The sequence below is a fragment of the Macaca mulatta genome, chromosome 14, assembly GCF_049350105.2.
Source record: "Macaca mulatta isolate MMU2019108-1 chromosome 14, T2T-MMU8v2.0, whole genome shotgun sequence".
Classification (NCBI taxonomy): domain Eukaryota; kingdom Metazoa; phylum Chordata; class Mammalia; order Primates; family Cercopithecidae; genus Macaca; species Macaca mulatta.
The window spans coordinates 15,092,946-15,381,303 of NC_133419.1; the positions used below are offsets into that span (position 1 = coordinate 15,092,946).

The 288,358-nt window shown below is 38.0% G+C and overlaps 8 protein-coding genes, 2 long non-coding RNA genes and 4 pseudogenes across 10 annotated transcripts in view; 11 read left to right on the forward strand and 3 right to left on the reverse strand.

Moving 5' to 3' along the window:
* The first annotated feature begins 4,498 nt into the window (after positions 1-4,498).
* LOC144334212 (uncharacterized) lies at positions 4,499-25,474 on the forward strand. The gene is made up of 3 exons (XR_013403804.1): positions 4,499-4,744; positions 7,130-7,259; positions 25,387-25,474. It is a non-coding gene; the product is annotated as an uncharacterized LOC144334212 (long non-coding RNA).
* Positions 10,628-11,574, forward strand: OR5B3 (olfactory receptor 5B3). The gene is given in 2 exon segments (NM_001193477.1): positions 10,628-10,701; positions 10,704-11,574. Coding segments are annotated over 2 exon segments (945 nt in total).
* Positions 25,475-29,243: 3,769 nt separating the features above from the next.
* Positions 29,244-121,230, forward strand: LOC144334211 (uncharacterized). Its single transcript, XR_013403803.1, has 5 exons — positions 29,244-29,458; positions 31,215-31,319; positions 35,557-35,645; positions 67,153-67,273; positions 121,098-121,230. It is a non-coding gene; the product is annotated as an uncharacterized LOC144334211 (long non-coding RNA).
* On the forward strand, positions 67,632-75,397 carry LOC100429660 (olfactory receptor 10Q1-like; annotated as a pseudogene).
* Positions 103,140-104,594, forward strand: OR10W1 (olfactory receptor family 10 subfamily W member 1). Its single transcript, XM_001093683.4, has one exon. The coding sequence runs from the start codon at positions 103,501-103,503 to the stop codon at positions 104,443-104,445; it is 945 nt and encodes a 314-aa protein (XP_001093683.1). The 5' UTR covers positions 103,140-103,500; the 3' UTR covers positions 104,446-104,594.
* On the forward strand, positions 116,842-118,088 carry LOC100429756 (eukaryotic initiation factor 4A-II pseudogene; annotated as a pseudogene).
* Positions 121,231-130,686: 9,456 nt separating the features above from the next.
* OR10Q1 (olfactory receptor family 10 subfamily Q member 1) lies at positions 130,687-131,717 on the forward strand. Its single transcript, NM_001193880.1, is given in 1 exon segment — positions 130,687-131,717. A coding segment is annotated over 1 exon segment (960 nt). The 5' UTR covers positions 130,687-130,723; the 3' UTR covers positions 131,684-131,717.
* A 17,197-nt stretch (positions 131,718-148,914) lies between these two features.
* Positions 148,915-149,891, forward strand: OR1S1 (olfactory receptor, family 1, subfamily S, member 2). Its single transcript, NM_001193987.2, is given in 1 exon segment — positions 148,915-149,891. A coding segment is annotated over 1 exon segment (939 nt). The 5' UTR covers positions 148,915-148,952.
* Positions 149,892-161,304: 11,413 nt separating this feature from the next.
* LOC703304 (olfactory receptor 9Q2) lies at positions 161,305-162,240 on the reverse strand. Its single transcript, XM_002808069.3, has one exon. The coding sequence runs from the start codon at positions 162,238-162,240 to the stop codon at positions 161,305-161,307; it is 936 nt and encodes a 311-aa protein (XP_002808115.3).
* Positions 162,241-171,104: 8,864 nt separating this feature from the next.
* The window catches only part of OR9Q1 (olfactory receptor family 9 subfamily Q member 1), a 126,348-nt gene continuing 9,094 nt past the window's right edge, over positions 171,105-288,358 (reverse strand). Inside the window, exons 2-3 of the mRNA XM_015114144.3 lie at positions 276,620-276,698; positions 171,105-173,301 (exon numbers count right to left, since the gene is read on the reverse strand). Of these exons, the coding sequence (XP_014969630.2) occupies positions 172,352-173,301; positions 276,620-276,698 (1,029 nt within the window). The 3' untranslated portion in view covers positions 171,105-172,351. The remainder of the gene's footprint in view (positions 173,302-276,619; positions 276,699-288,358) is intronic.
* LOC144334507 (olfactory receptor 9I1-like) lies at positions 204,211-207,788 on the reverse strand. Its single transcript, XM_077964742.1, has one exon. The coding sequence runs from the start codon at positions 207,624-207,626 to the stop codon at positions 206,595-206,597; it is 1,032 nt and encodes a 343-aa protein (XP_077820868.1). The 5' UTR covers positions 207,627-207,788; the 3' UTR covers positions 204,211-206,594.
* On the forward strand, positions 229,891-230,835 carry OR9I1 (olfactory receptor, family 9, subfamily I, member 1). Its single transcript, NM_001193996.2, is given in 1 exon segment — positions 229,891-230,835. A coding segment is annotated over 1 exon segment (945 nt).
* LOC144334508 (tRNA (guanine(10)-N(2))-methyltransferase TRMT11-like) lies at positions 265,179-266,409 on the forward strand (annotated as a pseudogene).
* VN2R205P (vomeronasal 2 receptor 205 pseudogene) lies at positions 267,556-285,870 on the forward strand (annotated as a pseudogene).

Sequence of the window (288,358 nt, forward strand, 5' to 3'; positions counted from 1 at the left end):
CACTGGCCATCAGAGAAATGCAAATCAAAACCACAATGAGATACCATCTCACACCAGTTAGAATGGCAATCATTAAAAAGTCAGGAAACAACAGGTGCTGGAGAGGATGTGGAGAAATAGGAACACTTTTACACGGTTGGTGGGATTGTAAACTAGTTCAACCATTATGGAAAACAGTATGGTGATTCCTCAAGGATCTAGAACTAGAAGTACCATATGACCCAGCCATCCCATTACTGGGTATATACACAAAGGATTATAAGTCATGCTGCTATAAAGACACATGCACACGTATGTTTATTGCAGCACTATTCACAATAGCAAAGACTTGGAATCAACCCAAATGTCCATCAGTGACAGATTGGATTAAGAAAATGTGGCACATATACACCATGGAATACTATGCAGCCATAAAAAAGGATGAGTTTGAGTCCTTTGTAGGGACTTGGATGCAGCTGGAATCCATCATTCTTAGCAAACTATCACAAGAACAGAAAACCAAACACCGCATGTTCTCACTCATAGGTGGGAACTGAACAATGAGATCACTCGGACTCAGGAAGGGGAACATCACACACCAGGGCCTATCATGGGGAGGGGGTAGGGGGGAGGGATTGCATTGGGAGTTATACCTGATGTAAATGACGAGTTGATGGGTGCAGCACAGCAACATGGCACAAGTATACATATGTAACAAACCTGCACGTTATGCACATGTACCCTACAACTTAAAGTATAATAATAATAAATAAATTAAAAAAAAAATCTACCTGAAAAAAAGTTTAAAAAAAACATTTACAACAACATGAAAAATGATGAAATACTTAGAAATAAAGTTAACCAAGAAGGTGAAAGGACATACACTTAAAACATAACAAGAAATGGTGAAAGAAATTGAAGAAGACTCAAATAAATTGGAAGATATCTGTGTTCATGAATTGGAAGAATTAATGATGTTAAAATGCTCATACTATGAAATGCAAACTACAGATTTAATGCGACCGCCTTGAAATTTCCAATGGCATCTTTTTAGAGAAATGGAAAAATAGTCTTAAAATTAATATGAAACCACAGAAGACTCTAAATAGCCAAGACAATCCCAACAAAGAAGAAAAAAGCTGGAGACATTACAGTTCTGATTTCAGAATATATTACAAAGACTACAGTAAAGAAAACAGTATTATATTTCTATAAAGATAGACATATGGACGACAAGGGAGCCTGGGATACATAATGAGAAAAGGAAAGTCTCTTCAAGAAATAGTATTGGGAAATCTGCATATCTACATGCGAAAGTAGGATCTTTGCAAAATATTTTACTCAAACAAATCTTTATCTTATACCATACACAAAAATAAATTCAAATAGATGCAAAATTAAACATAAACTTGAATCTTGAAACCCCTAGAAAAAAAAACTAAGGAATAAACTTTTTGTCATTAACCTTGGCTATGATATCTTGAATATGACACCAAATGCACAAGCAACAAAAGCTAAAATAAGTGGAACTACAACAAACTGTTTCTGCATAGTGATGGAAACCATCAAAAACGTAGAAAGGCAACTTACAGAATAGGAGACAATATTTACCAACATTACATTTGGTAAGTGTTACTATTTAAAGTGTATAAGGAGGGCTGGGCATAGTAGCTCACATTTATGAGACTGAAGCAGAAGGGTAGCTTGAGGCCAGGAGTTTGAGACCAGCCTGAGCAATATGGTGAGACACCATTTCTACAAAAAGTTTTAAAAATTAGCCAGGTATGGTGGTGCATGCCTATAGTCCCAGCTACTCAGGAGGCTGAGGTGGAAGGATCATTTGAAGCCAGGATGCTGAGGCTGCAGTGAGCCATGATTGTGCCACTGCACTTCAGCCAGGTGACAGAATGAGACCCCCATCTGAAAAAATAAAATGTATAAGGAATTCCTACAAATCAATAGTAAAAATTAATTCTATTTAAAAATAGGTAAAAGTCTTGAATAACTATTTTTCCAAAGAAGGCATACAAAAGGCCAACAGGGATATGAAAAGTTGTTCAACATCATTAATTGCCTTGGTTCATTTAATATTGCTTATAACAGGATGCCTAAAACTAGATAGTTTATTTTTAAAAATAAATTTATTTCTCACAGTTTTAGAGAATAAACAGTCCAAGGTTGAGGGGCCACATCTGGTGAGGGCCTTCTTGCTGGTGGAGACTCCCTGCAAAGTCTCGTAGCAGCACAGGGCATCATATGGTGAGAGGACTGAGCATGCTAGCTCAGATCTCCTCTTTTTATAAAGCCACAAGTCCAAGTCCCATGAAAACTAATTAATACATTAACCCATGAATTCATTAATCTATTATCCTATGAAGGGATCTACCCATTCATGAGAGCTGAGCTCTCATGACCCAAACACCTCTCTAAACTTTCACCTATATAGGAAGTTAATCAAGTTTGGGAAGTTTGGGAAGTTAGTGGCCATAGTTCTTCAAATATTTCTTACCAACTTTTCCTTATTTGACCTCTCATTCTTGCACTCTATTTGTGCTCACGTTGGTATACTTGATGGCATGCAAGAGGTCTCAAGCTCTTTCCATTTTGTCTTCATTCTGTTTTCCTTTCTTCTCCTGAGCCCGGATTGCTTTAATTGACATGTCTAGAAATTCATTGATTTGGCCAGACATGGTGGCTCATGTCTATAATACCAGTACTTTGGGAGTCTGAGGCAGATGGATCACTTGAGCTCAGAAGTTCGAAACCAGTCTGGACAACATGACAAAATCTTGACTCAAAAACAAACAAACAAAAAAGAAAATGTATCCAGGTGTATTGGTGCATGCCTGTGGCCCCAGCTTCTTGGGAAGCTGAGGCAGGAGGATCATTTAGAGCCAAGAGGTGGAGACTGTAGTGCACCATGATTACACCACTGCACTACAGCATGGGTGACAGAGTAAGACTTTGTCTCAAAAAGAAAGAAGGAAGAAAAGAAGGAAGGAAGGAAGAAAGAAAGGAAGGAAGGAAGGAAGAGAAGAAGGGACAGAGGGAGGGAGGGAGCGAGAGAAGGAGGGGGAAAGGGAGGGAAGAAGGAAGGAAAGAAATCCACTGATTTTTTTTCTTCTTTTGTCAAATATTGTTAAAACCCTCTGGTGAATTTTTATTTCACTCATTGTAATTTTCAGCTCCAGAAATTCTGATTTTTAAAAAGTAATTTGTATTTTTAATTGATATTTACTATGTATTGAAACACTATTGTCCTAGTTTTCTTTAGTTCCTTGTCAATTTTTCCCCTTAATCCCTTTGAGCCCATTTAAGGCAATTGATTTAAGATTTTTGTCTTCTAGGTATAACGCTTATGCTTCCTCAGGACAATTTCAGTTTTCTTGTAAATTGGAAATGGTTTCTTGATCCTTCATATGTCTCTTATTTTTGGTTGAAAGTTTGATATTTTTAAAATTATAGTATGGTAATTCTGGAAGTCAAATTATCTCCCCTCCTACCCCCAGTTTCATTTGTTTTTGCTTGCTCTGAGTGCAGTTGTTTATTTAGTGAGTTTTATTATTTATTTATTATTTATTATTTATTATTTATTTATTAAAATATTTGAAAGAATATATTTATTATCATATGTGGCCTCTGATGTCTTTGTTTCTTTACTTGTGGTCACATAGCAGTTTAACAGATACTTCCTAAAAATGTCATGTGAGGTCACCTTTTTCTTGAATCATCATTCTCTTTGTTTCTGTAGATCCTTGACTATTTTCCAGAGTTCAAACAAAGTTGATTGTGCCAGTTTTTGCTTGCTTTTTTGTGTTTCTGTGGAGTAACAGGCCCTTAAGATATTCTAATCTATCATTTTTCCTGCACCCATCTTAGAAGGAACTGGTAACTACATTTACAGCCCACTGAATAATTTAGATTAATCTCCATCTCACTATCCTTAATTTGATCATAACTGCAAAGCAATTGTCATATAAGGTATAATTTACCAATTCCAAGTATTAGAATCTGATATTTTGGAAGATAAATATTCAGCATCCTACAGATTTATTTCTTACTTATGCTACTACATGTCTGTCATACAGGTTGTCTGGCTAAGTGAAAAGCTGTATGTGGTCACTCAAAGACACCTGCTGATGAAGGTATCATCATCTGTTTCTGCACCTGCTGGAACATTAAGCCTTTTGATTATCATAGCAGGAGATGAGATAACTGGAGAGTAGTATGTATGTTTCAACCAACATTATAATTTTTTCTATAGTTCATTATCTAGAACTATTATATGTCCTGCCTAGCTGGAATGGGGCATACACATGTAGAAAAGCAGGTGGATTGTTTGTGTACCACTATTTTTGTGACCTATCTATGGAAAATATTATAAATAATAAATATTAATATTTAACCTATTGAACACCTGATATGTGGTAGAAAGTGTGCTGTGCTCTATAAATATGTCATGTGATTATCTTTTTGAAAATCTTATGTGAATGACAAGATAATATTTTCTTTCTTACAGAAGGAAGCTGAAATTGGAAAGGCTACATTTCTTACTCAAATTTGAGGTGAAGCAACCATGGTGCACAGAACAAATGTTTAACCATGACACTCGCTTGTACTAAGAGAGATGTGATAAGTCTGCTTGGGAGTGTAGTGTGGGCTCAGAAGCAACAGTGCAAATGATGAATCCATGCAAAAGGATGAATCTGTCTCCTTTGTTGGAAAAGAAAAGCATCCCCAGGCCAGAACTGTGGTGATAAGGTAGGTAAGTGTTAAGAAAATTCTTAAGGAAATGTCTTAGAGAAAAACAAAAAGAAGTAAAAAAAAAATTAAATTACAAATTTTTTTTTTTTTTTTTTTTTTTTTTTGGAGACGGAGTCTCGCTCTGTCACCGAGACTGGAGTGCAGTGGCCGGATCTCGGCTCACTGCAAGCTCCGCCTCCTGGGTTTACGCCATTCTCCTGCCTCAGCCTCCCGAGTAGCTGGGACTACAGGCACCCGCCACCTCGCCCGGCTATTTTTTTGTATTTTTTACTAGAGACGGGGTTTCACCGGGTTAGCCAGGATGGTCTCGATCTCCTGACCTCGTGATCCGCCCGTCTCGGCCTCCCAAAGTGCTGGGATTACAGGCTTGAGCCACCGCGCCCGGCCACAAAATTTTTAAATATAAAATGCTGACACAGAGGTGAGACAATTTGAATGGACTGCTAGAAGGAATTCAAAATAATAGAGTATCTTCAGAAAAGATGTTGACAGTTTCTTATTCAGATAAACATGTGCCTACCATGCAACAATTCAGTCTGACTCATCAATATTTATTCAAATGAAATGAAAATCTATGTTCACCTCAGAAATCTTTTTTTTTTTTGAGACAGACTCTCACTCTATCACCCAGGCTGGCGTACAGAGACACAATCTTGGCTCACTGCAGCCTCCGCCTCTGCCTCCCAGGTTCAAGCAATTCTCCTGCCTCAGCCTCCTGAGGAGCTGGGATTACAGGTGCCTACCACCATGCCTGGCTAATTTTTGTATTTTTAGTAGAGACTGAGCTTCACCATGTTGACCAGGCTGGTCTTAAACTTCTTACCTCAAGTGATCCACCCACCTCAGCCTCCCAAAGTGCTAGGATTACAGGCATGAGCTACAGTGCCTCGCCCAGAAATCATTAATGAAATGCTTAGATCAGCTTTATTTCTACTCACCAAACTCTAAAACCAGTACAAATGTTCCTCAGTTGCACAATGAGAAAAACAATCTATAATGTCCACATAATACAATATTCTTCTACAATAAAAAAGATTTAACGCTGACATAGGCAACAATATATATGGGTTTCAATTGCTAAGTGAAAGTGAAAGATGCCAGACTCAAAGACTACATATTCTAGGATTATATTTAAAGACATTCTAGCAAAAGCAAAATTATTTGGACAAAAACAATTTACTTGTTGCCAGGATAGTGGGTGGGAAAAGAGGTTACCAAAAAGTAGGCTTAGAAAATGTTTTTAATGTAATTGTTGTAGTCATTATGTGACCATATATTTGACAAAATTCTTAGAACTATACAGTACAGTGTGTATTAATACTGGGTATTACTGTATGTAAATTATGCATTCATTAGCGAATGAAAAAAGAAATAACAAATTTAATATGCACACAAATTATGTGGGTATATTAAAAATAATAAGCTTGATCCCCACTGGCAGCTTTAATTGCTTCTTCACCAGGAAAGTAGAATGAGGAGCTGTAGATCCTCTCACAGGGAACATCTCCAGAGATCTCCATGCCCTTATAATTCTCCTCATATCTCCATATATTAGCATATGAAATCCCAACATGACTCCCAACATGATGTAGTTTTAGAGAGACCACACTGTGTACAAAGCTCCATGGATCATCATTTATTCATCTAAAGGATAATTGTGGGTTTTTTTTTGTTTTTTTTTTTTTTGTTTTTTTTTTTCCAGGGAATCAGCATATATTCAAATCTTTTCATGTACAAAGGATATTTAACATTTTATGTGATGCCATGGAGAACCAAAAAAATTAGAAGATAACAGTCAGCTTGCATTTGTTTCTCTTTCAATTCTATTTCTGAAACCTTTAGGTTAATACATGTTTCATACTAAATATATCAACTGCCTAAGTTCAAACATTCTTCCTTTTTTGACTTCACTCTTTCTTTTTTTTTTTTTTAATTTATTTATTATGCAGCACAGCAACATGGCACAAGTATACATATGTAACAAACCTGCACGTTATGCACATGTACCCTACAACTTAAAGTATAATAATAATAAATAAATTAAAAAAAAAAAAAAAAAGGATAATTGTTTTTAGTTCATGCATGCCTTCTGACCTGAGGCTTTGCTATGAACCTTCAACCCTGCTCAGGGAAAACATCCCAAGTTAAAAATTACATTGACTGACTTTTGCACGATGACCCCTTAGCAAGATGTTTTACAGCCCTCACTTACTTGTTATTTACAGATGCAATTCTGTGAATTATGTGAGAGAGGTAATCTTAACATGTTTATTTTCTCGAGAAAGGGGAAGATAAGTAACTCCTTTAAGTTCCCAGAAAGAATTAATAGGAGATTCAGGACTTGTTCCATCTTAATGCTCTTCCCTTTATTTTTCCATGCCTGGAGACCTTGAAACCTGTTGACCAGTACCTGAAAGCAAGCTTCTCCAAACATATTAATGCAATATTCCATGGCTGATTTTCTGATTACAGACAAACTATTCTGTATTGGCTGTTTCTGCTCCTCCAGCTGTAAGGTAAGCTTCTATATCTAAGAAACATTTTAGAGAGAAGTATAACTCATGCAAAAGCAGTGGGGCAGCTACACCTACTGTAAGTTACTTGAGAGCAGAAATAGGTGTTTTCAACATTTTTTTCTAAAATACTGAGGTGGGCGTAGGGCATAAATGTTCCATGATAGGAAATTTAGTGGTTCTTATGAAACATGCTTCTTCCTCCAAAGATATGAACAAAAGATAAGATAGATGATACTCTGATTGACTAGGTGGTAATTTTATCTGTTCGTTATGTATTGGCTTCTCATGAGTGGTACAAAAACAAAAACAAACAGAAAAGGGTGAAATGTTCATTCTTTAAACTACAAAAGGGTGTTAAATGAATTAACAAGCTATGACCTGTGTTTTAACTTTTTTTAATAATCTCATTCTTACTATTATTAGCACATCTACATATGTTGACAGTGATGTGGCTGAAAGTTTTGACTTTAGATTGAAGATGGATTTAACTCTTGAATCTTGACTCTCAAACTAGCCATATAATGTTGGAGCATCACATCACTTCTCAAATTCTCAATGTTCTTAATGATAAAGTAATAGTAACAATAATAATACCTAACTCTCTCTCTCTCACACACACACACATACACACACACATCATTTATATATAAAGTTTTTATTATTGGTAGAACATAGTGTATGCTAAAAGTGGTCATGTATGTTAAAGTTAGCAATATAACATCTTCATACCTCAGGCTTGGGAAGTGAAGTTGCCAAGTGTTTCAGAGAAAGACAGTAGTAAACAGTAGTTAGTATTGGTTGGATACCCTTCTAAAGACCCCAATCCAAGTACAAAGATTTAAAGTATTGTTCCTGATTTCATTCTTATTTTCATGGCTGTGTAATATTCCATGGTGTATATGTACCACAACTTCTTTATCCAGTCTACCACTGATGGGCACCAGGGTTGATTCTATACATTTGTTGTTGTGAATAGTGTGCTGATGATCTTATAGGTACATGTGTCTTTTTAAAAAAAGTGTCCAACTTTAAAGTTCAGGGGTACACATGCAGGATGTGCAGGTTTGTTACATAGCTAAAGATGTGCCATGGTGATTAGCTGTACAGATCATCCCATCACCTAGGTATTAAGCCCAGCATCCATTAGCTTTTCTTCCTGGTGCTCTCCCTCCTCCTACCCACCACCCTTTGACAGGTCCCAGTGTGTGTTGTTCTCTACCATGTGTCCATGTCTTTTCATCATTCAGCTCCCACTGAGAGCATGCAGTATTTGATTTTCTGTTTCTGCATTAGTTTGCTGAGGATAATGGCTTCCAGATCCATCTACGTCCCTGCAAAGGAGATGATCTCGTTCTTTTTTATGGCTGTATAATATTCTGTGGTGTATATGTACCACATTTCTTTATCCAATCTATCATTGATGGGCATTTAGGTTGACCATACGTATTTGTCTTTTTAGTAAGTGACTTATTACCTTTTGGGTATATACTGGGTCAAATAGTAGCTCTGTTTTAAGTTTTTGAAGAAATCTGTACACCAGATTTTTGGAATACTACATAGCCATAAAAAATGAAATCACATCCTTTGCAGCAATGTGGATGAATCTGGAGGCCATAATCTTAAGCAAAGTAACACAATAGCAGAAAACCAAATACCTCACGTCCTCACTAATAAGTGAGGGCTAAATGATGAGAACACATGGACCTAAATATGGGAACAATAGACACTGTGGACTAATGGAGAAAGAGAGAGTGGGCTTAAGAACTACCTATCAGATGGTATGCTCACCACCAGGGTGACAGTATCCGTACTCCAAACCTCAGCATTATGCAATATTCCCACGTAACAAATCTGTACGTGTAACCCTTGTATCTAAAATGAGCATTGAAATTTAAAAACAACATAAATAAATAAATAATAAAATATTGTTCCTAATCAAGAATACATTCAAAAAAAATATTTTATCACATGGAACTTGCTACCAAATCAGATCTGTGAGCTAAATAAAGATAGCCCATAAAGTAGGAAATTTTAACCCTTAATCTTTAACTATGGAATAACAGTAATAAGAGAAAGAATGGCTTTAGGAAAAAGAAACTTTTTTACCCACACTAAAATGTGGATTTCAAGGGAGAAATTAAGAAAAAGAAAGGCTTGTGTGAATTTTCCAGAGCAGACAATCATTTGCTTGGAGGAAGAACAACCTGAAAGAAACACAGAAAATCTCAGTGGTCCTAGTATGGAGGAAAAGAAAATTGGACATGGGAGCTTCAGTATTTCAAAACTCACCCATGCCTGCAGCCCTGCTTGTCACCATCCACCTTTATAAAACCAACAAAAAGATTATCACCCATCCTAATAGTATTTAATATTATAACTAGCACTCATTAGGCTGTGCTTAACATTTAGCATTTTTAATAGATTATCTTATTTAATTCTCACAATACTACCTCAAAGTAGGTCACATTACTGTTTTAGTTTTACAGAAGAAAATGTGATGTTTAAGGGAATTAGATTAGAACCAGTGGTCCCCAGGTGGTAAGTAGTGGACTGACATGCCTCTCTTCCAAGAACTCAAGCTCTGTATCTGCCGTATCTGATGATAGGCTTCTCTCAGAATTGTTTCTGCTAGTTGAACATGCCCCTAACAACCCAGTTATCCCACCACTTTCACTATGCGTATATTACTCGCTTACTTCATTGTGAAACCCAAAACACTGAGTTTGTACCAAAGGAGACAATGAGTGATTGTAAACTGAGTTGTATTCAATTTGATTTAAATACAGTTTAGACCATTAGACTTAGGAACCATTCAACATGCGTTCAAAAGTTGGCATGGATCCAAAGCATGGCTTGCCATTTAATACTTGTATAAATATGAATATGTTACTCAACCTCCTGTGCTTCATAATTTAAATGAATGCAACAACTAATCAAATACATAATATCGTTGCAAGGAAATAATGAATATATGTCTAAAATGTCTAGACAAGTTCTTGGCAAATTAGCAACATGCGTCAGCTTTTACCTTGCTCAGGAAAGGCGAATTGACAGACAGATGCATCTAGACGAGTCATCTTGATCAGGTTAGTAAATTTTCTACATATGAGTTTACAAATTTATAACATCTAAAAATTGTGCAAATAATCTATTAAGATTCTTCAGTTTCAACAGTATGTAATTCTGTATAATTAATGCACTACCTTTGGTTGTCAAGGCCACGTTTTTTCTAGGGAATCTTGAAGTACAAGTTATTGCTACAATGAAGGAATACATATTGTACTTATACTTTTCAATTTTAATTCAATTTATTTATCACATTGTTCCTTTTTGTATTGCTACAAGCATCCTGTGAGTCCCCCAGAGCAATGATGGAAAATAAGACAGAAGTAACACAGTTCATTCTTCTAGGACTAACCAATGACTCAGAACTGCAGGTTCCCCCTTTATAATGTTCCTCTTCATCTATATTATCACTCTGGTTGGAAACCTGGGAATTATTGTAGTAATATTCTGGGATTCCTGTCTCCACAATCCCATGTACTTTTTTCTCAGTAACTTGTCTTTAGTGGACTTTTGCTACTCTTCAGCTGTCACTCCCACCGTCATGGCTGGATTCCTTATAGAAGACAAGGTCATCTCCTACAATGCATGTGCTGCTCAAATGTATATTTTTGTAGCTTTTGCCACTGTGGAAAATTACCTCTTGGCCTCAATGGCCTATGACCGCTATGTGGCAGTGTGCAAACCCCTGCATTATACCACAACCATGACAACAAGTGTATGTGCTCGTCTGACCATAGGCTCCTACCTCTGTGGTTTCCTGAATGCCTCCATCCACACTGGGGACACATTTAGTCTCTCTTTCTGTAAGTCCAATGAAGTCCATCACTTTTTCTGTGATATTCCAGCAGTCGTGGTTCTCTCTTGCTCTGATAGACATGTTAGTGAGCTTGTTCTTGTTTATGTTGTGAGCTTCAATATCTTTTTAGCTCTCCTGGTTATCTTGATATCCTATATATTCATTTTTATCACCATCCTAAAGATGCATTCAGCTTCGGGATACCAGAAGGCTTCGTCCACCTGTGCCTCTCACTTCATTGCAGTCACCATCTTTTATGGGACTATTATCTTCATGTACTTACAACCCAGCTCTAGTCACTCCATGGACACAGACAAAATGGCATCTGTGTTCTATACAATGGTCATCCCCATGCTGAACCCCCTGGTCTATAGTCTGAGGAACAAGGAAGTGAAGAGTGCATTCAAGAAAGTTATTGAGAAGGCAAAATTGTCTCTAGGATGGTCAGTTTAACATTGTAGGATGCACCATAACCTAGTTTCATTTCTCTCGGATCTTCTCCGTGTTCTGAATCACATTTAAGGTCCACAATCAAGTTAAATTCCTGAAGTGATTGCCATGCCTGTTTAAAAGTCTATTGTCTAAGTAAAAAGAAACATTATGTCCAGAAACATAATACCTGGACAAGAATGGCTAAGACATCTTGGGGCTTCCTTGCCAAAAACCTTAAAGATATTAATGTATTCACTTATTCTACATGCATTTTTATCTACCACATGTCAATGCAAATATACATAAAACCAGAGCAAAAACAAGTCCATTAATAAAAGTACATGAAGGTTTCCCATGAAGTGGGGAATTTTCCATAGGTGTGGAAAATGTGCCCAGATTAAATGTAATGTGGCAAGTTCTGATGGTTAATTTTATGCGTCAGTTTGACTGGATTAAGGGATGCCCAGATAGCTGCTTAAACATTATTCTGAATATGTCTGTGAAAGTGTTTCCAGAAGAGATTAATATTTGAATCAGGAGACTGAGTAAGGAAGATCTGCCCTCTCCAGTGTGGGTGGCCATCATTCAATCTACGGAGGGCTCACCTGAAAAGAACAAAATGGTGGAGGAAGGATGAATTGTGTCTCTTCTTGAGCTGGGACATTCATCTTCTCTTGTTCTTAGACATTTGAGTTCCTGGTTTGTTGGGCCTTTGGCCTCCAGGCCTTATACAAGTTCCACAACCCTGTCCTGACCTTTCTCAGATCTTCAAACTCCAAATTACTCTACTGGCCTTCCTGGTTCTCCAGTTTGCAGACAGTATATTGTGAGACTTCTCAACCTGCATATTCACATGAGCCAGTTCCCATAATAAATCTCCTTTTATCTATCTATCTATCTATCTATCTATCTATCTATCTATCTATCTATCTATCTATCTATCTATCTATCTATTGGTTCTGTGTCTCTGTAGAACCCTGAGTAATACACTAATATTTAGTAAAAATAATTTAAATACTTAATTTGGGGAGTGGAATATAAAGTTGAGCCTAATGCTTTTAAATTTATTTCGCTGAATACTGTTCCAGGAGTCCTCATTTTGTTTAAAAGAAAACATATTATTAAATGAAAGTATATGCTTTTCCTTGGCACATTTTATCAAGAATATGTAAATATAGCATCTCATATGAATTAATATTTGTGTCATTACTGATTTATAGAAGCAACATGTTCATGCTTTAAATTTTAAAAGGATAAAATAACTAGAGTACCAGAAAAATTGAGTAAAAATAAAAGCATTTCTTTGTATATTGCTACCAACTTTTACAGTGTTTACAAAATGTACTGAGAAACAAAAAAATGTACATTTTTCTTTCTGCAAATGCTTTGAAATTGTTAATTCTGCTCCTTCATTCTTAGTTTAGTTGACATACATCACCTTTTGCTGCTTCACCTGTGTTTTACTCCATTTCATCCAGGCTGCTCTCCTTGCTGTTTTTCACAACTCCAAGCCTGCTCCAACCTCAGGGCCTGTGCACTTGCTACTCTCTATGCATAATATTTCCTCGCTCCATTCAGATCTTCCCTTAAATGTGACCCAGTCATAGAGTCTTTCCTTCACCACCTTTATAAAATAATCCCTCTCCCCACCCCATGTACACTGCCCCTCATCTCGTGTTATTCTTCCTCATTTTTACTCACACTCTCCTGTATATTTATTCTCTTGTTTACTATATATCCTCCTATCCAACTAGAAGGCAAACTTCATTAAAGCAGTGAATTTTTTGTTTTTTTATGAGATCTTTAGTACCTGAATGAGTGTGTTTCTTAGGAGATTCTCAATAAGTATTTGTTGAATGAATGGATAAAATAATTAAGCTTTGAGTCTAATTGTATCAATATGTTGAACCTTTGAACCATTCATGATTATAGCAAACTATCTATCATATAAGCCTACTATTCAGACATATAGTTCATTTCAAAAGACACAGATAATTTCTTTGCTGAAACATTTTTACCTATATTCTAAGCACTTTTTCTCCAACTTTTAGACATAATCGTTTCCTGAAAATTCTATCGTCAAGTAGCTCATTTGAAGCCATCTCATAATTTTTACTTAGATGTGACATCTCATTAAGTAGAAAATAATATATCAAATAAATACTACTTAGTAAATCATAAAAATACATTAAATGTGAAATTATTTAAGCTTTAACATCTGATTACATTTGAAAATTACTTCATACACATAAATTATAGAATTAACTGAAATGATTCTAAACATCCATGTAGAATATAAACATGACAATATCTGTCAGTAGCAAACATAACATAAATTCAATAGGCTGTTATAATGCACAATCTTTATGCATCCTGATTCCTGGAACCTTTCGATGTTACCTTATATTGCCTAAAAGGACTATGTAGAGGTGATTAAGATGGAGATAGTATTGTGGATTACCTGTGTGAGCCCTAAAGGCCCACATATGTCACTATCAGAAGAAGACAGAGAGATGTGATGACAGACAAAAAAAGAGTCGGCAAAGTGACCATGAAAGCAGAGACTAAAGTGACGTGACCACAATATTTGGAATACCTGCAGCCACCATCAAATGGAAGAGGCAAGAAATAAAATTCTCATTTATAGTTTATGAAGCAAGCAGGCCTTGCTACTGTGCTGATTTCAGTCCAGGGTCACTGATTTGGCACTTCTGGCTTCCAAACTGTGAAAGAATAAATACCTGTTGTTTGAAGCTTCCTGGTATGTGACGTTTTGTAACAGCAGCTGTACAAATCTAATACAAACACTTGCCTGATTTCTCCTGTGTCATAATCTTATCTTATGATGGTACATTTGTCAAAACTACAAAAAAAAAAAAAGATAGACGCACTATTACTTTCTACACTTCAGAACTTACTCCAATCTCATTCATTTTTCCACTCTTTTCCTCTTCTTGCATTTAGTTGTCAGGTTTCCTTAATCTCTTCTAGTTATTGTCCATCTTTCCCTGTGTTTTGAGGGAGTGCTGGTGAGACATTTCATAGAATGTCTGAAATGGAAATTATGTTTTTCTGAGGTTTTCTCATTATTTTCCTGGGGCTGTGCTGTTTTTCAAGTAACATCAGTGATAAAATTTCTCTTCTAGCACATCATATCATGGACACATGCTATCAACATGACTTATCAGTGATGAGTTTAACATGATCACAGATGTTAGGTAAAGTTTGCTTAATTATCTCTCATAGACTTACTTTTTGTTCCCCCTTTCTCTGCTCTATTCTTTAGAAACAAATCATTAATTCCAGCTCACACTGCTGGTGTGTGGGAATTAAGCTCCACCTCTTGCTGAGATCAGTGTTTAAACAACTTATTTGGAGTTTTTCCGTAAGCAAGATTTGTCTCCTTTCTCATTTATTTATTTATAATCATCATTTATATTAGCGTGTTCTGGTTTGTTTACTTTATACTGGATTATAAGGCAATACTAGGTTTTTGTTTTATTTTTCTTGGTCTAAATGTTTCCACTTTCATCCCTTGAAGCTCTTTCAGAAGGCCCTTATGTTCCTTTGACATTGTTCACCCTTTGTGTTTTGTTTTTATTTTATTTAGAATATGTCCTTACTCTAGGGCATTACATGATGCTGTAAGCTTATCTTGTATTTTTCCTACCACTGTCACAGAGTCCACTACTTCTACAAAGAGGCTTCTTTATTTTGATAGAGAATGGTGTTTACAAGCCAACATCTGGACACAGAGTGTGCTTGCTGTTATTGCTGTTTCACTTCTTCTAGGCTCTTTTATCAAAAGAACTAAGTATATATTTCTGTACCCTGTATACAGAGCAAACCACATTTATTTCTAAATTTATTCATTATATTAAACTAAATATGAGTTCATACTGATGTCTCTGTTGGGGCTTAGAAAATGACGCCCCAAAGTATGGCACTTTGTCATGACAAGTACTTTGAACAAAAGGACATTGGAAGGCCTCAGAAGAAGCCTCAGAACCAAAGTCTTTCTGACCTTCCCCTGTCATCCTGTCTCTTTCCCCTCTTTCTTCCCCAAAGTAGGTCAGAAACCAGAATTACTCTTCTCCATGGTGGACCATAGAAACTAGAACTCCTTTTCCCCAGAGCGAGCCATAAAACCTAGAAATATTACTCTTTCTCCCACCTTTCTATCTAGGAGCTTGTCATAAAAAAAGGGGCTCATATGCTTGTTGGCCACATGTATGTCTTCTTTTGAAAGGTGTCTGTTAATGTCCTTTGGGCACTCTTTAATGGGGTTGTTTGTTTCTTGTAAATTTGCTTAAGTTCCTTATGGAAGTAGGATAGTAGACCTTTCTCAGATGCATAGTTTGCAAATATTTTCTCCCATTGTGTAGGTTGTCTTATTCTGTTGATAGTTTCTTCTGCTGTGCAGAAACTCTTGGTTTAATTAGATCCTATTTGTCAATTTTTGCTTTTGTTGCAATTGCTTTCTTTTTCCTTGTTGTGAAATCTTTGCCAGTTCCTATGTTCAGAATGCTATTGCCTAGGTTGTCTTCCAGGGTTTTTACAGCTTAGAGTTTTACATTGAAGTCTTTAATCCAACTTGAGTAGATTTTTGTATATGGTTCAAGGAAGAGGTCCAGTTTCAATCTTCTGTGTATGGCTAGCCTGTTACCCAGCACCTTTTATTGAATAGGGAGTACAAAAACCACATGATCTCACTTAATAGGTGGGAACTAAATGATAGGAACTCATGGACACAAAGAAGGGAACAAAAGACACTGGAGCCTGCTTAAGGGTGGAGGGTGGAAGGAGGGAGAGGATCAGAAAAAAATAACTATTGGAAATAAATAACTAGCCTTAGCATACGGGTGATGAATTAATCTGTACAACAAACCCCCGTGACACAAGTTTACCTATATACAAACTTACCCATGTACCCCCAAACCTAAAAGAAAAGTTACAAAAATAATTGACCCTCATTCCAGAGAGGTCCTGCCCATTACCTGGAAGGAAGAAATGCTACAACAGAGAGGCCAAGAAGTATCTGAACAGACAGGCCTTGCTGGGTTTTCTCATTATTACCATTAGGTCATATACCTTGTCCAGTCACATTTCCACATGCAGTCACACTTCCATTAACCTAAGCATAAAAACAAACAATTTTCCCTGGATCTTTGAGTCTTCATTCCTGAAGGCTCCCGTGTCACATAGAATTTTGATTAAATTAATCTGTTACGCTTTTCCCCTGTTAGTCTGTCTTTGTCAGTTTTATCTCAGACCTAGCCAGGAACCCTAGAAGGGTTGAGGAACCTTTTCCTCCCCTATGTCTGTGACTCTAATTCAGTTTATTCCATCTCCAGCATAGGAGTAAAGCAGTTGCATAATTGTTAATCCATACCTCCATGAGAAACAACTTTAGCAACTAAAGCACAGTATTTTTACAAAACTTATTTTTAGCTTTAGGGCTTCTGGTTAGCACATTGTTTTTCCAAACTTACTTAGCTTGGCTTTTTTTTCCCCCCTCATCTCCTTTCAGTGAAGTAAAGTCATACATTTATAATAAAATTAGATTTTTTTTTCACAGTCTGTTTAATTCTGGAATTCCCCTGTACTCTTGGTTGATCATTTTTAATTTGTATGCGATACATTCACTCTTTGCTACGTGTAGTTCTATGAGTTTGGACAGATGCAGGCATGTGTTCACCAGCAGAGCACCATAGAAAATATCTGATTCATCCTAAAATTTCCCTTTGCATGTTTTTTATAGACAGCCACTTCCAACTCCCCCAACCCTTGGAAATCATTGATGTTTTTACATTTCTATGTTGCATGAATGGAATGACAATATGTAGCCTTTGGATTTTCCTTCTTTCATTGTTAAAAACCACTGTCCTACTGCTAGCTGCTACCACCAGTGCCAAATCACAAGCCATTGGCAGTCATCCTGCACCCTGGTCACCTCAATAGCAGGGCCTCTGTGCATAGTGACCCACGGTCACCACCTGGGACTAAAGCACATACTGCCCAACCAAACTGAAAAGAACCCAGCAAGACTGCTGAGCAACGGCTGCCACACACACCTGAGCATTCCACTGGGGGCCTGAGGATTACCCTGCCCCTGCCTACCACAGCCAGCACCACATGCACCACCAAGGCCCTGAGAACAGGCCCATCCAGCCCAGCTTTACCCCTCTGAGCTCTGGAGCTCTTGGTCTGAGGCCATGTGGATCACCCTGCTCTATCCTATATCACTGGTGGCACCTGAGCACTCCTCCTGGGAGCCTGAGGATGAGCCTACCCAACAGGCTGCAACCACCACAGCTGAAACTCACTCACAGGCACCAACCTGCAAGCCTGGGGACTGGCCCACTCAGTCTGTCACAACTATGGCCAACACCAGTGCAGACCACTCGGGAGCCAGAGGGTTATCCCATCACTGATACTGTCATTGTCCATGCCACATCCACTTCCCAGGGGCTTGAACTTACCCACCTGCCCTGCCCAGCCCACTGCTGGCACCAGACCAAGCAACCTGGAGGTCCAAGGTCCAAAAATCAACCTGCCTAGACAGGCTAACATGGGAGCCAGTGTTCACTGCCCTGGGACCCAAGAACAAGCATGCTTGGCATGCTGCTGCCACCTCTGGGGCCCAAGGACTGGCTCACCTGACATCCTGCCCCCAACAAAACCTCACCACAGCCTCCACTAACAGCCACATTCTAAGCCACTGAGAAAATCACAGATATCACTGACTCTGTTTACAAGTCAAGAAATCGTACAGATACTACACTATTGCACACATCAAGAGTCAAAGACAAAGTACCTTATCCGACCAACACCATATATGCATTTTGAGGAAAAAGTTCCCAAGGAAGCACATCTAAAAAAAAAGTGGAAGAAGTGACTGTAACACCAGATACAGAAATATCAATGTAAGAGCACAAGAAACATGAAAAAGCAGGGACATATGACACCTCCTAAGGAACACAATAATTCTTCAGCTATAGATTCCAATGAAAAAGAAATTTATGGAATACTCGCAAAATAATTTGAATGATATTAAAGAAGCTCAGTGAGATAGAAGAGAACACTGATTAAAAAAATCATGAACATAATTCAGGATATGAATGAGAAATTTACTGAAGAGATAGATATCGTATATAAGAATCCAAACAGAAATTTGGGAACTGAAGAATTCATTAAATGAAATAAAAAACTGCATTCAAAAACTTCAACTAGATCAAGCAGAAGAAAGAATTTCAGAACTTGAAGACAGATTTTCTGAAAAAATGCAGACAGATAAAAAGTTTTTTAAAAAGAATAAAAAATAATGAACAAAGCCTACATAACATATGGAACACCATAAAGCAACCAAATATTTAAATTTTTGGTGTCCCAGGAGACAAAGAGGAAACAAAGGGGGGAAGAAAATATATTTAACAAAATAATAGCTGAAAGTTTCCAAAGTCTAGCAAGAGATTTAGATATCCAGATATCAGAGCCTGGTAGGTCCTCAAATAGATACAACCCAAAAAGGTCCTCTCCATGGTACATTGTAGTCAAACTACCAAAAGTCAAAAACAAAGAGAAAATTCTAAAAACAGCAAGAGAAAAGCAGCTAGTTACTTATAAGGAAACTCTTATCAGACTAACAGTGGATTTCTCAGCAAATGCTCTCTTTTGCCACTTCTGTTCAACAAAGTACTAGCAAAAGAATCAAACAAGAAAAAGAAATAAAAGACATTTAAATTGGAAAGGGGATAGTCAAATTACTCCTATCAGATGACATTTTGAGTTGATTTTTGTGAAGAGTATAAGTTATCTATGTTTGGATTCTTCTTCTTCTTCTTCTTCTTCTTCTTCTTCTTCTTCTTCTTCTTCTTCTTCTTCTTCTTCTTCCTTCTTCTTCCTTCTTTCTTCTTCTTCTTCCTCATCCTCTTCCTCTTCCTCTTCTTCCTCTTCCTCTTCCTCCTCCTCCTCCTCCTCCTCCTCCTCCTCCTCCTCCTCCTCCTCCTCTTCTTCTTCTTCTTCTTCTTCTTCTTCTTCTTCTTCTTCTTCTTCTTCTTCTTCTTCTTCTTCTTCTTCTTCTTCTTTCTTCTTCTTCTTCTTCTTCTTCTTTGCATTAGAGGTCCAGCTGTTCTACCACTATTTGTTGAAAAGATAGTCCCACCCCACCTCATAATAGTGCATTTGTTCTTGTGCCAAAGATTTAGTGTACCTTATATCTGGAAGAATAAATAAAGTAATTTGGACAATGCATTGGCCACTCTTATTATATCAGAGGAATGAGGAAATTAACTTCTTTTCAAAAATAATTGCAATCAGATGCATATGTTTATGTGTTTGATCTCAATGAGCAATTCATGGAAGGAAGGGGTCTCATGGTCACTAGGATGTTATGGCACATTCTGAACATTTTCACAGTGATCAAATAACATTTTATTTTATTATAGTACTTATCACTATATGATGTGGCATTCACATTCTTTATCCACATAAAAAGTAAATATTTATTCACTTTGTGAAAAATCAAAGTAGCTAACACAGTTCCTGGAACACAGTTGGGATTCAATATACTTTGGTTAAGTGAGTAGATTAAATCAAGGTGATTCGGGCTATGCTTTAGGTTTTAGAGCTAGGCAAACTTTATTTTCTAATTCTGGGCACATATATGGAACAAATTTATTATAAGTTGATCATTACTTTTAAAGCTGGTATATCTGCAAAGTCATCCAGGAGGAAAATAAGAGGGGGCCAACAAGCTGAATATGTTTCTTATGTCACACATTGTGTTAGCTGGGTCCCATAAATGTTTAAATTTAATCTTTATAGCTCTGTGACATAACTACTCTGGAAATTATATGAACTGGGTTTTCACAGACTATGAAACAGATCCAACTGGTGGATATAATGTTCTTAAGACTACATTCATCTAAATAGTTTCTATCTAAAATGCTAATCAGTTACACTTATCTGTCTAATCTGGGCAAGTTACTGGACAAACATGCTCTTACAATAACCTTGGTGAAAATAATCTTCTGGAAGTCTTGTTTTTAATGGCTATATTACATCTGTATCCTGACACATTTGTCTTCTGATTCTGCTCTTAAATTTCAATCCTTTCTCTCCCTCCCTTTCTCATTCTCTCTTGCATTCTGTTGCTTTCTCTCTCACTCTTGCTCTCACATTCCTACATTTGCTTCTTGGCTGAGTATTTTTATTGTGCCTATTTTACTTATCAGCATTACATTACATTTTTCTGCTAGTATTTTATTTGTCACTTCATACCTTTATCAATATGAAGCCACTGTCTGCTATGATAGTATTAACAAACAGGTATTCAGTAGTGCTAGTAGTAGTGGATATTAATGAATACTCACTATACAGCAAATATTACACTAAGTATTCTAAATGACATAATTTATTACATTAGTATAGTTAAATAGAGAAAATGTTATGCCAATTGTATAGATAAGGACAGTGACACATAGAAAAGTTAGTTAACTTGGCATACAATTTTTTGGAGAATGATTAAGATTATGACTCTTCTACCATTTTTCATGTGTTCTAATTCCATTTAAGTACTGGAAATAAATGAAAGAAAAATAGTGGTTATTAATGTACAATAAGAAATATAAAAAAATGAGAACACTGAAAATAAAATATTAAGTTCTAGTGTTCTGTAGCACTGTAGGGTGCTTATGGTTAACAACAAATTATTATGTATTTTCAAATAGCTAGAAGAGAGAATTTTTAATGTTCCCAATGCAGAGAAATGATAAATATCTGAGATGATGGATTTGCAAATTACCCTGATTTTATTGTTATATAACAATGTATCCCATAAATATGTACAATTAGTATGTGTCAAGTAAAAATAGTAAAGATGGAAAAATACATAAACAATTTTATAAAATTCTTTAGTGGATGGGATAAATGTTAGATGAATCAAAATTGAATTCAGATCTAGAAAATAAAAGTTGGAAAATAAAATACTAAACATATAACTTTGAGACTAAAGAGATAGAAAACAAAAAAGTAGAGATAGTCAACAAATTGGTAAATTCCAACATATTGTTGTATGAACCCCATAAAAAAGAATAGCAAAAACAGAAGAAAAATATTTAAATGTAAAATGGCTGAGAATTTGCCAAATTAAAGACATTTAAGTCCTTTGAATAATCACACTAATTTTTGAGTAATACAATTAAAATTTTTGTTGAACCATATTGTGAAAGTGCAAATACAAGGAGAAGCAGAAACTTTAGATGTCAGAGAGAGAAACATACAAATAATAATTAGCCTGAAATCAATTTTCTTATATAAAAAAAGAGTAGAAGTCAGCAGACAGTAGACTGATTTCTTCAAAAGTCTCGAGGAAAATAAATATCAATTCGGATTTCTATACCCAGATGAACTACCATCTGAATAAGAAGGCAAATCAAGACATTATCAAATTTACAAAAAAATAAAGTTTACAATTCACAGGTGCAGAAGTACAGTGAAAATGTTTCAATAAGAGGAAAGAGATGCAATATATTACATTGGGGAATTTAGAAGAAAAAATAGAACATGTTTTAGAACTTTGCTTTTCTGTTTTTTGGTCCTCCTTATCTGCAGCAAGATTGCTGTCTGTTCTTCTGTCCTGTGTGTTGATAGGGATAATGAGATAGAGCCTGCCTGTACAAAGGCACAAAGGGGAGATGTACAATCCTGGGATACATATTAAATAAGATACCCTAAAAGCTGACCCAGAGTCAGTGGTTTAAATCCAAGTAGTTTATTTGGGAGTTAATAGCAGAAAGCACTGGTAAGGTAGCAGGAAAGAGAAAAGGAGGAAAAGTCAACACAGGGTTTCACTTGTGCATAGGTAACATCTGTGGACAACTGAGGTTCCATTGTACTAAGAACTGTGTACAAAGAATCCTCAGATAACATCTGAAAAGTAAGGAATCTGGAGAACTTTTGCCTATACTTCCTCTGACATTTACTGATGACTGCTGCCAGAGGAATGAGATGACTTACACGTGGGCTGATCATATTTGTACTGCAAAATAAGCCCTCCATTCAAGAATTACAGACTATTAATATTTTTTAATAATATGCATTGACCATCACAGGGGCAATGAATACCAGGGGAGGGTGGATAAAGTACCAACAATGTTAGCTGCAGGAAAGTAATTCCAAGAATAAAAGAAGCCCCCTGCTTAAAGATCTGAAAAAATTTTGAAATGACTTACCAGGATTAAGGCAGATTTTAATCTTCTGCATTATACAACTGTGTTATATTTGTCAATTCATCATAAAAAGGAAAGAAAAAAGATACTATTTATCAATCTCCTAAAATTTCTAGTAGCCCAATATTTAGTTGTAACGCCTAAAAGAATGGAAAGGTGAAAAACAAAATAAAAACAGGGTAGGCAAAATATAAAATACAATTTTAGAAATAGATTTCAAATATCAATAATCATAACAGATAATTAAACAAGCCACTCTTTTTTGTTTGTAAGTGAGACCTTAATAAAAATGAGGGGAAAGAGACACTCCAAATATACACATGTGCTAAATAACATACTTCACTATGTCCCTGCCTGCAGTTTAATTGCTTGTTCCTTGAAAAGGGGGATGAGGAGAAGCGATTGCCCTCATAGGAACCCTGCTCCCCAGAGAACTCCATGCCCGTATAATTTTCTCCTGATTCCCCTTCATTAGGCTCTGGAAATTTCATTGGGAGCACATATGACATTATTTTGAAGAGACAAAACTCTGAGTAGAGCCTCCAGTCAACATTTATTGAAATGACGCTGAGCTAATTCTTTTACTACACAGCAGCCTCTCTCCAAACTGAGCATTTGCAGAAGTGGGTCTGCAACCACAGGCAGGAAAAATACCCCATGAAAAATACTATGTTGCTTAGTGTTGGAAGTATTAAAGTACTTCACATACTCACCTTTATTTGCTATTTGGCAGACACAATTCTGTAAAGTATGTGGAATTTTTAATTTTATTTTTTTTATTCCACAAATAAGGAAACTGAGCTGAATAGAAGATAAATAACTCTTTTGTGTACACAGATAAATCCACAGAATATATAAGACTTAGAGCCAGGCTTTCTAGTTCCATGTTAAGGATCTTGTCTCTATTTCTCTGTGCTTCAGGAATCTTGGAACCATTTAACCAGTAAATGAGAGAAGTTTCTCCGATATTATTTATGTGTTCTTCCAGGGATAAATTTCTGATTGCAGACTCACAATTCAGGAATGCCTTTTCCTTCTTTTCAAGAAGCAAGATAGTTTTTATAATCAATACACAGTAGTCCCTCCTCACCCACTGTTTTACTTTCTGAAGTTTTGGTTACCTGAGGTCAGCTGCAGTCCAAATATATTAAATTTCCTTCTGGAAATTGAATCATCCCTTTGTCCAACCTATCCAGATGTGCTACCTGCATGTAGCTTAGTCACTCTCTTGGTTATCAGACTGACTGTCACAGTATCACAGGGCTTGTGATAGTAATGTTTTGTGTGGAGTAATTTTTATTTTACTTAAAAATGGCCACAAAGTGCAAGAATAGTGATGCTGGCAATTCAGATTTTCCAAAGCAAAGTCATAAAGTGCGTCCTTTACTTAAAAAGGTGAAAGTTCTTGACTTAACAAAGAAAAATAACAAATTGTATGCTGAAGTTTCTAAGATCTACAGTAAAAATGAAACTTCTGTGAAACCGTGAAGAAAGAAAAATGAATTCATGCTAGTTTTGCTGCCACACCTCACACTACAAAAATTACAGCCATAGTGCGTTGTATGTGCTAGTTAAGATTTTAAAAAGGCATTAAATTTTGGGATGTAAGACATGAACAGAAACATGTTTCTACTGATGATAATTGGATTTTGTACTATCCAGTTTCAGTCATCCACTGGGGGTGTTGGAAAATATCTCCTGCAGAAAAGACGGAACTACCCCAAGAAGTAGAATTCATGTAGAAACTTGGCAGCTACATCTTCTGTGAGTTTTTGAGCTCAGATCTGGCTAAAAAATTTTTCTTAAACCTTGACATGGGGTCTAGGATTCAAATGCAAAAGCATTTTATTCAGGAGATAGTACAGTGATATTTATGAAATGACATGCTACTTTTCTTAACAAGATAAGCAAAAACTTAAGATAGATGATGGTTTCTTTGAATAGGTGGTAAATTCATCCTGTTTATACATGTCAGCCTGTCATGGAAAGGATAGCTCACCCAAACAGAGTGAAATGACAAATATTTACATTTCAGAGGAATCATCATGAAACGACCAAGATTCCTACTCATTTTCACTTATATTTCCACAATCTCATACTTTCCTCTTATTTGTTCATCTAGAACATCTAGCATGCAGCAATTAAAGACACAGTCAGTGGAATCAGTTTAATGTGGGTTTGTAGCATGAATATTTTGTACTACGTGTGGAATTTCAGGAAGACATCTAACCTTTGAATCCTCCATTTCCTTAAGTGCAAATGAGGTTATATAAATATATGTCTGTATGTGTGCGTACACTACCTCCCTCCCCCTCAGTTATCTATATCTATCTCTTAATATATAATTATCCCTCTATCTATGAGACAAACTACACATAAGCAGTACATTTAACATGCTACTAATCTTGGTTGATCTGCTTTGGGAGATGGATCCATTCCAGGTATGTGAACTTTGATAAGTTAATACCTCTTCCTGCACCTCTGTTACAGATAATACAATTAGAAAATTGGCTGTGTAATCTGAGCAGATGGCTCAGTCAACAATCTCTAACTCTATAGATAATTTACCTACTCTATGTTGTTTTTATGTCTACTGTGGCAGCCTGAATAATGGCCAACAAAGAATCTGCATCATAATCCATGGAACCTATGAATATGTTGCCTTACATTGTAAAAGAGACTGCACACAGGTGAGTAAATTAAGGATATTGAGATGGTGAGATTATCCTGGATTATCCAGGTGGGCCCAATGAGAATATATGTACATATAAAATTATTAGGGTGAGGTATTGACAAACACAAATAATTTAAGATCTGAACATATAAAATAATGTGTTATTGTGTTTAGGGGGCAGGAGGAAAATAATAGAGAATAGTGGTTACCAAAGAATAGATGCTTCCCAAGGATTTAAATACAAATACAGTAAAAATACTTAAAACACCTTGAATGTGCTCATGAACTGATCTGAAGATTAGGGTCATGCCCCAACCATGGATTTTCAACCTTCAATAACTGTGATCGAGCTAAGTATTGACAATAACGACAGTAAGACTGAATCCAAGATTGAAGGGGAGCCTTTCATCACAAACTAAAATGTGGACCACAGGGAAGATATTAGGCAAAAGAGGTCTTGAAGATCTCTGGGATCTCACTAAAAATGATTGGCACAGTCACTCATGTGGGAGATGAAGAACAGAGTGGGAAATACTGGAGAAAACAAAAGAGACCTTAGACACAGTGTGTAGGGAAAGGCAAATCATAGAGTAAGGCTACCAGACATCAAAACCCACCCACCTGCATGTTACCACCTACCTTTCCTAAACCAATATAAACAGTGACATTTTATCCTAATAATCGTATAGGAGCTCACACCCATTAGTATTATGCTTAATACCCACTTTGTGCTTTTTTTCATGCATTATCTCATTTAGTTCTTATAATAATCCCTTGAGCATGTCCCAACACCACATTCATTTGATTGATGGATAAAATGAAGCTCAGAGAACTTCATTTAGGAGCAATGTCTCCCAGGTAGTGAATAGTAGGATTTAAATGTGAGTGCAAATAAGCCTATTTTCATAGTCCAAACTTTTATGCCCAATGGTATAATTTTCTTTAGAATCGGCTGTCAGGGTTCTACACGGCTCTAATACTGTATTTATCCCATTGCGTCTACTGTGTATTTAGTTGTGAATTGCTCTACTAAGCAGCCTCATGCATTAAGCTTGGTAAAATGGAGATAAGTAAATGTAAACTAAATAAAATTAAAATCAATCCTATTTTATTAACGGCATTTGGGCTGGAAACCACTCTGGGTATAAAGTTTGAATTTTTAAATCAATAAATGTGTAACCTTGAATAAATTACTCAGTATCTTTGTTGCCAAATTACCAGATAGAGTAATAACTGCTCAATCTAATGGAGGTGATGGGAGAATTAAATGGCTATATACATATAAATCACCTAGACTACAGAAGTGTAAAGCTGTTAGAAGGCTCGAAAGACCTGATTTGGGAGATGGATTTATTTCAGGCATGTGACCTTGGACAACTCATTAACTCTTCTGTAACTCAGTTTTAAAAAGTTGGGAAGGTGATTCGTGAAGATCATTTATCTTCCAAAGTTTATTGCTGTTTAGATAAGTTATCCACTAATTGCATTGCCATTTCTATGTTTCATATATAAGGAATATTGGAAAACAAATAGTTGCTATCATAACATAAGACTACACATTTCCATTTCTGTGCAAGTCTTCATTGCTTATCACTCCATTCCATCATCTCTCTTTCCTACAGAGCATCCCATGAGTATCAAACCACATCTACAGATGATAATACAGAGGTGAATGAATTCATTTGACTAGGACTAACCAAAGCCCTAGAACGACAGATCCCCCTCTTTGTCTTGTTCAACTTCATCTACCTCTTCACTCCGAGTGGGAACCTGGGGATGATGCTGTTGATCCTACTGGACTCTCATATCCACACTCCCATGTACTTTTTCCTCAGTAATCTTTTGCTATTCAGCAACTGTTACTCCAAAGGTGATGACTGGGTTGCTGATAGCTGACAAGGTCATCTCCTACAATGTATGTGCGGCTCAGATGTTATTTTTTGCAGTCTTTGCTACTGTGGAAAGTTACTTCTTGATTTCAATGCCCTGTGATCGCTACACAGTAATATGTAAACCCCCACATCACACCACCACCACGACAACAAATGTGTGTGCTTCTGTGGCCATACATGTATGTCTTAAGTTTACTGACTGCTGCTGTTGACATTTGAGACATTGTAAGTCCAATGAGATCCATCACTTTTTCTGTGATATTCTGGCAGTCATGACTCTGACATGCTCTAATAAACATATTAATGAGTTGATCCTTGCTCCTACTTCAAGCTTTAATATATTTTTTTACTCCCCTCATTATCTTGATTTCCTGCTTGTTTGTATTTGTATTTATCACCATTTTTAAATATGTTCTCTTTAAGAATACAAGAAGGTTTTATCCACCTGTAGTTCTCACCTCACTGCAGTTTCTTTATTTTATGGGACTGTCCTCATCACATATGTGCAGCCAAGTTTTATTCATTTCATGAACACAGAAAAATCGTATCTGTGTTTTATATTATGGTTATCCCCATGCTAATCCCTGTGGTTTATAGCCTGAGAAACAATGAAGTCAAGAGTGTATTCAAGAATGTTGTTGAGGAGACAAAATATTTTCTGTGTTTAGTCTTTTAACAATGTAAAATCCATAAAACGTCATTTTATCCCTCTTAGATCCACCTTATGCAATAGCTTTCTGTATTATATTATTATTAATTTCTTTAGTTGAGAAACAGTTCTAAGCATGCAAAATAGAGAGAAATATGACACTGGTTTAAATAGAGTATAGTTTTTTTATTGGCACATTTTATCTAAATATAAATAATTACACCATCTTAATAATGTTTCAGTCATTATGCAGTGATTTGGTGAGAGAAAGCATATTCACATACAACCTTGAAAAGATAAATAGTCAAATTAGAATAAAAGCAGAAAAAATATTGTCATCTTTTTACCTTACCCATATGACTATCAACTTCACATTTTGTTTTTTAAAATAGCATTGATATGAATAATAATGCTATTCTCTTTTTTGGCAGTAAATGTTTTGAAATTGTTGTGCCACCATCATTGCTTTGGTTGAGCTACATTACATCTTAGCACTCTCAAACACATTCACCCCTCCGCCTTTACACTAGTTCTTACTACTCTTGGACATCTCTAGGCATGCTCTTGTCTTAGGAGCTCTTTATTTGCTGTTTCCTCTGCTCAGAAAATTTCCACACTCATTTCAGATTGTTACTTAAATGTTACCTCACCCAAGCAGGTCGTGCCTTTCCTGAACTACTTCATAAAATAGCCTCTCCCCTCCCATGGACCTTCTTTCCTCAGCCTACTTCATTCTTCATAATCATTATCAACATTAAACTCTGGTATTATTTGTTCACTTGTTTATCTGTATCTTCAACTTGAATGGAAATTCCCTATGAATGATCACCTAACCTAGTTATTTTATTGTAACAAAGCTATGAGGCTTGAATTTAAAATTCTTGTATGGCACACATATACCTCTGTAACAAACCCACATGTTCTGCACATGTATCCCAAAACTTAAAGTACGATTTAAAAAATTTTTTAAAAAGACATTCTCAAAACCATTTGCTTTTCACCTTGTAGCCAACTAAGGGCTGACAAATGTACCTGAAGACCAATTATTGTTTCTACCTCTTCTGAAAGTCACATCTTAATCAGATGGTTGCCAGTGATTCACTGGCTCAGTATTTATTCTATTTTACTCAGTGAACTTATTGGCCCTTCTAACACACTTGAAATCCTGCTGAAGTAAAAATAATGGAAGATGGTTTCCTTGCTGCAAGTTTATTAATAAACTGCCTTTGTTTATTTTGTGCTAGACAGGATTTTGTGTTCAATACACTTCAGAAATGGTAAGGAAGAATAATGGATAAGAAGACAAACACTGAAGAGATTACACCAGCAGCCAAGGAAAACAATGGAAAATGGAGTTTTCCCCAGAGAAAAAAAATCAGGGTCTCATAAAGAAATATATATCATTACTGGGATGAGGGACTTTCATAATGCCAATTCTACAAGATTTTAAAACCAACCAGTATGTCTCCCATTACTGTCTTGTGTACATGGGGTTGAGTTTTGTGTGTGTGTGTGTGTGTGTGTGTGTGTGTGTGTGTGTGTGTGTTGCTAATTATCTTTACTCTGGCATGACTTTATATATTGAATGTGAATGCAGAAGGAGCTAAGTTTTCTTTTTGGTTCATAAATTGCTGAACCACATGGAGCCACATCCTGATTGTATGGAGAAGACCATTTAACCTGAGCTTGAGCTTGTATGGTGATTAGTTAGGATTTAGGTGGTCTCTTTGGTGGAGGTAAATAATATGTTCTTTCTGTGGGAGGAAGTATAAAGTGGATATTGGATGATCATAAGTATTACAATGGAAAAAACTGGTAGTTGTTTTCTAAACTGTTTTATTTTTACTGTACTCATAGCTGGGCTGTTTCTCAGCCTTTATGCAGTACATTGTGGCTATGTGATTGTATTTTTGACAATCCAGTTTGTGAAGTCATATATGCCATTTCAACTCTGGCCCATGATACTCCTCATGTAGTCCTCTGTATTCTCTCTTTGTCACCATCTGGAGAGACAAAACTCAGACTACAGGGGATAATGGAATCACTTAGTGAAAAGACCTGGGTCATTGAATTTCTGTGTGAATTCCTATAGAACAATTAATTGAATAACCTGTGGGCAAGAAAATATGTGATCATGCCACTGCAATTTCCGAGTTTGCTTGTATGGCAGCTAGCATTATTTATCCTAACTAATACAGACAGACTTTCATAATACAATCTGGATACTGTTTTTAGGTAATGGGGTTGGATAGCATATAATGGAAAAAGTGTCAAATTTCTGCATCACAATTTAATTCCACAATTGTTTATTTTTGAATCCTTATCCATTCTCTAAGTAATGACTAAAATGACAAGCGCAAATAAAAGTAACACAGATTTGAAACACAGAATAAAGCTACATATGAATTCCATTTCAACAAAGCTTTGTGACAAGTGTCAAGTTAATTACATGTCCTGAGATTCTACTTGTGAAAATACTACCTACTCATAGAATTATTTTGAATGGGTACTGAATGAGCCAGAACACAGCACAGTGCCTGAAATGGAATAGCTGCTCAAAATATGTTAGTAATTACTTCTCTCTATTCCTTTTCTTATTCTTATGTCATTTCATCACCTAATTTGTCACCTTTCTCCATAGAACTTTTGAAACATTAATTATATAGATTCATTTTTATAAGTTTAGGTGCACTACTGTCATTATTCTCAGATATTAGTCTGATGTTGATTACAACAGAAGGACTCAAGAGTGTCTCATAAAATGGCAATTCAGTGAAGGGACAAATTTACATGTTAAATGTTAAATAGGCCTACACAATTTTATCTCTATTATCTGTTCCTTCATAATATGATCACAATGCAAAGTTATCTATTTATCTTTGTGTGTGTTTACTTAAATTTGTTTTTCCACGAGCATAAAAGCTTGATACATACAGGAACAATTTCTGACATGTTCACTAACAAAGATTCATGCCTGGAACAGAGTTGGGGCTCAGTAAAAGATTTTAGTGAATGAGTAAATGAATAATAAGGAGAACTAATAGAAAACTCATCACAGAAGACAGGTGATAAAAGATGCTAGGTTTTACTGAAGTAACACATTAAAGTGAAAACCCAATGGTTTAACACAACAAATATTTTGTATTAGTTCCCTTTGGTTGTGACAAATTACCACATGCTTAGGGAAGTAAAACAACATGTTTTTTTTCTTACAGTTCTGGAGGTCAGAGGTCCAAAATCAGCTTCACTAGGATGAAATCAAGGTATCAGTCTGCAGAGTCTCTAGGAAATAAACAGTTTCATGCATATTTCATCTTCAGGTGACTGCTGGCATTCCTTGACTTTTGTCTCCTTCAGTCTGATTTCTCCCTTCAGTCACATTCTTTTCTCCATTTTATGCCTGTGCAATTTTTCCCTGACTCCACCTTTTTAATTTATATGAAATGTCCATGATATAAAATTTATTATTTAAAAGTATATAATTCATTGGTATTTAGTACCTTCATAAAGTTGTGAAACCATCACATATATCTAATTTCAAAAGATTTTATTTACTCACAAGGAAGATTCCATATCCATTAAGCAGTGTCCCTCATTCCCACAGCCCCCTGGTCCTGGGGACCAATAATCTGATTTCAATCTCTATGGATTTACCAATTCTGTATAGATCACATAAATGTAATCTCATAATATGTGACCTTTTATGTATGACTTATTTTACTTTGCAGAATGTTTTCAAGGCTCATTTATATTGTAACAAGGATTCATATTTTATGGCTGAGTAATATTTCATTGTATAGATGTATTACATTTTGTTCTTCCGTTCTCAATTGATGAACATTGGGGTGTTTTCATCTTTGAGCAATTGTTAATATTTTAATAACGATGCTATGAACATTTATGTGAAAATATTATTTGAAGACCTGTTTTTATTCTTTAAGTAGATAACAAGAAGTAGGATGGCTTATGCATATGGTAATCTGAGTTTAACTTTTGAAGACTAACAAATTGTTTTTCATATCAGCTCTACAATTTTACATTTCCACCAGCAATTTAAAAGGGCTTCAATTTCTCTACATCCATGCCAATATTTGTTAATTTCCATTTCTTTTACAATAGCCATCCTAGTGGATTATAAAATAGTGTCTCTCTGTTGTTTTTATTTACATTTCTCCTGATAAATAATGATATTGAGGAATTTTTTTTTATTACACCTTAAGTTCTAGGGTACATGTGCACAACATGCAAGTTTGTTACATATGTATACATGTGCCATGTTGGTGTGCTGCACCCATTAACTCATCATTTACATTAGGTGTATCTCCTAATTCTATCCCTCCCCCCTACCCTCTTCCCCACAATAGGACCTGGTGTGTGATGTTCCCCTTCCTGTGTCCAAGTGATCTCATTGTTCAATTCCCACCTATGAGTGAGAACATGCGGTGTTTGGTTTTCTGTTCTTGCGATAGTTTGCTGAGAATGATGGTTTCCAGCTGCATCCATGTCCCTACAAAGGACATGAACTCATCCTTTTTTATGGCTGCATGGTGTATATGTGCCACATTTTCTTAATCCAGTCTGTCAATGATGGATATTTGTGTTGGTTCAAAGTCTTTGCTATGGTTAATAGTGCCACAATAAACACACGTGTGCATGTGTCTGTATAGCAGCATGATTTATAATCCTTTGGGTATATACCCAGTAATGGGATGGCTGGGTCATATGGTATTTCTAGTTCTAGATCCTTGAGGAATTGCCACACTGTCTTCCACAATGGTTGAACTAGTTTACACTCCCACCAACAGTGTAAAAGCAATCCTATTTCTCTACATCTTCTCCAGCACCTGTTGTTTCCTGACTTTTTAATGATCGCCATTCTGACTGGTGTGAGACGGTATCTCATTGTGGTTTTGATTTGCATTTCTCTGATGGCTAGTGATGATGAGCATTTTATCATGTGTCTGTTGGCTGCATAAATGTCTTCTTTTGAGAAGTGTCTGTTCATATCCTTTGCCCACTTTTTGATGGGGTTGTTTTTTTCTTGTAAATTTGTTTGAGTTCTTTGTAGGTTCTGGATATTAACCCTTTGTCAGATGAGTAAATTGCAAAAATTTTCTCCCATTCTGTAGGTTGCCTGTTCACTCTGATGGTAGTTTCTTTTGCTCTGCAGAAACTCTTTAGTTTAATAAGATCCCATTTGTCAATTTTGGCTTTTGTTGCCATTGCTTTTGGTGTTTTAGACATGAAGTCCTTGCCCATGCCTATGTCCTGAATGGTATTGCCTAGGTTTTCTTCTAGAGTTTTTATGGTTTTGGGTCTAACATTTAAGTCTCTAATCCATTTTGAATTAATTTTTGCATAAGGTGTAAGGAAGGGATCAGTTTCAGCTTTCTACTTATGGCTAGCCAGTTTTACCAAATAAATAATGGTAATTTATTATTAAATAAATAACCATTTATTAAATAGGGAATCCTTTCCCCATTTCTTGTTTTTGTCAGGTTTGTCAAAGATCAGATGGTTGTAGATGTGTGGTATTATTTCTGAGGGCTCTGTTCTGTTCCATTGGTCTGTATCTCTGTTTTGGTACCAGTACCATGCTGTTTTGGTTACTGTAGCCTTGTAGTATAGTTTGAAGTCAGGTAGCATGATGCCTCCAGCTTTATTCTTTTGGCTTAGGATGGTCTTGGCAATGCGAGTTCTTTTTTTTGGTTCTATATGAACTTTAAAGTAGTTTTTTCCAATTCTGTGAAGAAAGTCCTTGGTAGCTTAATGGGGATGGCATAAATCTTGAATGGTAAATCTTCCTCATACTAGCTGTAGAATTGAACAGATCACATAACTTCACGAATTACCAATTGCCTTGGTGATAACTAAGAACAGGCATGCAAACACAAACACAATCACACACATGGCTATGTATAAAGTTCTTATCCTATATTTTGGAACATAGTATATGCTAGAAGTGGGATGTGTGTTAAGATGGACAAACATAAAACTCTCCTAGGCTAGGGTTGTACATTGAAGTTGTAAAGGAATGGGAGGACAATAACAGGGAATAGAATTTAGCAAAGGATGGAAATACTTCCAAAAGCTTTGAATTAAAATAAAAAAGACTTAAAATACTCTTCATACACTAGAACAGCTTCAAATAAAAACACTGTAAACAGAAACTTTCCACTAAAACACAACTGCAGGCTAAATGTAATCCACAAACTGTGAACTTTCAGCCATCGATATATATGATTCAACTATAAGGATGACAGTAATGAGAAAAAGAGAAATTTTCAACTAAAGAAAATTGTGGATTTCAAGAAAAAATATTAAACAAAAGAATGGCTCACATGGAATGAACAGAGCAGCCAATCACATGGGCAGAGCATGAACTAAGTTTAAATCACTGAGGGCGGGGAGCACATAAAATCTCATGAACCTGATGTGTGGGGAAAAAAAGCAAAATAAAGTGGAATACTTAAGACTTCAAGCATTATCCATACTTGAAGCTCTACATGTTGCCACCTACCTTCTCAAACCACATAAAGGCCATCATTTCATTCCAATAATAGAGGCACAACTGGCACTCATCAGGCTGTGCTAAACCATCAGCATTTTACTCATCGACTTTTTTTAATGCACTCTCTCATTTAATTCTCCAAATAATACCTTGGGGTAGGTCTCATTACCACCTTCTTTATGTAGATGAAGAAATTCCTGTTCAGGTAGTTAGGTTAGGATCAGTGATTCCTAGGTTGTACATGTAAAAATGGCATGTACCTCTTCCCAGAGCCCAACCTCCATACATAGTGCTATTCCTTCCAGTCCCTCAGCAACACCTCTGCAGTTTACACATTCGTCTACTGCCCCAGTTATCTCACCACATCTACTATGCACGTATCTTTCAGTTAATTCACTGTGAAACCACAAACACTGAGTTTGAAATAATAGCGAAAATGAATAATTCTAAATTGAGTTAAATTCAGTTTTATTTAAATTAACTTAGTCAATCAAATTTGGTAGCAATTCTGTCTGGAGTCAAAGCTTTGCCTGCCAATGAATAATTCTGTAAACATGAATAAAATACTTAACCTCTGGTGCCTCACAATCTAAATGAAAGTAACAACTACTCAATTTTGTAAATTTATTGAGAGGAATCAAGGAATATAGAAGTAAAATATAGAAGTAAAGTCTAGCTGTGGACACATTAGCAACATAGAAGTCTATGAACTTATTAGACTAGGAAAAGTTGAACTGACAGATTCATTAATTTCAGAATTATCAGGTTGGATAATTCACAAATTTTTCCAAATCTCAGTTTGCATATATATATAAAAATTAAAAACTGGAGAGATGACCTGTGTGGATCCTTCAGTCAACAGTCTAGGGCTGCATTGATAATTAATCCACTAAATCTTGTTGTTAACTTCATGCTTTCATTATGGAAAATCATGAAATACATATTATTGCTATAATGTAATAGTACATAATGTATATAAACATTTTAATTTTTTTGCAACCTCTACTGCCTTTAATGCTCTGTTCCTTTATTTCTCATTCATATAGGGCGTCTCCTGCTTCCAAATAACACTGGTGTAGAACAGTACAGAAGTGTCACAGTTCATCTTCTTAGGACTAAGCAATGTCCCAGAACTGTAAGTCCCCTTCTTTATCACGTTTGTTCTCATCTATCTCGTCAATGTGCTTGGAAACTTGGGGATGATCATTTCAATTCTCTGGTACTCTTGACTCCACAATCAAACATACTTCTTCCTCAGTAATCTGTCTCTGGTAGACTTTTTTTACTCTTCAGTTGTCACTCCAAAGGTCATATCTGGGCTCCTTAGAGAAGACAAAATCATTTCCTATACTGTGTGGGCTGCTCAGACATTCTTTTCTGATTCCTTTGCCAGTGTGGTAAATTTACTATTGGCCTTAATGACCTCTGACCACTATGCAGCAGTGTGCAAACACCTGCATTATACCACCACCATGATGACAAGTGTGTGTACATGCCTGGCCATAGGTTGATACATCGGTAGTTTCCTGAATGCCTCCATTCACACTGGGGAAACATTCAGTCTCTTTCTGTATGTCCAATGAAGTCCATCACTTTTTCTGTGAGGTTCCAGCAGCCATGGCTCTGTCTTGCTCTGATAGACATGTGAATGAAGTGGTTCTTGTTTATGTAACCAGCTTCAATATCCTCTTTGCCCTTCTAGTTATCTTTATATCCTACTTATTTATATTTATCACCATCCTAAAGATGCACTCAACTGCAGGATACCGGAAGGCTTTGGCCACTTGTGCCTCCTACCTCACTGCAGTTGCCATCTTCTATGATACTATTATCTTCATGTATATACAGCCCAGCTCCAGTCATTCCATTGACACAGACAAAATTGCAGTGTGTTTTATACTATGGTCTTCCCCATGCTGAACCCTGTGGTCTAAAGCCTGAAGAACAAGGAGGTGAAGAGTACATTCAAGAAAATTGTTGAGAAGGCAAAATTGTCTTTAGGATTGTGAGTTTAACATTTCAGGATAATGATATCCTGATATCCTGTATAATACCTAGTTTCATTCCTTTCTGAAATTCTCCAGGCACCTCATGACATTTTAAGGCCCACATTTCAGTTAATTTCTGGAAATTATATCCTTACCTCTTCAAAAGTCTGTTGTCTAGAAAAGGGAAATATAACGATTAGAAATGTAATACCTGAGTAAAAATGGCATAAGGAAAGCATAAAGTAATGTAGTTCAAACAAAAATGCATTAGGAAGATGTAATTTATTCACTCTTCATATGCATTTTCTCTATCATATGACACAAGTAACATACATGTAAAAACTGGTGAAAAACAAACCCGTGAACAGAAATGCATACATGTGACTCCTGTGGGCACATATACATGGGAGTGAAAAATTAGCCAGAGGTAAAGGGAATGTGGCTAGGGTTTTAATAAAAATAATTTAGTTAATTCGGGTATTCAAATATAAATTTTTGACTACTGTTACTTTTTTCTTAAGTTGAATATTCTAAGCATTATTGTTTGAGATAAAAGTGCTATGGCTTTCAATGAAAGTATTGGCTTATATTGTTAGCATATTTTATTGGGAGATACATAGCTAAAGTACTTTAAATGATTAATATTTCTGTCTTTAAATCATTTCATATAACATACATTTTTATATTACATTTTCTTTACATAAAAGACAAAGTTTTATTTTTTTTCAACTTTTATTTAAGATTCAGGGAGTACATGTACAAGCTTGTTAAATGAGTATATTTTGTGATGTTGAGGTTTGGAGTACAGAGGATCCTGCCACTCAGGTACTGAGCATAGTACCCAATAGTTAGTTTGTCAGTCCTTGTGTCCCTTCCTCTAGCAGTCTTCGGTGTCTATTGTTGCCATCTTTATGTCCATGAGTACCCGTCATTCAGTTCGCACTTATAAGTGAGAATGTGTGGTATTTGGTTTTATAATCCTGCATTAATGTGCTTAAGATAATGGCCTCCAGCCACATCTATGTTGCTGCAAAGTATATGATTTTCACTATTTGTTATTGCTGTGTAGTATTCCGTGGTGTTTATGTACCACATTTTCTTTGTTCAGTCCACCATTGATGGACACCTTGGTTGATTCCATCTCTTTATTATTGTGAATAGTGCCGCAATGAACATATGAGTGTATATATGTCTTTTTGGTAGAACAATTTGCTTTCTTTTGGTTATGTACCTGGTAATGGGACTGCTGGGTTGAATGACAGCTCTGTTTTAAGTTGTTTGAAAAATTTCCAAACTGCTTTTCATGGTGGCTGCACTAATTTACATTCTCACCAACAATGTATAATTGTCCCCTTTGCTCCACAACCTCACCAACATCTGTTCTTTTTTGATTTCTTAGTAATAGCCATTCTACCTGATGTGAGAAAATATCTCACTGTGGTTTTGATTTGCATTTCTCTGATGATTAGTGATGTTAAGTATTTTTTCATGTTTGTTGGTAGCTTGTATATCTTCTTTTGAAAAGTGTCTTTTTCTCATTTTTAAATTGGATTATTTATTTTTTACTTGTTTAATTGTTTAAGTTTCTTATACATTCTGGATATTCAACCTTTGTCAGATGCATAATTAGCAAATATTTCCCTCCATTCTGTAGACTGTCTGTTTACTCAGTTGATAGTTTCTTTTGCTCTGTAAAAGCTCTTTAGTTTGATAGTCTCTTTTGCTGTACAAAGGTTCTTTGATTTAATTAGGTCCCACTTGCCAAATTTTGGGTTTGTTGTAATTGTTTTTGAAGTTTTAGTCATAAATTCTTTTCCAAGGCCAATGCACAGAATGATGTTTTCTTCCAGGACTCTTATAGTTTGAGGTCTTATATTTAAGTCTTTAATCCATTTTTAGTTAAATTTTGCACATAGTAAAATTAGGGGTACAATTTCATTCTTCCGGTTTCATTATGGTTAGCCAGGTATTCCAGCACCATTTATTGAATATGGAGTCCTTTCTTCATAGTTTATTTTTGTTGATTTTGTTGAAGATAAGATGGCTGTAGGTGAGTAGCTTTCTTTCTGGGTTTCCTATTGTGTTCCATTGTTCTGTGTGTCTGTTTCTGTACCATGCTGTTTTGGTTATTGTAGCCTTATAGTATACTTTAAAGTTGGGAAATATGATGCCTCTGGCTTTGTTGTTTTTGTTTTGGATTGCTTTGGCTACTCAAGCTCTTTTTTGATTCCAGTGAATTTAAGAATAGTTTTTTCTAGTTCTGTGAAAAATGATGTTGGCCGTTTGATAGGAATAGCATTGAATCTGCAGATTGCTTTGGGCAATATGGCCATTTTGACAATATTGATTCTTCTAATCCATGAGCATGGATTTTTTTCCACTTGTTTCCCTGATGAACATGAACACAAAAATCCTTAACAAAATACTATCAAACTGAATCCAACAGTTCATCAAAAAATCAATTCACCATAATAAAGTAGGCTTTACTCCTGGAATGCAAGATTGTTTCAATATATGCAAGTCAATAAGTGTGATTCACTGTAAAAGCTGAATTAAAAGCAAAAACCATACGATTAATTTAATAGATAGCAAAAAAAAAGATTTTTATAAAATCCAACATCCCTTCGTGATAAAAATCCTCAACAAACTAGGCATTGAATGAATGTACCTGAAAATAATAAAAGACATCTATGACATACCCAGAGTCAACATTATACTGAACAAGCAAAAACATGAAGCATTCCCCTTGATAACTAGAACAAGAAAAGGATGCCCACTGCCACTACTCTTATTCAATATAGTATTGGAAGTTTTAGCCAGAGCAATCAGGCAAGAGAAAGAAATAAAAGACATCAAAATAGAACGATGTCAGTAAACTATCTTTTTTCCAAGTTGGTATGATTCTATAGCTATAAAACCCTGAAGATTCCACCAAAGGGTCCTGCAACTGATTAATGACTTCAGTAAAGTTTCTGGATACAAAAATCAATCTAGAAAAATCAGTAGTATTTCTATACACTAATAATATTCAAGCTGAGAGCCAAATCAAGAATACATCCCATTTACAATAACAACAACAAAAGATACCTAGTAATATATCTAACCAAGGAAGTGAAAGGTCTCTACAAGGAGAACTACAAAGCACTGCTCAAAGAAATCATAAATGATACATTACACTTTTCAAAAGGATAAAATAGCCAGAGGATAATAAAAATTAAGAGAAAATAAAGGCATTTTCAATTTATCCATACATGACCACCAACATTCACTCTATTTACGGCCTGAGATAATAATTTTCTACATATTTTCTCTCTGTAAGGGCTTTGAAATAGTTAATGTTGCTCATTAATTTTTAATTTAGTTGAGCTACATCATCTCTTGTCACTTCTCCAGCGTTTTGTCTCTATCCATTCACATCACTCTCCTTGATATTTCTTCACATCTCCAAATGTGCTCCTGCCTCAGGACATGTGCACTAGCTGTTCCCTCTGTGTGGAAATTTTTCTTCCTCCACTCAGGCCTTTACTCAAATAAATGTTAACAAATCACGAAAGTCTTCTTTGACCACCTTTATATAAGTCCCTCTCCCCTCGCCATGTGTACTGTCCTGTCGCCCTGCATTATTCTTCACAGTCCTTATCAACACTCCCTATTGTGTGTTTATTTGATCACTTTTCATTTATCATTCCCAATTAGAACTTAAACTTCTTAAGAGCAGTGACTTTTGTTTTGTTTGCATGATCCTGCTCAGTACCTAAATAGATATCTGTTTCATTGTAGATTCTCACTAATTATATGTTAAGTGAATGATTAAAATAATTAAGCTGAGCCCAATTGTATCAATATATTGAATATTTGAGCCATAATATAAACCTTCTTCGAGGCATGTAGCATATTTCAACAACTGCAGCTTATTTTCTGCTTTGCTGAAATTTTTAAATCTACATTCTCAGTGCTTGCATGCCCCACTTTTGGACCCAGTGATTTCCTGGGAATCTCATCACTAAAAGAATCATCTCATAATTTTTAGTTTGAAATAATATGTCATTAAGTGACAAGCCACACATCAAATAAATGCTATTTAGTAAATCCCAAAAAGAAATTAAATCTGATTATATAAACATGTAATGTATGATTATATTTGTAAAATTACTTCATACATGGAAATCACACAATTAACTGAAATGTTTTTAAATGTACTGATAGAATATAAACATGAAAATTTCTATCAGTGAAAAAGATAACATAAATTCAATACGCTAATATAATGTACAATTTTTTATGCTTTTTCTTTTGATCCTCAAGGAGCTCTATACTGTACGAAAACTACTCCCAGGAGTGTGCATCTATATCTTCTTTTTTGTCTCTGTACAATTAGATGTTTGAACATCTCAGTGTTTGTAAGATTGCACTTGTGTGTGTTAAGATGCTGGTGTTTGTGTGGCATTATAGTACGACACAGATATTTATTTCTGTCTTATGAAGAGGCAATAAATGGATCGTCCCTTAGAGCCTCCTGTGGGAACGTATCGCTGCCAACAATTAATTTGGCCCAGTGAAACTGTTTTTGAACTTCTGAAGTTCAGAGTTGTGAAATAAATATGTGTTAAGTTTCTAAATTTGTGATAATTTGTCACAGCAGTCATGAGAATTGAATATAAACCCTTCTCTGTTTTCCCCTACATTATAATCTCATATTGTGGTATTTGTCAAAGCTAAGAAACCAAGATTACTACAATGTTATATTTTAAATTTCAGGCTTTATTCAGATTTCATTAGTTTTCCACTAATATGCTTTTGCCTTTCTTACATTTACTTGTCATGTGTCTTTAATCTCTAATTCTCTGTGACAAGTTCTCAGTCTTTCTCTGTTTTTGATGATCTTGACAATTTCACGGAGTACTAACCAGGAATTTCACAGAATGCTTACCCTTTGACATTTTCTGAAGTTTTTTTTTAATGATTTGACTGGGGTAATGGGTTTGGGGAGAAATACCTCAGAGATAAAATTCTATTCTCATGACATCGCATCAAGAGTATATTCTATTAACATGACTTGATCACTAATGTTAACATGATCATATGTGCTAGAAAAAATTTACTAAGTTTTTCCATCATAGATTAGTTTTTAAAACTTTTCTATACTCTACTCTTTAAAAAGAAGTCACTAAGTACAGCTCACACTCCACGTGTTGTGAAACTAAGATACATCTAGTTCTTTTGTAGCAAAATTTGTCTCTTCCATTCATTTGTTTATTGGCTCAATCAACAACACACTGCAGGGTATATCTGCAGCTCTTGGCGTTTAATTTCTTCTAGGTCCTCTTTGAGATAGAGCTAGTATATATAGAATACATACATATTAATATATGCACACAACTATACTTATTTTTATATCTAGAAAGTATATATGTGTTTATATCAATATCCTATTGCTATTAAGCTAAACATGGCTTCATATCAATATTTCTGACTCCAATCCAGTTCATTTAATCTTCCCCCTTTCTTATCTATGACTTCCCTTTCTGACAGTTAGAAACTTAGCTCTTGACAATCCCTATTTATAGACTTATTTTTTGACTCCAATACACAAGTAAGGCAGTTCCATAATTGTTCATCATAATGAGAAGCAATTTTAGCAACAACAGAACTATATTTATATATAATTCCTTTTACTTTTAGACAAAGCTTTTGGTCAACACACTGTTTTCCAATGTTACTTAGATCAACATTTTTTTCTCATCTACCTTCAAATGAGATTATGTCATACATTTGTAATAAAATTAAATTACTTCATCATCATCTGCTTAAAGGTTAAGCAATTATTATTCTCAATAAAGATTTTTACAAACATTTTTAAAGAGGTTTATGGGAACATACAGTTTCAGTTTACACTCTACATTTAGTTCCTTTTTGGCATATGGACAAACAACTGTTGTGGCAGAGTTTGTTGAGAGAATATATTTTGTCTTTGTTCGTTTGTGCTGGCTGCTATAATCAAATAGCACAGACTGGATAATTAATTTATAATGAACAGAAATGTATTGGTTCGCTGTTCTAGAGGCTGGGAACTCTAAGATCCAAGGGGCTGGCATTTGGTGAGGGGCTTCTTGCTGCATCATTTCATGATGGGAAAGCAAAGAGAAGGCAAAAGAGAGCAAGAGGGGGCAAGCTCACGCCTGCAATAATGAACCCATTCTAGTGATAATGGCATTAGTCTATTGATAGGGTACAGCCTTCATGACTTAAATATCTCTGAAAGATGCCACCTTTCAATACCATCACAATGGCAATTACATTTCAACCTGGGTTCTGGAGGAACAAATGCTCAAAACATAGCATATTTTCTCCATTGGTCTGTCTTTCCATCTTTCACAAAATTCAGTTTACTATCTACCTGTGGATCAATTTCTGTATCCTGTAATCAATTCCATTGATTTATGTGTCTACCTCTTGCCCAATACCATATTGTCTTGACTTCTATTATAATGGTAAGACATGAAACCAGGTCATGTACATGCTGCAGCTTTGTTCTTTTATAATTATTTTGTCTATTCTGCTAGGTTTGCTGTTACACATAAAGCTATAACCAGTTTGTCAGTATTTACCCCCAAAAAAGCTCATTTGAGTTTCAGTTGAGATCATATAAAGTCTGGAAAATAGTCATCTTGAAGTCTGCCAATCCATGAATATAATATATCTTTATGCTCATTTAGATGTATTATTTTTAACTGGTGTTCTGTACTTTTTGGAATTTTTAAGACAAATATCTTAAATCTGTTCATAGAGCTAAAGGAAATCTTGAGCAAAGAACTAAATGAAACCAAGAAAACAACGTGTCAAAAAGTTTTTTAAAATTAATAAAGGGAGAGTAATTATAAAATATTACCATAATAGAAATTGTGGAACAGTAACCTGTAAGAGATTAAGTATACCATGAAAAGTAATAGCTCAGATTGCCTGATTTAAAAATATTAATATCTTCTATGCTATCAAACTACTGCCATTTTCATTGCAACATGAGAGTAGGAGCATATCCTACGAGGAGGGGTAGAAGGTATCTCATTTTGTGAATTAAGAAGATATGACCATGGCAAATCTATATCCAGCTCTTTATGAACAGTGCTAGGATTATAATTGATCTTGTGTTTTGTAGTACAATTTTATCCACATGCCTGCATATCTGAATTTCTAGATGAAAGAGAGTCATTTCATGTTGCTTTATACCTACAAGTATATATGAGACTGGGCAGTGCATTGGCTTCTTGGTATTTTAGTGGAACACAGAAATTAATTATTTTTCAAAAAAAACTTTAATTAGATGAACATTTTATATGTTTTATCTCACTGTGTCAACTCACAGAAGAAAGAAAATTCATGTAGGGTGCTCTGGCACATTCTGAACATTTTCATGGTGATTTCATAACACATTATAGAGATTTTAATGATATTACTTATTACTATTTGGGTGCTTATTTACAGAGCTTATTGACTCCACCCCCACAATAAGTAATCATGTTATTCACTTTTTAATAACAGTGATTAACACAGAAACTATTATAAAGTCAGAATTCAGTTCTCATTAAGTGAATTAGGTCAAAAAGATTCAAGCTATGCCTTTGTGCTAGAGCTAGGGAACTTTATATTTTAATTCTGAGCACATGGTAGAACATATTTATTATAAAGTGATCACAAGTTCTAAAGCTTTGCATATGTGCAAAGCTATCTAAGAGGAGAATGAGTACTTAGTCTGAAGCAAACATTACACTAAGTATTCTATATAATCTATTTTATTTTATTCATCTATTATAAAAGGAGAAAAATATTATTTTTTTCAGTTGTACAGATGAGGAAAGTAATATATAGAAAAGTTAATTAATGTGACACAGAATTTTGGAAAGACGGTTAAGACTGTGCATTTTAGATGAATTCTAATCTCATTTAAGAGTCAGAAACAAATGAAACGAAAAATAGTAATGTGAAATATGAAAAGAAAACCAATAAGATAACCAAAAAAATGCATTCACAACAATTGTACGAAATTTTTGATTGAGGGGATAAATATTAAACTAGACAAAGTTAAATTGAGAAATATAGAAGAATTTTAAAATATTCAAAATACAGTTCAGAGAGCAAAGAGATAGAAAATACAAAAAAGAATTTAAGAGTCAGGATATAGAGATGCCAGCAAGATGGCAGAGTAGAAAGGCCCAGCTTTGTCTTCCACAGAAACACCAATTTGGCAATGATGTGTGGATCAAAATAACTTTATGAGAAGTGCAGAATCTAGTTAAATAGTTGCAGTACCCCCAGACAAGTATGAAACTAAGAACAGTCGCATTGAAACATGTAGAAAGAGCAATTTCACTTTGCTCTATCAGCTCTTTTCTCAAGTTGTCACAGCTCAGCACCAACTGAGAGATTGCCTCAGTCTAAAAATTTTCTCTTGGAGGGAGGAGAAAGTGGAGCATATATTCAGTCTTCTAGTCTTTCAGCATGCTGCCAAAACCAGTTTGTAAAGACTGGAAAAGGGGGCTTTTTATTCAAACACAGACACCAAGGCAAAGCTACAAGAAACACAAAGAATCAGGAAATCATGACACAATCAAAGGAATGAAATACATGTCCAGTAATGAAATGTAAAATAAGGCTATCCTTTGTTGCCTCAGTGGCTCCAAAGCAGCTGCATTGTCTCTGCTTGTTTTAAACTTTTACCTAGTCATTATCCACTACCAAGCACTCACCTCTCAACATATGTGGCCAGACAATAAGTCATATGATGACCTTTCCATTTTATGCCTTCCTTTCCCTGTTTTGACCTAGTTACATTTAAATTAACCAATAAAAATACTTCCTTCATGCTATGGCTGCACCACCTATGACTACCCCCAATAAAAGTGCTCACCCATGAGTTGTCTCCTCTGTTTTCCTGACAACCAAGCTCAACCCACAGTTTTTGGTGAATTAGGTGACCCTCTGGTAATACTGTGCCTCTTCTTTAAGACCTGTGAGTATAATAACATTTTAAGTTTTTATGTCTCTCGGAGTGTTTTTGATCTGTGTAGAAGTGATCCTTGAAGGACCCCAATGAGGGAACTTAGCCCTGTTTAAACAATACTGACCCTAATGTAATGTAGATCTATAACTTTCTTGTCAAAGAATTAAAAATAATGATCTTAGAGGAGCTAAGTGAATTATAAGAGAACATAGACGATAAAAGAAAATCAGGGAAATAATACAGGAACTAAATAAGAATATAACAAAAAGTAATGATAAAGATGAAACACATAGAAATTCTAAACGTGAAGAAAAAAATAACTGAACTGAAAAATTTATTAGAGGGATTAAACAGAAGACTTCATCAAGCAGAAGAAAGAATCAGTAAACTTACAGACAACTCACTTGACATTGTATAGTCAGAGGAAAAAACAAGGAGTAAAAAAGTGAAGGAAGGCTAAGGGACTTAGGATGCAAAATCAATTCAAACGGTATACATGTTATGGGAGTTTCAGGGAGTCAAAAGATAGAGAAAAGAGCAAAAGACTTATTTAAATATGTTATGGCCCCAAATTCTCAAATCTGGGGAAGAAAATGAATATCCCACATTTATGAAGCCCAAAGCACCTCAAATAGGATTACCCAAAGACACATTATAATCGAATTGTCAAAAGCCACGGACAAAGAGAGAATTTTGAAAGCAGCAAGACAAAAATAATTAGTGAAGTACAAGTGAGCCTCCATTAGACTACCAATTGATTTTTCAGAAGAAATGTTGCAGGTCAGAGGAAGGGGATAAAATCTCCAAAGTGCTAAAAGAAACAGAAACTACCAATTAAAAATACGATACCTAGAAAAACTGTCTTTCAAAAATGAAGAAGAGCTAAAGACCTTTTCAGAATGCAAAAGCTGACAGTTCATCATCACAAGACCAGCCTTACAATAAATGCTACAGGAGGTACTTCAAATTAAAATGAAAAGACATGGCGGGGTGTGGTGGCTCAGCACTTTGGGAGGCTGAAAACAACTCACAGAACAGAAGAAAATTCTTGCAAACTATGCATCCAACAAAGTTCTAATATCCAGAATCTATAAGAAATTTAACAAATTAATAAGCAAAAAACAAACAACCTTATTAAAAAGTGAGCAAAGTACATGAACAGACACTTTTTCAAAGAAGACATACACGTGGCCAACAAGCATATGAAAAAAAATGCCATCCTAAGGAAAAAGAACAAAATCAGGGGCATCACATTACCTGACTTCAAACTATACTACAAGGCTACAGTAGCCAAAACAGCATGGTACTAGTACAAAAACAGACACATAGACCGATGCAACAGAATAAAGAACCCAGAAATAAGGCCACACACCTATATATATCTGATCTTCAGCAAACCTGACAAAAACAAGCAATGGGGAAAGCATTCTGTATTCAATAAATGGTGCTGAGATAACTGGCTAGCCAGCCATATGCAGAAGGTTGAAGCTGGACCCCTTCCTTACACCATATACAAAAATTAACTCAAGATGGATAAAAGACTTAAATGTGAAACCTGAGACTATAAAAACCCTGGAAGACTATCAGGCGAACCCACTTCCAATGTTTAACATGGATTCTTTTCTATTTCCCAAGTGTCTCATCTGGGTTGAGAAATAAAGGGAAAGAGCATGAGAGAGAAATTTAAAGCTGGGTGTCCAGGGGAGACATCACATGTCGGCAGGATCCGTGATGTTCCCCGAGCCATAAAACCAACAAGTTTTTATTAGTGATTTTCAAAAGGGGAAGGAGTGCACAAATAGGGTGTAGGTCACAGAGATCACATACTTCACAAGGTAATAAAATATCACAAAGCAAACAGAGGCAGGGCGAGATCACAGGACCACTGGATGAGGTGAAATTAAAATTGCTAATGAAGTTTTGGGCACGCATTGTCATTGATAACATCTTATCAGGAAACAGGATTTGACAGCAGATAATGTGTCTGACCAAAATTTATTAGGTAGGAATTTTCCTCCACTTAATAAGCCTGGGAGCGCTATAGGAGATGAGGGCTTATTTCATCCCTTCGGCTTCATCCATAAAATACAGGACGCCTTAAAAGGGGCTGTCTGTAAGCCTACCTTCAGGGCGCATTCTCTTTCTCAGGGATGTTCCTTGCTGAGAAAAAGAATTCAGCGATATTTCTCCTATTTGCTTATGAAAGAGGAGAAATACAGCTCTGTTCTGACCGGCTCACCGGCGGCCAGTTCAAAGTTACCTCTTTTGTTCCCTGAATATCGCTGTTATCACGTTCTTTTTTAAAGATGCCCAGATTTCATATTGTTCAAACACACATGCTCTACAAACAATTTGTGCAGTTGATACAATCACAGGGTCCTGAGGCAACATTCATCCTCCTCAGCTTACAAAGAAGATGACGGGGTTAAGAGATTAAAGTAAAGACAGACATAGGAAAACACAAGGATATTCATTGGGAAAGTGATAAGTGTCCATGAAATCTTCACAATTTATGTTCAGAGATTACAGTAAAGACAGGTGTAAGAAATCATAAAAGTATTAATTTGGGGAACTAATAAATGTCCATGAAATCTTCACAATTTATGTTCTTCTGCTGTGGCTTCAGCCGGTCCCTCCATTTGGGGTCCCTGACTTCCTGCAACAGAAGACAACCTAGGCAACAACAATTTGGACATAGAAACAGACAAAGATTTCATGATAAGGATGGAAAACGCAATTGCAACAAATGCAAAATTGACAAATGAATTTAATTAAACTAAAGAGGTTATACACAGCAAAGACAACTATCAACAGAGTGAACAGACAATCTACAGAATGGGAGAAATTTTTTGCAAACCATGCACTATCCAGCATCCATAAGGAACTTAAATTTACAAGAAAAACAAACAAACAAAAGAACAGGCACTTTTCAAAAGAAGACATACATGCAACCAACAATCATATGAAAAAAAAACCTCATCATTATTTATTAGAGAAATGCAAATGAAAACCACAATGAGATATCATCTCACACCAGTCAGAATGCCTATTATTAAAAAGTCAAAAAATAATAGATGCAGGGGGGGTTGTGGGAGAAAAAAGAATACTTATGCACTCTTGGTGGGAGTGCAAATTAACCATTGTGGAAGGCAGTGTGGCAATTCCTCAAAGACCTAAAAACAGAAATACCATTCAGCCCAGTGATCCCATTATGGGGTATATACTCAAAGAAATATAAACTATTCTATTATAAAGATGTATGCATGCATATGTTCATTGCAGCACTATTCACAATAGCAAAGACACTGAATCATCCTAAATGCCCCTCAATGGTAGACTCAGACTGGATAAAGAAAATGTAGTACATATATGCCATGGAATACTATGCAGCCATGAAAAAGAATGAGATCATGTCCTTTTCTGGAACAAGATGGAGCTGGAAATCATTATCCTCAGGAAACTAACAAAGGAAGAGAAAACCAAATATCGCATGTTCTCACTTATAAGTAGTAGCTAAATGATGAGAAAACATGGACACAAAGAGGTAAACAACCCATACTGGGGCCTATTGAAAGGTGAAGGGTGGGAGAAGAGAGAAAATCAGAAAAAATAACTAGTGAGTACTAAACTTAACACCTTGATGACAAAATATTCTGTACAGCAAATCCTCATGACACTAGTTTACCTATATAACAAACCTGCACATGTACCCCTGAACTTAAAATAAAAATTAAATTTAAAAAACAATCAATGGCTCAAAAACAGACCTTAAGAAAAATTATAAAATACTTAGCAATTAATTAAAATAAAAACAGTATAACAAAGCATATAGCATGTAGCAAAACCAGTGCTCAGCAGGAAATTTAAAGCTGTAAATGCCTACATTAAAAAGAAATAAGTCTAAAATCATTAAACTAAGTTTGCACCATGAGAAACTAGAAAAAGAAGAGAAAGCTAAATCCAAATTTAGCAGAAGGTAAGAAATAACAAAGATAAGCACAGAGATAAATAAAACTGAGAACAGAAAAACAAGCAAAAGAATCATTGAAACCAAAAGTTGGTTATTTGAAAAACATAAAAAATGAAAAATTTTTATTTTATTGACAAAGAAAAAAAAAAGACTCAAATAACTAACATCCAAAATAAAAGTGGTGATATTACTACTGACCTTATAGAAATATAAAGGATAATAGGAGATTTAACTAACAATTGTGCACAAATATATTAGGCAATAATTAAAATAAATTTCTAGAAACACAAAAATCACCTGAAATGACTCAGGAAAAAATATAAAATCTTATCAAATGGACATGTCTCAAGTAAAGAGATTAAATCAGTAATAAAAAACTGTCCATAAAAGAAAATCCAGGACCAGATGGCTTCCCTAGTGAATTCCACTACACATTTTTTTAAAAAAAATAACACCAATCCTTCTAAAATTCCAAAATACAGAGGAGGGAACACATCCCAACTTATTATCTGAGGAATGTTTTGCCCTGACATCAAAGCCAAATAAAGACATCACAAGAAAAGAAAATTATTAACAAATATCCCTTACTAATGTAAATGCATATTTTTAGCAAAATATTAGCCAACCAAATCAAACAGTATATTAAAATGATTATGCACTATAACCAAGAAATATTTATCCCAGGAATGCAAGGGTGCCTCAACATAAGAAAATCGATCAATGTAATACACTACATTATTTGAAGAATGAAAAAAAATCACATGATCATCACAATTGATACAAAATAGCATTTAACAAAATCTAACACCCTGTTAAGAATTTTTTAAAAAATCAAAATCTAGGAATAAATAGAACCTCCTCAACTTTTCAAGGGTATTTATTAAAAATTCAGGGCTAACCTCATACTCAGTGATGGAAGACTGAAAGCTTTCTCCCTGAGATTAGGACCAAGAAGCAAGAAGCTAATAAATGAATTTAACTAAGTTTGCAAGGTACAAAAGCAACATGAAAAAAAAAAATCACTTGTGTTTTCATACACTGGCAATGAACAATTTGAAAATGAGATTAAGAAAGCAATTTCATTTGTAATAATATCTAAAATAAAAGGTTTCTCTTATCAGTAATCAAATACAGCATTTTGATAAGGACTAGTATCTAGAATACACATAGAATGCTTACAACTTAACATTAGAAAGATAAGTAGCCAAATTTTAGACTGGGCAATATATTTAAATGTATATTGCTCCAAAGACGACCACCAATGTCCAATAAACACAGAAAAAGATGCTCAGTGTCTTTAGTAAATGCAAATCAAATCCATAGTAAGGCAGGTATGGTGGCTCATGCTTGCAATCCCAGCACTTTTGGAGGCCTAGGTGGGAAGATCGCTTGGGACTGGAAACTCAAGACCAGCCTGGGCAACATAGTGATATCTCATCTCTACAAAAAAATAAAAAAATCAGCCAATTGTAGTGGTGCATGCCTGTAGTCTCAGCTATTCAGGAGGCTGAGGCAGGAGGAGCGCTTTAGCCCAAAGTTTGAGGCTGCAATGAGCAGTGATTGCACTATTGCACTTCAGCCTGAGTGAAAGAGTGAGACTCTGTAAGAAAAAAAAAAAAAATCCACAGTAAGATACCACTTTATACCTGCTAGGATGGCAGTAATGAGGGAAATGGACACAGTAAATTTTTGAGTTATTGTGGAGAAATAGGAACCCTAATATCTTGCTGCAGGGGATGTAAAGTGGTCCAGCAGCTATGGTTTGGCAGTCCGCTAAATGTTAAACAGAGTTACCATATATGACCTGATGATTTTGCTTCTAGGTATATATCGAAGAGAATTGAAAACATATGATCAGACAAAATTTGCATATGAATGCTCATAGCAGCATTATTCAAAATTGTCAAAAGGTGAAAAGAACCTAAATATTCATCAACCGATGAATACATGAATTAAATGTGGTATATTCATAAAATGGAATATTATTCAGTCATAAAAGAAAACAAAGTACTGATATGTGTTACAACATGGAAGAACTTTAAAGGTATTATGCTAAGTAAAAGAATCCAGATACCAAAAGACAAGTATTACATAATTCCACTTATATTCAATATCTAGAATAGGTGAATCAATAGAAACAGAAATTCGATTACTCATTGAGAGGGGATTTGGGGATAAGAGGAATGGAGGTAACAACTAACATATATGGAATTACTTTTTGTGGTGATAGAAATGTTATGAAATAAGATATTTGTGATAGGTGCAAAACATTATGAACATGAAGAAACAGATTGTGCACTTTAAAATGATGAATTTTAGATTGTGAATAATGTCTCAATAAAAATATTGCGAAGAAAACATATGAAGTTGAGTCCTTTCTTCACACCATATGCAAAAATTAACTTAAACTCTAGGCCTAAATGTAAGAGCTACATCTGCAATACTCTTAGGAGAAAATAGAGAAGTAAATCTTTGTGAACTTTAGTTAGGAAAAAACTTTTTACATACACAACACTAAAAGCAGAACAGCAAAAGAAAAAATAGGTACATTAGAGTTCATCAAAATTAGTATGTTTTTTGTTCTAGAGGGTAACATCAAGAAAGTATTAACCAAAAAGCAGGAGAAAATATTTGCAAATCTTATATCAGATCAAGGACTTGTATTTAGAATATATTAAAAATTATGAAAACTTGCTATAGTAGCAATGGGAAACTAATACACTTCATGTGGTGAACAGTTGACCAGCCATGTTTTGGTTGCACGTCTGCAGATTCAACTGTGTATAAAACATATTGGGGAAAAAGAAACAATGAAAATTAACCACAACAATAAAAATAATATGAACAAATATACATTATAACAACTATTCATGTAACATTTACACTGCATTATCTATTAAAAGTAATCTAAAGATAATTTAAAATATAGCGAGAGGGATACTACACCGTTTTATATAAGGGGCTTGAGCATCTGAAGATTTTGGCACAGGGGTTCTAGAACCAATTCCCCACAAATACTAAGGGATCACTGTGATGAGAATGGCACTTAGTCCCCATGAGACTCTTTCCCAAAGCCTACAGCCCCAGTATAACCATGTGAGAACACCAGAGGCATTCAAATCAAGGGACAGTTTACAAAACCCTTTTTAGTTCTCTGCAAAATCGTCAAGGTCATGAAAAACAACAAAAGGCTGAGGAACTGCCACACATCAAAGGAGACTAAGAGCCATGATGATTAAATGGAATGTGCTTTCCTGGATTGGATCCTGGAATAGAAAAAGCACATTTGTGGAAATTTTGTAGATTAGTTAACAATAACATATGACTATTAATTTCCAAGCTTTGACAAATATACTATGCTTATGTAACGTGATAACTACATTAGGAGTGCTGAGTGAAAGATATATAGGAATTTCTATACTATCTTTGTCACCTTTCTGTAAGTCTAAATTATTCCAAAATTTAAAGTTTAATATTAAAAAGTAATAACCAACAAACACTTCAAACTATAGAAAAATAGTGTAAGTTTACTTACAAAGACATATGTAAACAGCATTATACAAAAACTTTAAAAAGAAAGAAATGACTAAGTAAAACAATGTGGCCTAGGAAAACAACTATAACAATATTAAGAGCACATACACAAGTAAAACTTAGGGTTAAGTATCAATAGGAATAAAAGGAGATGGGAATAATGAGGAAAGAGATCATTTATTAAGAGGAAACAACAGTTATAATGTAAAAATGTAATAATGTAGTATTGAATACATTTTAAAACTGGCAGAAATATAAGAAGAAATAATTCTACAATAAGAGTAAAGAAATTTAATTTACCTTTTTCAGGATTTGGACTATAAAGCAGAAAACTATTAACAAGGATATAAAAGATGTGAGCAACACTAAGATAAAGATGATTTTACATAAGGTAAGAACCCTGAATGCAAGTAATAGAATTTCCATCTTCTTTCAATGGTGCATGTAACATTTACAAATATAAAATGCATCCTAGGGCAACAAATTCTAAAGAATTATATATTCCAGACCTGGCTCTCTGAATGTAATAAAACAAATGTAGAATTCAACAATGAAACTGTAATCTACTCATAAATGTTTGGAAACTGGGAGTTTCTAGGTTTCATTTCTTTAACATCCCATCTTAAATTGCTGCCAATATACATCTGCATGTTGGCAGCAATTTAAGATGGGATATTAAAACAACTTCAACAGATTTAGAATATCTACTTTTTTAAATGTTTGTCTGAAATTAAGTGTTGTGTTTTCAAAATTAACCTCCATTTGTCAGTCAATTTTTGCCCAGTGATTTGTCCTGTAAAATATTAGATCTAAATATCTTTGGATTAAAAAAATGGATTCCAGATTCATGAACATTGAATGCAGGGCTTTTCTTTTGACAGAAAGTAAAGTTCCAAATATCCTATCAAATTTGTAAGTGACAATTTTTCCCAGATGAGCAATATCAGGGTATGTAATAACATGATAATTATAGAACACATCATAACCACAGTCTTTTGGAACTCTTTTCTTTCAAGCTTTTAGCTTTTGTTTTTACCCTTTCATTTTACTTGATATTTTAAAAATATCTTGCATTTATTATTTACATGGAAGTACTAATATAAGTAAAAATACCAAAGATATTAGATAACTAAACAAGTCTGGCTGTCTAATTCATATCTGTAGAAAATCAGAATGAAACTGTTCTTTTTCTGTCACAGAAACACTAAGATTTTGTTCTGTATTTCAGACATTCTCTACAGAACTTTTTCCTTCAATAACCAGAGCAAGTCAGCATGCAATAATGGTTGTTTATGATTAGTTTCCATATTATTGCATAATAAAGAGAATAACCTCAATCCTTTACTGGGTTTTCAACTTTCACTATGTTATTAAGTATACTGTTTAGTTCAGCTGATTTTTTTTAAAGATAGAAGCAGTGCATTTATTTACATAATGATACAAAAGACCTTAGGTAACTACTCCAAAACAGTTCCCTGTTTTTGAACCTGCTCTTTCAATATATGCACCTTCACAATTTAGTTGATAATCTAATTCTTCACATTATCTTACAGTTTTGTACTAGTCGTGTTATTAGCAATGGAGATGAAAAAAAAAATATTTTCTTCTTAACACCATTATGGTCAAATTGTAAATATACTAAAATAATACCTATCATCATCTGGGCATGCGTCAAATTGCAATGCAAAATAATTTACTGGAATTATTTGTTTTATAAGTTGGTATTCCATATTATTAGACAGTTTGTGAATATTTACTGAAAAGTGATACCTGAGCCACAGATTCACCCATTTCCAAACAAATATCTCTAATACAGTCATTATCTAATATATCAACAATTGTATATATTGTTTTTTGTCTTGGCAAATATTAGTCCTCTATGAAAATCCCACAGAAGATTAATATTCACAAGTAAAATATTGAACATCTGCTCTGTCAGCTTTTTAATCTGGTATTTTCTCTTTCAGATTTTTGAAAGAGAAACCTAGAAACTCCCAGTTTCCAAATATTTATGAGTAGATTACAGTCTCATTGTTGAATTCTACATTTGTTTTATTACATTCAGAGAGCCAGGTCTGGAATATATAATTCTTTAGAATTTGTTGCCCTAGGATGCATTTTATATTTGTAAATGTTACATGCACCATTGAAAGAAGATGGAAATTCTATTACTTGCATTCAGGGTTCTTACCTTATGTAAAATCATCTTTTAAACAAAATCATCTTTGTTTTGAAATTATTACTTTGCATTTTATATGTAAACATTGCTTAAGTTTTGATGACTTCCTTGTTTCCTTAAACAGTTCATCTCTGCAAAAACACACTATGGTTTTTAAGCACTTCAACATTAATTATGATCACAAAATTGAACTCTACATATAAGGGATCATGTTTCTGAGTAAAACTACAGTGAACTCTTTTTGTCTCTATTTCTTTGGAATCACATCGATTGTTAGCATTTGTATTCGTCCATTTTCACCCGGCTGATAGACATACCCAAAACTGGACAATTTACAAAAGTAAGAATTTTATTGAACTTACAGTTCCACATGGCTGGGGATGCCTCAAAATCATGGTAGAAGGCAAGAGGGGCAAGTCATATCTTACATGGATGGCAGCAGGCAAAGAAAGTACTTGTGCAGACAAACTCCCGTTTTTAAAACCATCAGATCTTGTGAGACCCATTCCCTATCATGAGAACAGCATGGGAAAGACCCACCCCCGTGATTCATCATCTCCCACCAGGTCCCTTCTACAACATGTGGGAATTATGGGAGCTACAAGATGAGATTTGGGTGGGGACACAGAGTCAAACCATATCATTGGCCCATGGTCCCTCCCAAATCTCATATCTTAACATTTCAAAACCAATCATGCTTCCCAATAGTCCTCCAAAGTCTCAACTCATTTCAGCATTAACTCAAAGGTCTACAGTCCAAAGTCTCATCCAAGACAAGGCAAGTCCCTTCCACCTATGAGACTGTAAAATCAAAAGCAAGTTAGTTATTTCCTAGATACAATGGGGGTACAGGCATTGGTTAAATACAACCATTTCAAATGGGAGAAATTGGCCAAAACAAAGGTGCTATAGACCCCATGCAAGTCCAAAATCCAGCAGGGCAGTCAAATCATGAAGCACCTGAATGATCTCCTTTGACTCCATACCTCACATCCAGGTCACACTGATGCAAGAGGTGGGTTCCCATGGTCTTGGGCAGCTCTGCCTCTGTGGCTTTGCAGGGTACAGCCTCCCTCCCAGCTGCCTTCACTAGTTGGCTTTGGGTGTCTTCAGCTTTTTCAGGCATACGGTGCAAGTTGTCAGTGGATCTACCATACTGAGGTCTGGAGAATGATGGCCCTCTTCTCACAGCTCCACTGGGTGGTGCTCCAGTAGAGATTCTGTGTGGGGGCCCCAACCCCACATTTTCCTTCCCCACTGCCCTAGCAGAGGTTCTCCATGAGAGCCCCACCCCTGCAGCAAATTTTTGCCTGGACAATCAGGTGTTTCCATACATCCTCTGAAATCTAGGCAGAGGTTCCCAAACCTCAATGTGCCTTGACTTCTGTGCACTGGAAGGCTCAACACCATGTGGAAACTGCCAAGGCTTGAGGCTTGCACCCTCTGAAGCCACAGCCCAAGCTCTACGTTGGCCCCTTTCGGTCACAGCAGGAGCAGCTGGGATGCAGGGCACCAAGTCTTTACGCTGCACAAGGCACAGGGACTCTGGGCCTGGCCCAAGTAACCCCTTTTTCCTTCTAGGCCTCTGGGCCTGTAAAAGTAGGGGCTGCTGTGAAGACCCCTGTCATGCCCTGGAGGCATTTTCCCCATTGTCTTGGGAATTAACATTGGGATCCTCGTTACTTATGCAAATATCTGCAGCTGGCTTGAATTTCTCCTCAAAAAATGGGATTTTCTTTTCTATTGCATTGTCAGGTTACAAATTTTCTGAATTTCTATGCTCTGTTTCTCTTATAAAACGGTGTGCCTTTAACAGCACCCAAGTCCACCTCTTGAATGTTTTGCTGCTTGGAAATTTCTTCCACAAGATACCCTAAATCATCTCTCTCAAGTTCAGTTTCACAGATCACTAGGGCAGGGGCAAAATGCCGCCAATATCTTTGCTAAAACATAACAAGAGTCGCCATTGCTCCAGTTCCCAACAAGTTCTTCATCTCCATCTGAGACCACCTCAGTCTGGATTTCATTGTCCATATTATTATCAGCATTTTGGTCAAAGCCATTCAACAAGTCTGTATGGAGTTCCAAACTGTCCCACATTTTCCTGTCTTCTTCTGAGCCCTCCAAACTGTTCCAACTTCTGCCTGTTACTCAGTTCCAAAGTCAGTTCCACATTTTCAGGTATCTTTCCAGCAGCGCTCCACTCTACTGGTACCAATTCACTGTATTAATCCATTTTCACACTGCTGATAAAGACAGACCCAAGACGGGGCAATTTATGAAAGAAATAGATTTGTTGGACTTCAGTTCCACATGGCTGGGGAGGCCTCATAATCATGGCAGAAGGCAAAGAGGAGCAAGTCACATCGTATGTGGATGGCAGCAGGCAAGGAGAGTTCTTCACTTCTGCAGAGAAACTCTCTCTTTTAAAACCATCAGATCTCATGAGACCCATTCGCTGTCACAAGAACAGCACAGGAAATACCACCTCATCTCCCACCGGGTCACTCCCACAACACGTGGGAATTATGGGAGCTCCAAGATGAGGTTTAGGTGGGGACAGAGAGCCAAACCATATCACCATTTCTTTACTACTATGTAGTGTTCAGAAAATATATAACTATTTTTGACAAAAATATCCAATGATTTATTCTGGTCATATCTAAATTAGGCTTTAAAATAAATGGTAAATTTATGTTTAATTCTAGAAAATTTGAATTTTGGCTTTCAATGTCTAGTTTATAATCTACCTCAAATTTTACAATGTTTAAAATATTGAACATGTTTACAATATTGAACCTCCAATCCATGACCACCTATTTTCAGCATGCAAAAATGGCCTGGACATAACACAAGAAACACTAACCACAAAGGAATAATTAAATAAATTACAAATTTTACATAACCAGCATTAAACTGTGTATACATTAAAAGACAACATAAGAAAATAAATACATAAATCAACACTTTGAGAAATATAAGTTCTGAAAATGAACTTATGCCAGAATATGTAGAGAATATTGACAAGTAATTAATGAAAAGATAAACAGCATAATTTTTTAAATTGCAAAACATTGACCAGATACTTTGCAAAGAAAGACATACTCATGCCCCATATTTCCATTAAAAAAGTTTTCAACATTATTATTCAGGGAAATAAAAATTAAAACCACAATGATAATGTGATTTTAGAATGTCTAAAATTTAAAGGACTGCCAACACTAAACGCTGGCTAGAATGTGGAGCAAATGAACTCTAATACACTCATGATAAAAGTGTAAGGCAATATGAAGGGTCTCATAAAATTAAAAATCCTTCAGTTCTATGATCCAGAAATTTGACTCAGAAAGTATTTAGCCAGGACAAGTATTTAGCCAGAAATTTGACTCCAGAAAGTATTTAGCCAGGACAAATGTTTTTCCACAGAACAGATCAGTAATTTCAGTATGTTCATACAATGAAATACTGTTCAGCAATGCAAAGAGTGAACTGCAGATACATCCAACAATGTGGATAAATCTAATGAGAGAATCCAGACAACAAAGGAGTGCATACTGTATGACTCAATCTGCATGAAGTTCAGTAGCAATCAAAGCTAACCTATAATTTCAAAGAAAAGAAAGAGAGAAGTGTTGTGTTTCAGGGCAGGTATTGACCAGCTAGGGACACAGGGGAACTTTCTGGGCAATGAAATCTTGGTAAAGATGTAGGTTACATGAATGCATGCATTTGTCAAATATAATTGAAATGTATACTGCATTTCACAGTATGAAAACTACACTTCAATTTTTTAAGTTAAAAAGTATATAGACTTTGCTTTTCTAATTTAGCTATAATTTTTGATTAAAAATTAAGTACTATAAAAGCAACACTTAAAAAAAATTTTCAATGCTTTCATTTTCCTTTGGGGATATACCCAGTAATGGGATTGCTGGGTCAAATGGTGTTTCTGAGACACATGTACACGTATGTTTATTTCAGAACTATTTACAATAGCAAAGACTTGGAACCAAGTCAGATGCCCATCAATGATAGATTAGATAAAGAAAATGTGGCACGTATACATCATGGAATACTATGCAGCCATAAAAAAGAATGAGTTCATGTCCTTCAAAGGGACATGGATGAAACTGGAAACCATCATCCTCAGCAAACTAACACAGGAACAGAAAAATCAAACACCTCATATTCTCACTTGCAAGTGGTAGTTGAACAATGAGAACACTTGGACACAGGGAGGTGAACATCACACACCGGGGCCTGTCAAGGGGTTGGGGGAAAGGAAAGGGAGAGCATTAGAACAAATACCTAATGCATGTGGAACTTAAAACCTAGATGACAGGTTGATGGGTGCAGCAAACCAGCATGACACATGTATACCTATGTAACAAACCTGCATGATCAGCACATGTATCCCAGAACTTAAAGTAAAATAAAACAAAATAAAATAAAATAAAATGCTATCTATATATATATAGCATTTTTCAAAGCGGTTTATTAAAAGCTATATATACACAGACAAAAAAAAGCTCTCATTTTCTCAAATATTTGTTTAATTTTAGATTACATTTGACAAGCTAACCTTAAAATATCATACAACTTAATGTGTTCTATGGCTTATTCCACTATCCCATTTATGCTAGATGAGATTCATCACACAGAAGTGTGGCCACACCAGAACTGGTATATATTCAACAACATGAGAGGGAAGATTGCTGGGTCAGTGGTGTGGCAATGTCAAATGGCTCTAAAAGCTTTGAAACTTATTTTCAATTTCTATGCATATCTTTTATCAAACCAGCAACAAACATTTCCCGAATTACACTGATCCTTATGCCACCTTTTGGGTAGCAGAGTTTTAGTTGAGATCCTCATTGGAAAGTAAATGGAGAAAATATATTCTTAGAAAAGAGGAGGCTTAAGCATATGTTAGACTTCTCAATGTTTTTTGGGGAAAATGCTTAATTTTGTGGTATTCTTATTAGGACAAATTCTAGGATCAGTTTCTTTTATAGAGAAAATAAAATGAATGTACATGAAACCTTCTAATTCTACTCTAAACACATTCCAATAATGGGAAAAAATAAACTTTATGTAACCACCAGAGTCAAAAATAATATTAAAATTTCTGAAAACCAGAAATAGAATTGAAACCACAGTGATTACTGATGACTAAATTTAGAAGACTATGGAATATTGAAAACAGAAATAGTCAATGGGGATAAGAATTTCAATCCCAGTAGAGAATGAGGAGTTAACATCCCCAGTAGTGACAGGAGACAGAAAATAGATTCCCCACAGGTAATAGAGGCATATTTATAATTTGACTGATAAAAGCTGGTGATAGAAGCTGAAAGTACGGTGACTACTTAGTTGGGATGTATCCAGAAATAATGCGCTTGCTCATGGCAAAGGCAGCAAGCAAATGCACACGAATGAATAATAATTAAGCCAAGCCATACGCTTCATGGGACCTTAAATTATAAATATAAATAGGAACATAATATTACATTATAAATATAATATTCATAAAAACAAGGACTCCTAATACAAAACTACATAACAGGGAGGGGATCTCTCCATGGACTCCAGATAGTAGTCTGTGATTGTCACATGAAGAGTTGCCCACTAACTTTGTTCCAGTTTATTAACCTAGGAAATTTCTCTGAAATATGATTTCAGTTGGATTTGGTTTGAGAAAAGCCACTAGGGAAATTTCTTCTCTTTGGAGGCTCATTAGTTAAAAGAGACGTCATATAGGGCACAAAATGATATGGATAACTCAGGCTAAATCAGAGAATCGCCTCTGAGTAAAAAGGGGCGTGCAGAAATGGAGGCTGGTCTTCCCATGCAGGAGACTGGTTTAGGATAATTCCGTGGTATTCTTACTTTCTTGGTATCCTTTCTTTTGCTGTATCCCAAGCACAGCTTTCTGAAAACCCCCCTCTTTTCCTGAACTTCAGCCTACTCTTTCCTTTTTTGTTGTTTTTTGTTTGTTTGCTTTTGTGTTTTTGTTTTTGTTTTTTTCTGAAACCAAGTCTCGCTCTGTCGTCAGGCCACAGTGCAGTGGCGCGATCTCGGCTCACTGCAACCTCCGCCTCAGGGGTTCAAGAGATTCTCCTGCCTCAGCCTCCAGAGTAGCTGGGACTACAGGTGCGCGCCACCCGCCCAGTTAAGTTTTGTATTTTTAGTAGAGACAGGCTTTCACGATGTGGCCAGGATAGTCTGGATTTCTTCACCTCGTGATCTGCTTGCCTTGGCCTCCCAAAGTGCTGGGATTACAGGCGTGAGCCACTGCGCCCGGCTTTTTTGTTGTTGTTCTTGCTCTGTTCACCAGACTGGAGTGCAGTGGCACAGTCTCGGCTCACTGCAGCCTCCTCCTGAGTTCAAGCGATTCTCCTGCCTCAGCCTCCCGGGTAGCTGGGATTACAGGCGCCTGCCACCACGCCCGGCTAATTGTTGTATTTTTAGTAGAGGCCAGGTTTCACCATGTTGGCCAGGCCGGTGTCAAACTCCTGACCTCAGGTGATCCGCCTGCCTCAGCTTCCCAAAGTGCTGGGATACAGGCGTGAGCCACCGCGCCCGGCTGTCTGTTTCATTCCTATGTAGCTGTTTCAAGGTCATTACCTTCTATTCACTTGTTAAAATATTTCTAGAAGATTTTACACATCAAGAGCCCATCTATTCTTATTGCATTTTATCCTTTAAGAACGTGATATATAGGGCAGGAAAGCATTCTGAACGAGTTCCCTTAATCATCTATGGCAGAAACTTTTAGCATTTCTGAAAAAAAGTTTGCCAGTATAAATTTTCTTTGATGGCTGATGAAATGAAGTGAATTGCAAAGAGGTTTAAGGAACCAGCTTCAGACACTTTACCCTTTAACAACTAATTGGCTCTTCTTTTTCCTGACTGATATTAACTTATACTGTTTAATTCTTTATAGCAAGGGTAGGCAAGTTAAACCTAAAGTTAAAATTCAGCCTCCTTTTTACAGCCATTTAACAAAGAATATGTTTTACATTTTTAAGAAAAGAAAGAGAAAGAAAGGAGGGAGGAAGAGAGGAGAGGGAGAAAGGGAGGAAGACAAATTATGTTCAAGTAACTGATTTGGTCCATGATGCCTAAAATATTTACAATCTGGCCCTTTGTATCAAAAGTTTGCCAATCCTTGCTTTCAACTGTAGGGAGCTCTTAAAGGTCTATTGAAAAAGAATTGAATAACTCAGATAGCATGATGAATTGGGTATCCACGCTTCCCAGATGAAAAAAATGAACCTTTATTGTGACTTACCCAATAGAGCCCAAACTCAGGTCTTCGTTTTCTAGATTCAATATGCTTCAGCTTAAATCTCAACTCCACCACTGACCAGCTGTTTGATCTTGGACTAGTTACCTAATCTTTTGGGACCTCAGCTCTTTATTTGCAAGAAAGACATTAAAATATTACCTGTCCCATGGTGTTGCTGTGAAGTGTAACTGAATTAACACATAAAGATAGCTTAGATACTGCCTAAATATCACGATGTAACTTATTATTATATCTGAAATGCTTTTTACAGCATCTAAAGAGGCTTTTATGAAATGTTAGTTGAACTGTGTGAAAAAAACATTTCATACAGAAATAAATTTTTTTAAAAGAGTTAAATTTATACATATTTCTCATGTATAATACATAATTCTCAGAGGCTTTTAATGCTAATATCATTGTGGATCACAAAGAGATAGAATTTTTAGTGTTTTCCAAATGTGCTTGACTATGTATATATGTATCTTTGTATCTACCTATGTTTTTAGGCATTGCTCTATTTATCTATGGATCTATCCATTCATCTATCTATCTATCTGTTGATCTACCTATGTATTGTTCTATTTGGGAGAAGGAGTATTTTATATCTAATTTTCTAAAAAGTTAATTTTAACCTTAATTAGAAGATTTTTTCCCAGATTTCATTAAATGTCAGATCTCCTTTATATGATTGAGACAAGAACCTTTCTTTTTTTTTTTTTTCTTTTTTTTAGATGGAGTCTCGCTCTGTCACCCAGGCTGGAATGCAGTAGTGCAATCTCGGCTCACTGCAACCTCTGTCTCCCAGGTTCAAGCAATTCTCCTGCCGCAGCCTTCTGAGTAGCTGGGATTAAAGGCACACACCACCACGCCCAGCTAATTTTTGTATTTTCAGTAGAGACGGGGTTTCACCATGTTGGTCAGGCTGGTCTCAAACTCCTGACCTCTTGATGCGCCCGCCTTGGCCTCCCAAAGTGCTGGGATTACAGGTGTGAGCCACCGTGCCCGGCCAACATGGACTTTTTTAAATATAATTTTATTTCGTATTCCCCTACAGAGCTGAGAATATGATTTCAGCATATAAAGTGCTCAATAAAGGCTGGCTAGCTTCCTTGCTTATCTGCTTGCTCACTTGTCAGCAATTAGCCTGATGCAGGGCTAACAGTTTTGTAATTGAGAAACATGCGCAGTTCTATAGTAGTTCATAGGAGGGACGCCTTATCCTGAAGGTGAGAGGAAGATGAGAATTAGTGATGCTTTCTAGATAACTAATTTTTGAGCTGAATCCTGAGCTGCAAGCTTCAGAAATTAGCTAAGAAAATGAAAGAAGAAAAAGGTTGTCAGGCTGAGGGAGTTTCCATGATTTCAAGGAGGTAAGATAGTATTCAAGTAATTGGAGAGGGTAAGGGACTGGGAAGGGGTGAACCCATATTAAAAGCTAAACATACTTAGCAAAATAAGTCAGTCACAAAAGATAAAAACTGTATTATTTCGCTTATATGAGGACTCTAAAGTAGTCAAAATTATAGAGACAGAGAGTAGAACAGTGATTGCCAGAGGCTGGGGATAGGGAGAAATGGGAATCATTGTTTAACAGTTTAGAGATTCAGTTTCGCAAGATGAAAAGAGTTCTGGAGACAGATGGTAGTGAGGTGATGGTTGCACAAGAATATAAATGTACTTAACACTGCTGAACTGCACTTAAAATGCTTAAGATGGTACATTTTATGTTATGTGTATTTTGCAATAAAAAAACGTTTCAGGAAAGAAAAGCTAGGCACAGCACAGGGCACTTTCCATATTTTTTTTTTTTTTTTTTTTTTTTACTGATATTCACACTAACTCTGCAAGATACCTAAGAAAACTGCTTTGTAAGCTTTATTTACTGAGTAAATTTCCCAAAGCCAGAGACCTGGCAGGGGGCACAGTCAGGATTAAACGCAGGTGGGGAGACTTTAAAGCCTGTGCGTTTTCTTGTAGGAATGCTTAGCAAGAAATTCCTTCACAGTGTCAGTGCCTTTAGAGGAACACTGAGGCAGGAGATATTTTTGGAGACTTCTCAACTCTCAGTTCATAGGAGATTGCCTCCCTCTCCTACGAGTTCAGACCCAGACAGAGTTTGGGTATTTGTTTCAGACACTGCAACAGAGTTGTTCAACTAATCTGTCTTTTCTGCGCATATTTTTGCAATGTCGATGACTAAATTGCAAAGCAATTGATATATATTAAAAGTGCAAAGTCCAAGAACCAAAGATTGCAACGTGGATTCTACCTTCTAGTAATTAAGCTCGTTGCAATGAAGTCTTAGTTTTGTCCTTAACTATACAGTCTTCTGTTACCTTTATGATTTCACTTTTTGAGAATATAAATTTTGATCATCCAAAATAAAACTTCAGTTTATAGTAACAGGAAAATAATGTCACAACAAATATTAGCCCATTATTCCAAAGCTGTGGTTATTTGACAAACAGTAAGAGCTGACATTTAGTGGATGTTTACAGGCACTAGCTTTAAGTCCCTTTTATTTGTTTTCATCGGATCATCACAGAAACCCTATTGGTAAGTACATTTATTATTCCCATATGATAGATGAGAAAATTGAAGTATAAAGATTTTATGTAAAGTATCCAAGATTAGTTAGAACACAAGTAGTCTGATGGCAAAGAGCTCTGAACCACTCTGTTATCCTATCTTGACTTTACTGTGTATTTAAGACTCATATATTCGTGGGTATTTTTGTTTTATGGAACTGTATCTCTATTCCTGCACTTATTTTTCATTTCTAATGCAATTATAATACATTATGTATTTATGAAATATTATAATTTATGCAATATTTCAATTTTTAGTACAAGTTTCACTTTTGTTCTTTTTTAAACATCTTAACATTTTAATGGTTTTTTAACATCTACTTTAACATCTTATTCTCATTTAACATCTAAATGAGAATACATCTAAATATTCTTATTTAACATCTACTTATTCTCAATTGATTTTTCTTCCAAATGAGCTTTAAAATCACATTATAAAGTACATGTGCATGTACAAACACAAATTCTCTTGAAATTCTTACCAGATTTTCAGCAAAATTGTGTGTTATTTTGAAGACACACAATATTCTTAAAATATTAAGTTTTACCATCAAAAAAGCTTTAACAATTGCCTTAAATTTGTATTAGTTATTACATGTTACATTTATTGATATTTTATATTTGTGTGACTTTTGGTATTATAATTTTCTAACTAGTTATTGTCGATATGGGGAAAACTATTGTGTTTTACGTATAGTAAAAGCCCTTTTATCCAAAGCAACCAGTGCTTGATCAATTAATTGAAAAGTCAATTACAAGGAAATTAATTTTTTAAATGTTTACATTATAAAAATTTAACTTAAGACATATAAATGAACATTTTTACCCCAACCCTCTGATATATGATCAAGCCTTTTTGTGTATGTGTTTTGGGTGGGATGATTATTGCAAACTGAAGTTTTCTTATGTGAACCACATTCCCAAATCATTGTCTACAATTTGCAGTATCAGTGTCTTTAAACATTCTTGTGAAACGAAATGCATGCTACATTATCCAAGATTTTTATGATCTTTTCCCTCAAACATATATAGTAGCTCTGCCCATCTTGCTAATTCATCAGTAAGTTACTGTTTGTTTGCAACTCATTTTATCAAATAATTTCAAAATATTTACATTGATATCCATTGAAAGAATCCTCTTTCACATTCATAGTTCAATAGTGTATACAACATTTCATGCACTATTAACTTTTACAATATTAAGTGTGCTTGGTTTATTGACAGTTGGAAACAAACACAGTTGACTTCACAAGCAAAAACCTCAAATGGTGGGAGTAGAAGTGTTCAGACGTACTGGAGTGAAATCTTGCTTAGAACTGGATGTCCTATGGATACCCAACAGACAGTATGTTCCATAGAGGGAAAGAGAACAAAGTGACTAAATGGAAATTAGTTAATTATTGGTCATCTTAAGGAATTTCCATATTAGTTCTAACAATTTCTTAGTTGTCTTGAGGTTTTCATAGGGACAGTCAGATATCTATCACCTTTATTGGTTGGAGGACATGGCTTATTTCACTTTGTAGAACTTTCTGGAAAAATATTGAATAAAAGAGTAATAGCTTTTCCATGGTGCTATTTTTTGCCTCTTAAAAACATTCTTTTGCTTCTTAAATCAAGCTAACATATTTTTATAGGAAAATATACCTATCAACATTTATTATAATAATTGATATGTTTTATTCTGCTTCCAAAAACTTTCTTAAAAATATTTTTTTATATAATTTCTTACCCATTTTTGTTTGCTTATTTTTCTTTTGAATGATAGTTTCATTCTTTCATTTTTTTTCTTATTTTGGGGGAAAAGATAGATAGATGATAGACACAATGCATATTTGAAAAAGTACATTCTATTTGTACTTACTATTAAAGTAATTAATATTAAAAGGTAAAGAATATAAGTAGAATAAACTTTTCTACAATTATTCACATCTAAGTAATATTATAGTTTATACTGAATCATTTCTTAAACAGTTTGAGGAAATTAGCAGAATATCACCTATCTTCTCCCCTGCCCGTTTTTCATACTTTTCAAAATCAACTGAGATATTAGATACAGATTACTTTTTTTTTTGTTTTTTTTTTTTTTTTGAGATGGAGTCGGGCTCTGTCGCCAGGCTGGAGTGCAGTAGCATGATCTCGACTCACTGGAACCTCTGCCTCCCCAGGTCAAGCGATTCTCCTGCCTCAGCCTCCCAAGTAGCTGGAACTGCAGGTGAGTGGCACCACACTCAGCTAATTTTTGTAGTTTTAGTAGAGACAGGGTTTAAAAACTGTTTCCCATAATGCATTTTTCAAGAACTATATATGAAATTTTTGTTCTTTAAAAAATAATATTTGAAATAATTACTTAGATGTAACTGTATTTTACTGTGCTTTAATTCTCTCCACTTTTTTATTACAAATACACAATATTGACTTTTAATTTTGATATTTTTAACTAACTAAATTTTTTTAGTTGTTTTCAGCATAGATATGAAGGACAATTCCAGAGCATTGGCAAACCTAAAAAATTCCGACAATTTTACTGAGCATAGGATTCATTGATCAGAATGTGTTTTACTTAAAACGTCATGACCTGGGTTTTTATGCCACAAAATAGATATTTTAGATAAAAATTTGCCTGAAAGTAATTGTTTATTATTTTTTTAAATTTTATTTTATTTTTTAAATTTATTATTATTATTATTTATTATTATTATTATTATTATTATACTTTAAGTTCTAGGGTACATGCGTATAACGTGCAGGTTTGTTACATATGTATACTTGTGCCATGTTGGTGTGCTGCACCCATCAACTCGTCAGCACCCATCAACTCGTCATTTACATCAGGTATAACTCCCAATGCAATCCCTCCCCCTCCCCCCTCCCCATGATAGGCCCCGGTGTGTGATGTTCCCCTTCCCGAGTCCAAGTGATCTCATTGTTCAGTTCCCACCTATGAGTGAGAACATGCAGTGTTTGGTTTTCTGTTCTTGTGATAGTTTGCTAAGAATGATGGTTTCCAGCTGCATCCATGTCCCCACAAAGGACACAAACTCATCCTTTTTTATGGCTGCATAGTATTCCATGGTGTGTATGTGCCACATTTTCTTAATCCAGTCTGTCACTGATGGACATTTGGGTTGATTCCAAGTCTTTGCTATTGTGAATAGTGCCGCAATAAACATACGTGTGCATGTGTCTTTATAGCAGCATGATTTATAATCCTTTGGGTATATCCCCAGTAATGGGATGGCTGGGTCATATGGTACATCTAGTTCTAGATCTTTGAGGAATCGCCATACTGTCTTCCATAATGGTTGAACTAGTTTACAATCCCACCAACAGTGTAAAAGTGTTCCTATTTCTCCACATCCTCTCCAGCACCTGTTGTTTCCTGACTTTTTAATGATCGCCATTCTAACTGGTGTGAGATGGTATCTCATTGTGGTTTTGATTTGCATTTCTCTGATAGCCAGTCATGATGAACATTTTTTCATGTGTCTGTTGGCTGTATGAATGTCTTCTTTTGAGAAATGTCTGTTCATATCCTTTGCCCACTTTTTGCTGGGGCTGTTTGTTTTTTTCTTGTAAATTTGTTTGAGTTCTTTGTAGGTTCTGGATATTAGCCCTTTGTCAGATGAATAGATTGCAAAAATTTTCTCCCATTCTGTAGGTTGCCTGTTCAGTCTGATGGTAGTTTCTTTTGCTGTGCAGAAGCTCTTTAGTTTAATTAGATCCCATTTTTCAATTTTGGCTTTTGCTGCCATTGCTTTTGGTGTTTTAGACATGAAGTCTTTGCCCATGCCTATGTCCTGAATGGTACTACCTAGGTTTTCTTCTAGGGTTTTTATGGTATTAGGTCTAACATTTAAGTCTCTAATCCATCTTGAATTAATTTTCGTATAAGGAGTAAGGAAAGGATCCAGTTTCAGCTTTCTACTTATGGCTAGCCAATTTTCCCAGCACCATTTATTAAATAGGGAATCCTTTCCCCATTTCTTGTTTCTCTCAGGTTTGTCAAAGATCAGATGGCTGTAGATGTGTGGTATTATTTCTGAGGACTCTGTTCTGTTCCATTGGTCTATATCTCTGTTTTGGTACCAGTACCATGCTGTTTTGGTTACTGTAGCCTTGTAGTATAGTTTGAAGTCAGGTAGCGTGATGCCTCCAGCTTTGTTCTTTTGACTTAGGATTGTCTTGGAGATGCGGGCTCTTTTTTGGTTCCATATGAACTTTAAAGCAGTTTTTTCCAATTCTGTGAAGAAACTCATTGGTAGCTTGATGGGGATGGCATTGAATCTATAAATAACCTTGGGCAGTATGGCCATTTTCATGATATTGATTCTTCCTATCCATGAGCATGGTATGTTCTTCCATTTGTTTGTGTCCTCTTTTATTTCACTGAGCAGTGGTTTGTAGTTCTCCTTGAAGAGGTCCTTTACATCCCTTGTAAGTTGGATTCCTAGGTATTTGATTCTCTTTGAAGCAATTGTGAATGGAAGTTCATTCATGATTTGGCTCTCTGTTTGTCTGTTACTGGTGTATAAGAATGCTTGTGATTTTTGCACATTAATTTTGTATCCTGAGACTTTGCTGAAGTTGCTTATCAGCTTAAGGAGATTTTGGGCTGAGACAATGGAGTTTTCTAAATATACAATCATGTCATCTGCAAACAGGGACAATTTGACTTCTTCTTTTCCTAACTGAATACCCTTGATTTCTTTCTCTTGCCTGATTGCCCTAGCCAACACTATGTTGAATAGGAGTGGTGAGAGAGGGCATCCGTGTCTTGTGCCAGTTTTCAAAGGGAATTTTTCCAGTTTTTGCCCATTCAGTATGATATTGGCTGTGGGTTTGTCATAAATAGCTCTTATTATTTTGAGGTACGTTCCATCAATACCGAATTTATTGAGCGTTTTTAGCATGAAGGGCTGTTGGATTTTGTCAAAAGCCTTTTCTGCATCTATTGAGATAATCATGTGGTTCTTGTATTTGGTTCTGTTTATATGCTGGATTACGTTTATTGATTTGCGAATGTTGAACCAGCCTTGCATCCCAGGGATGAAGCCCACTTGATCATGGTGGATAAGCTTTTTGATGTGCTGCTGAATCCGGTTTGCCAGTATTTTATTGAGGATTTTTGCATCGATGTTCATCAGGGATATTGGTCTAAAATTCTCTTTTTTTGTTGTATCTCTGCCAGGCTTTGGTATCAGGATGATGTTGGCCTCATAAAATGAGTTAGGGAGGATTCCCTCTTTTTCTATTGATTGGAATAGTTTCAGAAGGAATGGTACCAGCTCCTCCTTGTACCTCTGGTAGAATTCAGCTGTGAATCCATCTGGTCCTGGACTTTTTTTGGTTGGTAGGCTATTAATTATTGCCTCAATTTCAGAGCCTGCTATTGGTCTATTCAGGGATTCAACTTCTTCCTGGTTTAGTCTTGGGAGAGTGTAAGTGTCCAGGAAATTATCCATTTCTTCTAGATTTTCTAGTTTATTTCCGTAGAGGTGTGTATAGTATTCTCTGATGGTAGTTTGTATTTCTGTGGGGTCGGTGGTGATATCCCCTTTATCATTTTTTATTGCGTCTATTTGATTCTTCTCTCTTTTCTTCTTTATTAGTCTTGCTAGCGGTCTGTCAATTTTGTTGATCTTTTCAAAAAACCAACTCCTGGATTCATTGATTTTTTGGAGGGTTTTTTGTGTCTCTATCTCCTTCAGTTCTGCTCTGATCTTAGTTATTTCTTGCCTTCTGCTAGCTTTCGAATGTGTTTGCTCTTGCTTCTCTAGTTCTTTTAATTGTGATGTGAGAGTGTCAATTTTAGATCTTTCCTGCTTTCTCTTGTGGGCATTGAGTGCTATAAATTTCCCTCTACACACTGCTTTAAATGTGTCCCAGAGATTCTGGTCTGTTGTATCTTTGTTCTCATTGGTTTCAAAGAACATCTTTATTTCTGCCTTCATTTTGTTATGTACCCAGTAGTCATTCAGGAGCAGGTTGTTCAGTTTCCATGTAGTTGAGCGGTTTTGATTGAGTTTCTTAGTCCTGAGTTCTAGTTTGATTGCACTGTGGTCTGAGAGACACTTTGTTATAATTTCTGTTCTTGTACATTTGCTGAGGAGTGCTTTGCTTCCAATTATGTGGTCAATTTTGGAATAAGTGCGATGTGGTGCTGAGAAGAATGTATATTCTGTTGATTTGGGGTGGAGAGTTCTATAGATGTCTATTAGGTCTGCTTGCTGCAGAGATGAGTTCAATTCCTGGATATCCTTGTTAACTTTCCGTCTTGCTGATCTGTTTAATGTTGACAGTGGAGTGTTGAAGTCTCCCATTATTATTGTATGGGAGTCTAAGTCTCTTTGTAAGTCTCTAAGGACTTGCTTTATGAATCTGGGTGCTCCTGTATTGGGTGCATATATATTTAGGATAGTTAGCTCTTCCTGTTGAGTTGATCCCTTTACCATTATGTAATGGCCTTCTTTGTCTCTTTTGATCTTTGATGGTTTAAAGTCTGTTTTATCAGAGACTAGTATTGCAACCCCTGCTTTTTTTTGTTCTCCATTTGTTTGGTAAATCTTCCTCCATCCCTTTATTTTGAGCTTATGTATGTCTCTGCATGTGAGATGGGTCTCCTGAATACAGCAGACTGATGGGTCTTGACTCTTTATCCAGTTTGCCAGTCTGTGTCTTTTAATTGGAGCATTTAGTCCATTTACATTTAAGGTTAATATTGTTATGTGTGAACGTGATCCTGCCATTATGATATTAACTGGTTATTTTGCTCGTTAGTTGATGCAGTTTCTTTCTAGCCTCGATGGTCTTTACATTTTGGCATGCTTTTGCAATGGCTGGTACCGGTTGTTCCTTTCCATGTTTAGTGCTTCCTTTAGGGTCTCTTGTAAGGCAGGCCTAGTGGTGACAAAATCTCTAAGCATTTGCTTATCTGTAAAGGATTTTATTTCTCCTTCACTTATGAAACTTAGTTTGGCTGGATATGAAATTCTGGGTTGAAAATTCTTTTCTTTAAGAATGTTGAATATTGGCCCCCACTCTCTTCTGGCTTGTAGAGTTTCTGCTGAGAGATCTGCTGTTAGTCTGATGGGCTTCCCTTTGTGGGTAACCCGACCTTTCTCTCTGGCTGCCCTTAAGATTTTTTCCTTCATTTCAACTTTGGTGAATCTGGCAATTATATGTCTTGGAGTTGCTCTTCTGGAGGAGTATCTTTGTGGCGTTCTCTGTATTTCCTGGATTTGAATGTTGGCCTGCCCTACTAGGTTGGGGAAGTTCTCCTGGATGATATCCTGAAGAGTGTTTTCCAACTTGGTTCCATTTTCCCCCTCACTTTCAGGCACCCCAATCAGATGTAGATTTGGTCTTTTTACATAATCCCATACTTCTTGCAGGCTTTGTTCATTTCTTTTTCTTCTTTTTTCTTTTGGTTTCTCTTCTCGCTTCATTTCATTCCTTTGATCCTCAATCGCTGATACTTTTTCTTCCAGTTGATCGAGTTGGTTACTGAAGCTTGTGCATTTGTCACGTATTTCTCGTGTCATGCTTTTCATCTCTTTCATTTCGTTTATGACCTTCTCTGCATTAATTACTCTAGCTATCAATTCTTCCACTTTTTTTTCAAGATTTTTAGTTTCTTTGCACTGGGTACGTAATTCCTCCTTTAGTTTTGAGAAGTTTGATGGACTGAAGCCTTTTTCTCTCATCTCGTCAAAGTCATTCTCCGTCCAGCTTTGATCTGTTGCTGGCGATGAGCTGCACTCCTTTGCTGGGGGAGATGTGCTCTTATTTTTTGAATTTCTAGCTTTTCTGCCCTGCTTTTTCCCCATGTTTGTGGTTTTATCTGCCTCTGGTCTTTGATGATGGTGACGTACTGATGGGGTTTTGGTGTAGGTGTCCTTCCTGTTTGACAGTTTTCCTTCTAACAGTCAGGACCCTCAGCTGTAGGTCTGTTGGAGATTGCTTGAGGTCCACTCCAGACCCTGTTTGCCTGGGTATCAGCAGCAGAGGCTGCAGAAGATAGAATATTGCTGAACAGCCAGTGTACCTGTCTGATTCTTGCTTTGGAAGCTTCCTCTCGGGTGTACTCCATCCTGTGAGGTGTGGAGTGTCAGACTGCCCCTAGTGGGGGATGTCTCCCAGTTAGGCTACTCAGGGGTCAGGGACCCACTCGAGCAGGCAGTCTTTCCCTTCTCAGATCTCAACCTCCGTGTTGGGAGATCCACTGCTCTCTTCAAAGCTGTCAGACAGAGTCGTTTGTGTCTGCAGAGGTTTCTGCTGCTTTTGTTGTTGTTTAGCTGTGCCCTGTCCCCAGAGGTGGAGTCTACAGAGACAGGCAGGTTCCCTTGAGCTGCTGTGAGCTCCACCCAGTTCGAGCTTCCCAGCGGCTTTGTTTACCTACTTAAGCCTCAGCAATGGCAGGTGCCCCTCTCCCAGCCTCACTGCTGCCTTGCGGTTAGATCGCAGACTGTTGTGCTAGCAATGAGGGAGGCTCCGTGGGCGTGAGACCCTCCCGGCCAGGTGTGGGATACAATCTCCTGGTGCCCCATTTGCTTAAAGCGCAGTATTGGGGTGGGAGTTACCTGAGTTTCCAGGTGTTGTGTGTCTCAGTTCCCCTGGCTAGGAAAAGGGATTCCCTTCCCCCTTGCGCTTCCCAGGTGAGGCGATGCCTCACCCTGCTTCAGCTCTGGCTGGTCGGGCTGCAGCAGCTGAGCAGCACGGATTGTCCGGCACTCCCTAGTGAGATGAACCCAGTACCTCAGTTGAAAATGCAGAAATCACCGGTCTTCTGTGTTGCTCGCGCTGGGAGTTGGAGACTAGAGCTGTTCCTGTTCGGCCATATTGCTCCGCCCTCTAAACTTATATTTTAAAGTGTAATGCTTGAAACACTTTAGAAATCTGTTTCTTTCTCTTCAAGAAAATACACATGAAGATTTTGGAGGAAAATAATTCCCTATGTTTAATTACAATTAGAGTATCAGATTGGGTGCAGTGACTCATACCTGTAATCCCTGCATTCCGGGAGGCTGAGGCTGGAGAATAGCTTGAGCCCAGGAGTTTGAGACCAGCCTGAGCAAGAAAGAAAGACTCCATCTCTACAAAAAATATAAACATTAACTGGAATAGTGGAATGGGCCTGCAGTTCTAGCTACTCAGGAGGCTGAGATGGAGGAATCACCTGAGCTTGGGAAGTAGAGGCTGCAGTGAACTGTGATCACGCCACTGCACTCAGCCTGAGTGACAATGTGAAACCCTGTCTCAAAAAAAAAAAAAGAACCTCAATGACAGTTAGGTAATTCCCACCTCAGAAACAAAGTCCTCCCCCTTTATTTTACTCAGGCAATAAAGCAACTCAGTCAAGGAAGGCTCAGTGCTTCCTATCCTTTTGCACAAGATGTGCTTGCATGGAAACCTGTCTTCAACCAGTCTAGTCTCACTGAGTTTGTGTTCCATGTGTTCACCACAGTCCCTGAATTTCAGGTTCTTCTCTTCCTTCTCTTCTTCCTTCTCTACTTGATGATCCTCTGTGGCAACACAGTCATCATCTGGGTTGTGTGCCTACACAGCGTTCTCCGAACCCGGATGTATTTCTTCTTGTCCAACCTGCCCTTTGTAGAGATCTGCTACACCACCATTGTGGTGCACTTGATGCTTTCCAACATTTTTGGGGCCCAGAAGCCCATCCCACTGGCTGGATGTGGGGCCCAAATGTTCTTCTTTCTCACACTTGGTGGTGCTGACTGTTTCCTCTTGGCGATCATGGCCTATGACCGCTATGTGGCCATCTGCCACCAACATGACCTGCACGCTGTGTGTGCAGAAGCTGCTCGGCGCCGTGGGTCTGGTCTTCTTCCTCTCCCTGCAGTTCACCGCCTTAATCTTCACCCCGCCCTTCTGCGGCCACTGCCGGGAAATTAACCACTTCCTCTGCAATGTACCTCCCATCCTGTGCCTGTCCTGCACCGACATCTGCGTGCACCAGGCTGTCCTCTACGTCGTGAGCATCCTCGTGCTAACTGTCCCCTTCTTGTGCATCTGCGTCTCCTATGTGTTCATCACCTGAGCCATCCCGCACATCCGTTCTGCCGAGGGCCGCCGCTGGGCCTTCTCCACCTGCTCCTCCCACCTTACCGTGGTCCTGCTGCAGTATGGCTGCTGTGCCTTGGTATACTTGCGTCCCCAGTCCAGCTCCTCTGTAGATGAAGACCGCCAGTTTGCCCTTGTTTACACCTTTATCACACCATTACTCAACCCTTTGGTTTACACCCTTAGGAACAAGGATGTCAAAGGTGCCCTGAAAAAAGTGATTAGTACCAAAGGGACATCTGAGTCCTTCTGAAGGCTCTGAGAGACTGAAAGGGGCACCTGGGCATGGGACAACGGTAAAACTCTTCCATCCAAATGCTAGATTTGCCTTCATTGTATCGGAATTTGGACTTTGATTAATTCTCTGTGCCTGATGCACTTAGTTGCTACAGATCATTCTCATTTTTAAAAAAGGTCTCCCAAAACCTTAAACTCCAAAAAGTGTAGACTGCTATCATTCAATTAACTCCAAATTTATAATTTTACCTTTCCTCTAAAGCAATATAAAAGGAAAAATTTATTTTAAGAAATTGGCTTATGTAACTGTGGGGGTGAAAGCAAAGAGGGGTCAGGTGTGGTGGCTCACACCTGTAATCCCAGCACTTTGGGAGGCCAAGGTGGGTGGATCACTTGAGCCCAGGAGTTTGAGACCAGCCTGGGCAACATGGCGAAACCCCATTTCTCCAAAAATATATAGAAAAAGTAACCGGGCATGGTGGCACATGCCTGTATTCCCAGCTACTTGGGAGGCTAAGGTGGGAGAATCACTCGAGCCTAGGAGGTCGAAGCTGCAGTGAGCCGGGATCACACCACTGCACTCCAGCCTGGGCAACAGAGTGAGACCCTCTCTAAAGTAAATAAATAAAAGCAAAGAGGAGTTGTAGGAGTGGGTCCTATTGTCCTATAAGGCAATTACCTCAGGGGATGCCATTAGTGAAAAAGTAGAGTTAATCTCAGTCAAGGGTGAAGTGGCTGCTTTACTGGCAAAAGACTGACCAGAATTCAGGGGTTCTATACTCCCACCTTCATCAGAATCGTCTCATATGTCCCCATTTCAATTTTCTAGAGCCCATTTCTTCTCAATTCATGCCCTTGCTTTAACAGTACACATCCTGCAAGGATGGGAATTCAATATGCATTGTAAATCACCAATTCACAGCATGAGATTCTGCATTTGGTTATCAGAAACCTCAGTTCTACCACTACAAGAGATATAGGTCACTTTGAGGACAGACATACAAGTTTTTCCACCATTTATGCAGTGCTTGAGCTTAGAATTTGAACTCCTGAACTCATCCTTTCTTTTCCACTTGGTCTAGTGAAATTATGTAATAGAAGCAGCTAGTCCATTTCATTATACTCACTAGTTTGATAAAAGTATGTGAAAGTATTATATGCACATTCACCCAGAACTTTGCCTCTTACAAATATTTGATTGGATGTATCCAATCGTGATGTTTTGCATATCCCTATTGCCACATCACACCATGGACCTTTAGCATTATGGAGGGTAATTTGCTTACCCAAATCTACTGATTTAAATATTAATCTCATCTAAAAGATAATCTCACAGGAGTGTCTAGACTAGCAAAGATAACGCATATAACTAACCATCACAGCCCAGAAGATGACAAAGAATCTGATGTAAGTTAAATCTCAATGGTATAATGTTTCTTCTATACCAAACTCTAAGGAAAGGCTTGTAACAATAGTTAACTATAGAAATAGAAACTCATCAGCTGGGCGTGGTGACTCATGCTTGTAATCCCAGCATTTTGGGAGGTCATGGTAGGATCATGTGAGGTCAGGAGTTCAAGACCAGCCTGGCCAACATGGTGAAACCCATTCTCTATTAAATATACAAAAATTAGCCAGGGCAGTAGTGTGCACCTGTAGTCCCAGCTACTCGGGAGGCTGAGTCAGGAGAATCGCTTGAACCCAGGAGGCACAGGTTGCACTGAGCTGAGATTGTGCCATTGTACTCCAGCCTAGGCAACAGAGCAAGACTACATCTCAAAAAAAAAAAAAAAAAAAGGGAAATAGAAACTCATCATGTGAAATATTGCTTTGAAACATAAAGCCATCAACTGAGTCTTAAATACAATATATATTTAGTTTCAAGAAATTCTCATTGTGTGTTTTAATTTGTATTGATAAATAGTTGCATATATTTATGGGATACATCGTGGTCTTTTGAGATATGTATACAGTAGTCCCCCCTTATCTAAAGGGGATACGTTTCAAGACCCCCAGTGAATGCACAAAACCATGGATAGAAAGAACCCTATATATGCTGTTTCTTTCATACATATATACCTATGATAAAGTTTAATTTTAAATTAGGCACAATAAAAGGTTAACAACAATAACTAACAGCAAAACGGAAAATTACAACAATATGCTAGCATTGCAACTCTTGCTCTTTGGAGGCCATTATTAAGTGAAATAAGGGTTACTTGAACACAAGCACTGGGATACAGCAACAGTTGATCTTATACATGAGACAACAAGTAACTAACAAGAAGGTAGCACGTACCATGTGGATATGCTGGACAAAGGGATGATTGACATCCTGGATTGGGGAATTTCATCATGCTACTCAGAACAACACACAATTTAAAACTTTTGAGTTATTTCTGGAATTTTCTATTTAATATTTTCCGACCTCAGTTGCCTATGGGTAACCACAACCTCAGATAGCATAACATGAAAAAGGGAAGACTATTGTATACAGTAGAAAGATTAAATCAAGCAATTAACATATCCATCATCTCACCAACTTATTATTTTTTTGTGGTGAGGATGTTTAAAATCTATTCGTTTAGCAATTTTGAAATACATGGTACATTATTATTAACTGTGGTCACCATATAGTACAATAGATCAGTATATCTTATTCTTCAAGTCTAACTGAAACTTTATACCCTTTGATCAAAATCTCCCTTTTCTCCATCCCTCCCCAGCTTCCGGACTCTGGTAACTGCCTTTTTTAGATTGATTCCATATCTTGGCTATTGTGGACAGTGCTGCAATGAACATGGATGTGCAGACATCTCTTCAACATGCTGATTTCATTTCCTTTGTATATATACTAAGAAATGGGATCGTTCTCATTAGTTTTAATCTTTAGAAAAATGTTAAACCCTTAGTCTAATAAGTTATTGAAAGCAGTGTGACATTGTTTAAATGAATAGATACTTGTCCTCCTAAGTATCTTCTAATTCTCCACTCATTTTCTTTAAGGTCCTAAAGAGTCACTGAGTTTTATTGCTGGATAGTAAGAGGGAAGTATTCGATAGAATCAGAAGAACAGAGTTGGTTCTAGTTTTGCTAGACTTTTTGGGCACTTCACACAAATCAAGTAATTTCTCTGGATCTCAGTTTCTTCATAAAGATATCTGACAATAGGATTTTCAAAATCCTCATAATCAAATGTGCATAATCAAATTTAGTAGTGTGCTGTTTCAGACATGCTGACTTTCTTCCAGCTTCAAGTCCTTTACAAGTTCTGTTCCCTTTCCCCTTTGTTTGAACTACTTTTCTCCACAATGTGGTAGCTGTTTTTTTCCTACTTTACAGATTTCGTCACAAATGTCACCTCTTCAGAGAAGATGCTTTTGATGACGTCTTCTTCCAATCATTCTCTATCCTATTATCTTGTGGTATTTTCTCCATGGAGTTTATCACTGTCTGATAATATCTCATTTACTTATTTAACCTGTTGGTTATCTGTTTCACTAGATATAATGTAAGCTTCATGAAAGTGGGAATCTTGCCTGTTTTATTCATCTTTGTATCCCCAAAACTTAGAACAGTGATGGACACATCATATTACACATAAATGTGTTTAATCATCAATCAATCAATGATGGACCAAACTCTAAATGGGTGAACCTTAAGACTGTGTAATCATCACCTAGGGTCATAGTCACATCTCAAAGAGTACATAACAAACATATGTTCCATTGTAAATGTCTAATATACCAAGGAAAGTAAGAAAAAGAGAATTATAATAAGAACAAAGATTTTTTTTTTAATTAGCAGACTTTAATATGGCAAGATAATATCTGGGCAGGTACATGCTCAAAGTCTATGAAATTTTTATGGTATGTTGAGTGAATATGTATACTTTCTTCAAATTCTGGAAAACCATAATAAGGGAGTTATTTTTAAAGTAACAGAGGAAAGTAACAAAAGAAAATTAAATGTTTTCCATTGTTTCTTTATCCAAGTGAAGATATCAGAATCTCCTTTTCTACACATAAAATGTAAATATTGTCTCAGTTTTCCAGGGCAATAAGAATTTGGGACTTGGGCTGAACCTTGCTATGACAGATATAATGGGAATACACTTGAAACAGCAGACTTAGAGGACCATGTTTAGGGAACTTTGTATTTGTTGGAAAATTATTTTGAGAACCAAGAATATTCCTAAAGGGTAATACTGGTCTTTACTTTGACATGTATACTCCAATATTCCATTGACTGGAGATGCTGCACACTTTTAAACAACCAGATCTCATGAGAACTCACTCACTTGCACAAGAACAACACCAAGGAGATGTTGCTAAACAGTTCATGAGAAATCTACCCTCCATCATCAAACCACCTCCCACCAGGCCCCATTTCCAACATTGGGAATTACAAGTTGACATGAGATTTGATGAGACACAGATCCAAACCATATCGCTGACTACAGTAAAATTCTCAAAGTTAATCATTGTGACCCAGATTGCAAAGACCTCCATCATAACATAGATAGAATAGCCTTTAAATGTCTTTTGTTGTAGCCTTCTATAAACTATGTCCTTGAAGAATAATTTTTTTTCACAGTGCTGCCCAACTGTTGGATGCAAAGTTGTTTTCCTTAGAGGCCCCTAGACAAGTAATTTGATTAAGAAATAATCTTTTTCCCCTTTTTTATTTGTACAAATACAACAGGTACAAGTGCAGTTTTGTTACATGGATAGGTTGTGTAGTGGTGAAGTCTGAGCAGTCAGTGTAACCATCATCCAAATAATATTTTATCTATTATGTGGTTTCACATCCCTCACCCCCTTTCCAGCCTCCCATCATTCCAAGTCTCCAGTGTCTGCTATTGAACATTGTATGTCCACTGTACACATTATTTATCTCCCACTTATAAGTGAGAACATGTGGTATTTGTCTTTCTGGGTCTAATTTGTTTCACTTAACAGCCTCCAGTTCCATGTATGTTCTGCAAAAGACATGACCTCATCCTTTCTTAAGGCTGAATATATATACCACATTTTCTTTATCCATTGACCTGTGGATGGACACGTAGGTTGATTCCAAATCTTTGCTATTGATAATAGTGCTGTGATAAATATATGAGTGCAGGTATCTTTTTCATATAATGATTTATTTTCTTTTGGGTAGATATTCAGTAGTGGGGTTGTTGGATCAAATAGTGGTTCTATTTTTAATTCTTTGAGAAATCTCCATACTGTTTTCCATAGAGGTTGTACTAATTTACATTCCCACCAATAGTATATAAGCATTCTTTTTCTCTGCATCCTTACCAAAATCGACTTTTTAATAATAGCCATTCTGCCTGGTGTAAGATGATATCTCATTGTTTGCATTCTTTATCTGTCATTACTGACTTTCCATTTTGGGTACTGACTTTCCATTAAAGGCTATTTCTATTTGGCTAGTGTGATCCTTTGGTAGTGTCACATTCGCGTTTTTCACAGCTCAGAATTCTTACACTGCTTCCCTCTCATCTGGAAAGACTGACACTTCTAATGTTTGTAATTATTTTCATGCAGATAGGTTTTTTTGTTTGTTTGTTTCTTTATATTTTTTTTTCTTGACATTCCTCCCCTTCCTAGGGTGTGTGACTATAGAGTATGCTGGATAGGGTCTTAGGCTATGCACTTCTCTAGGCAGGTTTTATATTGGGCTGTGCAGTTTGGCCTAAAGACCAGTAGATGGTGCTTATGGGTAAGAGCCAGCTGTGGCCCTATATGATCCTCACCAAGTTAGTGTCTCCTTTGCACAGGTTCGAGGTTAGTCCTACTTGATGATAACCCACCAGGTCTCTCTGGCACTTGCTCGCCAGTCTTCCTGGACCTGAAGTCTTGACCCAGAACCGGCACTGTTGCAGTCATCTTTCTGCTGATGAAAGCCATCCTGATGTTAGCTGCCTGCCCTCCTGGATTCCTGCATCTGTCCTGATCACCCTAATGTATTCCTGGCCTGGCTTCTAGACAGGCCAGACTCTGTATAATTAGCTTTTGCTTCAGTTTCCCTCCCTAAACATCAGTTCATGAAAGTAGAGTTCTTACCTTTATCATAGACCACCCAAATGGGTTCTAACACCTGCCTAGCACTTGCCAGTCCTTTGACTGAGAGAGAAGGAGTTGAAATATTGTCCCAAATCTCCTAGTCTGGTTGGAGTTCTGAATAAAGGACTGGTTAGCCAAGACCAAACCACAGGATTAATTATCTCTTGCTAATCCAAGAAAATAGTTGCACCATCTCCATCCATACTGTCCTAGTCCAGTCCACCATTAGCTCTCATCTGAACTTGCTAAAAGTATCTCTAATGAGTCTAGATTTTAATCCTGACAATCCATTGACTGGAAGAGAATGAATAATTAGCCAAGACATGTTATTTCTCCAGGTTTCCCCTGCTCACTACCTGTCTCTCCACTTGTGCAGTCTATGCAATAATTGGCATGAAATTGTTAAAAAGGAACTACCAAGCTCCTACTCTTGCCAGACGTGGAGTCAGAAAGTAACACCCAGGGTGTGTCAGGGTGGTAATGTTTCTGTCTAATAAGAATGTTACTCTTTCCCTTTAAGGATTTTTATTGCACAGATAGTAAAAGGTCAGAGATTTTATCATCATCATCATTCTCACCGTCACTAACGTCTTTCCCAGATTCATAAGAACAAGAAAAAATCAGCCCACTTCAGAGTTTATTGAAGGAAACTTCTGCTTCCTCGAAATATTACCGTAAAACCTTGGGATATCATTTTTGTGCCTTCATAAATCAAAGGTCACATTAAGCACATTCTGAAAATAAGAAGTAACATACAGAACAACAAGGGGTATGGAGTAAAGAACTTTCACAAAGCAAGGACAAGAGGAACGAGTTGATCAGAACAGTCATTTTCTCCCTAGTATCAGTTCTTTAATGAGGTGGCCATGAAATTGTGCCACTCAGCTCTCCAGAGGCAGAAAGCATGATTCATGGATTTGAATTTCGCCAGATGCTAAAACCCAATCCACCACTGTGTCTGTGGCATGGCCACATGTCCCATAGACTGCTTGCAGCCAATGATTATGTTAGGAATACGAAGGCAACCCCATTCCTGGAAGATGTAGGTTAACTGTGACTTAAAAGATTGGATAAGGACACTCCATCAACTCTGTTGAAACTCTTAGAACTATCCTGCAGCCTGAGATTCTACCTGTTCAAGCCTTCCTTTTATATAAGGGTCAGATCTGCATCATTGTCCAACAGCTCTCCCTGCCTTCCCTGGCTCCCTCCCCCTCCTCTCTAATAAAATTTACCCCAATATCTGTTTCACATCTAATCCTGCATTGGCATCTACTTCTCAGAGTATTCAAATCAATGTACTTAATAACAGTAAACTGGTAGCTTGTATCAGACCTTCCAGTATGTCATGTTATGTTGTCTGTTCCTTGTTGTGTTTTTTTTTTATTATTTTTCATTTGTGTGGATACATAGTAGGTGTATATATTTATAGAGTACATGAGATATTTTTATACAGGCATACAATGCAAAATAATCACATCAGGGTAAATGGGGTATCCATTATCTCAAGCATTTATCATATCTTGATGTTACAAATGTTCCAAATCATATTCTTTTATTTTTAAATGTACAATAATTTTTTGTTGACTGTAATCACCCTATTGTGCTATCAAATGCTAGGTCTTATTCATTCTGTCTAACTACATTTTTGCACCCATTAACTATCCCCACCTCCCCACCTTCCCCCCACCCTGTCTATCTCCATGAGTTCAACTGGTTTGATTTTTAGCTCCCACAAATAAGCAACAACATGTCACTTAACATATTGTCCTTCAGTACCATCCATGTTGTTTCAAATTACAGGATCTCATTTTTTTTTTAATGGCTGAATGATACTCCATTTTGTATATGTACCCCATTTTTTTTCTTTCTTTTTCCTTTTTTTTTTTTTTTTTGGTGTGTGTGTGCTTTTTATTGTTGTTGTTGAGACAGAGTCTTGCTCTGTCACCCAGGCTGGAGTGCAGTGGTACAATCTCTGCTCACTGCAACTTCCGCCTCCCAGATTCAAGCAATTTTCCTGCCTCTGCCTCCTGAGTAGCTGGAATTACAGGCATGCGCCACCATGCCCAGCTAATTTTTGTATTTTTAGTAGAGACAGGGTTTCACCGTGTTAGCCGAGCTGATCTTGAACTCCTGACCCCAGGTGATCCACCTGCCTTGGCCTCCCAAAGTGCTGGGATTACAGATGTGAGCCACGGGGCCTGGCCTGGCCCTATGTACCCCATTTTCTTTATCCATTCATCTGTTGATGAACACTTCACTTGCTTCCAAATCGTGGCTATTGTGAGCAGCGCTGCAGTGAACATGAGAATGCATATATATACTCTTTAATATACTGATTTCCTTATATATATACGCATATGTATATGCATATATATATGCATATATATACGCATATGTATATGCATATATATATGCATATATATACTCTTTAATATACTGATTTCCTTTCTTTTCAATATATACCTAGCAGTGGGATTGCTGGATTGTATGGTAGCTCTAGTTTTATTTTTCTAAGGACTCTCCATACTGTGCCACAGGGTTGAAATAATTTAAATTCCCGCCAACTGTATACAAGGATTCCCCTTTCTCTGCATCCTTACCAGTATTAATTATTGTCTGTCTTTTGGATAAAAGTCAATGTAACTGAGGTGAGATGATATTTCATTGTAGTTTGATTTGCATTTATCTGATAATCAATGATGTTGAACACCTTTTCATATGCCTGTTTACCATTTGTATGTCTTCTTTTGGGGAACATCTATTCAGGTCTTTTGCTCATTTGTTTTCACTTATACATATTCAACTTTTATTTTAGATTTAGGAGTCTATGTGCAGGTTTATTACGTGGGTATATTGTGTGATGCTGACGTTTGGCAGTATGATTGCTCCCATCACCCAAGTACTGAGCATAGTACCCAATAATTTTCCAACTCTTGCCCATCTCCCTCTCCCCTTTAGTAGTCCATAGTGTCTATTGTTGTTATCTTTATGCCCATGAGTACCCCTTGTTTAGCTGCCATTTTTAAATGAGAACACGTGGTATTTGGTATTCTGTGCCTGCATTAATTCCCTTAGGATAATAATCTCCAGCTGCATCCATGTTGTTACAAAGGATATGATTTCATTCTTTTTTATGGTTGCACAGTATTCCATGGTGTAAAAGTACTACATTTTCTTTAACCAATCCACAGATGATGGGCATGTAGGTTGATTTCATGTCTTTGCTATTCTAAGTAGTGCATACTGGTGTGTGTGTTTTTTGGTAAAATGATTTATTTTTTCCTGCATATGTCCAGTTTTGGGATTGCTGAGTCAAATGATAGTTCTTTCTTTTTTCAACTTTTACTTTGGTCATTTTATTTTTATTTTTATTTATTTATTTTATTTCCATAGTTTATTGAGGAATAGGTGGTGTTTGGTTACATGAGTAAATTCTTTAGCAGTGATTTGTGAGATTTTGTTGCACCCATCACTTGAGCAGTATACACTAAACCCAATTTCTACTCTTTTATCCCTCAGCCCCTTCCCACCCTTTCTCCCTGAGTCCCCGAAGTCCACTGTGTCATTCTTATGCCTTTACATCCTCATAGCTTAGCTCCCACTTATGAGTGAGAGCATATGATGTTTGGTTTTCCATTCCTGAGTTACTTCACTTTGAATAATAGTCTCCAGTCTCATCCAGGTCACTGTGAATGCCATTAATTCATTCCTTTTAATGGTTGAGTAGTATTCCATCACATATATATACACACATATATCTCACAGTTTCTTTATCCACTTGTTGATTGATGAGCATTTGGGTTGGTTCCACATTTTTGCGATTGTGAATTGTGCTGCTATAGACATGCGTGTGCAAGTATCTTTTTCGTATAATGACTTTTTTTCCTCTGGGTAGATACCCAGTAGTAGAAATGCTGAATCAAATGGTAGTTCTACTTTTAATTCTTTAAGGAATCTCCACACTGTTTTTCATAGTGGTTGCACTAGCTTACATTCACACCAGCAGTGTAGAAGTGTTCCCTGTTGGCATCTATGCCAACATCTATTTTTTTTATTATGACCATTCTTGCAGGAGTAAGGTGGTATCACATTGTGGTTTTGATTTGCATTTCCCTGATCATTAGTGATGTTGAGCATTTTTTCATATGTTTATTGGCCCTTTGTATATTTTCTTTCGAGAATTGTCTATTCATGTCCTTAGTCCACTTTTTGGTGGGATTTTTTTTTTCTTTGCTAATTTGTTTGAGTTTGTTGTAGATTCTGGATATTAGTCCTTTGTCAGAGGTACAGATTGTGAAGATTTTCTCCCACTCTGTGGGTTGTCTGTTTACTCTTCTGACTGTTCCTTTTGCCAGGCAAAAGCTCTTTAGTTTAATTAGGTCCCAGCTCTTTATTTTGTTTTTGTTGCATTTGCTTTTGGGCTCTCGGTCAAAAAATCCTTGCCTAAGCCAATGTCTAAGAAGGTTTTCCAAAGTTATTTTCTAGAATTTTAATAGTTTCAGGTCTTAGATTTAAGTCCTTAATCCATCTTGAGTTGATTTTTGAATAAGGTGAGAGATGAGGATCCAATTTCATTCTCCTACATGTGGCTTGCCAATTATCCCAGCACCGTTTGTTGAATTGGATGTCCTTTCCCCACTTTATGTTTTTGTTTCTTTTGTCAAAGATCAGTTGACTGTAAGAATTTGGATGTATTTGTCGGTTCTCTATTCTCTTCCATTGTTCTGTGTGCCTATTTTTATGCCAGTATCATGCTGTTTTGGTGACTATGGCCTTGTAGTATAGTTTGAAATAAGGTAATGTGATGCTTCCAGATTTGCTCTTTTTGCTTAGTCTTGCTTTGGTTATGTGGGCTCTTTTTTGGCTCCATATGAATTTTAGAATTTTTTTTTAATTCTGTGAAGAATAATGGTGGTATGTTAATGGGAATTGCATTGATTTTAGATTGCTTTTGGCAGTATGGTCATTTTCACAATATTGATTCTACCTATCCATGAGCATGGGATGTGTTTCCATTTGTTTGTGTCATCTATCATTTCCTTCAGCAGTGATTTGTAGTTTTCCTTGTAGAGATCTTTCACCTCCTTGGTTAGGTATATTCTTAAGTATTTTATTTATTTTTTTATGCAGCTGTTGTAAAGGGGGTTGAGTTCTTGATTTGATTCTCCACTTGGTCGCTGTTGGTGTGTAGAAGAGCTACTGATTTGTGTACATTAATTTTGTATCCTGAAACTTTGCTGAATTCTTTCATCAGTTCTAGGAGCTTTCTGGAGGAGTCTTTTGGGTTTTCTAGGTAAAGAATCATATCATAAGCAAACAGCAACTTGACTTCCTCTTTACCAATTTGGATGCCCTTTATTTCTTCCTTTTGTCTGATTGCTCTGGCTGGGACTTCCACTACTATGTTGAAGAGGAGTGGTGAGAGTGGGCATCCTTGTCTTGTTCCAGTTCTCAGAGGGAATGCTTTCAACTTTTCTCCATTCAGTATTATGTTGGTTGTGGGTTTGTCATAGACAGCTTTTATCACATTGAGATATGTCTTGTGTATATGTGCCGATTTTGCTGAGAGTTTTAATCATAAAGGGATGCCGGATTTGTTGATTGCTTTTTCTGCTATCTATTGAGATGATCATGTGATTTTTGGCTTTGATTTTATTTATGTGGTGTATCACATTTATTGACTTATATATGTTAAACCATCCCTGAATCCCTGATATGAAACCCACTTGATCATGGTGGATTATCTTTTTGATATATTTTTTTAATTCAATTAGCTCGTATTTTGTTAAGGATTTTAGCATCTATGCTCATCAGGGTTATTGGTCTGTAGTTTTGGTTTTTTGTTTTGTTTTTGTTTTGGTTTTGGTTTTGGTTATGTCCTTTCCTGGTTTTTGTAATAGGGTGTTACTGGCTTCATACAATGATTTAGGGAGGGTTCTCTCTTTCTTTATCCTGTGGAATAGTGTCAATATGATTGATACCAATTCTTCTTTGAATGTCTGGTAGAATTCTTCTGTGAATCCATCTGTTCCTGGACTTTGATTTTTGTTGGTAAGTTTTTAATTGCCATTTCAATCTTGCTGCTTGTTATCAGTCTGCTCAGAATATCTAATTCTTCTTCATTTAGGCTAGGAGGGTTGCATTTTTCCAGGAACTTAACCATCTCCTCTACATTTTCTAGTTCATGTGCATAAAGCTGTTCATAATAGTCTTGAATGATCTCTTGTATTTCTGTAGTGTTACTTGTAATATCCCCTGTTTTGTTTCTCTCTTCTTTTCTTCATTAATCTTGCTAGTGGTCTATCAGTTGTATTTATCTTTTTAAAAAATAGCTTTTTGTTTCATTTGTCTTTTGTAATTTTTTAAATTCAATTTCATTTAGTTCTGCTCTGATTTTTGTTATTTCCTTTCTTCTCCTTGCTTTGGTTTGGTTTGGTTTGTTCTTCTCTAGTTCCTTCAGGTGTGACCCTATATTGTCTGTTTGTGCTCTTTCAGACTTTTGATATAGGTGTTTAGGGCTATAAACTTTCCTCTTAGCACTGCCTTTGCTGTACCCCAGAGGTTTTGATAGGTTGTATCACTACTGTCATTCAGCTTGAAAATTTTTTTAATTTCCATCTTGATTTCATTTTTGACCCAGTCATCATTCAGGAGCAGGTTATTTAATTTCCATGTATTTGCATGGTTTTGAAGGCTCCTTTTGGATTTGATTTCCAGTTTTTCTCTACTGTGGTCTGAGAGAGTGCTTGATATAATTTTAGTTTTTTGAATTTATTGAGACTTGGTTTGTGACCTATTATATGGTCTATCTTGGAGAAAGTTCCATGCACTGTTGAATAGAATGCATATTCTACAGTTGCTTGATAGAATGTTCTGTAAGTATTCGTTAAATCGATTTGTTGGTGTTCTTTGTGCTTCTTGTATTGGGATGTCTAGTTCTCTAACAAGGCTGGGGAAGTTTTCCTCAATTTTTCCCCCAAATATATTTTCCAAACTTTTAGATTTCTCTTCTTCCTCAGGGACACCGAATATTCTTAGGTTTGTTTGTTTAACATAATCTCAGACTTCTTGGAGGCTTTGTTCATATTTTTATTCTTTCTTCTTTGTCTTTGTTGGATTGAGTTAATGCAAAAACTTTGTCTTTGAAGTCTGAAGTTCTTTCTTCTGCTTGTTCAATGCTATTGCTCAGACTTTCCAGAACATTTTGCATTTCTATAAGTGTGCCCATTGCTTTCTGAAGTTTTGATTTTTTATTTATGCTATTTCACTGAATATTTTTCCCTTCACTTCTTATATCAATTTTTAAAATTTCCTTACATTGTGCTTTGCCTTTCTCTGGTGCCTCCCTGATTATCTTAATAACTAACCTTCTGAATTCTTTTTCAGGTAAATCAGGGATTTCTTCTCGGTTTGGATCCATTGCTAGGGAGCTAGTGTGGTGTTTTGAGGGTGTTAAAGAACCTTGTTTTGTCATATTACCAGAGTTGGTTTTCTGGTTCCTTCTTATTTGGGTAGGTTCTGTCAGAGGGAAGGTCTAATGCTCAAGGCTGTTGTTCAGATTCTTTTGTCCCATGGGGTGTTTCCTTGATGTAGCACTCTCCTCCTTTTCCTAGGGCTGTGGCTTCCTGAGAGCCGAGCTGTAGTGATCGTTATCTCTCTTCTGGATCTAGCCACGCAGCAAATCTACCAGGCTCTGGGCTGGTACTGTGGGTTGTCTTTAGAGTCCTGTGATGTAAACTGTCTGCGGGTCTCTCAACACTTGCTCCAGTGGAGGTGGCAAGGGGGTGAAGTGGACTCTGTGAAGGTTCTTAGTTTTGGTTGATGAGTGCACTATTTTTGTGCCAGTTGGCTTCCTGCCAGGAGGTGGCACTTTCAAGAGAGCATCAGCTATAGTAGTATGGGGGAGGAACAGGCAGTGGGCAGGGCCCTAGAACTCCCTAGAACATTTTTCTTCAGTTACCAGGGTGTGTAGGGAAGAACCATTAGGTGGGGACAGGGTTAGCCATGTCTGAGCTCAGACTCTAGTTGGATGGGTCTTGCTGTGGCTGTGTGGGAGATAGGGGAAAGTTTCCCGGGTCAATGGAGTTATGTTCCTAGGAGGATTATGGCTGCCTCTACTGTATCATGCAGGTTCTCAGGGAAGCTTCTCAGGTTCTACAGCTTCCAATGAGACCAACACAGAAGGCAGATGCTGGGGAAAGCCAGCAGTCACAGACTTCACCCAGCTCCCATGCAACCCAAATGGCCTGTGTCACTCCCACCGTGCCTCTGCCAACAGCACTGGGTCTGTCTCCAGGCAGTGGATGAGCAGGGCTGAGAACTTGCCCCAGGCCGCCCGCCTCCCAGCTGTAAAAGCAAATATGGTTTTCCTTCTTTTCCAGCCTGTGGAGTCTGCACACTGGATTCACACCCTCCCCAAAGTTCTGGCCAGGAGACTTCTCTATGGGTTCAAATTGTTACAAAGTTCAATTGGAGGTTTCTTCCTCCCTATGACATTTTCCCAGTGCCTCTGGCAGACCTCCTCAAAGACCCCTGTGAGGCAAGCCAGAAATGGCTTGCTAGGGGACCCAGCAAGACCACAGGGATTTTCTTGCTGTTTCCTCTACCCCTGTATTTTGCATGGCTCTCTAAATTGACTCAGTTCCCGGTAAGGTCAGAATCTTCTCCCATAATCTAGACCTTCAGGTTCCCCAGTGGGGTGTGTGTTTGGGGACAGATGATCTTCCTTTCCCACTTCCACAGTTTGGGCACTGACAGTATTTGGGTGTGTCTCCCAGGTCCTGCAGGAGCAATCCACTTCCTTCAGAGGATCTGTGGGTTCTCTTGGCTTTCCTAGTGTATTCCTGCAGCCGTTCTGGAGCAAAAGTTCACAATGCGAGACTCCACATGCTGTTCTGTCTGTCTGAGTGGGAGCTGCAATCTAGTCTTGCCTCCCATCTGCCATGATCTCCAAATTATAGTTTGCCCATTTTTCACTCAGACTATTAGATTTTTTGCTATTGTGTTGTTTGAGTTCATTATATATTCTGATGATTAATCCTTTGTCAGAGGGGTGGTTGGCAAATATTTTCTCCCCTTTGTGGGTTCTCCCTTCTGTGGGTTCTCTTTTCACTTTGTAGATTGTTTCCTTTGCTGTGCAGAAGCTTTTTAACTTGATGTTGTCCCATTTGCCCATTTTTGCTTTGGTTGTGTGTGAGAGTATTACTTAAGACATCTTTGCCCAGACCAATGTCCTGGAGAGTTTTTTCAATATTTTCTTATAGTAGTTTTATAGTTTGAGGTCTTATATTTAAGCCTTTAATCCATTTTGATTTATTGTTTGTATATGTGAGAGATAGGGGTTTACTTTCATTCTTCTGCATATTCAGTTTTCCCACCATCATTTGTTGAAGAAACCTGTCCTTTCCCCAGTGTATATTCTTGGCACCTTTGTTGCAAATGAGTTCACTGTAGATGTATGTATTGAGTTCTAGGTTCTCTATTCTGTTCCATTGGTCTATGTGTTTTCATGCCAGTACCATGCTGTTTTGTTAACTACAACTCTGTAGTATAATTTGAAGTCAGGTAATGTGATGATTCTAGTTTTGTTCTTTTTGCTTAGATGGCTTTGGCTATTATAGGTGTTTTGTGGTACCATAGAAATTTTAGGATTATTTTGTCTGTTTTTAATTAGGCATAAGATAGCTCTTCAGCAAACTATGTACAGCCCTCACTAAGGTGTGAATTCAGTATCTTCTAGTTAGACCCTTTTTCTCAGTAAAATTATTTCATAAAGAACCTCTTTGATGATCTAGCAAGATGGCCACATACAAACAGCTACAGTCTACAGCTTCCAATGAGACCAACACAGAAGGCAGATTATTTCTGCATTTCCAACAGAGGTACCCAGATCATCTTGTTGGGACTGGTTAGATAGTGGGTGCATCCCACGAAGGGTGAGCAGAAGCAGGGTGTGGTGTTGCCTCACCTAGGAAGTGCAAAGAGCCAGGAAACTCCCTCCCCTAGCCAAGGGAAGCTATGATGGACTTTGTCATGAGGGATGGTGCTATATGCCCAGATACTACACTTTTTCTACAGCTTTTGCAACCCACAGACCAGGAGATTCCCTCAGGCACCTACATCACCAGGGCCCTGGATTTCAAGCACAAAACTGGGCAGCCATTGGAGCAGATACTGAGCTAGCTGAAATAGTTTATTGTTTTGTTTTGTTTCATTTTCATACCCCAGTGGTTCCTGGAACACTAGAGATACAGAACCATTCACTACCCCTGGACAGGTGACTGAAGCCAGGTAGCCAAGTGATGTTGCTCAGCGGGTCCCACACCCACAACGTCCAGCAAGCTCAGATCCACTGGCTGGAAATTCTTGCTGCCAGCACAGCAGTCTGAAGTCGACCTGAGATGCTGAAGCTTACTGAATCTTGAGTAGGCAGTTATTCCTGCACAGTGCAAACAAAGCCACCAGGAAGTTCAAACTGGGCAAAGCCCATCCACAGCACAGCAAAGCATCTGTTGCCAGACTGCCTCTCTAAATTCCTCCTCTCTGGGCAGGGCATCCCTGAAAGAAAGGCAGCAGCCCCAGTCAGGGGCTTATAGATAAAACTTCCATATCCCTGGGACAGAGCCCTGGGGAAAGGGGCAGCTGTGGTTGTAGCATCAGCAGATTTAAACACTCTTGCCTGCCAGCTCTGAAGAGAGCAGCAGATCTCCGAGCACAGTGCTCAAACTCTGCCAAGGGACGGACTGCCTCCTCAGGTGGGTCCCTGACCCCCATGCCTCGTGACTGAGAGATGACTTCCAGCAGAGGTTGACAGACATCTCATACAGGAGAGCTTCAGCTGGCATCTGGCTGGCACCCCTCTCAGATGAAGCTTCCAGAGGAAGGAGCAGGCAACTATTTTTGCTGTTTTGCAGCCTCCACTCGTGATATCCAGGCAAACAGGGCTTGGAGTGGACCTCCAGAAACTCCAGCAGACCTGCAGAAGAGGGGCCTGACTGTGAGAAAAAACTAACAAACAAAAAGTAATAATATCAACATCAACAAATAGGATGCCCACACAAAAACCCCATCCAAAAGTCATTAGCATCAAAGGTCAAAGGTAGATAAATCAAGGAAGGTGAGGAAAAAACAGTGCATAAATGCTGAAAATTCCAAAAACCAGAATGCCTCTTCTCCTCCAAAGGATCACAATTCCTCACCAGCAAGGAAACAAAACTGGACAGAGAATGAGTTTGATGAATTCACAGAAGTAGGCTTTAGAAGGTGGTAATAACAAAGTACTCCAAGCTAAAGGAGCATGTTCTAACACAATGCAGCGTAGCTAAGAACCTTGATAAAAGGTTACAGGAACTGCTCACTAGAATAATTAGTTTAAAGAAGAACATAAATGACCTGATGGAGCTGAAAAACACAGCAAGAGAACTTCTTGAAGCATACACAAGTAACAATAGCCAAATCAATCATGCAGAAAAAAGAATATCAGAGATTGAAGATCAACTTAATGAAATAAAGTGTGAAGACAAGATTAGAGAAAAAAGAATAAAAAGGAATGAACAAAGCCTCCAAGAAATATGGGACTATGTGAAAAGACAAAACTTATGATTGATAGGTGTGACTGAAAGTGACAGGGAGAACGGAACGAAGTTGGAAAACACACTTCGGGATATTATCCAGCAGAACTTCCCCAACCTAGCAAGACAGGCAAACGTTCAAATTCAGGAAATACAGAGATCACCACTAAGATAATCCTCAAGAAGAGTAACCCCAAGACACATAATCTTCAGATTCACCAAGGTTGAAATGAAGGAAAAAATGTTAAGGGCAGCCGGAGAGAAAGGTCAGGTTACCCACAAAGGGAAGCCAATCAGACTAACAGTAGGTCTTTCTGCAGAAACCCTACAAGCCAGAAGAGAGTGGGGGCCAATATTCAACATTCTTAAAGAAAAAAAAAATTCAACCCAGAATTTCATATGCAGCCAAACTAAGCTTCATAAGTGAAGGAAAAATAAAATCCTTTACAAACAAGCAAATGCTGAGGGATTTTGGCACCACTAGGCCTACCTTACAAAGACTTGGAACCAACCCAAATGCCCATCAATGTTAGACTGGATAAAGAAAATGTGGCACATATATACCATGGAATACTATGCAGCCATAAAAAAGAATGAGTTCATGTCCTTTGCAGGGACATGGATGAACCTGGACACCATCATTCTCAGCAAACTAACACAGGAACAGAAAACCAAATATTACATGTTCTCTCTCATAGGTGGAAGTTGAACAATGAGAACACATGGACACAGGGAGGGGAACATCATACACCAGGGCCTGTCGGGGAGTGCAGGGCTAGGAGAGGGATAGCATTAGGAGAAATACCTAATGTAGATGACGGGTTGATGGGTGCAGAAAAACACAATGGCACATGTATGCCTATGTAATAAACCTGCATGTTCTGCACATGTATTCCAGAACTTAAACTATAATAAAAAAGAGACAGAATTGACAAAAAAAGAACCTCTTCAATCATACACATAAAAATGTGTACACAAACACATGTAAGCCCCCACTATATGTATGTGTGTGTATGTATATGTATATATACACACACAGATAATCTACTTGTAAATGAGATATATAGAGATACAGATATCTAAAGAGGAGAAATGAGAGAAATAGCTAAGAATCTCGGCCTTACACATGGTACAAAGATGTGAACAGAGAATTTTATGGAATGCTGACTTAACAAACCTAATTTATGCCTGGGTGTACTACAGAGTTCACTTACAATAACGTAATTGTCTTTTAAATTGCCCCATACTTTGTGTTAATGTGCCTATGTGCCATGTAGGTATGGAATACATAAATGAACATGCCTATGATTGTCCTAGTAAAGTACTAACTTTATTATCCCTCCTGGATAGTGATTTCTTAGAATAGAGGCAGGGATTTGTGCTATAGAAAAGCTTTACAGAGTGCCAAATTCAAAATAGTGGGGTGAACAAACAAATTCCGGTTCAAACCTGAGTTTTTATAAAGTAGTATCTCTCTAAGGGCTGTCAACTGACTCCCTGCATCAGCATCACTGGCAGCATTTGGAGGAATTGCTAACCCAAGGTCCCATATCCAATACAAACATAATTTATGCCTGGGTGTATTACAGGGTTCACTTACAATAATATAATTGTCTTTTAAATTACAATTCCCCCAATTCCATTTGAAGGAATTGCTACCCCAAGGTTCCCTACCCAATACCACCCACTCAGATCTTCTGCAAACAGCATAAAAATATCCATTTAAAACAAACATTCAGTGATTCTATGTATTATGTAATAATATTGTGTTTCTACATAACAATCCAAAGTTTATATGTCAAACATTTGCAAATCAAATCTTCTTTTTACGTTGACCCACATTAAGATACCAGAGCTTATTTATCTTCATTTTTACTGATCTTTCTGAATCACTGTTAATCATCCTTAGGTTTCAGCTGTTGAGGTCACATCCCCAGTGACCCACCCCTCATGAAGCTTTTCTCTGTGAAGTCCTTGTTTTGTTTTTTGCTTGTCTAAACTAGGACATGAAAGTCCCTGAGATGATGGCATTTACAGGAATTCCACAAGGAGGCTGTCTGCATTGATAATTGTGAACCCCACTCACATTTTTTAAGTTTTCAAATTTCTTTTTTTAAATTTGGTTTCTTAAAATATCAGCTTTCTTGAAGGAAAGTATGCCAGTAGCCTCAACTCCTTTTGCTCAAATTCCCTTTGAGATTAATTAAATACAGTCTGTATATCGAGGTGGAGGGGAGTAGAATTATCGCAACAGCAAATTACTCGTTTCATGAAGTACTTGGTCCATTACGACAGTATTTCCTGATAGTCACTTTGTAAAATATGGAACATTAGAACAACATTTTTGGGGATTGAATATCTGAGTTTCCTTCATCTACTTCTCCAAGTATTTTCCCCCAGAGAGATGATGATGGGAATGTGGGTGTTTGTGAGATTGGGGACAATGGCTCTGACAACATACTCATGCTCTTACAGATGGCCAGTGGTTGAATCAGGATGCCAACCCAGGCCAAGGTCAACCAAAGCCTTATCACTTTCTATTTTGCTGTGGTCTGCTATTTTACATGCATGTGTGTGTGTGTAAATACATGTGATTATTTGTGCATATGTAAGTGTATAGCATGAAAGATGGAGATACTTCTGGACAGATGGACTACTTGATGGAGAAAAACTGAAGAGACTTCCTTGGTGTGATATATTTTATCCCATTTTAATACATACACCCCAAAAAATCTTTGTATGTTGAAATCCTAACCTCTGATACCTGGGAACGTGACTGTATTTGGAGACAATACATTTTAACTTAATTACTTAAAGAAGTAATTAAGTTAAAACAAGGTCATTAGGGTGAACCCTAATCCAATATGACTGGTGTCCTTCTAAGAGGGACAGAGACATGTACAGAAGGAAGACCATGTCAAGACACAGGGAAAAGGCAGCCATAGGCAAAGCAAAGAGAAAAATCACAAAAGAAAGCAACTCTGACAACACCTTGATCTCAGACTTCTAGCCTCCAGAATTGTAAAACAATAAATTTCTGTCACCTAAGCCACCCAGTCTGTGGTACTTTTATGGCAGCTCCAGCAAAGTAATACACATATCTACCAGACAAAAACTTGCTGTACCACTCTCTCACTCTCCAATGCAGCTTAGAGAAGAAAAATATTTTCATCACATAGTATTCAGAGTCATTAAATATGTCATATTCTTCACATATACATGCATTGTAACAGCATTCTCCCTGCTCAGCCACCTGAAAATAACTTTTGAAATCATGCTACACAATTTCCTGTCCCATAATAAATTCTTTAGACTCTTACTTGAAGTCAGGAAGTAGCAGACTAAGATTTTAACATCATTATTGCCATGTAATTCCATGTTTTACTTATAGAGGTACAAGTCTATAGGAGAAATTATTGAAGAAAGTACAAGAAGCCCTACATATTTTCTCAGTCATAAGTCCTCTACGTTACCCCTTCAGTTGTACCTAATTTCATAGCACGAGTTGTAGGACCATTCACTTGTTCCCTTATTCCCCCAAGCAAGAACCCACATAGACAACTTGCTTCTGAAGAAAATTTTTATACATACAGAAGCTAATCTATATTATTCAAAATGGATAGTTAGTAAGGAAGAATTGTTGGTGTTTCGTTAGAACTGATCAAGGAGAAGAATGCTCTCATTCTAAATTAGATTACTATTCTTAATCCATTTAACTGAAGTATCACTACGACAGTAAAGAAAATGTATCAGTGTACCACAGATGGATGAGAAAAAGACTTACAAATTTACAGTCCAGACATCTACAATTATATGCTCACCTACCAACCTCCCCATCTTTATCTTGAGTTGAAAGATTCACTTCCAGGATGGTCTCGATCTCCTGACCTCGTGATCCGGCCACTGCACTCCAGCCTGGGCGACAGAGTGAGACTCCGTCTCAAAAAAAAAAAAAGAAAGAAAAAAAGAAAGATTCACTTCCATAGACTTTCAGATGTGAATCTTGAGTTATTTATACAATCATTTACTAAATAGTTTTGAGTATCTTCTATATGTCTGTTCCAATGGTTCTTAACTGGGGGCACTTTTGACTGCCAGGGGCCCATTTGGCAACACCTGGAGATATTTTTGATTAATATAACCAGAATGTGGTTACAATGCATGTATGTGTCATCTCACAGGTAGAAAACAGGATGTTGTGAAACAAATATCCAGCCTAAAAGGTCAGCAGTGCCCAGGCTGGGAAATCCTAGTCTAGCCTTTTGTTACTCGTATTATGTGCATACAAGTTGAGAAAAGATTTGGTCATTGCCCTCACTGCGCTTATACACGAATAGGAGAGATAGAAGTTAATCAAATAGTAAACAAATAAAGTAAAATTGTAATGGTTGCAATGAAGGAGGAGTCAATGACATTCCAAAAGGAAAATTCCAAAAAATGCATTTGACCCTGACATAACCAACGTCAAAAAATCTTCCCTGAGGAAGTTGTCATAAAACTGGGGCAAAGGATAATTAGAAGCTGATTAAGTAAAAATAACAGAGTCAACAGCCTGTGCAAAGGCCTGGTGGTGAGAGGAAGCATGGTGAAAAGAAGGGACTGAATGAAGGATGGAGTCACTGGAGAAAAGAGTCAGGAGACTAGAAGTTAGCAGAGATTAAACCTTATATTGGTTTTGTAATCCATATTATGGTTCATCCGTATATTATAATATATGCCAGATTTCACTTTCACTGAAAAGCCGTTGAGGTTTTTTAGTACCCCAAAAGCTACTGACATAAAAAAAAATTGTTTAAAGAATATAGAGTCATGTCAGAAAGACTCAGCCAACTTGAAGAGGTTCCCACTAGTCAAAAATGGAGTAACATGATCATGATAACTACAATGGACAGGGAGGAAGTTCTAACTATTTTTAAGTCAGAGCATGTGGAGGGATTTCTGGAATGGCTGGCAAAGTTCTTTTTCCTTGATCTGAGTGGTGATTACAAGGGGGTTTGGCTGGTAATATTTCACAAAGCTATATAGTTGTTCTGTGTGGTCTTTCTTCTGTGTTTTGTTTCATTTCACAATAAAAAGCTATAAAAAAATTTTAAAAAGCAACTGAGGGTAATGTGGCTAGATGAAGTTTGATGTAGAGGAAAAAATATACCTTATGATCAGGCAAACTTCATCTCAGCTACCTGCTGCATCTATTCTTGGACAACAGGAATAACAATAAATTTGTAGACTTATTACCAGGATTAAATGATATAGTGTTTACAGGTGACACTAATAATATCTCTTTCTTAGTGTTGTTGTGCAAATGAAATTACTTAATATGTGCAAAGTGTGTGGAATTTAGTAAGTGCAATATTAGACTTAGCTTTTATGATTATTATTATACCGCTTGGCACATAGCAAATAGTTAACACATTTTGCTTCCTACCCCTCCCATTCCCTCTTTCCTCCATTTATTGGCACCAAACATACCTCAGGAGTCTCTGAACCTCTCAGATAATTCCAGCCCTGATTTGCTGTTGGGATCTGACCATCCTCCCCACAGACACACACACACACACACACACACACACACACACACACACACGCCAAAGAGCTACCTCAGTCACAGTCACTCTAGACCTCTTCAGAATTGCCTGTGAATAAGTGGGCACTTGAATACACATGTTCACACACAAACATGTAAATATATGTTATAAAAGTATAAATATTTTTACATATGACCAACCAACATTTTTTCAAAGGAATTAAACTAGTTTGCTAAGATCCATGGGAATGTCTCTGCTCAAAGAAAATTAACAAAGAAGGATGTCATGGAAAAGGTGAAACATGTGATAAGTGTGAATTGAGGCACAATTAATAACATAACACTATGCTAGGCCCCATAGCAGGAAGATAAAAATAAAATAAAGTCTCAGTTCTCTGGGGCAATAATAATTTGGGAATTAGGCTGAACCTAGGTACAACAGACATGGTAGGAATAGACCTGAAACAGAAGGCTCAAATGACCTTGATTAGGGAACTTGGTGTTTTTCAGGAAATTATTTTGGGTACTGAGAGTGTTAACTAAGTGGTTGAATACTAGTCTTTACTTTGACAAGCATATTCTAGACCCTCCATGCGACAGGGGATCCTAAGTGGAGAGACAGTTTTAGTTTGGCTTAATTATCTGGTAACAGGAGAGGAGGTCAACAATCACTAAGCTACCTTCTTCTGGGAGATGGAACTTATGAGACAAGACCCTAGATTACAAAGCAATTGACTTGCTCCATGGCTTCTGTTTGTGAAGTTACATAAGGCTCAGTCCCACTGGGCAGCCTCTCCAGGCTCATGACCCTCCCCTTCTTGATCTACCAGAGCAGTCAGACATCACTGCTAGGTCCTCTCTTTTACAAATATCTCAGAAGAGGCTGGCTCAGTGTCTCTCTCTCCCTTTCCAAGTTTAAGGTAAGAGAATGTCTTGCCTTCTTCAAGATTTGCAGTGTTCCAGCACCAACTGTCATTGAGCTAGAAAAGTAAAATAGTGGCTTTACAAATAAAGACTCCAATATTTCAGAACTAGTTCAGCCTATAACTTACAGTGTTTTCTCTGAAATTCACTGGGAAGCCCAATTTTTCTGGTTAGAATGATAATAACTAATCTCGGTCAAAGAAATGTTGAGGGATTGAATAAATATAAATTCTATAAGGTTTAAGGGTTAATAAAAACCTTTTATTCATATGGTACCTCATTTAATCTTCTGCTGTAAAGCAGATATTATCATACCCTTAAAAGATACAACAAAAGCAGGGAAGAATTAACATTTATTATGCAACTAAATAGGTTTCATACATTAAACTAAGTGTTCTGTAAATCACAGAACACTTTTTGTGATTTCATCACAACTCCATTATGTAAGTATTATTATTTGCATCTTTTAAACATGAGGAAACAGAAATTAATGTGAGATGATCTTCCAGAGGATTATGCTATTAATAGTACACTGAGAGTCTAGCTCAGGTTTGTTGAATGACAAATCCACTAAACCCCTTTTTTACACAATACTTACTTGACATTTGTAGAGCTGTTCTACTCTAGAGTATCCAGATTTCCAGAATGAACAAAAATAATGTATCTCAGGACATTCTTGCTAACTTGAGGAAGGCTATCTGGAGAGGTAAGAAGGAAGGTGGGAGAATGATGTGAAGTTTGACCTGGATACACTGAAATCTGGGGGGAGGTTTCTGGGGATGATGAAGTGTTCTTGCGTCTGTCCTATGCAACATATTTAGTGACAACTTGGAAAGGCAAGTTGATGGATGTGTTGATACAATAATTTTCACTGTCTTGGAACCATGAACTCCACTATTTTATCTGTCTAGATCTATTTAATGTAACCATTCCTGTGATCTGTCACAAGCTGCACAATTTTTTAAAAGATATTTTAAATGAGAACATTCCCAGAGCTTAAATTGTGAGACACATCAAAACCATGTCATATGAGAAATAGCAAAAGGAAATTAGGAAGAAAAGAAAAAACAGGGCTACAGGATAACAGCGCTTTAGCATCTGGTGTTTTGAGTAGAAATGGCCATATTGGGCCAGGTGTGGTGGCTCACGCCTGTAATCCCACCACTTTGGGAGGCTGAGGCGGGTGGATCACCTGAGGTCAGGAGTTGAAGACCAGCCTGGCCAACACGGTGAAAGCCCGTCTCTACTGAAAATACAAAAAAATTAGCTGGGCCTGGTGATGGGCACCTATAATCCCAGCTACTTGGAAGGCTGAAGCAGGAAAATCGCTTGAACTCAGGAGGCAGAGGTTGCAGTGAGCCGAGATTGTGCCATTGAACTGCAGCCTGGGCAACAAGAGTGAAACTCCGTCAAAAAAAGAAAAAGAAAGAAAGAGAGAAAGAAAGAGAAAGAGAGAGAGAGAGAGAGAGAGAGAGAAAGGAAGGAAGGAAGGAAGGAAGGAAGGAAGGAAGGAAGGAAGGAAGGAAAGAAAGAAGAGAGAGAAAGAAAAGAGAGAAAGAAAAGAGAGAGAGAGAAAGAGTCATATTGTATAGAACAAAAGGAACATTTAGAAGGTGCACAGAGGCAGGTCTCAGTTTGTTACAGAAATGACTTTCAGAGAGTCCAGTCTTTCCACAGCAGAGCAAGCAAACCAGGAGATAATGGGATTCCCTGGGCTTTGAACATGACCCAATGTCTACACACTGTATTGGAAATTCAAGTATCTAATAGGGGATCAAACTGGCCATTTTCCAGGTCCCTTCTTGCACTTAGAATTTATGACTTATAATAGCTCTGATGTAAATATTTTAAATATTTTATTATAGGTGGAGTATTGAGATTATAAATATTATAGAGAGCAGTATTCAGATGATAACTATATGACATGATGGATATGCTGATTAGCCTGATTTGATCCTTCCACAATGTGTATATGTATCAAAGCATCACATTGTACAATTATTATTGTCAATTGAAAACAAAATATAACTTTTTGAAAAGATGATATAAGTGTAATAGACTACAATAAAATTCTCAGAAGTTATCATTGTGACACAGATTTCAAAGTGTCTCTCTATAATAATATAGACGGTAGACTAGCCTTAGATGTATGCCTGTTGTAGACTTCCATATGCTATGTTCTTGAATGACAGAATTTTTCCCACAGCGCAGCCCAAATCTTAGATATGAAGTTGTTTTATATAAGGGCTCCTAAACAAGTGATTTGATTATGAATAATCTTAAATCTTTCACTGCACTGCAAAGTGAAAGTAGAAAATGAAAATGTATAAATAACATTTTCAAGCTGTATTATCCATTCAACATATAATTATTGAGTGTCTAATATTTGTACAACATTAGGCTTGCTTATATGGGATGATCAAAATGTAAATAAAGCAAAATGGCTGCCCTTGAATTTATAAATAATAATGATGATTATCTTTTATTAGGTTGCCATTACTATGGATAGTTCATTGTGATATCTTACATTACTATTGCATTTAAACTTACAGCAATTCTTTTGTCTAAGTATAATAATTATTCCCATTTTTCAAATACAGAAATTGGGGCTCAGAGAAATTATATATTACCTAACATCATGAAGCCAGGAGCTAGAATTATTCGAACCACATCACTTTCCTTCACTGCTGATTTCACATTGATACACTGCCCCTCCTCCACATGATATAGTATAATGTGCAATACGCTAAGTGGCGTTAGAACCATTCAAAGTATTATTGAAGTTCAGCTCAGGAAAAGAGACCAACTGAAATAGATACCGCTTGTTAGCTGTTGGAAAAACAGCAGAGAGCCATTTCTGCCCTAGGTGCTCTTATTATTTGTAGCTGCCTACTCATATTTTTCCCCCACGCTTGTGACATTGAGGTGGGTTTGTGTGAATAATTTTTACTGTAAGTGGTGCTTCTGGGTAGAGATTTCTCTTCAAATCTCATATTCAATAACAGGAAATATTAAAATTTGGCACGTTGAAACAAGGTCACACATTACGTCTTTTCCACCTTATTTAATATGAGTTGGTCTGGGAAAAGAAGTGGAATGAATGCCCTTTGCAAATTATGTCTGTTTATTAAAAGGGTTTTGTGGAAATATATGGCTTCTCCCAGATTTCACATTAGCTTTGAGAAATATGAAAAAGAGACAGGCTTAGACTTTCATAATCATGCCCAAATTCACAGGAAGGCGTCTTAGATTTCCAACAGCTTGGGATCACATGTTTTCTCATACCTCCACCCGAGCCAGGAAGAAACACATGATAAAACACCTTGTTTCCTTCAAGCCTCATACTTCTCCTGATCAGATAAGGATAGAAAAACCAATAGTAGAGAGGGCTTTGTTTTCCAAGGTATATCCCTCACACTGTCATACTCAGGCCTCTGTTAGCCCTTTGCTCCATGGGTAATTTTTTTCTTTCTTCATTTCCCATCATATCACTAGTTTTGAGAGTTACATTGACATATCACTTATTCAATACCCCAGGAGACATGAGTGTAAATATTAGTTGGTGCAAAAGTAATTGCAGTTTTTGCCGTCAAAAGTAATGGCAAAACTGCAATTACTTTTGCACCAACCTCATAAATATATGAATGAATAAATGGCTTATCTCCCTACCTTAATGATTTCTAGTCCCAAGAATTCCTTGACACTTTCTTGTGAATTTGCTGAAAGAATTGAATTTTCATTCCACTCCTTCTGAAAATAGCTCCACTTCCTCTGCCATTTTTCTTCAATAGTATCTTACATAGTTTGGCCCAACTCTTGGCAGGTAGAAATTGAGGTGTAGATATTAATGAGGAGAAACTTGGTAAAAGTGGAGAAAAGAAAAAGAACTAGTCTTGATCCTTCCAGTTTCTAACTCCAGTCCTGATTACATTAGATTCATGGCTCAGAGTGTAATTTAATTTATCTTCAGTCTGATTCTTCCCTCTTTACTTGTAACTCTCCACAGAGAAATACTGTTAGCTCAATGACCTGGGAAAATCACTCAGTGTTGATGGAATTTGTGTTCCTGGCCTATCCTTCCTGCCCAGAACTGCGTATTCTGTCCTTCATTGGGGTCAGCCTTGTTTATGGATTGATCATCACTGGGAACATCCTCGTTGTAGTGTCTATTCACACAGAAGCCCGTCTATGCACACCCATGTACTATTTCCTGGGCAGCCTTTCTGGGATTGAAATATGCTACACTGCAGTGGTGGTGCCCCATATCCTGGCCAACACCCTACAGTCAGAGAAGACCATCACCCTCCTGGGCTGTGCCACCCAGATGACTTTCTTCATTGCACTGGGCAGTGCTGATTGCTTCCTCTTGGCTGTCATGGCCTATGACCGCTATGTGGCCATTTGCCACCCCTTACAGTACCCTCTCCTCATGACATTGACTCTTTGTGTCCACTTGGTTGTGGCATCAGTTGTCAGTGGTCTGTTCTTGTCCTTACAACTGGTAGCCTTCATCTTCTCTCTGCCATTCTGCCAGACTCGGGACATTGAGCACTTCTTTTGTGATGTGCCACCAGTCATGCATCTTGTTTGTGCTCAGAGTCATATTCATGAGCAGTCAGTGCTGGTGGCAGCCATACTAGCCATTGCTGTGCCTTTCTTCCTCATCACCACCTCCTACACCTTCATAGTGGCTGCTGTGCTCAAGATCCGCTCGGCTGCTGGCCGCCACCGGGCCTTCTCCACCTGCTCTTCCCACCTCACTGTGGTGCTGCTACAGTATGGCTGTTGTGCCTTCATGTACCTGCGCCCCAGCTCCAGCTACCACCCCAAGCAAGATCAGTTCATCTCACTGGTGTACACATTGGGAACCCCACTGCTCAACCCACTCATCTATGCCCTGAGGAACAGTGAGATGAAAGGGGCCATAGGGAGAGTTCTTACCAGGAACTGCCTTTCCCAGAACAGCTAGGAAAGATGAGGAGACAACCTATCAGGCAAGTAGTTGGTTCTAGCCCACCAAATCTCTATGAAACTGAAATTTCTATTATTTGGTGTTAAAACTCATCTAAAAGATGGTATAAATTATATGGATATTGTTTAAGTGTGCCAAAGATTTTTAAATGTTTCTACAATTTGACTCAGTAATTTCTCTTCTCAAAAATGAGCATAAAGTGATATAAAGTGGCAAGTATAATACTTTGTCCAGTTACCAACTGCGAAGAGATAGCTCCCTCAATAGATTTTAACTAAAATATATTTTTAAAAGATTATCTGTAGTGATTATGGGTAAGGAAACCAATAAAATGTGGAATGGAACTAACATGCTAGCATCTCAGCCCTAGACTTAAAAGGTGTGCCATAGAAGAAGGATGCAACATTATCAGAGTCCAGTGACAGCTAGATCTAAGGAGATAAACCACTTGGTAGAAACTGTGGCGTCAGAAATAAAAAGAAACTATGGCCGAACTATGGCCATGCAAGGAAGAGACAGGGAGGTAAATACCCCAGAGTCTCTCTGCTCAAAATCTTCCATTTCTTGCCCTGTCTCCACTGGCCAAGCTCAACTGGCCACAACTGGGGAGGGGAGACTGGCTGAATCAGTCCACAGAAGTCAGTCTCCTAGGGCACAGGGAAAGGCAGACAAAAACCTTGAGAACTAGTGTCAAACAGAGAACAATCAGAACAAAGGTTGTTTAACGTAGTATCATATATAAAAATGAAAATAGGCTGGGTGTGGTGGCTCATGCCTGTAATCCCAGCATTTTGGGAGGCTGAGGTGGGCAGATCATGAGGTTAAGAGTTTGAGACCAGCCCGGCCAACATGGTGAAACCCCATCTCTACTAAAAATGGAAAAATTAGCCTGGTGTGGTGGCACGTGCCTGTAATTGCAGCTACTCGGGAGGCTGAGGCAGGAGAACCGCTTGAACCTGGGAGGTGGAGGTTGTTGTGAGCTGAGATCGTGTCATTGCACTCCAGCCTGGGTGATAGAGTGAGACTCCCTTGGTCTCAAAAAAAAAAAAAAAGAAAAGAAAAGAAATTAACCTACTTTTCCTATAATAAGGTATTGGTTAAACAATTACTATATAAAAAGATATTATTTAACCTCAAATTTATATTTTCAAATACTAGTTGTTAGTAATAGATAACATTAAGTGCTTCCTGTGTGCCAGAAATATATATTCTATCAATCTTCAAAAAGCTCATTAAGACTATTATCTCTGTTTTTTAGATAAATGGGAGAGTTCTCAGAAAACAGACCCAGACAGTGAAGCCAATACAATAGTTTCTACTTACCCACAGGTTTACTTTCCACAGTTGCAGTTACTCATGGTCAATGCAATATAAAAATATTAAATAGAAAATTCCAGAAATGAACAATTCATAAGTTTTAAATTGTTTCCTGTTCTGAGTAAAGTGATGAAATCCCAAGCCATCCTGCTCTATCCTACCTGGGAATGAATCGTCCCTCCCTTTGTCCAGCGTATCCACACTGTATACACTACCCATCTGCTACTATATATTGTGTTCAGTACTATCCACAGCTTCAGGCATCTACTGTGGGGGTCGTGGACTGTATCCCCCTTGGACAAACCCAGACAATGTATCATCTTAATCATTATCATTAGGCTCTGTTGCTCCTCCCAAAACTGCAGGGAAGCTGTGTTGCTTGAGGCACCAAGTGAAAGGCAGGGGAACAGAGGTGGTGTGGTCAGAGATGATGTCAAAAATAACAGAGTCAAGATCATAGGGATTTACAGGTCAAAGTAAGAACTTTGATTTTACTCTAAGTAAGATTCAAAGACACTGAAAGGATTTGAGCAGAGGAATAGCACTATGAGGCTTACATGTTAAATGAACCACTCTGCCTGCAAAGTAGAAAATATAGTATTTTAGAGGAATATTGAATCAGAATCTTTTTACACATCTATTGTAACAATCTAGGCAAGTATAGACAGCCTACCTTTCCTCAGGTTCCATATTGTGCATCCAACCAATCTCAAATTGAAATGTAAAAAAGAGAGATAACATACAAAATGAGAAAATATACTTGCAAACTTACACAAAAGTTACAACTGAACAAGCAGAACTCAAATATAAAATCGAAGGGAAAGTACTGGAGCCTAGCAGAGAACTCAGGGGAAGAAGCTGGAGCACAGAAAAAGATGGGAACCAGAGGCTGGCAAGAGATAAGCTAGGAACACCAAGGGAGTTAGTATTTCATTGAAAGGGTAGTTGGGAATGTTTTAGCTCCCCTTTCCTCTGCAGCAGACCACCAATATCTAAACTGTCAGAGAACTCTTCTGCCCTCATGAATTGGGGGAAATATTTGCAAATTATGCATCTGATAAAAGACTAATATCCAGAATCAACAAGGAACTGAAACAACTAAACAAGAAAACAAATAACACCATAAAACATAGGCAAAGGACATAAACAGACATTTTTCAAAAAACATATACAAATGGCCAAGAAGCATATGAAAAAAAATGCTCAACATGATTAATCATCAGAGAATGCCATTTAAAACCACAATGAGATACTATCTTCAATTGGCCAGAATAGCTATTATTAAAAAGTCAAAAATAACATGTTGGTGAGGATGCAGAGAAAAGGGGACACTCATACACTGTTGGTGGGAATGTAAATTAGTTCAACCTATATGAAAAGCAGTTTGGAGATTTCTCAAAGAACAAAAAATAGATCTACCATTTGAACTAGCAATTCCACTACTGTGTATATCCTCAAAGGAAAAGAAATCATTATATCAAAAAGACACTTGCACTTGTATGTCTATTGCAGCAGTGTTCACAATAGCAAAGATAGGGACTCAGTATAAGTGTCCATCCATGGGTGACTGGATAAAGAAAATATGGCATACGTATATCATGGAATACTACTCAATCATTAAAAAAATAAAATCATGTCTTTTGCACCAACATGGATGCAACTGGAGGCCATTGTCTTAAGTTGAATTACTCAGAAATAAAAAGTCAAATGCTGCATGTTCTCACTTGTAAGTGGAAGCTAAACGATGTGTACATATGGACATAGTCCATATAGAATGGAATAATAGACATTGGAGACTTAGAAAGGTGGGAGGGTGAGAAGAGAGTAAAGGATGAGAAATTACCTAAATGATCAACTATATATGACAGACCTATAGCTAGTATCATACTGAGTGAAAAAAACTCAAAGCTGTCCCTCTAAGATCTAGAATGAGGATGCCCACTTACACCACTGTTATTCAACATAGTACTAGAAGTCCTAGCTAGAGCACTCAGACAAGAGAATGATATAAAGGGATACAAATTGGAATGTAAGAAGTCAAATTATCTTTGTTTGCAGATGACATAATTTTATGTTTGGATAAAAACCTAAAAACTCCACAAGAAAACCATTAGAACTGATAAACAAATTCATTAAAGTTGCAGGATACAGAATCAACATATAAATATCAGTAACATTTCCATATGTCGACAGTGAACAATCTGAAAAAGAAATTTTGAAAGTAATCCCACTTACAATAGCCACAAATAAAATTAAATACCTAGGTATTAACTTATTGAAATAAGTGAAAGATTTCTATAATAAAAACTATGAAACACTGATAAAAAAATGGACAAGGACAACAAAAAGTGGAAAAATATTCCATGTTCATGGATTGGAAGAATCAATATTATTAAAATGTTTATGCTACCTAACGCAATCGACAGATTCAATGCAATCCCCATGAAAATACCAATAACATTCCCCACAGAAATAGAAAAAAAAAATTTTTTTTAATTATATGGAACCACAAAAGACCCAGAATAGCCAAAGCTTTTCTAAGCAAAAAACTGGAGTAATTACATTAGCTGAATTCAAATTATACTATACAGCTATAGTAACCAAAACAGCGTGGTACTGGCATAAAAACAGACACAGAGATCAATGGAACAAAATAGAGAACCCAGAAACAAATCTACACACCTACAGTGAACTCATTTTCAACAAAGGTGCCAAGAATATACACTGGGGAAAAGACAGACTCTTCAATAAATGGTGTTGGGACAACTAGACAGCCATATGCGGAAGAATGAAACTCTTAACTGTCAACATATTCAAAAATCAAATCAAAATGGATTAAAGACCTCGTACTATGAAACTACTGCAAGAAAACATTGGGGAAATTCTTCAGGACATTGGTCTGGGAAAAATTTCTTAAGCAGTACCTCACAAGCAAAGGCACCCAAAGCAAAAATGGATAAATGGGATCACATCAAGTTAAAAAGCTTCTGCATGGCAAATAATACAGTCAACAAAGTGAAGAAACAACCCATAGACTGGAAGAAAATATTTGCGAACTACCCATCTGACAATGGATTAATAACCAGAATATATAAGAAGCTCAAACAACTCTATAGGGAAAAAAATCTAATAATCCAATTTTAAAAATGGGTAAAAGATTTGAATAGACATTTCTCAAAAGAAGACATACAAATGGCAAACATGCATATGAAAAGATGTTCAAATAATTCATCATCAGAAAAATGCAAATCAAAACAACGAGGTATCATCTCACCCCAGTTAAAATGACTTATATCCAAAAGACAGTCAGTAACAAATGCTGGTGAGGATGTGGAGAAAAGGGAACTCTAGTACACTGTTGGTGGGAAAGTAAATTAGTACAACCACCTATGGAGAACAGTTTGGAGTTTCCTCAAAAACTAAAAATTGAGCTACCACATGGTCCAGAAATCCAGAAATTTTCAACAAACGTGCCGAGAATATACACTGGGGAAAAGACAGACTCTTCAATAAATGGTGTTGGGACAACTAGATAGCCATATGCAGAAGAATGAAACCCTTAATTCAAGAGAAAGAAAATCAATATATCAAAGAGATATCTGCACTCCTATGTTTATTGCAGGAGTGTTTATAATAGCTAAGATTTAGATGCAACCTAAGTGCCCATAAATGGATTAATGGATTAAAAAAATATGGTACATATACACAATAGGGTACTATTCAGCCACAAAAAAAGAATGAGATCCAGTCATTTCCAACCTATATAGAACTGGAGATCATTATGTTAAGTGAAATAAGTCAGGCACAGGAATACAGACATTGCATGTTCTCACTTATGTGCTGGATCTAGAAACCAAAACAATTGACCTCACAGACGTCGAGAGGAGAAGGATGGTTACCAGAGGCTAGTAAGTATAGTGGGGGGTTGAGGTGGGGAGGTAGAGATCATTAAGGGGTACAACAAAAAGTTAGAAACAATGAATAAGACCTACTGTTTGATAGTACAACAGGGTGTCCATAATCAATAATAACCTCATTGTACATTTTGAATAACTTATAAAGTGTGATTGGATTATTTACAACTCAAAGGATGAATGCTTGAGGAGATGGACACCCTATTCTCCAAGATGGGCTTATTTCACATTGCATGCCTGTTTCAAAATCTCAAGTACCCTATAGATATGTACACCTACCACGTACCCACAAAAAGTAATTTTGGAAGACACATGCTAATACCACACCATTTTATATAAGAGACCTAAGCATCAGCAGATGTTGATATCTTCAGTGTTTAATGGAACTAATCCACCAGGCACACTGAGGGATGACTCTAATTATATTCTGGATGTATTTTGAAGGTAAATCGAGTACAATTTTATACAGACTATATATGGGGCATGAGTAAAACAGCAGAGTCAAGTGTAACTCTAAAACATTTTTTGATCTAAGAAAGTAGAATGAGATGTCACTTACTAAAATGAAAAATCATGTGAGAAAATCAAATATAGTGGAGAAATTTAAGAATTATGTTTTGGGTATGTTGCATTTGAAAAAACTTTTAAGTATTTAGCTCAAGAGTTCAGAAGAAAGGTTATAACTACCAACAAAATTTAGAAATCATTAGCATATAGATGGCATTTTAAATTCCCTCTCTTCATTTTTATCCTCTCAATATTCTTTGCTAGACTCTCATTATTGTTCTGACACCCAAATGTTGATATGCACCAGGGCTCAGTTCTTGATCCTTTTTTTCTTTGTCTTTACTAACACCTTAAAGTAACTTCATTTGGTACCATGGTTTGTAATATATTTAAAATGATTGAAAGGGCCTCATGTAGATTAATTAATCAAAAAATCAACAATGTTATTAGCTATGACCTCTGCCTTAGAATCACTGACCACAGCAGGCTTCATGCTACTGAGCTTGAAACAATTTGTCTTTGCAATTACTGTGGAACATGCTTGATTATGCATTTTGAACTTGCCATTACTAATTCTACTGAATGAAGCTAGAGTTTTATCAAGAGATTTAGAGAAAAGCAAAACACATCTAAATATAGGCTTTTTGTGCGCTTAACTGCCTTTACTTATATATGTACTCAGAACCAAATAATCCCTTCTGGTTAAGTAGTTAAGGTAGTTAAGTAGTAAAGGTAGTAATCACTCTTTGGAATGATCATTGCCATGAACATAAAGGGCAAGCTATACTCACACACATGGATTTTGGATATTTTGGGCCTTTATGGATAAATTCGATGTACTTATTTTGGCTTCAGTAGAGACCATTTTACATGCTATGGCCTCTGCCTGGAAACACCCTTCTCACCATCTGTGTGGCTTGTCATCTCTCAGATTATAGTCTAATATGGTCTCAGAGAGGTCTTCCTTGAACACCCTTACTTAAAGTAGCATTATTTCCTGTCATAGCCATCACATCACTTTCTCATTCTTATTCCCCCAATGCTCTTACCTTATTCCACTTTTTATATTTAGTGATCACCGTCTAACACACTGTTAAATATTATTGCTATTATTATTTATTACTTATTGTCTGTCTTCCCCCTGTAAAACTGTAATCACAAGGAGGGCAAAATTTAGTTCTATCTTGTACACTGGTGTATCCCAAGCATTGAGGATAGGAACTTGACTTTTAGTCAAAATTCATTAAATATTTTTCCCATGTTGAATAAAGATTTATTATTGATGATGAACATGAGACAGAAAAACTAAACATGGCTAAAATTTAATGGCAGCAGTGAAGAAAAAGTACATAATTTTAAGTATATGAGGTCTGCATGGAGGCGAAAAGAAAAAGAAACAAAACAATTTTAAAAATCACGGTTAGGCTAGCAGTTGAAGATACAGCTACGATTACCAAAAAGAAAGTTTTAAAAATTAGGAAAGTATCATCAAAAGGAAAACTTGATCAAGAACCAAAAATATGTAGGATACCAATAAATAAAGTCAAAGGTCAAAAATAATTGTGGAAAAATCCTTTATAAATGTTTTACATCTCAAGAAAAAGGTATGGTATAGAGTATTTTAGTTCTAGTGCTCACCATAAATTATTCTCAGAATGAAAAGCAACAGGTCAGCATTTAAATTCCAATACAAAGGTCTAACACCATCAAAGGCCTGAAAAATTATAAGAGGTGAATGCCTTTTCAAATGCACAAGCATTAACATAAAAACACACAGGTTGTGAAAGCTCAAATGAATATGGTGGTGTCAAATAAGTATGACACCACCCAGAGAAACCAACAAACTTCCAGCAATGGACCCAGAAGAACTGAGGATCTATGAAATAGTGTGACAGAGAATTTAAAATAATCCTCTAAATAAAGTTCAGAAAATCACAAGAAAATATGAATATGAAACTAAATAAAATTTGGAAAATAATTTAGAAAATAAGAGAAATTTGATTTAAAATATCAACAAGTTTAAAAATGGAGAATATTTTATGCTTATGGATAGAAAGAATCAACATCATTAAAATGGCCATATTGTCCAAAGCAATCTGTAGTTTCAATGCCATTCCTATTCAACTACCACTGACATTCTTTTCAGAACTAGGAAAACTATTTAAAAACATTCATGTTAAACAAAACAAAACAAAAAGCCTAAATAGGCAAGCAATCCTCAGCAAAAAGAACAAAGCTGGAGGCATCATACAACCAAACTTCAAACTGTACTACAGGGCTGTAATAACCAAAGCAGCATGGTACTCATACAGAAACAGACACATACACCAATGGAACACAATAGAGAACACAGAAATAGGGCTGCACATGTATAACTATCTGATCTTTAGCAAACCTGACAAAAACAAGCATTGGGGAAGTATTTCCTTTTTAATAAATGGTGCTGGGATAACAGGCTAGCCATATGCAGAAGATTGAAACTGGACCTCTTCCTGACACCAAATACAAAATTTAACTCAAGATGTATTAATGAGTTAAATGTAAAACCTAAACTATAAAAATCCTGGAAGACGACCTAAGCAATACCATTCTGGATATAGAAACAGACTAAACAGTGTAAGAGTTCATGACAAAGATGTGAAAAGCAATTGCAACAAAAGTAAAAAAAAAAAAAAAATGACAAACGGGATCTAATTAAACTGAAGAGCTTCTGCACAGAAATAGAAACTATCAACAGAGTAAACAGACAAACTACAGAATAGGAGAAAATATTCACAAACTATGTGTCCAACAAAAATCTAATATCAAGCATCCATAAGGAAGTTAAATTTACAAGAAAAAAAATAACCCCATTAAAAAGTGAGCAAAGGACACAAACAAGCACTTTCCCAAAGAAGACACATGTGAGCAACAATCAAATGAAAAAAGCTCAACATCACTGATCACTAGAGAAATGCAAATCAAACTACAATGAGATACCATCTCACACCAGTCACAATGCCTGTTATTTAAAAGTCAAAAGATAACAGATGTTGGTGAGGTCATAGAGAAAAATGAATGCGTATACACTGTTAGTGAAAGTGTAAGTTAGTTCAGCCATAGTGGAAGACAGCATGGTGATTCCTGAAAGACCCAAAGAGAGAAATACGATTTGATCAAGCAATTGTGTTACTGGGTATATACCCAAAGGAGCATAAAACATTCTATAATAAGGACACATGCATGCATCTGTTCATCACAGCACTATTCACAATAGCAAAGATATTGAATCACCTAAATGCCTATCAATGATAGACTGCATAAAGAAAATGTGGTACATATACACCATGGAATACTGTAAAGCCATACAAAACAATGAGATCATGTTCTTTGCAGGAATCTGGATGGAACTGGAGGCCATTATTCTTAGCCAAGTAACACAGGAACAAGAAAACCAAATACCACATGTTCTCACTTATGAGTGGGAGCTAATAATGAGAACACATGGACACACAGAGAAGAACAACACACACTGGGGAATTTGGGAGGGTGAAAGATGAAAGGAGGGAGAGGATCAGGAAAAACAACTAATGGGTACCAGGCTTAACACTTGGGTAATAAAACAATCTGTACAACAAACCTCCATGACACAAATTTACCTATGTAACAAACCTGCACATGTATGTACCCTGAACTTAAAATAAAAATAGATTTTAAAAAGTGGTTTACTTACCAAAATTACAATATTAGAGTGTCCTGAATTTGTCCGTTTTCTTTTACCGACAAGTTTTATACCTTCAGATGTTTACTTGTACATATTAGCAACCATTTCTTTCAGACTATAGAATTCTTTTTAGTATTTCTTATAAGACAGGTCTGGTGTTCATAAATTCCCTCAGCTTTTTTATTTATCTTTATTTTTCTGTCTTGTACACTATCTTTCCTTCAAGTTTGAAGGATAGCTATTCTGGGTCCAGCATTCTTGGTTGGCAGCTTTTTTTTTTTCCTTCAACAATTTGAATATAGCACCTTACTCTCTCCTGGCTTGCAGGGTTTCTACTGAAAAATCTGTTAAAAGTCTTATTGAGGCTCTGTTAATTGTGTTGATTGTTTCTTTCTTCTTGTTGCTTTGAGTATTGTCTTTGTCATTAATTTTCACTTGGATAATTACTGTCTGGGTAGAATTTGGTGAATTCTGAGCTTCTTGTTACTGGACGCTGTTGTCTTTCTCCAGATTTGGGAAGTTGTCAACCATAATTTTATTAAATGTGCTTTCAAGATCTTTTTCTCTCTCATTTTCTTTGGGAATTTCAGTTATGCAGAGGTTTGTTCACTTGGTGGTATCCCATAATTCTTGTAGACCTCCTTCACTTTTTAAAATTCTTTTTCTTTCTGATCTGCTGATTGGCTAATTTTATTTGTTCTGCCTTGAAGGTCATTAATTTTTTTCTTTGTTTCATCAAGTTTTTCATTTGCTATTGCATTCTTTATTTATAAGATTTCTACTTTCTTAATTTAACTTTTTAGTTCAAGGGTACATGTGCAAGTTTGTTACATAAGTAAATTTGTGTCATGGGGGTTTGCTGTACAGATTATTTCATCACACAGGCATTAAATCTAGTACCCATTAGGTATTTTTCCTGATACTCTCCCTCCTCCCACCCTCCTCTCACCAATAGACCCATATGTGTTCTCCTGTATGTCTTCATCATTTAGCTCCCACTTATAACTAAAAATATGTGGTATTTGGTTTTCTGTTCCTGCATTAGTTTTCTAAGGATAATGGCCTCCAGTTCCACCTGAGTTCCTGCAAAGAACATAATCTCATTCTTTTTTATGGCTGCATAGTATTCCATGGTGTATATATACCACATTTTCTTTATCACAAAACAAGTCTTAACAAATTTTACAAAATCAAAATCATGTCAAGTGTTTTTTCTAACTGTAATGGAATGCAGCTAAAAATCAATAACAAAAGGAAATCATATAGGAAATCAATAACAGTTGGAAATTATACAAATTCGTGTAAATTAAACATGTTCCTGCACAACAAATGGGTTAATGAAAAAATTAATAATGAAATTGAAAAACTCCTGAGACAAACAAAAATGGAAACACAATGTACTAAAACCTATGGAATACAACAAAAGCATGTAAGATGAAAGTTTATAGTAATGAACACCTACATCAAAAACTAGAAAGACTTTACATAAACAACCTAGTTATGCCTCAAGGAACTGAAAGAGAAAAAACAAAACAAACTCATAATTAGGAGAAAAAAAGAAATAAAGAGCAGAGCAGAAATCGGTGAAATTGAGACTTTAAAAAATATGAAAGATTAACAAAAGAAAAAGTTGTTTTTTTAAAAAGTAAACAAAATCAACAAATTTTTTAGCTAGACTAAAAAAAAGAAAGAAGACTCAAACAAAATCTAAGAAGAAAAAGAAACCATTACAACTGATACCATAGAAACACAAAGATCATTAGACTCTATTATGAACAACTATAACCAACAAATTGTAAAACCTAAAAGAAGAATAAATAAGGTCCTGGGCAAATTCAACCTACCAAGATTTAACCATAAAGAAACAGGAAATCTGAACATGTCAGGAATGTTATAAATAAATAAATAAATAACACATTAATGAGTAACAAGACTGAATCAGTAATAAAAAGTCCCCTGTCAGAGAAAAGCCTATGGCTAGATGGCTTCACTGCTCAATTCTACAGAACACTTAATGAAGAACTAATTACCAATCCTACTCAAACTATTCCAGAAAGTCAAAGAAGAAGGAATGCTTCCAAAATCACTCCATGAGGCCAGCATTGCCCTGACACAAAAACCAGGCAAGGAGACACACACACATACACAAAATATAAAACTACCGGCCAATATCCCTGATGAACATAGTTGTAAAAACCAACAAAATACTAGCGAACTGAATTCAAGAACACACTAAGATCATTTACTATGATCAAGTGAGAATCATCCCAGGAATGCAAAGATAGTTCAACCTACACAAATTCATAAATGTGATACATCACATTAACAGAATCAAGAACAAAACCATAAGATTATTTCAACAAACAATGAAAAAGCATTTGACAAAATTCAACATCCGTTCGTGATAAAAATACTAAACAACCTAAGTGTAGAAGGAACATACCTCAAAACAATGAAGGTTATATAAGACAAACCCATGCTAATATCATACTGAACAAGCAGAAACAAAGCTTTTCCTCTAACGTCTGGAGTAAGACAAAAATGCCTGCTTTCACCACTCCTCTTCAAAGTAATACTGGAAGTCCTAGCCAAAGCAATTAGGCAAAAGGATGAAATAAGGGGCATCCAAATTGGAAAGGAGGAATTCAGATTATCCTTATTTGAAGATGACCTTATCTTATATTTGGAAAAAACTAAGGATTCCACCAAAAAACTATTCGAACTGATAAATGAATTCAGTAAATTTGCAGGCTGCAAAATTAGCACACAAAAATCAGTAATATTTCTATTCATCAATAGCAAACACTCTGAAAAAGAAGTCAAGAAAGTAATTCCATATACGGTAGCTACCTTTAAAAAAATACCTAAGAATAAACTTAACCAAAGAAGTGAAAGATCTTATAATAAAAAATATAAAACGCTTTTCAGTCAGTCTGAGTGGTTCTTTGTATCATGTCTAGTGACTCCGTGGATTATAACAGAAAACATGGTGGCCCAAAGGAAATGGACCCAATGGTATCATCAACAGCAACTAAAATGAGATTGTTGATAACTTTGATAGTATGAATTTAAAGGAGTCTCTTTTGGGGGGAATCCATGTTCATGGTTTTGAGAAGCCTTCAGCTATTCAGCCCAGAGCTATTGTTCCCTGTATTAAAGATCCAAAACGTAATTCTGGCACTTGGAGACTATATGGGAGCAACTTGTCATGCCTGCATTGGTGGAACAAAGGTTCGAAATAAAATGCAAAAACTGCAGGCAGAAGCACCACATACTGTTGCTAGTACACCATGAAGAGTGTTTGATATGCTAAACGTAAGATATTTTTCTCCAAGATGGATCAAAATGTTTGTTTTGGATGATGCAGATAAAATGTTGAGCTGAGGCTTTAAGGATGAAATCTATGAGATTTTCCAAAAATTAAATAGAAGTATTCAGGTTGTGTTGCTTTCTGCCACAATGCCAACTGATGTGTTGGAAGTGATAAAAAATTCATGAGACATCCAATTTAAATTCTGGTGAAAAAGGAAGAAGGAATCAAACAGTTTTACATTAATGTTGAAAGAGAGGAATGGAGTTTGACTACACTTTGTGACTTGTATGAGACACTGACTATTATGCAGGCTGTCATTTTTCCCAATGCAAGGCACAAGGTGGACTGGCTGATTGAGAAAATGCATGCCAGAGACTTCCTAATTTCTGCGGTGACATGGATCAGAAGGAGACAGATGTTATCATGAGGGAATTCTGATCAGAGTCAAGTGGTGTTCTGATCACTACTGACTTGTTAGTTCATGAGACTGATGTGCAACACATGTCTTTGGTTATAAACTATGATGTAACGACCAATCATGAAAACTATATTCACAGAATTGGCAGAGGTGTGGCTATAAACTTTGTTACTGAAGAAGACAAAATAATTCTTTATGACATTGAGGCTTTCTACAGTAATACAGTGGAAGAAATTCCCATGAATGTGACTAACCTTATTTAATTCCTGGGATGAGAGAGTTTGGGATGCAGTGCTCACTGTTGCTGAGTAGGCAACCACAACATGCATTGTGCTTCTTTCTTTGAGAATATTTGAGTCTTATCTCAATGCTCATAATGGATCAGAAACACAGATTTTTATAGCAAGGTGACATTAATCATGAGCTCTTGTGAGGAGTCATTGGCTTTATCTTTTTTAGAATTAGACTATTAGGGTGGGTATAAAAGATGGTGTCTGTAAAAACTTTCTTTCTTAGAAACTTATTTCCTAGTTCTGCAGAAATGATTGTATTAAATGTTCTCTATCATTTAATAATATACTTGCAGACTAAAAGATATAAGTGTTGTTCAAAATCAGTAAATTATGTTAAACTAGCATATCTGCCTTTATTGTGTTTGTCATTAGCCTGAAAGGCCTTTAAAATTGACTTTTTAGAAAGCATTTGAATTCATTTTATCTGGTATTGCATTTATTCAATAAAGCATTTAATTAGTGCCAAGTGTGAACTGGACTCTGCTTCTAATCCCCAGCAAACAGTCATCCTAGGTTGGGCTTAATCCCCAGTAAAATTGCCATATTGCCCATGTCTTCATGAAGTTTGAATGTTAAATAAATTATATATTCACTTTTTAAAAAACTAAATACACTGATGAAGGAAATTGAAGAGGAAACAAAAAATGGAAACCTATCTCATGCTAATGGATGGGAAGATTAATATTGTCAAATGCCCATACTGCCCAAAATGATTTACAGATTCAGTATAATCCCCATCAAAATACCAATGACATTCTTCACAGAAATAGAAAAATAAATCTTAAATGTGTATGGAGGCAATAAAGGCCCTGAAGAGCCAAAGTAATCCTGAGCAAAAAGAACAATGTTGGTGCCATCACATTACCTGACGTCACAATATACTACAAAACTATAATGTTCAAAACAGGATGAGATTGACATAAAAACAAACACATAGACCAGTGGAGCAGAATAGAAAATCCAGAAATAAATCTATACATTTACATCCAACTTGTTTTTAACAAAGATGTCAAGATCCTACACTGGGGAAAGGATGCCCTTTCAATAAATGGTGCTAAGAAAACTGTATTTCCATATTCAAAATAATGAAACTAGGACTGTATCTCTCATCATTTTCAAAAATTAAATCAAAATGGATTAAATACTTAATGCAAGACCTGAAACTTTGAAACTACTAGAAGAAAACATTGGAGAAATGCTTCACAACATTGTTCTGGGTAAAGATTTTATGGAGACCTCAAAAGCACAGATAAAGCAAAAACAGATGAGATTACATCAAGCTAAAAAGCTTCTGCATGACAAAAAAAGACAATCAACTCAATAGAGTACCAGAATGCAAGAAAACATTTGCAAACTATACATCTGACAAGGGATTAATAACCAGAATATATATAAGCAACTTTAACAACTCAATAGCAAGAAAACATATAATCCAATGAAACAATGGCCAAATGATCTGAATAGACATTTCTCAGAAAAAAATATACTAATGGCCAACAAGTATATGCAAAAATGCTGAACAGCACTAATCATAGGGGAAATGCAAATCAAAACCGCAATGAGATATTATCTCACCCCAATTAAAATGGCTGTTATCAAAAAGAAAATATAACAGATGCTGGCAAGGATGGGGGAAAGGGGAACGCTAGTAAACCATTGGTAGAAATGTAGATTAGTACAGCCAAAGTGGAAGTTCCTCAAAAAAGTAAAAATAGAACTACCATATAATCCAGAAATCCCACTGCTGGGTGCACACCAAAAAAAAAAAAAAGTATATCAAAGACATATCTGCATTCCCATGTTTATTGCAGCACTATTCACGATAGCCAAGATATGGATTCAACTTAAGTGTTCATTAACGTATAAATATGTAAAGAAAATGTGACACATATACACAATGGGGTACTGTTCAACTATGAGAAGAGGAATGAAATCGTGTCATTTGCAGCAATATGGATGGAACTATGGAGGTTATTGTGTTAAGTGAAATAAGCCAGGCACACACACACAAAAATCCCACGTTCTCACTTATTTGTAGAACTAAAAAAGCCGATCTCATGAAGATAGAGAGTAGAATGATGATTACCAGAAACAAGGAAGAATATGAGGGAGGGGGCAATGAAAAGAGGTTCATTAACAGGTACAAAAATACGGCTAGTGAGAAGGAATAAGTCATGGGGTTTGAAAGCACAGTAGAATTACTATAGTTAACAAGTATTTATTTTATATTTCAAAATAGCTAAAAGAGAAGATTTGAAATATTTCCCAGCACTAAGAAATGATAAACACTTGAGGCAATGAATATCCTAATTACCCTGACTTGATCATTACACATTGTGTACATGCATCAAAATATCACATGTACTCTCTGAATATATATAATTATATACCAATTTAAAACTGGAATAAAATGCATAGTTCATAGAATATTAGAGATAGAAAGACCCATGGAGTCCATGTAATACCAAATTTCATATCACAAATGAAAAAGCCCATAAAAGAGCTTTCCTACTTGCCTGAGGTCAACAGTTACTAATGGCAGAGCCATGACTAGACCCTAGACCTCCAGATGCCTACCCTGCTGTTAAGTTAGTTCATTACACATTTCATGAGCTCAAGTTGCAATGAATGTCAGCCTTCAACAACTCACTGGTAAAATTTTTCTCGAATGCAACATCAGTAAGTCTCTGTTGGATACGGGAAAGGAATGAGAATACTCACTTGAAATCCCTAGACAACAATTTTCTACAGTGACCACAGAAAAGAGCTGCCTGGAAACCTTGCCTTAGTTGACTGAAATTTTTTCAAACATTTTCTCTAGTTGGGTTCAGTTTAAGAGGAACCCCTGGGGAAATTCTACCTCTTTGGAGATTCATTAACTTTAAAGAGATTTCATAAAGGATACTAAATAATCTGACTAAATTCGGCAAGACTGGACTCTGAGTAAATCTATCAGAATCCATTTTCTATCATTGAGAAGATACAGGACTTCTCACTCAGGACTCAAAGTGTGATTATTCCATAGTATCACTCTTCCAAAGGAGGTCCCTCTCACCCTACTCCATCCTTAACCCAAATTTCTAAGATGTGATTCTTCTTCTGAATATCAGCATACAAAGGAAACTTCCCCATTGTCATCTAAATACTATGAGGGTATCATATACTGTCTGCTTGTCATTTCCAGGAAATGCTGCACAACATGAAACTCATGGACCCTCACTCCATCATTCCCTGTAAGAAGATAGAATCTCTCCAGGAGAGCTCCTCTCATCATCTATTGCAGGAATTCTTAGCATCTCAGCAAAATGTTAACCAGCTCATAAGTGAATTTGCTTAGGTGGCTGATGGAATGAAGCAAATTTCAAAGTGGTAAGGAAACGCCTTAAAATACCTTTTTATTAGTATGATTTTGACTTTTTTTCTAAAAATAATAAAAACACAAATTTTATAATGCTTTGTAACTGGTTGATATACATCAATATTGAATTTTTGTGGACAACAAATTAATTATCAGAGTAAGGGTTACTATCCACTTTTAAAGATACAGGAAAGGGAACTCTGAGAAATGGTTGAATTTCCCAGCATCGCATGCCTAATAAATGTAAAGCAAGGATGGAATTCAAGTCTTTTCCTTTTCTATCAGTGTTCTTTCTGTGGGACAATCCTAAAGAACACGGCATGGAACTCTTTTTTTTCAAGCAACATCATTAAATCATAAACAGCTTCCTGGTGTTATGTGAAAAAAAATGTATTCTATGGTGAAATGGAGCTGGGAATTTCTTCAGGTAAAAGTAGGCTGGTTGCTTTCCATCAGGACTTCACAAAACATTGTGCTAATTGCATTGCTAATATCTGAGAAAAAGTGTGAATGTTTTCAGATTTGACACAGAAACTTTTATTTCTGGGGCATCATGAAAAATTTACATTCTAAGGAACACAATTTAGAAATGAGCTCCTCAGAGAATGTTTAAATTCTCTTACGCATTGTGTTCTCTTACAAAGCTGAAATTGGTAATCATGCCTCATAATTCTCTTAAATCCTTCCACATAGCTGAGCCCAAGACTTGAGTTCCTAACAGATACTCAATATTTGCCTGCTTGGTTAATTTATTAATAAGGTACTGTGGCCATAGAGTCAAGATGAGGAGAGGGTTTTCTGGAAGTTCATAGAAGAAGCACCTGTCACTGAGATGGCGAACGATGAAGATCAGGGAAAGGTGGCACTTGAACTGAGCTCCGAAGGAAGAGTAGAAACATGGAAGAGAACAAGGTCCAAGGTGAAGGGGGTAGATGATGCAGAGTCCTCGAGCAAGAGAGATCATGGCAAGAAACTGAAAATTGGTTAATAAACATAGGGCTGTGAGTGCAATAAGGAGAATGATAAAAGAATACCTACTAGAAATCGGGCAGTGCACTTAATGAGCTTTACTGTTAATCCTCACAATAACACTGTAGGGTAACTATATTATACTCTCTGTCAGTATAAACCTGAGATTCATGGAGATTCATAATTTTGTCCATAGTTCTAAAACCGGTAAATGACAAATCCAGGACTCACATTCTTGTTGAGAGATCAAATGTCTCCTAAATGTGTGATAAACTAGGAATGGCCCAGCGGTGAGTGCCGTTAGAGAAAATAACCTGGGTAAGAAAAATATTGAGGAGTTATTAAATTATTCTACAAATGGCATTGTCTCCCTTACTTGTGTGCATAGCACTAGACTAAGCTTGGGCATGTGTTTCCGCTACGCAGTCAGAATCATACTAATGTGCCCTTTCTGCATAGCTGTCTGCATGCTTTTAACTAAGTTCGATGTAGATGAAAAGGATATATTGAAGGCACATCTATGTGCTCTTCTCTCTGCTAACTAATGCAATAGAATCTGAAATCTGGCCTCAGGTATGCCTATACATAGCCACATGCTTCTGGACAAGGCTTAATCTTGGTGAGCCTGAGTTTTTGCATGAAAGACCTAAGGGGATAGAATTAAGTGTGACTTGAGTTCCCTTAAAGATGTACAGTTTCTATTTTATATATTTTTTCTAATTGAGCATGCATTTAACACATTTGACTGGGCTTTTCCGTGGTTCCATGGCTCACTGACATTTTCAAAAGTGCTTCATTTTTATATGTAAATATTTATGTATTAGTAGCACACATAGATTACAAATTACAATACTGCCCATCAGTCACTGAGAGATAACTGCTACCTACATGAGTTTCTCAATATTATCAAACATATTGGTTCAACGAGTATATCAATCGCTTAACTGCTGTGCTTCCCACCGCCTGTTTATCAACTGAATCCATCCCACCTAGGTTCTTCTTTGTTGCATGTAGTAAACAAAAATATAAAGACTGGACTGAGAAAGGTCCCAATTTGTGTGGAGCTAAAGCAATTAAATAGCCTATCTGGGTTATAGAAGGAGCCACTGAATATTGGCTTTGAAAGAAAGTTTAAAAGATATGAGATTTAACTTCAAATGAGTTCAAATATGATGAGGATACAGTGGTAAACAAGACAGATATCCTTGACTTTATGGAGCCCAAATATAACCCTGATTGAAATTTTTATCAAACAGGCATTGGCAGGAGTTCATTGTTTTAAGCATAAGCTGCCAGGGAAGCAATAAGGGCACCCAGAAATCAGTGAATTCTGTGAATGGTGAGGATGGCAAGGTTGAAAAGTTCTCTGATGACTTTGGGGAGGGTAACAGAATAATGAGAATAATAAATAGTGCTTATATATTTGCATAGACTTTTAGGTGATAAAATTTTGAATGCCTCATGTCATACGATAAGGTGATGCAGATCCAGAAGACAAATATATTTGCACTGAGTTCTTTTATGATTTTTTAATTTGACAAATGCAAAATAGTACACAGATTCCTCAAAATATTAAAATAGAACTACCATATGATCCAGCAATTCCACTACTGGGTATATATCCAAAGGAAATGAAATCAGAATTCCAAAAGATATCTGTACTCCTGTGTTCATTGCGGCATTATTCACAGTATCCAAGAAATGGAATTAACCCCTGGGTCCATCAACAGATGAATAGATAATGTAGTATATATGCACAGAGATCCGAAATGAAATAAAGAATGGGTCCAGGAAATATTTCTATTAAGAACTTTCAGGTGCCACCAACCCCTCACCCATTCGCCAGATAAAAATGTTGAAATAAATAAAAATGTCATATATTCCATTCATGCCAATGGACAGGTTACTTCAAGATGAATGGCCAAGAGAGTTGAAATTGCATGACAGAATCAATTAATTCTAGTTAAATACTTCAATAAGATGGAAATGTATACAAAGATTGTATCACACATCTGGAATGATTAACCTAAAAATAATGATAATACTTATTATTACATCTCATGAAAAGCTGGAAGGAAATGTGTGTTTCTACCACACAATAACATTAGCTTCTCACCAATTTCTATTTTGATCAAACTCCAGACTGCAGAATATAACTACCCAGTTACTTCACTGTATTTCATCTCACTGCATATCAAATGTCCTGCTATTAAGAAAAAAAGCAAATGTGTCATCCAAGTGTGAATATATGTCACAACTGATAATATTCAAGAAAATATATACAGCCTTTGAAAATAATTCCCAAAGGAGCTCCAGAAATGGTTTGAAGGTAAAATCATTAAAGTCCAAAGCCTTTGAAAGTGACCACTGGAAAGGAAAACACTAATTTGTAAGTATAAATTCTTATGTGTTTGGTTTTTAATAGATTATAGCCTCACATTGAACATGTGTGCTGATTTTTCCTTGCAATCACTCCACTGTGATATTTTAGTAGACATTGAGCTCTACCAATGCTACATGTTTTGCTTTATCAATGGCTTATGTTTTGCACCAAATATTGGCTGCTCCCATTTCGGTACAATATTGATCATTTGATGTTCATGTTTTAGTAAGATAGAATCATTTTTAAATGCCTTTCTGGATTAAAAATTATATTATTTGGTTTCGGGTTTTTTTTGTTGTTGTTTGGTTTGGTTGTTTTTTAGAGGGAGTCTCACTCTATTGCCAGGCTGAGTGCAGTGGTACGATCTTGGCTCACTGCAACCTCAGCCTCCCGGGTTCAAGCGATTCCCCTGCCTCAGCTTCGCAAGTAGCTAGGACTACAGGCACCACCATGCCCAGCTAATTTTTTGTATTTTAGTAGAGATGGGGTTTCACCATGTTGACCAGGCTGGTCTCCATCTCCTGACCTCCTGATCTGCCCACCTCAGCCTCCCAACGTGCTGGGATTACAGGCGTGAGCCACCACGCCGGCCTCTTATTTAGTTTTGACAATATATAATTACAACTTTTCTACTGAAATCTCACTTCCATTTTGTTCTTCTTTCTTTTCTGTCTTACTCTTCTTCTTATTTAAGCTCTAGCAGAGCAACTGTGAGATCTAGGAGGAGCCTCACTCTCCACTCTGGAAAAGATAAGAACTGAAGAGTAAATAAATACCCAAGAGAAACACATCACTACAAGAAAAGAGGCAGAAGTGCAGGTACATTCATTGAAACTATGTCTCAGAAATATTACATATTTGAAACATTTAATCTTCATAAATTTTTTTATAAGGATTGATATTCATATCCTCAATTATACATTAGGGAACCAAGGCTCATCAAATAATGTGGTCAATGCAAAAATTAAATTAGTAAGTGAAGAAACTGGGTTTCACACCCATATCTAACTACAAAATCCATATGACTGACACTACCATCCTTCCTTCCCGACACTAGTTCAGATACCAAAGGATAAAAGTAGAGTTTTAATTTATTATAGGATTGCAAAATTATGTATGTTCATTATAAAATTTGTGAAAACAGAAAGCCATAAGCAAAAAGATCCACTATCCCACCCACCTAGCAATACCCATTGTTAATATTTTGAAGTACGTTCTATTTTTTATGAATAATTATGTTTTTAATTAAACCATGATATAATGCTGTTTTATAATCTGCTTTTTTCCCAATCTGCTTTATTTTTCCGCAATGTCATTTTTAAACAATTACACACTGTTCCACAAAATTAATAGACTATAATTAATTTAAGCATTCTCCCATTATTGATATTTAGGTTGATATGATTTTTTACCATTGTAATGAAAATGGTGACAAACATTCTTGTCAATAGTTTTATGCTCATGTTTAGTTTTTAAGAATAAATTTGTAAAAGCAATATTGCTGAATCAAAGTGTATGCATTTTTTCAAGTTTTCACTGTGTTACCAAATTGTATTTCACAAATTTTTATAGCAGTTTATACTTTCACCAGCATATTTGGGAATACATCTCTCCTTGCAACTTTAACAACACAAGGAATTATCATTTTTCCATTGCTATTATTTGATAAACAGAAAACAGTATTCCATTTTGTTTAATTTTATATTTATTTGAATACTAACAAAACTTAATTTGTATATTTGTTTGCTTTTGCATGTTTCTTTTTTGAATTTCCATTATTTTTTTTCGGATAGGTTTTTTTATCTGAATTGTCACTTGCTATTCAATTTGCTTATTATGTTTTTGCCTACAAAACTTTAACATTTTTATTCTGTTGAAATATCAACATCTTTTTTGGACTCTGCCCTTTCCTCATTTGGTTATAAATGTTTATCTACCCTGAAATCTGAAAAAAGTTCATCTGCACTCTCTTCTAGTTTTCTTTTACTTTTTAAAATATTTGAAACCCAAGCCCATTAGAAATAAATTTTGAAACTTTTTTTTTTTTTTTTTTTGAGACAAAGTCTTGCTCTGTTGCCAGGCTGGAGTGCAGTGGCTAGATCTCGGCTCACTGCAACTTCCGCCTCCCAGGTTCAAGTGATTCTCCTGCCTCAGTCTCCCAAGTAGCTGGGATTACAGGTGTGTGCCACCACACCCAGCTAATTTTTGTATTTTTAGTAAAGACAGGGTTTCACAATGTTGGTCTGGATGGTCTTGATCACTTGACCTTGTGATCTGCCCGCCTCAGCCTCCCAAAGTGCTGGGATTACAGGCAAGAGCCACCGCGTCCGGCAAAACATTTAATTTTCATAAATTTTCTGTGAGGATCCATAATGTCTATGCATTAGGGAGTTAACTTCCAAAATGATTCCCTCATTGTCCTAATGCCATATTAGGAAACTGATCCTTTCTAATTGATTTGAAATAGTAAAAATATTTAATATACTTCCCATTGAATGAGTACTCTGTCCTGGGACTGTTCTAAGTACTTTCACAGAATAATTTGTTCAAGTCTCACAACAACCTGAGAAGGTAGATAAGTGTATTTTCAGGTCTATTTTACAGATAATGAAACTTATGCACATAGTAGATAGCGACAATATATAATAATAAAGTGATGAAGGCAAGAGACCCTGGAGCCAGTCTGCTTATGTTTAAATTCCCATTCCAACACCTACTATCTGTGTGATCTTGGGCAAGGTAGTTAACCTCTCTGTGCATCAACTTCTTCATCTGTAAAATAGTTATAAAAGCCCTTTTATAGAGGGCCATTATGAAATGAGTTAACAAATGTAAAGTGCACAGAATGATGCCTGACACAGGAAGTGCAATAGAACAGCTAGCCATTATTAGTGAGTTTTCCTATTCAATTATTCAGGATCTCTAGTGCTCTACAAGTACCACTTTGATTTATGATATGATAATATATAACATATTTTATAATTTAATTCTTGGTTACACATCTTAATGTCATGTGATACAAGTTTCACTCTGTTGTTTCACTCTTTTCAACTTTTTTTGTATTTTTACTTTTTGCTTTTCTAGGGATTTTGATAGGATTTGCATGGAATCCACACATTATTTCAGAGTCAATTAATGTCAAAATATTGAGTTTTTCCACCCAGGCATGTATGTGCAAAGTTTAGTAGTTTTCTTCAAATCATCCTACTTGTTATTTATTGTTTCATCACTGGTGTGTTATTTGCCATTTATTCATTCATTAATTTTGGTTGTTTTGGGAGAGGACATTTTCTAACAGTACCATTGGTTTTAAAAAACAAAGGAAGAATACCCTGTGATTCAAATCCTAAATGACATAATTACCTTAATGATTTTACTTTGACTTAAATCATACAAATGGACATTTATGCATCAACCTTTTGATATAGAGTCAAGAGCCTTACACTGAGTTTGTATTACCTGAAGTCAAAAGCTTTCTTGTCTGGATCATGTATTAATTCCTGTTTTAGCTTTTTTAACATAAAGTGAGAATTAGACTCATATCAAATATGAATGTAAAATTATTCAAAATGTTATTACTTTCCCTCCTACCCTATTATAATGGTCTGGCTCACACCTTATTCCACAGCAACTATTAGCAACTTGTAATTATCAAATATTTCTCAAGCATTTAATTAATTTTCATTAAATATATTCACAATAACACTTTATTTGATTTTGTAATATTTAATAAAAGTACAAAAATAAATCCACATGATAGAAGCAGGGTGTGCAAAATTCAACCAATTTATGTACATGCAAGTCAATTTTGGGGTGTAGGAATGTTTATATATTGTGGAGAGCAAGCTCAGATCTCCTGTGTTCAGAGTGTCAGGTTTAGCATACAGTATGTTGTACAGAGAAAATGAGGAGTATTGACTCATCAGATACATCAGTTAAGTGAATATTAGTTAAAAGACTCTCTATTATATTTCATTTGGAACTAAACACCATGAAGACTATTTTGTTGGTCATAACTTCTTCAATTTATTCTGTTGTGTTTTCAGTTAGACAATCAAATCTGCATCTTTTTAAATTTTATTGCATTGGTTAAGTTCTAAAACATAGTGCTAAACAAAAGTGATGCTAGCCTTTCTATGTCACTATATTTATACGTGATTGAATTTTTTTCATTTGTGAATATGAGACTGTCTCTAGTAGAACGTAAACCCCATTTAGATTTATTTGCATAAATATTTGCTTTTCTCGGTTTACTTTAACCTATTTTATCTTGTAAGCTTGCTCACATTTTTGTTTCTTTTATTCTCTATACTATATTTACTTTTTAAAAATCTTCTGATCATTTGGAGTGGATATGCTGTTTTTTATTCTATTGATGATTATTATTCAGAAATATGTTTGAAATGTGTGTTTGGATATATATGGCTGTGACTAATTTCTCTAGTCACATCTAAATAAAATATTTATTGAGTCTTTTTGCACATAGGTTTAAGAAATTAGCATATTTTCCTTTCTCCCATCCCTCACTATCAGTTTTTCTATCATATAAATTGTGGTTTTAAATATAAATAATTATTTTAGTTTTTGCATTTTATATTATGCACATCTTAAAAAATTATTCTTAGCAATTCTTTTTTGCTTTTAACAATATTTTCACTATTTAATATTAAATACATATTTTATTATTTGCTTTTCCAAAGCATATTATTTTACATTGCAATTTTCTCAACCTTAAAGTATATGTTCTGATTAATCTGATTAATCATGCAGCAACTCATAATCTTTCTTGAGGGATTTTTAAAATTATATTTAGAATGAAATAATTCCTAAGCCCTTCCAAACCTGAGAAAGTCTTTCTGTTGCTTTTGAACATAAATCATTAAGGCTTTGGTGTAGAATTATTTCACCCCAATTTGTTTTTCTTAAAATTCTGTAGATATTTTGTATGGTCTCTTAAATGTTTGTATTAAAAATGAAGTTGTAATCTAACCTGAAAGTGCTTAATTCACAGGTATTTTTAACTTCCCAGATGCTTGCAAAGCTCTTTCTTATTCTTTTGATTATGTTAATGCATAATTCAATTGTGCTATTGCATTTTTAGTTTCCTCATTGTCTTTTCTTATCTCAGGAAGCTCCACTTTAATTTTAACCTAACTCTGTTCACTTCCTTTTCATTTGAATCTATGAGTCCAAAAGTTTAGCTTCCTGTTGGAAATTTAGATAAAATGTTCAAAAGAGAGGAAATATATGAAGAGTGCGTATCAGAAAAGATTGTAACAACGGGTGTTTTCCTACTTGTATGCGGAGTCAAAATAATGGAACGTAAAGTGAATAACTTATAGTACAGCCATAAAGCAATGGGAAGAACAAAAGATTGCTTCAGAACCACAAGAATAACCTTTGCAGACATAATGTTGAAGCCAGTTACAACAAAGTACATGCTTTATCATTTAATATATAAGTTGAAACATAGTTACATCAATCTGTAATGATTAAAGTCAAAAAGTGGTTACTTTTGTGAGGCATAAAGACTGAGAAGAGACATGAAGGGTGTTTGTAGGTCACTGGAATTGTTGTATTTCTTAATCTTTATAGTGGCTGTACTGGCATATTTATGATGTTAAAAATAAATAAACAAATCAAGCTTCACAGTTAGGATTTGTGAATGCCTCCACATGTATGTTATATTTCAATGAGTGTGGTTACTGAAAAAAGTAAACAACAAATTTATTTATCTAATTTTAAAATATGTGCAACCATACAAATCTTTGCTGTAATTAGATACAAGCAAAATAATTAAGTCTTGTCAATTAGATTGAAAATATCTGGGCGGGGGAAGATATTTCACAAGGAACATCTACATGTGTCTACATGTCTTGCCCCCAGGAACTTCTGCAGATGACTGTCTATCCCATTCATGAAGATTTCCAAGGTAAAGTATACCAAACCCTCTATCATGAATTCATTCCCATGCACCGTGATTGGAAACTAGCTACTAAATAGATAATTCCAAATAAAATTGTACACTCCTGCTTTTACTCAAGCAATAAAGCAACTCAGCCAAGAAGAGCTCAGTGCATCCTATCCTTTTGCACAAGACATGCTTGTGGGGAAACTTGTCTTCAACCAGTCTGACCGCACTGAGTTTGTGTTCCGTGTGTTCACTACAGCCACTGAATTCCAGGTTCTTCTCTTCCTTCTCTTCCTCCTCCTCTACTTGATGATCCTCTGTGGCAACACAGCCATCATCTGGGTGGTGTGCACACGCAGCACCCTCCGCACCCCGATGTATTTCTTCCTGTCCAACCTATCTTTCCTGGAAATCTGCTACACCACCGTGGTAGTACCCTTGATGCTTTCCAACATTTTTGGGGCCCAGAAGACCATTTCGTTGGCTGGATGTGGGGCCCAAATGTTCTTCTTTGTCACCCTCGGCAGCACGGACTGTTTTCTCTTGGCAATCATGGCCTATGACCGCTATGTGGCCATCTGCCACCCGCTGCACTACACCCTCATCATGACCCGCAAGCTGTGCGCGCAGATGCTGGTCGGGGCCCTAGGCCTGGCCCTCTTCCTCTCCCTGCAGCTCACCGCCTTAATCTTCACCCTGCCCTTCTGTGGCCACCGCCAGGAAATCAACCACTTCCTCTGCGATGTGCCTCCCGTCCTGCGCCTGGCCTGCGCTGACATCCACGTGCACCAGGCTGTCCTCTATGTAGTGGGCATCCTCGTGCTGACCATCCCCTTCCTGCTTATCTGCGTTTCCTACGTGTTCATCACCTGCGCCATCCTGCGCATACATTCTGCCGAGGGCCGCCGCCGGGCCTTCTCCACCTGCTCCTCCCACCTCACCGTGGTCCTGCTGCAGTATGGCTGCTGCAGCCTCGTGTACCTGCGTCCTCGGTCCAGCACATCAGAGGATGAGGACCGCCAAATCGCGTTGGTCTACACATTTGTCACCCCCTTACTCAACCCTTTGATTTACACCCTTAGGAACAAGGATGTCAAAGATGCTCTGAGGAATGCCATTATCCGTAAAGCAGCCTCTGAGGCCAACTGAAGGTTTAGGGGCACTGGGCTGGGTGTCTGTCTGTTGCTATGTCGATGAACTCTACATGACACAGAATTGTAGTACTTTCCCACACTTTGCACTTGATGTTTCTTTTTTGCCATATTTGCCCCAAGTTCAACAATTCGTGCTTATTTTTCTGAGTGCTTTGACTAAGATATGAAAATTTGGGCAGAACTTACAGTGTAGGAATGTTAGTTTACTTAGCTCTACTTTAAGGATTTGCAGCTCACCCATGTCAAATGCCGTATTGGGAACACCCCATACGTACTATGAATAAAGGCTGATAGACTTGCTGCCTCCTGAGGAGATGATGCAATTTACCCTGTGAACGTTGCCTTAAGTAAGGAATATTCATAAAGACATATTTTGCTCAAATAAACACAGCTTATTATTGTTTGGGGTATCAGTATATGACAAACAACAGATTACTTAATGCATTCATTTCCTTTGTGCCATACATCCCAACTGGCTGCTTTCATTTTCTTCATGCCAGAAAGGGGCTAGGAATTTTCTTCCATTGATAATCACCTACTATGTACCAGCCTTGCTAGGGTATGGAGAATTACATCTGGTCTATGGCAGCCCTGCCCGCATGAGCCCTCTGTGCTGGTGGCTCTCACACTAGTCTTTGCTGTTCCACCTTCCTCACCACCTCCTACATCTTCATGAGGGCTGCTGGTCACAGATCCACTGAGCAGGTAGCACTACTATGGCACTATTCCTACCTCAGCATAATTTTGCAGCAGAATGGCTGTTACCCAAATAAACCCTCAAGTAAAATCCACTTCCCTTTATGGTATTCACAGTGGACACCACACTGCTCAACCTTCTCATTTACACCCTGAGGAACAGCAAGGTCCAGAGGACTCCACGGATAGTTCTTATAAGCAATTACCTCTCCCATAACAGCTGGGGGGAGGGTGCAATCTATCAGGTGAGAGTCTAGATCCAGATCATAAGCTGATTTTAATTAGCAGCTACAGGAAGAGAGTGAAAATATCTGCCAGTGGATATTAAACTGACCTAAGAAATTGTTATAACCTGGCGGGGCACGGTGGCTCATGCCTGTAATCCCAGCACTTTGGGAGGCCAAGGCAGGCAGATTACGAGGTCAGGAGTTCGAGACCATCCTGGCCAACATAGTGAAATCCTGTCTCTACTAAAAATACAAAAATTATCTGAGCATGGTGGCACCTGCCTATAATCCCAGCTAGTTGGGAGGCTGAGGCAGGAGAATCGCTTGAACCAGAGTCATAGGTTGCAGTGAGCCAAGATTGCGCCACAGCACTCCAGCCTGGCAACAGAGTAAGACTCCAACTCAAAACATAAAATAAAATAAAAAAGAAAAGAAAAAAGAAATTGTTATAATCTTTTTGAATCCTATATGGTTACGTTTACCAAAACCCATGAAGTTTCTATTCTTTAATTTCAGAATTCTTATTCTAAAAACATAACCTCACAAAATTAACAGAATGTCAAACAAAACAAAATATAAGGGTGTTTCTTACATTTATAGCATGAAAAGTGATTAAAATCGAATTTCCAACAATGTTGGATACAGAAGCACAGCATACTAAAATCATTAATATTTAGTAATAAAGGGCAATGTTTATCATTATACCTGTAAGTAATAAAATCAAGATTCAAGCCTTATTTACAATAAGAGCCCAATTTTATAAAAATATATACATGCATAATGAGGAATAGAAACACACCAAAAAGTTAACAGTTGTTTTCTGTGATGTAGAATTATGAATTTTCTAGTTTTCCTCTTTATTACTTTCCCTGATTTCCGAAATAAGACTGTGTTCCTCTTATAATCAGAAATATAATTTCTAGAAGGAATCTGAGGTTTACGTAGATTTATTTGGCATATAAACCTCCCATCATCATAGTTCAGATCCACTTTTTATATTTTTTCTAGATTGGGACTATTTTGGTATGGGGGGTACATCTTTTTCCCGTTGAAATTGCTTTTGGAACTCCTAATTTTTCACCTGATTTCACATGATGATAAGGAGAAGAACTATAAAGTGTTACGTGTTCTGAGGACAGTCATTGGATTTAACAATACATTAGAAATGCCTTGCTTTTGATATGGTTTGGCTCTGTGTCCCCACCCAAATCTCATCTCGAATTGTAATCCCTATGTGTAGGGGACAGGGAACTGGTGGGAGGTGATTGGATCATGGAGGCAGTTTCCCCCATGCTGTTATCATGGTAATGAGGGAGTTCTCACCAGATCTGATGATTTTAAAAGTGGTGGTTTCCCCTGTGCACCCTCTCTTGCCTGCAGCAATGTAACACGTGCTTTGCTTTCCCTTCACCTTCCACCATGATTGTAAGTTTCCTGGGGTCTCCTCAGCCACGTGGAACTGTGATTCAATTAAACCTCTTTTGTTTATAAATTACCCAGTCTCAGGTAGTATATTTATGGCTGCATAAGAATGGACTAATACAGCTTCTAAGTATTCCCTTATCCAAAGGGAATACTTCCAAGACCCCTGGAGGATGTCTGAAACCATAGATAGTATCAAATCCTATGCATACTATGTTTTCTTCCTACACATACATACTTACAATAAAATTTAGCTTATACGTTAGCTGTAGTAAGAGATTAACAACAGCAACAATAAAATAGGACAATTATAACAACATACTATAATACAAGTTATGTCAATGTGGTCTCTCTCAAAATATCTTAATGTATAGTACTCCTCCATCTTCTTTTCATAATGATGTGAGATGATATAATGCCTATGTGATTAGATGAAATGAGGCAAATGACACAGGCATTATAACACAACATCTGGCTACTATTGACTTTCTGATGGCCAGAAAAAGGATCATCTGCTTGGGGTGATCTTGGATCATCAAGCTATGACAATGTCCACGGTTGGAGTTCAGAAGCATAAAATGTTATACAGTGTGGATACGCTGGGCAGAGAGATAATTCACATCCCAGACAGGACAGAATAAGATGACAAGAGATTTTGTCACGCTACTCAGAATGTCAGACAATTTTAAACTTATGAATTGATTATTTCTGAAATTTTCTATCTAATATTTTCAGACTGCAACTGAAACTGGAAAGCAAAACTACAGATGGGGGGAAGTAGGGAAGACCACTGTAAATGCTGGAGAAGAAAATAAACTCTCTGGTTAGCAGATTGCATGTCAACCTATCCAGGTCAAGTCACATCAGAACATAATGAATCAATTATTTGTATACATTGTGCTAGGCGCTGTCTGAAATGCCAACCAAAGGGAAGTTTGAAACTGAATTTCCATACCTTCTTTCATTCTTTATTTAATGTCACAAGTCATTCATAAAATTAACCTGGAACTCAAAAGAAGAGGGTAAAATGTTACATTTGAAAAGAGGTTTGGTTAAACCTTTCAAAATGAATTATTGGGTTCTGCCAGTTACCTTCCTATACATATTCTAGATGAATAGAGTGAGTTCCCCTTTCTTATTTTTTCTTTATTTTTTAGTTGACAAGTAAAAAATGCATATATTTATGGCATACAACATAATGTTTTAATATATGTAGGCATTGTCAAATGGCTAAATAAAGCTATTTAACATATGAATTATTCCAGACACATTATTTTTGTGGTGAGAATACTTAAAATCTATTCTCAGCCATTTTCAAATACACAATAAGGTATAATTAACTGTAGACAGCATGATGTACAGTAGATCTCTTGAACTTATTTCTGCTAATAATATTTTATGTCATTTGGCCAACATCTCCCCAATCCTGTCACCCCAAGCCTCTGGTAACCATTTCTTCACTCTGTTTCTGTTAGTTCAACCTTTTTACATTCCACATATAAGTGAGATTCTGCAGTATTTGTCTTTCTGTGACTGTCTTATTTCAATTAATATGATATCCTCCAGATTCATCCATGTTGTCACAAATGACAGGATTTTTCCTTCTTTTTTAAGGCTAAGTAGTATTTCATTTTCCTCATCTATTCTTTTACCGGTGAACACTTAGGTTAATCTTACGTCATAGCTATTGTGAAGAAATGCTTCAATGTACATGGAAGAGCTTCTTTTAATTACTGAAAAATTATTCCTTTATATGAGTCTTTCATTGAACTTGTTACATTCTGGAATGAGAATATTGAATGAAATAACAGTACACCATGAGTCAGATGATGGGACAGAAATGTTAATCATGATATGAGATGATCCCCTCATATCAAGGTAGCCTCTTGGTAGCATAAGTGGAAGACAGAACTCGCAAGAGTAGCTTAGCTTTCCTCCCCTGCATGTTCACCACTTCTTTCAAAATTCTGCTACTTTCATAACCCTGCTCATTCCCTTCATCCAGCCATTTGGGTATGTGAATGTGTCCTTAGTGTTAACTGTCTTACAGAGAAGTATTTTCCAAGAAAGTAACCTCTCCCTCTACTGATATTCTCTTTCTATGTCTCTCTCATTGGAATTTTATTAAAATAAATTTTATCAGGCAGTGTAATTATTTGAAAATATGTCCCCCACTACTAAATAATAAGCACCTTGAAGCCAGAATACACTACAAAAGCATCACAGGTGTGTTGTGACACTAGGGTTCTTCATCTCTGTTCTGATTGTTTAACAGGTGAATGAAGGGTCAGACACATTGGTGGAAGTAAAGTGCTGATGTGAGATTCCTTCCCAGCATTTCTCAAAAATATATATATTTTTAAAATCCAAACTCTGAGAAAAAGTAGTTGAGAAATCAAGAAAAATCAGAAAAAAATTAAAATTGTCCTGCAAGAATTAAAGCATAATAGTCAACATAGAGACGTTACTGATTCGGAGGAATCCACTCATGCCAAGGGTAAAGCAAGAGCAGAAACTGATGACATGCAGAGCCAAAGGCTAAGTCTTCATTTCCAAAATCAGTACAAGAGCACTAGGGGAGAAGCAGTTACTGCCTAATCAGTCAGTCTTGTTTGTGGCTATTTTCATGTGTGTGTTCATGGCCCCGTCTGCTGCTAACAGCGAGTCATTCTTACAAGTAAAATGAATATTATTACTAAGCTTATGCGCCTAGGATATTTTACGCAAATATGAGTGGTGTTGTAAGAAATAATTAGTTTTAGAAGCTAATAAGTATTTAAATTGCATCTGAAAGTGCGAATCTGTGTAGTGCAGTTTACCTGCCTGGGAGATCTGAATGTTTGGTTATTTAAATACCACCTAATAATGTTCACAGTGTTTCTCAGTGCTTGGTTATTTGCTATCATCTACTAAATGCTGTATATAATGTAACCCTGATATTTATACTTATTAAATAAACTCTAGATATCTATAATAATGAGTAAAGAGTATAATATTGAAAATATTTTAAGAATAATTGACAATTTAGAAATTTCCCAGGAATTCTGATTTCTCATACCCACATTTTGAAGACCTAGGAAACCATAGCATGAACGTATGTTTCTGCATATCTGTGTTGTCTAATTAGATCTAATGAGTGTAGATGGAGAGGGGACTAAATAAGGAAATGGTTGATTGAGAAAAGTTATTATACAACAGCACATTCTGGGCAGTTTGATTTGTGACTATCGGATGAGTGAAAAATAATGCGTACTATAAAGAATCTCAGCAGTTAATTTTATAATGATGTCCTCCAACTTCCATCCTCTTTTTTTTCTCTCTCTCTCTGTCTTTCTCATTCTCATTCAGCAGTGACTTTGAAAAACCACATTGTAAAATTAGAGGATCTGATGAAAATCACTAGAACTTTGAAATGCAATGGTGATGATGGCTTGGGCCTATCTCTGCCCACTAGTTCCAACTTGAGAACTGTCCTCATTGCCTCTTTTTGGCTTCAATTTAGCTTTCATTAGAAGGGAAAAGTATGACACTCATAGTATTGGGGAAAAGAAGTTATTCAAATGAGATGGGGCACAAGCGGGACAAGGGATAACCATCACTAGAGACCACAGAACACACATTTGATGATCTTTAAGAAACTATGTTAGGAAGACCCAATTATGCCATAATACAACAATTCTTTCAATAAATACTTATTTTGTACATTCACTTATTAATTTTGTTTATTTTTGAGATGGAGTCTCACTCTGTCACCCAGACTGGAGTGCAGTGGCGTGATCTCAGCTCACTGCAAGTTCTGCCACCCAGGTTCACACCATTCTCCTGCCTCAGCCTCCCAAGTAACTGGGACTACAGCACCTGCCACTACACCCAGCTAATTTTTTGTATGTTTAGTAGAGACAGGGTTTCACCGTGTTAGCCAGGATGGTCTCGCTCTCCTGACCTTGTGATCCACCCGCTTCAGCCTCCCAAAGTGCCGGGATTACAGGCGTGAGCTACCACGCCTGGCCTCACTTACTAATTTTTAAACAAATATTTCAACAGAATATACTATTTGCTAAAGTATCTGATTCCATGGATCTAATATTCATGAGGGGAGAAAAGATAATGAATAAATAAATAAACACACAAGAGCTATACAAATAAGCAGGAAATTGGAGGCAAGTGTTTAGGCTAAGGCAGAGAATGTTGAGGGATAGTAAATTGAAATGGAGAAGAGGCCATGTCATATCGCAGAAACTGGATTATATGTTTGGTGTTCATTGACAAAAGCATAAGATATCTGCTTTCAAAACTTTACACACTATTGGGAAAATGGACATAGTTATAAGTCAATCTTATTTTTTTCTAAAGAAGAAGAATATATGCAAGAAGACCATGATGTAAGAAATGCCAGATGCCTGCCTTGAGATATGTTCTGAGAAGTCCTTCTGTGCATTCTACAAGCGTTTTATATTTCTTTCTTTGACTGATGACGTCCTCTTAGTAATCTTGGCTCCAAAATATCTAAATTGCCAACTACCTTCCACACTCACATACCAGGCCCCACACCTCCAGCAGATAGTCTTTATGGCTATAACACGTAAGTGCCTCCAACTAGCGTGTTCTTTCCTGGGTCCTCTTACGCCTGAGAAACTGCCACATGTCTGGATGTTCCTGTCGTGTCCAATGCCTGTGCATTCACTTCCTGTTAGAGCGTCTATCTGGGAGGATGACAGCTTCACTGCGGACATTATCATAAGTAAGAGCATCTTCGGCTCCCCTCGGCCTCCCTGATTCTCCCTGCAGAATCCCAAGAAAGACAACATCCCAACCTCCACTTATCTGAAAAAAATATATAAGGCAGAAAACGATCTTCCACTGACTCTGATGTTATAGTAGAATCAAACTCTACTGGAAGCAAAATGAAAAAATGGTAGGCTTCCTTTGTTCTTATTAGTATTTTAATTGAAGTGTAAATAACATACACTAAAATGCACAGATTGGTTCTGTTTGATGTATTCAATAATGAAATATTTTCATCATTCTGGAAAATTCCCCTTTCCCTTTCCAATCAATTCTCCTTCCTGCTGATCAACCACTATTCTGACTTCCATCACAAAGATGAGATTTGTCCATTTAAGAATTTCTAGAAACGAACTCATACGGTATGCATTCTTCTGAGTTTGGCTTTCACTTAACATAACGTTTCTGAGATTGATACAGGTTGCTCTGTGTTGCTGCAGCTCATTCTTTTGTATCCCTAAGTAGTAGTCTATTATATGAATACACCAAAATTTGTTAACCAGATTTCTTTATCCATTGTGAGCTTGGTTTCAGTATCTATTTGTTAACTAAATTTCTTTGTATATTGTGAGCTTGGTTTTAATCTCTCTCTCTCTCTCTCTCTCTCAATATTTTGTGCTTAACAACTAAAATGAGCACTTATCATTAGATGATTTTCTGACTGACCCTCATATTTCTGTTCCTCCCCACCCCCATCCCTCACTGTGTCAGAGCCTAACAACCTTTATCTTAACCAGGCCTTTCTGGAGATATTTTGTTGTCAGTGTTTATCTCAAATCAGCTAAGAGAGGAGGCTGGGATTGTTAAGCTCTTTAATTGTCCTCCCTAGGATGCTGACCTCTCTGAAGTAAAGAAAAGTTAATATTGAATGAGCTGCTGACTATGTGCCACTGATGCAGGACAGGCCTAGCCCGGGAGGGTCCTTCGCTTTGCCAAGGAAAGGATTCAAGGGCAAGCTGATGGGCTAGACAGCAATCTTTATTGAATGGCACTGCTCCTTGCAGAGCAGGGATAACTCATAGGCAACGCACCCAGAGTCAGCAAAGTATGAGTTGTTGGTAACTGTATTTATAGTCACATATACACACTTTTGATTTAATGCTAATTAAGGGGCTGGTTAATACAAATTGAGAGGCAGGTTATTTTGAACTTTCTAGGAAAGAGATGGTAACTTCTGGCTCATTGCTATGGAAATGGGTGGTAACTTCCAAGATTGTTGCCATGGCATTTGTAACTAGCCATGGCATTGGTGAAAGTGTCTTATGCTAATGAGTAATGAAGATAGCCAGGGATTGCTATAGCCACCATTCGCTGGGTTCAGCCAGTTTCTTCACTTTATCCTGTCTGGACCAGATCCTGTTTTGGTCAGCAGGGATGCGACCAGGAAAGAAGTCCTGCTGGTCTCCTACCTCACCAGAGACCAAGGTAGGTGTTTTGCAAACATCATCTCCAGTTTACTGATAGGGTAAAGGGGGCTCTGAGAAGTTAAGCCACATGCCCAAGGTTACCCACTCAGAACATAGCAAAGCTGGAATTCAAACCCAGGTCTCTCTCGCTTCAAAGTCTCTGCTCTTTCTGCTACATCTACCTGCCTCCAGGGAACACTGCACTAGGAAATCTTCCAGTGAGTTTTCATTTTGGTTCTGCCAAAACTCACCACCTGGTATTAACAAGTCACCCATCACTCTGGGGATCAATTTACTCATTTTTACAATAAGTAGTGCTCTAGGTGAACTTTGGTCCCCTCCAGCTCTAGATTCTATGACTCTGTTCATGGAATCACTCTAAATTGCATACTTTGTGAGTGACTAGAAATCATCTGGTTAGGAATTGGCATGAGAAAATTCAAACACCTTATCCTGATATTAAACACTTGCCAAGATCAGGCCCCAAGTTACCTTAAAACTGTTTCTTATTAATTTATATAAACTTCAACCTCAGCAATGTTAGACTCTTAATTGAACCCAAAACACATCATACATGGTCCCACCACCCGTAACATCCATCCACTTCAAAATCCCTCTCTGTGTCTCCCCATCTGTATAAATTCTGCCCATTTCAAATGCATGGCTCTAGTTCGCTTTCTCAATGAAATATTTACTATTACTCAAGTCCACGGATATCTCTCTTCTCTGAATTTCTGTAGCACTTTTCCTACCATGTTTGATATCTCATGATACCCATTTTACTGGTCTCCACCTGATATTGGTACCTAAAAGCTCTTTCTTTCTGTTCACATACTATATCTGCACATCAACTGTGAACTTCTAAAGGATAGAACCAGGACATTAGTCATCATGACTCCCCATAATATGTAGGCCAGAACAGGGTACAGAGTGAATCCTAAGAAATGTTCCATTAACAAACACTGAAGAGATTAAATGCAGTCCGAGGCTCTGGAAATTTTTCAAAGTCTTTCTCTCTTGTCTGGTCAGAGTAGATGTAAAACATAAGAAAGGATAGTAAACAACAAAACCCTTGAATTTCTTCTAAATAAATACTACAATGTGTTTATGTAGCTTAATACAATTGATAAGATAATATTTCTAAAATGCAAACCATAACATTCAAAAATATAATTTGTAACTAAAATTCCAGATGACTTGAATCATAAATAGAAGAGAGAGAATAAAAGAAGATGGTAAAGTATTCTGAAATTTCATTTTGTTTGAAAGAATGAAATTTATAGATATTAATTAATTCATAAATTTAATTGTTATTGGTTTATGTACAGTTCTTTAAAATATGTATGCTTCTTTAACACTAATAGAATATATATCGCATCAATATATTTCAAGCCAATAGAAGGGGTAAAAGAAAATTAAACTCCATCAATCTAGCAATAGCCAAGAGAAGAAATATGAAATAGTTTTTAAAATGTAGTAAATGGGCTGGGTGCCGTGGCTCACGCCTGTAATCCCAGCATTTTGGGAGGCTGAAGCGAGCAGATTGGCTGAGGTCAGGAGTTCGAGAACAGTCTGGCCAACATGGTGAAACCCCGTCTCTACTAAAAACACACAAAAAATTATCAGGGCATGGTGGCATGCGCCTATAATTCCAGCTACTCAGGAGGCTGAGGCAAGGGAATTGCTTGAACCAGGGAGGTGGACGTTGCAGTAAGCCGAGATCTCGCCACTCTGCTCCAGCCTGAGCCACAGAGCAAGACTTTGTCTCAAAAAATAAATAAACAAACAAACAAATAAATAAATAATAAATAAAATGTAGTAAATGGAAAACATAAACCCAATGTATCAGTGACCCTATGTGAATTGCTTAGATTTATTTGTTAAAAGACTGAAATGCTCAGATTATGTGTTAAAATGCAGATACACGAAGTCTTTGCCCATGCCTATGTCCTGAATGGTACTACCTAGGTTTTCCTCTAGCGTTTTTATGGTATTAGGTCTAACATTTAAGTACCATATGACCCAGCCATCCCATTACTGGGTATATACCCAAAGGATTATAAATCATGCTGCTATAAAGACACATGCACACGTATGTTTATTGGGGCACTATTTACAATAGCAAAGACTTGGAATCAACCCAAATGTCCATCAGTGACAGACTGGATTAAGAAAATGTGGCACATATACACCATGGAATACTATGCAGCCATAAAAAAGGATGAGTTTGTGTCCTTTGTAGGGACATGGATGCAGCTGGAAACCATCATTCTTAGCAAACTATCACAAGAACAGAAAACCAAACACCGCATGTTCTCACTCATAGGTGGGAACTGAACAATGAGATCACTTGGACTCGGGAAGGGGAACATCACACACCGGGGCCTATCATGGGGAGGGGGGAGGGGGGAGGGATTGCATTGGGAGTTATACCTGATGTAAATGACGAGTTGATGGGTGCTGACGAGTTGATGTGTGCAGCACACCAACATGGCACAAGTATACATATGTAACAAACCTGCACGTTATGCACATGTACCCTAGAACTTAAAGTATAATAATAAAAAATTTAAAAATTTTTTTTAAAATGCAGATACATGTTCATAACTTGAGACACACTTAAGATACTTAAAGTAAGTGGATCGACAGAGATAGAGCCAAACAAGTACTAACTTTTTTAAAAAAGTAGATCCGACAATACTAATATCAGACATAGTGCAATTCATAGTAGCAATATTAAATAGGATCAAAAAGACTATTTCACCTTTATAAAAGTTTCAGGAAACCAACAATAAGTTCATTATGATTAATTGTATCATATCCACAGTAACAACTTAGCAAGAATATTATTACCAAAAGGACAACTACAGCCAATCTGACTCACCATAGATGTAAAAATATTACATAAATATTACTTAGCTAAATTTGACAGTGCAGCAAATGAATAATACATTATAGCCAAATTAGATGTTAAAAGCATAGGCTGCTGTAATATTAGAAAGTCAATTAATATAAGTAACTACATATTAATCACTTTTTGAAAAATCTAATAATCTCAATAGATATTATAAAGGCATTTGGTGAAATTCAATATATACTTTAAATAACACTAAATATCTTTTAAAAAATAAAACTTAAAGTCCGACCGATATGCTTATTAGCCGTCATTAAAACACAGTTTTGCTGGAGATACTAGTCAATGAAATAAAACCGGAAAAAACAAACAAGGAATCAAAATATTAAAAACTGAAGGTTGAAATTATCATTTTGCTGATGTTACTATTTTTCTCATGGCAAAAGAAAATCAAGTTTGAACTATTATACCAACAAAAGAGTTTAGTAGAGAAATGTGATAATAACAAATAAATTCTACACTGTTTCTTACATATCTGTAAACAAATTTATGTTAGCAAAAAATATCATAAGACACTCAGGAACAACTTAATAGTCTATATGTTTAAAATAGAAAGAAAACTATAAAATGTCATTAAAACATGTAAGAAGACTTGAACAAATAAGAGACATTACAACTATAAACATTACAACTTGAAAAATAATTCATACCAAAGTCTATAGTAATATAGATTGTAATTAAGATGTGAGATGTGTGATTTCTTAATTAATTTTTATTTTGTATTAATGCATAAATATTTTATGCATTGATTAATGTATTTTTATTGACACATCGTCCCCCATATTTTGGAGGAACATGTGATATTTTGATATACTCATATAATGTGTAATCATCAAATTAGGAGATTGGGATATCTATCACCTGAAACACTTATCTTTTCTTTATGCTGGGAACATTAGAATTATTCTCTTTTAGCTATTTTGAAATATACAATAGATTATGGTTTACTATAGTCCCTCTAATGATTTATCAAACAATAGGTCTTATTTCTTCTATCTAACCATATTGTTGTACCCATTAATCAACATCTCATCAACTCCACTCCGTCTTCCCATTCCTGGGTTCTGGTAACTACCAATCTACTCTAAGGATGCATGTTATTCTTGTGACTTACCATGGTAGTTACAGGTTTTGTTTCCAAGACAAGAGCTAAGTGGAAAAGCTCCAACCCCTTCAGAGGTTGGAACAGGACACAAATACCTGCAAGTTCACCAAAGTTGAACCATCACAACTGTGCCATACACTCATGGAAATGCAGAAATTTCTTCAACATACAAATTTCATTTCCTTTGGATATATACCTAGTAGTGGGATTGCTGGATCATATGGTAGTTCTATTTTTAATTTCTTGAGGAAACCCCATTCTGTTTTTCATAGCGGCTATACTATTTTACAATTCCACCAACAGTGTGTAAGTGTATATGTTCCCTTTCCTCCACGTCCTCACTAACACTTGTTTTCTTTTGTCTTCTGACAAATAGCCATCCTAATAAGAGTAAGGAGATATCCCAAGATAATTTTGATTTGGAATTCTCTGATGATTAATGATATTAAACATTTTTTATACATCCTTTTGGCCATGTCATCTTTTGAGAAATGTGTATTAAGGTCTGCCCATTTTCAATTAGGTGGGTTTTTTGCTATTAAGTTCCTTATATAGCCTAATATTATAACCATTGTCAGATGCATAATTTGCAAATATTTTTTGAAATTTTGTAGATTATCCCTTCAATCTGTTAATAGTTTTCCTTGCTGTGCAAAATCTTTTCAGTTTGATTTAACCTCATTTGTCTATTTTTGCTTTTAATGCCTGAGCTTTTGAGATCTTATTTTACAAATTTGTGCCCAGCCCAATGTAATGAAGTGTTTCCCTATGTTTTCTTCGGTTAGTTTCATAGATTATGGTTTTACATTTATGTCTATCATCTATTTTAAGTTTATGTTTGTGTATGGTGAGAGACAGTCTAGTGTCATTCTTCTGCATGTGAATATCCCGTTTTACCAACACCAGTTATTGTCTTCAATCCGATGTGTTGTGCTTGGCGTCTTTATCGAAAATCCATTGGCTTTAGGTGCTTAAATTTATTTCTGTGCTTTCTATTTTGTTTCACTGCTCTATGTGTGTGTTTTTATGCCAGCCCCATGCTGTTTTGGTTACTATAGCTTTATAGTATATTTTGAAGTCAGGTAATGTGGTGCCTTCAGCTTTATTCGTTTTTTTCAGGACTGCTTTGTCAGTTTGGGGTCTTTTACAGTTCCATGTGAATTTTAGAATTTGTTTCTGTTTCTGTGAAGAATGTCATTGGAATTTTTATAAGGATCGTAATAAATCTGTAGATCTCCTTGGGTAGTATGGTTATTTTAACAATATCAATTCTTCTAATCCTTGAACACAAGATATTGTTCCATATATTTGTGTCTTCCTCAGTTTCTTTCATCAAAGTTATATAGTTTTCAGGGTAGAAATCTTTCACCTCCTCGGTTAAGTTTATTCCTAGTTATCTTTCGTTTGTAGCTATTGTAAATGGAATTGTTTGCCTTATATCTTTTACAGATAATTCACTGCTAGCATATACAAGTGTTGCTGATTTTTGTATGTTAGTGCGCAAATAAATAGAATAACTTGACTTCTTCCTTCTCTATTACCCCATTATTTTAAATGTTATTCATTGATACACTTAATCCATAGGTTGAGGTTTTCCTACTGAAGAGGCGATCAACATTCTTAGTTTGGGTGAGAAATAAGTATACTACATTGTGAGGCACCTCTAAGCCTTGGAAGAAGGGATATATTAATTTTGCCTGAGTCCCTGGCTGGGCAGTCTCTATTGCTTCTGCCCATTTCAGGATGTCATTTTCCATCCTTCCCATTGTATTGTGAACCACTCAATTATCATTTCAATATGTTTATTTGCAAAATTAGAAACCTAGCGTTTGTCTTTAGTTTGCAATTAAGAGCCCTGAATGTGGAATCACTGGGTCTCCAATTTCCAATGCTAGCATTTATTCAACTTATGCCAAGATCATATCCTATTTCCTTCCAGTAGATATGACATCACTTTGGATTCATAATCTCTGGTCAAAAAATTCAACTCAATTATCTAGGTATTTCCTAATTGTTTCCCACCATTAGGAACTAGAGGAGACACAGAAAAGAACTCTGAAAATGCTGACCATTTCACTGGGGATGACACATAGTGCAAGCAACTCCCTCCCTGTGAGGAGCAATAATCAACTAATTACAGATAGGAAATCATGCGTGGGAAGAGCACGCGAAGACAAAACAAGGGAAAAAAGCAGAGCTGTCTGTCTATTCCCCATTTACCTCATCAAAACTGGAATCTAAAAGTTACTGTTTGTCTTGAGGAAGACACTTGAGGGATATTATCCCAAAGGGATGAGAAGGACCTGAATGTCCCAGGTGAGCCCAGCACAATGATTCTATTAACTGTGAAGCTTAGAGGAAGAGTTTATTCTGAAAAATACCTAAGAGCTGCTGAGTCTCCACCTGCAACTCTGCTAAAGATAAGGAAAGCCATTGGGTCTAGAAACCAGTCACTTCCTGAGATTTTTACCATCATTCAGAGGTGAGTCTCTTCAGAATCCAGCATTGGTCTTGACCAGCTAGGCAGCCACCTTAAGAACTCAGAACAATTTGTGCAGGAGTACTGGCAAGTGGGAAAGGTAGAACGGAAAGGAGAGATCAGGGATTGTCACTCAGAAACATACAATTCCCCTCTCTAGTCAAGCCCAAACCAGCCTAGGACTTGTTAACCACAGTCCAGTCTGTATCTTCAATATAGATGCCTGCTAGTTATTTAGCTCATTTCAGTTTTATTGTGGATTCTCCCTTCTGCATCTGTTTTCCCTTCTCTCTGATTTGTAAGCCAAGCTTTTCAGGAGGAAAGAGACTTCAGATCTCTGCTTCAATCTCCAATGCCTTTCAGTTTTCTGGAATTCCAGAGATAGTTTCCTCTTTTCTGGCCTCTGAATGGAAAGAAAATCTTTGAAAGACAAGTGATTTTGAAGATAGGTAGAAGAGAGGGATAAAATGAGAAGGAGACATTGTGAAGAGAGTAGAAAGAGGAACCAACATCTCTTTGATCCCAAGCTGATATTATTTTCAATAAGTCACAACGAAAATCATACTAGCTCCAATCTCCCTTCCCTACTCCTAGATGACACCTTGTGATATCCATTTACCTTTCTGGCCACTTAAGGTTTTAAAAATGTTTAAATTTGGCTGGGCGCAGTGGCTCACGCCTGTAATCCCAGCATTTTGGGAGGCCAAGAGGGGCGGATCACGAGGTCAGGAGATCGAGACCAGCCTCATGAGGTCAGGAGATCGAGACCAGCCTGGCTAACACGGTGAAACCCCGTCTCTACTAAAAATACAAAAATTAGCCAGGCGTGGTGGCGGGCGCCTGTAGTCCCAGCTACTCGGGAGGCTGAGGCAGGAGAATGGCGTGAACCTGGGAGGTGGAGCTTGCAGTGAGTGGAGATGGCGCCACTGCACTCCAGCCTGGGCGACAGAGTGAGACTCAAGCTAAAAAAAAAAAAAGTTTAAATTTGATACTGAAAATCCATTTTCAGGTATTAAAAAACCAAGTCCAGCCCAATTTTAAACTTCAGCTTCACTATCAATTCAAAGCATGGGTCCTCCCTTTTGACCTCAGATCTGATGTGTAGCTTGGGTTGTACAGCGGAAAGGTGGGAGCATATGTTCTTTCTTTGCTCTGTTGCCATAGATACTAGCAGCTGGTGCCTTATATGTGGCAGGCCTGGTGTTTCTTGAGATCATTTTGAGGTTCGTCAGAGGCTCCCTTTTGGAGACTGCCCTATTATGCGGTCCCCTGACAAGCACAATGAATTATGTTCCTGATCTCTTTAAGATCTCTGTTTCTTAAGAGAGCCACCTCATTATTGCTACAGCCTCCTCTGCCCCGATAGGCTGTTTCTGGATTGGAATCTCAACAAGGTGACTTGACTGCAATGACCTCCTATAGCATCATGTGTCCTATGGGAAATTCACATATTTATGCCATGCCATGGGTGAAAATGCAGTATTGCCGTACTAACCACCATCTTTTCCCCCTACCCCTGCCATCATGACCTGATCCAGTGACCCCTTCACCTTTAGAAGTGAGAGGCAAACAGAAATCTTTAAGTGTATGTGTGCCCCCTAAATTTTCTTGAAGCTAATATGTAGCCACAGATGAAGTAAAACCCTCGTTGCTCCTTCTTGTACTCATTCCTCAAAAGCACTTGTTCTGGATTAGTGGGATGAAGCACCCACACAATGGTGTACACTCCCATAGCCATTCCTAACCCTCAGTTGTGTTTACTTTCCCAGTCTCTTCACTTCCACAAGACTTGAAATTGTTTTTCTCTTAGATTTAAAGGATAAAGTTGAACAGGGGGAACATTTTGGTCACTTTTAAGTAATTGCTGCACGTGTATATAACATCTTTAGAATATAGGGTATGCCTCACCTACGATCCTAATTTGGGAGATTGAAACTACATTTAAAACCAACTGGAAAAGTCACATTCAGAATCCTGTTAGAGTTTAAAACATGTTCATTGAGAATTATCTGCCATGTCCTGTCTTTTTCCATGACATTTTCCAAATCTCTACACTGCTGAAATACTTCCTCATTAAGTAGCACTTCCACTTAATAAGCAGAAGAAACTTTATTGCCCATCAGCCAAAAGGAAGTGCTTCACTGCAATGACTGCAGTCAAATGACACCATGCTAAGTTTTCTTGTAGGAGTATGAAGACTTTGTGTTCCTTTCTTCAGATCAGCAGAAACATGCATCAAGGAAACCAAACCACCATCACTGAATTCATTCTCCTAGGACTCTCCAACCAGGCTGAACATCAAAACCTCCTCTTTGTGCTTTTCCTGGGTATGCACCTGGTCACTGTGGTTGGGAATGGGCTCATCATTCTGGTCATCAGCTTGGATACGTACCTTCACACCCCCATGTATCTCTTCCTTGCTAATCTATCCTTTGCTGGTATTTCCTCCATTTCCAACTCAGTCCCCAAAATGCTGGTGAATATTCACACCAACAGCCAATCCATCTCTTATGAGAGCTGCATCGCACAGATGTACTTTTCTATTGTGTTTGTCGTCACTGACAATTTGCTCTTGGGGACCATGGCCTACGACCGCTTTGTGGCGATCTGCTACCCTCTGAATTACATAACTCTCATGCGACCCAGGTTCTGCATTTTGCTCACTGTCATCTCGTGGCTCCTGAGTAATATTATAGCTCTGACGCACACCCTTCTGCTCATTCAATTGCTCTTCTGTGACCACAACACCCTCCCACACTTCTTCTGTGACTTGGCCCCTCTTCTCAAACTGTCCTGTTCAGGCACAATGATCAATGAGCTTGTGTTGTTTATTGTGGGTTTATCAGTTATCATCTTCCCCTTTGCACTCATCTTCTTCTCCTATGTCTGCATCATCAGAGCTGTCCTGAGAATATCATCCACACAGGGAAAGTGGAAAGCCTTCTCCACTTGTGGCTCTCACCTGACAGTTGTATTACTGTTCTACGGAACCATTGTAGGTGTGTACTTTTTCCCCTCCTCCACTCACCCTGAGGACACTGATAAGATTGGTGCTGTCCTATTCACTGTGGTGACACCCATGATGAACCCCTTCATCTACAGCTTGAGGAATAAGGATATGAAAGGTGCCCTGAGAAAGCTCATCAATAGAAAACTTTCTTCCCTTTGATGCCCTGGACATCTACATTCTTCTAGTCCACACAATCAGATAAATGATTCAACCCAGAGTGTATGGCACAGTTATGATGGTTCAACTTTTGATGAACTTGCAGATATCTGTCTCCTATTCCAACTGCTGAGGGAGTTGGAGCTTTTCCACTTAGCTCTTGTCTTGGAAACAAAACCGGTAACCACCATGGTAAGTCACAAGAACAACATGCATCCTTAGAGAGTAGATTGGTGGTAACCAGGGCACAGGAGAAGAGAAGTGGAGTGGAGTTGAATAGAGGTTGATTAATGGGTACAACAATGCAGTTAGATAGACTAAATAGGACCTAATGTTTGATAAATCATTATGGGGGACTATGGTAAACAACAATTTGTTATATATTTCAAAATAGCTAAAAGAGAATAATTCCAATGTTCCCAGCATAAAGAAAAGATAAATGTTTCAGGTGATGGATATCCTAATCCCCTAATTTGATTATTACACATTATATGAATATATCAAACTATCAAATGTTCCCCAAGAATATGGGGGACAATTTATCAATAAAAATACTTGTATGAATAAATACAAAATTTATGTATAAAAAATAGAGATTAATTTTAAAACACACACCTTAATTACAATCTATATTATTACAAACTTTGATACAAATTATTTAAAACCTATATTATATCACAGGTGCATATAGTGCCTACAGTCTAGCTTTTTTAGCTTTGAAGACAATTACTACTTCTTTCTTTAATCTACATTTCTTTAGGTCAGCTTTTCTCAGAGCTGACCTAAAACTTTGACCTTTGCTTTGTTAAGGTACTATTCAGTGAGATGTTTAATGGTTGCAACAACAAAGATTCCCATGGTCAAATAATTTTTGGCAACTCTGAGTTATATGAAGCAAAATGTATTAACTGGACAACTTCCCAGAACCTTTAGTGTCATGTAAATCTCCAAGAGGGTAAAATGGTACACAGCATTTCTCAAGACTAAACTTGAGATAATTGAAATTCAATTTTTTCCATCATACAGAACCTGATTCATCACAGAGTTGTTCATGGAACTAGCATTGTACAAATATGTTTTAGGAAACATGACTCCAGATGACTTCAATTATTTCAATGGAAAACCACCGAGTTTATGTATAAAGGTATCAGTTATAGTTCTGACTCTGTCCCCAACAGCTATGTAGTATATAGTAGACACTTAAAACAATGTGATACTTTTTTTTAACCGCCCAGCCTCCTGGCTTCCAACTCCAACCTACCTGCCCTGCCAAATTAAGTTTATTTTTTCCCAGCTGAAGCTGACTTCCATTCTTCTCTAAACTTGGAATCATCCAACCTATTTAAGAGGAAACGTATAATCAGCCACCTGCCTTTCTCCATGTTATCTCCATGCTTGATGCTTCCTTTTAGTTTTCATTATAAATGTAAAACCCACCTGCTTTTGTATGGGCTACCAAATAAGCCTCTCAACAGTTCTAGCCTTCCTCAAGTACCTCAGTATCCATCCTGTTTCATCCATAGTTCCAACATGGAACATCACAGAACTCTGCCTTCATTATTCCATGTGGAGAAGTAGAAAGGTTCCTAGATTTGTAATCAAGAGACATGGAATCTGGACCAACTCTACAGCTAATTCACTGCATGTTACTAATCTCAGTTTCTTTTTTCTGTGATCTTGCAATTGGTCTAATATGAAAAAAGAAAGTTTTATAACAGCATGTATCATAAAAATCCATTTTTTGTCAAACAGAATTTGTATAAAGAGATGCCTCAGAGGAGAGCCAACAAAATATAAGTGGTCATGGCAGATTCCATTTCCCAAAAATGGCCACAATATTTCCATCCCATGTGCTCTTGAAGTACTCTACCACTTCTCCATCAAGAGGTGGAGCCCATGACCTTCACCGTTGAGCGTGGCTTTGAATACTTTTTTGACCAATAGAGCACCCCATTAGTACTGTTGCATGATTTCTGAGGCTGTCTTAGAAGAGCCAATTCAGCTTTGTTATGGACTAAATGTTTGTGTCCCCCCAAAATTCATATGTTAAAATCATAACCCCCAAAGTGATGGTAGTAGGAGGTGGAGCCTTTGAAAGCTGAGTACATCATGAGGATGAAGTCCTCATATATTATTAGTGCCTTTATACAGGGGATCCCAGAGAACTCTATTTCTGCCACATGGAAAATACAACAAGAAATCAGCAGTCTGAAACCAAAAGAGAGGCCTCATCAGAACTTGACCATCTCAGCTAGCACACTCATTTCAGACTTTCAGCCTCCAGAACTATGAAAAAGAAATGTTTTTTAAGCCACCAAGTTCATGGTAATTTATCATTGCATCCCAGACAGACTAAGACACACTTCCACCTGGCTCACTGTCTTGGGACATGGACCTCTGGGGCTCTGAGTTGCTCTGGAAGAAGTCCCACTACCCTGAAGCCACCATGCTGGAGAGACCATATAGAAAGACTACACAGAATTCAAGACAGTTGTCCAAGGAGTCCCAGCTGCACTGGTCCAACAGCGTTTCAGTCTCCCCACCTAGTCACCAACATGTGAGTGAGTGAGTTTTCAGGTGATTCCAGCCTCAGCCCCAACCACAAGGCACATGAGAGCCCAAGTGAAAACTACCTAGCCAAGCCCAGTCAACCCCTAGAACCCAAAAGACAACCATAAAATGATTGTTATTGTTTTAAGTTTCTACCATTTGGAATGGTTTGTACACAGTAATATATAACCATAACAGCAGTTTTGCTTGGGTCGTGGGATAAAATGATTCATATTACATTCTGTATTGCTTTAACATTTTACAATGACTGCCATTATAGGAAGAGGGAAAAGCTTTTTTAAATTTTAATGAATATGAACTGTCTTTCCTATTCAACCACCCTGCTTAACATGGTACCAGAATTTTCTGAGTTATATAAATATTAGTTGGGTGAACTTGGGATTCCCCACCCCCCAACCTTTATTCTGGTTAGATCTAGTCCATATTTGATAGAATAAGGACCACTAGGGTTAAACGCAGGTGATTGGGTCTAAACTGGTCCCATCCCTGTTGGCCTGTGCTGAACCTCTTATCTCTGATGTGTAGGTCCCACAGGAGGCTGGAAAGTAGAACTTCATCTGCAGTGAGTAACAGAAACGTTAATTTGGCCAGATTTAGACTTGCATGTACATTGAGAGTCCGCCTGAGAAAATGAATTAGGATTAGATTTGGGACACAGAACAGAATTGAGTAGGAAAATAGAAAGTCACAAACTTTTATAAAAATCCGGACAAGTCTTTGCAGAGGAAATGCGTAAATCTGTACCTAGATACTTTTATTTCCCTGAATCATTCTCCAATTTGCCATTTTCAAGAAACATGTATTGAGAACTTTCTGTTTTTCAGGCTCTGAATCTGGGACTAAAAGAATGAATAATTCACAGTGTATGACCTCAGTGCACTCTTGACCTAAAAAGAAAAATTAACTTAAAAATGATTTTACATGATTTTTAAGACTTGATAAGTGAAGACAATGTTTGGTCAATAATTAATGTCATCAGATTAAGAAAACATAAATCTTTTGGGCAAAGTACAGCCAACTGAATTTTACACTATTCTTGTTCTTTTTTGTTAACTGTACCTGAGAAAAGCCAATTTGTGATTTTGTGAATAAATCAACAGAAACCCATGTCATCTCACTGTAGCTAACACAAATGCAAGAGGACAGCCTAGAAACACACACAAAAAAATCTACACATTGGCTAGTAATAACTTATAAAACGTCATCTATAAAGGATCAGCAAATATTTACTTACTGATCACTAGAATTTTTTTAGTACCTATTGGGAGTCAAAATGAAATGAAGCAATGCTGTTGCTTCCTTGGCTCTTACTTCATAGTGCATAAGACAGACAATGAACATATAAATAAAGACATCATTGATATAATATGAGATGGCAAGAAGAATTCAATGAGAGGTAAAGCAGGTATGGAGACAATGAAACAGAGAGTGGCTTACGATAGCAAAGGAAGTTTAGACCTTGGGGAAGGACTTTCTTAGATATTTGAGCAGAGAACTGAATAGAATAAGAGAGTGAACCATGAGATCTGGGGACACATTCCAATACAAGGGAAGAGCAGGTTTAAAATCCTTATGTGGCAACAGGTTTGGCATTCTCTATGGACAGCATTCTCCATGGCTAGGGCAGAGTGAGTAGGGAGGGTGGAAGCACATACAGTCATGGAGGTAATTAGAAACCCATCCAGGCTGAGTCTTATAGGCCATAGTAAAGAATTTTATTTTATGTAAATAAAGTAAGTATTTAAAGTCATAGGGCTTGGTGAAATTACCTAAGGAGTAACTAAGAGAGAGAGAGCAAGGTCAATGACAAAGCCCTGGTAAACTCTAATATTTAAGAAACAGAATAAACTAGTAGTCAAGAAGACAAAGGAAGAATGTGAAAATTTGTCCAGGAAAAAAGGAACAACTATTTCAAATACCACAGGACCCAAACCATGACTCCTGAAACCATACTTTCTGATCTGCTCTCTTCAACTCAGACAGCTATCATCCCTAGCTATCTCTCAAGCAGTCCTGAATCCTCAGCATTGAAATCAAAATGAAACTACCTCCCTCAGAACAGATTTTTCAGAAGATGAAAAAATTTCAAATTTCTTCTTTGCCTCTGTCTTCCTTCCACTTGCATATGTCCCTCTATATATATTCTCCTTTTAACAGAGGATTGTAAATGACTCAGAACTACAAACCTCTTTTAAAATTGGCATACAGTTTTAGGTAATACCATCTGTGACACTTTTAACCACCCTAGAATGATCAAGAACATCTTCTACTTACTGTGATAATAAAAAGAATAATATACTGTAACCAAGTGTAGTTTATCCCCAAATTACAAGAATACTTTAACATTCAAAAATCAAAAAATGCTATCCATCACATTAATAAACAAAAACAAAACTACATTATCAGCTCAGTAGACACAGAAAATCCTAAGTCCATTCCTGATTTTAAAAAGAAAAATACTATGAAAAGAAAAAACAGGAATCAAAGGGAACTCCCTTATGCGATAAAGATCATCTGTGAAAAATCTACATAAGGAATAGTGGGAAAATGAGATTATTCCCTAATATAAACAATGGGACAGAAATTTAAGTTCTCCTCATTTCCATTTAACAGTGTATTGGAAATTCTAGCCAGTGCAATAAGGCAAGAAAAAGAAATAAAACTACTCAAATTAGAAAGAAGGAGATAAAACTGCTTTTTTTCGTAGACAACACAATTGTGTATGTAGAAAATCAAAATGAATAAACAAAAGAAGCTACTAAAACTAATAAGTGAGTTTAGTGAGATTGCAAGATACAAATATACTAGCATAAAGACAGACATATAAACAAATGAGACTGGATAGAGAAACCAGAAATAAACCCAAATATGATCAACCAATATTTGACAAGGGCACCAAGAATACACAGTGGAGAAAGTATAGTCCCTTCAACAAATGTTATTGAGAAAACCAGATTTCCACATGCAAAAGAATGAAGTTGGATGCTAATCACACAGCATACACAAAAATTAATCCAACATGAATTAAAAACTTACATAAATGTAAATCCTGAAACTATCAAACTCTTAGGAGAAAATGCAGAGAAAAATGTTCATGATTTTGGTCTTGGCAACACTTTCTTAGCTATGACACCAAATGCACAGGCAACAAAAGCAAAACTAAACAAGTTGGACTACATCAAATATTTAAAAGCTGCTTCTCTTCAAAGGAAACAGTCAACAGAGTAAAATGACAACCTATGGAATAGGAGAAGATATTTGCAAATCATATATCTGATAAGGGATTACTATCTAAAATATACAACTAACTTGTACAACTCAATAGAAAAAAAAGTAATTGAATTAGAAGATGGGCAAAAGATCTAAACAGACATTTGTCCAAAGAAGATGTAAAAATGGACAACAGGTATATGAAAAGATGTTCATCATCACTCTTCATCAGAAAAATGCAAATCAAAACCACAATGAAATATCACCTCACATATGTTAGGATGGCTATTCTCAAAAAGTCAAAAGATAAGTGTTGGAGAGGGTGTGGAAGAAAAAAATAAACACTTGTTCATTGTTACTGGGAATGTAAATTGGTATACAATCCAGCAACTCCATTTCTGGGTTTTTATCCAAAGAAAATGAAATCAGTATCTCAAAGATCTATCTGCACTTTCATGTTAATTGCAGCATTAGTCACTGTGGCTAAGATAGAGTAAAAACTTGTGTCTATAGATGGATGAATGGATAAAGGAAATGTGGTATACATATACAATGGAGTATTATTTATTAATAGCTATAAAAAAGAACAGAAGATACCAGCATCTGTGACAACATGGATGAACCTGGAGGACATTATGCTAAGTGAAATAATCCAGACCCAGAAAGGCAAATACTGTATGATATCAATTATATGTGGAATCTAAAAAAGTCCAACTCACAGAAGCAGAGAACAATGGTTTCCAGTGGCTGGAGGTGGAGGAAAAGAATATATTGATCAAAGGGAACAAATTTTCAGTTATAAAATGAACAAGTTCTGGAGATTTAATATGCAGCATGGGTGGTGATGGGTGCATTGATTAATTTGTTTCTGATAATGATTACACAATGTAATGATTATTACAGTACATATATCAAGTCATCAAATTATACACCATATATATGTGTGTGTGTATATATATATATATACACAATCTGTATTCAATAAATCTTTTTAAACTAAAAAATTTTAATGGGCAAAAGATCTGAATAGGTATTTTTCCAAAATGATATACAACTGGTCAACAGGTATACGAAAAGATCTTAACATCATTCATCAACAGGGGAATGCAAATCAAACCACAATGAGATATCATCTCACACCTGTTAGGATGGTTTTTTTTTTTTTTTTAAGAAAAGAAATGTTTGTGAGGACATGGAGTAATTGGAACCCTTGTACACTGTTGTGGGAAACGTAAGATAATGCAGCTTCTATGGGAAACAGTATGAAGTTTTCTCAAAAAACTGAAGATAGAATTATCATATGACCCAGCAATAAATATCCAATACTTCTGAGTATTTATCCAAAAGAATTGAAACCAAGATATCAATATGTGTGCAATGTGTGTGTGTGTGTGTGTACTCCCATGATCACTGAAGCATTATTCATAGTAGCTGAGATGTGGAAATAACCTAAATGTCCACTGGCATATGAAGAGATAAAGAAAATGTGGTACAGTTGGTCCTCTGCCTCTGTGGGTTCCACAGTCATGGATTCAACCAACCTTGGATCAAAATGGTTGAAAAACAATTGTGTCTGTACTGAATGTGTATAGACTTTTTTCTTGTCATTATTTTTAAAACAATACAGTATAACAACTATGTAAATAGCACTTATGAATAGCATTTACATTGTATTAGGGATTATAAGTAATCTAGAGATCATTTAAAGTATACAAGAAGATGTGCGTAAGTTTATATGCAAATATTACATCATTTTAGATCAGGGACTTGAGCATCTGCAGATTTGGGTATTTGTGGAAGGTCCTGGAAACAATCCCCCATGGAGATCAAGGGATGACTATATATATTAGAATATTACTCATCTTTTAAAAAGAAGGAAATCTTACCATATGCAACTACATAGATGAACCTTGAAAACATTATGCTAAGTGAAATAAGCCAGTCACAGAAAGACAAATACTACATGATTTCACTTTAAGGTATCTAAAATAGTCAAACTCATAAAAGCAAAAATAGAATGGTGGTTGCCAGGTGCTTGGGGACAGGAAGAGTAAGGAATTGTAGTCCAGTAGGTATAAAGTTCCAGTTATGCAAGATGAATAAATTCTGGAGATTTGCTGTAGAACATCATACTTATGGTTAACAACACCATACTAAACTCAAAATTTGTTAAGAGGGTAAATCTCATGTTATCTGTTCTTGCCACAAGTTACAAAAATTAAAAAGACTGACCATGCTAAGTTTTGGTGAGGATTTGGAAGAACTGGAACTCTCATGCACTGTTATCACTGTTGGTGGGAATGTTTAGTGATACAACCACTTTGAGAACAGTTTGGCTGTTTCCTAAGAAATTAAACATATACCTACTATGTAATCCAACCACTTCACCTTTAGGTATTTACCTAAAAAAACTGAAAGTATATATCCATATAAAGGTTGTTCATGAATATTCACAGCAGGTTTGCTTATAATAGCCAAAAAGTGGAAACAATTAAAATCCCCATAAATAGATGAATGAATAAACGAACATGGTATACAATGTAATAATGCTCAGCAATAATGTGGAATGGATTATTGATATACACAACAATGTTAATGTTTCTCAAAATAATTATGCTAAGTAGAAGAAGTCAGATATGAGTCCATTGACATAAAATTTATATAAAATTCAAACTAATGTAAAGGACAAAAAGCAGACCAGTAGTGGCCTGAGAGTGTAGATGGGTAATGATGGGAAGGGGCACATGGGAGGAAGTGTAGTAGGTATAAGGAAACTTGGGAAGTGATGTACATGTTCATTATCTTGATTGTGGTGATGGTTTCATGAGTGTATACATGTCAAAACTTATCAGATTGCACACTTTAAATATATATGGTTTATTGCATGTCAAATCTCAATAAAACTATATTTTAAAGTTTTAGTAAATTAGAAGGGATTTCAGATACATCTTTTGAATGATGTATTTTGATAATGATAGACATAACAAAAATAACAAAGTAAATATACACATATGTCTATATATACAATTCCATATTTTTAAATGCTAATAAATAGTAATAAATAACAATAATCCGTGTTTGGAAAGGAATATTGAATTCCTTAGGTAATCACTTAAGACTGAAAAAGAAGACCTGAAGGGAAGGTTAGTGCCTGCTTCTAGGCACTAAGCCGATTAGCTATTTATTGAAGCACTCTGAGCCAAGAGATATTCTGGAAGGGCTTTGAAGGCAATACTTTACCTGAGCCCACCTGCTCTTTCTGAGGGAGTTATAGATTCCCCCAGGCTCTCCTCATTGGCCTACAAGAGGGCTGAAATGAGTTCCATGAACTTCATAATAATGTGAATCCATCAAACTCACCCATCTCAGCCCACAACTACCAAACACGGAGATCAAGAATGCAACTGAAACCCAGAAAACCTCTGAAGCAAACTATAACCAGGAACTAGGGCCTGGGAGAAGGAGAAGAAAGAGTGCAGAAGGGTGGTTATCAGATAAGAGTATGTACTTTGGAGTCAGAGACCTGAAAATAGAACCTCCCTCATGTGCCACTTTCTTGTTACATCTAGTCAAGTCACATAATGTCTCTGAGTCTTAGATTTTCCTTCTTCTTTTGCTAAATGGGGTCAATAAAAATTACTTTTCATTAACATTGTTAGGAGAGCTAAAATAAAGGATTCATGTAAAGCTTTTAGCATTGTACCTAGGATATGGTAAGTGTGCACTAGCTTAAGAATTAAGTTAAAAAAATTATTTGAGAACTCGACTCCTGGAAATGTCCAGGTTTAAAGCTAATCTGGGCCCAGGAGGGTCTGTTCCAGAAAGTTCTGCAATAAAGAGGCCCAGAGATCAGCTATGGGTCCCTCTGCCCATCACTACTCACTAGGCTGTGGAGCCTGGACAAGCACCATAATAACATGAATTAATAACAGTAATTAATAACACTAAATAATGTTTATAACATTACCGAATGCCCTCCAATTATCCAAATATACCAAGTTATTGTGAGAATAAATGAGATACATGTAAATCATGTTCCAGAGTAAGTGCTCATTAAGTATTATTTCACAGAGGAGAAGCAGGCTGAACGGCACTAATTAATCTGAAGCCACACTGCTAAGAAGTGGCAGACTGGATACTTTGGTACCAAGTTCTGAGTTCTTTCCACAACAAAGATATGTCTAACACCCACCACAGATGTTGATGTGCTCCGAAAATATTTGCGTGACAGTTAATATTTGGAAAATGATCCTCAAGAGGCATTCTGTGGTATTCCTTCACCCCAATCTGCAGTTTGTAAATGATTACTACAAGAGCGGATATGTGATCCCAAACCTCTTGGCTATAGGTGCTAATTGTTCCCCTATACCTTTTCTTAAATATGCCCAGCCAACTCCTTTATAAAATATTTATTATACCTCCTTAAAACGAACATTGCTTAAATTCAGAAGTTGCTGTTTAATCTACACACTTCACTTTATCATGCACAACTATACACACACACACATACACAAAGTCACATTATACAATACTAGCACATAGGGGCTATAAAATGAATGCTGTTGACTGCCATCTACACCAACAGATTGGACTTTTACCTTTTCTTCACCAGATGAAAGGAAAAAGAAAACTACAATAACAATAAATTCTGGTTGAGGGATTATATAGAGTAGGCAATAGATTACAGCTAGCAACAGTGTGCATGTCAGATAGGAGCTCAGGCCTAGCTGGGTAGAAGCCTCACCCAACTACTTGCTTGCTGACCTTGAGACTATTACTCAATATCTCTAAGCCTCAAGTGCCTCACTTACCTAAAAAGCAGAGATAATAATAGAACCTACCTCATAGGGATGTCCCGTAAATTAAATCAAATAATTCCTATAGCAAGCTTATTGTTAAGTCCTGGAAGATAATAATGCCTAATAAGTGTAATTTGTTGTTGTTATTATTATTATTACAGTTTTCCTTGTTATTCAAAAAATCACAGAAACAAGAAGACAACAAAAAAAAGAAAGAATAAATGGATAAATGACGAAATTTGGAAAATCTCTTTGGATCAAAACAGTAGTTGTATTTGTAGACTGCTTTATAATTTTCCAAATATTCTTGCTTCACTCATCAAGTATTTATTGTGTCAGGCAATGCACTGCGTTCTGCAGATACTAGTGAATAAGACAGAGGCAATCCTTGTCCATTTATGCATTAGATCCTCAAAACCACAGTCCTATAAGGTAGATAAATCTACTTGACAGATGAGAAAACTGATGACTGAAGAAGTTACAACTTAAAAGCAGACACTGGAACCTGAGGTTCAAATATTTATTGAGTGCCTTTCACGTGCTAGGTGCTATACTAGGAACTGGACATACAGAAATGAAGCTCAGATTAAAAAAAATTGCTCTCATGTTGCTTACTTTCTAGTTGTGAGCACTAGAAAATGTCAAACACATAAAACATCTAATATGTCAGATGGTGAATACACAGAATAATAAATCAGAAAGTGGAGATGGGGAGTTCAGGTGCGATTTTGCATAGGGTTACCTGAGAAACCTCTCCAGAAGGTGCTATTGAGAAAAGACAGAAAAGATGGGGAAACTAAAGAATGATATATTTCACAGGGGTCCATTTAGGGTCTTCAAGAAGCCTTTGATTTGCTCCGGGCTTTCCTAACGGCCTCTTTTACCTCCTTGTTTCTCAGGCTATAGATAAGGGGATTCAGCATTGGGGTCACCACGGTGTAGAGCACAGACACCACTCGGTCTCCCTCAGAGGACTGGCCTGTGTTGTCTCGCAGGTACATGAAGATGAGGGTGCCAAAGAAAAGAGCCACGGCAGTGAGGTGGGAGGCGCAGGTGGAGAAGGTCTTGGCCCGGCCTCCAGCAGAGCGGATGTGCAGGATGGCCACGATGATAAACAGGTAGGACACCAAGATCACCAAGATACAGACAGGCATGACAAAAACAGCAAACACAATAATCACCACTTCCTGAGCGTAGCTGTCCCCACAGGAGAGTTTTAATAGAGGAGGGAGGTCACAGAAAATGAAGTTGATTTCATTGTTTCCACAAAAGGAGAGAGTGAAGGCTGTGACCGTTCGAACAAAGGCACTGAAAAAACCAGCAACGTAAGCCCCAGTGACTAAACCCCAGCAGGCCTTCTCGGTCATGATGGTGACATAAAGCAGGGGCTGGCACACGGCCGTGTAGCGGTCATAGGCCATGATGGCCAGGAGGTAGCAGTCGATGGAGGCAAAGAAGGTGAAGAGGAAGAACTGAGCTGCACAGCGAGCCTGGGAGACGGTTGTGCCGTTCTCCCACAGCACAGCCAGCATCTGAGGGATGATGGTGGACGCGTAGCAGACGTCCACCAAGGAAAGGTGGCTGAGGAAGAAGTACATTGGGGTGTGGAGCCGACGATCTCCGCGGATCAGAAGGATCATGCCTGTGTTCCCTAATGTAGTGGCAAGATAGAAACTCAAAAATACGAGGAAGAGAGGAACCCTCCACTGGAGACGTTCAGTAAATGCAGTAAGGAAGAACTCCGTCACTACGGTGTAATTCCTTTCAGCCATCCATCCAGTGGTTCACCTGCAACGGCTAAGACAAGAGCCAGAGGAGGGGACACCTCAAGAGAAGTTGAAATGATTTCAAGTAACAAAGCTTTAAATTGAATGTCTTACATGTTGGCACTCAACTTCAACACACTTTTCAGTCAAAGATAGATATAGACAGATAAAGAGCTCACTCACTGTAACAGAAGATAAAGAGTGATGAATGCTTCTATCATAGAAAGAACAGAGAGCAAGTGGTTCCCAGACTTACAAGTCAGCACTTGTATTTGCAACTGTCCCCAATTAGCTGTTTGATCTTACACAAGGCACTTAACCTCTCCGAACCTCAGTTTCCTTCTCTGCCAAAAGGGGATCATAATGCTCACCCTGCTTATGAGATAAGGTTAATGCATAGGTTAAAACAGAGGCAAAAGCACATTGCACATTGGAAAGCTAAAAGCACTCCACATATATAAGGCGGCTATTTAAAATTTTAAATGAATGTTTTAAGGAAGGAAAATTTATATTCTCTTAACAAAAACATATAAACAAAAATATCTATTAGCAATCAGCAATGGGCTCTGCTTGTAGGAATATTACTATTCTCAGTCTAACAACATGAAAGTTTAACAAACAGCTGTTACCCTAATTAGAGTTGACTGGCTTATTAAGGGTGTACATAAACACATACTCAAATGTTAACCTTGAAATCAAAAGAGCAAACGTAAGTTTTTTTAGGCACCTAACAAAGCTCCATAAACCTTGTTTGGTCATTCTCAAAGCCCCTAATAAAAACAGTAGCTTGAAAATAAACAGCATCCAAATTTGAAAGCAGAAATATTTTTGTAGTCTGGTGTTGTCTGAGTGCTGTTGGAGGAATTCAGGTTAATAAATTTGGGGGTTCTTAGTGGAGTTCTAGAACAGGGCTGTAAAGGAGGGCTTCCATAGTGTTTGAATACCTGATGTACCGGCAGCCAGACCAATACTGAGCTGATCCATTAAGGAGAATAACAAAGAAAACAAATTAGATCTGAAAGTCATGAGCTGGACACAAACTGTCCTCGCCTGAATTCTACTTTGCTAATGCCCTCCTCTTTTGTTTCGTGTGTCGTCTGCCCATCACCTGCCAATCCAAAGGACACCTGGCTTCTAGTTTACCCACACTGCATGTAAGACCCTGGGCAAGTCATATTTCCTCTCTGGGCTTCAGTTACCTTGTCTTTGTTCCCTTCCCATAAACAAAATTGCAGATATCCCCATAATCATAGCAACCTGATGAGATGGGGTCACTTCCAATACTTCTGTGTTTTATTCTCACTTCTAGGAGTCTCTCTCTTTCCTCTACCCCTTGACAAAGCAATATATCCCTGACACTAGTGTTTCCTTAGATTTTTTTTAGACTTACTTTGAGATAACAAGGCTAGGGGACCAGACTTTCTCCCTGAGCTTCCAATCTAGCATGAAACCTTGCTGATGTGCTTCTTATATTCGCTGTCCCAGCATCACATCCTAATTGGTTCCCGAGGTGATTCTCCAGAGGAAGGTGATTTATCTTCATATGACTTCCTAACAAGGTGTCTAATTAATATCTTTGAAAGTTTCTCTTGAATTTCAAACTTCCAAACCCCATCCCTCAGCAAGGTTCCTAGTCTTGTCTTCTTCCTGCCTTATGCCAAAAGAAATGTACTTCTTTGAAGGTTTCCTATATCTCAGTTGGGAGTTTTTTCAGGGGTTTTACCCAATGCCACCCCAGCCAGCTATGAACTGATCCCCAAAGGAGGCTTTAATAAGCATACGCTTTTGCTCCCCATTGCCAAAACATGCTGTCATTGATGACTTCGAAAGTTCACCATTTGGCAGAAGCAGAGAATGGTGCAGGTGGGGAGTCATAAGATAAAATGTTGGAGAGGCCAGAGTGGGCGGGCTGTGAACAGACTTCCACCAGGCAAGCTGAGCAAATTCTTGAGGGTAACCAACCCCTCCACCATAGCACTAGTTCTCAAACTTCAGTGCGCATAAGAATTTATCCAAAGAATTTTTTTTAAATGTGAATAGCAGTGCCCCACCTCCATAGATCGATGCAGATGCAGTACATCTGCCATGGGAGCAGTATCTACATTATGAAGAGGCATACCAGTGGATTTCCATACAGTAAATCTCCAAAAATTGTGGCAACAATGTCTTGGGATTGGGACCTCTAGGCCTGCCTGCCCCTCTGTATGTCCTGCCATAAACTAAAGTAAAATGATAAAGACATGTTCTTGCAAAGTATGATTTCTCCAAAGTCCTATCAGTGCCTTTCTTCCTCACAGGAGACACGAGATAGGGTGAATGTGATGTTTCCCTGTCTTACAAATTTTAAAAACCTAGATACAGAAAGGACTCCGGAGCTTCTTGGCAGCAAAACAATGACTTGGACCAGGTCAGTGCTCAGTTGATCTGGAATATGGCGCTAGGCAAAAGGACCCCAGGGCAGTGGTTCTCAAGCTTCACTGAACATTAGAATTACCTGGGAAGCAATTTCTGAGGCCCAGATTATACCCCTTAACAATTGAATCAGAATGCCTGAGTGTAGGAGCCGAACACAGCAATTTTCTTAAATTCCCTGGTGATTATAACATGTAGCAGATTTGAGAACCATACCGGAAGGCTTCTACTTTGAAGGCCTTACCTTTCCCCAGGTGTCACAGGTAGACGTTCCAGGAAAATATGTTCACTGTTCTCATAAATCTGGAGACCACTGAATACTATATTCTTCACATGGAAAATCACATTACATATTAGCATATTAAAGGATCTACAAAATCCTATAATTAAGAAACCTTGGCAAACTAACACAGGAACAGAAAAACAAATACCACATATTCTCACTTATAAGTGGGAGCTAAATGATGAGAATACATGAACACATAGAGGGGAACAACATACACCGGGGCCTATTGGAGGGTGGAAGGTGGGAGGAGGGAGAGGATCAGGAAAAACAACTAACAGGTTATTACCCATTAGGCTTAATACCTGGGTGATGAAATAATCTGTACAACAAACCCCCATGACACAAGTTTATCTTTGTAACAAACCTGTACATGTACCCCTGATCTTAAAAGTTAAATAAAAATAAAAATAAAAAAGGAAACCTCATCAACTTTTTCCTAACCCACCATTTCCCAAAAGAATTTGAGCACAGAACTTCTTTTTCATTAGCATCATACAAAACTAGAGTTCTAAGGGAAGGATGCTCCTTAGGCAGTGCAGCTCTAAAGAGGCTCAGGAACTGTCCAAATGCCAAACAGCAAGTAGTAATTGTTCCAAGAAACAGCATCTCCTGATGACTCATCTCAGGATCTGGCTCCTTGAAGTCTCTGACTGACTCCCCCAGGAACAATCACTCCTACTGGGAAAAGAATTAGAAGTGAGTCTGGGGGAGCAACATCATTCCAGGCAGATCCCTCAGGAACTGCGGAAGAGGAAACCACCTTGCCCTTTAAAGAATGTCTCTCTCTTTGATTGTGAAGTGGATCCAATGGCTGAGCCCCTGCAGTTCTACTATCTAATTACAGCAACCCCCTCATTGCTACCCCATATGAAATAGACTGTGAGGCCAATGAGGCCCTGCTTTCAGGAAGCCATAGTCAAACTTAAAACAACTGGCTTATTTAAGTGGCTTCACTGAATCATTCTATAATGCATACATAGACTAAAACATTACATTGTACCCTATAAATATGTAAACACAATTATTATTTTTCGATTAAAATTTTTAATTAAAAAAACACTATCAGAATGATTATTAAGATGGTTCAGTCACTGTTTGGCCAGTTCCAGAAGAGAAGCAAAATGAACCTCAGAGTATAGATTGAAATTTCATATATTGTGAGTATTAGAGCCTATAAAACTGAAGTAAAAGAGGTTTAGATTTTTTTTTCTAGGAGCTATAGATCTGAGCAGAATTTGGAAAGGAAAATCCAACAGCAAAATCCAACAGCAAAGACCAACTTAGCTGCTTACTGTATGCCAATTCACTCTTCTAAGAGATGATAGATGATGATAAATCAGACGATAGACACAATTGATAGTAGATAGATTCACAGATATATGATTAGGTAGATAGATAGATGATAGATGATAAATGGATGATAGATAATAAATAGGTAGATGATTGATAGAAGATAGATAGATAGATAAATAGATAGATGATAGATAGATTCATTTAATCCACAAAACAATTTCATGAACTAGGTACTATTATTATCTTCATTTTAAGGAGATGAGAAAATTTAGGCACAGATTGTTGAAGTGGACCACTAATAATCCCACAGTAAGTGGCAGAGCTAGCGTTTAACCCATGTGGTCTGTCTGCGGAAGGCACACTCCTAATTCCTTTAGTATATTGCTAACTCTCGTGAAGATGTCTCTGAACTCCACGTTTGGGAATAATTGAGGGGTTCTTCCTTCTGTGTCTGTATTTACCTTGTAGCTTTTTAGGGAGAAGAGAACTCAGCTAACAGATGAGACCTAAGTCTCAAAGTGAATAGATTGTGGTAGGAAATTCTTGGGGCACTTGACCAGGCCCTCGCTCCTTCTACGAAGTATCACCATGGCCACTGGTGAAGGGCTGGCCTTACCTTTCTAACCATAGCCGATTGGATCAGAAAAAGATCCGAGATGACTTTATTTCAAGGGATAATGCTCTCTTCTTCCAAAAAGATCTTTTCTTGAACTACTTTAAGTGTTCCTTATAGCCAAGAAGTCATGACTTGTGGCCTGGAGGAACTAGGACATATGTAAGGAGGACGTATCTTCAGCTCTTGCCCCGAAATTCATCTTCACTATCTTCTTCCATCCAGACTTAGGTGGATCTCATGCCAGTTCAAAGCTGAGGGACACCTAGTGCCTATAAATTCACTTTAGAAGGACTTTGGAAGGACTTATCCTACTGCAAACGTTCCCCTCTGAATTCATCATTGGTGTCCCTGCCCTCACTTTACATATTGTAGAACTGCAGAATTTTTTTTAGGCTGTGATAAGATGCTGGAACTGAAGGGGGAATTAGAGGTCAAATAACCCAGGCTTTTCAATTCACAGATGAACAGGCTGAGGCTTCCAAATAGGAAGATGTTTAATGATTACATCAGTAGTTAATTTGATTCCCAGTCTGTGACTTTTTAATGCCAAACTGGTTAATCAGCACTTTACACAGTGATCCCTTATTGCTCTTAAATATAGAAGGGGCCTCAAATAAAGATGACCAAATAATTAAGTGCATTAATCTTAATTCAGTTCTATGCATATCTGTGCTTCCTCCAAATCCTCTCAGAGGTGTGCAATCCTGAGGTGAGTGCCCTCCATTTCTTCCACTATAAGATTTCTCCAAGTGTTTTCAGAGCCTTTATGTCTGAATTTTCCAGAATGATGAAGCCAGAAGGAACTTTGGAATCCAGTGCACCTTCTCATTTTACAGATGTGGAGAATGAAATCCCAAAGGAATAATGACCTATGGTCCCTGGGTTTCTTAATGAGAATTTCTTAGTTGCAAGTGGCAGAAGCCCATTAGGTAACATGGCTTGAACCCGTAGATGAATTCACTACATGATCTCAAAACTGTGGGGAGGGGAGGAAGGGATGCAGCTAAGTCTCAGGCACAACTGTGACCAACAACTCCCATGACACCAAGAATTTCTCTATTGTCTAGAACTGTTTCTGACTCAATGTTCTTGTTTTTAACAAAGTAGAAAAAAATACCCACTAGTTGTTTCTACTCTTCACATGTTCTAGCTTTTTGCCACAAAGAAGATGAAAAGTCACGTTTTTAGGTTCCAACTTAAAAAAAAAATCCCAAGGAAGAACCCAGATGTTATGTGGCAAAAAAAAATGGGGCACCAAGATTGGCCCAATGTTGATCAGTTTCCAGTCAGTGAAGACCAGGAAGACGGGATATACAGGGAGATGTAGTACTTGCATGACCCATATGGTTAGAGTAAAGAATGGAGTATTTCCCAGATAAGAGAGAATGCTGTTCTGGGAACACAAAAGAATAGATTTTTACCACACAACGGTAAGAAGAATCAGAGAAATTCCCACTGCACCTGTGCTTCAGAGAACCCCACAGAGATGTTGGCTGAGCAGTGGCTGAGGGAGGCAACAGGTGGCAGAGTGAAAAGCATGTTGGCCACTAGAGTCTAAACAGTTTCTGTGTACATCCTATCTGCCATGAACAAGGCATTGGGAAGACAATGGCTGCTTGATCATTTTTTAAGCTTAAGCCTGACATCTAGGGCCAATGTAAGATGCAGAAAATGTGTCTCTGGCCACTCCACCTTCCTTGGCCTTAGCCATTCCCATAATTCTGTTTCCAGGTTCTCAAGTGCTCTCTCTCCATCTTAACCCATGCTCTGAGAGAGGTCTCAGACATTTCCCTTCTGAAGGAGATGACTGGCAATGCTTTATGTGAAATCTCTTCTCAAATAATTTAAAATTTAACAGGGCTGAAGCCTAGATAGAAAGAATCTGAGACCACAGAGGGACTCATAATTCTCTTAATCAACCTGCTCCCCCATTTTTCAGATGGAGAAATTGAGATACAGAACAAGGAAACTGTTTTATGGAAGGACACTCAGCTGACCGGGAACCATCACCACCCAACATTTCCTATCATATCCTATAGTCTCCAAGAAAAGGTCAGGCAGACTAATTTAAAGCAAAGAAAATTTAAACAAAGAATAAGGATTTAAGATGGACTCGCGCTCATTCTTGGCTACTCAAAAATCATGCTGTATTGCTCATATCCACTGCAACCAAAATAAAGTAATATCCGCCAACTCGCACTTACCAGGGAAGAACTGTGGCTTTTCTTCTCCCCCTCTTGTACCAAGTAGTATGGTCCCCAGAATATCTCATTCGTGTTTGGGGCAGAAAAGGCTGGGAGGCCCTCCTGAGGCCCACTAGAAAGGTCATGCTACCAACAAGTCCCTTCTTTGACAGCTCCTGAGGACCTGGATCCTGATAGTGGAGTTCTCCTTGAAGGGCAGCGTGTGTTGGCAGACACTTGAGAAAGGTAATGGGAGGAGCAGGGCTGAGTGCATGGCATGAGACCAGGCAGGATGCAGATGGGTGCTACCATTGCTGTTCCCATGTGAGCTGGATGTCCAAGGCTTCTCTTCAGAAGACCTTGTTATTCTCCTTTTAGGTACTATAGCTACATTCAAAACATCCCAGTAGATGGTGTTTCCTGGTTTCAGTAACCTGGATTTCCCTTAAGCATGTATATCCAAAAGCAGATTTTTTAAAGCTTGAGGCATAATTGCTATATTAAAAACTTACAGTTATTTAATATATATATTTTGGTGAGTTTGGATATACACATATCATATATCTGTCATCTCCAAAAATTTTCCAATGTTCTTTTGTGGGTTTTCTTTTTTGTTGTTTTCTGGGTTTGTGATTTTGGGTTTGGTTGCTTGATTGGCCTTTTGGTGGTAAGACTATTTAGCATGAGATCTATTCTTTTAACATATTTTAAAGTATTCAATATATTGTTAACTATAGGTATTATGTTGTACAACAGATGACCAGAACTTACTCATCTTGCATAACTGAAACTTTATGCTGATTGAACAATTCCCCTATTTCTTCCTCTCCCCAGTTGAGACAATCACCATGCAGCTCTCTGCTTCTATGAGCTTGACTTAGGTTGGTGCAAAAGGTATTGAGGTTTTGCCATTGAGAATAATGGCAAAAACTGCAATTCGTTTTGCACCAACCTAATATTTTTAGACACCTCATATAAGTGAAATCCTGCAATATTTGTCCTTCTGTGACTTGCTTATTTAACTTAGCATAATGTCCTCTAGGTAAATCCATGTTGTCAAAAATGGTAGGATTTCCATTCCAGAATTAAAATAACTGAACTAAAAGAATCACAGGTTTTTTTATTTGAATGAGTTCAACACAAGATATAGCAGAACATAAGAAAATATTGACAACCATTTACAATCAGGTAACTTCCCTATTGTCAACTTTTCTTAAAAATGTCCTAATTGAACCCCGACTCATCTTCCATACCTAAATGGAAAGCATTTTTTAACTTTTCCTGAGCTCTATTTATAGACGAAAAGGTAGATAATGTTCCATATACAACATGGGGTTTCATGACCACTAGTTCCTACAGTCTTTTCACTTAGCCTTTCCTTCTTGAATATAAATCTGCAAATACTTGTTTAGAATTTAATCAGAAGGAGGCATTAATTTTTTTTCTTCTACCTGGCAACTTATTCTCTTAGTAGCCCCTTTCCATTCATTGTGTACTTCCCGACTTCTGGTAGATTCTAAGAGAGCAAATAACTCCTTAGTATACTGCTTTTATTCACACAGACGCAATATTGTCTTTTACAACCAGGGGGGAATTTCATATCACTGATTCAAGCTTTCTAACATTTCTTTAATATTTTTTACACCACCTGTAACACAATTGACACATATACTATTTATCAACCATCCCTCTTAGTGAAGCTATAAATTTTAAGCCTGGGTTTCCACAACCAGAGAAAAAGCTATTAAAGGGATAAAATATTTCTTGTGAAAATTACAATATGTACTTTAATATATCCTGTCTTCTAGAATAAACATAATGTCTTTAAAGATTCAGATGTGTTTTATTTTACTATAAGTAAACTTCCATTGAATATCCTTTGGCTACCTGCATGCTGAGTCTCCCACCTTTCACATATCTTCTTCCCATTTAAAGTCTTGTAACTGGAATTCCATGTTTGACACAGCATTTTTGTCTGGCTGAGTTTAAAATCATCCTAGGTTGGTAAGATACTGTCACCCTCTCCCCACCTTTCCCCTTCCACAATTGTTTACATCATTCACATACAGGGGATCCTGGGTTTGTTGTTGTTGTCTTGGTTTTGGTTTTGGGGTTTTATTTATTTATTTGTTTATTTATTTTGTAATCTAGGAGACGGAAAAGAAGTTTGAGTTCCAGGTATAAAAATTTGTTTAAATGAAGAAAATATTAATAGGTGGGGCCTATTCTCTTCCAGTGCCTTGGGTTTGATTGAGACAAGTCCCCTGTGATTAGAGAAGTAAAGATCAAGAACAGACAGATTTTGTGAGGCTTTGGATGCGGGCTGAGCTGCTGGAGAGTGTACGGACCCAGGATAGGCAAGGACCACCCTCCTGCCTATCCCCATGTGGAATGCAGCAATGTTCTGCCTCCCCGAGGGAAAAAGCTTTGAGAACACAGACAGTCAATGTCTATGATACAGCCACTGAGCACGCCATTATGGGCAGTGGGAAGGTATAACTTTGCTAAGTGGATTTTTAGTCATGCCATATGACGAGAGACAGCTGTAATAGATAGGGAAGAAAAGAACAGGGCATATATCCCCAAGTGATAGCAATTGACTGACACGTTATTGTAGGCATTGTTTAGAAGTTTGTGTGAGGCCTTCTTGAGACCTACAAACAGAATATGAAGGAATACCTTAGCAGGGTCAGCTTTACTAACCGGATCATCAAACGACCATAGTTTGATCATTAAAAATAAATGTAATCTAAATATTGAATCCTAAGTGATGATATAATTCTGAAGTGCATAGAAGTAAAGGGTACTAATGCTGATGTCGGTAACTCACCTTGAAATGAATCAAAACAAGGTAGTTTGATGAGTGAATTGATTGATGAATAAACTCCCAGATAGATTACATCTATGTAACCAAGTAAAGATAGCAAATATTAGCAATTACACAATCTCAGTACTGTGTATAGGAAATTTACTACACATTATTTTTAACATTTCTATACGATGAAAATCTTTCATTAAAAATTTTGCAAAAAAAACTACTCTTATAATCACGGACAGGTGAGGTGTGTCATATTTTGATTGCACAGGATTTAATTTCAAATCCTTTTGTCACTTGTCCTGGGAATCAAAACTCCCACTCCAATCTCTTTTCAGATTGACTTTTCCTCGTCTTCCTTCCTCTCCCTGGAGCTAAAAGTTCTGGTTCTTTTTTATACCTAGTACCATAATATATTCATTTAAACATTGAGCATGCTATAAATAGTGAGTGTCCAGAATGCTGACACTACAGAGTAGGTGGTTCTTGGGATTTTCCAAGTTTGGAGATGGTTAGGACAACTTGGCTCTATTGAGAATTTTTCTCAGGGACTCCTTCACTTCCTTGTTCCTCAGGCTGTAGATTAGAGGATTCAACATGGGGATGACTGCTGTGTAAAGCACAGACACTACCCGATTCTCCTCCAAAGACTGGCCCGAGTTACCTCTCAGGTACATGAAGATGAGGGTACCAAAGAAGAGTGACACAGCAGTGAGGTGGGAGGTGCAGGTGGAGAAGGTCTTGGCCCAGCTTCCAGCAGAGGGGATCCTCATGATGGACACGATGATAAACAGGTAGGACACCAAGATCACCACCATGGAGGCAGGGATGACAAAAATGGCGAACACAATAATCACCACTTCCTGAGTGTAGCTCTCCCCACAGGTCAGCTTTAACAGAGGAGGGAGGTCACAGAAAATAAAGTCAATCTCATTGGTTCCACAGAAGGAGAGAGTGAAGGCTGAGACTGTCCGCACCAAGGCACTGAAGAGACCAGCAACATAAGCTCCAGCCACAAGACTCAAGCAGATCTGCTGTGTCATGATGGTGACATAAAGCAGGGGCTGGCACACAGCCAAGTAGCGGTCATAGGCCATGAGGGCCAAGAGGTAGCAGTCGATGGAACCAAAGAAGGTGAACAGGAAGAACTGGGCAGCACAGCGTGTGTAGGATAAAGCTGCTCCATGCTCCAGCAGCACTGCCAGTGTCTGGGGGACAGTGACAGATGAGTAGCAGATGTCCATGAAAGCGAGGTGACTCAGAAGGAAATACATCGGGGTGTGGAGCCGGCGATCCATGCGGATCAGAATAATCATCCCTAAGTTCCCCAATAAGGTGATGAGATACATAAATAAAAACAAGAGGAAGAGAGGGAGTGCCCATTCAGGATTCTCAGTAAATGCAATAAGGAGGAACTCGGTCACCAAGGTGAGGTTCATCTCTGCCATGATGCCAGTGGTCCCTGAGACATGAAGAATGGGAAGCAACTTAGGAAACTGCAAATAGGATTTACCTGTATTTCTTGTTTACACTTATTGAACATGTACTCTGGACAAAATATGCCAGGTGTGGCAGGCGCAGTGGCTCACACCTGTAATATCATCACTTTGGGAGGCGAGGCAGTCGGATCACTTGAGCCCAGGAGTTCAAGACCAGCCTGGCCAACATGGTGAAACCCCATCTCTACTAAAAATACAAAAAAAAACTAGCCATGCATGGTGGTAAGCACCTGTAATCCCAGCTACTCAGGAGAATGAGGCACAAGAATCATTTGAGCCTGGGAGGTCAAAGCTGCAGTGAGCTGAGATGGCACCACTGCACTCCAGCCTGGGTGACGGAGTGAGAGCCGAGAGAGAGAGAGAGAGAGAGAGAGACAGAGAGAGAGAGAGAGAGAGAGAGAGAGAGAGAGAGAGACAGAGAGAGACAGAGAGAGAGAATGAGAAAATGAGAAAATATTCAGCCTTTACCATGTGCTGAGCTCCAGGAGCATACGCTCTGACCAGGGAAGGCAGACAGGAGAGAGCTGTCTCTCTAAAGAGAGAGAGAGAGAGAGAAAGAGAGAGAGACTCAGGACCCATCAAGGGAGTCCTGTGGCATAGAGTCATCTTAGCATGTTGACAAAACAGATACAAGTAAACATTCTCAGAAAAGGGGTGCACATTCTCCCACCTCTGTTGCTAAGTAACTGTGTGAACTCTGCAAGCCAGACAGCCATTCTGAGCCAAAACTTCCTTATTGCTCCACTAAGTGCTGACACATGGGCTCTTGCCTACCATGGGGATATCCATGTCAGGACTCTGTCCCTTTTTCTCCATGACCACAACTCATCCCTGATATCAAGTCCTCTTCAACTCTCACCTGGGTTAGAACAACAGCCATGGAACCAATTATTCTCCCTGTCTATATATTTGCTTCTTGCAAATTATTCCTCCTCACTGTGGTCAGAGTGATAATTCTAAGACTTTAATTTGATCACATCTGATTCTCCTGTTAAAAATCCTGCCACGGTGCCCATCATGGACAGGATAATTTTGGAGGGTCCTTGTGATAATTTAATGCATCCACATAATTTGTAAAGATCAAATCAGAGTAATTAGATGTCCACCACCTTAAATATTTGTCTTTTTAATGCTTGAAATATTCAAATTATTTGCCTCTAGCTATTTTGAAATAGGCAATAGATTACTGTAATCTAGGATGGGATATTTTTTAGACTCCTCCACATGTTGGAAAGGCCCTCTGTGAGATCTCCTCTGCTCATTTCTTCATGCTCCTTTCTTGCTTCTAAATCCTGATACCCACAGCCACACTTCACCCTCTTATGCTTCTCTCCAGACATACTGAATTATTCAAGGCTTCTCTAATCTCCCCCAGGTTCTCCTACATCTCTGCACTTTCAGCAGGACAAACCCCTTCTGCCTAGAACACCTTCTCTTTTGCATTCAACAAGTCCTTGCCAGCTCTTACCCTACCTTCAAACCTCAACCCAGATCGCACTTTCTACAGGAAAGCTCTGTCCTGTCTGCTTTCCCTGGTCACAGCATGTGCTCCCGGAGCTCAGCGCATGGTAAAGGCTTTAAATATTAACTCATTTAATCCCCGCAACCACTGCATGAGGTAGGAACTTTTCTTATCCTCATTTTACAGATAAAGAAACCGAGAAAGAAAGGGCTTAAGTATCATTCCCAAGGTTGCATGGCTCATAAGTGGTGGAACTGCCATTAGGAACAAACCTGTACACGGAAGCTCTGTTTAGCTTATGACAAGATTTCATTGCATCACCTGATTATTCCAACAGCCCCTACTCAGAAGGTGTCCACCATTAATTAAACAAACATAAATACCAGCTCTGCAGTCTGTTAATATCTGAAGACTGATAGAGGCTTTTGAGCTAACAGTAAGTTGTTTGGCAGAGTTGTAGTGCAACAGGATAGAAAGGACATTGGACCATCTTTAAAGCATAAGACTTTGGCAGCTATGCTTGTGTCAGACTGACCTATTAGAAAAAAAAAAAAATGATAATTAAAGGAAATTGGATCCGGTGATCTGAATGGGGCGGGAACCAAGAAAACCAGGTCAGTTTCTTCACCTAAATTCCACATCTTTACCTGGCAGGTCCTCTTCTCTCTTTGTCCACTATTTTTCCTTAATGTCTAAAAGGTCATTTCTCGCCCACTGCTTGGAGAAATCCTAAGGGTGTAGGGTCAAAATATTGTGCTGAGCATCAGGAGGTCTGGATGGTTCTGGTTGCTCTCCCAGACCTGCTCAGTTATAATGCTAAGCAAATCTCCTGGAGCCAGTGTCCTCTTCTCTCTTGCATTCTTCACACACATGCACACACAATGTGCGAATCAATATGGGGACAATAATAACTTCACTGCCTGAAAGTCAGTCCCTGGACCCTACCATCCTCAAGATCCTTCTAGCCAGTTCTTTTCTGCCAAAGATGCCATTTTATTCTTTCTGTTTCCAGATCTGCAAAATCTGATTAGGATGTATTCTTCACTCTGGTTTTTGTTCAATTCCAGGCAGGGACAGCAGAGATTGTGGAACAGCCTCTTCCTGTGGGCTCCCAGCTCCAACAGAAATCTCTTTGGAGAAGACACTAATAATTGCTACAAAAGCTCTGAGGTCTCCAATCAATGGCTAAAGTGGTCTCTAAGGAAAGGCAATTATTGCAAATGTGGGTTTCTCACTAGGCACCTAGTCCCTCTCATAGGAGGAGAAAAGACTTTCTTCCTGGTCACGGTTCTCAAAGCCCTGCCATACACCCATTGAGTGGGGTTTAAAAGGCCTGAATCCTAGCTCTGCATGGTCCCTTGAGGAGTCAGATGTATCTAACCTTAATTTCTTCCATCAGAACAATGTTAGAAATTATGCCCATTGCCACCCTCATCACTGTGGCCATATCCTGGAAGAAGAGTGCTTTGGAAACACAGGACTTTGCTCTACATTATCCAGGAAGGCCAACTGGGCACCCTACACAGAAACCTCAGCAAGACACATCTTGTCTTCTGTTTGCCCTCTCTGGGAGTCAAGTGCCTCATTAAAATCTCTCCCTTTTCTTCCTTTAAATGCAAATGAAAACATAGTGAAAACAAAAGCCTGAGATGTTGCCCAGAGGAGAAATTGGCAAGTTCGTCTTATTGGCCGAGCTTTTGCCAGCTCTCTACATCTGCGACACAATAGTATTGTTTTAGCCACAAATTCACAGGCATTTTGTTAAGTCATTGAATTTCGACATGTCTCAATTCAAAAAAAAAGAAAATAGAAAAACAGAGTAATTGCCCTCTTTGACAATTATGATAACCAAGAGAAAATGGAACCATGTGGTTGATTGACTCGTCACTGTGCTAAGAGTTCTAAATGAGAGCAAGAGATGTGAAATGAAACAAAAAGACAACACAATGTCTACCGATGAAGAATGTGCAGCCTAATAGGTGAGATTCTTATCCATTCTATAAGATAACAAGTACGAAACTCTCAAGCAAGGAGTAGGTACGGTACTATGGCAATAGTAGTATTAAGGGAATACTATTCCCTCTACTATGGGGATAGTAGTAAACAAGCAACGAGTAGGTAAGGTACTAGGGCAAGATTACTTACAGGTAGGGTAAACTGGGGAGGGCTTCCTAGAGGAGGTGGACTTTGTCAGTTTGGACAGAAGAGAGAGTGGGAGAACGATGGGCAAATCTCTTTAGGAAAGGGAGGGTCAGCACAACCAAATGCATATGGGCAGGAGAGCCCAAGGGCTACTCCAGGGACACTGAGTGACACTGCTCCTGACCTTGAGCCTGTCCACTACCATCTGACTCCATTGATTTCTCTGCTGAGAAAATCTTTTGTTTGTATTTCTCTTTTCCCTGTTCCAAAATCTTCCAAATCCCTATCCTACCCAATCCACTGAGATGCTAAAAATGTTTTATATATTATTGTGCATAATAATCTAAATCTCCTTTTTTTTTTTTTTTTTTGAGACAGAGTCTTACTCTGTCACCCAGGCTGGAATGCAGTGGTGTGATTTCCGGTCACTGCAACCTCCGCCTCCCAGGTTCAAGCAATTCTCATGCCTCAGCCACTCTAGTAGCTGGGATTACAGGGTGCACCACCATGCCCAGCTAATGTTTTGTATTTTTAGTAGAGTCAGGGTTTCACTGTGTTGGCCAGGCTGGTCTTGAACTCCTGGGCTCAAGTGATCTGCCTGCCTCAGCCTCCCAAATTTCTGAGATTACAAGCATGAGCCACTGTGCCCAGCCTTAAATCTTTAAGCTCTAAATAGTTTCAGTTTAGACCTTGCATTGGAAGTCCTTACATTTCATTATGAAGATATCCTTTAAGATACTTTCCTCAACAAAGGAGAAACTTTTCTCTAATAGAGAAAAATTAAGTCAGACAACAGTACGCTTTTTTTTTTTTTTTAACTTCTAACATACCAGATAAGGATTCAATACTAAAAGAAGTCTGAGAAGCTGGGTTAAACGAAGTGAAACAACTATCTTTACTAGAAAATTTTTCAAAGATTTTAGTATGATAATTTCCTTTATAAATCTCCAAAATGAACTGTATATTATGCAGCAGTCCTCAAAAGTATTTGACCATGGGGTGCTCAGTTAGCTCCTGTGTTGTGATGAGCACCCCACAAATTCAACAGCACAGAACAATAAGCATTTATTCTCACACTCATAGGTCTGTGTCAGCCAGGATTTAGTTTATTTAGGCTGGGCTTGGGCTCGGCTAACTTGGCCAAGCTGCAGCTTGATTCACAATCTGTTTCAAGTGTCTCTCCTCATCTTTGGGTCAGCAAGCTATGCAGGGCATGTTCCCCTAAAAATGGCAGAATCACAAGCAGACAAAGCCCCATTACACAAGAACACTTTAAGTCTTTGCTTGCATCAGGTCTACTCGCGTCCCACCAGTCAAAGCAAGCCACATAGTCAAGCTCAACATCCCTAAGCAAGGAAGTTTATCCTACACACAGTAGGACAGGAGTAAAGTTTATGTTATGAACCATGATCCAATATTCCTATTGTCCATAAATATTCTTATTCTACCCTCTCAAATCACATACAAAATATACTCATCATCACCCTAAGCTCCCCCTACCCTGGCCTATAAACTTCAACAAATTACATCAAGATCAACGTCTAGGATCTTATGATCTCCATCAGGTCCAGGTGCAGCTCCCCTTGGTTTAGAGAATTATGAACTACAAAAACAAGTCATACATCTGCCCACAAATACCCAAAATGTATTGTTGAACAGGCAGAATAACCACAATAAACACTCCCATTAGAAAAGAGGAAGAATGGCAGGCACATGACAACGGTGGGTCCACAGCAATTCTGAAATGCTACTGGTAAAATGTTGCTATGCCCTCCCACCCTGGGATAGAAAATATGTCTTGTTAGGCCCTGAATCTGCTCCCTTGGCTGAGGGGGTGGGGTTCAGGGGATCAGGAAGAAGCTCCCAGCTTAGTGTTCCTTGTGGCTTTTAAAAATACCATGACCATGATGATTTTTTCATACCCAAGAGTACTTTAATCTTAAATGTAAACAGCTTTTATTTTTTAACTTGTCCCTTTTAACCAGTAATTTTTTTTTCCACTTACAGTTTACTAGACAGAAGGCATTGTGAATTTTGGATAAAAGTATTGGGGCATGTGGGGAAAGTAGGGATAGTTAATGGGTACAAAATAATAGAATGAATAAGACCTAGTATGTGATAGCACAACAGGGTGACTACAGTCAATAATAATTTAATTGTACATTTTAAAATAATTAAAACAGTATACTTGGATTGTTTGTAACACAAAGAATTGAGATGATGGATACCCCATTTACCCTAATGTGATTATGATGCATTGCATGGCTGTATCAAAATATCTCATGTACCCCATAAATTTATGCACCTACTATGTATCCACAAAAAATTTTTTTAAAGTCTTACAAATATGAGTTCTGGGTCGGATTGCTTGGGTTTGAGTCCTGGCAATGGACTCAAAAAGGCATGGAGAAAAGTAAATAAAGAGAGAAAATAAAAACACTCTTTGCTAATGTACCCTGATAGTTAGTAATCAGGATGGTCTTTCCCATACAGTTCCCAAATTTAATCGTTCTTCTGCTTCCTGGCCTGAATGTACACACATTCAATGACATCGTAGTGCTTATAACAACCGTTACTTTAAGATAGCTATAAAACTTTCTGTCTACATTTTAATGAATGTAGAACACACTAATAATAATTGTGATGACCACAGGAATAGTCAACATCCCTGTGCCCGCCAAGTGCCAAGGAATATGCCACACATTCCACATATAATTTCTCACTTAAGGACAAAATTACAAATCATTCAAACAAAATATAACATTTTTAATCATATAAGGAAATACAGGAAATATCATCAGAGATAATGAAGCGTTCTTTCTCTGGATGGCAGGACTCTTAAATCTATTATGCAATTATCTCCTCATCATCTTTTCATCCAGTTTTGCTCAATGTTAATGTTCTATGGATGTTAGCCTTCCCTGTTGTTGTCATTACATAAGGGAATTTCAAATATTTATCAATATTTTCCCCCATTAAAATATGGAATTCTTTCGTTGATATTCAGCCTCTGTCTTTCATTGCTTCCCCTAGAGCCGGACTTTATGGAAAACTTCTGCCTGGAAAATTCTCTACCTCTAGGGGCCTGGTTCCATGCCTAGAATGCATGAACACCTGCAAATGATAATGAGAGCCCAGATGGCTAGTACAACAGAGGAGTTTGTTGAGTGTTTTGCAGAGCTATGAAGGTAATTAGAACAACTTGGCTTTATTAAGAGCTTTCCTCAGGGCCTCCTTTGCCTTTTTGTCCTTAGGCTATAAAATTGGAATGGTCAGCCTGTGGTTCACTACTGTCTAAAACATGGTCACGGCCCTCTCCCCTATAAGGAATTGCCTACTGCTGCACACATAGACCAAAGCTGTAGTCTCAACAATCAACCGAACTGCAGTTCTGCATGAGGAAAAGGCAGAGAAACGTTGAGGAATCTTTGCCTAGAGACCTGATTTGCAGGTGTTTTGATGGGTTTCATGATGAACAGGTCAGAGAACAGGATCAAAACTAGTCTGGACAGAATCATATACAGAGCAAAGTGGAAAATCAGCAGCTGCTGGAGGAAGCTATCACCCAGTCCAGGGTCAGCAGCAATGGAGGTCACAGAAAGTGAAACATATAGATGAGAGCATGAAAGGAGAGTGAGCAGGTGAAGTGTATACACTGGATTACATTTGTCAAACGCTCTACAATATGCAGTCACCAGCTTCTGCCAGACTCATCTTGGGAGTTGTGATGGTGTCATAAAGCAGGGGTTGACAGTCTCACAAAATAATCATCGGCACATCTGAAAATCTATTACTATCTAGTATTTCCAAAGATTATCAATTTCAGTCAAATAATATTCTGAGATTGTAAGTGCTAGTTTCCCACCAACGAGTCCCAAAACCACCACCCCTCAATATCCCATGCTCCTTATAGCCATTGTTTGACCTCCATGATTCAGAAAGCAGTGATTACTTGTCATATGCTTTTCTTTAGGAGTGGGCTTGATACATCATGGAATAAAGGAACTAATTGAACTTCTAATTTTTAATGTGTATTAATATGTCTGTTTTTATGCTGCTGATAAAGACATACCCAAGACTGGGTAATTTACAATGAAAAAAAGTTTAATGGACCCATAGTTCCACGTGGCTGGGGAGGCCTCACAATTACAGCAGAAGGTGAAAGGCACATCTTACATGGTGGCAGGCAAGAGAAAGAATGAGAAACAAGTGAAAGGAGTTTCCCCTTATAAAACCATCAGATCTCATGAGACTTATTCACTACCAAGAGAACAGTATGGGGGAGACCACCCCCATGACTCATTATCTCCACTGGGTCCCTCCCGTAACACATGGGAATTACGGAAGCTACAATTCAAGATGATACAGCCAAACCACATCATAATGCATTAAAGAAATAATTATTTTGACAGCAAAGCTTTTAATTGCAAGAGACATAATGTAGAAGGATACAAGGCTTTCTTTGGAATTCCCAAAAATTCATCTTAATTTAACAGCAATCGTGAAAGACAGGAAGCAGAGAGTTTATACTATTGGGCATAAAATTCACACTGTGATAAAGAGTTGTTTTCTTACTTGAAAAAAAAATGTTATGTGTAGGCTGGAGAGGAGAAGTTCAGAGGATATCACAGTTAGATTATAGATGTCGCCCGGATCCTTAAGAAGGGGTCAATGCCCCAGTACTCCCCAAACCTGGGTGAGGGAGTCTATAAATGACACAAGTCCTCAACTCATTTTTAGAAGCATCTGAAAAAAGGGATACTTATGCCTCACTTCCTAGGATAATTTATGGCAAGCCATCTAGAGATTCTCTGCATCCACCATGGCAGCAAAGCAACATGCCAAAGTGGTTGATGGAGGTTTCTAAGCAGAGGGACAAAGATAATTTCACAGAATCCTGGCACCTCCATATTAAAAACTGAGAGGGTTCAAAAGCCAAAGGAACCTGAGGGCCATAAAAAGAGAATGCAGCGTATATGTTTCTTAAAAGAGAATCCATGGCTTGATCATGGATGACAACAGCAGATGGGAGCAATGGCAATAAGAACCAGAAGAAAAAAAAACAAAACAGCTTTCTTTCTACAGAGAACAGTGAGAACAGGGAAATTAGTTATACTAAATGTCCCATTCTGATGCCAGTGTCATACGTAAAGCCCCTGAGAATTTAGATCACATCCTGGAAAAAGAAGGGAACAAAAAGGAGAAGAAGAAGGGGGGAAATGAGAAAAAATTTTGAATTGACGGTTTAAATCCTGAATGGGTTATGTTTAAAACTGAAAGTGACTGAGTTGCCTTGGTTTGGAAAAGATTCATTTTACCTTCAGTGGAAAAGACTGAATTCAGTTAAAATGAAATTTTAAGAAGTTATTTTTGTTGCACACCTGTATTGAGACTGTAAATTATAAACCCGCTACACTTCCCAGAGTTTAAAGCAAAAAATGCCACCAGGGGGAAAGAGAACCATGAAAAAGTTAAGAGGCACGAAAGATAGATATCTGCTCAATAAAAGTTCTAAGAGAATATAAAAAGAGGATGATAATATTTTTTAAAAAGGAGGAAATTTCTTTGAGCTTAAAAACAAATCTTAAGCCTTCAGCTCCAAAGAGCTCACCAAGATTCTAATACCAGTACTGAACAAAACATACTTCTGGACTCAAGGATTAAAAGAATCCATTACATGTTTCTGGAGAGGGGAAAAAAAAAACAACAAAGCAAGTGACCTATATGAGAGCAAGACTACCATCAAATTTTGCAACCACTCTAGTGAATATTGGAAGCCAGAGGAAAGAAAAATGCTTTAAAAATCAGAGAAAATTATTTTGAATTTAGAATTTAATATCCAATCAACTGTCAATCAAGTATGTGTTAATCATACAAGACACATTGTCTGACCACAATATAAGGCACACAGAAATTAATAAAGGCTAAAAAGAGTATCAACCGTTTGACATATTACAATGGCCTGCTCAGTTACACTTGAGATAATGTGAGGCTCATCCTGAAATTGCAAACTATTTAAAAATAATTGACATTGATATGTACATATTAAAACCTATGCATTGTAGCAATAACACTTAAGGGGGACAACTAGGCCAGGAAATGCATTTATTAGACAATATGGAGAACAAAAAATAGATAAAATATACACGCAACCACAAGGAACTAAAGATAAATTTAAAAATTTTTGAGTAGAAAGTAATAATATATAAGACAAATTTTTTAATGGATTTGATAAACCAGGAGCTGGATTCTTGCAATACCATAGACAAACTTATTGCCAGTCCAAAGGAAAAAAAGAGGCATTGAAAAAAAGCAGAAATGCCACTAGAAATGGTTAATGAGAAAAACACAGTTTGTAGAGGTGATTTTAAATTATGAGAAGGAACACTTCACCCATACCAGATCAACAAAAAAATTAAATATGACTTGAAGCTACATATGTCAATATGGGTAAATCTTAAAGCCGTCACGTTAAACAAATTGCTGGCAATTCGAACATCAGAACAGTATGGCACCACAGATGTCAAGTTTTAAATTAAATACAAATAAACTGTTGGTTATTCTGGAGATGCAAATATGAAGTGAAAACATAAAAGCATGTATAGGAATGTTAACAGCAAATTCAGGGTAGTGGTTAGCTCTGCAGGAGGAAAAAGAACTAGGATCAGAGAGTGAAACACAAAGGATTTCAAGAATATCTTTACTGAGTTATTTTTGAAATCATACATAAAGCAAAATATTAAGATTTGACAAATCTGGATGGTGGGTACATGAGTGTTTATCATATGTCAGTTTTCATGGAATGAAATCTATTATTTTAATTCAAGTCCAATAAACTCCCAAGAAGATTTTTGCCAATGTTATTTGGTTGTCATGTTGATTGCATTGATGACTTCAATCAACAGCTTCCCTTTTAAATGCCTTTGGCAATGTGATGGCAGCTCCAGCCTTCAAGAGATAGACTCTATTTCCCCACCCTTGAACATTTGCTAGTTTTATGGTTTCACCCAACAAAATGCAGCTGAAGAGATGGTGTGCCGTTTCTGAAACTAGGCGTCAAGAGACCTCACACACTTCTATTTTGACTCTCGGACCTTTGCCATTGCCATGGGAACAGCTTGGGCTAGCCCATTGGAGGATGAGACATCACATGGAGGAAAGCACAGTTGTTTCAGCCAAGGACCACCTACAGCCAGCCAACTCCCAAATACATGAGAAAAACCTAACCAAACTCCAACCCGATCCACAATTGACCATAGATGCATGAGCCTACCCAGCTAAAACCAGAAGCACTAGTCACTTTATAGTCAGTTGACCCATAGACGGAACTGAAAAATTAAGCAATAATAAATGCTTATTGTTTTAAGCCAATAAGTTATTATGGCAATAGATGACTGATATATTGATAAAATATGACAAGCTGATCTAAAAGTTTATCTAGAACCCAAGATACATAAGAAAAGCAAATAAATTTTTGAAAAAGAATAATGAGATATTTTGCCCTGTCAGATACCAAAAAACACCCCAAAGTTTCAGCAATTAAAGAAATTGAGTTAAATAATACTTTAGAGTTAAAATATATCTGTGGAACAGAAAAGTACTAAAAACAAACTCAAGTAAATATAGAAATATATGAAAATGAAGTGTCAAATTCAGGGGTAAAGAAACTAATAGTATTTTAACAATTGGCATATCAAAAAATAAATTATGTGTCTGATTAATTTCACTCGAGATACTGGCCACCAGTGTCATCCATGTTGCTGCAAATACTGCATATTCTCACTTACAAGTGGAAGGTAATAAGGAAGCCAACATGTACACATGGACATAGAATGCAGAATGACTGACAATGGAGACTTGGAAGGGTGAGGGAGTGGGAGATGGGGTAGACGATGAGAATATTAATGGCACAATGTATGTTGTTCAGGTGATGGATACCCTAAAAGCCCTGACTTCACCACTGTACAATCTACTAATGTAACAAAATTGTACTTGTAACCCATATATGTATACAAATAAATAATGTGTGAAATCAAGTACTTTTTTTATTTACAAAAATGAAAGAGAATGTTTTATAAACCTATAAAAGGTAGAGAAGGGTGACAGGCAAGCTGGTGTTTTTCATCACAAAACTAAAGATGAACCTGGCCCAGGTGCTGACGAAGCTTTAGGAAAGACCCGGTAAGTGAAGTGGCAACAGTCCAGGAATGATACTCCCATGGCAAACAGGTGAACCAGCAGATAAGTGACAACATGTGGCAGTGTGTGAGCTGCAGCAGTCTCCCTGTCCTCCCACCACCAACTCCTGGCCCCCTGCACCGATCTTCAGAGGATGAAAAGAATACGGTTCTGACTTCATTTCTTTCCTCCTTTCAAATCTCATGCAAAATGTCTCCCGCAGCCCACAGTGAACCAAACTATGCGAAAAATAAAATTGTGGGAAATGGGGCTCCACCGTGAATAAATTAACCCAAATCAATGAGCAATTCCACCTGTAACCATTTATCATCAGGAGGTTGAGCTTGAGTATATAACCAGTCACATTCAAAGATGTCTATTGCAACGTTGTTTGTTATTGGAAAAAATTCGGGAAATAAGTGAATACTCTGCAGCCTTTAATTAGAAGATACACTTGCAATTAACAAGTTACAATGACATCCATAATTGTAAAGTAAAATGGCAAGTTGCAGAAGATGATATAAAAATGATACAATTTTTGTTGAAATACAAAAAGTAAATAAATGTTTGATGAGTATAAAAAGATTCATACAAAACTAATAGGAGTTACTTCTGGGTGAGAAGATTGGGAAACAGAGATAAAAGAAAGGAACCACTCTCCCTTTTTTACTTTGTATGTATCCTTTCATTTTATTACAATAAAAAATGTGTTATTTTTGTAATAACCCCAATTAAGCCTTTAAAAGAAAGAGACTACCTAAAAATATAAATCATGGGAACTGACAAAATGCTAACAAAAATAGTTGAGAATCCTAGGCTGTGCACTCAATGTATTTAACCAGATCTCATCTATTGCAATAAATAAAGTCAGTAGCAATCATCATTATCATCATTATATGGTTAGTCCAAGGACACTTTTTGGTGACCCACCATCTCTGCCTCTTTCCTGCAAGCTGAAAGACATCAGAGAAGCAATTTGTAAATATAGAGAAACCTGGGTAGCAGTTTGTCATTTTCCTGTGCTGAATAAACAGCAGAATTCCTTTGTTCAATCTGATAACTTTTGAAGGTACATAATTTTATAAATGTCCAATCCTCAGATGAAGGAATTTCCCAAAAGATGTGCTCACTGAGGTGCTTGGGAGTGAGAAATGTCTTTAAAGCATTACTCAATCCAGTGCCTGGGGTCAAAGATCGTATTTTAATCCCTCCTTGGCACTGCTAATGATACCTGGTCCCTTCAGTCAACAAATACTCATTTACTGTCCACTGAGTGTCAGGTAGTGGACTGGAAGTGCGGGAAACAGCAGGGAGCAAGTTTCACATGGATCCTGCCCTGTTGAAACCTTTAAGGCCCATTGGGGAAAACAGACATCAGACAAGTAACAATAAGTGGTTTGTGCGTTTCAAAAAAACAGCAGAGAGGGTACTGCAGGAGCAAACAATTAGCCAACTTAGCCTATTTGGGGCATCAGAGAACAGCTCAATAATGTCTACACAATTTATTAGACAGCTCTGAATGTGGGAGAGGCTGTTTCCTAAACAGTCCCTTCACAAAAGGGATCAAGGAGTCACGAAGCCACAGAAGGTAATATTAAATGATCAGGAACAGTTTTAAATAGAACTCCAGAGAGAAACACAATTTGTCTTTCACTCCGTAGGCATTAAGCATGTGTTAGATGCCAGGAACCGTGATGTATGTGTCTAACCTGCAGGAGTACATTCACTCACTTGTCATTTAGTCCGCAAATATTTACTGGACACTTATTCTCTTCCAGGGACTGCTTAGGGACTGAGGGCACAGCAAAGAACCCTGCTGTTATGAACTTGCATTCTTATGGAGTGACAGAAAATAACATAAAAGGAAAACATATATTATAACAGATAGTGATGTGCTATGCAGAAAAATACAGCAGAAAAGGAAGTTATGGAGGTTGTTTTCTATTTTCAATAGGGTTATCAGAGAAAGCCTCATTAAAAGGCAATAAGTGAGCAAAGATTTTAAGGAATCAAGAGAGCAAGTTATACAGACATCTGGAGGAATAGCATTCTAGCAGAGGGAACAACAAATGCAAGGACCCTGAGGCAAGACCATGCCTGGGGTGTTCGAAGGACAGCAAGGAGTTCAGAGTCTAGCAGAAAAAGCAAGCATGTGACCAAGGAACTATTTTATAATGCAACTTGACAAGTGATGATGCAGGAATTTTTGGCTAATTCAGAGCAGTCATGGCAAAATTCTAGTGTTGGGCTATCGAGAGAATGTTTGATATTGCTGAAAGCACCTGGGCAGCAAGGTCAATGTGAAAGAGTCACTGTGCATGTGACAAGTAAAAAAGGTTTGCTTTGGCAGCATTAGGATGGGTGTGGACCAGGTGAACCTGATCAGTTTCCTCACCTGAAACCCATCTCACCTTTCCCTGAAGAATCGCTTTCCCTCCTTGTTCATTGTTCTCTCTCTGCTCATGACCTCTGCGCTTTCACTGATTGTAATCTCAAGGTGAGGACATAGAAAAAGAGCACTGCATGGGCAACCAGACATGTGGTTCTTCATTCCCACCTCCTACCCCATCCCCACCACCATCCTGGACTAGCTGTGTGGTCCCAGGTAAGTCTCGTATCACTCTGGGTTTCCATATCCTCATCTGTTTTTCTTATTAGCTCCTCAAAGAAATATGAACTAATCATAATTTAGCCACCAAAAGACAGGAAGCTAGAAAGATTTAACTTTATCATTCTCTTCTCCTCCTCTTTCCCTTCCCATAAATCCCTCCATGCGCATCCCCGCAACCCCCGCAAGCGGAGGCAAGGTGGGGGAATATCCTCTGTCTGTAGGCTCCAGTTCCAGCATAAGACTCTACTAGTTTGTTCTGTCCCAACACTGTCAGAGCCAATCCGTGGCCAGTGTGGGTCTCCGAGGAGAGATTATTGCTGATATTGGGGTTATTTACATGCAAATAGCACCTTTTGTGTAGGAATAGAAAAGGTTTCTCTTCAGTCTCCATTTCTAAAAGCCATGCACCCAGTTGGGCCATCACTAAGAATGGTTAAGGGAGCCTGAATTCTAGTTCTGACTTGTCCCATGAGGAATCATCTATCTTCCAAGGTCCAGGTTCCTCAGTCAACATAATATCATGAATCACAGACTCTGCCACCCTCACCCTTGCCAGCTGTGGCCTGGGGAACAGCCCTCCCCCCTCCAACTCCCCATACCCACCCCGGCTATTCACCTAGAATTGGTAGAATGGAGACTGATCCACCTAGGAAAAGGCAAGGCCCATTGTAGCCTCTAGTTTGCCCTCCCTGGAGTCAGGCACTTCATCAGGTTTCTCCTTTAATCTTTAACACAAGAGAAACCTTAGGGAAAAATAAATAGGACAAGTCCACTGCCCAGAGAAGCAACTGGCACAGACAGCAAGTTGGCATGACCTTCACCAGCTCTCTGCAGCTGAGAAATTGTGGTAATTATTCTTAGCATCAGATGCATATGCATTTTTTATGAGTCTCAAAATGTCCAGACAAGAAAAAGGAAGGGAGCAAGGTCAGGAGGGAACTCCTTTGACAAAGGTGGGGCCAGGAAGGGGACAGGTGGGAGCCATCTGCACATTCAGTCATTTCTCATTTTTGATTGAGAAAGGTGGTCTAGAGACCATGGCTGAAATTTATACACACACAACACACACACACACACACACACACACAGATACATACACATATTTCCTGCCTTCAAAAATTTTATACTCTACTGTTAAGAGCTAAGCCATATATGTAATCAATCATTCCCACACCAGGATAAAATTCAGGGGAGATGATTTCCAAGGAAGTGGCATTTGAGCTGAACCTTAAAATTAAAATTCGAGCAAGACACTTAAAATTGCACATTCCCCATTCTCCTGATCCCGCCTTAGTTTTCACCGTAGGAATTGTCACCTTCTAACATAACATATAATGTACTTATTGTATTTATTGCCTATCTGCTTCACCCCTCTGTAAATTCCAGCCAAAGCTTCTCCCTCATTTTCTTTCCACCCCATCTTCCTTACATAGAGAAAGAGGCAAAGAAAGAAAATTTGCCAAGCTCTTATATTTACAGGATACCTTTGACCTTTCAGAACAGCGTCCCTTCCATTTTGTCCTCCGAAGAGCTCTGCAAAGAGCAGAGAATATGTGATTCTCCCCATTCTGCTGAAGCAGTAACAAAGACATGGGGTAGGAGGGATGAAAGTTACCCAAGGTCACTCACCTGACACCCACCAACTTTACAGAGATGCCATTCGTCTCTCACCTGGCATATAGGAAGCACTCAAAATATATAAATTATTATTTCACTTTTCTTATGTCACATTTTTTTCAGAAAGAAGGTATTAAATTACCTTCTTAGTATCACCAGCTGGCACTGTAGTGAACATTGTTCTCACTCCTTTGCCTTTCCTGCTCCTTACAGAGTCAGAAAGTAATATCACCCTTCCCTTAGTGTCCTACCTTTTCCAAAGACCCAGAAAGGTTTTCTTCCAACTATCACAGTGTGGCATAGACAGCTTCACTAATACAAGCTCCCTCCTATTCCTCCCTCTGAAACCATTTTAGCAGCACGTATTCATTAACCACAACCTTGCTACTGTTGCAAGTTAGACAGCCTGAGTTTTAACACCCTGAAAACCATTATTAGAACAAGTCCCCTTCCATGTATCATTACATATAACACATTCAAACAAAACATAACATTTCCAAAAGATGAAAGGTGATTTTCTCAGAGAAGTTAGGACATTTGTATTTATTATGACTTCCTATTACTCGTAAGGAAGGACTATAATGGTATATTAGCATGTCACACAGTTACAAAGAAGGTTAGTGTAACTATTAGGAACCTTCTTCAAGAACTCCTTTATTTTCTTGTCTCTCTAAAATATAAGTCAAAAGGTTCCGCACAGGAATGGCATGAGTAAACTATTTAACCACTTTAACCAAGTCAGTGTGCTCAGTATCCAGTTGCCAATTAGCACCTCCATGGAGCTCTATACATACTTTAAGGGGGCAGGGAAAGCTCTGGGTGTTTAGAAAGACCTCTGAGCAATGCTATTTTAAGGAGCCTTGAGCTTGGTGTTGCTTTCCAGAGAAACAAGGAGGTTCTGATTAACTGTATATATCAGTTTGGACCCTCTAGTTTCAAGTAACAAAAACCAACCAGAGGACTGGGCGCAGTGGCTCACACCTGTAATCCCAGCACTTTAGGAGACCGAGGTGGGAGGATCACCTGAGGCCGGGAGTTCAAGACCAGCCTGGCTAACATAGCGAAACCCCATCTCTACCAAAAATACAAAAATTAGCCAGGCACCTGTAATCCCAACTACTTGGGAGGCTGATGCAGGAGAATCACTTAAGCCCAGAAGGCGGAGGTTGCAGTGAGCCTAGATAGCACCATTGCACTCCAGCCCGGGTGACAGAGCAAGGCTCTGTCTAAGAAAAGAAAAGAACAAGACTGAGCAAAACAAAAACAAAAGGAAATTTATTATAAGGATATGTGTATTCAGAAGCCAAGCCACGATTACAACTGGGCTGAAGATTTCCCACTGGAAATCCCTTGAGAATTCAGGCAGTATTTTCTGTCCATCTGTTATGCCATTGCCTCATTCTTTCTCTCTCTCACTCTCTCTCTCCTTCTGTCACTCAAGATCAGAGCATTCTACCTACTCTGCCTTGCAGAACATTTAAGCCCACAGCTCCCAAGCTTAAATGGTTTTGGTTCAGTCACATGTAGAACTCTTTTTAAAAAAAAAAATACTTTAAGTTCTAGGGTACATGTGCACAACGTGCAGGTTTCTTACACAGGTGTGTATATGTGCCATGTTGATTTGCTGTACCATCAACTCATCATTTACAGTAGGTATTTCTCTGAATGCTATCCCTCCCCCTGCCTCCCACCCCAGACAGGCCCCGGTGTGTGACGTTCCCCGCCCCCTGTCCCCTATTCAACATAGTATTGGAAGTTCTGGCCAGGGCAATCAGGCAAGAGAAATAAATAAATGGTATTCAGTTAGAACTCTTAACTCTCTCCATTCATTTCCAAATTCCTAGGAGATTACTGTAGTTGGCTTGATTAAGTTAAGTGAAATCTCTTGTTCAATCCACTTGTGACCATGAAGTCACTGTCATATATTACAAAATGGTTGTTGAGGATTTCATTATTGTAGACTATGGTGGGCATGAACTTGCTACATTTCAGAGATACTAAGAAGGCCAGTGTGGATAAAGCAGAGAGTGCTAGGGGAAGCTATCTCAAACTTGACATATTCAAAGAAGAATTCATGTTTTCACTAAAAAAAAAAAAAAAAAAAAAAAAAAAAAAAAAAAAATACTAGGCTGGACAACATAGCAAGATCCCATCTCTACCAAAAAAATATATATATTTTTTAAATTAGCCAGGCATGGTGGCACATGCCTATGGTCCTAGCAATTCTGGAGGGTGAGACAAGAGAATGGCTTGAGCCCAGGAGTTTGAGGTTACAGTGAGCTATGATCATGCCACTGTCCTCCAGCCTGGGTGACAGAGCAAGACTCTACCTCTAAAAACAACAACAACAAATATTCTACTCATTCAGATCAAAATTCTTGGAATCATCTTAAACTTACCTTTTTCCTCCTATAGCCCACATTCAATCTGTAGTTATCTATCACTTCACAATAAATTATCTCAAATCTTAGTGGCTTAAAACTGCAATAATCATTTATTATCACTCATGGGTTCTCTGATTCAGGATTTCAGTTAGGACATGTCAAGGCCTCAACTGAAATGCCCAAGGACTCAAAGTTGAATTAACTGAAGCCTCATTTAATCACATGTCTAAAAGTTGGTGCTGACTACAGCTGAGGGGCTAGCAGAGCTGTTGACCATACACTCTACACATGGCCTCTTCATGTAGTCTAGGCTTCCTCACAAAATGGTGACTGAGTTCTACAAGCAAACATTCCAAGTGAAAGTGAGAGCCAGGCGGAAGCCATATTGCCTTTCATGGCCCAGTCTCAGCAGTCACAGAGCATCACTTCTGCAACATTTTACTGCTTGAACTATTTATTAAGATCTGCTCAGTTTCAAGAGAAAAGATCATAGACCCCGCCTCTTGATGGAGGCATGTATCAACATCTTATTGCAAGAAGAGAACACTGGATGGGATGTTATTTGGTATGAGTATCTTTTAAAAATTAAGTCGGCTACACTAGCCATCTGTAAATCCTTTCAAATCGACCTCCAGAAAAATATTTTGAACCCGACCTCTATCTTCACTGCTACCATTCTAGACCAGGTGACTATCAAATTGTTTCAGACTGTGGCAATTATCTTCAAACTTGTCTGTCTGTTTTATTTTTAAATTCTCTTCTGTCAATTCTTCACACAAAGCCAAAATATTCTTTCCCTATGCTGCCAATGTCCTTGTCTTTTAAATAAAATTCAAAGTCCCTGAATTGGACTTCATGAATTGACTCATGGTTGGCTGCCTGCAAGAAGAGTGAGATCTATTAAAGCTTTCTCAATCCCTCCAAGCTACCATCAATCTAATGACTAATTTTTTTTAACTTCTGTAATTCTGTGAGCTGATGCTGGGTGGCTTCTGTATCTTCCCATATGAGGAAGTCCTAGACAAGAATTTGTTTCTATTTGGTTGCTCTCTACAAAAGCCTGCAAGAAGCAACAATACTCTCAACATCCTGATATTTAGCCAAGATCCCTAACCTCTCCATTTCTGGAGGTATGTGATCTGAGTCTCAGATAATAACAGGTGATGGTAATTCACCAATTTCTTTGCCAGGACATACCAAGAGACAGTTTCAGGATGGGGAGGTCCTCACTGTTCCCATCATTGTCTCAGATGACAACACATTTTTTTTTTTTCTGAAGGCCTGATTTTACACATTACTCCAGATACATCTGATTTTTATATTAGTCAAGATATTTGGATGCAAGTGTCAGAAACCAACCCAAGTGACTCTAAGATGTTTAAAAGGGACTTATTATAAGGACTGGAAAGAATCTCACATAACCCACCAGCAAAAAAGCAGCCAAGTTAAGAAAGCTCTACTTGTTCGTGAAGAGCTATCAGGAACCTAGGAAGGGTTCCTTCCTCGCCTCTCATTTCTGCTTCTCTCTGCACATTAGCCTCACATTTCTCTATGACTGAAGAATTGATTCCTTTGCAACCCAGTCCACATGACAGAATGTGGCTAACCACAGTTCCCAATTGTACATAGTACAAGTCCAGCCCCTTAGAAAGACCAGTCTTTCACAGTTCCAATTCCAAATTCCTGCAGAAGGGTCTGAAACTAGCCCACCTTGGGTCAGGTGGCCTCCCCTGTTTCAGTGAACCATAGCCTGGAAGATGGAACCACCTCGGTTCCCATTTCTTTCCTTTGGCTATGATGTATCCACTGCTGAAAGTAGAAGCGTTCAAGAGACTATGGTAAGGATTGGTAGTCTCTTCAAAGATACGTGATATAGCAAGGACATGGACACTTGCTGTATAATGGACATGATTAGGACTAATAGCCCACGTCTTTTAAAACTCTTCCGATGAAAAATGTGAAAAAAAAAAAACAAACAGCAGACCTAGGCAGCTATGTTTATATCACATGACCCAGACCTTATTTGAATGCATAGCAGACAATCTGCCCAATAGTGTGGCTGACCTGTTCACCCAAGTTCATTCTCTGGAGAATTTTAACCAAAAATCACAAGTACCATGGTCAGATTGGTGGTGAGAACTTGAACTGACTAGTCATGTATGTTTGTGGGCTAGTGGCCAGGTTGAGGCCCCAGAGAAACAGAGAAAGCTGATTTAAAGAAGGACAGAAATAATCAGAGCGAAGCAGAGCTGAGCTGGACCATGACACCCCAGAGACATGAGAATGAAGCTTTGGTTCCCAGTAGCTCCTGGAGTCTAGTTCCCATGAGGCCTCACAGCAGTTCAGCTTCCTTATCCTTGAAATTGCCTACTTTAGCTTTACCAAAAAAAAAAAAACAAAAAAAAAAACCTCTCACTCTACTGAGCTAGCTTGAATAGATTTCTATTTGCCATAGCCAACAATCCCTGACTAAGAGAGCCTGAGAAGGTGTCAAATAAGGAGTGAAGCCTGAGGAGTGGGAGAAAGTCTCATCTGCCATTTAGCTGAAGTGCTCAGAAAAGCATCAGCTAATGCACCTCCCTGTTCACGTCTGCTTCTCCAGTTTTCAGAAAATGAAGTTCTCAGAGTTCTTTAAAAACATTCCATCTGTATTTTAAGCCTCATTAGGAAAAGACCTGCTGGTAGAGGCTGCTAGTCATTGAAACAGCAATATATACAATTCTTTCTGAACAGGATAGGCTATCCTCACTTGGCTTACAGGTCATCAAACAGAACTTAAAGCTTGATGTGTAGCATTAAGCAGAGGCTACCTCAACCACTCCATAATCCTTCCTTCTTTCCTTCCTCTTTCTTTCTGTCTTTTACTTCCTTCTTTTTTTTCTTCCTTCTTTCCTTTTTCTCAGGTGTTATTTTTACTACTAGAGGATAAGGATTTAATGATGAGCAAAAGAGACACAGCCCTTGCCTTCATGATGTTTACAATCCGATTGGGGAAATAGACTGTTATTGAATATTAATCACTGAAAAATGTAAAATTACATTTGTGTTAAGTGCTACAGAGGGGAGATTCTATGAGAAGCTATGAGAAATAAAAAGAGGTTCATAGACCCCATCAGGGAAGGCCTGGGAAGATCACTGAGCAAGTAAGCTGAGATCTGAATGTCAGTAGGAACGACCCTGGTAGGAAAGTGAGTAGAGGCTGTGGAGTGGCCTGAGCAGACCCTGGACAGTATGGAATTAGCCATACTCATGTATTTGAGTGACTGGAAGGAGCCTTTAAGCCAAGGCAGGGCTAAGGAGAGTATGGTACCAGGCAAGCCTAGCAGTTGGTTGGGGCTGGATTACTTAGAACCTTACAGGCCAGGTTCAGGATTTTGGTCTTCAATCTAAGACCAACTGAAACCATATGCTACAAGGCATCAGGTTGACTCCCAGGTTATTGAGAAAAATGCCTTATTATCTTATTTAAAAGTTCAAACTTTCCTGCTCTCTATCATCCACACCCTTTCCCTAGTTCTCATGTGCTAATTGTTTATTAAACTATTCTGCAACTGAAACTGCAAAATGTAAAGTCTAAGTCTAGCAAAGGGCTCTACTATCCAGGAAAAGAGCCAAAAATTATCAAATGTATGGATAGATATACAAAGTGACAGAGAAAGAGAGAGCAGAAAGAGAGAGTATAGATCAATACACAGAAGAAGTCTCAGGGAATTTTGTCTCCAATATATCCGTGAGATATTACAACGTTGTTGTGTTGGTTAAATAATGTGTTTATTATCATAAAGAAAATAGATCTTTAATCCATATGGCCATATGTAAAATACCTATACAATTACAGTCATACGAGATGTAATTTTTTCTAAGTATTTTAAGACCTCACTAACCAAGAAAACCATTTTGAATTAGGGAAAAGATACAATTACAGAACTCCTATTTTGTTACCTACACATCGGCTTTTAATATGAACTACTAACAGTACTTTTGAAACTACCTTCTACCCTGTTTTAATGAGTGGACACAAGGACTATCCCATACAAGGTAGCAGCAGATCACACCGTCTCCTGGTTGTGTGTGGCATTCTTCTTCCCTCTATACAGGGGTTGGGGACAGGCTTGTACTTTTTGTTTTGTTAAATTTCTAGGCTTTATAAATCAAGATGAAGCATCAAGGAATGCACAAAAGAAAGGCAAGACTGGCCAGGCCCAGTGGCTCATGCCTATAATACCAGCACTTTGGGAGGCCGAGGTGGGCGGATCACCTGAAGTCAGGAGTTCAAAACCAGTCTGGCCAACATGGCGAAAGCCCACATCTACTAAAAATACAAAAAGTAACAGGGTGCAGTGGTGGGTGCCTGTAATCCCAGCTACTCGGGAGGCTGAAGCAGGAGAATCGTTTAACCAGGGAGACAGAGGTTGCAGTGAGCTGAGATTGCGCCACTGCACTCCAGTCTGGGCAAAAGAGCAAGACTCTGTCTCAAAAAAAAAAAAAAAAAAAAAGAAAAGAAAAGAAAAGAAAAAGAAAAGGCAAGACTTGGCCATTTCATATGCCAAAATTGTAAAAAAAAAAAAATGCTAAAACAAATTATCCTGCTATAATTAAAAAAAGAATTTGCCATAACAAATCCTAGTCTTCACCCTTGTGTCTGAGTTGATATTCTGTCACCTCCCAACATCCTTGGAAAGCAGGTGATGTTATTATACCTATTCCACTGTTAAGCAAACTGAGGCTCAGAATGATTGTGCCACTTATTCAATATCTCACAGGAATAATGGGGGCAGCATCAAATCTGGGTCTGTCTGACTCCCAGTTCGTACTGCTGGAAGAAGACCCACGTTAAAGACACTGTCTTGGATCTTTTGTGGAAAGCAGGGCCAGGACCAGGGTAAGACAAGCGAAGTGCAAAATTTAAGGAGGTTCTCACTTTCAGGTACTGACCCTGCACTTGCACAACTCAGAGAGTGAGCACTTCCTTAAAAGTAAGTACTAAACCACACAATCTTCAAGGAACCTGTGTGGTTCATTTTCTGTATCAACTTGGCTGGGCTACAGTGCCCAGTTATTGAACCAAACACCAGCCTAAGCATTGCCATCAAGGTATTTTTCTCTGCTATGATTAACATTTAAATCAGTTGACTTTGAGTAAAGCAGAGTACTCTTTGTAATGTGGGTCTGCCTCATCCTGTAAGTTGAAGAACTTAAGGGAAAAGACTCACAAAAAATAATGAATTCTTCCTCCACATAACTTAAGACTGAGAACTACAACATCATCTCTTCTCTGAGCCTTCTACCTGCCACCTGCTCTGCAAATTTCAGACTTGCCAGCCCCCACTATCATATGAGCCAAATTCTCTAAAATAATTCTAGATAGATAGGTAGACAGGTAGGTAGGTAGGCAGGAAGGTAGGTAGAAATATAAATGCTATATATAGATAAAAATATATTTTCTATTGTTTCTTTAGAGAACCTGGCTGATAAAGTACCTTAAAATCACTATCATCTAAGCAACGAAAAGCAAGCACCTAACAGCTCACCCTGATAGAAGAGCCCAGTGTAGTGGGAGGTGAACTTCACAACGGCTGAATGCCGCTCTACAGACAAACTGCCAATATTCAATCCTAGCTCAGCTGCTGGCTATGTTATGTGACCTTGGAAAACTTTCTTTTTAAATGTTTACTGATACATAATAATTGTACACATGAATGGGGTACATGTGTTATTTTGGTATATGCATACAATGTGTAATGACCAAATCAGTGTAATTATAATATTCATCACCTCAAATATTTGTCATTTCTTTATGTTGGGAATGTTTCAGATCTTCTCTTCTAGCTATTTTGAAATGTATGGTTAATTTTTGTTAACTATAGTCACACTACTGCACTAGACGAAGGAAAACCATCTCTCTTGGACTGTACATTCAACCCTCTCCAATAATAGTTATAAAGATGCAACAAAATAATGTTGGATTGGGAAACAGTAACAATTCCCATTCCTTTCAGCTTCATCACAGAACAAACAAACAAAAAAAATCCATGGCACTATTTTTATTGCTAAGCCAAAACACTTAATCTTATTAGTGGATAAGGGAGCCTGCAGAAGCCTTGTGTCTCCAAGGCCACTGGGCTAAGAGTAGAGTTCTCAGACTCTTAATTTCCTTTTATGCACAAAGGAGTTTCAGTTTAAAGTTGCTTTCCTTCCTCCTTCTCCTCCTCTTTCTCCTCCTCCTTCTCCTCCTCCTTCCCCTCCTCTTCCTCCTCCTCCTCCTCCTTCTTCTCTCTCGCTCTCTCCCTCTCTGTCTCTGTCTCTCCATTGTCACTTCTTTAAACACTACTTCCTAGCCTTTTCTCTCCTCTTAAGACTTGTTTATGTGACGCTCATCATCTATTATTACCAACAATTAATATTTATTGGCATAAAATGATGATAAGTTGTACAGAGCAGAGTAATTCCAGAGACAACCTTCCTTCCCTCAAATCCTAATTCTTCCTCCATCCAATCTGCTCTTCTCATATGCTGAGTCATAGTCTAGCGATATAGCGACACTATTAATATTCTCTTACATTTATATAGCTCAGGAAATCAGAGAGCCAAGGTTAGAGAAGTTTGAAAGCTCATATAGTCCAGAAACTGTGCCACTTTCTATATACAATTCCACTGTTATCTGTGATGGAGATTGCAAACTGCTGGGCCGAAAGAGAAATCCAGACATCAAATCGGGATTTTAAAACAAACCTAAGTTTTAAAAAATCCATAAACTTTCCATTTTTTAAAATTCGTTTTCAAATTTCTCTTGAAAAACAAAATGCAGATTTCTTGCAACACATGGCATCTCTTGGTTAGAGCTGAGAGGTCATTGCTCCTATGGAGCATGACCCACCCTTTCCTATTGAATTATCCTGAGTCCATATCACTCATTTGCTTGGCTCCTGATGTTTGAATCTTCCACAACAGTCCCCAAGAAAACATCCATCTACACTTGAGCACTCCCAGGGAAAGGGAACTCACCATCTCCAAAGACAACCCATCCTCTCTTTGAACAGTTCCTTCCAGAGCTCTTTCTTAAACTCTAAAAGCCAAGGCATCCATCTCCTTAACACTAAACAAAGGAAGAGATTTCCTCACTGAATTTTTTCCAAAGTAAGCATCCCCAGTGCCTCCTCTAATTTGGTTTCTGGTTCCTTTACCACCTTGGTTTTCATTTTCTGGGCATGCTTTATTCTATTTCTATTTCTTTTAGAGGATAAAATCCAGAAATAAAGGTTTCTTCCTGCTAGATTCAGCTCATCCCTCTATCTTCTAGAATTTTATCATGTACTAATTAAAGAAGAGCTTACTAAGTGCCTACCAGGTGGCAGACTCTGTGCCAGGCACCAGCATCACTTTGGCAAGCAGCGCAAGCTAAGTGCCTGCCCTCCTGGAGCTCGGATTCCAGAGGGAGACATGTCGCCCAGCAATCTCCCACAGAAATGGAAACTTGCACTGTCATGTGTGCAAAATAAACTCAAGACGAATCCAAGATGTGAGACATAAAAAATGAAATTGTAGCAAATCTTAAAAAAAGGTAAATAATTTGATTATCTTGGAGAGAAGGCCTTTCTAAAATCAATAGAAAACCTAGAAGCTATAAAAGAAAAAAATGAATAAATCTAACTACATCAAATTTTAACATTTTTGGAAGTTAAAAGCATCATGAGTGAACTCAAAAGGCAAATTTGTGAAAATATTTGCAATACAAATGACAGACAAAGGACTGATTTTCCTAAGGTACAAGTTGCTCTTATAAATCAATCAACAAAGCACATAAAAAATTTACAAAAGAAATACAAATGATGCAAACAAATGAGATGATTCTGAAGCTCATTAATAATCAAACAAATACAAATTAAAATGAGATACTTTCCAAGTAAGTATTGGCCATATTTTAAAATGAATGCTCCCAAATGCTGTCAGATCATAGGGGATCCAGCATTTTCATTCAATGCAAATTGAAACAGCCCTTCTGGAGAGAATTCCATGATTAGCTTATTTTAAATGTCCTGAATTTCATAAATATGTACGAATATTATCTGTGAATTATAAATAAAGCTTTAAAATAAAATAAACGTTCTGATTCTGCCATTTCATTAGTTTCTATTCTTTATCTTCTCCTCCCACCTATCCCTGAGTCACATCATGGCTTCCAGAACTAGCTGCCACATGTACTTCCCCGGGTCCTCATACCAATCCTCTTGTAATACCAGTTACAGATCGAGTAGAATCACTACTCAATCTGTAATTTCTGGAACTCAGGACCGCTATTCTCCTGGCCTGAGAGGATTTCCCCATAGCCTGTCAGAGCTCCTGGGAAATGCAACAATGGTCTGGTTAACTCAGCAGTCTCTGTGTCAAGGTTCCTGATAAAGATGCAATCTGAACTGTCTTGGAGTGTCTTTCTACCCCAATTCTCTTACCTACAGTAGATTATTGTAACTGGAAAAGAAATTTAAGTACCGAGAGCAACGGGAGAGACTGAGTAACTTTAGAACTAAGGCAGTTATCATTATGCCTGGGGTAATTGTGTGTGCAAGGTTAAAAAAAAAAAAGGTTGGGGGACTGAAAACTAAGACATAAATTCATAAATTCACTGGCTATATCATCTGGAAATGTCTTTTCTCAGTAAGGACTGGTTGTGTATACATAGCTTTAATGAGCTAATACCCACTAGACCTATGTTCCCCCAGCATTTTTAGTTCACATTCATCCAGCGCTTGCACCCTAACATCTGTGCAGTCCCACAAGCTTTCAACAGAAGAGTTTTACTTTATGTTGTTTGTATTATGAAACAAGAGTCATACCAAAGACAGTTTTTCAAACTGTCATTCACTCTTCTGCAGATTTGGATTTGCCTTCCCCGAGGAACATCCCCTTCCCCAAGTAAACTATGAAAGCAAATGATGCAACACCACCTTCTCAAAAGCAACATTAAGACACAGTTGCTACTTAGCTGTAGTACCTGGGGCAGGGTACCTGGGATTATTTAACCATCCCAGGCTTCATTTGCCACACAGGTAAAAAGGAGCCAACAATAGATGAGAAAGAAGAAGGGTGGGCCTGAAAATGAGTATGAGAGCTCTTTTCTGTTAATCCTGAGACTTTTTGTACCACATCTCCTCTCATTGTATTAAGGATCTCAGTAAAAGTTAGTTGAGTTCCTCTTTTCAACAAACAATGCTAGGAAAACTGGATATCCCATGCAAAAGAATAAAGTTGGGTCCTTAACTTGCATGTGGCATACCCATACAAAAATGAACTAAATAGGGATAAAATACCTAAACATAAAGGCTAAAATGACAAAACTCTTAGAACAAAACATAGAGGAAAAGCTTCATGACACTGGATGTGGCAAAGATTTTTTAGGTATCATACCAAAAGCACATCTTGTCTTACTAGAAGGTCTTCGGGGCAATAACATGCATGGAGCTGTCATCTCCTGTGATGATGATGCCTTCTTCTAGAATACCTCCTGAAGGACCTGCCTGGGGCTGTTTTAGAGTTAACTTGCTTTCTGTGAGTAGAAGGAATACACTCTAAAATAACAACACATTAGTATATTAACTACATAAACTAGTAACGTCTTCTTTTATTATCATTATCAAGTATTATGTACTGTACATAATTGTATGTGCTATACTTTTATATGGCTGACAGTGCAGTAGGTTTGTTTACACCACCATTACCACAAACATGTGAGTCATGTGTTGTCCTATGATGTTAGGATGTTTACAATGTCCATAGGAGATGGAAATTTTCAGCTCCATTATAACCTCCTGGAACCATTGATATGTGATCCATTGTTGATTGAAATATCCTTATATGGTACATGATGACATATAAAGAGCTCACGCAACTCAACAATAAAAAACAAACAATCCAATTTATTTTTATTTTTTGCAGAGGCAGAGTCTCATCATGTTGCCCAGTGGTTGGGGAGGCCAAAGTAGGAGGATCGCTTGAGACCAGGGGTTCTCCCCGAACACTGGAATTATAGGAGTGAGCTACCACACCAGGCCCAAACAACCCAACTTAAATATGAGTAAAGAACTTGAATAGACATTTATCCAAGAAGATACACAAATGGCTAATAAGAACATGAAAAGATGTTCAGCATCACTAGTCATTAGGTAATGCGATTCAAAACCATAATGAAATACTATTTCATGCCCGTTAGAATAGCTATTACCAAAAAAATGGAAAATAAGTGTCGAGCATGTGAAAAACTTAGAACCCTTATATATTGCCAGTGGGAATGCAAAACGGTGCAGCTGCTGTGAAAAACAGTAGGTGGCTCCTCAAAAAGTTAAGCATAGATTTACCGTATGATCCAACAATTCCACTTTTAAGTAGTATATACTATGCAAAATAATAGGAAACAGGAACTTGAACAAATCTTTGTTCACCCACGTTTATAGCAACATTATTCACAATAGCCAAAATATAGAAACTACCCAAGTGTCCACCAACAGATTAACGGATAAACAAAATATGGTCTATCCACGCAACAGACTATTACTGATTTATAAAAAGCAATGGAGTTCTGATATTTGCTACGAATTGCATGAACCTTGAGAACATTATGCTAAATGAAAGAAGCCAGACACAGAAACCCAAATATTATATGAATCCACCTTTATGAAGTACTTAGAAGAAGCAAATCCGTAGAAACAGAACTAGAATGGTGATTGCAGGGGGCAGAGGGAAATGGGGAGTTAATGGGTAGAGTTTCAGTTTGGGATGATGAAAAACTTCTGGAGAGGGATAGTGGTGATGGTTGCAAGACAATACGAATGTACTTAATGCCACCAAATTGTGTACTTACATGGTTAAAATGGTAAATTTTTTAAACCATGTAAGTTTCAATATTACGTGTATTTTATTGCCAAAGAAGCTTTTAAACAATCAAGAGGGAATTTTTTAAGTTAGTTAAGTGCCAACTATGTGCGAAGTCCTAAGCAACACACCAGGGATACAGTGAGGAGCAGAGTGCCCAGCTCCTCAATAAAGAGATAATTTATTGAATTAATGAATGAAATATTTTAGGCTCTGTCTATATATAAAACAACAGATGTCAACAGGCTATTTTTACAATGCTTTTTTCAGGGGTTTTAATACTCAAAGAAGCAAATTTAGTAAGGGTAGAATTAGAAAGAGTTTAGATATTCATTCCGTTACAAGATCAAAAGCACTTTTTTGATGCTCTTGCTGTCATTTTTTATTTTTGTGTTTCACTATTATGTTTTAAATAAGGACAAAGATGTTGAGAAAAAGAAAAAGACACAATGTTCTTTTCAACTATTTTCAGAAAACCTCATGGTTTTTGAAGAAGAGATGAGTGGAAATAGCTGAGAGTGTCTTTCCCAACAGGACCAAAAGGATGAATTGTATAATGTCCATGAAGCATCTTGATCTCCACAAGCGACTTCGCGGATCCACTACAGGGAAGCCGACAGCCTCCTTTCTTTTCAACTTCTGTCGGCTCTCCCCAGTTTCTCTGGTGATTTATCCTCTCCACATTCTCTATCGGTAAGATTCAGGAGAAAATTTAGTTTGAGGTTTGAATTCAGAATCAGGCAAAATGAGATTCAAAAACTAGAGCTGCCTTACCTTCTTTGAACTCCATCATCAGTAAAAACCTTCAAACCAAAAATGCTTCATTTCTTTTTTGCCCTTTAGCCCCATAGCCACCAAAAAGGTATGGGAGATCCACGGGGATGGTGGCATTGGGGCCTGGGCAGCTCTGTTCTTGTAGTCATTTGCACATGGCTTTGATGGCATTTTCCCTTCCCTGTAGCTTGGACAAATAGACTTGGAGCAAGGAGGTAAAAAAGAAATCTGGTAAGTATCTCTATCCATCTTGTACTGATCTTCATGACAAAAGAAAAATTGTGTGTGGTTGTTTTTGCTCTTATCTGAAGCATGGTGGCTCCCTCAGACAAAATGCATTCCCATACACAAAAAGTAAATATATGTATATACACACACTTCTGCCAAAGACCCTAGATTATGTGTTGTATGGTTTATACTCCATCCTTCTACCCTAGACCCATGCCCTCATGCTGATAATCTCATTTATTTAGCTTTATTTGTTTAGCTGATAATCTAGTTTATTTAGCTTAATATATGTGAAAAATACAAATCCATAGTTAAAGTTTTGATGTCGCTCTAAGTGATCAAGAACATAGTACTTTGGCCTTTTGGTGAATTAAATTGAGTCAGTTCAGAGTTTGAGGATCTGCTTTCTTCATCTTTCCAATATCATTGTTGGCAAATTGAGGCCAAAGTATTATAGCTAAAAATGTATAATTCCAAAGTCTAGTTCCTAAAAGAAATACACTCAGAAGTGAGAGGGAAAAAAAGAAAACAATGCCAGAATTCCTGACTGAATTCTATTTCTAAAAGAGTATGTGTAGAGTCTATTTTAAGAATGAGACTTTTTATTTTAAGAATGAAGCCTTTAAATAAGTGGAAACTCAGTACAGAATCTGACACAAATTAGGTAATGTATGAATGTTTTTATTCATTTATTAATATGTATAATAGCAATACAATATACAGCATTCCTCAGTGCTTTTTACATTAATCAGAAGATAATTGCCTAAAACACACTAAAACTTCATTTTATTTTTATCTACTTGGTGCATACACGAGGCAAATGTATAAACATAAAACAATGCAGATGTATCAAAGATCACTCATTTATAGGCAAAATTGGTTGCCACTCACAAAGTAGAAACTGGGAGGGGTATGAGGTTTTTCCTGCCACTATCAAAATAGCAAACCCCCACTGTCTAGCATTTTGCTCATTTCTTTGTTTTTACATTTGAAGACCTTCCCTGCCTTTAAGCACAGAAGAAGCCCAGTAAGGGGCGGTTTCTTAAGCTCATTAACACAGTCTGGCATATGGTAGGAGGTTAATGGAAACATGCTGACCCCTTAAGAAAGAGTAGTTGATGATCATTTTGATGAAGGGACAAATAGCGTATACCTGTGTCTACCTGAGAAAGGTCACACTTTATGGAAGGAAAAGTGCACCAATGAAAAGGTGGGCATCACCAAAAACACATTTCCCTAATTTTGCCACTTTGCCAAGAATCAGTCCTAAGCCACCATCAAAGTCATGCACCTGCCAGCTTTCTCTAACATAACATGTGTCCTAGAATGAAGCATACAGTATTGCATGGAAATCAAATGCCATGCACTGGGATGTACCAGCTGTTGTTTCATAGACAAAGTGGTTCTATTTCCCTCCAACTCCACTACCACCAGCCTCCTTTCCACTCATCACACTGCAGCCAAAGGTATCTTTTAAAAATTCGTATCTGACCATTTCACACTTTACTTTTGAAATAAAGTTCACAAGTCCCTAAGCAAATCCGCAAGGCTCTGTAACACAGTTTCTCTGGAATTCACCAGTTGCATCTCACCCTAAGACCCACTCCCTCATGCTACAGCCAATCCCAGTTCCTCAAGGCATCCCATTTCACAGGCCTTTGAATTTGCAACTCTTTCTGTCTAGAAGAGTCTTCACAACCCATGACTATGGCATACTTATTCTCAAAGCCTCTGCTTAAATGTTAATTTCTCTCAGAAGCCTTTTCTGATCACACCAAACTAGGTTGGCACCCAATTACACAGCCTAATAACACCCTGTGCTTCTTCTTTTGTTTCACTTTGCAAAATTGTAAAAAATAATTAATTAATTAATTAACCGTGCAATGGTTGAATATCTGTCTATGTCCCAAGTTCTAATCTCCATGCTGAAGGAACCATATCTATCTTATTTATTACTCTAAACTTAATATTCAATACATAGTAGATATAATATATACTTAATATATTCTAAACTTAATATTTGTTACATAGTAGATAGATTATATTTGCTGAATTGATGAATAAAATTGTGAAGTCTCCATGGAGATATTTCCCAGGTAATATTTCTAGCAGATGAGGAAGTCATTAAAAAGTGGCAGTCAGATTCATTGTTATCTGTCTTCTGACAATAGAGTAAATGTCCTAGAGGAGATGAAAGTAGATAATGGTTTTCATTATTGGAGAATAGGAAATAACTTGAGTTAATTGAGGCAGATGGTCCATGAACAATGCTTCAGAAATAAAATAGAGCTTCTGACCTTTGGTGATCAAGAAATATTACAAAGTTATATATGGGACTCACTTCAGCCCTACATCAAGATCAAATTGTTTCCAATAATTGATGCAAATCATTACATCCTTCTTTTTTCCACAGTGTCTGAGTCCTCTATGCCATCTTGGGAAGCAGGCTAACACACCTCCTTTTTTCCATGACAAATCCTAAATTGGGTATGACTGAATGTTAAGAAAAGTTTTCTTTCATCAAGGCTGATATCCACACTACAATCCACGATCAAAAATGTGACTGCCCCTTACTAGGTAAACAATGAGTTACAGTTTTGTAATCATGTTAGGCACAAAAATGATCTTAATAGAAGAAAATCCAAATAGCTGAGAAAATGCTCCACAATATGCAGGATGATAAGAAAAAAATCCATATTTCATAGCATGTTACTATTTACAAAGCCTTTTGGCATTCCCTCTCTCTTGATCCTGGCTGAAGATCTCTTGACCTTTAACCATAGCAAGGCAGAAATTCTACTGACGAGAAAACTGAAGTGGATCATTTCTGGCTCTAGGTCATAGAGCCAATAAAGAAAGTACTGGAACCCAAATCTAACTTTTTCTCCCTCAATATGTCTTCGTAATTATGAGACCTGGTTCATGTGTTAGGAGGAAGAGACAAAAGCCCAGAGTAAGATTTGCAGAAACTTCTGGATTGACGGAGCTCAAGAGTTACTCTGTTTGGGAAACCCTCATCCTGTTGAAAACTTTCTTCAGAGCCTCCTTCACGTCTTTGTTTCTCAGGCTGTAGATCATTGGATTTAGCATGGGGATGACCACAGTGTAAAATATTGACACAATCTTGTCTTCCTCAAGAGATTTGCCCATGTCGCCTTTCAGGTATATGAATATGAGTGTTCCAAAGAAAAGAGTCACTGCAGTCATGTGAGAAGCACAGGTGGAGAAGGTCTTGGCTTTGCCACCTGCTGTACGAATCTTCAGAATAGCCTGAATGATGAACAAGTATGACGTAAGAATCACTGAAATGCTGGTTGTGATGACCAGAAAAGCTAAGAGGTAGATTACCCATTCCCATGGCCTGGTTGCACTACAGGCAAGCTTCAGCAGGGGTGGGAGGTCACAGAAAAAGAAGTCTACATAGTTGGACTTACAGAAGGTGATAGAGAAGGTGCAGCCAGTGCGGATCACAGAATTGACTATGGCACCAGCATATGCCCCAGCCACCAGCCCCAGGCGGGTCTGTGGTGTCATGGCTATGGCATAGAGGAGAGGGTTACACACAGCCACGTAGCGGTCATAAGCCATCACAGCCAAAAGGAAACACTCAGTGCTAGCACAGAGTGTGAAAAAGAAGAATTGGCTGGCACAGCGCTCATAGGTGATGACCATCTTATCAGTTCCCAAAGTCTCAAGAAACTGAGGAACAATAACAGAAGTGTAGCAAATGTCCAGGAAGGAAAGATGACTGAGAAAGAAGTACATGGGAGTCTGGAGCCGAGGTTCAGTCTGAATTAGCACAATCATGCCCAGGTTGCCCACCATGGTGATGAGAAAAACGACCAGAAACACAAAGAAAAGACCTATCTGCAGCTCTGCCTGCAACCGGAACCCCATCAGAACAAATTCTGTCACCATGGTGCCATTCTCTGCCATGAAGCCAATGTTATCCACTGAAATTAAAAAATAATAATAATAACGTCTCATCGAAGATAAATTAAGGCAGTAGTGGCTTGACTTGATCATTGCTCAGTAATTATAATAATCTTTTAGATTTGTAAAGCACTTTACATTTTCACAAACTTTATTTTACTTGATCCTTCAGAAATCCTTCGAAGCACATATTGTTTTTATTTTTGTTTTATTTTATTTGTTAAGTTCCGGGCTACATGTGCAGGATGTGCCAGCTTGTTACATAGGTAAATGTGTGTCATGGTGGTTTGCTGCACCTATCAATCCGTCACCTAGGTATTAAGCCCAGCATACAGTAGCATTTTTTCCTAATGCCCTCCTCACCTCTCGCCCTCCCCCAACAGGCCCCAGTATGTGTTGTTCCCCTCCCTGTGTCCATGTGTTCGCCTTGTTCAGCTCCCACTTATAAGTAAAAACATGTAGTGTTTGGTTTTCTGTTCCTGTGCGAAACACATATTGTTAATCCCATTTTTGACAGAAGAATATGAGGGTCAAAGAAGTGAAGTGACCCAGATTTCACAATTGGTAAACAGGCAAAGCCTAGGTTAGACCTCAATTCCTGAGGCACTTCCAAAACTTCTGACAGGTCCCAAATTGGAAACCTTAATCAGCCTCGTGTGGAGGAAGAAAGCACTTTGTTGAAGAAACCCTAGTGGTGTAGTATAAAAGACACGGGCTTTGAAATAAGGTGTAGGTTTGGATACCTTCAGACCTTGAGCAAGTTAAGTAACCTTTCTGAACTTCAGCCTCCTTCTTTGTTAAATGAGGATTACAATGCCCAAATTATAATATTATTGTGAAGGATATAATTTACATAGTATGTTAACATGGTCTGACACACATTTAGAATTATTTTTTCTAAATTCTGAGATAATATGAGTGACATGCTCTTAGGTTCATATACATTCTAGAATCATAAGTCCACAGCCACGTGCAGTTCCAGCATCAACTCCACCTTTCTTTAGGGTTGTTTCTGATGTGCATATATGCACAATGGATTTGTATGCTAGACAGTGAGTCATAAAGAACAAGCACTGTCAGGACCTCTATAGCCCATTGCCTGCCAAGTCGCCTCTTCCTCTCTGTTCCTGCCAAGCAGCATGGCCTGGTTTCCAAGTTCTCCTCTTATTCCAAAGGATGTGTCCTAGTTTTTTTAATGCCACGTCATTATCAATCAGTGAGATACATGAATCAAGCTATTCCAGAATTAGCCTGCAAAACTCATTAAGAGACAAAGCCAGCACACTGAGTTTTGAATTCTAATACAGATGGGGTTCTTGCCAGGTGTTGGGAAAATACTCTCTGTGCCTTTGAACACTGATAATTTAGAGTAATGAACATAGTGAATGTGGACTTCATAGGTGATTCTTGTCCTCTTTCCATCTTTGAAACAAAAACTGAATTTGAAAAAGATCTCATAGGACTTTAGATAAATAATAAAGTAAAACCTTGATCAAGGTTTGGCAAAAGCTGATCTAATTTTTGAGTAATGTTCAGCATCTGGTGGGAGTTTTTTCCCCCACTGAATTCTTCATAGGGTAAATATTTAGGTTGTTTTTCTACACTTAAGGCCAAATCTTATCCTGATCTTCTCCCAAAACAATGATTTGCCACGTTCTTAAGAGGAGTTCATGTAAATCATCCTGGCCAAAGGAAAAAAGAGGCTATATTCATCTATTTATTTAATAAGAATCTACTGAGAACTTACTGTGTAGCAGGCCCTTTTCTAGCTACTTGGAACAAAACAAAGGTTCCTGCCTTCATGCTTATTCTAGTGGAGCCTGGCATATATAATATATGTTCAAAAAAGAAGAAATATATTCTTCTACCACGATAGAAGTTCATAAGTGCTGTGGAAAAAAAATGCTGCAGAGTATGAGGAATTAAAAGTATCAAAGTAAGGATAAGGATATTAAGACCATCACAAAGACTCATTGAAAAGGTGACATTTCAGCAGAAATCCTGGGAATCAGGTAACTACACATATGTGCTTGCATACGTCATTTAGCCACAACTAATAGAAAATAAGGACATAAATCACCAGCAGTGGACCACCCTGCTCCGATTACAAAATATATGGAGGTTTTCAGGTCTTTGGGAGACATGTTCCAGGCAACATTGATCAGAAGTGTCAGCCTCCTGATAGCAGAGAGAAGCTCCTAAGATGCTAGAGGCTCGATAATCAACCTAAGATCACCCAGCACAAAGGTAAGGCTGGAATCCCACAGATATACATAGTGGCTAAGAAAATGGGCCCAGAAGACAAAGTTTGTTCTAAACTTAGACTCAGGCATTTCTATTTGTGTGACCTTGTACAAGTTGCTTGACCTCAAGTCTCGGCCTCAACATCTAGACACTGACAATAACAGCTGCACATGCTCCCCTGAACTTAAAACAAAATTTGAAGGGAAAAAACCCTGAATACAAGATTATTCTCCTTTTTATCCAATATTATTTATTTGTGCTAGAGGTTTGCCCCCTTAGTCTTTCTGATGGGCCAGAATTTGATTTTGTTAATATTTCCTTTTTTTTTTTTTTTTCATTTTCTGTTTATTTTCTTCCTTTTTCCTTTTACCCTCTTCCTTTCTCCCTTCTTCCCCTCATCTTCCCGGGGCCCCACCCCTGCTTTGTCTTTCTGTCCTCCCTCTTTCTTTAGCTTACTCTATAGTAAATTCAATTTGTTTTGGTTCCTTCTCGTGTCTTAGAAAACATAACACACATTACAGAGGTTGGGGAGTGAAACGAGGACGTGATGGTCAAAGGGTACAAACTTTCACTTAGACAGGAGGAATAAGTTCTTGAAATCTATAGTACAGCATGGTGACTATAGTTATTAATAATGTATATTTCAAATTTGTTAAGAGTACATTTTAAATGTCTCACCACAAAAAATGCTAAGTGAGATGACAGATATGTTAATTAGCTTGCTTAATCATTCCAAATTTTACACATTTATGAAAACATCACATTGTACTGCATAAATATATACAAGTTTTGTCAATTAAAAATAATAAAAATACATGTATGATTGTTAAAAGAATAATAACAGCACAGCTGTGCTATGAGAAGAAAAAATATAATTTAAATTAATGGAAACAGCATACTCTGCCTACTAACATTCAGATGTTACTTTTTGTACTTTTATTACAGAGTAAGCAATTCATATCCAAAATTATTATAAAAAGTATCTTTCAAACACTAGGTTTTTAAGTTGCTCCCAAATTTAATTTATTTCTACTTTTTTGCTGCCTAAAATAAGACTCAAAGTGGGTAAGCTACTTTCCCAAGACCACGGTCAATAAACGGCACCAGTTCTTCTGGCTCCAAATTCACCATGCTTAACATTAGCTTACACTACGGTCATCATTTTGGCCCAGGAAGTGGGATGCTCCTGCCTAGCCTCAGGCACCCCCAACTGGGGAAGCACAAATCAGGAGACCCATCTCATTCTACAATTGCTCTAAGAGACACTTTTAGGTTTCTGCTCTGGGAAAGAAGGAGGAAGCATTTTCCTATGGGGAGAGTGACATGGTCAGGGAATAGCAGTTGACTATGATAAGCCAGAGAGAGCATATGATAGGAAGGCTGGAAACAGCACCTGGAGGCCTGGATTCAAGTGTGGGTCCTGCCACTAAAGCAAGTATCTCCCATCTCTTGATGTGCATCCTCATATAAAAAGATGGCACTAACAGACCTCAAATGCTGTATCCTGTTCTATAGCACGACGGTCTCTCTTCTCCTCTTAAAAGTCTAGTGACAGAGGAAAAGAGTATCTATCAATATTAATGATGACATTAAGAAAGTATTCACTGTGTGATAAATACTGTTCTAGGTATTCTATACAAACTGCCTCATTTACTTCTCACAATACCCCAACACAGGACATATGTTTACTATCCCTATTTATAGTCTGGGAAACAGGGGCTTGCAGAGATTCAGAAACTTGGTTTAGGTAAATTCCTAGGCAGGCATTTGAACTGTGGTCTGTCAGGCTCCAGGGTCATGTACGCAGCCATTGTCTCATGGCTCATGATTACGGAAATGATGAAAGCTATTAATAATGCCCTGGAGTGAGCACCTTTCTGTGCCCAGGACTTTTCTAGTGGCTTTATATGTATTTTCCTCTTACACTTGGGCAAGGAGGTAAGTAATATAAGTTAAATAAATTTTTTGGCAAATGACCCCAATTCTAAGTTGGAACCACTGCCCATGTTCTCTGTTTTATAGCATCATTTTTATTTTTCATGTCTTATCTGCAGAGATGGGAGGGTAGAAGAGATACTCAAGGGTCTCATCAGAATCAAACTATAATAAGGAGCCTGCACCCCCTGAGGGCCATCATCTCCAGCACAGATTTAGGTTACAGGACAAAAGTCATGTGAACCAAATCTTGCTTCCGGCTCCTCATTACTGTCTGCTCACCTGTACTTTCCCTTTGCCCAGATCTCACTCCTCATTTTTAGTTTATTGTATCTTGCTACATTATGCATTTTTATAAGCCACTTTAAATCTCTTTTGGAAAGAGGTATTGATGAATACATAAATACAAAATAAAATTGCCCATTTGCCAGATGTCAGAATAATCAGCCCTCTCTGCATTAGACCAATAACAGTGTCGCCAGAGGACTTTGCCAAATGGGTTGTGGAAAGACAGTGCACAAACTGTGGTTCAACCTAAATCAGACTGATCTATGGATGACAGAAAAAGACAGATGCTCAAGGGAGAAAATGAAAACACTTAGGGAGTTCTCCAGGTCTATGCTACTACAGCCAGCTCCTGAAGTCTTTGTAAACCAAAATCCCAAAATAATGACCTAGGCTTTCCTTCTGAGACAGTGAAGAGCCTGAAGGGGGACTGGGAGAGGGTCTTTTAACTCACAGTACACTTTAATGTGATCCTTCTAAGCTTCAACTCTGCCCATTTTGCAATGGACAGAGGAATATTTTAAAGACTAAGGCTGCTGCTCAATGACCACTCATCTTCAGAGGAGCTAGAAAGTTTGGTTCTCGCCAAGAACAGTTGCACCTTGCCATGTGATACATCCCCTAAATTCCTAAACTGGTCAAGAATGATTTGTAATTCTAGATAGAACCGCCAGTCAATTTCCCAGTGATTAAGATTAGGGAAAACAAACAGTATCTCCTCAAAATCTCCAGGCAGGGAGATGAACCATGAATCTGTTTGGTCTCAGAGGAAACATATTTGGTCCCAGGCAATTTGGATCAACTGAGTTGCTGGGAAAGTGAATAGAACACTGAAGCAACAGTTTCCTGTTTTGAAAACCTACAAGAATTTGAAACTGCTGGGTTTTAAGGATGCACAGGAAGGAAGTGCATCCTTAATGCCATCATGAACCCGCCACACTCCACAGTATTGAGCAATATTAACATTTAACATTCTCAGCAATCTGTGATCTAATTGTTGTTCAGGCACAGAAACATTTCACTTCCAGACAGACCTCCCCTGGTGGACGTCTGTAACTCTGGGTTATCTTTCCCCCACATTAGTTATGTCTGTCCAAGGCCCACAGCCTCATTTTTATATCAGGCAATAGTAAACATACCCAGGATAACCATGGTAGGTTATCCAAAAGCTAAGGGAGAAAGACCTCAAGATTGTCTGCTCCTTGAAATTATTAATGCTCCCCAAAATCTCTACTACACCTCAGAAAACTAATGGGGGTTTCAGGAAACAGAAAGTCCCGCAGATTTTAATAGGCCCCATCTGTCATCTTTGGCCAACGAAAGCACTGGGCTAAGAACCAAAAGGCTACTATGGATCGAACAAGAAAGTGCATGGGAAGATGATTCTAAAAGTGAAAAGTGTTCAATTGCAAGGGGTTTCTGTAAGTGCTCAGAGATCAGCCTGATAATAGTACCCACTGCGGGAAATATATAGCCATGGATCTGAAGAGTATTTATATAGTTCAACAAAACTAATCTACTTAGAACCTCCAGGTCAGGTTTAAAGTTATTTAAAAATGGGGAGTCATAAAGGTTGTGCAGTGCACCCAAAGTTATATAGCCGTGCTCTTGGCTGGAATTATGCAACAAAGACGTATAAAGCTCTGCCTATTTGCTCTGTGCCAGGCACTATTCTGGACACGGTGGATGTAGTGACAAATATATAGAACTAAACAGGCATGGATGACAGTGATTCTCTGCCACTAAAATCAAACTGGTATCATCTGCCTGTGCTGACTTAAAGAGGAAAGAGGGAAAAGGAAAGAGGTACAAGATGCCTTGGCTGCTATTCAATGTGTCGGGGTGGACTTGAGTGGACTCAGATTGTTTAAATGGTGAAAAACTAGAGCAGCTCCTTCCACCCACATGCTGTCTGTGTTCAGGTAGAGAAGTAGTTCAAGCGAGAGATGAAAATAGAGTCTCTATTGAAGAGCACTCTGTTTCCCTCAAAATCTTGTTGGGAAAAAAACTTTAGTTGGCCATTTTCTAGTTGAATAAAAACTCACAAAGACATAAGAGAAATATTTTCTGGCAATACATTTGCATTGAAAATAGCAGAAAGGCAGAACCAGCATGGTCTCAAGGAGCCCGAATGCTTTGAAGCTCTATCACAGCAGGGTCAAATCCCAGCCAGTTGCCTAAACTCCCTGGATTCCAATTCTTTCATCTGTAAGATGGGTATGATATCACTTAGCTCACAGGAGTGCTGGGAGGATGAAATGAGGTGACATATTGAGTGTTCGGCAAAGGTTGCTTCTGTTGCACATAGGGAAGATGTAAATATCCTCTCCCCAAAAACTACAAACTACTTTCATAATCCCGCATTTTGGAACATTATACACCCGTTATTTCATTTAATCTCCATACAACCCATTTTCAGATGAAGAAAGTGAGAATCGAAAGGTCAGTTGACATGTCCAAGTGTCATATGGCTAGGAAGAAAAGCAGCCAGAATCGGGACCTAGACGCTTTCCACCATACCACAAAATCCCTTACCAAGGTGCCATAGGGATATGGATGCCCTGCCTGAAGACGGGAGGTCACAGAGAAAGACATGAAAAGTTGGAATCTTGAGGTTCTTCTTCACTTTGCAATCCTGTAGTAAACATCTAGAAGGGCATATAAAGTCTGGACAAGTGCTGACCCTAAATCTCTTACACTTCTCCTTCCCCAGTGGCTTCTCACTCTGACCCATGTGCTCTCAAGACTGACTGTGCAGTAGACTCTTGGAACTTGGAGTCTGCAGGTCATGGTTCCACTCTCCTGCCTTCCAGAAGATAAAGTAGCATCAGCCCCATCCTAGAGATGAGGCAAGAGAGTCCCTGAGATGAGGAGGGCTTGTCCACATACAAAGAGCCAATGAGAAAGGTTGGGGATGACTAGAGCCCAGGTCTCCCACAGCCTGGTGAGGTGCTCTCTCTACCATCTGGATGCTCCTCCTTCAGAGTCTTAGCACAGCTGTTCTAATGACCAGAGCTACTCATGCTCTCTGCCTCTCAGACACCGATAGAAGCAGATGAAATTCTCTTCTTTCAAGGGGGATTAGGGAGAAGAGCCTCAATGATGGATATTCCTAAGTAGAACAAGACTTACAAGGCATGAACATGGACATCAGGCCTCCTTAGTTTTCTGGCTGGGGCCCTTCCTCCTTAGAGCTTCTCAGCCAGCCAGCTTCTAAATGAGAGATCTCAATTAAGCTCAGTCAAGCACTTACAGAAAGTAGCTTGATGGACTCTGAACTGCAGGAATCTGAGGCTTCACTGCCACCCAGAGCAGAAATACCTTCCTCCAGCATCACTGATGGCTGATCTTGGAGCTAGCAGTGACCCTTTCTGACCAATTACACCTATGGGAACTGAACAATTCCAAAGATGGGGAAATTACTCATCCACAAAGGAGATTGTTCTGTTTCAGAGCTTACCTGTTACTTCTAGCTCTCTCTATAATGTCAATGGCGTCATGCTGAGTCATTCCCAACACCTGCCAGCATTTTACAAGTTTCTTAGAAATTCAACAAGAGTTGCTGCTTGCCCTTTCCACTTTCTCAATATAACTAACTACATGTAAATAGCCTCCCCACTTTTCCATGTGGTCTCACCTTTCTATCTCTTCTGATTCTGAAAACAATCACCTGGAGTAGGTACGCGAGGCATCATGAGTTCCATGTTATAGATGAGGAAACCGAGACACAAAGATGCTAAGTGCCTCACTTTACTGCAAGGGAGAAGCAAAAGTATTAAGTGCCAGCACATTGTGCTCCCAGAAAATCACATGTAGCTTTGACCCTACCCTCTAAAAGAAACAAAGAGAAACCCATTTTATGTTAGAGGAAACTGAAGTTCAGGTTATCAAGTACATTTTCAATCTGGACTGTAGTGCATTTTCTCTCTGATCTACTATGGCCATGCTCACCTTCAGCAGGACCAAAAGGTCCTTCCCCAGTCTGGAGGGCTGGGCTGAGCACAGGTAGAATGTGGTGTCTAAGTGGGGCTTTGGAGGCCAAGATAAATAGGCATGTTCAGCACCTGCAGCTCACAGGCCTGGCATGCACAGCAGCTGGATTAATAGGAGCTGGAGCTCTGCCCTATCCTAGGCTGGATCCTTCACTCCAGGAAGGCAATTAGGAGAATTTGCTACTGACTGGGGTTTCTAATCAGTCCTCAGCTTCTAATTAGGCTTCTGCAATGCCCAGAGGAAAGAAATTTTCAGAAAAGGGCCTCTGCAAAGTTTACTTTCTCAATTCCTCCTCACTCAACCTTCATCTCGTCTGGCAGCCTCCTCCATAATCCAGCCTCACCTTGGGGATGAGGGAGATACCTCTGTTTTCTGCTCTCTGAGGAGCTGACATCAACCCAAGGTGACCCTTTCTGGCCAATCTCATTTACAGAGACTGTGCGAAGTCCCAGCAATCTGCTTACTCATTTATTCAGCTAATATTTAATTAGCTATAGATAAAGTACCCACAGCAGTGTCTGGCACATCATATTTTTTCTATCTCTGTTTAACTCATTGAGTCTTTACGACAATCCTATGGGGTAGATACTATTTTTATTCTATGCTACAGGTGAGGAAACTGAGACTCAGAGAGGTGAAGTAACCACTCATGGTCACACAGGTAATAAGAAGAAGAGCTGAGACTGGAACCAGGGGAGACTGGCTCCAGATCCCTTACTCTTAACCACTATCCTGTACTGCCTAGTATAATTTAGCTGATTGTAAACACAAATTATTTCATATAGAAAATTTGGACAATGTCAAAGTCTAAAAGAAGAAATGTAAACCATTGAACCATTCCAACAAGCACTGTTAACAGTTGGAGGAAATACACTAGAACAGAGTTATTTAGAACATAAGCTCTGCAAGTAGATTGCTCTACCTTGTGGATTTAAGTGAGTTATATCACTTCTCTATGCTCACTTCCTGGGACGGTCAGAAAATTGAAGATGATACATATAAAACCCTCAGAACTGAACCTAGCATTAAGTTGGTGCAAAAGTAATTGCGGTTTTGCCATTACTTTCAATACTATTAATATCCTTCCAGAATTTTCTTCCCTAGGTATTTACATATTTTTAAAATTGAAATCAAAGTTTATATTGCATTTTTATACTGTTTCCTTAGGGTGAGTTTATAAGAAGAAAAATAACTGTTATAAAGTTTCTCAAGTGGGAGAGGCCTATAACCCACCCTGATACCCTGAAAAGTACTGAGACCTCTCATTGGACAGCTCATGAATGTTGGGGGCATTGAACACCATATCCTGAGACTCCATACCCTAAAAGTCTATGTGACCACAGGAAAAGAAAAAACTAACTCCCAATCTTGATGCAACACTGGTGAGATTGCCTTCTTCTAATATACCACATGCTGTTGAACAATCTCAAAGGTAGTCAGAATGCTCAAAACTCTTAAGTAAAGCAGAAACCTCCACTAAGAAAAAAAGTTTTATATACATAAAATTATAGAAAACATTGCTATATAATGTTATAAATATTATGTAAAACACTGTGATATATGTCCTTCTAATCTTGACAGAGGCAATTATGACACATTTAATTTAGAAAACTTATTAATAAAGATATATATATTTATTTCTTATCCTTACTTGTGATGGAGAAAATTTATATCCCAAAATATGTATATTCCTCATCCTGCTATTTTGCTGTATGTCTAACACTAACAGCCACCACTGATGACACAGTCCCATCCACCAGGAAGACCCTTCAGTCCTTTATGTGGTTTCCACACAGGCCAGCTCCCCACCCAGGCCAGCTGAGAATAATTTACATCCCTGAACCTCTGTGGAGGTCTGAGTTTGAATCCCTTACCTCAGGGGAAATTCCCCAGCTTCCTATGTAGATCAGTGGTCCTTCTGAGCTCTAGCCCCGCAGCATTTAAGAGCCAAAATACGTGTATGCACAGGGAGATGTTTATAGCATTCGAACTCCAGGCTCCTCACATCCAAAATATCCTATTGCACCTAAGTAATTTGGGTCACTTTGGTATTTTCAATTTTTTATTATGAAATAACAGTACCATAATTATAGATCTTTATAGATGTTAATAATTACCTCCTTTATAGATGTTAATAATTATATCCTATTATAGACATTAATGATTATAGATATTAATTATTTTAACCCTAGGGGTAATTTCCTAGAAATGGAACTATGGGGGAAAAGGGCATTTTTTTTTTTTTTTGAGACGGTCTTACTCTGTCACCTGGGCTGGGGTGCAGTGGCGTGATCTCAATTCACTGCAACCTTCTGGGTTCAAGCAATTCTCTCGCCCAGCCTCCCAACATAGCAGGCGTGCACCACCACACCTGGCTAATTTTTCTTCTTTTTTTTCTTTTTGGTAATTTTTTAGTAGAGACAGGGTTTCACCATGTAGGCCAGGCTGGTCTTGAACTCCTGGCCTCAAGCAACCCATCCACCTCGGCCTCCCAAAGTGCTGGGATTACACGTATAAGCCACCACACCCAGCTGGGAAAAGGGCACTTTTATTTTTAAGGGCCTTCACGTGAATTAGCCAACTGATTTCAAGATGCTCCCCAACACTGCAGCGTAGGAAAGGAACTGTTTGCCATCACTCCCGTTAATAATGAATATAATTTTCTTTCAAATATTTGATGATTCCTTAGGCAAAAAGTATCTCATGACTACATTAACTTTTTGTGATTTGTATTGCCTACCTATTATGTTAAATTTTTTCATATATTTAGCCATTTCTCTTTCTTTGTAAATTCAGAACTCATATATTTTCCCCGTTTTTCTATTGAATTGTTTAACTTTTCTGATTGAATTATAGAAGCATTAAGGCTCTCTCCTCTCATTGTTTAATGAATATTTATTGAGTGCCTAGTGTAAATGAAGAGTTGTTCTAGGCCCTACAGATGCAGCAGTGAACAAGGCAGACTCAAGGAAGAGCATTAGGACAAATACCTAATGCATGCGGGCTTAAAATCTAGATGACGAGTTGATAGGTACAGCAAAGCACCATGGCGCATGTGTACCTATGGAACAAACCTGCACATTCTGCATATGTATCCCGGAACTTAAAATAAGACAAAATAAAATAGACTCACCTGTATTTATATATACCAGGAAAAAATGAACAAAAAATAATTTGAAAAAAAACAGGAAAAAAAAGCTCTGCCCTCGTATAGCTTACATTCTAATAGGCAGCAACAGAGAGAGTCATGTTATAAAGAAATAGAGAAGGATGCTGTGACAGAAACTATTTGGAGTAGCGACAGAGAAAGGGAACTTCCGGAGGTCAGAAAAGGTCTTGCTGATGGGGTATTTACACTGAGACCTGCATGTAAAGAAGACACAAGCACACCTTCTTAAGTGAGTAGAATTTCAGGCAGAAGGAACGGTAAATGCAGAGACTGAGGCCAGAATATGCTGGAGTCTCAAGAAACAGATAGAAGACTAGTAGGAGATCAAGCCCAGAGGGAGGCTGGGGTAGATCACAGATAATCATGTAGGCCGCAGTAAAAATATCAGGTTTGAGTCTAACTGCAATGGGAAGCCAAAGGAAGGTTTTTTAATAGGGAGTTTACAGAATCTGATGTAGGTTTTAAACAATTTCTCTTGATTCTATGAGAAAAATGGATTATAGAGAGGCAAGAGTAAAAGCAGGAACACATTTAGGAGGCTATTGTGGGAGTGTCCAGAGATGAGGGACACCAGAAGAGGTAGTGCTAATGTTCTACTTACACACACACACACACACACACCCCACACACACACGTACACGAATTGCGCTGCCTGGCCCTTCGTGGTTGGTTTAATCGGACACTGTGGCAACCACCACCGTTGAGATGGCGGATGGGCCGTGGAGATGGTGGATCCTCCTGGGTTCCTGAGATACTCTGATAAGCAAACCTGTGAGAGATATGTACCTGGAACAAGAAATAAATCTGTGCTGTTTTAAAGCACTGAGATTTTTATGTTATTTAACAGTGCAGCATAACCAAGGATAACCTGGCTGAATAGTGGGAAATGAAATGAAATGAATGAATTTCAGATGGTATGAAGTAAATCTAACAGGACATGCCTTCCGTGTATGTCATAAATACCCTTTTAGCATTTGATTTGCCTTTTTTATTTTTACGTGATGTTTTGGCATACAAAATTTTTAACATTTTTTCGTAGACACATAAAATTTAGTATTATATTTGCTTTTTTATTTTTATGCGATGTTTTGACATATGGAATTTTTAACATTTTATGTTGACACATACATATGCCTTTATGCTAACTTTCTGTATTTTTAGGTTTAAAAAAGTACATTTCCACATTTTCTTTATCCATTCATCTTGTTGATGGGCATTTCCACAAAAAAAATTTTTAATGTTAAGTAAATGTCCCACTCTGAGCGATGACAAAGTGACAAAGATTCACTTATATTTTCTTTATACCATGTGACAGATCTGACATTTGTTTTGATACAAGCTGTGAGATACAGTTCAAACTTCTCAATAGGTAACAGTCATTTCACTATCAATGATTCAATAAATGTTTCTTTCTTCACTAATGCAAAATACCATCTTTATTAATACTAGCTCCTTGTGGATACTTGGATTTGTTTCTGAGCTTTGCAATGTGTCCTATTGATGTATCTACCAATTCTTACATCCGAAAAACATTGTTTTAATTATGAAAGCCTTATAGTAAGTTGTTTTTTTTTTTTTTTTTTTTTTTCCTGAGACAGAGTCTCGCTCTGTCGCCCAGGCTGGAGTGCAGTGGCGCGATCTCGGCTCACTGCAAGCTCCGCCCCCCGGGTTCACGCCATTCTCCTGCCTCTGCCTCCCGAGTAGCTGGGACTACAGGCGCCGCCACCACGCCCTGCTAATTTTTTGTATTTTTAGTAGAGACGGGGTTTCACCGTGTTCGCCAGGATGGTCTCGATTTCCTGACCTTGTGATCCGCCCGCCTCGGCCTCCCAAAGTGCTGGGATTACAGGCGTGAGCCACCGCGCCCGGTGCTTTATAGTAAACTTTTATATCAGGCAGGTTAATTGCTCTTTCCCTACTATTCTTTTTTTTTTTTTTTTTTTTTTTTTAGTTTTTCTTGGCTGTTCTCACCTGTTTACTCTTACTATTCTACTATAAATATTGAAATATTTTTTCTAATAATATATTATTTTTCTAACAAATCCTCACACAGAGATTACGAAAGTGACACCCTTTTCATAATATCTAGTGATACTCATTTTGACAGTTTGGTGTACACTCTTCTAGAAATTCCAGTGCTTATATAAACATGTAAAACCATGAATACTTCAAAACTGTTTTTCAATTTAAATGGTAGAAAGCCAAAAAAATTGACTTAAAAATTTAAAAATGAAATTTGTCGATGTAACCAAAAACACTTTATCTGGATGGCTCCAGACAAGACTTGCTTCAGAAATTCAAATATCCTCAGGTTACAGTCTTGGAGTTTGGGGCTTTCCAAAAGTCCGAACATCGTCAGACCTCAGTCTTCCTTTCTCCCTCTCTTAACTTCTCTCTGGGCTATTTTCACTCATTCAGTGGCATCAGAAGCCCCAGATATAAATACTCAGAAGTTTATCAGGAAAAAAAGAGCATCTTTAAGTATCCCAGTTAACAGATCAGTACACCCACCTACAGCTGCTATGAGTATTGGCTGCTAACAGCTCACAGCTCTCCTTCTCTGGAGAACTGCCATTAGCTAAGGGATCCACTTTTCCCAGAATGCCTGGGAAGTCACACCACTTAGAGGCAGCCCACAGTCAATGGATGCTTGGTGTGGGCTGCAAAAAGCCAAATCCCTTGTCTGGAGGCAGAGCTAGGCCCGTGGCATAATTCACATTCCAGAGTTCCTGTAAGAATCAGGCCACAGCTAGACTCCAGCTGAAACTACAGCCCACCTCTTTGCTTAGCTATTTCCTGTTTCATTCACTCCTTTACAGGTTTCTCCTTCAAGCACTCCCTCAGCGAGGCACTTGTCCAAAATTCTGTCCCGGGTCTTTTTTTAAGGAAGCTAACCTAAGATGCATCTCTTCCCAAAAGTCCAAACAGAAGTTCTGGCGTGAGGGATTACACGCCTGTAATCCCAGCACTTCGGGAGGCCGAGGCAGGCAGATCACTTGAAGTCAGGAATTTGAGACCAGCCTGGCCAATATGGTGAAAACCCATCTCTACTAAAAATACAAAAATAAGCCAGGCGTGGTGGTATATGCCTGTAGTCCCAGCTACTAGGGAGGCGGAGGTGAGAGAATCGCTTGAACCCGGAAGTTGCAGTGAGCCGAGATCACGCCATTGCACTCCAGCCTGGGCTACAGAACAAGACTCTGGCGCAATGCTTAACAATAACAATAACACTATTAATGATAACAATAGTAATGATTATGTTATACATCAAAGCACTCTAGATGGCCCATTGTGTCAAAAGGAGGAGAGGTAATATCTACTGTATAGTCACCCCATTCTACAAGTTCCCCAGGGAATGTTGAATGGAATATTCTTATTGCTGGCATAGTCCTCCACCCTGTCCCAATTACCACTCTACCTTCTATACCATCCAGGAAGTATTAGAATACACTATATATACTCTTACCACACAGTTATTTCAATAGATATTTAATTACAGCAAATGATAATAATTACTGTCCAAAAATGCATTGGAAGGTAGAATTTCCTGTGCTAACTGCCAGGAGTCCTGATCTGTGGCTGCCACCCTTCTTTGTAATATATTCTTGTATCATCTGGCATCTGCAGTTACAAAAACCACCCTAGTTAGGCTGAATGCTTGCTAATTTCCAAAGGGTTTTATCCCAGTCATGTTACTTAGAAGCAAACGGAGCACATGGCTTCTTTGAGATTTCTTCTGCTGGAAGAGCTCTGATCCTGCAATAATGAGCCAATGAAAGCTTACAGGACACAGAGAGGTTCTACTGAATCAGGACCCAAGTTATTACTAGGAAGAAACATGGGTTTTCCAGGAACCCACAGTCCAGCAGAGGAGATGAGACTATTCACTAAAGAATAATTATGAACAATGTTAGACAAGTGGAGTTCAGTGCCAAATTATGTGGTTCTAACAAAGAGATGGTGGGTTTCAGAGATGAGGGAAGAGACAAGAGCTAGAGTGGTTAGAGAAAGTTGACCATGGAAACCCTGGAAATGGATCTTTAGGGAAGGTGAGCTGACAAACTCCTCAGTGGAGACATGAATGAAGTATGTTTAGACCACCCCAGACTCATACCCTCCTGAGCCAATAATCACTCTTCCTTGAAATTCTGAGCAGACAATGCTGCCAGGTTTCAGCTCCTGATATGAGACTTGACATCAGGACTAAGGATGAGTGCATTGTAAAGAGAACTTCACCAGAAGTCCTAAGATCTGAGTTCCAGTCTTGATATTACCACTGAGTAACTTTAGGAATGGGGAGCCAATGGCAAAGAAAAACCAAGTTCGTTCCCAGTAGAGTCTGCAGTTGAGCTTTGAGACAAACAAGGCTTACTAGTTTTCATGAGCTCCCATAAGATTTGTTTTTATTCTCTCAGAAGTGTGCAGAAGCTGAGATAATGAGCTTCTGCTGAAGTGTGGTCTCCCGGACCGGGCTGGCTTTTCTCTGGAGTCTCAGGGGCTCTCCCAGGTGCTGATTCATAATTCAAGGAAAACCACTGAGATCACTGCATCCCTCCCATAAAACTATCCCCAAAGGCAATTTAAATATCCCACTGGTTTGCTTAGTAAGAAGAAAACCTAAAGTCAGTCAGCTACATACGTCTATTTGAGCAATCTTAGCTGCTTTCTACAAAATGCTTAAACAAACTTAGATTAGCTTCACTGCAAGCCCAAGATGAATCCAACTGAATTATTCCACCAGGTAATTAAGACTTAATTATTACCTTGGCTCTGAAGTAAGGTCCATGCAAACTAGAGAAGGTGAAACTGGGCAGAGAATCTTGCCTTTGTCATCAGAACTTGTCATCTGATAGGACCATGATCAGACTGGGATATCAGCTCTTATGTGAAATATACAACTAAGACTGGATCAGTTGTGTGTGTGTGTGTGTGTGTGTGTGTGTGTGTGTGTTTTGGTTGGGGGGGAATCTACAGCTTTAATCTCTTTGGGCTTTTTTGTCACTAGGTAAATTTTAGAAAATATAAATAGTTTCATGTGGGAGGCATGGTACTAGACTGCAGAGCTTAGACAAGAGATTTTCCTGTAAATGACTCTACTTTCTGTAATTATGCTGGAGTAGAATTAATCATATGTACTAGGACTCTGGCTTTGGAATAATATAGACCTGGATTAGACTCTGGGCTTTTTCATTGACCAGTCATGTGACCTTGGACAAGTTACTTAACTATTCAGAGTCCTAGTCTCCTCAGGGACAAAATAATACACTGTTCATAAGATCATTGTATGAATTATATGAACTAATGTGTGTACAATGCATAATATCATGATCAGTACAGAGAAGATGTTCAATAAATGGTTGCCAGGATTAGGAAAAGCAGCACAGCGTGTTGGTTCAACACTCCAACTCTGGGGTCAGAGAACCAAGGTTAGAATCTAAACATCTTTTCTTTCTAGCTGTGAAACCTCAAGCAAAACATTTAATGTCTCTAAACCTTCATTTCCTCATCTGTAAAATAAAGATAAATACTTATCTCTCATAATGTTATTGTCAAGTTGAAAGGAAATGAAAACCTTTAAAGTGCTTAGCATCTACCTGACTTGGAGCAAGAACTCAGTAAATGTTCACAACAATATTTCGAGACACCGATTTCAGTAAGGTGAGAAACGTTAACGTTGTTGAGCTCCTTCACTCTCCCCAAGGGACTCAATCTTTGAAGGCAAAATGAAGAAGAGTTTGGAGAACGTCCCAAGTTAAAGTAAGTATAAGGGTTGGGGACCATCTCTTCTGTAAAGGGTTCCTCCTGAATTAGAGGAGTCTTTTTCCCTATCCCCTCCAGAGGTCGCATATTCTTTTATGTCACATATTATAATTTAAATATATCACAAGTAATATCATCAACCTATAAATGTTCCTAGACTTTCTTAAAAGGGTCACTGGCCATAAACCATTGCTTTCCCTTTTGTAAACTGTCCTGGGTTCAGGGAATCAGTTGTTTCTCTCTACTCTGGGCCTCACCCAAGCTAATGGTACCCCAATCTCCTTCTTAAAAAAGATCACACAAAACTGGGTATCACCAGTCTGGTCCTAATATTTTTCCCTCTGGGAAATATTTTGAAAATTGCCTTTCTGGAAAATAAGCAAACTCTACCTTGTTAGATAAAAATCCATTCTAAGTTTTCAAGAATCGTTATGTTCTCATTTTATTATTGAAAAAACTGAGGTTCTAATTTGTTGAGCAGTTTTCCAAGGGTATATCAAGAGGGATATGGTCCAACTAAGTCTCTCTCAAGTTATAAAGAAAGAAAAAGAGAAAAAACATGGACCACAAAGAACTCCAAAATCAATCTTTATACTTGACGCCCATAAAAGTTGACTATTTGCCTAATGGTTTTAGAGAGGCACTGTGATTTTAAAGGTTTGGGGCTCGGGTCTGCAGAAAGGGTCTTTCTCATCCCCTAAGAAGAGAGCATGATAAGATGGAAAGAATACAGAATTTGGAGTTAGAATGTCCTAGGTTCAAATGTCTGTTCTGTTCCTTCCTAGGTGTGTAACAAGTTGGACAACTTTCTTAACTTCTCTGAACTCCACTTTGTTCATCCATAAAATAGTCATAGCTATACCCAGCTTGGAGGGCTTCAGGAAGGACTAGAGCTAATGTATGAAACAGGCCTTGCATGCATGTGCCACAAACTCAGTGTGATAGCATCTGCATCCCAACAATCTGCCACCTAATCTCTGGTCAGGAGCCTCGAACAATTGTGTCTCTAATCAGAGAGACCCCCAGGAATTAGCCATGAGATACACATAAAATGGACTACAACAATTTCAGAATTAGATGTTGAGAAAGGTGTTGAAATTAACCAGGTTTTCTCATGATTTGAAGGTAAAAAAGCTCTGATTAACTGCAGGGACATTTCTTTGGTTCCATAGATTATAAAGATATAGGAAAATGCAGGGAGATAACAAAATAAATTTATAGCTAAAAGGATTTGCCATCAACTAACTCTTCTGCTTCTACTCTCACTTGGAAGTAGTTTTAGAAAATTAATCTCCCAAAGATTTAAATTCCTCATTGGTAAAAATCAGATCATAATATCTGCTTACAGGACTGGTTTTGGAATTAAATAATATATGCAAAGCACTCACAGTCTCTAGTAGAATTGATAAGTAAAATATGTTATAAGCATACCAAGGAAGATCATAACAAAATCAGAAAAAAAAAATACTAAATTTACCAAAATTACATAAACAAATCACAAAAATACGGTGTATGCTAAAAAGTGGGATTTATGTCACAATATCATGTACACAAATTTTAGAACACACCATAGCCACTATATTTTTAACATACATATATTTGTAAATAAATATGAAAAGAATAAACATGGAAGGATATGTATTTTGAATACACTAGAGTGCACCCCTAAGAGGAACAGGGGAAGGAGTAAGAATGAGGCAGGACTAGCAAAAATAATAAAATAAAATGAAATGAAAAAGAGCCTTGCCCTGACCAATGATGATGGTTTATCAGGAACTGAGGAATAAAGGCCGTTCAATTTTCTACCTAAGACCCTATAATATTATGTTTAAGTAACTAGAAATCACTTGAATAGTGCCTGCATTTCCTTATATACTCAGTATTTAGTAGCTAAAGAGCCTAAATACCTAGACATATAAATCATGGATTGTGAGAAACAAAAGATCTAATGGTCATATAATCTAGCTCTGCCATATCATAGAACAGAAAGTGAAGTCCTCGTTGAAGGGAAGATAAACGTTTGAAGGTTACTCAGCTAGTGAGTGCCTGTCATAGAGGTGACAACCATAGAGCTTGAACCATACCATGAAGGCCTTCTAAAGAAGCTGACTTATCCCCAGACCCTGCTGCTGGAGCAAGGTGGATGGAATAGCCCTAGGACATGTTTGACGTGATCTGTCAATGTCTCTCTCCCACTAGGACCCTGATTAGAGCTCAAGTAAGCTCCAGACCCAAGAACAGCTACCATGAGCCCTTTCGTGAAAGTGTGTGCTGCTTGTCTCTCTCTACCCATGTAGTGAATAAAGCAGTCGCAGTGATTCTGCGACAGATGGGGCCTCATTACGAGTTCAAAACCTCTTCCTGGCAGGTCCCAGTGGAATTAGACCTTAGGTGAAAGGGAAGTAAAAGAGGGATCCCATGGAAGCCAGAGGACCTGCCTGTTATCCCCATGTCTGCAGACAGCTAATTATTTGACTTTGGGACAAGTCATTAACCTCTCTGTCAGTTGTCTCAATGCCAAAATAATTACAATATCTATCATGTCCACTTTACAGGGGTGTGGAGACAATCACAGATATTTATGGATATAAAATGTATGAAAGAAGGTAGAAAGAGGTATTATGATTAGTTTTTACTACTATGGATTTTATCAAAAATAGCAATCCCCATGTTGCCACAGCAAAGAAAATTCCTTGTTGTGCTACATGGAAAAAGAGTTTCTTAACAATCTAATTTTTATATTCATGGCTTCATCAAACATAGTTCTAGATTCAAGGACTCTGAATTGGTAGATTCCAACCTGAGGAAATTGGGGGTGTGAGATGAGGGAGGCCAGGCAAATGGTTCAAGGGGAGCAGTGTAGGATAATGGAATCTGGAGACTTGGGTGTGGATCCTGGCTCCTCTACATGTGGGTCAACAGATGGTTTCATTTCTCTAATCTCAATTTCTCAAACACAAACAAGACTAACGTCACCTGTCCAGTAGGACTGTTGCCAGGTTTCCATAAAGTATTGTATATGGCACGTCCTGAGAGAGTAAAGATGCCTTTGAAAAATAAGAGATGGGAACCTGGGCTTCCATGCAAAGACTCCAAAGGAAGTCTTTAGGCATTTTAATGAGTATACTGGATGGACTTGGAATATGGTATTATGCAGTATTACGAAGTGACTTAAATCTGTACCATATGGCAACAGGAAATCTTAGGAAATGCAAAATTTCTATGACTCAAATATAAAGCAAACTAAACATAATTATTTTAACCAATTTGGTAGATCAAAAGAAGGAGCATTCATTTGACTTGACGTTTGAAAGATTCTCCCAGAAGCAGAAGTTTAATGACATTTCCTTTTCTGTGTATCCAATCACAATATTTAGTCTTTTTGTATATGGCATGTACGTAGTCATAATAGAGAAACACAACTTATTGATAGTAGAATCAACCCATAGTCAAAATATAGAGAAGACTTAAATTAGCAAGCATTCCCATATGAATGGGATAAAAGACTGATTTTTTTGTTAATGAGGTGGAAGGGAGAAGAGAGGAAAGAACAAGGGAATAATTTCTTCAACTTACTAAGGGTCAAATTTACTCAATCAAAAAAAAGAATATGTATGTATATATATAATTGAAAGAAAGATACAAATATATTACACAAAGATAGCAATATTAACAAAGTTCATGTGGAGTAAATGGACTATGTTTCAGAACAGAAAATCAACAGCTACCATCTAAAATTGATGGTAATAGCAACAACAAAATTAGCCAACATTATTTAGCTCTATGTGCTGGGCACTGATCTACACCTGTTACAGGTATTAACTTATTTAATACTTAAAAGGCTACAAATTGAGTTCAGTGTATACTGCTCAGGTGATGGATATACCAAAATCTCACAAATCACCACTAAAGAACTCATTTATGAACCAAATATCACCTGTTCCCCAAAAATGTATGAAAATAAAAAATAAAAAGTTATATTCAAATTCAAAAAAGATAATAAATCTATTTTCTCTTCCTTAAAAAAATTAAAAGAGCCCTATGACATAGGCATATTTTTCTGTGTTACAAATAGGTGAATATGTTATTTTAAGAATGTATGAACTCCTCTACCCAACTTTGATTTAATGAAAAGTTGAGGCACAAAGGGGTTAGGTAACTTACCCAAGGTCAAAAAAAGGTAGCAAGCACATGAGTTTGAACACATTATTTACAATCATGGTGTATATATAACCAAAAACATTTTTAATGCAATATGTTGAAGATGATGGCCTCTGAGATGGGGTGGTGATGATTAAAGTAGAAAGAAAGACTTTTTGTTATCAGTTAATACTATTTGACTAGGCAATTTTTTTACTGCCCACCGAATAATTATATAATAAGACAGAAAATATCAATGTGTACTATAAGGGAATGGTGGGCAGGAAGAGCAGATTCATCAGCTTCCAACTTGTGAAAGGCTTTCATGAGAAGAAGTGACTAAAATTGCTATGAGTATCTAGAAGGGGTAAAACTAAGGCCAGTGTGTGAAAGGTACAGAAGGAGAAACCCTAGGTCCAAAAAGAGAATCAACAGGTGGAACTGTTCACAGATGGAGACTCATATGGCAACTGAGTGACCATGTCGTGGGTATACGGTAAGTGAGACTCCAGCCCCAGATGGGATTGGAATAGATGCTGTCTAGGTCTCTTCCAAAGCTGAGAATTGTGTGCCTCTTATCTTTACAGAAATTTCCAAATGTAAACTAGAATTAATTTGAATCAGAAATACCAGCTTCAGGCTCAGTTCCATAAAATGCAAGAGATGTCCAAAGAAAATCAGCCAGTTTCAGAATTTCTTAAAAACAAGCTTTACAAATAGGCCCAGAATTATAAGCCACACTTCCACCATAGAGAGAAATATTCTGTCCTTCACTTCTGAAATTCTTTTTATTTCATTCTCATCCTCAGACCAATAGTCCATATTGTCTCCATGGCCAAGAATAATCTCACCACAGTAACTGAATTCATTCTCATGGGCTTTATGGACCACCCCAAATTGAAAATTCCCCTCTTCCTGGTGTTTCTGAGTTTCTACCTGGTTACCCTTCTTGGGAATGTGGGGATGATTATTTTAATCCAAGTAGATGTCAAACTCCACACCCCAATGTACTTCTTCCTGAGCCACCTCTCCCTGCTGGATGCCTGTTACACCTCAGTCATCACCCCTCAGATCCTAGCCACATTGGCCACAGGCAAAACCGTCATCTCCTACGGCCACTGTGCTGCCCAGTTCTTTTTCTTCACCATCTGTGCAGGTACAGAGTGCTTCCTGCTGGCAGTGATGGCCTATGATCGCTATGTTGCCATTCGCAACCCACTGCTCTATATCGTGGCCATGAATCCCAGACTCTGCTGGAGCCTGGTAGTAGGAGCCTATGTCTGTGGGGTGTCAGGAGCCATGCTGCGTACCACGTGTACCTTCACCCTCTCCTTCTGCGATGACAATCAAATCAACTTCTTCTTCTGTGACCTACCCCCACTACTGAAGCTTGCCTGCAATGACACAGCAAACATCGAGATTATCACCATCTTCTTTGGCAGTTTTGTGATTTTGGCCAATGCCTCAGTCATCCTGATTTCCTATCTGCTCATCATCAAGACCATTTTGAAAGTGAAGTCTTCAGGTGGTGGGGCCAAGACTTTCTCCACATGTGCCTCCCACATCACTGCTGTGGCCCTTTTCTTTGGGACCCTTATCTTCATGTATCTGCAAAGTGGCTCAGGCAAATCCCTGGAGGAAGATAAGGTCTTGTCTGTCTTCTACACAGTGGTGATCCCCATGCTGAACCCTCTGATCTACAGCTTAAGAAACAAAGATGTAAAAGATGCCTTCAGAAAGGTCACTGGGAGACTCCAGGTGTCCCTGACCATGTAGATCCAAGTGAGAGGAATTTTTAGTCCATTTTTTTCCCATATCAATATATCCTAATAGGCACCATTACTATATGCAACCTATATCTACAAACAGAGAAGATAGAAGATAGGTACCACCAGGCACACAGGGAAAACTACAACTATGATGAAATTAGTTTCCAGCAATTCCATGTTCTTTCTTCTTATCCCCTTCTTCCACTTTCAATCCATTTCTTAGCACTCAGCAGTCTCTTGCTATTCTCTAATGTCACAACTTATAGAATCTCAGGTGCCGGGAGTCTTGAGTTTATTTCATTCATGAAGAATTCCATATTCTTTATGTTATTTTATGAATATATGAACTCCTCTACCCAACTTTGATTTTATGAAAAGTTGATCATCATTGCCTCTCCATATGGAAACATAGCTCATTGATACTGACTTAACTCTTTGTAGAAAATTATAGCTATAAATTGTACTATTGGAGAACAAGGGTTTTTTGTGGTATGGATCACCTGTCAACTCATTATAAAGTAAATGAAAAGAACCTATGAACCCAGTGAAATTTCTAATCAGAAAAAAATAGAGTAGATCAGGAAAGGGTGCTTTCTTTGGGCTACTCTTCCTCTAATGTCTTCCTAAATGGTTTCTAATATCTGCAGGACTATAATATCTTCTTCTTAAGTGACAATTCTCTAGATTCTGAATCTCCAATTTCTTAATTTTTTTCTCCTCCTAAATATAGTGCCTGCCTCATGACAATTACTGCTCTCAGGCTTGTTCCCAGCATCTGCAAAGTCAACAATGATAGACCTGTAGCAAGTAGTCACAATTGATACTACTTTCTCAGGTAAAAATAGCCTCTATGATTATAGAAGTAAGCAATTATTGTCCACATTGGATGGTGAACTCCTTGAAGACAGGGTCATAATGCTTCATTTAATACTCTCTTCTATATTGCTGCTTCTGGTACACTGAAAACTACCATACATTTATGAAAGACATTAAAGAAGAGACAAATAGAAAGACATCCCACATTCGAGTGTAAACTAATTCAACCATTGTGGAAGACAGTGTGGCGATTCCTCAAGGATCTAAAACTAGAAATACCATTTGATGGATGAATTCCTGGACACATACACCCTCCCAAGACTAAACCAGGATGAAGTTGAATCTCTGAATAGACTAATAACAGGCTCTGAAATTGAGGCAATAATTAATAGCTTACCAACCAAAAAAAGTCCAGGACCAGATGGATTCACAGCTGAATTCTACCAAGGGTACAAGGAGGAGCTGGTACCATTCTTTCTGAAACTATTCCTATCAACAGAAAAAGAGGGAATCCTCGCTAACTCATTTTATGAGACCAGTATCATCCTGATACCAAAGCCTGGCAGAGACAGAACAAAAAAGGAGAATTTTACACCAATATCCCTGATGAACATCGATGCAAAAATCCTCAATAATATACTGACAAACCGAATCCAGCAGTACATCAAAAAGCTTATCCACCAAGATCAAGTGGGCTGCATTTCTGGGATGCAAGGCTGGTTCAACATATGTGAATCAATAAATGTAATCCAGCATATGAACAGAACCAAAGACAAAAACCACATGATTATCTCAATAGATGCAGAAAAGGTCTTCGACAAAGTTCAACAGCACTTCATGCTAAAAACTCTCAATAAATTCGGTATTGATGGGACGTATCTCAAAATAATAAGAGCTATTTATGACAAACCCACAGCCAATATCATACTGAATGGGCAAAAACTGGAAGCATTCCCTTTGAAAACTGGCACAAGACAGGGATGCCCTCTCTCACCACTCCTATTCAATATAGTGTTGGAAGTTCTGGCCAGGGCAATCAGGCAGGAGAAAGAAATAAAGGGTATTCAATTAGGAAAAGAGGAAGTCAAACTGTCCCTGTTTGCAGATGACATGATTGTATATCTAGAAAACCCCATTGTCTCAGCCCAAAATCTCCTTAAACTGATAAGCAACTTCAGCAAAATCTCAGGATACAAAATCAATGTGCAAAAATCTCAAGAATTCTTATACACCAATAACAGACAGAGAGCCAAATCATAAGTAAACTCTCATTCACAATTGCTTCACAGAGAATAAAATACCTAGGAATCCAACTTGCACAAGATGTGGAGGATCTCTTCAAGGAGAATTACAAACCACTGCTCAATGTAATAAAAGAGGACACAAACAAATGGAAGAACATTCCATGCTCATGGATAGGAAGAATCAATATCGTGAAAATGGCCATACTGCCCAAGGTAATTTATAGATTCAATGCCATCCCCATCAAGCTACCAATGACTTTCTTCACAGAATTGGAAAAAACTACTTAAAGTTCATATGGAACCAAAAAAGAGCCCGTATTGCCAAGACAATCCTAAGCCAAAAAACAAAGCTGGAGGCATCACACTACCTGACTTCAAACTATACTACATGGCTACAGTAACCAAAACAGCATGGTACTGGTACCAAAACAGAGATATAGACCAATGGAACAGAACAGAACCCTCAGAAATAATACCACACATCTACAACCATCTAATGTTTGACAAACCTGACAAAAACAAGAAATGGGAAAAGATTCCCCATTTAATAAATGGTGCTGGGAAAACTGGCTAGCCATATGCAGAAAGCTGAAACTGAATCCCTTCCTTACACCTTATAAAAAAATTAATTCAAGATGGATTAGAGACTTAAATGTTAGACCTAAAACCATAAAAACCCTAGAAGAAAACCTAGGCAATACCATTGAGGACATAGGCATGGGCAAGGACTTCATGTCTAAAATACCAAAAGCAACGGCAACAAAAGCCAAAATTGACAAATGGGATCTAATTAAACTAAAGAGTTTCTGCACAGCAAAAGAAACTACCATCAGAGTAAACAGGCAACCTACAGAATGGGAAAAAATTTTTGCAATCTACTCATCTGACAAAGGGCTAATATCCAAAATCTACAAAGAACTCAAACAAATTTACAAGAAAAAAACAAACAACCCCATCAAAAAGTGGTCAAAGGATATGAACAGACACTTCTCAAAAGAAGACATTTATGCAACCAACAGACACATGAAAAAATCTTCATCATCACTGGCCATCAGAGAAATGCAAATCAAAACCACAATGAGATACCATCTCACACCAGTTAGAATGGCAATCATTAAAAAGTCAGGAAATAACAGGTGCTGGAAAGGATGTGGAGAAATAGGAACACTTTTACACTGTTGGTGGGACTGTAAACTAATTCAATCATTGTGGAAGACAGTGTGGCAATTCCTCAAGGATCTAGAACTAGAAATACCATTTGACCCAGCCATCCCATTACTGGGTATATACCCAAAGGATTATAAATCATGCTGCTATAAAGACACATGCACACGTACATTTATTGTGGCACTATTCACAATAACAAAGACTTGGAACCAACCCAAATGTCCATCAATGACAGACTGGATTAAGAAAATGTGGCACATATACACCATGGAATACTATGCAGCCATGAAAAAGGATGAGTTCTTGTCTTTTGTAGGGACATGGATGAAGCTGGAAACCGTCATTCTCTGCAAACTGTCGCGAGGACAAAAAAACAAACATGCATGTTCTCACTCATAGGTGGAAACTGAACAATGAGATCACTTGGACACAGGAAGGAGAACACCACACACCAGGGCCTGTTGTGGGGTGGGGGGAGGGAGGAGGGATAGCATTAGAAGACATACCTAATGTAAATGACGAGTTAATGCATGCAGCACACCAACATGGCACATGTATACATATGTAACAAACCTGCATATTGTGAACGTGTACCCTAGAACTTAATGTACAATAAAAAATAATAATAATAATAAAAAAGAAGTACCATTTGACCCAGTGATCCTATTACTGGGTATATACCCAAAGGATTACAAATCATGCTACTATGAGGACACATGCATACGTATGTTTATTGCGGCAGTATTCACAATAGCAAAGACTTGGAACCAATCCACATATCCATCAGTGATAGACTGGATTAAGAAAATGTGGCACGTATACACCATGGAATACTATGCAGCCATAAAAAAGGATGAGTTCACGTCCTTTGTAGGGACATGGATGAAGCTGGAAACCATTATTCTGAGCAAACTATCACAAGGACAGAAAACCAAACACCTCATGTTCTCACTCATAGGTGTGAACTGAACAATGAGAACACTTGGACACAGTGTGGGGAACATCACACACCAGGGCCTGTCATGGGGTGGGGAGATGGGGGAGGGATAGCATTAGAAGAAATACCTAATGTAAATGATGAGTTAATGGTGCAGCAAACCAACATGGCACATGTATACATATGTAACAAACCTGCACGTTCTGCACATGTACCCTAGAACTTAAAGTATAATTTAAAAAAAAGAAAGACATCCCACATTCATTAACTGGAACACTTAACATTACTAAAATATTCATTTTATCCAAAGCAATCTACAAATTCAATGCTATTCCCATCAAAATCCCAATGGCATTTCTTAGAGAAATAGAAATTGTATATGGAACAATAAAATACCCAGAATAGCTAAGGCAATCTTGATAAAGAAGAGTAAGCTGGAGGCATCACATTTCCTGATTACAAAATATAGTAATTCAAACAGTATGGTACTGGCATAAAAATAGACATACACATCAATGGAACAGAATAGGCAGCCCAGAAATAAACTCACACATATATGGTCAACTGATCTTTGACAAAGGTGCCAAGAATACACAATGGGGGAAAAGACAGTTTCTTCGATAACTGGTGTTAAGAAAACTAAGAAAACTGCATGTCCCTATGCAAAAGAATGACATTGGACCCTATCTTATGCACACACAAAAATTAACTCTAAATAGATTTAAAACTTAAATGTAAGACCTGAAACTGTAAAACTCCTAAAAAAAAAAAAATAGGAGAAAAGCTTCATGACATTGGTCTTGCCAATAATTTCATAGATAACAACACCAAAAACACAGACAAAAAAATAAAAAATTGACGAGTGGAACTATATCAAACCAAATATCTTCAGCACAGCAAAGCAAACAATCATCAGAGTGAAAAAGCTACCCAAAGAATGGGAAAAAATATTTGCAAGCCATCTGTTTAATAAGAAGTTAATTGCTAAAATGTATATGGAACTCCAGCAACTCAATTATAATAAAATAAATAATACAATTAAAAAATGAACAAAGGAACTGAATAGATACTTCTACAAAGAAGACCTACGAACAGCCAACAGGTATATTAAAAGGTGTTCAGCATCACTAAATCATAAGGGAAACGCAAATCAAAAGTACAATTAGATAACACTTCACACCTATTTTGAAGGCCATTATTTAAAAAAAGATAGCCAATGTTGATGAAAATGTACAAAACTTGGAACCGTTGGACATGTTGCAGTGTCCAAGAGGGTGGAACATGTTTGTGGGGATGTTAAATGGTATAGCCACTATAGGAAACAGTAGAGAGTTTCCTCAAAAAGTTAAAACTAGAATTATCAAATGATCCAGCAGTCCCACACCTGGACATATATCCAAAAGAGTTTAAATTAGGATCTCAAAGAAAGATCTGCACTCCCACATTCATTGCATCATTATTCACAATAGCCTAGACATGGAAACAATCCAAGCATCCATCAACAGATGAATGGGTAAACAAAATGTGGTATAGACAAAAAACAGAATATTACTCAGCCTTAAAAAAGGCAATTTCACCATTTGCTACAGGACGATGAACCTGGAAGACATGTGCTTAGTCAAATAAGTCACAGAAGGAAAATACTGTATAATTCCGTTTTTATGAGGTATCTAAAATATTTAAACTTATAGAAGCAGAAAATACACTGGTGGTTGCCAAGGCATGAAGGGAAGGGGAAATGGGCAGTTGTTTTTGAGTCGATATGAAGTTACAGTTTAAAAAGATGAATAAGTCCCAGAGATCTACTGCACAACCTAGAGCCTATGGTTAACCATACGGTTTTGTACACTTGAAAGTTTATTAAGAGGGTAGATCTCATGTAATTGCTCTTCCCACAAAAAAGGAAAAGGGACAAAAGGAAACTTTTGAAGGCGGCGAATATTTTTGTTATTTTGATTTTGGTGATGGTATTATATGTAAGCATATAACCAAACTCATCACATTTTATATATTAAATATGTACAGTTTTTGATATATCAGTTATACCTCAATAAAGGTACAAATTAATTGCTGCTTCAGAATAAATCTTACAGAGCATTGTCATCATTTCATTTGCATGTCATGGCAACTTAAATGGTTGAGTAATAAAGTACTATTAGTGTCTATTTTACCTTCTCTACACAATTTCTTAAAGATAATATCTGGTTAACCTGGGGTGTAGATGCAGAATTGCATAGAATTTATAATAAAAGTGGACTTGTATCCTCTTTGCTATTTAATGACTCTGTAAATTACAAAAAAAAAAAAAAAAAAAAAATCTACCTTCTCAGAACATCAGTTTCCTCAAATCAAAAAAGAAAAATATTTCCTACTTGAAAGAATTGTTATACAACTTAAAGATGATGAAAAATAATTTGTAAGTTTGGATTAGTCAGAATTGGTTAGGTTTTCTGTAGCAACAATCGACTCCAAAAAAATATGTTATTTATTGTTCACAATGCTTGACTCAGGCAAATTGACAGGGGGCTCTGCTTCATGTAGCCATTCAGGCACTTAGGATTAAAGAAGCTCCACCATTTTAATAGCTGTACTCTCTGGAACATGCAAACTCCTCAATCACCAGAGCAGAGGATAAAAGACTACAAATTTACACATGGACATTTACTGCTTCAGTGTGTTGGTTAAAACTAGTCACATAGTCCTGCCTCACCAAAAGGAGCCCATTAAAGATAAAAGAAAAATGTTACATTGGCTAAGGAATACTGACTCTCCAAGGGATTCTCTGTGGTTACAATTATTAACATTCCAAAAAATCATGAATAATCAGATTACTTTTTTATTGTTCATCTTATTTCCTACAAATCACTGCTCCCATATTTGGGGAAATGATTGTGTTTTGCCTGTACAAAAGCTTACTTTGTATAGGCAAAATATACTTATTTTTGGATACCTCAGATGGTACTGGAGAAGATTTGGGAAAAGGCAATTTTACGGATAGGGAATAAAGACTTCTGTTTTGGGTATGTTTTACATTAAAAAAAAAAAAAAAAAAAAAACTACCAGCCAACTGAGAATTGGCCTTTCTCTGCCTCTCATTCTTCTTCTTCTTTATCCACGGGCTTCTTTCTTTTCTTTCTTCTCCACGCCTTCTGTTCATATGGCAGGTCATGGCCTTGTACAAAATACAAGTTTCAGGTATTTTAGTTTTACTCAGTATACATTTTTTCATATTTTTGGCTTCAGATAGTAAAGTATTTTAAACTACATTGTATTTCACTAATAGTATTCCCAGAGAAGGACTCTGATTAAATAAGTTTGGTTTAGATGCCCATGCATGTTTGAATGAAATCTGGCCTAGTAGCAAAGAATGTTTCGTACAAAATAACTACTCCAAAAGTATCCATGCTACTGACGCATTGCATACACATGCACACCCTTGCCTGAGAACCAGTCCAGTGAGCCCACCCCTGGCAAAGGCACACCTCTGCTACAACAAACTCTCAAAGTCTAACCCACTGAGACACTCACAAACACTTCTTCTTAATAGCTGAAGAAGCTGTTAAAACACACTACTGTGTTTACCCAGAATCAAAGCCAATGCACCCTGCCCAATTGACATCCTAGGTCCCATCTATGGAAATAATTATTTCCTTATGAAAGGTACTCCAGTAAATTGAAAGAGGTGACTATTCCACCAGATGCACTGATAATGTAGTAGCATGAGAAATATTAAAAAGTAAAAAACAAAAAACAAAACATGATGTCTCTAAAGGAATACAATAATTTTCCATTCGCAGATCTCAAAAAATGAAATTTATGAAATGCCAAAAAAATCAGAATAATAATCTTCATGAAATTCAGTGAGATACAAGAAAATATAGATACATAATTCAACAAAATCAGGAAAATAATTCATGATCTGAGTGAAAAATTTAACAAAGAGATAGACGTCATAAAAAATCATGAAAAAGAAATATTGAATGCTGATATGATTTGCCTATGTCCTCACCCAAATCTCATCTTGAACTGTAATTCCCATAATCCCCGCATGTTGTGGGAGGGACCCAGTGGGACATAATTGAATCATGGGGGCAGTTACCTCTGTGCTATTTTCATGATGGTGAGTGAATTGTCATGAGATCAGATGGTTTTATAAGGGGTTTCCCCCTCTTCACTCTGCACTTCTCCTTACTGCCGCCATGTGAAGCAGGATGTGTTTGCTTCCCTTTCTGTCATGATTGTAAGTTTCCTGAGGCCTCCGTAGCCCTGTGGAACTGTGAGTCAATTAAACCTCTTTCCTTTATAAATTATCCAGTCTCAGGTATGCCCTTATAGCAATGTGAGAATGGACTAATATAGATGCAAAGAATTCAGTGAATCAAATCAAATCAAATAAACAAGTGAGTTTCAACAACAGATTAGATCAAGCAGAAGAAAGAATTTATGAACTTGTGAAGAAAACTCACAGGGCTTATGGGACACCACTAAGTGAACAAATATACATTCTATGGATGCTAAAGAAGAAGAAGAGATGGGGAAAACTGTAGGAAACTTATTTAATGAAATAATAGCTGAAAATTTCCAAAGTCTTGAGAGAGATGAGAACATCTAGATCCAGGAATTTTAAAAGTCCCTAATAGATTCAACCCAAAAGATCCTCTCTGGGGCACATTTTAGACAAACTTTAAAAAGTCAAAGAGAATTCTAAAAACAGCAAGAGAATATGTCAAGTCACATCTAAGGGAATCCCCATTACACTAACAGAAGACTTCTCAGCAGAAACCTTGCAGGCCAAGAGAAAATAGAATGATATACTCAAAATGCTGAAAGAAAAAAAAAAAAACCTGCCACCCAAGAATACTATACCCAGAAAAGCTTTTCTTCAGAAATGATAGAGAAATAAAATATTTTCAAGAAGGAAAGACTGAGGAAATTCGTCAACACCAGGCTGGCCTTACAAGAGATACTTAAGGAGTCCTACATCTGGAAGTGAAAGAACAATAACTACCATCATGAAAACACATGAAAGTATAAAACTAACAGAAAGAGCAGAAAAAGAAAGGAATCAAACCTTATCAATACAGAAAAACACTAAACTGCAAAGATAAATAATGAGAGGAAAAAAGTTGAAAAGGGCATACAAAACAACCAGAAAACAATTAGCAAAATGACAGAAGTCCTCACTTACCAATAATAACCTTGAATGTAAATGAATTAAACTATCTAATTAAAAAATATACACTAGCCAAATTGGAAAAAAAAAAAAGACCTAACTATAGGCTATGGATCAAAGACTTAAATCTAAGATCTGAAACTGTAAAAATTCTGGAAGATAGCCAGGTGTGGTGGCTCACACTTGTAATCCCAGCACTTTGGGAGGCCAAGGTGGGAGGATCACCTGAGGTGGGGAGTTTGAGACCAGCCTGACCATCATGAAGAAACCCCATCTCTACTAAAAATACAAAATTAGCCAGGTGTGGTGGTGCACGCCTGTAATCCCAGCTACTCGGGAGACTGAAGCAGGAGAATCTCTTGAACCTCAGGGGCGGAGGTTGAGGTGAGCTGAGATTGTGCCATTGCACTCCAGCCTGAGTAACAGGAGTGAAACTCTGCTTCAAAAGAAAAAAAATTTTTGGAAGATAACTTAGGAAACTTGTTCTGGACATTGACCTAGGCAAAGAATTTATGACTAAGACCCCAAAACCAAATGCAACCAAAACAAGAAGAGATAAATGGGACCTAATTAAACGAAAACACTCTGTACAGCAAAAGAAATAATCATCAGAGTAAACAGACAACCCACAGAATGGGAGAAAATATTTACAAACTATGTATCCAACAAAGGTCTAATAACCAGAATCTACACGAAACTCAAATCAGTAAGAAGTAAAAACAAATAATCTCTTCAAAAAGTGGGCAAATGACATGAATAGACATTTCTCAAAAGAAGATATACAAATAGCCAACAAACATATGAAAAAATGTTCATCACTAATCATCAGACAAATGCAAATTAAAATCACAATAAGATACCACCTTACCAGAGCCAGAATAGCCATTATTAAAAAGTCAAAAAACAATAAATGTTGGCATGGATGTGGCAACCACACACTGCTGGTGAAAATGTAAATTAGCTCAACCTCTATGGAAAACAGTATAAAGATTTCTTAAGGAACAGAACAAGGCCCTATCTCATATATATACACACTACATATATATATATATATATATATATATATATGTATATTTATAAAAATATAAACATATGTATAGTCATTCTATTGTGTTATCAAAAACTAGAACTTAATTATTCTAATGGTATTTTTGTACCCATTGACCAACCCATCTTTTCCTTCCAACCCCACTACACTTCTCAGGTTCTGATAACCACCACCATTCAACTCACTACCTCCATGATATCAATTTTTTAGCTCCCACATATGAGTGAGAACATGTGATAGTTATCTTTCTGTGCCTGGATGATTTCACTTAACACAATGTTCTCCAGTTCCATCCACGTTGCTGCAAATGAAAGAATTTCATTCTTTTATATGGATGAACAGCCATATAAAATTCCATTGTGTATATATGCCATGTTTTCTTCATCCATTCATGACCACCACCTAGAATTCTATACTCTGTAAAAATATAATTCAATAATGAATTCTAAATACACATCTTCAGATAAATTGAAGCTGAAAGAAATAGTTTTCAGTAGACACAAACTATAAGAAATATTAAATACAAATATAAACATACAGAAAATAAACATAAATATAAAAGAAATAGTGCCAAATGAACAATTTTATCTATGGGAAGGGGAAAGAAACACCATAAAGGGTAAACACGTGTAACATAAAAGCCTGCTTTTTCAAATTTTTAAGGACTGTCTAATTAAAATAACAATGTATGATAAAGTTTATAACACATACAAAAGCAGCATATATGACAATTATAGCACAAAGGACAAAGAGAAAAAGTAAACAGAGTTATACCATTGTAAAGTTTTTACATTGAACATGAAATGGTATGAAATTAACTCAAGGCAATCTATAATAAATTAAGGGTATGTGTTACCATTTTTAGAGCAGCCACTATGGGATGAACAAAAAATAGCCATATATTGTCTAGAGATCCTTCCATTGAGAGTTAGAGTCTGCAATAAATGTGGCAAAGTGATGTTGTATGAGTTCTGAGCCAAGGTCTCAAGAAGACTTACAGCTTCTGCTCTCACTCTCTTGAAATGCTGCTCCAAGGATTAGCATCCTTAAGGATGAGAGACTACTTGGCGTAGAAGAGCTAGCCAACCCAGCCCACCTAGCTTTGTAACTAGCCTACACTACGTGGAACAGAGACTAAGGCACCCCATCTAATGTGATTCACAAAATATTATGAGTCAATAAGTGTATGTCATTTCAAGTCACTAAATTTGGGAGTAGTTGATAGTCACAAAAAGGATGCATGTTGTAAATTAAGAACAGCTATTTTAAAAAATGATACAAACAACTACGGCTAAAAAGCCAAAAGACAAGCTAAAACAAAATAGTAAGGAAAAAACTTGATTGATTCAAGAGAAACAAGAAAACAAAGAGAAAATGTGATAAATAGAAAGGAAATTGCCAGATAAAAAACTTAAACTGGGTCACATTAGTAATTCCATTAGATGTAAATGGATGAAGTTGATCAACCAAAAGACAAAGATGCCATACTACTAGAAATAAGATGATCCACCTATATGCTACTTGCAAGGGACACAGTTCAAGGAGAAGGACACAAATGGGTTGAAAATAAAAGAATGGAAAATTATATGCCACGCAAACACTAAGCATAAGAAAACCAGGGTACCTGTATTAATGTTAGACAAAAGAGACTTTGGAACAAAGTTCCAAAGATAAAAAGTTCCAAAGTTCCAGAGATAAAGAAAAACATTTCATGATGATAAGATGATGAATTTATCAGATGGACCACAACAACCTTACATATCTGTGCACCCAATAACATAGCTTCAAAATACAATAATGTATAATGTACAGAAATAATGTTATACATTATGTTATACGTTATGTATGTTTAATATATTGTATTAGGTTATATATTTTTATTATGTTATGTTCTATATTATACATAATGTACAGAAAGAGTAGGCAAAAGTTCATTTGGGATAAATAAGATTAGGAAAACACTATTAAGCAACCTCACCTAACTGATACATAGGAAATGCTACATCCCAAACCAGCAGACTTCAAATTCCATTCGAGTGTATATAGAAAATTCAACAAAATGGATCACATGTTGGTCAGGTTTAATAAATCACAAAGGATTGAAGTCAAACCAAATATGTTATTTCACCACAATGGAATAAAAGTAGTAATACAAGTAATTAATAACAAAAAGAAATTGAACAACACATTCCTAAATGACTCATGCATGGACGAATAAATCATGCATAGGAATAGGAAAATACTTTAAAATGAACACTAGTGAAATAAACATGAAACTTCATGGGTTGATTCTAAAGTAGTGTTTAGAATTCTAAATGACTATAGTAGGAAAGAAAAATCTGGAATCAATGATCCAAGCTTCCGACTCAAGAAGCTAGAAAAAGAAAATCAAATTAAATCCAAAGAAAATCAAATAAAAGAAGAAATAAAAATGAGAAGACACCAATAAAACATAAAACAGATCAATGTCAATTATACCTCAACAAAGCTGCTAATAAAAATAGATTATGTATTTATTCATTCATTCATTCATTCATTCATTCATTTTAGACGGAGTCTCATTCTGTCGCCCAGGCTGGAGTGCAGCGGCGCGATTTCGGCTCACTGCCAGCTCTGCCTCCTGGGTTCATGCCATTCTCCTGCCTCAGCTAAAAATAGATTTTTAAAACTCCAAAAAAGATAATTTTTGTCCCTTGAAAAGATTAGTAAAAGTCATGACTACAATCATGTAAATGAAAAAGGGCATTACGACAAATTCTATTGATATAATAAAATATGAGATATTGCAACTAGCAGGACAAAAAATTTGACAACTCAAACGAAACAAATTCCTTAATAAAGTTAACTTTCACAAACTAAAACAAGAAGAAATAGAATCTGAATAGTCACATATCTGTTAAAGAGTCATATATCCTGTTAAAGAAATTGAATCTATAATTAAGAACACTCCACTCCCACTCCATCCCCACGACGGGATAAAAAACCCCGGGTGCAGATGATTTCTCTCAAACATTTAAGGAAGAAATGCCAGTTCTATACATATTTCTTCAAAAAATAGAAGAGGAAAGAGCAATGTTCAACTTGTTTTTTTAGTTAGCTTTATTGAGATTTAATTGACAGAAAGAGTTTTGCCACATATATACACAATTACCATAATCAACATAAAGGACATATCCATCACTCCAAAAAAATTTATTCATGCACCTTGGTAATCCCTCTCTCTCCCATGCTCCATTTCCACACAAACACTTATCTGCTTTGTGTCATTATCAATCACTCTGCATTTTTTACAATTTTACACAAATTGAATCAAAAGATTTACTCATCTTTGTCTGGCTTTATTCAGCATAATTATCTTGGGATTTATCCGTGTTGTTGCATGCATCATTAGTTCTTTTTGATGGCTGAACGGAATTTCCTTAAAAGGATATGCTAGAATTTATTCATTCACCTGTTGATGAACATTTAGATTGTTTTACATTTTTGCCTGATACAAATATGGCTGCTATGAACATTCATGCAGAAGTCTGTGTGTGGATATATGATGCCATCTTATTTCTCTTGAGCAAATACCTAGGCGTGGAATACCTAGGGTTTTATGATAGACAAATGTCTAAATGTTTAAGCAACTGCCAAACTATTTTCCAAAATGGTTTTACATTTGACATTACACCCACAACACAGAGTGACAGTTTCTTCGTATGGCTTCCAACACTTGGCATGGTCCGTATAAAACTGTATGACATTGGAAACCATTTGCCAGTTTCTTATAAAGTTAAATACACATCTAACCTATGCCCCAGTAATTCCTTCTCCTTAGTGTATATGCAAGAGAAATGAATGCATATACTCATTCAAAAAGGCATTTATAAGAATGTCCTCAGAAACTTGCTTCACAACAGCTCAGCAATGAAGACAACCCAAATGTGTATGGACAGAATAATGGATAAACAAACTGTAGTATATTCCTATTTATACATACGCATATACACGGGCAAATCTCAAAAAATATTATGTTGAATGAAAGAAGCCAAGGCCAGGTGCAGTGACTCACACTTGTAATCCCAGCACGTTAGATGGCCAAGATGGGGGATCGTTTGAAGACGGGAGTTTGAGAGCAACCTGAACAATATGGTGAGACCCCCATCGCTACAAAAAACATTTAAAAATTAAGCCAGGCACAGTGGCTCACACCTCTAATCCCAGCACTTTGGGAGGCCAAGGCAGATGTATTACTTGAGGTCAGGAGTTCGAGACCAGCCTGGCTAACATGGTAAATCCCTGTCTCTAGTAAAAATACAAAAATTACCCAGCCATGGTAATGGGCACCTGGAATCTCACCTACTCAGGAAGCTAAGGCAGGAGAATTGCTTGAAACGAGAAGACGGAGGTTGTAGTGAGCCGAGATCACACCGCTGCATTCTAGCCCATTTGACAGAGTGAGACTCTGTCTCAAAAAAAAATAAAATAAAATTAGCCCAGTGTGTATGGTGCAGGCCTATATTCCCAGCTACTCAGGAGGCTGAGGTGAGAGGATCACTTAAGCCCAGGAGGTAGAAGCTGCAGTGAACTGATAGTGCCACTGCACTCCAGCCTGGGCGACACAGCAAGACTCCATCTCTAAGAATTAAAAAATTACATATTACCAAAAGAAGAAAGAATCCAAACACAAGAGAACATACTCCATGATTCCATTTATATGAAGCTTAAGTAGGCAAACTAATTTGTAGTCACAGATGTCAGAATAGCAGTTGTCTATGGAGGGTGGAGGAAGAATGATTGTCTGGACAGGGACAGGAAGGGATTTTTCTAGGGTGCAGAAATCTTTAATATTTTGATCTGTGTGGTAGTGATATGCATGTATATTTTTAAAATTCATTCAGCTATACATGTAAGATTAACGTATTTTACTGTATGTAAATTATACCTCAGTAAAGTGCTGTTAGCGTAAAACAGAAAACCTGTATTTGGTAGTCGGTTCTCCTGGAAAAAAAAAAAAAAAGAAGGAAAGGAAGAGGGAGAAGACAGAGAGAAAATGAGGGAGAAAGAAAGAGAGGGAGGGAAAAGTATATTTACAATTTCATGGCTTTCCATAATAGTCTTTAAATGCATCTGTTGTCCAGGCATTCCAGTCAATGTAATGTTTGTCCCAAATTTTTCAATTTTTTATTATTAGTTTTGTAACTTTCAGTTTATACCTCTAGCTTCTACCATGGTGAGACCTAGTATGGTGTGAGACATGCACGCATGGAACAGAGTTGTCACTCTGATGTGTATTTAAATCTAAAAGACAAAACAATCATATCTTATCTTGATTTTCCTGATTCTTTCCAGACTAAAATCTCGTCTACTAAGAGAGCACTGATATGGTTTGGCTTTGTGTCCCCACCCAAATCTCATTTTGAACTGTAGTTCCCATAATCTTCACTTGTCATAGGAGGGACAAGGTGGAGATCGTTGAATCATGGTGGTGGTTTCACCCATCCTGTTCTCACGATAGTGAGCTAGTTCTCACGAGATCTGATGGTTTTATAAGGTGTCTCTCCCTTCGTGCAGCACTCACTGTCTCCTGCTGCCGTATGAAGAAAGACATGTTTGCTTCCCCTTCCGCCGTGATTGTAAGTTTATGAGGCCTCCCCAGCCTTGCAGAACTGTGAGTCAATTAAACCTCTTTCCTTTAAAAATTACCCAGTCTTGGCCGGGCGCAGTGGCTCAAGCCTGTAATCCCAGCACTTTGGGAGGCCGAGACGGGCGGATCACAAGGTCAGGAGACCGAGACCATCCTGGCTAACACGGCGAAACCCCGTCTCTACTAAAAACACAAAAAATTAGCCGGGCGAGGTGGCGGCGCCTGTGGTGCCAGCTACTCGGGAGGCTGAGGCAGGAGAATGGCGTAAACCCGGGAGGCGGAGCTTGCAGTGAGCTGAGATCTGGCCACTGCACTCCAGCCTGGGCGACAGAGCGAGACTCCGTCTCAAAAAAAAAAAAAAAAAATTACCCAGTCTCGAGTATTTCTTCATAGCCACAGGAGAATGAACTAATACAAGCACAGAAGATGTTCTCTATTAAATATATATATATATATATCTCAGATGTCCATGAGGATTTGAAGACTAGAAAATATATATATATATATCAGACATAAGGATATAGGGAGGGCTAATTTCTGTGGTCTAGAGTAGAAGTGAGAGAATTTTCTATACTGCTGCTCCTAGCAGCCATCTGGTGTATCAGCCAGTTGTATTATGGCCCATGCCATAGCATGGAAGATGCACAAAGCTGACAGGTTGTCCATTAGCAGGCTTTTAGGTATAAATGAAAAATGTGCAGAAAACAAGGACTAAAAGCCCTGCTGTAGAAAATCTAGAGGGTAGTTTGAAAGCTCTTGCTACAGTGGTTTAGTCAGTTTTTGTATGATACAAAGCCACAGCAATATATTTTGTTTGGTAACCTTCTGTATTTTGCAATAAATACTCTTTTTTTTTTTTTTTTTTTTTGAGACGGAGTCTCGCTCTGCCATTCAGGCTGGAGTGCAGTGGCCGGATCTCAGCTCACTGCAAGCTCCGCCTCCCGGGTTGACGCCATTCTCCTGCCTCAGCCTCCCGAGTAGCTGGGACTGCAGGCGCCCGCCACCACGCCCGGCTAGTTTTTTGTATTTTTTAGTAGAGATGGGGTTTCACCGTGTTAGTCAGGATGGTCTCGATCTCCTGACCTCGTGATCCGCCCGTCTCGGCCTCCCAAAGTGCTGGGATTACAGGCTTGAGCCACCGCGCCCGGCCAATAAATACTCTTAACAGCAGTAAACTCAAGAAATAGAAGTGCATGTTACTCAACAAAATTGACAAACATGTATTTTGCACAAAATGTTTGTCAGTGTCTATCATCCCTTGTCTTAGTCATAGTAATGTCCATGAGGATTTGAAGACTAGAAGATAAAAATCTGTTGAAGATGCATGAGGATTTGCTTTCAAAGACTGTGCCTGATGATAATGATTTAAAACACAACTATAGCAGGTGTGTTTATACTTCATTCTGTGAACCATGACTTTTCATTGAAATCAAAGGTAATTTTGTTCATTTTTTAATTTCAATTTTTTGGGCACAAAAAGATTAAGCAATACTTAATAAAATATTGGTTCTAATAGCAAAAATATTATTTTGGACACAGTGAAATGGTGACAGTCATATAACATATCATTAAATGTTTCAACCAGAAAATCATTTAAGTTATCCCAATAATTTGATTTTTACATTCATTTCAAAGTAAAGTGGTTGAAAGTTCATTCTGTCAAAGATAAAATATCTGACATTGTGAGTATTTAAATTCAGCCAAAAAAACATCAACCTTAGAAACAACACTGTTTTGTTGTAGATGTATTTTGAGGGGGGGTATTGTATAAACTTATAAGGTACATGTGTAATTTTTGTCATGTGGATAGATTGTGTAGCAGTGAAATTGGGGCTTTTAGGGTATATATCACCTGAAAAATATGTACTAAGTAATTTTCAGTCATCCATTCTGCTGTCACCACATGTGTACACATTATTTATCTTCCATTTAAAAGTAAGAATATGCAGTATTTGTCTTTCTGTGACTGACTTGCTCAGTTTAAGATAATGGCCTCCAGTTCTATCCATGTCACTGCAAAAGACATGACTTCATCCTTTTTATGGTTGAGTAGTATTCCTTTGTGTATATATACCACATTTTTAGTTCAGTCATACATCAATGAACACTTAGGTTTATTCCATATCTTTGTTTTTGTGAATAATGCTGTGATAAACATATGAGTGCAGGTATATTTTTGATGTAATTATTTATTTTCCTTTGGGTAGATATCCAATAGTGGGATTGCTAGATCAAATGATAGTGGTATTTTTAGTTCTTTGAGAAATCTTCATATTATTTTTCATACAGGTTGTACTAATTTACATTCACACTAATAGTGTATAAGCATCCCCTTTTCTCTTCACCTTTGCCAACATCTGTTATTTTTTGTCTTTTTTTTTTTTTTTTTTTTTGAGACAGAGTCTCACTCTGTCATCCAGGCTGGAGTGCAATGGCACCATCTTGGCTCACTGCAACCTCCACCTCCCAGGTTCAAGCAATTCTCCTGCCTCAGCCTCCAGAGTAGCTGGGACTACAGGCACCCACCACCATGCCCAGCTAATTTTTTGTATTTTTAGTAGAGACAGGGTTTCACTGTGTTGGTCAGTATGGTTTCAATCTCCTGACCTCGTGATCCGCCTGCCTCAGTCTCCCAAAGTATGTCTTTTTAATAGTCGCCGTTCAGACTGGTATGAGACAATACTTCACTGTGGTTTTAATTTGCATTTCTCTGATGATTAGTGATGTTGAACATTTTTTCACATTCTTGTTGGTCATTTGTACGTTTTCCTTTGATAAATGTCTATTCATGCTTTTAGCCCACTTTTTAATGGATTTATTGGTGTTTTTGTTGTTGTTGAGTTGTATGAGTCCCTTGTAAATTCTGGATATTAGTCCTCTGTCAGATGCATAGTTTATAAATATTTTAAATTCAAATTTCAGTGAAATACAACGTCATGATAAAAAAATATTTTTATTGAATTATGAAATCTGTGAAACATATATATTTGGAATCAGTGTGATCACATAATTTTGAAGTGCATCTAAACAAGATGTGATTGTCTTTCCATCAAAATAGAAGCTATAATTGCTCAAATTTACAAACATTTTTAGAGTAGACAGAGTTAGAGAAGTTGAGTTGCCAAATTTTTTTATCAACATGAAATTAGATTTAAAAAAAAACAAAAATATAAACAACAAACCCTCTGCATGGCAGTTCTGTAGCTCACTGTTGCTTTCCTGCCTCTAATCTATAGGATCAGAGAAGTGTTTAAGCATTTAAAGTATGACCCTGTAATTAACCTACAATAGTATTGAACCCACTCGTGAACATTTTCTCAAAATTCTAGTTGTGTTTTCTTCAAAATCAGTTTAGAAATCTTTAGTCTTTAATCACAACCTGTGGTAAATAAAGCACAAAAACCTTCAAATTTTGAAGACATTAGCAAATTCAAAATATTGGAAACTGATCTTGCAAACTGGAAAGCATTGAAATTTATCCCCTGTATAAAAAGGAGAAACAAAAAAAGAAGCAAAAGCAGTCTATAATTCTGAAATGTGTAATTCTGAAAATGCATAATTGTGGCTTAGAATGTATTGACTTGTAGCAAGAAAGCCGTATCTTTTGATACAGCTCCCAATTTTAGTTGGATGAACTTATATTTTGAATTAAAATAAAATAGTTCATAGCAACAATCATTTTTTCATATCTAAATCTGATTGAACATTCAAAATATATATTATTATTTTGTCTTATAAAATATATATTGTAAAATATATTATTATTTTGTGTTGAAAAATATTCTAACTGGAGACCCAAAAAAATTGCACACGAAAAATACAGAACCTGAAATATTTCTACAGTTCAGTGTAAAAAAAATTAGAATTAAGAATATCCTTCATTTAAAAAGCACTAAATGTGGAAAGGAAAAACTGGTGCCAGCCACTGCGAAAAACACACAAAAATATAAAGACCTATGACACTATGAAGAAACTGCATCAACTAATGTGCAAAATAACCAGCTAGCATCATGATGACAGGATCAAATTCACACATAACAATATTAACCTTAAACGTAAATGGGCTAAATGCCCCAATTAAGAGACACAGACTAGCAAATTGGATAAAGAGGCAAGACCCATTGGTGTGCTGTATTCAGGAGACCTATCTCACATGCAAAGACACACATAGGCTCAAAATTTACCAAGGAATATTTACCAAGCAAATGGAGAGAAAAACAAACAAACAAACAAACAAAACACGCAAGGGTTGCAATCCTAGTCTCTGATAGAACACACTTTAAATCAAGAAAGATCAAAAAAGACAAAGAAGGGCATTACATAATGGTAAAGGGATCAATGCAACAAGAAGAGCTAACTATCCTAAATATATATGCACCCAATACAGGAGTACTCAGATTCATAAAACAAGTTCTTAGAGACATACAAAGAGACTTGGACTCTCATACAGTAATAGTGGGAAGCTCTAACACCTCACTGTCACTATTAGAGACATACAGAGAGACTTAGACTCTCATACAGTAATAGTGGGAAGCTCTAACACCTCACTGTTAATATTAGATCAATCAGACAGAAAATTAACAAAGATACTTAGGACCTGAACTCAGCTCTGCACCAAGTGGGCCTAACAGACATCTACAGAACTCTCCACCCCAAATCAAGAGAATATACATTCTTCTCAGCACCACATAGCACATATTCAAAAATTGACCACATAATTGTAAGTAAAACACTCCTCAGTAAATGCATAAGTACAGAAATCGTAACAGTCTCTCAGACCACAATAGAACTGAATTAGAACTCAGGATTAAGAAAATCACTCAAAACCACACAACTACATGGAAATTGAACAACCTGCTCCTGAATGACTACTGGGTAAATAACAAAATTAAGGCAGAAACAAATAAGTTCTTTGAGGCCAATGAGAACAAAGAGACAACATACCAGAATCTCTGGAACACAGCTAAAGTAGTGTTAAGAAGCAAATTTATAGCACTAAATGCCTACAACAGAAAGCTGGAAAGATCTAAAATCAACAGACTAACATCACAATTAAAAGAACTAGAAAGGCAAGAGCAAACAAATTCAAAAGCTAGCAGAAAACAAGAAATAACTAAGATCAGAGCATAACTGAAGGAGATAGAGACACAAAAAACCCTTCAAAAGATCAGTGAATCCAGTCGCTGTGTTTTTTTTTTTAAAAATTAACAAAATAGGTGGACCAGTCACTAGACTAATAAAGAAGAAAAAAGAAGAATCAAATAGACACAATATAAAATGATAAATGGGATATCACCACTGATCCCACAGAAATACAAACTACCATCAGAGAATGCTATAAACACCTCTATGCAAATAAACTAGAAAATCTAGAAGAAATGGATAAATTCCTGAACACATACACCCTCCCAAGACTAAACCAAAAAGAAGTTAAATCCCTGAAAAGACCAATAACAAGTTCTGAAATTGAGGCAGTAATTAATAGCCTACCAACCAAAAAATGCCCCAGACCAGGTGGATTCAAACAGAGGTACAAACAGGAGCTGATACCATTCCTTCTAAAACTATTCCGAACAATAGAAAAAAAAGGAACTGCTCCCTAACTCATTTTATGAGGCCAACATCATCCGGATACCAAAACCTCACAGAGACACAACAAAAAAAGAAAATTTCAGGGCAACATACCTGGTGAACACTGATACAAAAATCCTCAGTAAAATACTGGCAAACCAAATCCAGCAGCACATCAAAAAGCTTATCCACCACGATCAAGTTGGCTTCATACCTGGGATGCAAGGCTTGTTCAACATATGCACATCAATAAATGTAATCCACCACATAAACAGAACCAATGACAAATACCACATGATTATCTCAATAGAAGCAGATAAGGTATCTGATAAAATTCAACACCCTTCATGCTAAAAACACTCAATGAACTAGGTACTAATGGAACGTATCTCAAAATAATAAGAGCTATTTATGACAAAACCACAGCCAATATCATACCGAATGGGCAAAAGCTGGAAGCATTGCCTTTGAAAACCGGCACAAGACAAGGATGCACTCTCTCACCACTCCTATTCAACATAGAATTGAAAGTTCTGATCAGCGCAATCAGGCAAGAGAAAGAAATAAAGGTATTCAAATAGGAAGAGAGGAAGTTGAATTGTCTGTGTTTGCAGATGACATGATTGTATATTTAGAAAATCCCATCGTCTCAGCCCAAAATCTCCTTAAGCTGATAAGTAACTTCAGCAAAGTCTCAGGATACAAAATCAATGTGCAAAAATCACAAACATTCCTATGCACGAATAATAGACAAACAGCCAAATCATGACTGAACTCCCATTCACAACTGTAACAAAGAGAATAAAATACTTAGGAACCCAACTTACAAAGGATGTGAAGGACCTCTTCAAGAACTACAAACCACTGCTCAAGAAAATAAGAGAGGACACAAACAAATGGAAAAATATTCCATGATCATGGATAGGAAGAATCAATATTGTGAAAATGGCCATACTGCCCGAAGTAATTTATAGACTCAATGCTATCCCCATCAAGCAACCACTGACTTTCTTCACAGGATTAGGAAAAAAACTACTTCGAATTTCATATGGAACCAAAAAAGAGCCCACATAGCAATGACAATCCTAAGCAAAAAGAACAAACCTGGAGGCATCACGCTACCTGACTTCAAACTATATTACAAGGCTACAGTAATCAAAAAGCATGGTACTGGTACCAAAACAGATATATAGACCAATGGAACAGAACAGAGACCTTAGAATTAGCACCATACATCTACAGTCATCTGATCTTTGACAAACCTGACAAAAAACAAGCAATGGGGAAAGATTCCCTACGTAATAAATGTTGCTGGGAAAACTGGCTAGCCATATGCAGAAAACTGAAACTGGACCCGTTTGTTGCACCTTATACAAAAATTAATCCAAGATGGATTAAAGATTTAAATGTAAAACTCAAAACCATAAAAACCCTAGAAGAAAACCTAGGCAATGTCATTCAGGACATAGGCATTGGCAAAGGCTTCAGTGACTAAAACACTAAATGCAATTGCAACGGCCTGGCATGGTGGCTCATGCCTGTAATGCCAACACTTTGGGAAGCCGAGGTGGGTGGATCACCTGAGGTCAGGATTTCGAGACCAGCCTGGCCAACATGGTGAAACCCCGTCTCTACTAAAAATACAAAAAATTAGCTGTGCCTGGTGACTGGCACCTGTAATCCCAGCTACTCAGGAGGCTGAGGCAGGAGAATCGCTAGAAACCAGGAGGTGGAGGTTGCAGTCAGCCAAGATCATGACATTGCATTCCAACCTGGGCAACAAGAGTGAAACTCTTTTTGAAACTCCGTCTCAAAAAAAAAAAAAAAAAAAAAGCAATTGCAACAAAAGCCAAAATTGACAAACTGACAAATGGAATTTAAGTAAACTAAAGAGCTTCTGCACAGCAAAAGAAAACATCATCAGAGTGAAGAGGCAACCTACAGAATGAGAGAAAATTTTAGCAAGCTGACCTTTGACAAAGGTCTGATATCCAGAATCTACAAGGAACTTAAAAAAATTCTACGAGAAAAAAAACAATCCCATCAAAAAGTAGGTAAAGGATATGAACAGACACTTCTCAAAAGAAGGCATTATGCAGTCAACAAACCTATACTCATCATCACTGGTCATTGAAGAAATGCAAATCAAAACCACAATGAGATACCATCTCATGCCAGTTAGAATGGTGATTATTAAAAAGTCAGGAAACAACAGATGCTGCTGAGGCTGTGGAGATTTAGGAATGCTTTTACACTATTGATGGGACTGTAAATTAGTTCAACAATTGTGGAAGACAGTGTGGCGATTCCTCAAAGATCTAGAACCAGAAATACCATTTGACCCAGCAATCCCATTACTGGGTATATACCCAAAGGATGATAAAGCATTCTACTATAAAGACACATGCACACATATGTTATTGCCCATTCAGTATGATGTCAGCTGTGGGTTTGTCATAGATGGCTCTTCTTATTTTGAGGTATGTTCCTTCGATGCCAGGAATAAAGCCTACTTGCTCATGGTGTATTAACTTTTTGATTTGCTGCTGGATTCAGTTTGCTAGTATTTTCTTGAGGATTTATGCATGTATGTTCATTGGGGATATTGGCCTGAAGTTTTCTTTTTCCCTTTAGTCTCTGCCAGATTTTGATATTAGGCTGATGCCAGCTTCATATAATCAGTTAGGGAGGAGTCCCTCCTCCTCGATTTTTTTAGAATAGCTTCAGTAGGATTGGTACCAGTTCTTTGTACATCTAAAGATGTACATCTTAGATGTACATCTAAAGCAGGCTAATAGGACTGATAAACTATTTTAGTAATGTTTCAAGATACAAAATGGATGTACAAAAATCAGTAGCATGTCTAATAATGTCCAGGCTGGGAGTCAGATCAAGAACATAATCCCATTTATAATAACCGCAAAGAAAATGAAATACCTAGGAACACAGCTAATCAAGGAGCTGAAAGATGTCTACAAATAGAACTACAAAACACTTCTGAAAGAAATTGCAGATGACAAAAATAAATGGAAAAACATTCCATGCTCATGGATTGGGAGAACCTATATCATTAAAGTGGCCATACAACCCAAAGCAATCTACAGATGCAATGCTATTCCTATCAAACTATCAACATCATTCTTCACAGAATTAGAAAAAAACTATCCTAAAATTCATACAGAAGAAAAAAGAGACCAAATGGTCCAAACAATCGTAAGTAAAATGAACAAAGCTGGAGACATAACACTACCCAACTTCAAACTATGACATTAGGTTATAGTAACCAAAATAGCATGGTACTGGTACAAAACCAGACACACAGGCCAGTGGAACAGAATAGTGAACCCAGAAGTAAATCCACACACCTATAACCATGTGATCTCCAACAAAGTCAACAGAAACAAGCAATGAGGAAAAGATTCCCTATTCGATAAATGGTGCTGGGATAACTGGCTAGCCATATGCAGAAGAATGAAACTGGACCCTTACCTTTCACCATATATAAAAATTAACTCAAGATGGATCAAAGACTTAAATGTAAGACCTCAAATTTAAGGAAAAAAAAATCTAGAAGAGAACCTAGGAAATACCCTCTGGATATTGGCCTTGGGGAAGAATTTAGGACTAAGTCCTCAAAACAACTGCAATTAACCAAAAATTGACAAGTGGGATCTAATTAAATGAAAAAGCCTCTGCACAGCAAAGGAAACTATCTACACACAAAAAAAAAAAACCTACAGAATGGGAGAAATACTCACAAATATACATCTACAAAGGTCTAATATTCAGAATTTATAAGGAACCTAGACAAATCAAGAGGCAGAAAACAACCCCATTAAAAAATGGTCAAAGGCAAAAACAAGCAATGGGGAAAGGATTCCCTATTTAATAAATGGTGCTGGGAAAACTGGCTAGCCATATGCAGAAAACTGAAACTGAATTCCTTCCTTACACCATATACAAAAATTAACTCAAGATGGATTAAAGACTTAAATGTAAGACCTAACACCATAAAAACCCTAGAAGAAACCTAGGCTATAATACCATTCAGGACATAGGCATGGGCAAAGACTTCATGACTAAAACACCGAAAGCCATGGCAACAAAAGCCAAAATAGACAAATGGGATCTAATTACATTAAAGAGCTTCTGCACAGCAAAATAAACTATCATCAGAGTGAACAGGCAACCTACAGAATGGGAGAAAATTTTTGCAATCTACCCATCTCACAAAGGGCTAATACCCAGAATCTACAAAGAACTTAGGCAAATTTACAAGAAAAAAACAAACAAGCCCATCAAAAAGGATATTAACAGATGCTTCTCAAAAGAAGACATTTATGCAGTCAAATAAACATATGAAAATAAGCTCATCATCACTGGTCATTAGAGAAATGCAAATCAAGACCACAGTGAGATACCATCTCACAACAGTTAGAATGGTGATCATTAAAAACTCAAGAAACAGCAGATGCTGGAGAAGATGTGGAGAAATAGGAACGCTTTTACACTGTTGGGAGTGTAAATTAGTTCAACCACTGTGAAACACAGTGTGGCAATTCCGCAAGGATCTAGAACCAGAAATACCATTTGACCCAGCAATTCCATTACTGGGTGTATACCCAAAGGATGATAAATCATGCTACTATACAGACACATGCACACGTATGTTTATTGTGGCACTATTCACAATAGCAAAGACTTGGAACCAACCCAAATGTCCATCAGTGATAGACTGGATTAAGAAATGTGGCACATATACATCATGGAATACTATGCAGCCATAAAAAAGGATGAGTTCATGCCCTTTGCAGGGAAATGGATGAAGCTGGAAACCATCATTCTAAGCAAACTATCACAAGGACGGAAAACCAAACACCACATGTTCTCATTCATAGGTGGGAGTTGAACAACAAGAACACATGGACACAAAATGGGGAACATCGCACACCAGGGCCTGTCGCGGGGTGGGGGGCAAGGGGAGGGATAGCATTAGGAGAAACATCTAATGTAAATGACAAGTTGATGGGTGCAGCAAACCAACATGGCACATGTATACCTGTGTAACAAACCTCGTGTTGTACACATGTACACTAGAACTTAAAGTATAATTTTAAAAAATGGTCAAAGGACATGAGCAGACACTTCTCAGAAGGAGACATACAAGCAGCCAACAAACGTATGGAAAAATGCTAATCATCACTAATCATCAGAGAAATGCAAATAAAAAACCTCAGTGAGATACCACCACACACCAGTCAGAATAGTTACTATTAAAAAGTCAAAAAACAACAAATGCAGGCAAGGCTGTGGAGAAAAGGGAAGCTTACACACTGTTGGTGGAAATGTAAATAGTTCAGCCACAGTGGAAAGCAGTTTGGAGATTTCTCAAAGAACTAAAAATAGAACTACCAATCAAGCCAGCAATCCCATTATTAGGTATCTACCCAAAAGAATATAAATTGTTCTACCAAAAAGACACATACACTCATAAGTTCATTACAGCACTATGCAGAATACAAAGATAGGATATCAACGTAGATGCCCATCAACAGTGAAGTGGATTTTTTTTTAATGTGGTACATATACACCACGGAATCCTATGCAGCCCTAAGAAAGAATAAAATCATGTCCCTTGCTGCAACATGGATGCAGCAGGCAGCCATGATCCTAAGCAAATTAACACAGGAACAGAAAACTGAATACCACATATTCTCATTCATAAATGGGAGCTAAACATTGAGCACACAAGACATAAACAAGGGAACAATAGACACTGCAGACTATTAGTGGGGGAAGGGAGGTGAGGGTGTGGGTTGAAAAACTACCTATTGGGTGCTATGCTCACTACCTGGATGCAATATACCCATGTAACAAGCCTGCACATGTACCCCCATATCTAAAATAGAAGTTGACATTTTAGAAAAAGAAAGAAAAAGAAAATCGTTTTTGTAGAACAAGGTATTTATTACTTTTCGCTGCGTAACTTAAAACTTAAAAAACTTAGTGTGTTTAACCAACAACCATTCACTTAACTCACTCTTCTACAGGTCAGCAGCTTGTGTTGGCTCAGCTGGGCAGTTCTGGTCTGAGTGCGACTTGGCTGATATTGGTTGGATATGCTCATTTGCCTGTAGTTCTCTGCAAGGTATGGGCCTGAATGGTCAATAATGACTTCATCTGGTACAACTGAGGCAACTGGGGCTCCTTTTCTCATGGTTTCCTGTTCTCCAGTAGGCTACCCAGGCTCATTCACATGGCATTCTCATGGTTCCAAAAATACAAAAACAGCAGCCTCAAAGCCTTTTGAGGCCTAGGGCTACGAATGGCATGACGTCACTTCCTTCACACTCTATCAGTCAAAGTAAGTCATAAGACCATACAGTTTCGAGAAATGGAGAGATAAATTCACTCTTTTAATGAGAGTTGCTTCGAGATATTGTGGCCACTTCTGCAAATCTCCTACAAACTATTTTAGAGCTCTACCAATATAAAAATTCAATTTACTGATAAACAAATACTCTGAAAAGTATATAATTTTAATTTATTTTAGAACCCTTTTCATTCACTCACTACTTGGATAATAATGGATCTCCTCAAGCCATTCCATGACTCCTTCAGGAGCCCAGGGAATCTTTTCGCAAAGCCCTAAAATTGAGAGAGATGACACCAGCAAGATTTAAAAAAAAAAAAAAAAAGACTCAGAACTTAGAATACAACTGAGTTATGGCTGTGGTGGTACACCAAAGCAAAGATCCTTGACTTCCTTCTGCTGTAGTCTCTAGGGCCTTCCTGATGTAGGACCTACCCTGCATCTTCAACCTCTGTGAAGCTGAACTTGTCACATGCATTGACATAGAACAAACACCCTTTATTTGAGCTCCTTGGGAAGTCTTTCCTCAAGTTCTCTGTCACAAAACAGTCAAATGGTCTACAAGGATCAGTGCTGTCTCCTGGAAAAAGAAATGGGATTGAGTTAAAAGAATTCTGTTTCTGTCCTTGCTTCAACACTTGTAAGGTGAATGTCTTTGCCAAGTCTTTTCCAATTCTTAGATTCTCAGAGTCCATCATCTTTGTGGAGGACTCCAGTTATGAGCCAACAGGTAGATTTTAACCAGGAACAATACTCCATATCAGCTCCATTAGATGTTTTCAAAGAGAGGAGATGCTCAAGAGAAAATACCAGTGATGGGTTTTCTAGAGGGCAACCATTTACTTTCTCCTTGAGATATGCCTAAGACATCCTCACAATAACTACTGTGGAAGAATAATACCTTGTCTACAGTCATAGTGGTAATATTATATTCCCAATCTCAGAAAGCAGACAATAGTGAACCTACAACTGAAAAGAATCTCATCTCTATGAATGGGTTTATGAACTTCACTGATTACCCAGAGTTGGAATTGCCCTTGTTCTTAGTGTTTCTCAGTTGCTTCCTGGCCATTATTTTGAGAAATATGGAATGGGTCATTCTGACCCAAGTACATCTCTTCACCCTATATACTTCTTCCTAACAAATGTCACCCTTTGGGATACCTCAGTCATCATGCCTCAGATCCTGGCCATTCTGGCCACAGGCAAGACAACCATTTCCTATGGCCACTAATAAAAGCAATGAGATCCTTTTTCTTCATTTGTGTAGGAACTTAGTGTTTCCTGCCAACAGCAATGGCCATAAGCAGCCCACAGCCCCACACTGCAGCCATGAACTTCAAGACATGTTGGGGGGTTTTTTTGGTGGGGATTTGTTGTTGTTGTTGTTATTGTTGTTGTTGTTCTTTTTCAGACAGAGTCTCACTCCATCACCCAGGCTGGAGTGCAGTGGCACAATCTCAGCTCACTGCAATCTCCACCTCCCGGGTTCAAGCGATTCTCGTTTCTCATGCCTCAGCCACCCGAGTAGCTGGAATTACAGGCATGCACCACCATGCCCGGCTAATTTTTGTATTTTCGGTAAAGATGAGATTTTGCCGTGTTGGCGAGGCTGATCTCAAAATCCTGGCCTCAAATGATCTGCCCACCTCAGCCTCCTAAAGTCCTGGAATTACAGGCACGAGCCACCATGCCTGGCTGACATGCTAGGTTTTGATGGTGAATGTGGTGAATACCTACACCTGAGGACTATCAGGAGCCACTTTCAACACCATCTGCACATTTGCCCACTTCTTCTGTGATGACAATTAGATCAAATTCTGTCACATCCTGCCCCTGCTGAAGCTCATTTAACATACTTCAGGAAACAGCAAGATAATCCTTGTGTTCTTTGACAATTTTTATGATTACAGCTGGCACTAGGGTCATCCTGATCTCCTGTCTGCTAATCATCAGGGCTTTGAGGGTGAAGTCATCAAGTGGCAAAGCCAAGGTTTTATCCATCCACTTGTGCCTCCCACCTAACTGCTATGACCTTCCTTTGGGATCCTCATCTTCAGACATGTGAAGTATCTCAGATAAATCACTGAAAGAAGACAAGCTGGCATATGTCCTGCACCATCTTTGTTCATAAGAACATAGCATAAGCTAAAACTTTTGATCCAAAGTCTAAAGAAGGATATACAAGTTGCCTTCAGAAAGGCCATAGGTAACTTCTGGGTTTTTGAGAGGCTGTAACTCTAGGTGAAACTTCTTCTTGGCCAATCTGCTCTTAAAGTCCTTAAGCTATTGAAGGATAAGCAGGTGTGACTTCCCCAATAGCTGCTTGACAAACTTACAAGATCTGTTGTTTCCCATTTGTGAACATCCTGCTCCTCCACCTGATTCATGTCTGCCTTTTTTCATCTATTCTGTATCCCAAGCCTCTCAGAACCTTCCTGGAACCTGTTTTCCAAGAGTCATAGAATCTCAACATTGGAAGTGCCTTTTAAAGTCATCTTGTCCACCCTACTCCACCACTCCTCTCCATGTCCAAACATCCTTACCTTACTTACCTAATGTTTCCAGAACTATTGTTTTTCCCTTCCTATCTCTTCTCTTGTCACAACCATCACTCTATTTATCCTGAAAATTTTCGCTAAGTGTTAAAATGGGAAGATTTCAATTATTTTATTTGCATAATTCAAGATTTGGGTTCTGTAGGGGTTCACATATATTTATTTATTGTATAATGAAAAAGACGGTTTAGTAAGTTAAAATTATAACATTTCCTAAAATTATTGTTTCATTGATTTTAAAACTGTTCTTAGGATAGGCATGGTGGCTCATGTCTGCAACCCAGCACTTTGGGAGGCCAAGGCAGGAGAATCACTTGAGTCGAAGAGTTCGAGACCAGCCTTGGCAATAAAGTGAGACCTCGTCTCTATAAAAAAGAAAAATTATAATTAAAAACTGTTCTTAAGTTATATATTGGGTGGGTATCTCAAAGTTCTGTCATTATCTCACCCTTAGAATATAAACCAAAAGTCGGTGAGTCCATAAAAGAGATTAGAAGCAGCAGACACATTCTCCTGCTTGTCTTGAAGGGGTAAGCTGCCTTGTTATGAGAGATGTGGCCATATGGCAAGGACCTAATGGTGGCTTCTAAGTCAGTCCCTGGCTGACAGCTGGCCAGGAAATGGGCACCACAGCTATGCAAATAGCAGGCAAATGAATTCAACACACAACCTGAAAGAGTTTGGAGGAGGACCTTGAGCCTCAGATGAGATTGAAGCTCCACACAATAACTTGATTTAAGTCATGAAAGACCATGAGCAGACAACCCCTGTGCTGACTCTTGACTCATGGAAATTATAAGATTTGTGTTGCTTTGAGTTGCTAAATGTAGTAACTTGTTATTCAGCAACAAAAAATTACTTGTAAACTAAAAGTTAGGTTTAAAGCAGAGGCCAATAAGCTTTCTCCATAAAGGGCCAGAGTAAACATTTTAGGCTTTTCAAACCAAATGGTCTTTCTCACAGGTACTCAAGTCTGCCATTCTAGTGAGAAAGAAGCCACTGGGCAATACATAAACAAATGAGTGTGGCTGTATTGCAATAGACATAATAGGCAGCAGGCTAGATTTGTACTATGGGCCATAGCTTGCTGATCCCTGAGTTAATGCATATCCAGTACTTGGTACACGGGTTGGCACATAGTAAGTGATGATTCCTTTAGTAATCATCATCATTAAAAGAAGGGACTGGATCACACTGATTCTGGCCCATGATCATCAGATGCAATTACCTACATCCCATGCCATCACTTGTCTTAGCTTCTTCAGGCTGCTGTAACAAAATGCCATTAACTGGGTGGCTTTTAAACAACAGAAGTTTACTTCTAACAGTTCTGAAGTCTAGGAAGTCAAAGATCAAGGTGCTAGAAGATTCCATGTCTGGTCAAGGCCCACTTTCTGGTTCATAGGTGGCACTTTCTTGCTGTGCCTTCAAGTCACAGAAAGGGACCAGCAGCTACCTGGAGCCTCTTTCATAAAGGAACTAATTCCATTCATCAAGGTTCTGCTATCATGACCTAAGCACCTCCCAAAATTTCCACCTCCTAACACCATCACGTTGGTGATCATGTTTCAATGTATGGATTTGGGGGACACAGTTGCCGTGCACCCTAAACAGGTGTCTGCTGCTCATGGCAGCTCCTGAAGTTCTGTCTGCTTTAATGAAGTCTTCGCTAGAGAATAAAATACCTAGGAATACAACTTACAAGGGACATCAAGGACCTCTTCAAGGAGAACTACAAACCACTGGTCAAGGAAATGACAGAGGACACAAACAAATGGAAAAACATTCCATGCTCCTGGATAGGAAGAATCAATATCATGAAAATGGCCATACTGCCCAAGGTAATTTATAGATTCAATGCTATTCCCATCAAGCTGCCATTGACTGTCTTCATAGAATCAGAAAAACTACTTTAAATTTCATATGGAACCAAAAAAGATCCCGTAGAGCCAAGACAATCTTAAGCAAAAAGAACAAAGCCAGAAGCATCATGCTACCTGACTTCAAACTATGCTACGAGTCTACAGTAACCAAAACAGCATGGTACTGGTACCAAAACAGATATATAGACCAAAGGAACAGAACAGAGACCTCAGAAATAACACCACACATCCACAACCATCTGATTTTTTACAAACCTGACAAAAACAAGAAATGGGAAAAGGATTCCCTGTTAAATAAATGGTGTTGAGAAAACTGGCTAGCCATATGCAGAAAACTGAAACTGGACCTCTTCCTTATACCTTATACAAAAATTAACTCAAGATGGATTAAAGACTTCAATGCAAAACCTAAAACTGTAAAAATCCTAGAAGAAAACCTAGGCAATACCATTCAGGACATACGCATGGGCAAAGACTTCATGACTAAAACACCAAAAGCAATGGTAACAAAAGCCAAAATTGACAAATGGGATCTAATTAAACTAAAGAGCTTCTGCACAGCAAAGGAAATATCATCAGAGTGAAAAGGCAACCTGCAGAATGGGAGAAAATTGTTGCAATCTATCCATCCAACAAAGGTCTAATATCCAGAATCTACAAGGAACTTAAACAAATTTACAAGAAAAAAAACAAACAACTCCATCAAAAAGTGGGCAAAGGATATGAACACACACTTCTCAAGGAAGACATTTATGTGGCCAACAAACATAAGAAAACAAGCTCATCATCACTGGTCATTAGAGAAATGCAAATGAAAACCACAATGAGATACCATCTCACGCCAGTTAGAGTGGCAATCATTAAAAAGTCAGGAAACAACAGATGCTGGAGAGGATGTGGACAGTGTGGTGATTTCTCATAGATCTAGAACTAGAAATATCATTTGACCCAACAATCCCATTACTGAGTATATACCCAAAGGATAAATCATTCTACTTTAAAGAGACATGCACACATATGTTTATTGCAGCACTATTCACAATAGAAAAGACTATTGCAACACTATTTACAATGGTAAACCCAAATACCCATCAATGATAGACTGGATAAAGAAAATGTGGCACATATACACCATGAAATACTATGCAGCTATAAAAAAGAATGAGTTCATGTCTTTTGCAAGGACATGGGTGAAGCTGGAAGCCATCATTCCCAGCAAACTAACACAGGAATAGAAAACCAAACACCACATGTTCTCATTCATAAGTGGGAGTTGAACAATGAGAACACATGGACACAGGGAGGGGAACATCACACACCAGGGCATGTAGCGGGGTGGGGGGCAAGGGGAGAGATAGCATTAGGAGAAATACCTAATGTATGAGGGGCTTACAATCTAGATGACAGGTTGGCGGGTGCAGCAAAGCACCATGGCACATGTACACCTATGTAACAAACCTGCATGTTCTGCACATGTATTCCAGAACTTAAAGTATAATAAAAAAAAAAAAATTAAAATAAAGACTTTGCTATCACTTTTTGGAAGTCAGTTCACCAGCAGACAGGAAACTTACAGAAAGTCGCCATTTTGGATTTTTAGCATTCTTTCTGAAGATATTGCAAGAAATGTTACGAAACGGATGGTATGTGCTAAGTTCTATTTGTACATTCATACTGTATGTATAAAATAAAGATTCATACATGTAATAAAACATTGACATAAGAAGAAAAAGTCAAATGAATAAAGCAGCTGGATTTCTGCCATTTAAATTCTGCAAATTTAAAGATGCCACAACATATATTCTATATTTTGGAGAATTATGGTTTGGACCCAAACTGCATCCCTATGAATTCACCTAATATTTATTATAGTAGATAAATCACAGATGGACAGAGAGAGCTTATTGAGTCATACACTGTCAAAATGAGACACTTTATTGGAAATACAAGCATGGGTGCTGGTTTGTCATTCATCATGACTAATTATGGAAAAGAGAAAGTGATATTGATTTTGATCCATTTGCTGGAAAAGGTAGCCTCCTGATAGCATCTGCTCATTTTGATGCATATGTGTATGAGACAGGCATCAACTGTTACACAGTTTATGGCTCAGGAAAGGCAGGTAAGAAAAACCAGAAATGGAGAGGACCATATGAAAACATTAGGGCAAATCTTTGTCAGTATGGTTTAGAGAAGGTAATACTTTCTCTAATACATTTCAACAATTATGGTTGACCATATTAAATTTCCTGGTTTCAGATACATCTAAACTTTCCTGGAGAACAGCACATATTTTAATGCAGTAATTACTGATCCTCCATATGGTATTAAAGAGTCTACAAGAAGAACAGGTTCACGGAAGGAAATATCAATGGGGATAGAAAAATGTCCAGGAAGCCACATTCCTTGAGTTATCATCTGAGAACTATGTTTTTTGACCTGCTAAACTTTACAGCTGAGACTCTCATGTTATTTGGAAGACTAATCTGTTGGTTACCAATATATACAGCAGAATACACTGAAGAGATAACACCCCCACACTCCTGTCTGAAGCTCATTAGCAACTGTAAGCAGAAGCTTTTCAACCACACATCAAGGTGCTTGATTACAACGGAAAATGTCAAGAAATGTGAAAACCGGGACCAGTATTCACATATGCTAAGTGATCATTTTCTTTTTTTTCTTTTTTTTTTTTCTTTTTTTTTTTTTTTAAGACAGAGTCTCGGTCTGTCGCCCAGGCTGGAGTGCAGTGGTGCAATCTCAGCTCACTGCACCCTCCGCCTCCCGGGTTCATGCCTTAGCCTCCCGAGTAGCTGGGACTACAGGTGCCTGCCACCACGCCCGGCTAATTTTTTGTATTTTCAGTAGAGACGGGGTTTCACTGTGTTAGCCAGGATGATCTCAATTTCCTGACCTCGTGATCCGCCCGCCTCAGCCTCCCAAGTGCTGGGATTACAGGCGTGAGCCACCGCGCCCAGCCTTAAGTGATCATTTTCTAACATACTAAGGTCATAATTTCTTCCATGAGAGATATATTAAAGGGGTAACAGTGTCCCTCTCCGTGAGTCCCCTCGGAGTCTTGGGGGGTTTGGTGAGGTGTAAGTTGGTGGAAGTCTTAGTGAGGGACTGAATCCACACTGGGCTGTGTGTCTTCAAGACACTGTCACAGGCGCCATGACCCAGCAGAAGGAACACACACCTGGGCATTAGAGGGTCTGTTCTAGTCCTCGTTCTCTCTGAGCAGCTGAGAGACTGAAAGCAAGGCCTTTTTTCTCTCTGGGTCTCAGTGCTCCCCTTTGCACAATGCTAACACTCCTTAAATTTGCTGGACAGCAAAGCCCAGCAACTTCTGCCTGGGCATGGTTTCAAAATCATGGCAACTAAAGCCATGAGAGGCAAAATGTATCTTCATGGACACATTCACAGAGAAGGTAGCCCCAGGCCCACCTCTGTCAGCAACACAAGCCCACAAACCCCGCTTTAATGAATATATGAACTGTTTCCAAGGTATATCGGTTTTGAACCAAACTTCAATCTGTGAGCCAGCAGTTCCTCTGCAGAAAGATGCCCAGGAAGTATTTAGCTAGACTCCTATGTCACCTGCCCCAGGTCTGTCTTAGTTCTTCCTGCCTGAGTTTTTGTCAAAGGCATTGTGCCGTGTGTCTTTTGCATCTGTTCGTCGCTCTCTGCTTCTGTCTGTCTGTGCAGGTATCTGCCTGTCTGCCTAGGCCTGTGCCCATCTGACTACCAGTCTCTCTATGTGTCTGTGTCACCTGTGTCCCTATCTCTTCTACATCAGAGTGCCTGTCTCTGTGTGTATCTGACTGTTTCTGCATCTGAATCTCCTATCCCAGTCCATGTGTCTTCCTGTTTACGTGTCCCATCTGCTTCATAGCCCCTCCGTCAGGTGTGTGTCTGAGTTTGCAGAGCCGATGCTGTTGATGTGCCTCCATTGCTGTTAGCCTCTTTGCACGACAATGAATCTTTGTGTGTCTGTCTGCCCACCTGTCGCTCTGTGTGTCTCCTTGTCCTTCTCTAGGAAACTGCAGCCTTTCTCTAAGTCTATCTGCTTGTGTGTGTGTGTGTGTGTGTGTGTGTGTTGTGTGTGTGTGTCTAAATCTCCAGAATTATCCCCTCCCCCAACGCTTCTTTAAGCAAATGTACATCTAACATTCAGTCCTACCTCTCCTTTGCTCCTCCCAAGGAGGGACTCCCTGGGGCTCATTTTTGTAGCTCTTTAGAATGTTACTGACCAAATCTAACTCCCTCTGTCCTTGACCCTCTCTCAGATTCAAAGCCCTCCTTCTCCTGAATGCCCTGAGTCCCCTCTCTTTGCTGTGGCTGAGGCAGAAGGGAACCAAGCCTTCCTGCCCAATGTCACGGTGGGACTGCAGATTTATGACTCCTGCATCTCAGGGATCCAGGCTCTGGGGAGCACCCTGGCCCTGCTGTCCAACCAGCTTCCATCCGCAACCAACTATGCTTGTGGCTCCCAGCAACATATCCTGGGAGTGGTTGGAGGGGTGACCTTCCTGGACTCAGAGCCCTTGGCTGAGCTGCTCTCCGTCTACAGGGTCCCTCAGGTGAGAGACATGCCTGGAAAGAGAAAACCACTTAAATACTCTGGGCACACAATGACAAAGTGCAGCCTGGTAGAAAGATCGGAGTAACGACCTCGAAAAGGTTACTTCCCTGGGCCTGGGATTTCCCCCTTTCTACAAAACAGGAGGTGAGTATTAGACTAGAACATTTCTGAATGCTGATCCATGCATGGACTAGTGCTGGTTTGCGGTGCTCTTTCTCTGATTTGCAACAGAATGACAAAGAAATGACACAGTGTATGCACATGTTGGTGTGAGGTCAGCAACCCTCCTTAGATGGTGGTTTTATTTTTCCAACGAACTTTTTTGTGGCAAAATAAAAATTTGGCAAACTTGGGCCAAACTCCCGTAATTGTCCTATTGATGTCTTAAACAGCCTGGAATCCCCAGGACTGATAATGCCTGGAGGCCCTGCATTCTCCAACCAACCATGATCTGAGGGCTGATGACAGCATCTAAGATTTATAACCCAGGCTAGGATCATCTCATTCCTCCTTTGCAGCCTTCCCAGAAATTCAGAAAGTTGAACAAGTGACAAACTATTCCACTGGATTTCTTGATGTTTCTGTGAAACATTTGCCTAGATTCCAGTTCTGTTTGATCTTCAGTATATACTAAATCAGTTAGGCAGGGAGGCAATGTTTGTGAAATTATTTCCCAGGTGAAGAATATTTATTTCCCCTAACATGCCTAAAAGATACCTGACTGCTTGTTGTGACCTTTAAAACTCACTCCCCCAAAAATTAAATATCTTCCCTTCTAAATTCCACTGAGGCCTCAAATGCCACAATTAAAAATATCCAGTTAGATGCAAACATTTTATTCTCTAGGAGGAGTGATAGGTACATATCGTCAGTCATTCACGCCCTAGTAGAAATGAGTTTGTCACGTGCTTTTTTTCTTCTGCAATATTAGCTGAGAGTGACACTAATAATAACTATATCTATCATTTACTGGATATTTACTATTAGTAGAAAGGTGATTTTTAGATCCTTTGCATGTGTTCAAATCCTTAAGATTAAATAAATTAATACATGTAAAACATTTAGAAAAATGCCTTGCTTATAGTAAGTGCAATATCAGTATTTCTTATTGATATTATCTTCTTTTATTATATCATTTAATCTTCACAACCCTATGAAATAGACACTATAATTAGTCCCATTTTGCAGATGATGACATCGAGGCTGAGAGGAAATGTTACTTGTCCAAAGTCACATAGCTAATAAATAGTAGTTTGAGATTAAAACCCAGGGACCTTGATTCCAGGGGTAAAAGAAAGTGCAGAAGCAAAGAGGAGGGAAACTGCCCTAAATAAAACTGCTCCCTCTTTTTATACTGGTTACTATTTCCAAATGTTACTGAGCACACCACCACTAGTGGTGTACGGAACTGTGCTATAGTCACATGTACCATGAGGCACAGGTGAGGCCATAGCCCTATCCTCAGGGATGTTCACACTCTGGAAGAGAAGGCAAGCATGAATTCATATAACCATAACTCGGGGGTACCCACAGGGTTCTCAAAAGGCCTCTCTTGGAAGAACTCAGGGCAGGACCATGCAGCCTCAAGCCTCTAAATTAGAATGTTAGGTTACAGCGGCTTAGAATGATGTCTTCTAAGTCAAACCTCAAGACATCTAATTGACAGGATTGCTTTTTCTAGTTTTTTGTTTACATGAGAAGTCTTACAAAGGCATGAAGATAAGTCACTTAAGATCTTGATTGCCTTAACTAAAAAAGTTGAAGTGCATGAAATTAATACAGTGCCCATGCCTGCAGGCTGCTTTGAGGTCTCATTCAGCACAGCAGGTAGTGTTAGACCTAAGACCATTCTCCCCACAGTGCTAGAGAGAAGATGCCTACATCCTAAGTGAGTTCAGTTTTAGGGGCTCTAGACCTAGGAGTGTGTGACCTCCAAGGTTGATCCTTAGGAAAATGAATTTAAATTGCCAAAGTTAACCTCTTCACAAAGGACCCTTGGGCTTCATGCTGGGGAGATGTGGGAGGTAAGCCAGGCATATCCTTAGGACTGGAATGTAACTAAGGGAGTCTCTCTCCTAGATAGGTGATAACCCAATCAACTAAAAAATGGCTCAGCCTACCTGGGTGTTTCTGTCCTTTACAAGGGAGAGGATGTCTCAGCTGAGCTGAACTCTGTCTAGGCAGGTCTGACTTCAGAGCCACAATGGTCCAGTTATTTCTTTGTGCCACAATGCTAGCCTCATGGATAATCCTTCTGAGAATAATTTAACTTCAGATAGAGGCTTACTGTAGGAAGAGAATACACTGACCAGCCAACACAATGTTGGTTACATGGAAAGTTATATTTCTCACTCTTAGTAAGTGGTGTCTGGTCTTGGCAATGATTTTGGGAAGCCTGCACCAGTCTCATCTATGTCAGTCATTTCTGGGTGAGTTCCTCTTTCTTGAAACTATGACATCATCTTGTTGCTCATGCACCACTCACCAGGACATCTTTGAGATTGGCAACTTGGTCTTGCTTATATGAGTATATGAACTGGCATGTAGCTGTTGTTCAGCACCCATCCATTGAATGGGTGTGAACTGAGACATTTCTGAAACTACAAAGTAGATTGTAACCACCACCAGCAGCTCAATGCTTAACATACGCTAAGTGCTACCTGTAACTTACTAAATATCCAAGGAAACTCCAAATGTGTTACATCTTAAGAAATTCTTGAGCATTTTGCAATAGCCCTTGCTGTTGCCGACTCTGGTTTTCCAAAACCCCAGAGTCCCTAAAAATCAAAGGACCCACCTCATTTCACACAACTCACCAACAGAGATCACTGGACAGAGGTGGGCTGGGAAGCCAAAGAGCTAGAAATGACAAGGGGCACTGGCTCGACAGTCAGAAAACCTGGATCTTACGAACGAACGCTACTTTCTGATTATGTGACCTTGACAAATTGAGTCATCTGTCTGAGCGTCACATTCCTCATCTATAAAACGAGGTAACAAAGGTTAATAATAATGTATCTGCCTCTTAGAGTCATTGTGGATATTAACAACGGAATAACCAGGGCCTGCTACTTAACAAACCCTCAATGACTATTACTTGGAATTGCTATTAGTGATAATGATGATACAATGCAAGCCTGGAAGGAGCAGTTATCTTTGTAGAAAAGCTGGCTCCCACATCCTCTGTGTAATTTTGCCCAATATAGGGCCAAAGACTCGCCAAAAACTTTGAAGTAAAATAACTTGTCTGCACATATCTAGTAGGACAGCTTCCTTATGGTAGGCTGGGAAAAGTCTGACAGCGAGTCCCTGCATAGACCTGAGGAGCCTGTAGGGGAAGGAAAGCAGGAAGAAGATGAGCAGGAGAGAAGAGAAAAGAACAGGCATTCACTCATGCACTCACAACTAAGATAAATTGAATGGATCCTGCTTAGAATCTGATTGGAGAGGAAAAGGCATAAACTCGAACGGTCTGCAGTAGAAAGAGCTCAGTGATGACGTGATGAAGGTGATGAACCCAGGGCTGGCATGAACCAAGAATTGAGAACTAGATCTCAGCTTGAGGAACAGGGATCAGGGAAGGCTGTACAGCAGGCGTGGGACTCCTCAATAAACAGGGCATACTGTGTTTTGTTCTTATCCTCCTCTATCAAAAAAAAAAAAAAAAGTACTCTCTCTTTGTTTTTTTGTTGTTTTTTTTTTTTTTTTTGAGACGGAGTCTCGCTCTATCGCCCAGGCTGGAGTGCAGTGGCCGGATCTCAGCTCACTGCAAGCTCCACCTCGCGGGTTTACGCCATTCTCCTGCCTCAGCCTCCCGAGTAGCTGGGACTACAGGTGCCTGCCACCTCGCCCGGCTAGTTTTTTTTTTATTTTATTTTTTAGTGGAGACGGGGTTTCACCATGTTAGCCAGGATGGTCTCGATCTCCTGACCTCGTGATCCGCCAGTCTCGGCCTCCCAAAGTGCTGGGATTACAGGCTTGAGCCACCGCGCCCGGCCCAAAAAGTACTCTCTTAATTTCATGACTGTTTCTTAAGTTTAATACCCAACTGACCATAGCAGAGCCTTCCAAGTAACTGGAATTACAGGCATGAGCCACCACACACCACTACTTTTTGTACTTTTAGTCGAGACAGGGTTTCGCCATGCTGGCCAGGCTGGTCTTGAACTCCTGACCACAGCTCCTGAAAAGTTTTCTGCTAATAAACAGGTTAAAGAAAACGTAATACATCATATGGGCACCTGCTAGCTCTGCCCACCAGAAATCACACTCTGCACAGACAACCCCTTCCCCTCTGCTCCAAAAGCCTCCCAGCTTTCCTTAGGCAGGAGGGCTGGAGAGCCTCCGGGTCAAGTGAGCTCACCTAAGATTTTTATGTTACCCATCCCCTGATATTAGATTTTCTCGTGATTTTGCTTTACTTGTGTTTCTTCTAAATAGCAAATAACCAGCTTGATTTTTATCCAGTTTGAAAATTTCCCATCTATTATAGTCAAAATCTTTACTCAGCTGCCCTGTGACAGGAGAGCTCAATTCTCCCCTCTTTACCTTTGAAAAAGAAAAACCCAGATGAAGGGGCTGCTTTCGAAGGAGTGGAAAGGGGTAAGGGTGAAACAGCTGGAGGACAGCCACAGTAGGAAGCTGTTTCCATCCTTTGGGGAGGAAGCAGAGCTGAGGAAGGCAGCCACTGCCCACCCATGGCTGAGCAGGGAGAAATGAATACCCTCAACCTCACTTTCCTCCTACCCCCAGTCTCCCATCAAGCCTCTTACCAGAAGGCAGAGGGCAGGGCAGGCCTTTGACACAATCCACAAAGATCAACCCTTCTGGAGCTCAGAGCTATTACAGAGAAGCCTGGAGAGTGCATCGAGACAGGCAAGTAGAGAATACAGCACACTATTCTTAAGTAGGGTAATGTAACCTATCATTTAAGCTGACTGCTGATATGGTTTGATGCTATCCTGCCCTCTTATATAATTTCTATTTATTATGCTGGGTCATTGCTTTCTATAATAGAAATAATAGAAATAATAGAGATTTTTATTTAGTTTTCTAGTTCTTATGCTTTCTCCTTTTCCTTTTTTTTTTTTTTTTTTTGAGACAGAGTCTCACTCAGTCACCCAGGCAGGAGTACAGTGGCGCAATCTTGACTCACTGCAACCTCTGTCTCCCGGGTTCAAGCAATTCTTCTGCCTCAGCCTTCCAAGTAACTGGAATTACAGGCATGCACCACCATACCCGGCTAATTTTTGTACTTTTAGTAGAGACAGGGTTTTACTATGCTGGCCAGGCTGGTCTCAAACTCCTGACCTCAACTGATCTGCCCGCCTCAGCCTCCCAAAGTGCTGGGATTACAGGCATGAGCCACTGTGCCCGGCCCTGAATTTTTTTTAATTTGATCATTTTTTTCAATTGTTTTTCTTCTGCTGCTTTGGAATTTATATATCTTGTTTTTATTCTATTAACAATTATACAAGTTTTTAATTCACTTGAGCCTTTATCTTTCAAATAATGCCAAGAATTACACAATGTATAGAGAGAAACAAAGCCGTTAGCACATCTTTACCTCTCTGCTTCTCCCACCCACTGGAAGATATGTTGGCATTCTTTAGTCCACTGCATTCCTTTCTAAAAACGTCAATTGGTTTCTTAGGCCTGAGCCTACAGGCTTTTGAAGGACCTGGAAACAGCATATATCAAAGGCCAGTGAGATAATAATTAGAAATAAAAGGCAGAGAGGGAAAAATGAGGCCAAATTACAAGGCTGGTGAGAGCATTTGTGGATCCTGAGCAAGTGTGTTCAGGCCAGGAATGTACAGCCCTGTTCCTTCCCCCAGATCAGCCATGGATCTCAGCGCCCCCAGTTCTCCAACTGTTTCCAGTTCCTATCCTTCCTCCGCACAGTGCCCAGCAGCACCCACCAGCCCTGGGTCCTGGCCAAGCTCTTGAGTTACTTTAACAGGACCTGGGTAGGCCTGGTCAGTTCTGACAATAGCAACTTTGAGTGGCTGGAGCAACAGCTGCAGAAGCAGATCGGGGACGAGGGTGGCTGCGTGGCCTTCTCAGAGATCAACGGTGTAGATGACAGCATCAACAGCGCGGCGAACATCATCACCCAAACGCCTGCTGCCATGGTCATCATCTATGACTGCTACCGTTTTCACTTCAGACTCCTGGTGGGAGCCCTTCAGGGAAACAATGTGACTGGAAGGACGTGGATCTTTTCCACCTCCTTCGCATTTAACCCCTCAATGCTGGGTCCCAAAGCCCATGACTTGCTGAACGGCAGCTTGAGCCTGACCATCCACTTAGGAATAATACCTATCTTTAGGGATTTCCTGTTGGCGCTGTGCCCAGCCCCGTAACCAGGCAACAGTCTGATGAGGAAGCTGTGGGAGGAGCTGCAGGGATGCAGGGGGTCTGGATTTGGGACTTCCATCCAAAGTGCCAGAGAAGGGGCTTGGCATCGCACAGGGCTGGAGAACATGACCACTGCCCACCTATCTGCCTTCAAACTTCCGGATCTAACTGCCATTTACCAAGCCCACCTGGCAGCCAAAGCCCTGTGGGTCACCCATCCGAACTTGATGTCCTGCTGTCCGAGAGAGGGACCGTTCCTGGGAGGCACGTATGCCAATGCGTGGGAAGCCAGGCCTTCTCACATGAGCGGCCAAGAAGCCTTTCCCAGTCCCTGTCCATTCCAGCTTTCTGTGAGCCTTGGACTAGCAGAGAGGCAGTGTAGTCTAATAAAAGGAAGATCAAATTTAGAACCGAAGTGATTTGGACTCAAATCTCAATATGGGATTTCTCTGGGGCCTTGTCACTTACCTTTCCTGAGCTTCACCTCTCTCCTGTGTAGATTGAGTATATAATAATATATACATTGTGGGTCGTTAGGAAAATAAGAGATCATGCATACAAATGCTGGCTGGTGATTAGTGCATATAAATCCAGGTGGTTTGACGCTGCTGCTAATAATGGTGATGACATCAAAACAGCCAAGGGCCTTAGAAATCTGCTGGTCCAACACGAAGCAGGGAGATCACAGAAAAAGAGTGGCAGAGCTGGAAGAGAACGCAATTGTCCTGACATCCAGCCACTACATGCCAATGCTAACATGCAACAAAGACCATATGAGATTCACAGTAGGAAAGAGTTAACCACCAAGTTAGAAAACTGGTAAATCTGCAATGTAGAATATGCAAACCCATTCTTCATGGGCTGCTCACGGACAAGGACCGGAAGGGAAGTTTAGGTGGTCTTCTCCTCATAGTAAGAGAGGTAATGCTGGAACAAGCTCAAAGAGATGAGATAGAGTTCAGAGGACAAAGGCCTCAACCAGCAACACCAAGAGAAAAGCACTGGGTTTTCAGCTAGAGGAAGAGCTGAGCCTGAGTGCTTGGCCTAATCATCAGCCTTCTCTGTGTTCGAGGTCTCTTTTCCTCTCTGGTCATTAGGTACTTTAATCAAAAAGACCTTGGGCTGGGCACGGTGGCTCACACCTGTAATCCCAGCACTTTGGGAGGCAGGTGGATCACCTCGAGTCAGGAGTTCAAGACCAGCCTGGCTGACATGGTGAAACTCTGTCTCTACTAAAAATAGAAAAATTAGCCAGGCATAATGATGTGTGTCTATAGTCCCAGCTACTCAGGAGACTGAGGCACGAGAATCGCTTGGACCTGGGAGGCAGAGTTGCAGTGAGCCGAGATGGCACCACTGCACTCCAGCTTGGGTGACAGAGTGAAACTCCATCTAAAAAAAAAAAAAAAACTCTGAATTTTATAACCATGGAAGGTGAGCGCAGATCAGTAATTTTTACTGTCTGTTCCTTGGAGCCTCAGAGTTCTACAGGGAGACTTAGGTGCCCCAGCTGATAGAACAGTTCTTCAGGCAGGGAGAGGCTTGGGGATGGGGCTCTGGACCCCATAGCTGCCTATACCAACCAGAGATGCTCTGTTTTCTCTGCCTAATATATTAGTATGAAGCATAAGATTTTACTTGGAAAAGAAGATTTTTCTTAAAAAGTAGCAACTAATGGACTAGACGGTCAGCAAAATTTTCTCAGTAAAGAGCCAGATAGTAAGTATTTTAGGATTTTCAAACCATGCAGTCTCTGTCACAACTACTCAACTCTGCCGTTGTAGTGCAAATGCAGCCATAGAAAATCCCCAAACAAATCAATCTGATTGTGTTCAATAAAACTTTATCTATAAACACTAAAATAGGAGTTTCGTGTATTTTCCATGTATCATAAAGTATTCTTCTTTTTTTTCAACTATTTAAAAATGTAAAAGTCATTATTAATTCACACATCACACAAAAAATAGGTGGCAGACTAGCTTTGGCCAACAGGCAATAGTTTGCCAACCTGTGGCCTAGAAAATCTCCAGCAGAAGGAAGGGAGGTGGTGACAGCTGCCTCTTCATAGCATTCATAAGACATCTTAGTAAAGATACCAGGGGTCTAGGTCCAACAAAGGGAACTGGCTCTGACAGCGAAGGTCAATTGTTAAATTTTCAGGAATTGTGCAAGTCATTTGTTAAACCACTGGTAGCTTCAACCTGGCCATAGTGGGAGTATTTACACCAGGGAAATCAGCAAACACCAAAAATCCTGGCTTCAGAAGAGAGCCAGTTGTTCAACATTAAGCACATATTGCAAATAGCCATGCAAAGTTTTAGTAATAAAGTCAAAGTAGAGCAAAAATCCTTTTAATATTAAAAGAAGGCTGTCTCAGTCCATTGGTGCTGCTATAACAAAGTAGCACAGACTGGGTAACTTATGAATAACAGAAATATATTTCCTACAGTTCAGGAGGCTGAGAAGTCCAAGATCAAGGCACCAGCATGCAGTGGCTGGTAAGGGCCTTCTTGCTGCCTCACATGGCTGAAGATAGAAGGGCAAAAGGGCCTAAGTTAGTAGTTACCTCCAGCCATTTTTTTTTTTTTTTTTTTTTAAGAGATAGAATCTTGCTCTGTTGCCCAGGCTGGAGTGCAGTGGTGCGATCATGGCTCACTGCAGCCTCGACCTCCCAGGTTCAGGCAATCAATCCTCCTACCTCAGCCTCCTGAGTAGCTGGGACTACAGGCATATGCCACCATGCCTGGCTAAATTTTTTTGTATTTTTTGCAAACATGGGGTTTCACTATGGTGCCCAGACTAGTCTAAAACTCCTGGTCTCAAGCGATCCTCCTGCTTCAGCCTCCCAAAGTGCTGGGATTACAGATGTGAGCCACCACATCCAGCCTCCTCCAGCCCTTTTTTCAAAGAACTAATTCATTCATGAGGGTGACTTAATCACCTCCGAAATGCCCCACCTCATAGTACCACCACAATGATAATTAAGTTTCAACATGAATTTTAGAGGGGACACAAACATCAAACCATGGCAAAGATCTTCAAACTAGGCTCAGCTTCTTTAAGATGGCTTTTAGATAATTTCATTGGTGCTTATGTAGGATGAGTTCTTAAAGGCTGTAAGAAAAATAATAGCTAACACCTTTTTCATGTTTTTTATATTGAGTAACATGCTAAGCACTTTTATGTATTAATGCATTTGATTTTCAAGATAACCCTATTGTGTAGGTCCCCTTTTTACAGATGAGAAAATTAAGATGTAGAGCAAGATCTACAAAGTCGCATCATTGATTCAGATAGAGTGAGGAATGTCACCAGGAATCTTGGCTCAGGACTCTAGAACCAGTTCTGCTCCCAACCAAGTCATTTGCTCAAACTTCATCCTCTAGTTCTTATGAACTTTCATAGCGCAGTTCAACACACGCGCACACACACACACACATCTTTGATTGGTGCAAAAGTAATTGTGTTTTGTTGTTCTTGTTGTTGTTGTTTGAGACAAAGTCTTGCTCTGTCGCGCAGGCTGGAGTGCAATGGTGCAATCTCAGCTCACTGCAACCTCCACCTCCTGAGTTCAAGTGATTCTTCTGCCTCAGCCTCCCAAGTAACTGGGACTTCAGGCACGCACCACCATGCCTGGTGAATTTTTAGTCAGACGGCGTTTTACCATGTTGGCCAGGCTGGTCTCAAACTTCTGACCTCAAGCGATCCACCCATCTCAGCCTGGGATTGCAGGCATAAGCCACCACACTTGGCCTCAAAGCATGCATTTTTATGTCACAAGTATTTACTAAGCACTTGTGTTTTCATGCACTTTATATACTAAACACAAGTATTTTCATGCACTTAGAGCAATGAGGGATACAGAAATGTACAAAATGTGTGCTTGCCTCAAGATGTTTACATTGTAGTTGAAAGAATAAGCAAAAATATTGGTATTGGTATTGGTAAAAATCGCACGTGCAGGAGTGGGAAAGTGATCCAGCTAATTCAAAGCATGGGATGGCCAAAGGAAAAGAACAGTAGAAGGAAAGGTTGGAAAGGTGGGTAGGAGCTCTATTATAAAGAACTTCAAAGGTCTTCTTAAAGAGTTCCAGGTTTCTGGAAAAGATGACCACCTCTTTTCCTAATCACAAAATCAAAGCCAATCCCACCTTTTCCAAAGATGTCAAAAGATCAAGCCGCTGGATCTAAAGTCACTAGAGGGATTCCTGAAGGCACTCTGCCTATCTTCCTTTTTCTACTCTTTCTTTTTCAGCTTTGTTCAGGTATAATTAACAAATAAAATTGTATGTATTCATGGGGCACAATGTGATGATTTGATACGCATCTACATTGTGTAATGGTTACCAAAATCAAACTAATTAACACATCCATCACCACCCATAGTCACCATTTATCAAATTTCAAGTAAACAATACTGTATTATTAACTACAGTCACTATAGTGGACGTTAGATCCCCAGAATTGGTGGTTGCCATGGGATGGGGGATGGAGGATGAAGGAGATGGGGAAATATTGGTGCAAACTCCTTTTTCTGCTATTTAAGCTGTTCCCAAAAAGAATGATGACAGGGTTTTGATAGTCACATAATCCAAGAGTGTCTCAGCCATGAAGAGTTTAGAATACACTGAAAAGACACTTCTTAGTTTATATCTGCTTTCTTTTTACTTCTTACTGTGAATTTAATATTTTTATTTTATATATATATATATATATATATATATATATATATATATATTTTTTTTTTTTTTTTTGAGATGGAGTTTTGCTCTGTCACCCAGGCTGGAGTGCAGTGACACGATCTCAGCTCACTGCACCCTCCGCCTCCTGGGTTCAAGCAATTCTTCTGTCTCAGCCTCCCAAGTAGCTGGGACCACAGGCATGTGCCACCATGCCCAGCTAATTTCTTTCTTTTTTTTTTGGAGAGATGGGCCAGGCTGGTCTCGAACTCCTGACCTCGGCCTGCTAAAGGGTTAGGATTACAGCTGTGAGCCACCATGCCCGGCCTAATTGATATATTGAAATAATTGTTCATATTCATGAGATACAGTGTGATATTTCGGTACACGTATACAATATGTAACGATCAAATCAGGGTAATTCACAAATCCTTATCTGCTTTTAGTCAAAACACATTTTTTTATCAGCCACACTTCTTTGTGTCTTCAGGCAGGACTGAGTTTTCTATCCTAGGTACCAATCCTATCTGGCACTAAGAAGGATGCTAAGTAATTTGTATGGATGGATTGTAAAAAATTGGATAGGTTTCTATTCATAAGACCAGACTATCTGTGAATCAGTCTTAGGCAAGGCCTAATGTTTCAGATTGCCATTATCTTGACTTTCACTTCCCTACCCTGGTCCATATAGATTAACACAAACTTGGAACATGAGAAAACAGAACACAAACTTGGAACATGAGAAAACAGAACTCTTTTCATAAAGTGTGCAGAGATAAGATGCCTCCCTCCAAGGCACCAACAAGCATAGATATGGGAGAACTGTCCAGTGATGTAGAGGAAAGGCTCCTAATGTGAGACAGAGTCTCGCTCAGTCACCAGGCTGGGGTGCAGTGGTGAGATCTTGGCTCGCACAACCTCCACCTTCTGGGTTCAAGTGATTCTCTTGGCTCAGCCTCCTGAGTAGCTGGGATATTACAGGTGCCCACCACCACGCCTGGCTAATTTTTTTTTTCTATCATAGTAGAGATGGGGTTTCACCATGTTGGCCAGGCTGGTCTTGAACTCCTGACCTTGTGATCTGCTTGCCTCAGCCTCCCAAAGTGCTGGGATTACCAGTGTGAGCCACTGCGCCCAGCTACTCCTAATCAATTTCTTTACTGTTATCTTCCATCCCTCTCTCAGGTGCTCCATTATGCCTGAAAGGTTAACTTCGCCACCAAAGCCCAAGAAGAGGTTTTCTTCACCAAAGATGGGGAAGTGCTGACAACGTTTGATGTTAAAAACATCTATGTTCTCCCAGACCTGTCAGGAAGGACAGCTATTGTTGGACACTTTGACTTCAGAGCACCTTCTGGAAAAGATATTCTGTTCGATGACAGCGCAATTGTCTGGGCAGAAGGACTCTTAAAGATTAGAGCTGACAGCACCCTAAGAACCAAGACCACACAGCACCTCTCACATTTCAAGCTCCAGGAGTATTTGTCATATTGAACTCACTTAGGATACTGGGTCAAAAAGGGGTGGATTATTGACTTACACAACTCTGAGGCTGTTCAGAAAATAAAACCTTCCAAACTCCCTGTCTCCCAAAATTAGGGACCTCGCTAAAGGCAAAGATAACTGATGAGCCAATGGGAAAGTAAATTACATACAGTTGCCAATTCAGGTTTATCCTGAGATGGTCAACTCCAGACACCTGGAGATGTTACTGCTTTAGCCTTGCAGACTTATGTCAAGAAATAGGCAATCGATGCTGAGCTTTTTTAAGCAGTGGAAAATAACCCATGGAACCCCATTAGTCATTTTCCAGACCCCTAAGTATCTAAGATCACCAGAGGGAGAAATTTTTTTTCTTTTAATTTTTTTTTAAGATGGAGATTCGCTCTTGTTGCCCAGGCTGGAGTGCAATGGCACGATCTCGGCTCACTGCAACCTCTGCCTTCCAGGTTCAAGTGATTCTCCTGCCTCAGCCTCCAGAGTAGCTGGGATTACAGGCACCCATGACCACGCCCAGCTAATTTTTTGTATTTTTAGTAGAGATGGGGTTTCACCATGTTGGCCAGGCCGGTCTCAAACTCCTGACTTCAGACGATCCACCCACCTCAGCCTCCCAAAGTGCTGGAGTTACAGGTGTCAGCCACCACGTCTGGCCAGGAAATTCTAATTTAAGTGCAGTTACATCTCAACTATCATCACGCCTCCTGCAGTTTCCTCTAACTCGTGTAGGCAGGGTTAAACACTCCCTTCACTGAGCAGCTATAGCATTTTTCACCTACCTCTATGAAAAGAGTAAGAAAATGACTGTAACTGGTATAATATGTTCTATCTCTTTTCTCTGTGATTTCAAACTTGTTCCCACTGGTCTCACCTTAGTCAGGCATATGGTTTTTTATTCCCACGACTATCACACCTCAATGTCCAAATCATCCCACCCTGAGAGGAGGGAACAAAGTTGCTGAAGAACAAGGCAGCCGAAATTAGCATCATCGCCCCGCAGGCAAGGGGCTGACCCCGCCTGTTGAGATCTTCACTCAGTACTGTTTCAGGTATCTCACAGCCCAGGTACTTACCTTCTCACTCGCTTCTCCTTCCCCAGACCACAGAATCCCTGTATCAGACCTTTCTAAGGAAACTCATTCTGCAAGCACGATCTGAATCTCAGTTGCTCCCAACTTGGAGTGATTTTGCCTCTCACCGGACAATGGCAATGTATGGAGACAATTTTGGTTGTCACAACTTGAGGGAGTGAGTGCTGCTGGCATCCGGTGGGCAGAGGCCAAGGTTGCTGCTAAATGCCCAAAGATGCACAGGACAGTTCTCCATAACAAAGAATTATCCAGCCCCAGTGTCAGTAGTGCTGAGGTTTAGACACCCTGGACTCAAGGAACCCTTGAGTGGTGCTGAGGCTTAGCTAGTGTCTGTAGTCTTTGTTTCTGATTCACTGTGGATGGCCCAGTTCTGTTGGGGCTGGGCGAAAATTAGTCCCTTAAATATAAACAAACGGATTTGACGAGCCCAGGGTGAAAGACAAACTCTTCAGTTAACACTCCAGAATATGATCCCAGCTCACTAGCATTTGTTGTGCACTCACAATTCTGGTCACTGTGATGTGGACTTCACTTGCCTCGTCTTATTTAATCCCCACACCATCTTCAAAATACATATTATTACGACCAGGCACGGTGGCTCATGTCTGTGATCCCAGCACTTTGGGAGGCCAAGACAGGTGGATCATTTGAGGTCAGGAGTTTGAGAGCAGCCTGGCCAACATGGTGAAACCCTGTCTCTACTAAAAATACAAAAATTGGCCCAGCGGTAGTGGCATGCACCTGTAATCCCAGCTACTCGGGAGGCTGAGGCAGGAGAATCACCTGAACCCGGGAGGCGGAGGTTGCAGTGAGCCAAGATCATGCCACTGCACTCCAGCCTTGGTGACAGAGTGAGGTCCTGTCTCAAAAAAAAAAAAAAAAAAAAAAACATATTAATACTACAACTTGAGTATCCCTTATCCGAATTGCTTGGGACCAGAAGTGTTTTGGATTTCAGATTTTTTTCAGATTTTGAAATATTTGCATATGCATAAGGAGATATCTTAGGGATAGGATCAAGGCTAAATACAAAATTCATTTATGTTTCATATACCCCTTATGCACATAGTCTGAAGGTAATTTTTTACAATATTTTTAACTATGTTGTGCATGAAACAAAGTTTTTGTATGTCAGGTCAGGTGTGGAATTTTCCACTGGAGGCATCATGTTGACACTCAAAAAGTTTTGGATTTTGGAGCATTCCAGATTTCAGATTTTCAAATTAGGGGTGCCCCATCTACATCTCCATTTTATTGAAGTGGCACCTGAAGCTTAGAGAGGTTAAGCCCAAGACACCCAAACCAGCAAGGGCAGAACCAGAATTCCAGCCAGCAAGATGTCTTGTTTTCCCACCACACTCAAAATCCCGAAGAGCTTATTCTTACCCATCACTGTTTCCCTAACACTCTGTACAGTACCTGATCTATGGAACACATTTTTAATTATCTGAGTAAGAAATGAAGGAAGAGGAAAATGAAAGAAGAAAAGGAAAAAGTGATAAAGAGGGGTTTAATAAGGGAAGGAGTAAGAGAAAGGAAGAGAGAGAGGGTCCCAGTAAGTGAAAACGATGAGGCTTATTCCTCCACGACCTGAGTGCACAGATGTTGCTCAATTCCCCCTGCAGTCTCCCCAGCACTCTCTCCCCTCCACTCTCTCCCCTCTTGTGTGTAGGTCCCTTCCTCTGTCTGCAGCAAAAAATGTCCTGAGGAAACCAAGAAGTCAACCTATTTGAGAAGTCAAAATGCTGCTACAAAATCTTTCCCTGCCCCAGAGGAGAAATCGCAATGTCACCAGGTAAGGAGGGAGGCTGGTTCTTGGTCAGAGTGTGGCCAGCCAACAGCCAGAGTAGGCTTCAGATGAAAGCTGTATACACATCAAGGAAATTCCTTCAATGGAAAAGTCCAGGGAAGTGAGGATCAAAAAGAAGATATCAATGTGACCTTCCCAGATGCTGCATTAAAGCCATTTGAGGCTATTACATTCATTCTTTCTTTTATCAACCATAAGTTTGTTCAAATCCGTACTTAGTTTAACATTTGGAATATGGTAGGCATTTCATAAATGTTTAAAAAGAATTATCCTAATGACATAATCCTTATTTTACTAAGGTGTCATTCCTTCAACGGATATCAACTGGCACCAACCATATACAACCACTGTGCTAGGTGCAAGGGTACCAACAACAAATAAGGCATGGCCCTGGACCCACAGACCTCAGGATATATTAAAAGAGAATGATACTGTACCCCTACACCTAGCACAGCTCATCTCTCAATAAAGAAACTAGACTATAAAGTGAAGTCAATACTGTAATAAATAAATATTCAAGCATTGAGCCATGAAAGTATGTTGGAACAATTAATTCTAACAAAGAATAGGCAGGGAGACTTTTCTATGCAGGGGGTGGCATATGACACAGGCCTTAAACAACAAGCAAGGTTTCAAAGGCAATGAAGCGTAATAAGGATATTCCAAGCCAAGGAGGAAGTTGTTATAGTAAAGGCATGAAAGCAATAAGGAGCTGAGAGTGGTTTCAGCATCGATTGTGATGCAAGATACAGGAAGCAGGTGGTCAGATCACAGAGGACCTTACCTGCTGGACTCAGGAGCATGGGCTGTATTCTATAGAAAATAGGGAGGAGCCTCTGAATTATTTCAGTATAAAGGCAATGTGTATTTCAGTGTGTGTCTGGGGGAAATGAATAGACAAATAGACAAAGGAGGGAGATTGGAGCAGGAAGACCAGGTTCAGAATCCAGGTACTTGTTGAAGCCACAGCTTTGGACGAAGTCTCTTCAAAACTCTCCCTGGGAAAGTAGAGACTTTGGGAATACCTTTTGCCCTTTTGAAGAGAAAATTTCCACTGAATGAAGCTGAAAAGGAACCACCAGGTGCTGAAGAGAGGATGACAGAAATGAGAAATCCTTGAACTTGGAGACTAAGAAGACATGGAATCAAGGTATCTAGGACCCTACAAATACATCCAAATCAAGGAGAGATCAAATAAGAATAAATGACTATTCCAGGGCTCAGGCCACAAAATACATCCTTAAAATCACTATGGAATAAAAAACTGTTAAGTTTTATCAATGTTGTTATTTAGAGAAGGGTAGAACGATTAAAAAAGAGAATCTGTGTACATACTAAGCACTCCATAAATATTCCTTAAACTAAATCAGCTGATGCAAGAATAAATCTGTAAATTAATTCGCTGTGGCTATGAATTACAACATTACCACAATGGCTGGTCAATTTAAAGGAATCCTAGATAGGAGCTGGAGCTTCCACAGGTGGTTGTCTCAGTGTTATTTCATGATAGTCTGATGCATGATAAGCAGCTGCTGTCAGGATTTCTGCCATCTGTGTCTTTGGCCCTAAATCCGAGGACATCAAGCAATCTGGAAGGCCCATCAAATTGAGACTGAAATATACCAAGCCTGCTGGAAAAGCCATCACAAGTCGTAGAACTGCTTGACCATGGAAAAATTTCCAAAAGTTTCCCCACTCTGTTGACTGACCCAGTTTCTCTTTCTCCTTTTAGTGTTGCATGTCATTAGTGTTGCATGTCAGAAGTGCTCTGACAACCAGTGGCCCAATGTGCAGAAGAGAAAGTGCATCCCCAAAACCCTTGACTTCTTGTTCTATCACGAGCCCCTTGACACGGCATTGGCTGTATGCACAGCCCTGCTCTTCCTCCTTGCCCTGGCCATCTTAGGCATCTTCATCTGACACCACCACACTCCTATCATCTGAGCCAACAACTGCCAGCTCAGCTACCTCCTGCTGTCCTCCTTGGCCCTCAGCTTCCTCTGCCCCTTCAAGTTCATTGGCCACCCAGACCCCATCACCTGTGCTGTGCACCAGGCAGCCTTTGGGGTCACCTTCACGGTCTGCATGTCCACTGTGCTGGCCAAGACCATCGTGGTGGTGGCAGCCTTCCATGCCACCCAGCCAGACACCCAGCTTAGGAGGTAGGCGGGGCCAGTCCTCCCCAGCACCATCCTCACTGCCTGTTCCCTGACCCAGGCAGCTTTGTGTGCACTCTGGGTGACCAGATGGCCCCCACAGACTTGAAACTCTAAAGAACCTGGGCCCACAGTGACTGTAAAGTGTGATAAAGGCTCCTTGGAACTGTTCTATGCCATGCTGGGCTACTTGAGTTTGCTAGATCTGGTCAGCTTGCTGGTGACCTTCCCCACCTGCCAGCTGCCTGACACCTTCAGTGAAGCAAAGCATATCACTCTCAGCACGTTGTCTGCTCCTGTGTCGGGGTGTCCCTCATACCTGCCCACATGCATGCCCATAGCAAAGACACCACGGCCGTGGAGGTCTTTTTCATCTTGGCATCAGGAGGAGGACTCATGTCCTCCCTCTTCCTTCCCAAATGCTACATCATCCTTCTCCATCCTGAAAAGAACACAAAAGACTAAATGTTTGGCTGGCATTATCTCAAGTGGGAAAAACTGAAGTGAACCATGAAGGGTGTGGCTTTCTCAGGGATGCCTCCCTGAACTCCCCACCAGGAGGGCGAACCTTCTTCTGAGCCCCATCACACAGGTCTGAACTCCTCCCTGTCCCTGAGCTGCTTCTATTTTATATTTCATTCTATCAAGGGGAGGGGAGACATGTTTGCAAATAATATTGTCCTTGATAGAAGCATCTGGTCTAATTCATTCTATGGCCTCTCAGCACCCAGCCAGCACCTCATACAGTGAGGAGACAGAATACGTGATTGGTAAATGAATGAATTAACTTATGCAAAATTAGCATTGGAAGAGGTCTTTGAGAGGAGACAGGTAGAGTCGTTGAGTGGAGCCAGACAGACCTGGTTCATGTCCTCCTGCTGTCATAGCTGTATAAACCTGGACATGTTACCTTACCTCTCCAAGCCTCAGTTTGCTCCAAAGTAAAATGAGACTAAGACTTTATCTTCGGGTTGTTGAGATGATAAAACAAGAAATTGTATGAAACGTCTCAGCATATGATAAACACTCAAAAGGTAGATATTTAAAGTCACCCAGCAAGACTCCATCTCAAAAAACAAAAACAAAAACAAAAACAAGTGCTGAGCTGGATTTGGCCAGCAGAACTTTCTCAGCCAATATCCTAGGGGATGTTGATCCTGCAAGATGGAATGAACTTGCGTCCTTAAAGCTGAACAGAGCCACCCACCAGCCTGGAATACTCACTGTGGATACTTGCCAGAAAAAGAAAATCTTCATTCTTTAAGCTACACTATAGTTAAGTCTCTCTTGTTATAGAGACTTAGCATTTTACTTTACCTAATATATAGTCCATAACTCCAGACTATTCAGACCAGAGCCCCCTTCCATAGTCCTCACCCCTGTCCTTTTATTTTTTTTTAATTTCCATTTTTATTTTAGATTCAGGGGGTACATGTGCAGATTTGTCACAAGGATATATTGTGGGATGCTGAGGTTTGGATTCTGTTCATTCTGTCACCTAGATAGGAACATAGTACCCAATAGGCAGTTTTTCAGCCATTGCCCCCTCCCTCTCTCCCTCCTTTTGTGCACCTGTAGTCCCAGCTACTCAGGAGGCCAAGGTGACATAATCTCTCTTATTCCCCAATATCTCTTATTCCCATCTTTATGTTCATGTGTACCCAAGATTTAGCTCGTACTTACAAGTGAGAAAATAAAATATTTGATTTTCAGTTTCTGCATTAATTTGCTTAGGATAATGGCCTCCCACTACATCCATGTTGCTGCATATAATACAATTTCATTCTTTTTTATGGCTGCATAGTATTCCATGGTGTATATGTATTGCGTTTTCTTTATCCAATCTACCATTGATGGACACCTAGGTTGATTCCATCTCTTTGTTACTGTGAATAGTGTCATGATGAACATATAAGTGCATGTGTCATTTTGATAGAACGATTATTTTACTTTGGGTATATACCTAGTAATGGGATTGCTGGTTTGAATAGTAGTTCTATTTTTCATTCTTTGAGAAATCTTCAAACTGCTTTCCACATGGCTGAACTAATTTACACTCCCACCAACAATGCACAAGCATTCCCTTTTCTCTGCAACCTCCCCAACATCTGTTATTTTTTAACTTTTTGATAATAGCCATTCTAACTGGCGTGAGATGGTATCTCATTATGTTTTCATTTGCACTTCTCTGATGATTAATGATGATGAGAATTTTTTCATGTTTGTTTACAGCTTGGATATCTTCTTTTGATAAGTGTCTGTTCATGTCCTCTGCCCACTTTTTAATGGGATTAATTTTTTTTTCTTGTTAAGTCCCTTATAGATTCTGGATATTAAACCTTTGTCAGATGTATAGTTTGTAGATATTTTCTTTTATTTGTTAGTTTACCTGTTTGTCTTGTCAACAGTTTATTTTACTGTGCAGAAGCTATTTAATTAAGTCCTACTTGTCAATTTTTGTTTTTCATTGCAATTGCTTTTGAGAACTTAGTAATAAATTCTTTCCCAAGACCAATGTCCGGAAGGGTATTTCCTAGGTCTTCTTCCAGGATTTTTTTATATTTTGAGGTCTTACATTTAAGTCTTTAATCCATCTTAATTTTTGAATATGGCAATAAGTAGAGGTTCAGTTTCAATCTTCTGCATATGGCCAGCCAGTTTTCCCAGCACCGTTTATTGAGTAGGGAATCTTTTCTCCATTGCTTACTTTTGTCAACTTTTTCAAAGATCAGTTGGTAGTAATGCGCAGCTTTATTTCTGGGTTCTCTATTCTGTCCCATTGGTCTATGTGTCAGTTTTTGTTCTAGTACCATGCTGTTCTGGTTACTGTAGCCTTATAGTATAGTTTTAAGTTAGATAATATGCCTCCAGATTTATTTTTTTGTTTTCGTTGTTGTTGTTGTTGTTTTTGCTTAGGACTGCTTTGGCAATTTGGGCTCCTTTTTTGCTT

Excerpts from the sequence above, each read along its gene's own strand:
- OR10W1 (XM_001093683.4), top strand. The coding sequence starts at position 103,501 with ATGACCTGGGAAAATCACTCAGTGTTGATGGAATTTGTGTTCCTGGCC.
- LOC144334507 (XM_077964742.1), bottom strand. The coding sequence starts at position 207,626 with ATGATCAAGTCAAGCCACTACTGCCTTAATTTATCTTCGATGAGACGT.
- LOC703304 (XM_002808069.3), bottom strand. The coding sequence starts at position 162,240 with ATGGCTGAAAGGAATTACACCGTAGTGACGGAGTTCTTCCTTACTGCA.